At 42.9% G+C, this 288,358-nt stretch overlaps 1 protein-coding gene across 1 annotated transcript; it reads right to left on the minus strand.

The window, feature by feature from the left end:
- Nucleotides 1-26,808: 26,808 nt before the first annotated feature.
- KIF13B (kinesin family member 13B) lies at nt 26,809-242,087 on the minus strand. The gene is made up of 41 exons (XM_077812361.1): nt 241,975-242,087; nt 233,556-233,649; nt 169,140-169,152; nt 168,384-168,444; nt 160,607-160,699; nt 159,729-159,909; nt 159,151-159,238; nt 157,483-157,617; nt 152,801-152,913; nt 140,068-140,179; nt 128,179-128,391; nt 124,814-124,924; nt 119,642-119,776; nt 116,962-117,092; nt 115,561-115,647; nt 113,358-113,548; nt 112,377-112,587; nt 110,188-110,350; nt 105,838-105,984; nt 102,410-102,559; nt 101,683-101,811; nt 97,102-97,272; nt 93,590-93,747; nt 91,530-91,662; nt 89,997-90,143; nt 87,229-87,258; nt 85,596-85,695; nt 85,085-85,211; nt 83,403-83,458; nt 81,161-81,285; nt 74,361-74,537; nt 72,052-72,144; nt 69,824-69,976; nt 68,673-68,750; nt 67,908-67,961; nt 56,424-56,538; nt 55,167-55,300; nt 54,639-54,713; nt 37,355-37,417; nt 33,021-34,071; nt 26,809-29,261 (listed from the first exon to the last, which is right to left on the minus strand). The coding sequence occupies exons 1-41, from the start codon at nt 242,027-242,029 to the stop codon at nt 28,972-28,974; spliced, it is 5,943 nt and encodes a 1,980-aa protein (XP_077668487.1). The 5' UTR covers nt 242,030-242,087; the 3' UTR covers nt 26,809-28,971.
- Nucleotides 242,088-288,358: the final 46,271 nt, after the last annotated feature.

The following is a 288,358-nucleotide window of genomic DNA, read 5'->3' on the forward strand; positions in this document are numbered from 1 at the left end:
AATATATAGTGGTGAACCAAGCTGCTGTCGAAGTCACTGCATAAGTTCTCACTGGATACTGTCAAACACCTATCACAAGGCGTGACAAACACTCCCCCATTGTGCTGTTTGGAGATGATGCAAGAGAAACATTATCTAGTGATGGATCTTGAGTACAGCTGTGCTGGGTCTATGCTGCATTTCCACCCCACTAACATTTCTTACCTTTTTTGTCACCAGAGCCACCCCTGGCATTTTAATCACATTGGACCAGATTTACAAAGGCATTTCAAGATGCAGGCAGGTGTCTAGCGGGGTTCGCCTAAGACGCTTAGGCACTCTTGTAAATCCCAGTCGATACCTTTCTGTTTCCTTAGGTGCCTAAATACCTTTGTAAGTCTGGCTCATTGTCCAGTGCTGTTCAGAGCAGGCCTACCTGACAAGATGGCTAAAAATCTGTTTATGCTAGTTCTCTCAACATCACCATCTCCAGCGATGCTGTACTGGCAGTAGGAACGGCAGGAAATTTTTTGGTGGGGAGTCATAATGTGTACAAGACTTTAGGCATTAATTTTGCTGCTATTGTTTGCTAGACTACCTAGATTCTTTCCTGACTTGCCTGACTCAAGTCTTCCATGTCATGACAAGACACAAAATGTAGCATAAGTAACATACATTTGTAATTAGTGTGTCTTTAAGAGGATAACTTTGGCATTCTGATCTGTTTTGACAACGTTCAAGATTTTTTAAAAATACATTTACTCATAAAGTTATCCATTGAATCATTCAAGCAGAGCAAAAGAGATAATGGAAAATAAGTCAATGACTAATCTTCTGCATCCAATATATCCACAAGGTGTATTTGACATTGGTAAGGCTGATTATTTAAGTCTGCTGATAAAGTTGCTGCTATCAGTGTGACAGGACTATAGCAATGGGACTGTAAACGTCACTCCACAGCTAACCAGAGCCAGGGATCTCGAATATCAGCTCATCAAGGAGTTTTTCCTAAACCAGGGTGGGAGGCATTGTCTTTGCATGTTGTGACCACATCTTTGAAATCAACATGGAATCAGATCTTCTTTAGCACACTTTGAATTACCTTCTTTTTAAGATGTATGTTTTCTCCAAGTGCAAAGTAGTGACAGGGTTGGTTTACATAACAGATTGTAATGGGCCAAATTTCAATGGAGCTGCTCTGGATTTACTCTGGCAAAGTAAAAATTTGGCCTGATGCTGTGAAAGTCCAGCTACTTTGTAAGAGAGTATTAAACCACTAAAAGAGAAGGGAAAATGATTGAATTCTATATGCACTAAATTTCCATCTCCCTCATCTTCAGAAGTGTATGACATGTACAATCCAGTTTGGTTACTGGAATTTTGTTGTTTCAGTATATTGTGAAATCAGTTCTAGTTTTCTGTTTGGCAGCAAACCCAAGTTTTTTAACATTGTTAGTCAATAACCATTTTTCTACAGCTTTAGTTTTGATGCTTAGATAAAGTAGTAAGTCTGGGGAAGAATAACCCTAAATGTAATCTCCTTTTTATTAGTTTCTAAACAGTCTCTCTCTGGTTCTCCAGATCATCTGTGTTTTTGTTTGTCTCTTGATCCCTGTGCGTGTTGATGACTCTTAACAAAATAGGTCTTAATACGGATAGGTATAGGGTGCCCATTGCAAACTTCTGCCTGACCTGCTAAATAAGAATCCTATATCATAGATATCATATTTATGACTAAAATAATATCATCTAGACTTAGAAGTCACCTCTTCGATCATCTAGTCGATCTTGCAAGAGCAGGATTGGGCCTGGAGTGCCAGTAAAGCTCCAGTGTGACACTATCAAATATGTGAAGTTACGGGTGTGTTACACCTACTGCAGTCCTTGTGACAAATTAATTAGGCATTTCTAGCACACAGTTAAAGTACTCAGGTTTGTCTGGTATAATTAGTTCTTTATGTAAATCATGGTAGTCATTGCTGGTGATACTCAGCGTACAGGTATTCTTTTTTTAACTATATGTTATATTATTTAACCTATGTGGATGGCAAACATGCAGGAGAGGAGTGGTGTTGATCATCATATTACTGTTTTGCCCCATCAGTCCTCTTGAATCTCCCTCACTTCTCCATAACTTTACTAACTGCCCTTCTTTCTTTCTTTCTTTCTTTCTTGTTTGTGCAGTGATAGTGGTAAGTTCATTACAGATTCCCAGGGGATGCCTCTCTTGCATATTTGCTGATTTCTGTAGATGTTCTGTTTTTCCATGTAATGCCATCTTTTCCCAGAATCTCTATTCACAAGGCGTTCATTGCTTCCTAACTTGTCCTGTGTCTTTCTGATTTAAAATGCCATTTGAAAAAAGCAGGTCAGGAGCTCAGTGAAATGATCTGTTATATCACCACCTTCATTTATTAATGGGAGAGCAGTCTCTCTGGTCTTTTACCATCTCCTGATATTTGTGGAAGCCTTGCTTACTTCGCTTAGCTTCTTGTGTTAGAATTGACTTATTGCTTGCTACAACCTTCCTCCCACCCCCGTAGTCTTACTCTCTTCTTATTTGGTTCCTCCCTGCCTTCTCCATTTCTGATACGGGCACTGTATTACACTCAGATCTTTGAGCAGTATATCTATTAGTCAGTTTTTTATCTGTTTAATAGTACTTCTGTCCAAGTCACCATATTGTTAGACTTTCCCTTAGGTTATCAAATGGTGCTGTGTCAAATGCCTAGTTGAAGTCCAGATATATTGTCCATGCTGAAGTATAAATATGAAACACTTTGTAGAGTCAACCCTCTGATCATAAAAAGAAAACCAAAACATGTAAATTCAGGCAGTTTACAGTAGGTTCTTCACTAGTGACATCCTGAATGAAATAACTCAGTGCTAAGTGTTGGACCACAGCTAAAGGCCACTTCCAGGGTGGTATTTTCATTTGGTTTTGTTCTCCTTTTCATACCTGAAGCTTGAAACTCTTACACTAATTACAGATGTTTTTCTTGGTTTGCACACTGGTTTGCTATTGCCCATCCTTGTGATGCCTGAGCTGTGAACAGGATAAAATAGATCTGCAAAGCTTTGTCCACGAAGACTTGATAGTGATTCTGATCCTTGCCTCTCCCAGATTCTAGGGCTGTTGTCCAGCTTTGCAGTTGGAGTGGCTTTGGGGTTTTTGGAGGTTGGGGGGGGGGTATGCTGATTGATATAAGATATAAAAATTACGTTCAAATGTTTGGCTTCCCAACCTTGACTGTTATCCATTGAAGCTTCTCTTCATTTCTTGGTTGATGTTCAGATTCCCATACTGGATTGTGATTTACTCTTACCTGGAGAGTCTACCTGTTTTTAGTTTATCTGAGATCAGAGTTTAGCTTCGTTTTCTGAGAGTAGCAGGTTCCTGTTTCATTGTTCTATGGGCTGCAAACTGGACCAGAAGGAATACCCTCACATGCCTTTTAAATCCAGCTGTCATGTTAGCAGTGTCATTGTGAATTCTGTCAACAACAGACCCTCCTAGGTTGCTACTGAGAGGTGGGGAGCACTCCCAATGGAATGGCTGAGCCCACTGCCTGTGTCGTAGGCTGGGAGGCCATGAAGCCTCGTTGGGAGTCACATGTCGGGTTCCACATGCCAGCATGGCGGAATATCACAAGCCGATGAACCAATACAGGGATGGCTTTTACCTTAAAGCTGATACTGGACTAACCAATTTAAAGTAGGTTTAGTTTGAACAGTAGTTCTAGCTAAGCGTGACAAGTTCAAGTCAGTTGCATGCCCGGGGGTGTTATTTTCTTTGACAGATTGCCTTGGCTGTCTCCCTCTGGACCTTTCTGATCTTTCCAAGGCTCATCATGAGTGCCCAGTAAGTATGAAATGTGTGCAGTACCTTTTCTTGAGTGTCCATTTAAAAAGTGCCTAAGTGAATAACAGGACTCTTGAGAGAGCTGGAGGAATAGGACTCGACCCCATTTCCCTCCTGAGAAAGGCCCCTCCCTGCAGTCCTTCCACATGCAAAACTCCCATTGACTTCAGTGGGAATCCAGAGCCTGGAATAACTGCAGAATCAGGCCAGAAATAAATCCTCATTGCTTTCTCATTTTGCCTTCCCCTCCTCCTTCCCCCGTTCTTAGAGAACTTCTTAGGAATCTTCTGTTTCTCAATCAAATCTTTATAATCTCTGATTTGGAAACAAAGAGCCATGAGTAGAATTAAGTTTCTGTTTCTAAATTATAGGAAACTGCCTCTAGGATTCTGGATACACGTGACGGTGTCTATATTGATCACTCATATCTGGGTAACCAACCCTCTGAGATCTTGGATAGGAGTGATGAAATGTACATATAGAATCACCTCTCTGAAGATCATGGAGGCTGTTTCCTTCTGTGTTCTCATTTATGTCTAAGTTTATAATAGTGACAGCTGCTCAGCGTTTTATCAAAATCATTTAACCGTTGACGGGTTGTTATAATTTTGTAAACATCTCTGAGAATTTTATATGGATTAAAAAAAAAAAAGTATCTGAAATGCTGGTTTAAAAAAAATCACATGAAAGGAGACTTCTTGTATTTAGTATGGTCACAAAAAATAAGTCTTATAACAAAACCACATGGTTCGGATTTATTGGTACCACTTAAGGATTCAGAAAATGGGAGTCATCCATGTGTAGATGCTTCATTTTTCATTAATCACACAATTTATTTTCACTCTGGCAATTTAATAATGCCGATAAGTTGGGAAGCTATGGGCAATTACTATTGGCAAAGATAGTGATGAGTAGATCTAAGCAGCAGAAGACAGACAATTAACTTGTAGGATCACAATGGGTGTTGATAAAGCCGTGATCAAAGGGGAATCTATTGCGGTGGTACTAATGAAAATAAAGTATTTGTGGAGTTATAACACACAAAGACTGTTCGGCATTGTACTGTCACCCTGATGGCTAGATTTTTTTTTTAAACAGATTGTCAATCACCATGACTGTAATTGAAAAGAGGTGAATGTAACTGTGAGTGTTGCAAACCTACAAGGGGGTGTGGAAAACCCAATGGAACAGTATCAGAGGGGGAAAAAAAAGTCTGTGCTTTTTTTCCTTTAGTTTGACTGGATTTGAATGTGCAAAAAACTAGCAAAGTGCAAGGGTATTACCTTTTTCATTTCAGAATTCCCTGCCTCTTCATATTGTTCCAGTGTAACTTTGACTCGGGGGAGAGTGGAGTGTTAAATCAACCTTGCATCTGTGTTAATGAAACGGCAAGCGAGCATGACTGTTGTTGTAATCGTGTGTGTGTTGGATGGCTGGTAGTCACCTGCAGTTACTTCATGTGTCCACCAAATGCATAAGATGAGCTACTTCCTTTCTTTGCTGGTCTGTATAAGACCGCCGACAAGTTTCTTTTGTGTGTGTGTTTCTCTGTTAATTTCTAGAACCCTTCATCTCTCACTAGTGTATTCCCCGGGTGGAAATCACACACGTCTCATCTGCTGTAGGTGTACAGCCTACCTCAAGAGGTAAACATGGTGTCCTATAGTCCTGCATCCACAATCTTTTTTGCATTAGCGTTAGCACACACACACTGGAATGTATATTCTCCCTCCCCCCGAATAACCTCTTGACCTGATCCTTGCTGTAGACACCAACTCCTATTGCAAATTGGATGCTGCTTTAAATGTGAAAACAATTGTTCAAAAAGCTATAAAAACCTGAATGAAAGCTAAAGCTGAATTTATAAGCCTTGTTGCATATGAGCCAAAAGTGCAAAATGCTCTATATAATGAACTAACCTGCCACTCATATAAATATAAATATATATAAATATATTAAAATCAGACTGTTCTACAAAATTGTGTATTTGTATTTTTGTGTACGTACAATTTTCTGCTAAGCAGAAGGAGGATGTAGTATAGGATGATGTGAGAAGAGATTTTGTTTAATCATATTTCTTTGTTACTTATTTTTGTTAACATCCAGATGCCTGTCTTTGTCTTTATATGTGTATGACACTGTTTAAAAGCTGCAGTATCTCTCTCCCATGAAGTAGATATTATCGGATATTTTAAACCCTTTCGGCACTGAAAGCATTTGATAATGCAGGCACTGTCGTCATCCCCTGCAATATGCCTGCGTCAATTATTTGAACAAGGGCTACTTGCCCATACTAAAGGGTACATACTCCACAGTGGCTATGTGAAATGCTGTAGGAAGAGAATATATCTGGGAGGAAAGCTCATTGTGCCATTACTCCCAATGGAGGCAGGAACTGTTGTGGAATCTAGCAGGGATAGAGAGCTTTCCATGCAGGAGTCCTCCAGCCACGCTCCATGGACAGCCACTGAATCTTTCATGGTGGCCCTCAGCCCTGAAGTATTTGAGAACCAACTAGTGCAGGGTTGGAAGGGAAGATGACCAATAAGAGGATCCTTCTGTTAGGAAGGTGCTTTCAGGCTACAAAAAGTTAGAGAAATAAAATCTTACACCACAAGCGAGTGAACCTTAGAAAGCAACACCAAATAGTAATCTGAGGAATAGGCCACATGGGAGCTCAGCAAGAGCCAGCCTTTGCTCTCCATTGGCACATGCTGTTGTAGTCTATTCTTGCTCCCGTGGAAGGCGTGTCTGCAACATCTTATGTGGGAACTGCCTCCACTTTACTTTTAAAAAAAGAAAATTACTAAACGTTCTGTTAATCACCCCACACACTACGGTTGCCCTATTCTAAGACGGTTGGGACCATTGCTGTAAGGATACTTTAGTACATCTTATTAAATAAGGGCCCCAAACCTCCATTTATCGCTTGATACGCTTACAACACAGAAATAATATTCTGAAAGCGCCTTTTCAAAATTGCTGAATATCTCCAATACATTGCAGGAGCGTGCGCCATGATTTTCATTGTTTTGGATCTCTCAGCTACAGTTTAAAAGGAAAAACAAGTAATCTTTCCCTTTTGGGTGTGGTGGGAAAGTTATTTATAAAGTGTAACGTTGATAGCTGTACAGGGAGACTGAAATGTCAAAGCAGAGCTAGGTAAAACAGCATGCAGGACATATGGAAGGGAAAGTGTGGTCTTGTTGCTAAAGGACAGGTCTAGGAGTCAGTTGATCTGGGTTCTAGCTCCAGTTCTGCCACAGACTTTCTTGTGTGGCCTTCAGGCAAATCTTTCTGTGCCTCAGTTTCTCCATTTGCAAAATGGGGATAATAATACTTACGTAACTTTTGTAAAGTGCTTTGAGATCCTTAGATGGAAGGCACAATAAAAGTGCAAAGTATTATTAGGTTTTTCCTTTGTGCCCTTCATATATTTTTTTAAAAAGTAACATTTAATTTTGGAATTAGTTCTTCCACAAGGAGAATGATACTGCATCTTTATACGTAGGGCTCATATTTATAACAATGTGTAATGACTGTAGCAAAAGTCCTTGTTTCTGTATGTGAATGGACAGAGAAACAAGTGCTCTATTGTATTGATTAAAATAGTTAAAATGAGTCCTGTATCATTGTATCTCCTATTCTGGATTAGTGCCTTTTGGACAGTAGACTGTTCTGTAATTAAAATGTAGTATACCTGCTTTTTTGTACAGTTTTGTTTTAATAAAACTTTTTTTTAATTTGTGTTTATTTTAGTATTGTACCTATTAGAGAATAAAACTGTATAACTGAACAAAGACAGGGTTTTTTGCTATAATTCTTTTTGTGAAATGCTATTGTGTAATAACTGCCTGGAGGTTAAAGATCAAGAGGCTCCGAACACAACTGAAACATAAGTTCTTTAATGTAATGCCTATTTTGCTTCGGTCTTCACTAAAAAGGTTAATTATGATCAGATGCTTAACACAATTAATATTAACCACAAGGTGAAGGGAACACAAGCCAAAATAGGGAAAGAACAGGTTAAAGAATATTTAGATAAGTTAGATGTATTCAGTTCCCCAGGGCCTGATGAAATTCACACTAGGGTACTTAAGGAACTTAAGGAAGGTGCGATGTTAGCCTATCTTTAAAAAGGGAAACAAAGAGTACTCTGGGAAATTATAGACCAGTCAGCCTAACTTTGCTATCTGGAAAAACACTCCAATTATTAATCAATTTGTAAGCCCCTGTAATGGGGTTATAAATAGTAGCCAACATGGATTTGTCAATAACAAATCATGCCAAACCAACCTAAATTAATTCTTTGACAAAGTTAATGGCCTAGTGGATGGGTGGGAAGCTGTAGATGTGATATATCTTGATTTTAGTGAGGCTTTTGACACAGTGCCTCATGGCATTCCCATAAGGAAACTATGAAAATGTGGTCTAGATTCAATTACTATACAGTGGCTGCACAACTGGTCGAAAGACCGTGAAGTGAGCTGTAGCTCACGAAAGCTTATGCTCAAATACATTTGTTAGTCTCTAAGGTGCTGTAAGTACTCCTTTTCCTTTTGTGTACTCAAAGAGTAGGTATGAATGGTTTCCTGTCAAACTAGGAGATCATATCTAGTGTGGTGCCACACGGGTCTGTCCTGGGGCTGGTACTGGTCAATATTTCAGAAATGACTTGGATAATGAAGTGGAGAGGATGCTTATAAAATTTGCAGGTGACACCAAGCTGGGAGTAGTTGCTAGCACTTGGTAGGACAGGAATAGAATTAAAAATGACCTTGAGAAATTACAGAATGGGTCTGAAAGCAACAAGATGAAACTCAATCCGGACAAGTGCAAAGTTCTTCACTTAGGAAGGAAAAAACAAATGCACAACTACAAAAGGGGAAATAACTGGCTAAGCGGTCGTACTGCTGAAAAGGATCTAGGGGTCTAGTGGATTATAAATTGAATACAAGTCAATGACGCGATGCAGTTGTGAAAAAAGTGAATATTCTAGGGTGTATTAACAGGAGTGTCCTTAAGATATGGACAAACTGGAGAGAGTCTATAGGAGAACAACAAACATGATACAAGGAAAATGAAAACCTTGACTGACCTATGAGTAAAGATTTAAAAAAACTGGGTATGTTTAGTCTTGAGAAAAGAAGGCTGAAGGGGACCTGGTAACAGTATTCAACTATGTTAAGGGCTGTTATAAAGAGGGTGGTGATCAGTTGTTCTCCCTGTCCATTGATGGTAGGACAAGGGGTAATGGGCTTCATCTGCAACAAGCAAGAGTTAAGTTAACTATTAAGGAAAACTTTCCAATGATAAGGAGAGTGAAGCACTGGAATAGACTTCCAAAGGAGGTTGTAGAATCCCTGTCACTAGAGGTTTTTAAGAACAGATTAGACAAACACCTGTCAGGATGGCCTAGAGTTACTTGGTTCTGCCTCAGCGTAGGGGGGAAGGACTAGATTACCTCCTGAGGTCCCTTCCAGTCCTGCATTTCTATGATTCTATAAAAGGTTTCTTTACAACTATTTGTTTTTCCTAGCAGTAATAACGATAGAAACCGTTTCATGCGAACTGTATGGCCTGGTGCTTCTCAGATATGGAAAAGACAAGAGTTACCTACCATAGGAGGGTGGAAAATTAAGCAGCTGTTTGAGATGGCAGGAGCTGGAAAGAAGAATGTTCTTACACCAAAGTAATCAAAAAGGCAATATTCACAACACAGCCACCTCCTTGCTTTGGTGACACCAGGTCTTGCCCCTCTGACTTGAGGGGTTAGCTCAGGAGTTAGTGTGGGGAGGGGGTGTGGTGTGCAGGAAGGAGCTCAGGGCAAGGGGTTGGGTTGCAGGAGGGGTGCAGAGTGTATGAAGGGGCTCAGGGAAGGGGGTTGGGGTGCAGGAGGGGGCTCAGGGCAGGGCGGTGGGGTGCGGCAGGGGGTCGGGATGGGGTGCAGGGTGTGGCAGGGGGTTGGGATGCAGGAGGGGTCTGGAATGTGGGAGGGGGCTCAGGGCAGAGGTTGGGGGCAGGGTTTGCTCCCTGCTTGCCCTGGGATATGGTGCCGGCCGCTTTCGGGAATGGCGCGGGGCCACGGGGGTGGCAATCCCGTGGGCTCGATCCAAAGCCCCGAGGGGCCGGATCCAGCCCGCAGGCCATAGTTTGCCCACCCCTGAGTTACCTGAAATTCAAGGCCTTGCTGGGTGCTTGCTTTTAGGAGAGGAAATTGATGCTATGAGGCAGGTATTTCTTGGGTGCAATCCTGTTTGTTTACAAAGAATGCACATGAAATCCTGGTTCCCTGACACTAGAAAAACAGGAGGGCAGCTTTGTTGTTCAGAAATCCAATCCTGCTTTCCAGCCAGTCCTGTGCCCCAACAACGCTGTTCCCTCAGAAGGCCATGCTACCGTGCTCTGGATTTCTAATTGGTTTGTGTTCTGACACAGGCACATGGCTCCAATTCAATCAACACCCAGCCCATGGCCTTTTCAGTCCCAGGGAAACCCCTCTTACCCCTCTCTGTGAGTTCTTGCTGAGGTCTTTCTCACATGGTCATATGTCTTGAGCAGTAGCTTCTACCGTTTCAGCTATCCTACTCTGCAAAGGAATGGACTTGTTTCTTCTACTTACCCTGAATGAGCTGTGGCTAGCATGCCCACCAGCTTCAGCAAGGTCTGTGCTTGCCCATCGATGAGAGATGCACTTGCTGGCATCCAGCAACACTCTCCAGCCCAACAGCCATGGCTGGCACATTACATTTGCCATTGCTAGGCAGCTACCATGTTAGAGTAGCCCTTTGTAACCAGTTGCTCTTTGCACTTATTAGTTAAGGTGAGCAAAACAGACATTGTTTGTTCATTAAATAATGTGTTTTTTAAGTTGAAATGTTTTCTGGGTTTAATACTAATTTAATCAATACCTACCCTCAACAGCAGCCTTTAAGTGAGACCATTCTGAGAGAAACGATGTAAAAATCGTGCCATGTTCTTCATATCCACCTGACCCAAAAGTGTGTTTACACATCATTGCTCTGTGTTCAGCATGCTGCTACGGACGAGTGCAGTAGATTCTATTCTGCCCTATGAATCAACAACAGACTTGAAAGCAAAGTTCTGGTTATAGGCTGTCTTTAGAGCCCTGCTTGGCTTGCAGGTCCCAGATGGAGTTTGGAAAGCCAGCAGCTAGAAAATTGGGATAAGCAATAACTTTCATAGTAAAGAGCCCTACAACACCATCATTTTAATCCGGCTATATTTGAACTTAGATACATGAAAGTATTAAGAATTAATTTGTGTTTCATTTTCTGTTTTTAATAGTGATTAAACAAAAAAAAAAAGCTAAGAAAACAGAACAAAGACCAAGTCACCCCTTGTGTGTGCAGGTTGCATCCCTCTCTTAACTAATTTAGTGGCTTTACAAGTAGCTTTTTCCTACAACGTGAGTAAAAATACTACATACCTGGCAACATGGCTTCAGTTGCTGGGACAGCATCTCACAGCAGTATTATGTCAAAGCAAGGAGGAACCAAAATACTTAAGTCTCATGGGAGTACAGAGGGGCTCATTCTCTGTTCCACGGATGTTTAAATGGGCATATTATTAATAAAAATAGGAATCGAGTGTTTACTCTTGTTACAGCGGTGTCTAGAGACCCCATCTGAGGTTGCAGCCTTTGTGTTAGGCATTGTTCATATGTATATAGTAAGAGACAATTCCCTGCTCAGAAGACACAATCTCAACAGACAAGGCAAAGGGTGGGCAAATGGAGGTATTAATATAATAAGCCCCACTTCACAGCTGGGGAACTGAGATAATGGGCAATGCTGGAATTTTCAGACAGGCTTAACAGCCACACCTGGGGCCATATTTTCAAAAGGGCTCAGCACCCAGCCTGCTGTGCTCTTTGGAAGCACTGGCCGTAGCTGTCACTATGAGCTCTGTGGTCAGGCTGACCATTAATCACGTGTTTTTCACGGGCGCTGAGCTCGTCTGGAAAATCGAGTCCCAAGGGAGGGTGCTGAGCCCTGGAAACTCTGGCCCTAAGCAACTTGCCCAGCATCATACAAGGAACTTGGTGGTAGAACCAGGAACTGAATCCAGATTTCTCAGGCCAGCGGCTTAACTACAAAACCATCCTTCTTCTGTACTGGGCTCTAGCTCAAAGTTTGTGCTGCTGTCTCCGCTCACCTGTTGAAATAACTGGTCAAAGGGACACGATTCAAACAGCGTTCAAGCTGTGGCTCTGTAATAAAGGGTTTTTTAAAAAAAGTTAAGTCCAGAAGGGCGAGAGGCCTTCATGCTGTCCAGGAAAGATGGGAGAAAAAGTAATTGTTGTTCTTACGGCTCACTTGTTCAGTGGCTTTTAAGAATTGCTTTGGCTGCAGCCCATAGCTTCAAGCATGGTTATAGTACAAGGAAATGCTACAAGCATCTCAAGGAAGCGCCTTGGAACAACATCGATGCACTTCAAACGAATTGTGTATTGCAGGGGAAGATTTTTTTCAGAGGAGACCACATTAAAGCAAAGAGGCTGTTGAAACAAGCTGCACTCTTCATGTCCTGATTGCGAGACACTGCTAATAAAAATCTCCTTTGCTAAATGGCTTTCTGAAGAGTTGGTGAAAGCTGCAGGCATAATGTGTGCTGCTTAAAAAACAAAACCAAATGAGGCCGTCTGCAACGTTAAAAGCTGTTGCAAGAGAAACTGTTGACAAGTGAAAACGGAAAATATCTGTCCAAGACCTCGAAAGCTGCTTTTCCTGTGTACACTTTCCCCCAAATGGCCAGTTTTGCATAGACTGGGACATGAATGAATTTCTTTTTGGTGTGTGAGACGGGAGTAGCTAACTGCAGCCTAATCTGAATGCTGCTAGACCTCTGCTGCCTGCTATGGCTCCCAGCATCCAGAAATAAAACACCCTTGATTGTTTCTCGTGGGATTTAAAATGGGAGGGCTGGCTATATTACCAATCCATGGAAGGCCAGATTAAACCATAGCCACGTGGTGCTCCTGGGCCTATGGTCACAGGGACGGGCGTCACACAATGACAGTAGCTGCTCTGCTTTCATTTACAAAGGGCTCAGTTTTTGCACACATAAGCCGGTGCTTGGTGGCGGGAGGGGTGTGTGTGTGTATTTTTCAATGTTAAGCAAAGGGCTGCAGCAGCCAGCGACCCTCACTTTGAGACCTGCTCCATTCACAGCGAATGCTGAACCCTACTGCTGTGGGAGCCCCTGCTGCCAGCACCGGACACTGTGTGTGGGTTCATTGCTGCAACTGCCCCCCCCTTCCCCCCCCCATTGTGGCTCTGCTAGGGCAGGTGTATGTTGGGGCGGGGGGGGGGGGGGGGGCGGAAAATGGCTGAGGTCGCCCACCTCTGGGCCATCCCCCAGCCCAGGTCAGCAAATGGCTTGTGGTGGCCCTGGCGACAGGCACCCCTGCCTCAGGGGGATTGAGGCCATAGGGCAAGCCCCCACCCCAGCTGCCCTCTGTGGGCTATGCCATAGTCCAGCCCTGAGCTGTGCACATGGCTACTCTTCATGCCATGCCAACAACCCGCAGCTGCAGGGCCCTGGGCCTCAGTGCTCCCATCCAGCCAGGAGAGCCAGCGTTGGTGGTCAACAGGAGGGGGCTGCTTGGCTTCGCCCCGGAGGAAAGCGGTGACCTGCCCCCACCCAGGGGGGGTAGAGTTCCCACCAAATTTCTGCCCAGCAGCTTAATTTATTTGGCTCTCGGTGTAAGGCATCTGCCCCACCCCCACCTCAGCAACAGGTTTCCCGCCTTCATTCAGCTTCTCTAGTGGTTCATTAAAAGCTTCCATTTCTAACTGTGGGTTCATTACTCCCCCGCCCCATCAATCAGAGGGCAGGTGTCCCTCTGAGTCTCTTTGCGCCTTCCTCTGCTGCACGCCCTCCAGGGTGATTTGGGGAGGGGGTCTCTATGCCTCTCCCCGCTTAGCATGTTGCACTCCCTAGGCCTAGTCTTCCCACCCCTATACCCTGCTGCCTGTTGCATGGTTCCTCCCTAAATGATTTGGGACGGCCACACAAATGCACCCACAGGTTTACTGAGGCTGGGCCCCTCCACCCGGAGCGAGGAGACGATGCGTTCTGAAGGCAGAAAGAGTCCTTCCGTGTACGCATCCCTTCGAACGGGCGACGTTAGCCCAGGCGCTTGGGGCAAGGCTCCGTTCCAACATCACGGCACCCTATGTCACGGCCACCACAGTAATTGAAGGGGTTTTACCCGCCCCCCCCGTACTACGTTTTCGTGTAGACAGCGTTAGGGCGGAATAAGCTGCCTTACGGCGACCTGACGCTGCAGCGTAGCCCAGGCCTTTGAAAACGTGAGCGAAGCTGCCCAAGCGTCTCAGCTTATGGGGGGCGACTCGCTACAGCCGTGGGTAGCTAGGCTCTTCCGCAGGCTGAAGCAGGGGGTCGGGGGCAGGGTGATAATCAGCAGTGGAAAGTTGCTGTCTGGTGTGTCCCTCCCCCAGCATTTTGGGAGCTCCAGGCTGCTCGAGTTGTCAGCATTGAAGGGTGGGTGCTGCCCTTACAGTCACTGCCTTTGCCTCCTTGCTCCCTGGGAGATGGCACTGTAATACCGGCATGCTGGACTTTGCCGTAGGCTTGGAGGTGCCACCCTGAGGAGTAAGCGTCTGTAACGCCCCTTACATTGAAACGTACCACGTATGTTCGGGGGGGGGGGCGGCTTTTTGTGGAAATTGGTCACCGAGGGCAGTGGAAAGGCCTATGGGGGCAAAGGGGAAGCATTATTGGTGACTGCAGTTGATTACAATAGCAGGAGAACAGTTTCATGGCCTGGGCCATACTTAGCATTTGGGCTTATGAAAAATCCAGGCTCCCCCCACAGGCCGTAGCTACGCTGACCTAACCCCGGCTGTAGACACAGTTTGGGTGACACCCCCCAAGGCTTCCGTCAACCTAACTGCTGGTGCTTGCGGAGGGGGCTTTTCCTTCCATTGCTGTCGGGTGCATCTATACTCTGGGGTCACGGTGGCGTATTTACAGCACCGTTGCTACCCCTCCCCTAAGCGTAGATCAGCCCTCAGCTATGGCAGTAGCAACCAGAGGCCTCCGGCCAAAGCTCGTTGAAGAATTGCTCTGGTGGATGAAAACAGAGGGAAACCTGGCTAAGATCAGAGGACCAGACGTATGCTACCCTCTCACTCCAGGGAAGTCAGCCCCGCCCCCCCAAAGCAAGTGAGCAGTAGGGAATATCTCCACTTGGATACCAGCCTTGGCTTGATCTAAACAAGTTGTCACTCGCCATTCCAGGGCAGCACTAGCAATTAAAGCAGGGGTGGGCAAACTTTTTAGCCCAAGGGCCACATTCGGGTAGGAAATTGCATGCAGGGCCATGAATGTAGGGCTGGGGCAGGGAGGGCATGCAGGGTGCAGAGAGGGGCTCAGGACAGAGGGCTCCCCATGCTGCCTTCGCCTGCAGGTACCTCCTCCAAAGCTCCCATTGGCCGCGGTTCCCTGTTCCCAGCCAATGGGAGCTGCGGGGGTGGGGGCGGTGCCTGCAGGCAAGGGCAGTGCACAGAGCCCTCTGCCCTCCCGCTGCCAAGGACCGCAGGGACATGGTGCCAGCCGCTTCTGGGAGTGGTGCGGGGCCAGGGCAGGGAGCCTGTTTTAGCTCCACTGTGGCATGGGGCTGGCAATCCCGTGGGCTGGATCCAAGCCCTGACGGGACGGATCCAGCCCACAGGCCGTAGTTTGCTCACCCCTGAATTAAAGCGTTTTCTGTGGACCCTGCCTGCAAACCACTTCATCAAGGGTAACTAGTTTTCATGAGGTAAAATATGTTTCTTGCAAAGACACTGTTGTAATGAACACTCACCTGCATTATTTGCAGACCCAGGCTGAGAAGTTGCTGAGGTCCAGGGGGAGATATTTTCGAGGGGGATGAGACCTTGGAGGATCAGTCCTCTGTATCAACATCTTGCAGCTGGAATCAGAAGCAGTGTTGCAGGTTGTTCGCTCTAATGGAATCGCTGTAACAATTAGTTGCTACACGGAAGTGAGATGTGACTAGTTCCAGCTTAATTTAGCTCGGTGTTGCTCAGCTGATGGGTCACAACCTCTGGGGTGACAGAAAGCAAACAGGAGTGTTGAATTTTATTTATTTATTTATTTTATTTTTACAATTCTAAAGCCAAATGTTCAGGGTAACGGCAGGGAGGCCAAAACCTTCCAAGGTTGTGAGGTCAAAGATGGTAGCAGCAGCTGTAGTAAGTACAGGATGATCGTTATCCCCTATGTTTATTATTAAAGTAAGACTAAAAAAATGTAAGATTTGTGACTTTGAATATGGCGTCACCAACCTGAAAAGGTTGAGAAACACTGATCTAGCTTATTTCTTTATATACAGATAGCTATTAAACATCCAGCTTAAAGCTGCTGAGTAATGAACAACTGGTCACTCCAATACTGGCACGTGAAGGCATTTGGTGTTTAGACCCCACTTCAAGAGACACAACTCATTTTGCATGCAGCAGAATGGTATCAGCAAGGGCCCCCAATGAAGACAATGGGCTGACACCGTTTGGCCATTTCTGACTGAGCACAAAAAGAGGTGAGATGTTTGCACCAGTGCTCACCGTGGTCACGGTCACCCGACGACAGCAAAACAGGCCCAGGTGCCACCACTGATCACATATGCAGCTCTGTCAAGGGCTCAACTCCTTTGAGACTCAAATCAGAGCTGCAGTTGCTCAGCAGACACATCTGATGCTTTCTCTAAATGGAGCTCATTGACTTGCAAGGCAGCAGCTGTCTGGGGGGGAAAAACGTTTTCTGCCATGGAGATGGATCAATTCTACAATATAAGATTCCCAATTCATTCAAAGTAGGCCGCATCCAGGCTGCCAAACGTGTGTCACTATTTGGCAGTGCTTATGTCTGCAAACAGCTCTTTATGAATATAAAGGAGCCTCCATTAAGATTCATCGTGACTCATGGGCACCTTCACTCAGTTCTTAAAACTCTGGTGTGGCTCGAGGTTTGCAGTAGGTTGCACTCAAAACAGGAGCTCACGCCTGAAAAGACAAACACCGTTCTAGTCCTCCAGAACCGAGGGGTTTAAACAGACAATTTCGCATTAACATGACTGTAAAATAAAACTATTCTTAATCCTGGCCCGATTTATGTGCTAAAACTTTAGGATTGAGACCCCATATTAATTTGTATCTGTAGGGCTGCTAGGAAGACTAGTGAGAAGATAGGAGTGGCTAGCACTTTGGATCCAGCCAGTGTTGTGACCCATGTAATAACCAGTGTTTGAAGGCGATTGGGGCATGGATGAATAACTGGCTGGAGCTCAATCTTTGTAAAATCCAGTTGAGCCTGGTAGGCTGGGGGAAGTAAGGCTGAAAATTTCCCCTCTGAATGAGGTGTGTTCCTACTTGTTACTCCTCTTTGACATTGAAGTGGTGTGTTGGATCCCTAACTGCTGTTGCATGAGCATATAGCCACAGTGTCCAGAAAAGCGATTCACCCTCTGTGCCTGGGCAGGAAATTGTGGCCATTTCTTGTTAATGTAGGGACCTTACTTCTGTGATTCACGCCTTTGTCACCTACGGACTTGGTTACTGCAAAATGCTTCACAGTGACCTAATGTGCAGCCCTAGCTATAAACTTAAGCTATTGTGCTAGTTTTAACCTATAAAGCCACAAAGATCTTAAAACCAGGCTACCTGCAAGATTGTCTCTCGGCTCCGGATCCATGGCCACAGCTGCCCTCAACAGAGGCAGGCAGGCTGAATCCCTGCAATTGCCAAGGAAGAGGGCTGGGGGCAGTGTTGTCTGTGTGGGGCTCATAGCTCTGGAATAGGCTTCCCCTCTCATCCAAAATAGACTGAGCCGACTGACCTTCAGAGTATGCTGCAAGACACATCAATTTACACAGGCTGCGTCAGAGGTGGGCCTTTGAGAAGAACCAGATTTGAGGAGGGGAGAAGAATGGGATGTTCTGCAGGCAGTTTAATTTGGTTTTGTTTTGTGTCTCCAGCCTTGGAGAGGTGCCCTTTATTCTCTGTATAAATCTAACTGGATGAATAGTACCTGTAGTTACACTATCGATTTACTCATCTAAATGTCTAATTATTTTTCAAAGCCTACGTGAGGTATCTCAGCAATGTCTTGTGACGGTGAGTTCCACTGCAAAGGTGACAGGAAGGGAGTGTGGATAAAGCACAGGAGCGGACAGGTTCGCTCTCTGCTACAGACTTGCTGCATGAGTTGGGACAAGTCACTTTACTTCTGTGCCTTATGAAAGGCAGATAATATATGTGAAATGCAGATAATAGTTAGAGCAGATTATTCTGATTATAGCTTGGAAGCTCTTCAGAGCAGGACCCATCTTCCCGCCCCTTCCCCACCCCCTTCCTCCCCATGACTATACAGTGCCTAGCACAATGGGATTCTGGTTCATGACTGGGGCTCCTCAGAATCAGCAAAACATAAATTTTGTGAAAAATGTCGTCAGTTTTAAATGTGCTTTTACTTCAATTCAAATAATTCAATTGATCCATCCATAAAAGATGTCTATTGAAAATAGTTTAAATTCTCTATAATAAAACCCAAATATAAAACAAACTGGACCCCCCCCCCTTCTCCTCCCCTCCCACAGACCAATCAGGCAAATACAAAGACAGATTAGTAACAAATCTTGCACGAGGTCATACCAAAGAGCAGCAAAGAAAGCAAGCACTCACCTCACAGAGGTATTAATTTCCAAATAGTGAGATGATCAAGGATAATGTAAAAGGTACACCTACAAAGCAGGGAGAAAGGCACCCTCCGCCCCCAAAAAAGGTTATATGACGTGTCAAAGTTTGACTCAGACTCACAATTTATCAGACCACTCTGTTTTATTAGCAAAGCTGCTCTGCTAATACATTTAGAAGTGAGCCCCTCAAGTGGAGCTTGTGTCTTTTAATTTATACAGTTTTTTGGAGAACAAGTTACAGAGAAGTTACAGACAAAAGAAGAAAAAGATTTTAGTCACCACCCTTCGAGATCCCTGAGACCAGTCACGTATCTTCAATTACCTGCCACCCTTAACAATCTCCTTTAACAGCTTCCAGTTAACTTAACTAATTGCCCTTCACACCTTCCATTCTGATGCCTGCTTCTTAGACATACTGGCTCCATCTTAATTGCTTCTCCATTCAAAAGCTAACTGTCCCTACGTGTGTTCCCTCAGATACTTTGTAAGATACTTTTGGCATGCCCTCTCATATACAATGTATCCAGCATGTCCCCTTATACAACGTTATACTTAAACAGAAGCTTTTATTCTGGGAGCAGGGAAACAGTCCTGCACCTTAATATCCCAGCTGTCTTGTCTGTTTGCCTGGACTCCATTTCCGAGTAGAACCCACTGTACAGAACAGGTTTAATTTTAGCGTCTCAGATTGGAACTGCCCATTGCTTCGGTGGTGCAGAGTGAAATAGGATCATCGCCCCTTATACTTTACTGTGACTTCCGTTATTTGGAGGCACCCTAGCATTTCTGCAGTTCTGTATTTTCTGATTCAAACATCGCTCCTAACAAGCTCGTTAGCGTGTGTAAGCAGCGCAGGCAGACTGGCTTTAATTAACGGCTTGGTTTGAGGACATCTCTGCCACTTAACCCAGAGGTTATGCCCGACTCAACCTGAACAGTCTCCAAAAATTCTGAAACAATTTTCTTATTTATTCTCTTTAGTTTTCTGTTAAAGGGCACTTAAAGGCAGGCGATTTCAGCTGTGAACGAGGCGATATTTCCAAATGCACACAGCCCCTTTGGGAGAGAATACATTTAAGCATTGCCCTATCTAACCTTTAGGCACTCTACTGCCCAGTGGAATACACAGCCCCGAGTTAATTGTCCAGGCTCCCTATACAATGTATAGGGAAAGATAGGCATGTAAGAATGGGATTCACAGAAGCCAGCTTGCTGTGTGGGGAGCTGCCTAAACCAGTGGCTCTCAACCTTTCCAGACTACTGTACCCCTTTCAGGAGTCTGATTGGTCTTGTGTACCCCAAGTTTCATTTCACTTAAAAACTACTTGCTTACAAAATCAAACATAAAAAGACAACACAAGTGTCACAGCACACGGTTACTGAAAAATTGCTGACTTTTTAATTTTTACCATGTAGTTATAAAATAAATCAATTGGAATAAAAATATTGTTCTTTCACTTCAGTGTAGAGCATATAGAGCAGCATAAGCAAGTAATTGGCTGTATGAAATTTTAGTTCGTACTGACTTGGCTAGTGCTTTTTATGAAGCCGGTTGTAAAACTAGGCAAATATCTAATGACTTGATGTACCTCCTGGGAAGGCCTCTGTGTACCCCCAGGGTACGCGTACACCAGTTGAGAACCACTGGCCTAAACTAGCCAGTAAGAAATGCTTAGGAGGGGGTGTGTGGCTTATGCAGCTACTAACTCTGGGCCCGACGGAGGTGCCTATCGCAACTTGGGATTCTCAGCCATGAACTCTCTCTTGGAGTTAGGTGCCTAAACCAGGTCAGCCCTTTCTCAAGAAAAAGCAGAGATGCCCACCCCGTTATAGCCAATATCCCAGCAGTTATGGCACAATGGACCGTGCTATACAGGAGGTCAGGCTGGATAATCACTGTGGTCACTTTTGGCCTTGGAATCTATGAACCCAGGAGACCTGTTTTCAAATCCCCCCTCTGCCTGATACACGAGCAGAGACTTGAACCCAGGTCTCCCACCTCCCAAGTGAGTGCCCTAACCCCTCAGCCATGGGATAGTCTGATCTCTTCCCGCAGCCCCCAAATAATTCTGATCTGATTGCCCCCAGCTGTCTTTTGTACATGGCCTGCTCCCGTTGCGGTCCATAGGTGGGATAGGCAAGAGATGCCTAGTTCGAGAATCCTGCCATGGCTAGCAGGATTAGCAGCATCAAGACGTAGGCACTTTTTGCACATGCCCATCCACATGTGGTGGCTTGGGATTTTAGTTGCCTACCAGGTTAGGCAGTGGCTGAGTGGGGTTTTTGAGGATCTCAGAAGTGCCTAAATGTTGCATTTAAACATCTAAAGTGGCAGTTAGGTGCCTAAATCTCTTTGTGGATTCAGTCCCGTGTCTAGAGGTTAAAGCAGGGGAACTTGGAGTGAGAATTTCTGCGTTCCATTATTTGAATTGCTAGAGCACTTAAGAGCCCTACTCATGAACCAGGACACAGAACAAAGACAGTTCCTGCTCCAAAGAGTTCACAATCTAAGTATAAGACAATAGATGGAGACAGACAGATGGGAGTACAAGGAAACATTACTGGTCAGCATGATAGGCAGTGATCTATCAACACACCAGCAGCTTAACGTCTGTCAAATTTTTTGCAGGCATCCTGGCAAAGGAGAGTTTTAAGGAGGGACTCGAAGGAGGACAATGAGGTAGCTGTGTGGATGTTTACTGTGAGTTCTCCCAAGCACAAAGGTGGTTGTTTGAAAATTTAACAAGCGGTGATGGAAGCTGGCATTGTGGCCGAGAGCTGACATTTTGACAGCGCGTCTCATCTTCGTTCATTCACTTGCTCCGTTAACTTACACAGGTCACTTAATGGCCCAATTCAGGAAAGCACTTAAAACATCTGCTTTGCAGAATCGGGCCTTCGCTGTCTCAGTTTTCCCATCTGTAAAATGGACCTTATACGCTCATGAGGTTTTGTAAGGTATAACAATTATAAAGTGGTCTGAAAATAGCGGATATCTTGACAATTCTAAAATATGTAGCCATAAGAAGTGCAAAGATGCACCTAGAGGAAGGAATAGGGGTTCTCCCTTTTAATTGATGTGTATAAATCTAAATAAGCTAAATAAATTCTAGCTTTGTGGCTTTCAAACTCTTTGATGGTACTTCCAAAAAAAAAAAATAGCAGAGGACTTCTCAGCTCTAGAGAAGTTGTTTATTTAGATACTGTAGGTCGCATTGCATGTATGATACACTATTACAGTCATTTAGTATTGTACAACAAAATTAAAAACTTTACAGTTCATTACAAAGTATCTTTGGATTTTAGCTCATTTAAAGTATATCGATCAACACTTAATCCACAGTCTAAATAGCCACTCTTTATATACAGATACACTGCATTTACAAAAATCAACAGAAAGACAAATTACAAAAGGCTCTCCCAAGACATTTCAAATGTTAGTGTTGATAACAAAGCAAAAGGTACTTTGACTGTAACAAGCCACACCATGGTTTGCATTAGTCAGCTACCGGCACATGCCTTGGGTGTGTTGGAAGGACAGGACTGAAACCGTACTGAAGACAGGTCTTCAGCCACCCTTGAAGTGTAGCAGTAGCCCACTAATTCATAACTTAACCATTCTTGCTGAGAGTAAGATGCATGTATTAATGCCTTAAAAGTCAGCAGCGGGAAGGGGTGTCATACAATGTATTCTATTAAGAAAAAAAAAAGCTCCCAATCAAAGAAAATAGTAGGGAAATGGCTGTAAAATGAACTTTCCCTACTATTTGGATATTTATAGTATTTCTTCTAGGTTTCCCCTACTCATGGGGAGCTCTCTACAACCTGCCCTTTCAGCAGTTTGTGGCCCAACAGCCACTTTCATCCACTCCATTATAAGAGCTAGATTTGGAATATTTAAACAGGTACCAATGGAGTCTTCAACTAGAATAGGATGGGAGTTGAGAGCAACTTTAGTCACAAGACCTAGAGACTGAAAGAGCAGCTTGGCACTTGTGGGGGAAGGAGGAAAGGAAGTGAATTGCTTACACTTCCCACACCTCCTCCAACATCCCAATCTCTTTTCACTTCCCGCAGGTGCTTCAACTTCCTCTCCCCCTTGCCTGTCTCCATAATCCAATTTACCCCAGTATATTTTCTTCATCTGTTTAACATAATGGGTGCAGAGAGTACTCTTAGGTGATGGCTACAACAGACTTGGCTATACCTGCAGAAGTCTAGTTATGTTGCTCAGAGGTGTGACCCTTGATCAACATAGCGGTGCTGGCAAAAGCCCTTAGTGTAGATGCCCATTCTGTGCTCATGCTACTAGAGCTTGTTCTGCTCAGGGAGGGGCAGAAGTGTAGTTTTGCCCGTATAAACTGTATCCATGCTAGGAGCACTTTGCCGAGACAGCAGACCAGTATACTTATTCAGGCAAAGTGTTCCTAGACATGGCCGTAGAGAGGAGGTCTCAGCTATGCACCAGTGGAAGTTGGTGCATGGCTGTGATGTGAGAGACCCAACTGGCACGCAGTGTTGGATGATCCAGCACTAGACTCAGATCAGAACCTCTCATTGATTTTGTGGTCTGAACAGGTAGCAGCTGCTAGAATCAGACTCAGAGACTCTACAAGTGAGAAATTAGGAGTGGGGAGCTGCTAGTTTCAGAGCCACCCCCAAAGCACAGAAGGAAGTTTTGTGTGTGTCACTGGCTCCAATCAGCTTGTATTCAGTCAGTCAATGACATCTGAGGTTTTCTTTGGTGGGGTGTGTGGGTTCGAGCAAGGTGGACAGCAGAACCAAATGCATGTAGTGAGAGAGGAAGTTTAGAGAACAAAAAGACGAATAAGGAAAAAGCAGACTGGAGCAAGACACTTCTTGTTTGCAATCACAGCTGATCAAGCAGTTTGCATCCTATAGTGTGAATAACCTACACATTTACTTTAAACTGTCATTTTAAATTACTGAAAAGCTACACACAAATGCTTCCGGCTAGCATAAGCCTAGCCCCCCCCCCACTGAATTCGGTAAAGACTGACCCAAGGATAAGGCACTGTTTAAATACACAGTTTTGTGCAAAGAACTAACAGAACCAGTGTAATGGCAACACAAGACCTCATGGAAGCTTTTCTCAGCCCCCACTGAGCCCATCACACAAAAAGTTTTTTTGTCATATAAATTTGCCTGTCTGATATGTAATAACCCAAGCTGGATTCTTGATTCATACATAACAAAAAAAAAAGGTGCTGAACATTTTGAAGTCAGCGACTGAGTGCATTTGTTTCCTGATGAGCAGCAGGTATAGAATGGGATACAACCCAGTTCTGAGTCACTGACAAATTCTACCTGCTCTTAAGGACTCTGTGGCTACACTACTGAACACAAACTTATCTCCATTCACTTTTCCATGAACAGAACATGCATTACAATCAGTGTGAATCAAGGCGCTCAAGAATCCAAAGGTGATACTTCAACAAGGAAAAGGTCAAGACACTGTGGGACAGCTGAGGTCTGATATCTTCTAAATAACACAGTAGAAAGTCTTGGCTTTGTTTTAAAAAAAAACAAGGATTCTTACGCCTGACATGGGACAAAAACAACACATTTCAACTGCATAAAACATTGTACCATGTGCAATAAAAGGATCTATCTAGTGGTTACCACACATTTAGACCATTACACTTTCTATTCTCTTTGAAATCTTATATATGCTTTACAATTTATAGAAACCCCAAATCATTCAAAGCAGACCTATTGGATTTAAAAAGAAAACTTAAAAATGTAGCAGATACATGACAGCAAATATTTGCTACAGATGTTTAATGCAGGAGCCTTTCCTTTTTTCCTGTGTAAAGTGCATGAAAGTCTTCCAAAAATGTGTATAAAGTTATTAATGCAACCAGCCTCAACTACAAACTGTTCCAGCACAATTTAATAAGGTTTTTTTATTGCTTTCATGATATTTTTAGGGTATGCTTGGCCAACGGGAGGGTGGACAGAGCACTGACCTCAAACTCTTTGAGTAAAAAACTGTATTCACTATAATAAGATTTAGGAACTAACATTAGCACAAACAGTCTGCTTGAGGAATGTCAACAGGAGGAGGATAATGGAGTTTGAGAGCTTCTGGTAAGAGCCTCTCCTTGATTTTTTTTAAAAAAAGAGCTTATAACCGCAGTTGTAAGATGGAAATGATCTGGGTAGGAAAAAGCTCAGATGGATTAGATTTTTGGGGGTGGAATTGAAAAATTCAAACATCAGTATGGTGAAGATAGATCTATATTTATCTAGATCTATATACAAAAAAATCTACGGGTGAAATCCTGGTTCCATTGAAGTCAAAGGATGTTTTACTATTGACTTCAATGGAGCCAGGATTTCATACTAACCATCTACTGAAGTCTGAGATGGTCCATCACTAAAACACAGCTTCCTTATTCAAGATGAATTGCTGAGGAGAGCTCTCTGTGCATTCCTAAAACTGGTGTAAGGCCTTGTCCAAAGTAGGCTGAATATATGCTAGCAACAGCTATGTTTAAAGCACACTGTGCTAGCATGATTTCTTTCTTGTTAGCCAAATTATGCTATTGTATAACCCTACTGACACTTTGTAGCATGGTTTCATAACATGATTAGGAAAAAATATCCTGTTTATACAGGTTAGGTAACCAGGCCAAAGCTCTAGTGGGTGGCAGAGTTTCCACCCTAGACCCTGATCCTTTACTCATGGGCTGAAGTGTTTACACAATCACAATGTGAACATGGCCAAAAAGGAATGCATACTAAGTAAAATAAATAATGAAATATTAATCCAGCTCCCCTTTGCTTGGTCCCCAAATACTAGTGAAAGCACTGGATCAAATCTACGAAGATCAATCATTTAACATATGCACTCTTCACGAAGACAGACCCTGCCGGTAATATATGATGGTGCAAGAGAAAAGGGGGGGCATAGGGATTAACAGAAAACATGGCTCTACCATTCACAACACTGTATGCTCCAAATAAGGGACCAATAAAAAGGACAAGTTAGGATTTTCCCAAATTCAATAAATGAAATGGTGAGATTAATAAAAGCGAAGTCAAGAGGATGCTTCACATTAGCCAGCCATCTGTACCCATATTGGAAGAATAAAAGTGAAGCTCATTTGGAAAAAATGATTGTAGAGAAGTTTTATAATGCCAGGCAGTATTATGAGAAGTTACATTAGTTAGTGTAGGTTTCAGAGTGGTAGCCGTGTTAGTCTGTATCAGCAAAAACAACGAGGAGTCCTTGTGGCACCTTAGAGACTAACAAATTTATTTGGGCATAAGCTTTTGTGGGCTAAAACCCACTTCATCAGATGCATGGAGTGGAAAATACAGTAGGCAGGTATATATACACAGTACAGGAAAAGATGGGAGTTGCCTTACCAAGTGGGGGGTCAGTACTAATGAGACAATGCAATTAAAGTGGAAGTGGGCTCTTCTCGACAGTAGAATACCCAGGGAGGAAAAATCAGTTTTGTAGTGGTAATGAGACCAAAGTAATCAGGGTGGCCCATTTCAAACAGTTGACAAGAAGGTGTGAGTAACACTAGGGGGAAATTAGTTTTTGTAGTGACCCATCCACTCCCAGTCTTTATTCAGGCCTAATTTGATCATGTCCAGTTTGCAAATTAATTCCAGTTCTGCAGTTTCTCATGGGAGTCTGTTTTTGAAGTTTTTTTGTTGAAGAATTGCCACTTTTAAGTCTGTTATTTAGTGTCCAGGGAGATTGAAGTGCTCTCCGACTGGTTTATGAATGTTATAATTCTTGACGTCTGATTTGTGTCCATTTATTCTTTTGCGTAGAGACTGTCTGGTCTGGCCCATGTACGTGGCAGAGGGGCATTGCTGGCACATGATGGCATATATCACCAAAGTGCAAACTGGACACCATCAAATTAGGACAGAATAAAGACTGGAAGTGGATGGGTAATTACAAAAACTAATTTCCCCCTACTGTTACTCACAACTTCTTGTCAACTGTCTGAAATGGGCCACCCTGATTACATTGGCCTCATTACCACTACAAAAGTGATTTTTCCTCCCTTGGTATTCTACTGTTGAGAAGAGCCCACTTCCACTTTAATTGAATTATCTCGTTAGCACTGACCCCCCACTTGGTAAGGCAACTCCCATTTTTTCCTGTACTGTGTATATATACCTGCCTACTGTATTTTCCACTCCATGCATCTGATGAAGTGGGTTTTAGCCCACGAAAGCTTACGCCCAAATAAATTAAGTACTCCTCGTTGTTTTTATTGGTTAGTGTGTAGTATCTCATTGCAGAGTATTATAAAACTGCTTAATAAAATGAATTCTGTTGTTGCAGGTAGCATGTTTATGAAAAAGAATTATTCCTAAAATTAAATTCAGGATTTAGCTTCTCCAGTCTTTGTTGCTAATTTCCCCATGTTTTGAGGCTTGAAAGGAGAGAAATATAAAAAGCCTTCCAAGACTAGTCTAGTGGATGGCCAACCCCTCTCTGACAACCCGTGTTGCAGCTTTGTGCAGGGGAAGAGAAAAGTTGTACATTTACGAAAATCTTACAAACCTGCCTGTACATTTAAATTACTTTACAAAAACTTAGAAAAGAGTAGAACTATACAATGCTGATAGGAATGTACTAATGCTTGGCAGTATTTAGAATGCTGTATTCTGTCCCATTCCAAATTTTATTCCAACTACTGATTAGTTTCTATTTTAACTTTTACTCCTTCTGCATAAATTGATATTAATTACAGTCAATCAGCATAATTATCTCCTTCACTAAGCATCCCTACCTCCTTTAAAGTTTACTTTGATGACAATGTATCTTTCCCTTGGATACCTGAACCAGATGGCTAAGGCACTTAGACACACCTGTGCAGCATGGGCAGAGGATGGATACATATTAAGTTTTGACCATTAATTTAGCATCCTGAATGTTCCTCACATAGATTATAAACATCTACTGCTCAACATTTCTAGTCCCCCAATGTTTACTAACCAAGGTATAAGAAGCTCTGTATATACGGTACAATTAAGTCTTATTTTTTTCTTTACGTAATTTGTTAGAAAATATCTACATATGCCACAGGAAATTAAAAACTAGCGAAGGTCACCAAAGATAAAATCAAATTTAAAAACAACAAAAGCCAGCCCAGTTCTTCCACCCTCCAGAAAAATGTTAGTTTTGAGGAAGAATGTGCAACCCTTCCAATAAAGTGATTTTAGGAGCAATCTCAAGAGGGTTTTGCTGGCTAGGCAGGAGCCTTTCCAAAGGGGAGGCTATTCAGTATGACGCTAAATAGAGCGCCTATGTGCAATGGCAGGCAGTGGGCGATTGTGAAGCGCAAGTATTTAATATTTCTTAACACAATAAATAAAAATAAATACAACTGGATCATTTCAGTGTGGGAACAACAAGCCTTCACTTTATGAAATCTGGTAAAATGCAAATGCCAGTGAAGGTTGTGCATGATGCCACATCTCTCTTTGTGAGTACGTCACCAACAGACAGTACAGACAGAACTGGAAAAAGCTGTTATAAATTCTGTAGCACTTTAGAGACCGCTGATACCTTTGCAAAAATCCTGAAGACAAACTAAAGAAACAAGGAGAGCAATATTCCACAGTGTGTCCAGGGAGGAAAGGAAGGTGAACAGATTCTGTGTCCTGTTAAAATAATAACTATAATCTATTTAGTGGGTTAAGTAAATTTGAATATGCCTTTAAAAAACAGTGATCAAAAGCCACTGATTGGGTGGAATCCCATTGATTTAAATAAGAGTAGAAAGACACAAACATTATTCAAGATAGGCACTCATTCCAGGTCATGTAACCAAGTTGATTATTTTTGTTCTGTTTCCTTCTCAATATAACAACTTCTTTCTTCTTTATAACTGTATCCGTTTCTCATTATTGCCTGATACAGACACAGCTCATGCAAGGATGGAGCCTTGCATGCTGCATTTTGATGTTTACAGAACGGCCAACCATGTTTAAGGAAGTATAGATGTTGTGGGTTGGGAAAATCGGTCCAGTTAATTTTTCGCAGCTGCTGGAAACTCATAAAATACTTTGAAAACAACTGATCTGGCCGTTCATTCTGTGAATGACTTAAAAGCAGCACCATTAAACCCCCACCCACAACCTTCACTATTTGAAATAAGCCACACAATGAAGTGTCCCAATTTGTGTCAGGAGCCTAAACACACCGATCCATCACCATGACAAGGCAAAGATTTAACATATCAGCAACAAAAGTAGAGGAAAACCCCTCCTTTAGTGTTTGCCAGAACTAAGTTTACCAGGTTGGTTTAATGTTGCAAGCACATCCACTTTGGCAACAGCTTCACAAGCGATTTTCGAATCAGCTTGTGGGGTCTGTACGCCTCTTTCAGTTAGCCCAAGATTTCCTATTCTCTGCATTCTTCTGGATCTTCTCGGGTCGGAGAGCAGATCCTTCCATTTTGGCAAGGGCTGTCAGTGATGTCAGGTTGGAAGCTGAGCCTGAGAAATTGTTGTTCTTCCGGTTCTCGGGTGTAGCTCCCCCTTGCAACCGAAGCCCAGCGCTCCGCCGTCTTGCTGCTCCAGTGGCTTTTTTCACTCTGTTTGGTTTCACGAGGAGCCCATAGCCTGGGTTGCATTTGAAGTACTGCCTTCCCCCAATGGAGCCATCATTCTTACCTTTAACAAGAAAAAGAAAGATGCCACAAAAGGAATTTTGCCCTTGTGGATATATTTACTTATGACTACTCCTCATTTTAAAGAATCACTGGAGTCATCTGTATGTCATTGTAGCAGTGATCAGAAAGGATTCCATAAATTGACCTTCAGTCCATGGCACCCACAATAAAACCGAGTTATGAGCCAACACACAAAACTCATGAAATCAGGTAGAAATGAATGCCGGGTGTCAATTTTCTGGAGATAATCAGTATGGAACTGAATGGGCCCATTAGCCTTTTTCTACCTTCCACCATCTATTGAAAGGAATTCTTTAAACTTACCAGATGTTTAAATATTCTGTGCAGAAGCACAATCATAATCCAGTGACAAATAAAACAGATCTGGGAGGAGGAAAAAAACCTTTGTGTTGTGGCCTGATTTTCAGGATAGACCGAAGTCAAAGGGAGCTGTAGGTACCCTACCTTAGCATCTCTAAACATCAGGCTATTTCATTTTATTATTGCTGGTGCCATATCCACCCTCTCCATTTCAATCTGTCCACTACACAGATCATTGCAATGTAGCTCCAAAATGCTCTGTTCTAGAAACCTGGACAAATCACTATTATCTTTGTAAACCCATAGGTTCCATTTGCCAAGAACTATCATTGATCATCAGAAGCATCCTTACATAGCACATGCTTCACCCTTTTGTCTTGACAGTTTCCCCTCATCCTAAGCACTCTAGTGCCAGACCACTTTGCCACTGGTGGGTACCTGTGCTGTGGGTGCTGAAATCCCTTGAAGTGGAGGATATAGCATTCTGCTCAATCCACGGTTTACTGTGACAAGATATGAACCTCTGTTTCTATTTCTTAAATTAAATTTTATAACAGAGAGGTGAATCTACTTTAGAAATAAACTATACTCCAACAGATGGGAGAGATGAGATGAAATTTCCCCCACATACAGGGGATAGGGCAATCTAAACAATCTTCTCCCCTGACAGTCAGGCAGACAATCACCAGCCATGTGTGAATGTACAAGAGCTTCAAGAAGATGAGAGACTGATTGGGAGCAGGGGAAATAAGTTAACTCCCTAGCATTTGGTATTGAAGCTGGAAAAAAAAAAATTTATAAACAGAGGCACATGGACTCTCATAACTGACAGAAGTCAGAACCACAGATTGCTCTTTGGGACATGTAAGCTGTGTGTGTCTTTTCTGTAAAACTTAAGCCGAGAATGCCTTATTTAATTTAGTTTTTACCAAGCATGAATCCAGGTATGTTGAGACAAATATTTTATTTGAAATCCTCTTCTTTTTAAGTAAGCATTGTTTTATTGAAAGACCTGCTGTGTGTCTTGTTAGACGAGAGAGGGTAGCATCACCCAGTCTCCTCTCATAGGAGAAAGGCACCAAGGTGGTAACCACATGGGGGATAAAGTTCTGGAACCTAGATACTCCACTCTTCCTGGACAAAGGCATGGTCAGGGTCCACAATTCCCATGACTGGCAAAAGATGGAAGTGGGTAATTTGCAAGGAGAGATCAAACAGGATAGAGGTGGAGGTGGCCTACTGGTAACACCAATTCTGCACGTTTATTTGTATGTTTACAATCTATAGAAAGAGCACCCATGCGGTGTCCTTAGTAAACTTCAAAAAATTAGACTAAACAAACATGGTGGTCAAGTTAACCCAATGACAATAAATATTGACCCCTTTTAATACCTAGATAGACTGGATCAGCATCACTCACCCTAGTCAACATCCATCTCCTCTTGGGCAAAGGGAAAAAGGTGCACCTTGAAGGCTAATAATGGAGCTGTTATGGAGCGGAGAAGGAAGCAAATTCTAAACGTTTGGGGCCTTGGCGTAGAATTCCCCTATCTTGCCATTCCCCTATCTTGTACCTTTATCTCATTTTTTTCAGACCGCTCATGCTGGGGCCACCATTTCTCTGTTCCACATCCTCAACACACTGAGAACTGCTTGAGACCTACAAATATTAACAGGCCTCCAGCAGGAGCAGCATCTTTTCTTCTTCACAGAGAAGCTTGCATCACCAGCAGCATCTCTGGAGGTCAGACATTGTTATTCCCGACTGACCGGCACTTGTACAGATTGGAAATTGAACACCCCTCTTCTTCCCCCATTAAATGATCGAGTCTACTCCCTGGTCCTCGGTGCATGATTACTGCATGCTTTTTATATAACTGTGTGCTTTTGTGGTCCAGTTTTAAACAGCTTGGGAGAGATTATCCAGTTTAATGTACATCTCATCTTCTATTTAGTCCAAATTTTTCTTTGCTCATTTGCATCCCATGATTCCTGTTGTACTCACTCTGGGCCTCCCTAGAAAATTCTTCTTTCCTTGGGGTTTATAAGTTTATATACTTGTAGATTGTTAGTATTGGGCTTTGCAGGCGAAGGTGAGGATTAGCAGTTTTAATGATTCATCAGGACACAAGAAACCAATAAATTATTGAGGCGCGGTGTTAGGATATAGATATTCAGGCCTGTCTGCAAAGGCCTGTACTTTAAGAATTTAGGTGTATTGTTATCACTTGGCTAATTATAGATGTATAAAAGAAAGAATCAAAACCACTGTCTGCCAGTGTAAGGGCCCTCTCTTACTGTGACAGTTTGTGGCCCTGTGCTTAGGCTCAGGCCTTTGGCTAAGCAGCAGAGGCAGCCATAAGCTGGGAAGCGACCGGTCACATCCTCACATTCCAAACTAGTCATATTGAAATAAGGTGCTATTGGGCTGTCAGGCACTATCAGGACAGGATTGTATTCCTATCACCTCCAGAGAAAGGGAAGTGCCTAGAAAATGTAAAAGGAAACTTAGTTTGATAGCATCCTGTCTGGCAAGAACTCACTTATCAATAGCTGGGATGTGAAATCCTCACTTCTGTACTGTCTTGTCATTATAGTTCCCACTTTGCTATTGTTTGTATAATCTCTGTGTGGTTCTGTGATTGTTCCTGTCTGCTGTATAATTAATTTTGCTGGGTGTAAACTAATTAAGGTGGTGGGATATAATTGGTTACATAATCATGTTACAATATGTTAGGATTGGTTAGTTAAATTTCAGGAAAATGGTTGGTTAAGGTATAGCAAAGCAGAACTCAAGTTTTACTATATAGTCTGCAGTCAATCAGGAAGTAGGGGGGTGGGCGTGGGCATGTGGGTGAGGGAGATGGGAACAGGGAATGGGGGTAAGAAAATTGGAATCATGTTTTGCTAAAGGGGGAAATGGGAACAGGGAATGGGAGTAAGGAAGTTGGAATCATGTTTGGCTAAGGGTAGGAATGGGAACAGGGACACAGGTGTAAGGCTCTGTGGTGTCAGAGCTGGGAAGGATACTAAGAAAGGAAACTGGAATCATGCTTGCTGGAAGTTCACCCCAATAAACATAGAATTGTTTGCACCTTTGGACTTCGGGTATTGTTGCTCTCTGTTCATGCGAGAAGGACCAGGGAAGTAAGTGGGTGAAGGAATAAGCCCCCTAACAAGCGGGACTATGCGGTGAGAGCAGAGACAGTCTACATTGGCGGGGCACTCTGGGCAGACACATGTTAGTTAGGGACAGACTGAGGGAGGTTCCAGTAATCAAGGTAAGACTGTTTTCTTGAACATCTAATCTACATAGCCTAAAACATTTTCCCTGATCATGAGTCCACCCAGGTGTCGTATGTAATCTGCCTGTTATGACTGGATATCAAGAGCTGTTTAGTATTTATCACATTGCAACCTGCCACAAAGCATATCTTACCTGAAGGCAAATCAAGTTCCACACCAACCCATGTTCCCTCTTGAAAGTCAGTTGGGCCAACATATCTAATTGTGCCTGTCTTATTTATGCCGACAATGACATATTCTCCCTCTTTTAGCCATTCTGGGATTTCATTGGCATCTTCAGAATCAGAAGCCGCTTCCAGTTTTTCATCAGCTGTCTCCTCACCATTATGGCTCAACCCTTGTGCAGTCACCTGGTTCTTTTCTCTCTCCTTCTCTTCCTCTGTGCTTGAAGGGCACCCAGAATCTCCCCCCAGCATACATGTAAAAGACTTGAGCTCAGATGTCCTGACTTTTTGGATTTTGAATGGAGAGGCTGTAGTGCTGGGCTGGGACAAGAGGTCAGGCTGAAGCTGTGATTTGGAAGCTTTCGATTCTGAAGCAGCAGCGGACTTTTTGTGGTCCTTTTTCCTGGCAGCTTGTCCCACTGACTCTCCAGTTGTTGAAGCCATTAACTGTTTTGTCAGCAGCTCCTTCTTTGGGATGGAGGTAGAAACGTAGCTTTTCGCATCAATGGCTACAGAGGCAACATCTAGTTCTTCGCTCTGAGTCACAGGGGAGACAAAGGACTTGGATTTTAGATGCTCATTACCATTCACATCGCTGCTGTCCTTAGGTCTCACATGGGCAGCGCTGAGGTCAGAAGCAGCTAGATTATCTCTTTTAACAGCAGGGTAGCCCTCTGAAGTGCACTCTGTCTGCATTGAAATTTTAGTAGCAGAAGTTATCTGAACAGCTGGGGTAGGTGGGGAGATGTCGCTCACTGTAGACGTTTGACTACCTGTCTGAACAATCGCTTCGTTCCCTGCAGCAAGTGCTTCAGACAGTGTCGCTGTTGAAACACTGTGAGAAAAGTAACCACTCGAGGCTTCACTCAGGGGACTTGGAGGCCCCTCTTGAGAGTCCTGTGCCTGAATGTCTGCGGTATGCTGCTGTGAAGGCACTTTGGGCATCTTTTCTTGGTTCTTTTCTGCCTCTGTAGATTGCCTGGCCATTTCAAATGGTTCTTTCCCCGCTTCTTGGTTAATCTGAAAAGATGACAAGTATGGGGTTATGGTATTCAAAACGTCTGGGCTGATAATGCTGACATATGGCCTTCTGGAACTATCTAAACCTCAGGTTTATCCAAATCCCTGCACATTTGCAGAGCTGGCCAGGTGCTTGTTGATTTATAGCCAGTTTTACAAACCTGGTGGAATTATCAGTGCATTTCTTCCATTAATAAAAAAATAGCGTCCAGCAAAGAAAATATATTCCCCAATATTTATTGAAAGATTATTTATATCACAGGAATGGTCATTTGCCTTTTGAATGTCAAGATTTGAAATATGAAACAGCCATGATCTATAAGTCTCTTACAGTTATTTGGCTTAACTCAGGATTGATAAATCATGCATTTTTAAGTAAACTGTCATTTATATCCCCGTTTCCAAATGCCATTCCCCTCTCAATTCTGCCACCGCCACATACTTTCAGAGTATGAAATTAACTGCACCACTGAGATTAACAGCCCATTTTAGTGACGTATTTCTTGGCTGTACAGTTTACGATATATGATGGATCAATAACTTTTGCCAACAAATGTACTCTAAAAGATTAGGATGTCTTTAAATCTTTTTTTTTTTTTTTTGGGGGGGGGGGGGGAAGGGGTGCGGCATGAGGAAGGCAAACTTGTACATATTCTATTTACTAACTCACCGGTGTTTATTTTTGTTTTCTGTTCTAAATTAGTATCCACTGGAGTGGAAAGTTACCTTGAGTTTTCAGATTTAGATAGACAAAGTGGGTGATGCAATATCTTTTATTAGACCAACTTCTGTGGGTGAGAGACAAGCTCTGGAGCCAACAAAGCTCTTCTTCAGGTCTGGGACAGGTACCCCCAGCATCGCAGCAAAATACAAAGTGAAACACATTGTTTAGCATAAGTAGTTAGCACATGTTGTAAGGGACTATTCAAGGTACAGTGGCCCATTAATACCTCTGCAGTCACAGGACAAAAAGAGGGTTACTGGATTACAGATTTTTCTAATAAGCCATAAATACAGTGTCTGTGTTCAGTCCATGATTTGAACTATCTAGCAGAGTAATGAATGTAAGCGCCCAAGCTCCTCTTTTGAAAGTGTTGTGCAGGTTTCCTTTCAGGATGAGGGCTGATAGATCACTCTATAGCTGACCTAAGTGTTCACCACAGGTGATATGTTGTTTTTGCCTTTTATCATTTTCCATTTCATTCAAGAGCATAGTGATTGTCTAGTTTCACCCACATAGTTGCTATTGGGGCATTTAGTGCACTGGATAAGGTATACCACATGTTGTGATGGGCATGATCCATCAATCATCCATCAAGGTGTGCCATAGGGAAAGGGGGTTCTGACAAAAGATGAGATATATGCCATATGCTGCCTGAGCATAACAGCTAGGTCTCTGTGAGCAATTTTTTTTTTTCCAAAGTGCAAGCCAAGATTTTTAAAAAATTCCTTTCATAATCTAGAGACCTATGATGTTGTCTCACCCACCTTTTTTCTTTTTATTTCTTTTCAAGATATTTTCTAGTGCTTTGCCCAATCTAGTTTTAAATGTCCCAAGTGATGGGACTTTCACTCTCCCTTGAGGAGGCTGTTCTAACAGAAACATAAGTGGCATTTAGAGAAAGCAGAATTTGATTAAATTACTGGTGCTTCAGACTCAAAGGCTAGCCTTCTACTGCTGAGTGAAATGTACTACAGAAAAGTTTCTGAAAACGTTATGGTCAATTAAAATATATTTTTAGTTCTTTTATGGGGAAGGGTGCTGTACATGTAGATGCTCTATCCTTTTCTTGGGTTTTCCCTTTTACATAAGCTTTAACACACATTTTATTAAGACAATATAAGCACAATAGGAGAAAACTGATTTGCTACTCATAAGGTTGAAATTCTGCTGAACTGTGGGAGATCATAAGAGTGTTTTCTCTGGAGGTTAGTGCTAGTCTTTTTCATGTTGATTTCATGAATTAGAATGAAATGTAAAACTGAGAATCAAGCTGAACGCTCAGAATAAGAGATACATTCGGTTTATAGAAAGCACCCCAGCCCAGCAATTTGCCTTTCAAAGCAGCAGGCAGCTAAACTTTAGATACTTACCTGCTAATGCAATCATATGATTATATGGTGACCAAACATCCCGATTTTATCAGGACAATCCTGATTTAGGGGACGTGTCCCACGTCCTGACCTTCCATTGGTCGGGACGCCCTTTGTCCCGATATCGGGACCCTCTGGACCGCAGCCGTGGCATCACAGCTGTGCCACCGCTGCTCACCGCTTCCTGGGGCAGCTCCCGGTGCCCGCCCGCCACCAGGAGCACCGTGTGCTGCAGGGGCGGGGCTTGCAGGTGCCAGGAGTGGGCAGAGAGCCCTCTGTGCCTCCCCCCCCCCCCCCGGACCCTAGGAGCAAGAGGGACCTGCCAGATGCTTCCGGGGACGGGAGCCGCCCCAGGTAAGCACCGCCAGGACTCCCCACCTGGGAGGGTATGATGGGGAGTGTCTGGGAGGTGTGTGGGGGGTGCTGGGCTGTGAGGGTGTGGAGGGCACTGGGCAGTGGGGGAAGTTTGTGTGTTTTGGGGTGCTAGGCAGTGGGGGCCTGTTGGGGGGTGCTGGGCAGTGGGGGAGATCTGTGTGTGTCAGGGCACTGGGGGTCTATGTGGGGCATTGTGTAGTTGTGGTGGTGCGGCTGTGGGGAAGGGCACTGGGAGGGAGGAAGGAAGGGAGGGGAATGTGTGCATTGGGAAACTAGCGAGTGGGGGGTTCTGTGTGGGGTGCTGGGCAGGGTGTGTGTGTGCACAGCACTGTGCATTTGTGGTGGAAGGGTTGTAGGAGGGCTCTGGGCATAGTGGATCCGGGGGGCGCTGGGCAAGGGAGCTGTGTGGCACAGCATGGGCCCACCCCCAACAGGAAGGGGCACGCTGGTAGCACAGGGCCAGGCGGACTAGTGTGCCTCTGGCTCCGGTCGGGGCTGGGCACCTGTGTCTGTCTCTCCCCCGAAAACACTGCTCGCCCAATGTGTCCTGATATTTCACTCTTGCGATCTGGTCAACCTATATGATTAGCAAGGCTTTCAAATATAAAAGTGTAACAAGCAATATAAGAGGAGAATTTAGCGGGACATAAAAAACCCTTCCAACCTACATTACAGTTAATTATCTAAGTGAAGTAACAATAAAAATGGAAGAGGTTTGAAGTAACGATGCCAGCAGTAGCCTTTGCATACAGCACTGCTGCTGTTTCCATTGGTTTCCAGCTATAGGATATTGTGGACCATGTAGCGTGCCTACCTGTTTTAACTTTGAGGCATGGGCATCAATGCTGGCAGACTGAACCATAATTCGTGGGACAGGCTGCAGGGGTGAAAAAAAAACCCAGCATTATTCACTTAAAGGATTAAATATTGCTGAACTGGTTTAATTAAAGAGGAAACCTTTAAAATATGTATTTAAAATTCTGGAATAACAAATAGTCTTTACAGGTTTCAGAGTAACAGCCGTGTTAGTCTGTATTCGCAAAAAGAAAAGGAGTCCTTGTGGCACCTTAGAGACTAACCAATTTATTTGAGCATGAGCTTTCGTGAGCTACAGCTCACTTCATCGGATGCATACCGTGGAAACTGCAGCAGACTTTATATATACACAGAGAATATGAAAGAATACCTCCTCCCACCCCACTGTCCTGTGGGAGGAGGTATTCTTTCATATTCTCTGTGTATATATAAAGTCTGCTGCAGTTTCCACGGTATGCATCCGATGGAGTGAGCTGTAGCTCACGAAAGCTCATGCTCAAATAAATTGGTTAGTCTCTAAGGTGCCACAAGTACTCCTTTTCTTTTTGCAAATAGTCTTTAGTGACAGACAAACTGAGCTTTGTTTTTGTTTTTTTTAAATTGGACTCTGAAGACCCACACTATACTATGAGGGGACAAACGAATGTTGTCTTAACCCAGGTAATCAGAACGTCCCTGCATTTCCACACACATGCAACAGCGAGAACTACACAGGGCAAGGTTTTAAAGTGTAAATAAAAAAGATTTTTGTGGTTTGGCCACTAAACAGCTGTTTCTCTGCCAGACTGACCATTGAACATCTCAAGGTAGGAAGTAAAAGGCAGAGGAGTTGCCTATGCTACTTCAGCTGACATCACTGAACAAGCAGACAGATTTGCTATTAGAAACGGCTGAAATTCAATAGAGATTTCAACCTACCTACTCCCCTGCCAAAATGTTCTCCCCGTCTACAACATGAGTCTTACAAGATTTTCAACACTACGTGCTCTATCTCAGTCCGTAAGAAACTACATACCCAGCAGTTCCTTTTGAAAAGAGGCACCACAGCTTACAACATGCAGGATGCTAAACTGAGAAATATGTGCAAAGTGGGTGAGGTTATATCTTTTATTGGACCAACTTCTGTTGGGTGGAGAGAGAGAGAGAGAGAGACAAGCTTTCGAGCTTACACAGAGCTCTCCTTCAGGTCTGGGAAACTAACAAAATGTCACTGCTAAATATGAGATTTGAACAGATTGTTTAGCACAAGTAGTTAACACATATTTCAAGGGTCCATTCAAGGTGAAGTAGCCTGTTAACATCCCTCCAGTCATAGGGAGGAAAGGAGGGTGGGAGGAGCCAGTTGAAGGGGGTTGTTAATGGGTTACAGATTGTTGTAATAAGCCATAAATCCAGTATCTCTGTTCAGTCCATGATTTGTACTGTCCAGCAGAGTAATGAATTGAAGCTCCCAAGCTCATCTTTTGAAAGTGTTGCACAGGACTCATAGGGTCAGATACAGAGAAATCACTCTGTGAAAAGCATTCACCTACAGGTGATGTGGTGTTTTTCTTATTTTCCTGTGAGTTCATTTGAGAGCATAGTGATTGTTTGTTTTCCCCCACATAGCTGCTATTGGGGGCATTTTGTGCACTGGATGAGGTACACCACGTGCAGGATACATGGATCTTGAAACATGTATTCTGGGGGGTGTTGGTCATTGTAGCAGTGGAAATAAGTCTGCAGGTTTTGCATCTGTTGTTCTGTCAGGGTCTGGTGCTGCTTTGACTTGGTGTGTCCTGGTCTGTGGGGAGCTTGCTTCTGATGATGAGCTTGGAGAGGTTGGGGGGTCGTTTGAAGGCCAGAAGAGGCTCAGGGAAGATTTCAGGATGGGGTCCCCACTGAGTGTGGTTTGTAGTTGTTTGATGATATGGGTTCCAGGGTGGGGTGGTAGGTGACAACTAGAGGTACGTAGTCAGAGGGGATTTTATTTCTGTATTGAAGCAGGTTCTCCTGGGGTATTGGGCGGCCCGCACCTCATCCAGTGCTCTAAAAGCCCCAATAGCATTGTCCTACATGATAAGAATATAATGAGAACAGCTGGAAGGGAGAAATGCTTGGAACACCTTCCTTAGAACTGGGAGGTCCAGAATGTTGATGTGCATCCTGGATTCCTGTGGGGTCTATGTTCAACTGCCATGTGGTTTCCTAGGTGCGCTCTCCCACCGTTCCAGGGATGAGTCAGTGATGATCATTCTGTCCAGGGAGGATGGGAGAAAGGGGATTCCCACACAGACTTGTCGTGGGTCCATCTACCACTGGAGGGATGAGTACCTCGGGGGGAAACGGTCAGCATAAGGTTCATGGCATGTCGCATGAGTGAGTAAACCCTCTGAAGCCACATCTGGAGGCAGCGAAGGTGAAGGTGATGAGGCATGTGCATGAGGCCATGTGGCGAAGGAGGGATAGGCAAATCCTGGCTGGGACAGAAGGACTGTTGGCTATGCAGGCAACGAGTTCCTGCAGAGTCTAGAATCTGTCCCTTGGTAGGTAAGTCTGTGCTGTGACTGAGTTGATGGAGGCCCCTAAAGTCCAGGGACTTTGACATTTATGCTGACTCCAAGGGAGGATCAGAGTCTGAGCAACATAGAGGTCGAGATCTGGGTTTCGTCTCTGGATTGCACTGCTACGAGCTAGTTGTCAAGACATGGGAATACAAAGATCCCATAATGCCTCAGATGGGTCATCATAACAGTGAAAACTTTGGTGAATGGTAAGTCCAAATGGCAGGACCCTGTACTGAAAATGCTAAGGGCCTACTGTGAACCTCAGGAACCATCTGTGGGTCAGATCAACGTCTATGTGAAAACAAGTGTTCCGCATATCGAAAGCCGTAAACCCCATGCCTTCTTCTGATGACAGAATGATGGCTGCTAAGGTGACCATATGAAACTTGGATTTGAAGATGAACCAATTGAGACAACGGAGATCCAGGATTGCTTTCTATCCACCCTTCTTTTTGGTATTAGGAAGTAAGTTGAATAGAACCCCATTCCTTGATAATCCGGAGGAACCTGCTCTATCTCCCCTCTTTGTAGAAAGGAGTTTACCTTTAAGGTGAGGATGCTGTTGTCAGAGTGGTCCTTGAGGAGGGAACTGGACCCGATCTTGTTGTGGCAGTTTTTCAGCAAAGTCCTCCAGTTTGCTGTAGTTCAGGAAGTTGTATTTGGCAAGCAATGCTTGATAATTCAAAATCCTGAACTGGAGGCAAGCTGAGGAGAAGACTTTGTATTCCAGAAGGTCCAATCAGCTGGAGTGGAGCGTGGGTACTGCTGTTTGGACCGATCCGTCGCAGCCTGTACCACAAGGGAACTGGGGTGGGGAGTGAAAAAAGAAACTCAGACCCCTTAGCTGGTACATAGTATTTCTTTTCTGCCCCTTTGGGGGTAGGTGTGCATGTGGCCGGAGCATGCCAAACTGTTTGAGCTGGTTGGAGGACGGCATTGTTGACTGGCAGAGCAACCTAGTACCGATGAGTGAGGGATGCACAGGAGTTGATGTTGTGTGTCTTGTACCTCGTCCAGGGGGATGTGAAGTTCACCCACCACCCTCCGCAGGAGATCTTGGAACTGCTGAAAGTCATCTGGGGTGAAAGTGTCTGCAACATCTGGTGCAGACGACAAAAAACAGTCCTGCTTCAGCTGTGCTGCTGGAACCGGACTCAGTGGTTCCTCCTCCGTGATTGGCTTGGAGTGTCTTCTTGAGGGCACTCTAGACAGGGAGACAGAAGTCTCCCTAATAGAACGGGTGAGTTCTGAGGGTGGGTACTGGGGCCAGAGTCCAGAAAAGAGGCCAGCATGACAGATCCGGAGGGTGCTGCGTCAGGCCCCAGGGCATAGGAAATCAGCGGCTCCTCTGTGGTTGGAGAGGAGGATATTGCCACAATGTAGACCACTTCTTCGGGTACTCATAGTGGCAGTAAGGGATGGGTAGCCCCTGCACTTCATCCGAATCCCCTGAGTACAAAAATTCAGACACTGGTTCCATCGGCAGTACTGTTGAAGCCAGTGGAAGCATGTAGACCAGGGGTGGGCAAACTACGGCCTGGGGGCTGCATCTGACGCATCAGACATTTTAATCTGGACCTTGAGCACCCGCTGGGGAGTGAGGTCCAGGGCTTGCCCTGCTCCGGTGCTCCAGCCAGGGAGAGGGGTTGGGGGTTTGCCCTGCTCTGCTCATGCCATGGCTCTGTTCAGCTCCCAGAAGCACTGGCATATCCCTGCTCCTGCTCCTACATGTAGGGGCAGCCAGGGGGCTCTGCATGTTGCCCCTGCCCCAAGCGCCACCCCTGCAGCTCCCATTGGCTTGGAACCAAGGGCAATGGGAGCTGCAGGGACGGTGCAGCGTGCACAGCCGCCTGGCCGTGCCTCCATGTAGGAGCCGGGGGGGGGGGGGGAGATGCCGCTGCTTCCAGGAGCTCCTTGAGGTAAGCACTGCCCAGAGCCTGCACCCCGACCCCCCCTCATGTGCCTCAACCCACAACCCCAGCCCTGATCCCTCCTCCCACCCTCAGAACCCCTCGGTCCCAGCCTGGAGCTCCCTCCTGCACTCCCAACCCCTTATACCCAGCCCCACCCCCTTGCCCCAGCCTGGAGCCCCTTCCTGCACCCTGAATTCCTCATTTCTGACCTCAGCCCCCAATTTCTTGAGCATTCATGTCCCGCCATACAATTTCCATACCCAGATGTGGCCCTCGGGCCAAAAAGTTTGCCCACCCCAATGTAGACCATTGGAGGACATGGTGAAGGGTGTTTTGACTGCAGCATGTCCTGGGTGGGAGATCTGGCCTCCCTAGAGGCGGATGGTAGCAGAAGGCATGGAGATCTTGGCTCTACCACAGCAGTTCCTGGGGCTCTGGAGCCCTTCCCGATTTCCCTGGCGTTAATGGTACTCTTTCTATAGTGGGAATTGGCACCAGAGTGGTGGACTTTCCTGGAGTGGGCGGATCCCATACCTTAAGGGTGGGCCTCCATTGACGGTGTGTTGGGCTCGTTACCTGGTGCTGATAGATCTGCTGGTTTGTGCAGATTCTTGTCGTATTTATGCATCTTGTAGTGCGCTGCTTCCCCATGGCTGGTGCTTGCGGAAGAAGCATCCCATTTCTTTGGTTTGGAGGAAGACTTACTGCCATGTTTACGTGCCTGCTTCCTTACCTCCAGACTAGGCCCCGACATGGGGTCCATAGTGTTGGCACTGACAGAGCCAGACTCAGTCTCCATAGCCAGCAGCGTTAATCCTGGCTGTTATCAGGTGATGTATGGGGGAGTTCCCAGCCTGGGTCCAAATGAGGTCTTATGGCGACTTCCATGAGATGCTTCTTGAGGCGGAGAGCCTGCCCATCTCAGGTATGGCTCGGGAAGGATTGGCAGATACTTCACCTGGATGAAATGTGGGCTTCTCCCAAGCAGCCTAAGCAGCACTGATGTTTATCGCTGACCAAAGAAGAACACGGGCAGGAGGCACAGATTTTAAAGCCTAGGGTCTTTGGCATAGTCCAGTAACCGTGTGTGTGTGTTGGGTGTTTACCCGGAAACAGATCCCCCAAAGTCCTAATTCTAGTCCAGTAACCATGTGTGTGTGTTGGGTGTTTACCCGGAAACAGATCCCCCAAAGTCCTAATTCTACTCCAAATAACTATTAAAACAGTAAAACAGCATAGCACTAGTAAAACTATATACAATTAAACTCTCTTTAAAAGGTGCGTCACACACAAGAGAACATTGATGGTCCGGGTCAGGACCATGCGTCGATTAGAAGGAACTGGTGACATGGTTGGTCCACCCCGCCCTTTCTCACCTTGGATGAAACCATGAGGCAAAGCAAGGGCACATGTGCAGACTAATGGATACTGCTACTTGAAAAATCTCCAGCTCTGAACGCATGGTGCAATGTGTAAACCCTCAGTGGAATACAATAGGGATCATCACTCGAAGAAGTGTGAACTACTCCCATTCATCTCTATGAAGTAACGATTATTTAATTGTTGTCATTGTTAAATATTTCACTTCTGATCAAAGCACATTAAAAAGGAAAGGGACTATCTTTAAATTATGCATAAAATCTGCACCTTTTATGGTGAGCAATGGCTCATTTTGGTGTCATAAATAAGGTGGCATTTAGGAGAGTATCACCTCTCCACCCACCAACCTGATCCCTGGAACTAAAAGGCCAAGGAGTAAATCCCAGGAAGGCGTCTGAGCCTCACCAAGGAGGACCCAATCCGGCAGAGCCCAGCAGGGCACCTAACCTTCTCCACCCCCAAACAAGCTTGGTCTCCTCTACAGCAGCAGGGCCTGGTCTGTTCTGATTGGTGTGAGGCCAGGTAGCCCCTCCCTGGCTTTAATGGCAACTGCTCCTCCCTCTGCTGGAGACTGTTTGCATCTGAACCTCTCTGAGGGGAAACCAAGTCTGGGGAACCCATCAAAAGATTAGTAATCATATGTAACATCTCTACTCCTTACAATCTACTATGAGTGGCATCTGAAGCAGGAGCAGCTAGGGAGAATGGCATTATTTTTCCCTCGTCATTCCTGGCTCAACCTTTCAAGTATTTACTAGAGCACAGTCCTTACCACCAAGAGTTATAATTATAAGTCTACACAAGTATTGTTAGTGATTTAGGGTCTTGGAGAGGCAGTGTGTTCCAACAGACAGAGAATGTCATTTAGACTTAGGCACTCTATTCTCAACTCTGGCAGTGACACCATGTGTCACAACCTCTGCCTCAGTTTCCCCATCTGTAAAATACAGATGTTACAATATCCTCGTTTGGAAAGTGCTTTGAGATCTATGGATAAAAAAATGCTATAGAAGTGATCACAATGATCTTAAATAGTTTTCTTATTTTGACATTTTTCAGTTCTTTTATTTTTAGCGTAGCACCATGCTAGTCTGTATCCGCAAAAAGAAAAAGGAGTACTTGTGGCACCTTAAAGACTAACAAATTTATTTGAGCATAAGCTTTCGTGAGCTACAGCTCACTTCATCGGATGCATTCAATGGAAAATACAGTGGGGAGATGTATATATACAGAGAACATGAAACAATGGGTGTTACAATACACACTGTAATGAGGATGATCAGGTAAGGTGAGCTATTATCAGCAGGAGAGCTGGGGGGAGGGTGAGGAACCTTTTGTAGTGATAATCAAGGTGGGTCATTTTCAGCAGTTGACAAGAACGTCTGAGGAACACTGGGGGAAGGGCGGGGGGAGAGATAAATATGGGGAAATAGTTTTACTTTGTGTAATGACCTATCCACTCTCAGTCTTTATTCAAGCCTAAGTTAACTGTATCCGGTTTGCAAATTAATTCCAATTCAGCAGTCTCTCGCTGGAGTGTGTTTTTGAAGTTTTTTTGTTGAAGAATTGCCACTTTTAGGTCTGTAATTGAATGACCAAAGAGATTGAAGTGTTCTCCGACTGGTTTTTGAATGTTATAATTCTTGACATCTGATTTGTGTCCATTTATTCTTTTATGTAGAGACTGTCCAGTTTGGCCAATCTACATGGCAGAGGGGCATTGCTGGCACATGATGGCATATATCACATTGGTAGATGTGCAGCTGACTGAGCCTCTGACAGAGTGCTTCCGCCGACGTGCACGGGCTGAAATTGTGGAAAAGCAGCATCACTTGCCCCATAAGCTTAGCCGTGCAGAACACAATGCCATCCACAGCCTCAGAAACAACTCTGACATCTTAATCAAAAAGGCTGACAAAGGAGGTGCTGTCGTCGTCATGAATAGGTCGGAATATGAACAAGAGGCTGCTAGGCAGCTCTCCAACACCACTTTCTACAAGCCATTACCCTCTGATCCCACTGAGGGTTACCAAAAGAAACTACACCATTTGCTCAAGAAACTCCCTGAAAAAGTACAAGAACAAATCTGCACAGACACACCCCTGGAACCCCGACCAGGGGTATTCTATCTGCCACCCAAGATCCATAAACCTGGAAATCCTGGACACCCCATCATCTCAGGCATTGGCATCCTGACAGCAGGATTGTCTGGCTATGTAGACTCCCTCCTCAGGCCCTATGCTACCAGCACTCCCAGCTACCTTCGAGACACCATTGACTTCCTGAGGAAACTACAATCCATCGGTGATCTTCCTAAAAACACCATCCTGGCCACTATAGATGTAGAAGCCCTCTACAACAACATTCCACACAAAGATGGACGACAAGCCGTCATGAACATGACGCCGTCCCCGATAATGTCACGGCAAACCTGGTGGCTGAACTTTGTGACTTTGTCCTCACCCATAACTATTTCACATTTGGGGGACAATGTATACCTTCAAATCAGTGGCACTGCTATGGGTACCCGCATGGCCCCACAGTATGCCAACATTTTTATGGCTGATTTAGAACAACGCTTCCTCAGCTCTCGTCCCCTAATGCCCCTACTCTACTTGCACTACATTGATGACATCTTCATCATCTGGACCCATGGAAAAGAAGCCCTTGAGGAATTCCACCACGATTTTGACAATTTCCATCCCACCATCAACCTCAGCCTGGACCAGTCCACACAAGAGATCCACTTCCCGGACACTACGGTGCTAATAAGCGATGGTCACATAAACACCACCCTAAACCGGAAACCTACTGACTGCTATGCCTACCTACATGCCTCCAGCTTTCATCCAGACCACACCACATGATCCATCGTCTACAGCCAAGCTCTACGATACAACCGCATTTGCTCCAACCCCTCAGACAGAGACAAACACCTACAAGATCTCTATCAAGCATTCTTACAACTACAATAGCCACAGGCTGAAGTGAAGAAACAGATTGACAGAGCCAGAAGAGTACCCAGAAGTCACCTACTACAGGACAGGACCAACAAAGACAATAACAGCCATCACCTTCAGCCACCAACTAAAACCTCTCCAACGTATCATCAAGGATCTACAACCTATCCTGAAGGATGACCCATCACTCTCACAGATCTTGGGAGACAGGCCAGTCCTTGCTTACAGACAGCCCCCCAACCTGAAGCAAATGCTCACCAGCAACCACACACCACACAACAGAACACAAGAACCTATCCTTGCAACAAAGCCCGTTGCCAACTGTGTCCACATATCTATTCAGGGGACACCATCATAGGGCCTAATGACATCAGCCACGCTATCAGAGGCTCGTTCACCTGCACATCTACCAATGTGATATATGCCATCATGTGCCAGCAATGCTCCCCTGCCATGTACAATGGCCAAACTGGACAGTCTCTACGTAAAAGAATAAATGGACAAAAATCAGATGTCAAGAATTATAACATTCAAAAACCAGTCGGAGAACACTTCATCTCTTTGGTCACTCGATTACAGACCTAAAATTGGCAATTCTTCAACAAAAAAACTTCAAAAACAGACTCCAACGAGAGACTGCTGAATTGAAATTAATCTGCAAACTGGATACAAGTAACTTAGGCTTGAATAAAGACTGGGAGTGGACGGGTCATTACACAAAGTAAAACTATTTCCCCATATTTATCTCTCCTCCTCCCCCCCGCCCCCCGCCACACTGTCCCTCACACGTTCTTGTCAACTGCTGGAAATGGCCCACCTTGATTATCACTACAAAAGGTGTTCTCTCCCCCACCCCCCCCGCTCTCCTGCAGGTAATAGCTCACCTTACCTGATCACTCTCATTACAGTGTGTATGGTAACACCCATTGTTTCATGTTCTCTGTGTATATAAATCTCCCCACTGTATTTTTCACTGAATGCATCCGATGAAGTGAGCTGTAGCTCACAAAAGCTTATGCTCAAATAAATCTGTTAGTCTCTAAGGTGCCACAAGTACTCCTTTTCTTTTTATTTTTAGCATTATTCACCTGGCCTTCAAAAAAATAGAAAACCCCACACTTTCCTGTATTTTATCAAAAACCTTCAGTCTTTACAGCATGTAAATCCATAACATTTAAAAGCCCTGTTGATATCAAACAAAAGAAATACAACAGTTTTATCATTCCTCATCAACTGCTAAAATACCATTCTCCTCCTGAAAGTATGACACACACAAAAACTCTTAAGATACCTTTGCCAGACAACTTTTTTTTAAAGTATGGAGCAAAAAAGCAATTATCAAAAGTGGCACTTAACCAACTTTGCTGTTGATAGGAAACGGACTGGTAAGATACTTTTTACTCTCATCGGGTAGTAAAGGTATTAAAACAAATATTTGTTATGAACCGTAGTCAAGTTAGTTGGGGGGAAATGATAAGTATTAATGCAATTTGTTATAACAACTTGTGTTTATGAGAAGACATGCACTGGATGAAATATAGGTCTCTGCATCCAGAGCCACATTCCGTATTCAAATGCTTGAGAAGAGTTCCCATTAAAGTAAACAGTGGCTGCACATACATTTGAGAGGCAGAATATGGCCCTTGGTCTATTCATTCAGGCCTCCCATACAGATAATTTCTGGCATATGATCTACAATGAATTGACAAACCTTGACCGAAAGAGAATGTCAAAGAACCCAGTTTGGTAATAGCTACCCAGTAAGAGTTGCTAAACACAATTTGTTTTAGATTTTATAAAAAAGAGTTATTCATGTTAAAAATATAAATAATTGTGTAGGACATTTGGAGACTTCACAACTGTGTAGCCAATCACTATATTGTGACCTAGAAAAGTCTACTATACGTGTCCTGTTAAATAGTTCTCTAGTTCAGAAATTTAAAAATCATATGAATTCTAACAATTAAGAGACTTACAGTGATAAAAAGAAATATTAAGTCACTTCTTTAAAAAGTTGCTTGAAAGGAGATAGGATGGCTTGGGGGACTGGTAATGAAAAACAGAGCTTTTCAACTCTAGGTCACTGGATTAAATCCTAAAATGCTTAGTTTTAAGCATGTGATTAGTCCCACTGAAGTTAAAGTTAAGCACACAAGTAGACCTGTTAAACACATACTTATATGCTTTGCTGGAGTGCTCCAGATCTTACTATTAATCTGGGGCTTGATTCTGCAAGGTTTGTAGACCTACGTGAAATGAGTTGGACTGAGAATACCAGATCCCAGCAGGCAGGTGATCATATCACAAAAACCTCCACCATAATAGGCACTTGTTTGCCCATTCACTGTATCAGAAGAGAGGGCAAGGACTGATTGGGCCAGGGATCCTAGAATTACCCTCCAATTTAGAAGTTGTCCCTTGAGGTCATGGTTAAAGCACACTAGCAGGGCATTAATCAGGGAGTTTCCACTGCTGTTGCCTATGCTGCGCCTTCTCTGAAGATGGGGATGGACTTCAGCTGCAAGGATTGTCAGTCGGACAGCACTACAGTCACACGGCCATTTCAAAAAAGCTGCTGAAAAATTCTTTACTTGGGTATAACATCCAATAATAATTTCATTAAATGTAAATTTGTCAGTTTGAGAACCTAAGATTTACTTTCATGAGCTACTCACACATTGTATTTAGTGCAAAATTAAATATATATTGTTGCTTGTTCAGTTAATTTATTTCATTCCTAATTCCAAGCAGAAAGATTAAAAGGTTAATTTGTAACAAGATTTTTAAAAATTTCAGATTTTCTGAGTTTCACTAGTTTGCTTTACATAATCATTCTCATTACAACTGTATTTAAAAGGATGATATGGGAAGCTGAATTTGGCAAGAAACTGATGCCTTAACAACTCAGTCAACAAGAATTAGATGCATATTAGCTCAGTTGGCCATGAAGGATCTGTTGAGCCACGCTGATTAAAGCACACAAATGATTATTCAAACCTTTAAAAAAGCCTTTTAGAGATATGTTTAAAAAAAGGATTTTATGATTCCAAATTATTTATATTTGATTAGAGGACAGAAGTCCTTTCAATCATGGTAAGAATCATGCACATCTATGGCACTACATAAATAATTGTATGTATGCCAAAGAAAGCAGTTTGCTTATCTGGGTGGGTTTCATTATTTTCTACATTAGTTACTAAACCTGTGTCAGAAGGTCAAAGACAACAATTTTGTTAGCTGCCCTCTTCTCCTGTGCCATATCGCTGCATTTCTGGAACGCAACCAAACAGCAATGAATTATGACATTAGAATACAGAAACTCAGACAAGAGATTCTTCTGTAAGGGAGCTGTGACACAAAAATACGTTTCATTTCAGCAATATGCTAACAAAATCTATTCACCTAGGCACTCAGATACTTCTGTGGCTCCCCTCATATTAGTATCTGGAGAGAGAAAAAATGAATCTTCAGAAATATTTTAAAACCGTTGATTAAGTTCACACCGGCCTGAGGAGTCTGCTTTTGCCACTGCAATGACTCTGAAAAGGTATGGACTGCACTTTGATATGTACATTGTAAATACCAACACACAGTGATATCTTAAAATGCCACTACATGAGCAGTTCAGACAGACCAAAATGGTCACAATGTGAAGAATAAATCTGTCTTGCTCAGACTATGGAATCAACAATATGCTAATAAAGAAATAAAGCTTCAACTACATGCACCTAATATAATTAAGCAAATATATAGCTAGAAACTAGAAAGATTCAACCCCCACCCTTCCCTCCTCCACACATGGAATTTAAAATAATTAATTTTCCCCATCAACAATAAGAATGGAAAAAAACAAATTCTGCATGTGGCATCACTAACTTGTTTTAAGAACGAACAATGGAAAGTACAGAACGAGTCAAATAATCACAAATGGTTAAAGAATATAGCTGCTTTTTATTTATGAAATACTGGCAATTAATTTAAAGGCACCAGATTCGTCAGAGAGAATGTGTATTTTCTAACTTAAAAGTATATAAACAGCTTCATCAGCAGCCAATCTTTTAGGTATATAAACAGCTTCATCGGAAGCTGATCTGCTAGTTACACGAAGAATCCTATTATGCCAAATTAATTCAATCTAACTAATTAGAGAGCAGGAAGTTCTTTCAATTATTTTATGTGCTGTCTGAGAAACACACTTGAATACGAGAGCAGGTTTCATTAATTGCGGTTCATTATTCTCCAGATTAGTTACTAAACTTGCATCAGAAGGTCAAAGACAGCAATTTTGACAACTGCCACCAGCTTCACTGTAATGTCTTTGCATTTCTGGAACCCAGACAGCAATTGATTACAAACAAAAAATGGAACTGGAAGAGACCATCTTGCTAAGGAAACACATACAAAAACGTATCTTACCTTAAGGCAGATGCCTACTTAACCAAAGGATATGGAGGAAATAAGAATCTACTGTTGAAAATTTTTGATAATTTTCAGAACAAGTACTCAAAACCTTTGGTTTTTGCTGTAGATTAGTATTCGAACTTTTCAAATTATGGCTTCACCAAAAGAAAATATGTTTAAATTTGGGAACATACACTTGCCCACCCTCTGAGAACTGCTTAGTCATGGTGAAGGAGAGGTACTCACCTTGTGCAGTAGGTGGAGTTTGAGATGGGTGCTCCACTTCAAACAGGCTTATGCCCCATGCACCTTTGATCGGAGATTTTTGGTCGCAGTGGCTGTTTGGCCTGCACATGTGCACTACACACCCTGGTGTTCTGCACCAAGGACATATAGTGCTGTACGGGCAGACTGCCCTCAAAGAGTCCTGTACAGAAAACTCCAATGCCAAATGGAGGGACACTCATCTTGAAGAACTCCAATTATTGCACAGGGTGAGTAACCTCTCCTCCTTTGAGAAGTGCCCCCACTTCAACTGACTTCAGAGCAGTATCCTCAACAGGAGGAGGTAGCTTCAGAGTTGAGTCCAATACTGAAGAGAAGACTGCATTCCCAAAGACAGCAATTGATCTGGAAGAATGAACCACTGTGTGGTACTTGGAAAATGTATGTACTAAAGACCAAATTGCAGCCTTGAAGATCTCAACAATGGGAACCATGTCAGAGAGGTAGAGAGAGACCTCATGGAATGGGCTAATTCTCTAAGAAGAGATAAACAGGCGTATGCATAGGAAGAAATAATACACCCAGAAATCCATATTGCAAGTTTCTAGATGGAGACTGTGGACATTTGGACCTGTCAGCTATTGACACATCTTGGAGACTTTTTAAATGATCTGGTTCTGTTCAAATAAAAGGCCAACACCCCCTGATGCCTAGGGTATGGAAGGCAGCATCCTCCCTGCTCTGGTGTGGTTTCAGGAAGAAAACTGGGAGATGGATGACTTGATTGATATGAAATTCAAACAATACCTTAGGTAGAAGTTTAGGATGTGAATGTGATGAGACTACCTTTCAAGGACACTGTAAAGAGAGGATCCACTAATAAAGACCCCATTTCCCCAACTCTTCAAGCAGAAGTGATGGCCACCAAGAAAGCCATTTTCATGGATAGGTGAAGAAGAGAATAGATTTGAAAGGGGATTTCATAAGACATTTGAGTATGAAATTTAAATCCCATATAGGAGTGGGTTCTCTAACATAAGGATAAAGGTTCCTCAATCCCATAATGAATTTTGTCATGGTGAAGGAACAAACACTGCGAATCCCTCAATTGGGGAATGAAAGACTGAGAGCCACCAAGCGAACCCTGACAGAACTCATAGATAATTCTGACTAATTCCAGCAGATACTCAAAGGCTGCAGAAAGTGAAGAATGAACGGACAATAGATGTCACTGATCACACCAGTGGTGAAATCTTTTCCATTTCTGCAAGTAAGTATGATGCATAGATCTTTTCCTACTATTTAATATCTGCTATACCTCTGCAGAACAGGAAATCTCTATTCCTGCGAACAATCCATTAACCAAGCCTGGAGGCGAAGAATTCCCAGGTTGGGACAGAGTCTACTGTTATCTTGGGGGGGAAGGTTGGAAATGGATGAAAGACTCATAGCTGGACAAACCAGGAAGAGTACCAGGGTTGTCTGGGTCATGTTCGAACTATTACTATGATCTTGGCTTTGTCTTGCTTGATCTTGTTTACCACTTTCAATCTCAGGGCCATTGGAAGAAATGCATACAGAAGGCCTCTCATCCACAAATGAGGAAAGCATCTCCCAGTGAGTGAGGGCCCAAACCCCCTTTCAAGCAAAATAGTTTGTGCTTCCTGTTCGTAGTTGTGGCAAAGAGATGCACTTTTGGAATGCCCCAACTCACAAAAATGTGATTGAGAAACTAGGAGTCCAACTCCGATTCATAGTCCTGGAAGAAGTGCCTGCTGAGGTCATTGGCCTACATGTTTTGTATGCCCAGGAAGTAGGCTGCTGAAATTAGGATGTGGTTGGCTATATACCAGTTCCATAGCCTCATTGCTTCAGCACAAAGAGAAGAGTATCTCATTCCCCCTGCTAGCTGATATAGAACATGCAGGCTACATTGTCATGATTTTTGTGGAACTGTTGCTGACTAATGGCAGGAAGTGGATACAGGCATTCCTTACTGCCTTCACCTCCAGGAGGTTGATATGTAACTGTGCCCTGAATGGTATGGATCCCTAAATGCCCTTCCCAACCTGCCAGAGACACATCTGTCATTATGGTGATGGTTGGGAAGACTTGGATGAATGGAACACCTGCACAAACATTGTGTAGGTCTTTCCACAAGTTGGGAGAGTCTCATACCTGATAAGGGACTGACACCAGCTTGTTCAGGTTGTGTTTGTCCAGGGTATAAACCATCCTGAGCCAACCCTGGAAACACCAACGCATGACGTGGCATATTGTGTCACAAAGGTACATGCTGTCACTTGTCCAAGTAATTGAAAACTATTTCTTGTTAATGTCTGTGGACTGATGTGTATTTTTGAGATAAGGCCTTCCACTACTTCCTATCAGAATCTATTAGACTCTATTGTCTAATAGATCTCACTTTTCAATTAGTATCAACAAAAATTTCTAAAGTTTCCCTTTGCTTAATTTCATCCCTCTTCTTCTAGTTATATCCCCCTGAACTCTAAGCAATCAGTCTCCCTCTTCATTATTTGCAAGCAAATGCTTGTAGACGTGTCACATTTCTACCTGTTATTTTTCCTTTCGTGAAGCCAAACCAATTTAGATATTTTACTCTTCCCTCGTAAATCAATCCCTCCAGCCTTCTAGTCATTTTTGTTTGCTCTTCTCTAATTCCCTCCAATTTGTTGATTGCTTTCTGATAATTGGGTATTTATACGGCACCTAAAGGGCACCCTGCTCATGGCGCGCAATATTCAAGGTGCACTCTGTACCAGAAAGAAGCCCATCAATTCCCTCTTAAGTGATGCAATTCCTTTGCAAGTGCCACCGGAATTTCACATTGGCTTTTTTCTTTTTGGCAGCAATATTGTCTAGTTGGCCATTTGCTACCATCACTGGCATGACACCATTTCCATTATCTTCCTTGCCATTGGAGGTCGGAGAGTTTTGTCCTGCCACTGTACCTAAAGGTGCACCAGCTGGTATTTTTCTAGGTTCGGTATCATTTCTTCCCTGGCCATATCTTTTTTATTGTGTTTTAGTCTTCAGTGGAATGTGCATCACCTCCCACTTCAGTAACATCTGCAGGAGTTGGCAAATTTACCATACGCCTCTGCCAGATTAAAAAGGGCTTAAAGCTGAACAATTGACACTGACCCCTGTAGCACCTCCTGCTCAATACATTGTCATTTATCCCTAATACCCTTTGTTTACATTCCTTCGGCCTGCATTTAACCCATGAGTCCATGTTTATATCAGGCCCATTATAAATGAAGTGCAAGTAAGATCATGTGAAGTTACAATATCATTTATGTTTTAAAAAACAAGTCACACTCCAACAGTTGATATTTATCTTTTGGTGCCATACAGGAGGAAGATAGCTCTATAGCTCTGCTTCAATTACTGCTTTTTCTTCTATGTATTGCTGTTCCCAATGGGGATTAGGAAGCTCAGTTAATTTACTGACAGAGCAATGAAGAATATATGTATGTTTCTTATGGACAGTAGGTGACCTGAGTTTGTAATGCAGCTGACTTGTTACATTAAGAAAACTAAAAGTATTAAGCTTGTATTAATTTTATCATTTCATTTCATTATATTGATCCAATAGTCTTGGAAAACCTTGGGTTGCTTTCCAATATAACCAAATGTTAGAAACTCTGTACATTGCTATTTATGCATTAGCCAATTTATTTATTTTTAATAGTCAGAAATAATATTCTCTCACATTCATGTCCCTGTGCTGTGCCCATCACTGGGGTATCTGAGCACTTCTATTATGCTATAAATGTCTCTATCTAAAATAAAGGATAGTGTTTTCTGATATTTAACTATGCATTCATTGCTACCTGGAGCACAAGGGCTGAATCTGGAACAGGTGGAGACTTACACAGCATATGAAAAAGATGAGGTGCTTCTCTGGCCTGCGGAATAGACGGGGATAGAAATAAAAACTACTGCTCCAAGTGCATTGCGCGAGTCAGAGGGAAAAGGTGCTAAAGGGTGGGTGATGGGAAATGAAATCAGGAATTAAAAATAGAATTACATTTTCCACTTGGCAATATACAAACAACACTAAGTGCACTTCATAAATTTTACTATTGTTGCTGCAAGTGGTATTACCATAAATCACATTAGTAGCACACTTGGCACTTTTAAAAAGCCAAGTGGGCTGAGAGTACCAATAAGTTAAAACAGCTCTCCACTATCTCTGGATAGAGTGGAGGGGAAATGTATCATATAAGCCTTTACTATGACTAAAAGCTTGCTTTGCCTGCAGCAACATACAAAACAGCTTTCTGCCAGCAAGTCATTATAACAGTGCTCACCAATATTGTTGTGTGTGTGTGTGTGTGTGTATATATTTTTTTTTTTACCTGCTGGGCAAGAGGAGAGGTCTGCCTGCCCTTTTTTTCATCTCTAGCAGGAAAGAGAGACTTAAGCAGCTTTGGCATCTGAGGCACGAAGGATTTTACTGGATTCAGGTAGGAGGCAGCCAGGCTACCGAGTCCTGTCAACAAAGTTTTTTTAAAAAAGTGTAATCAACAGCTGTGGTTCTTTCACAATAGAAAACCTATGAACCTTCTAATGTTGTAATCAGCACTAGGGAGGGAGTTGACTAGAGGTCAGAGCAACAAAGGACTAGTAGTCAGGACTCCTGTTCCTATTCCCAGCTCTTCCACTGAATTAATGTGTGATCTTGGGCAAGAGACAAACTCTCTGAGGCTCAGTTTGCCCTTCTGTCAAACAGGGATAAGAGCTCCCGCTCTCACATAGGATGCCAAGGCTTAAGATACATACATGGATTCGGAAACACTAAATGCTTTAAGAGTTGCAGTAGTAGAATTTTAAAATCCAGAAACAAGCAACACAGATGATAAAATATTACTATACAACTGCAAAACTTTAAAAAGGTAAACTTGATTACTAAATCACACCCTAGAAATAGCTAAATGGATTAGAAGTAAGTAATTTTGACTGCACTGGTAAATAACCAGGGTCATAGAGCTCTCCCAGCTCATACCTGTTCCTTTACTCTACTGTTGTCACTCTGTTCTCATCCCCCTTGAGAAAAACACTAGTTATAACCAGTACATAAAACAGACTTTATCACTGCACTCTTCCGTTATACATTGAGCTCTATATGCAAAACATCCACCCCGATCTGCTCTTTGTTATTTTCTAATACATTGGTAGTTTTGCAGCCTTTGCAATTTTACTTGCAACATATGGTGTATTATTATGTTTCTGAATTTCTTTGTCTGTTATTTAAGAATTTCAGCTTCTGGAGGCAAGGACTGTGTCTTCACAAACAGTGGGCACCATTAAACACTCATCATACCAGCCAGGGTTTGCAGAGCTGTGGTTTCCTCATATCAAAGTAAAGAAAGACAACGGGTAAAGCCGATACTCAGGACAGTGAATGTCAAGTTCTTACTGATGCTTAATGCATGTTTGCACAGTACAGAGCACAACAGTAGAACTCAATAAGCATTCTTTTTTTTTCTCTTTTTTTAAATTCTAACTGTATATCCAGGGGGACTACCTCCACCCCCTTTTCTCCTGAAGTTCCAAATAAAATATTTCACTTTAAACTTTTACCACAGCCAATTTAGCTTTGGGAAAGCTGTTACCTGGATCATTAGAATGGGTTTGCTGAGTAGAGCCTGACAAAGATGTACGAGACGGGGTCATCCCACCAGAATGTGTTGAAATTTTGGATATATCTTGCTGGCTCTCCCATCGACCCTAGAAGAAAAGTAAGTTTATATTTTCAAAAGTTTTGTGGAGATTCTGCTAATACTTATACAGCATGCCAGCATATACAACGCTTTGCAGTACGTAGAATGTGCAAAATTAAGGACAGAACCCATGCCCCAAAATGTTTTCAGTTGAATTGAATGCTCAATCCCACAAGGTGCTGGGCATCATCAGCTCCCATTGACACTGGCAGACTCCTTTGTCCGCTTACAACCACTGAGTACTAATTGCAAGAATCACTGAGTTAAATTCTATAATTATGCATAGGTCTGACTAGATGATCATACTGGCACCTTCTAACACAAAAATCAAGGAAGACTTTGTGGCCTTCTAAAGTAGAATTCAAGATTGAAGTTTGCATGAAAGGGAGGGAGAGCAGGATATAATGAGAACAGATGGATGTGGACAGCCTTGCTCTTTGGGCTGAAGGAAAGCTAGCGTATAGGTTCAAGTAGTATGAAAGGAGATAAGATCAGGAAGAAGCGAAGATGACTTTGCTTGTTGTGTTCTATACACTTGGAAGGAAGAGAGATGGAAGAAAAAAACTGGATTATGGCAGATACCCAGCAGTCAAGGAGAGAAGTAATTAGAGAATGGGCTAGTGTTTTAGCATTGCAGATAGGGATGAAATGTGGAGATATTAAGTGGTGGGATCTAGAGAGGGCCTGCACTAAAGGAAGGAAGAAGTTGAAGAGGAAAAATTACTTGCTGTACAGTAAGTGTTCTTAGAGAAGTTTTGTTCACTTGGATCCCATTTAGGCTTGCATGCATCCTATGTGCACTTTGGCCTGCAGCATCCGTTGATATGATGTCTGCACACCACAGACTTTTGTACCCCCCCACGCCCGGGCATAAAAGGTGGAGCAGGCCCAACTGCTTCCGTTCCTTTGCCAATACAGAACCCCAAAGCTAAAGACTCCACAGTAGTGGGAAGGGAGGACAGGTTGTGGAATCCATGTGAATACAACATCTCAAACATCCATGGTTACCATAAGTGACCATTCTTTTTTCAAGTTTTTGTCCACACAAATCCCACCCTAGGTGATTAGCTAGGGTTTATCACCCTAAGGAGGTTGGAGCTTGGAGTCTACTTAAATAAAGATTTCAGGACCGCCTTACCAAACTGGACACCAGATCCAGTAGCTGTAACTAACAAGTAGTGCTGAACAATAATATGTACTGAGCCTCTAACTGGCAGCCCTGCAAATTTCTGAAACAGAAATATTCCTCAAGTATGCCAGTGAGGTTGCTTGGGCCCTAGCAGATCATGATTTAATGTGAGATGGTGGAGCTAATTTAGGAGATTTTAGTTCAGGCATAATAGCTAGGTCTCTAGAAGTTGTAAATACAGACAGTACTGAAAAAGGCAGTTCTGAAGAAAGGGGTACTGTAGAGATCAGGGCCAGTGAGGGTCTCATCTCTCACACCAGTGAGAACATCATCAGTGCAGATGGTAATGAGGTAGCCGGTATCAATATAGAAAGGTCGGTGACGGAGCTCAATTGCCATGGTGCCAGTGCTGAAGAGCATGCATCAGGCAGTAGAACTGATCCAGGTTGTAGGTCAGGCTTTGAAAAAGGAACTGTGCTTTGATGGTACCAGGAAAAGTGATTGATGCTACGTTTGGGTCTTAGGATAGTGCTCCTTTCTGCCAGTCAGCAGGAGCAACTGACTGATCCCCGGAGGTCTGTACTGATCATTTGCTACCTCTAGACAAAGTCTGAGGCCTTTTGGTAGCTATGGAGACTCAGGTACCATGGATAGCTTATCAGAGCACTGGCCAAATGCAGTTTATGAATTGCTGAATCATCTTTCAACTCATGATTCTCTGAGTCAAAAGTGCCCTTCATTGATCGCTCCAATAGAAATAATTTCAGCCAAGTGACTCGGGCTTTCTGGATCCATTTGGAGAAAGTTCTACAGATGGAGCACTTGTCAGGAATGGGGTCTTCTCCAAGGCAAAAGAGGCCTTGAGAATGCCCATCATACAGGGGCATTGCTGCCTCATAGGAAGGGCAGGACTTAAAGCCTGGAAACTGTGCCACAGCTATAAGGTTGATGCTTCAGTACTGAAGAGTCTCAGATTTTCTAAAACACTAGTGTTAGGATATAGATATTCAGGCCTGTCTGCAAAGGCCTATACTTTAAGAATTTAGGTGTATTCTTACCACTTGGCTAGTTAGAGGTATAAAAGAAAGAATCAAAATCACTGTCTGCCAGTGAAAGGTCCTTCTCTTACTGTGACAGTCTGAGGCCCTGAGCTTAGGCTAAGGCCTTTGACTAAGCAACAGAGGCAGCCATAAGCTGGGAAGCGCCCGGTCACATCCTCACATTCCAAACTAGTCACATTGAAAGAAGGTGCTATTGGGCTGCTAGGAATACACTCCTGTCCTGATAATGCCTGTCACCTCCAGAGAAAGGGAAGTGCCTAGAAAATGTAAAAGGAAACTTAGTTTGATAGCATCCTGTCTGGCAAGAACTCACTTATCAATACTGGGATGTGAAGTCCTCACTTCTGTATTGTTTTGTCATTATAGTTCCCACTTTGCTATTGTTTGTCTGTATAATCTCTATAATTAATTTTGCTGGGTGTAAACTAATTAAAGTGGTGGGATATAATTGGTTACATAATCATGTTACAATAGGTTAGGATTGGTTAGTTACATTTCAGGAAAATGGTTGGTTAAGGTATAGCTAAGCAGAACTCAAGTTTTACTATATAGTCTGCAGTCAATCAGGAAGTGAGTGGGTGGGTGGGTGTGAAGGGGGAAATGGGAACAGGGAATGGGGGTGGGGAAACTGGAATCATGTTTTGCTAAAGGGGGAAATGGGAACAGGGACTGGGAGTGGGGAAATTAGAATCATGTTTGGCTAAGGGCAGGAATGGGAACAGGGACACAGGTGTAAGGCTCCGTGGTGTCAGAGTTGGGAAGGGGGACACTAAGGAAGGAAACTGGAATCATGCTTGCTGGAAGTTCACCCCAATAAACATCGAATTGTTTGCACCTTTGGACTTCGGGTATTGTTGCTCTATGTTCATGCGAGAAGGACCAGGGAAGTAAGTGGGTGAAGGAATAAGCCCCCTAACAACTATTTCTACTATTTTGCCAACGGGCTAAATAAAGTGAAATGTTAAGAACTAAACTGCTTCTAACTAACAGAAAAGTGCTAAAGGGTAGCAGGTGGACACAAGTTCTGTTTTACTGCCACAGGCGATAAGAAGCAACTGAGAGGCATTTGGGCCCATTCCATCCTTTATGCCCTCAGGATCATGGGGAGGCACATGCTCCTAGAATGGCATCCATGTGTACAAGTATTTGAAGAACAGTAGTTCTCAGCATTGACCACATGGAAAAAGAGAGAGGAAAGATCCTCCCAGTTTTGGACAACAGGCAAGATTCATCAGGATGACTAAGACCCATCGACTTTGAGATGCCAGCAGGCCATCCAAGAGGAGATATTGCAGTGGCAGGTGAAGCTAATCTAACGGTCATAGAGTGAAGAGGTGTACTGCCAACAGAACAGATCAGTATAGAGTGGATAACAGAACCCAAGGGACCAAATAATATTCCCCAAAGAGTACATAGGTAAGAGGAGGGGGGAAAGAATGGTCAACTGTCAATGGAAGGGAAAAGACCTATGCAATATGAATATAAACTTGTTCAGTGACCAAGAGCTATTTAGAGATTTGTACCATGGACAGAAAAAATGCAAGAATGTGTTATATATAAACTTGATGCAGTTCCCAAGTTTCACGTATGTTTATTAGATATGGCTCTCGCTTGTATTGTACATTTACTGACTGAAACGTCTAAATTTATAACTAATGCCAATTGGTTAGACTCAGGGCCATGAAGAAGGGTGGCAGGGGAAGGGAAAAGTGCTTATAAGTCCTTTGTCTGAAGGAGCTGTAGTTCCATGTACACAGTATATGGTCACTGCCAAATGATTGAACACCAAAGTCAATGGACTTAATTTAGCAAATCAAAAATAGCCACTGGAAGAACACATGTTCCCTGCCATGTTTTGATACAAGGTTGTTTCTAAAATGTCTCACTGATTTCTGGAATGTTTTCTCAGTGCTTTCTTTCTTCTCTGCTGGTCCTTGACAATCTAGCACTCTATCCTCCAGGAAGAATTTTAAGAAGCTGATTTGGAGTCAGCCCCAAGGTGCACAGGAGTCTTACAGCAAATATTATGGGTTATTTCCTAAAAGTGTTCTCTAGGTTTCACCAACCTCAACTATTTTTTCCCAGTTGGCAGGCTGTTAAAATGCTGCCACTAAACCACAGGAATGAAAGCCTTCGTGTCTCATCTATCCAAGCCCAGTCACTGTTTTTAAATACTGCCTTGGCCCCATTCCTATCCCTGTCTGCTGTAATAAATAGGAGAGTGCACTAATTTGCACTGATCTACTTTGATACAACTTAGAGAAATATCACTAGTGCCAATTGGGGTTTAAGCTCAAGTGGCCCTGCCTTCCCACATGGCTTTGAGATACAACATGGGCTGCAGCTCCCCATAGATTTCAAAGGGAGACAGACATGACCAGGATAGAATGGATATCATTAACAACATATTTTAGGGCCAACTTGTAAAGAACGTCATCACTGTGTGGTTGTAGTCAGAGGAATGACTGTAAATGGATCAGACTCCATATTTAGCCCCTCTCATTGACTCTGTATCCAATTTGCTCAATTTACGATTTCCAAAAAATCCCACAGTTAACAGCCAGTGCAAGTGATGTGGGATCTAAAAATCCTGCTGTATCTTATATTACCAGTGAAAGATTCTAAATCGTAACTCATCTGGCACTTGTAATGATAGAATAGAATTCCTCTCTCCCCCCAAAAACCATATCAGCTCTGTAGTAAAAAATTGGCTTGTCCTCTCTAAAGCAAGCAGATATAACTCAAAGACAGAGATAGGACCAAATGCAGCTCAGTTACCAGAGTATAAAGCTGGAGTAACTATTGTCTTTTGAGTTAGGACAGTAGTGTCTCCCTCCTCCCTGTCCCAACTGGATGGTTTCATTCTACAATGCAGCGTTAAAAAAAAATTAAAGCCCACAAGTGAGTCCCCATAATGATTTTAAATAAAGGTCTCTGTCAAAGGGGTGATGGTGGGTTAACTCTTCAGAAGCTGCCCATTGTAAAAATCTGTACATGCCTGCGACGTCGGTATGCACAGCTCATTTTGAATGGATTTCTAAAAAGCGCCACTACATACACACTCCTGGCAAAGGATTTTCCCCATCTCTTACTCTGAAGCGCTGCCACCCACCTATGTGCAAAGAAATGAAGAGCCAACTCTTGCTGTAAGACCATTCTGGCTCCTGGTTAGAATATTTCCAGAGGGACTGTTTTGGTGGCTGCAAGAGAATCTCCTACCATTTCTGCCCCATCTAGGGTGACCAGGTGTCTGGTGTTTGACTGGAACACCCGGTCGAAAAGGGATCCTGGAGGCTCCGGTCAGCATAGCCAACTGGGCTGTTAAAGGTCCGGTCGGCGGTGCTCAGGCAGGCTAGTCCCTACCTGTCCTGGCTCCACGCTGCACCCCGGAAGCGGCCAGCAGGTCCGGCTCCTAGGCGGGAGGGCCATGGGGCTCCATGCGCTGCCCCCGCCACAAGCACCGGCTTTGCACTCCCATTGGCTGGGAGCTGAGGGGTGGTGCCTGCAGCAGGCCAGAGCAGCACGCAGAGCCTCTTGCCCACCCATCTTTTCTAGCATCTGATCTGCTGGCTGCTTCTGGGGCATGCACAACACAGTGTCAGGACAGGCAGGCAGCCTGCCTTAGCCCATCCCCCTACCCCTGCTGACCAGGAGCTGCCCCAGGTAAGCCCGTGCCCCAACCGCCTGCCCTTAGACCCCTCCTGCACCCCAACCCCCCGCCTCAGCCCTGAGCCCCCCCCACACTGCATCCCAAAGCCCTCATCCCTGGGCCCAGCCCAGAGCCCACCACCCCAGCCCAGAGCCCTCATACACCCTCACACCCAAATCATAGAATCATAGAATCATAGAATATCAGGGTTGGAAGGGACCCCTGAAGGTCATCTAGTCCAACCCCCTGCTCGAAGCAGGACCAATTCCCAGTTAAATCATCCCAGCCAGGGCTTTGTCAAGCCTGACCTTAAAAACTTCCAAGGAAGGAGATTCCACCACCTCCCTAGGCAACGCATTCCAGTGTTTCACCACCCTCTTAGTGAAAAAGTTTTTCCTAATATCCAATCTAAACCTCCCCCACTGCAACTTGAGGCCATTACTCCTCGTTCTGTCATCTGCTACCATTGAGAACAGTCTAGAGCCATCCTCTTTGGAACCCCCTTTCAGGTAGTTGAAAGCAGCTATCAAATCCCCCCTCATTCTTCTCTTCTGCAGGCTAAACAATCCCAGCTCCCTCAGCCTCTCCTCATAAGTCATGTGTTCTAGACCCCTAATCATTTTTGTTGCCCTTCGCTGGACTCTCTCCAATTTATCCACATCCTTCTTGTAGTGTGGGGCCCAAAACTGGACACAGTACTCCAGATGAGGCCTCACCAATGTCGAATAGAGGGGGACGATCACGTCCCTCGATCTGCTCGCTATGCCCCTACGTATACATCCCAAAATGCCATTGGCCTTCTTGGCAACAAGGGCACACTGCTGACTCATATCCAGCTTCTCGTCCACTGTCACCCCTAGGTCCTTTTCCGCAGAACTGCTGCCTAGCCATTCGGTCCCTAGTCTGTAGCGGTGCATTGGATTCTTCCGTCCTAAGTGCAGGACCCTGCACTTATCCTTATTGAACCTCATCAGATTTCTTTTGGCCCAATCCTCCAATTTGTCTAGGTCCTTCTGCATCCTATCCCTCCCCTCCAGCGTATCTACCACTCCTCCCAGTTTAGTATCGTCCGCAAATTTGCTGAGAGTGCAATCCACACCATCCTCCAGATCATTTATGAAGATATTGAACAAAACCGGCCCCAGGACCGACCCCTGGGGCACTCCACTTGACACCGGCTGCCAACTAGACATGGAGCCATTGATCACTACCCGTTGAGCCCGACAATCTAGCCAGCTTTCTACCCACCCTATAGTGCATTCATCCAGCCCATACTTCCTTAACTTGCTGACAAGAATACTGTGGGAGACCGTGTCAAAAGCTTTGCTAAAGTCAAGAAACAATACATCCACTGCTTTCCCTTCATCCACAGAACCAGTAATCTCATGATAAAAGGCGATTAGATTAGTCAGGCATGACCTTCCCTTGGTGAATCCATGCTGGCTGTTCCTGATCACTTTCCTTTCATGCAAGTACTTCAAGATTGATTCTTTGAGGACCTGCTCCATGATTTTTCCAGGGACTGAGGTGAGGCTGACTGGCCTGTAGTTCCCAGGATCCTCCTTCTTCCCTTTTTTAAAGATTGGCACTACATTAGCCTTTTTCCAGTCATCCGGGACTTCCCCGGTTCGCCACGAGTTTTCAAAGATAATGGCCAATGGCTCTGCAATCACAGCCGCCAATTCCTTCAGCACTCTCGGATGCAACTCGTCCGGCCCCATGGACTTGTGCACGTCCAGCTTTTCTAAATAGTCCCTAACCACCTCTATCTCCACAGAGGGCTGGCCATCTCTTCCCCATTTTGTGATGCCCAGCGTAGCAGTCTGGGAGCTGACCTTGTTAGTGAAAACAGTGAAACCCCTGCCCCAGCCCTGAGCACCTCCCCACAAGCTGAATCCCCCTTCTTCACCTCAAACCCCTCATCCCTGGCCCCAGCCCAGAGCCTGCAAACCCCAGCCCAGAGCCCTCACCCCTTCCTGCACCCCAAGCCCCTGCCCCAGCCCAGTGAAAGTGAGTGAGGGTTGGGGAGAGCAAGCCACCTGGACACTAACAATGACAGACTATTCCATGGAAATCTTACAGAATCACAGAGGTTAGATGTAGAAAAGACCTGTGATGTCTTCTAATTCACTGCCCAGCTGCCAATCCAGGACTGTAACACATTTGCTTGTTTCATGTCCATCTAGTTAGTTTTAACTAGTAAGAGGAGGCCTGTGGATCACTTCACCATGCCACAAGTTACACATTTCTACAGAACTATGGAACAGCTGCACCTGAACAGCTGGACCTTCGTGACAACGTAAGAAAAAAAGATGTGTCCGACAGGCTAAGTTGCCTCTCAGTTACAACAGTTTCAGGTTGGTACAACACCGTTGTTTTCGATGGAGTTACTCATTGGCATCAGTGTAGCATGAAACATAGATGAACATGATTTGTTGGGGAAGAGTCAAGATGGCTTTTGTAAAGGTAAATCATGCCTCCCCAATCTATCGGAATTCTTTGAGTGGGTCAACAAACATGTGGGAAAGGGTGAGCCAGCGGATATACCGCACTTGGACTCTTCAGAAGGACTTTGACGAAGTCCCTCACCAAAAACTCTTAAGCAAAGTAAGCAGTCATAGAATAAGAGAGAAAATTCTCTCACAGATCAGTAAGTGGTTAAAAGACAGGAAACAAAAGGTAGGAATAAAAGGTTACAAAGGAGAGAGATAAATGGCGGGGTCCCCCAAAGATCTGTCCTGGGACTTGTGCTGTTCAACATATTCATAAATGAGCTGGAAAAAGGGGTAAACAGTGAGGTGGCAAAATTTGCAGACAATACACAATTACTCAAGATAGTTAAGTCCAAAACAGACAGCAAACAGTTACTGTACAAAGAGAACTCTCAAAACTGGGTGACTAGACAACAAAATGGCCCATGAAAATAATATTGATAAATGCAAAGTAAAGCACACTGGAAAACATAATCCTAACTACACATACAAAATTAGGGGATCTAAATTAGCTGTTACCACTGAAGAAAGATCTTGGAGTCATGGTTTGCTCAGTGTAAAGTAGCAGTCAAACAGAATGTTAGGAACCATATAGGAAAGGGATACATAATAAGACAATAAATATCCTAATGCCACTATATAAATTCATGGAATGCCCACACCATGAATACTGCACATTTGTGACGGGTTCGGTCACAGAAACCCCCTAGGGACTGTCACCTGATGTACTGAGACTACCTCTGAGCCAGTTTTCCCTGCCAGCGTGGGACTCCAGTACCCTGTCTTGTTGAGCCAGACATGCCAGTCTGCTCCAACACAGACCCAGAGTCTGAACCATGTGCCCCCAAAGCTGTAGACTTAACTGAAAACAGCTTAAGAAGTGTTCCTGTCTCTAGCACCCAGACACCCAGTTCCCAATGGGATGCAAACATCAAATGAATCCGTTTTACTCTGTATAAAGCTTATACAGGGTAAACTCATAAATTGGCCGCCCTCTATAACACTGATAGAGAGATATGCACAGCTGTTTGCTCCCCCAGGTATTAATACTGCCACCTAGGTTAATTAATAAGCAAAAAGTGATTTTTATTAAGTATAAAAAGTAGGATTTAAGTGGTTCCAAGTAATAACAGACAGAACAAAGTAAGTTACCAAGCAAAATAAAACAAAAACACGCAAGTCTAAGCCTAATACATTAGAAACTGATTACAGATAAAATCTCACCCTCAGCTATGTTCCAATACATTTCTTTTACAGACTGCACTCCTTCCTAGTCTGGGCCCAATCTTTTCCCCTAGTACAGTCCTTGTTTCAGCTCAGATGGTAGCTAGGGGATTTTTCATGACTGCCCACTTTGTTCTTCCACCCCCTTATCTAGCTTTGGCACAAGGCGGGAATCTTTTGTCTCTCTGGGTTTTCCATTTAGAAGGAGGGATGGGAAAGCACCAGGTTTAAGATGGATTCCAGTACCAGGTGACATGGTCACATATCCTGGGAGACCCCAAGCCTTCATTTTTCCTGGCCTGACTCACAGGAAGGTTTGCAAGTAAACAGATCTATTTACAACCAATTGTCCTAGTTGATAGGAGCCATCAAGATTCCAAACCACCATTAATGGCCCACACTTTGCATAATTACAATAGGACCTCAGAGTTATATTTCATATTTCTAGTTTCAGATACAAGAATGATAAATTTATACAAATTGGATGACCACACTCAGTGGATTATAAGCTTTGTAATGGTACCTTACAAGAGACCTTTTGCATGAAGCATATTCCAGTTATATTATATTCACACTTATTAGCATATTTTCATAAAATCATATGGAGTGCAATGTCAACAGTTACGGTCACCCCATTTCAAAAGAGATATATTAGAATTGGAAAAGGTACAGAGAAGGTCAACAAAAATGATTAAGGATATGGAACAGCTTCTGTATGAGGAGAGATTAAAAAGACTGGGAATTTTCAGCTTGGAAAAGAGATGACTAAGGCAGGGATATGATAGAGGTCTATAAAATCATGAATGGCGTGGAGAGCGTTATTTATTACTTCTCATAACACAAGAACTAGGGGTCACCCAATGAAATTAATAGGTGGCAGGTTTAAAAGAAACAAAAGGCATAACACACAGTTAAACTGTGGAATTCGTTGCCAGGAGATGCTGTGAAGGCCAAAACTAGGTTCAAAAAAGAAGTAGATAAATTCATGGAGAACAGGTCCATCAATGGCTATTAGCTAAGATGGTCAGAGATGCAACCCCATGCTCTGGGAGTGGATGACAGGGATCACTCGATAATTGTCATGTTCAGTTCATTCCCTCTGAAGTACTGGGCATTTGGCACTAGAGAGACCAGGATGGCCGTTCTTATGTAAATGAGGCACAATGGCTGTATTTTCAAAGCAGAAATATTTTAAAGCAAAGGCATTTAAAGTAAGAACAATATAGTAACTATAGTGGGATAATAATTTTATCGCATTCATTAGGTGGACCTAATGCATTAGTTACATCTGCTGGGACCTTTGGACTCTGAAGCATGCCATGTGCAATATCACTGAAAATTCAGATAATGAATTTTTCTCTCAATGCTTAAATGAAGTACAGTATTTTAATGAGAAACTGTGGGACATTTCTATGGATGTGGTTATAAGCAATTAATTACTTGCAGATGTTTTAGCATTTCCTACATGGAACAGAAATTTAACTATCTACATTAGACCACATATGAAAAGTCAATTTCTTCATACCATTGCATTATGCATTAAAACTCCTTTCTCACTCCCTATTCTCCATATGAATACATATTTATGCACACACACAAACTGTGCAGGTCATAGGAAGGCCCTGTCGTCTATCTAGGCCTTGAGAAGTCTCTCAAAGTAATTATTTGATCTTTAAATCGAGATTACTTTTTAACCATGTCCTGATGATATTTTTTTATGGTCAGTGATGGGGTTGATTCTGGGGCCACACACCACAAAAAGGAAGAAGAGATTCTCCCTGATCTCGTCTTCAAAGGCCACAAATTGCTTTAAACGTTTACCTTCTGACTGCCAAGGTTGTACAGGGGAGCTAAATCTTGACGGCTTCCAGATATCTGAAATGGTTGAAGTGAACACATACATTAGTTTCTGCAAAATGTTAAGTACCTCTAATAAATGTGTCTTGAAAATACATAAGAGCAGGAAAGATGGTCTTGTAGTTATAGCACAAAACTGGGTTTAGGGTGAAATGCTGTCCTCACCGAAGTTTATGGCAGAACTTCTACTGATTGGACCCTTAGGTTCTATCTCTAGCTCTGCCACAGATTTCCTGTGTGATCTTGGTCAAGTCAAAATCTCTGTCTCAGTTCCTTCAGGTGTTAAACAGAAAATATAATTTCTACAGAAAATATGTATGAGGCTTAATTCATTAGTACTGGTATTTATAACGTGCCTTGAGATCTTCAGACAAAGAGTTGTAAGCACAAAATATTAACTTGATAATTGGATGAAATACCTTCAGTGTTTCAAAAAAGAGTAGTGTGTACAGAAGTACATTTCACATGGCTATTTTTACATGGCCTGGATAGGTATGGGTGTTTAGAATGCTAGCCTATGTGATCAGGATATGGAAATTTGTGGGTTTTGTCTCTGCTCAGGAATTCACATGCTGGCTTATCTCCCCCACCACCAAGGAAGGGTGCAATTGGGGGATGAGACCAGAGGCGACTCATCGTTTTATTCTCCCACCTGGATAGCTTAGGGCCCTGTGTGTTGTACGGTCTGCCCTCCTCATGGAGCTATTGACGCAACTGTGGCATACTTACCCGATTGACGTTGGGAGAGCTCAGACTCCTCCTGTTAAGTTTTCCTTTCCCTGTTAACTGCTCTTTCACCGCAACCTCCTGCAGACCAGTCAAGACATCAGGACAGAAACACTTTACAAGCATCTACACTGTGATCGAAGTGTGGTTTTGCATATACATGAAAATATTTCAATACAGCCCTAATGCACCATAGAAGAAAGGAGACTTCACAATTTAATCTTTAATGTCTCATATAGTATGCTGATAGTAGGAAGTCTACAGGGAGCGGGCAAGTTTGGTCCACTAGTAACTGTTTGCTCAGTGGTATGGCTAGAATTTTACATAATCTTTAGAAGGTCACTGAGCCTCTATAGCCCTGCATCTATGAGAGGTCTATATCTCTAACAGATGTGAACAGTGAGACTCCTTTTCCTAGCTGAGCTCCTATTTTAATTCTTTAAAGTAATTATATTTGACAGAGAACTTCCTTTCAATACTTAAGAGTGCAGCACACTTTATTGTTAATTTATAGGGGGCAAGCACATGCTCAGATTTGTTTTGGATAACTTTCTCGCTCTTGCTTGCATAATTTATACCCAGAAATACAATTTTCCATAAATGTGTCCCTCTCCTGTGTTTTTCCTGGTAAATAGATCAAGTTACAATACTTACGATTAACCTAATCAGTGTCTCACTTATTGATAGAACAGGCTTGGTTACGCCAATGCATAGCATGTACAAGATGACAAAAGTTGCTAATGACTTCAGAAAACTTGCTTTCTGAAACTCTGGGTTTAATTTTAAAGCCAACTCCACACACAACTATCTTTTTTGAAATATAATTCTGGCAGTGCACAGTGTGTTTCAAAACACACAGAGAAACTCAGAATGGACAGTGCCCCTGATATCAAGCCTTCAATCCTACCTGTACTGCATACAATTTCGAAGGAGTAACAAGTATGTGAAAGAGCTACCATCATGCACTTGCTTCCTTCGAAGTCTGTGTCAGGACACTCTGAAGAGCTGAGGCATATACTGAAGTGGCCCTCTTGTTTATTAAGCCATTGCATGCACTGATAAAAAGATTTCTATCACAACAGTGTTCTCAGTCAGTATATTTACTGATGTCAACTCTGGCATTGGAAAAAAAATAATAATAAAAAAAAAGACACCTGGCGAAGACGATCCAGGGTGAGAATGTTCTCCACTGCCAGCACACTCCGCAGGTACTTTTCAATATAGGCTTCTGAGTCAGCTGAAGCTGCGTTTTCAACATTAGCTGCCATCCTTGCTAGTGCCTCCCGCTCCTCAGCTCCCTGAGCATCCTGGGAAGAAGGAAAGAAAGGCTGCCTTGTTTAAAGGAAATATTTCCAATTAAAAAAACCTCCAAAAATACAGCCAACCAACCAAAAAACAACACGTCTTTCCTGTACAGACCATACGAAGGCTTTGAAAAAATGGATGATGTTGATTCAACATTGAATCTTCCCCTAAATTAGATAAGAAATTAATCTACTTCTACAGTACATGCAGGAATCCCTAACAAAGACTTTTTAGGAGCTCCTGCAGCATAGAAGCTAGATGGGTGCTTCTATTGTTTTTGATGAGTACAACCCTTCAGCTGTAAAGGCTGGTTATGGTTCTCTTTCCTTGTCAGCAGAGTTTCATGGGGAGATATCACCATCAAGCAATGTAAATACTATTCTTGGGGGTATTTTGCACCACTGTGCAAGTGCAGCATTAACGTCTCCCATAGATTCCCCACCCCCCCCTCAGAATAATTGATTCTGACGGGGACTCGAGGAGGTGAAGGGAAGCCACAAGAGGGGTCATGCTGCAGTTATACCTTTCGCTAGCCAGGGGCTAATGTGGCGTCAGAAGAGGGTAGCTGGCTCACATGCTGGAGCAGCCAGCCATGGAGAGGGAGTGGGCAGAGGCCAGGTGAGGAGGCATGGAATGGGGGAGGAACAGAGCAGGGCACCCAGAGCTGCTGGGGGAGGGGACGGGTCACACAGACTGGAGTCCAGACGGGCTAGTTGGGGGGGAGGGGAATGGCAAACTGGGGCGGGGACACAGGAGCTAGTTGGGTGACAACACTGAGTGGGAGTGGGGGGTGCAGGGCCACATGGGGACAAGAGGATGGGGAGTGCACTGCCACATGGGGATGGGGCAGCAATACCTGGCTGAGCGAGGGTGCAGGGCCACATGGGGATAGGAGAAAGTTGGGGTGCAGGGCCAAACGGGGACTGGGACAGATGTGCCTGATTAAATGGGAGAGGTTGAGGTCAGCCAGGGTCTGCATGGGAAAAGCTCCCCAACTCCCTAACAATCCCTCCTCCTCAAAAAACCTGTTGCATACTTCTCCCAGCCACATCTCACAACCCTCCAGGTTCACCCCCAGGCTCCCTCCCAGTAATTACTTCCCTCTCCCTTAGCTCCTCCATTACCCGTGACTCTCCCAAGCCTTTGCTCTGCTTCTGAGGGGTGCGGGAAATACGGTTCTATACTGTAGTTTAAATGAATTATTACTCAAAGTTCTGTACTAATATGCCTAGTAAGGAATCTGTTTGTCAAAAACATTTCCTTAATCTTTTTTGTTTTCTGTACTGTTACAGACATACTTGCTGACAGGTATTTTGAAATAAATTACCAAAATAATTGAAACTGCATGATTATATTATGTTATTTTGACAAGTAAAATATGCAGAATTTTTATATATTATGCGCAGAATTCCCCCAGGAGTAAATTGTCTGTCTTCAGATATTTTATAGCACTAAAGTCAGCCACATTTGGGTCTTTGCCTGCTCCCTACAACGTACTAAGCTACCATATGAAGGGAAATAAAACTAAGAAAGTTGACAAAACAGAGACTACAGCTTCAGACATGCTTTGGGTGGGAGGTGTGTCTGTCTCTCGCAGTGCTTTCTTGGAGGCTATTATTGGGCATCTGTTTTGACCAAACAAAGGCAAGAGTGGAGGCAATGAAGGAAAGTATGATGAGGCTCAGTGCTCGAAGGGTTAAAGCAAGGCATTATTTATTAAGGGACAGCCTCCACTTGAAATTTAGATTCTATTTAAAAAAAAAATTAAAAGTAGTCCGGTACTAAACCTGCTCCCGAGTCCCAGGACAAGATTTCTTAAAATATTTCTCTTCCCCATTGCTGTATGAAAGACCCACACAAATGACGAGGGAAAAATGACTAAACACAGTAAACAATGCAGATTGCTGCAAAATGCACAACGTGGAAAAAAAACAGTTTGTCTAATCTCTGTCTGTTCTAGGAATCTTAGTTATTACTTGTAGCAACAATAGGCAACGAATATTCAACCAGATGTGAGATTTCAAGAAGTTGGTGTCCCTTTGACAGTTTCAGGCATTTTCAATTCCTAATTATTCACCTCTGGAATATTAGAGACTATCTCAAAGGTGACTCCACAGCCAGGAATGGAACTTCGGTGAGACATTCTTCTCAGGAAGCTCTGTGCAAAACCCTATAGAGGAAGAAGGAAAGGGGAAAAAATGGTTGTTTCAGTTAAAAAAAAAAAAAAAAAGGTGTTTTAAAATAACATTTTCAACAAAAGCAAATGTTTGTATATGGCAAATAACAGAACAGACAAAACAAGCAGGCAGCATTCAAAGGACTTTAGTCCAAATAAAGACAAAATCAATTACTTCTGTCTTCATTACAGATGTAAAAAGGGGATTATCTTTCTACACAGCAAAGTGACCTCTTAACTAGAAAACAAAGGATTGACTGGTTTGAGATGATTATTTTTTTTTTTGGGAGACCCCAGGGTGACTTTTCTTGAATATTGACAAGTAAAGACATTAAATTCTTGACCAAAGAGATCGTTATGAAGAATGATTTAAGAGGGCATTGTCATTGTTTATGCTGACTTGGCACCGCGCAGGGTTAAGAACTGGATTCTTGAATTAATGCAGAGATGAGTCATTGAAAGATGCTGCTGAGTCTGAACAGCCTGGAAAAGTTATCGCTGGGGATTAAAAAAACCTAGTGAGAAGGCTGAATTTTTGTGTTGTCAAATAGACTCAGCTTGCAGAGGAAATCGGCATTGATGGCGACTCAATACAATCTTTATGATAAATGGAGCCTGCAAATGATTTCTGTGAAATGGGTTCCCCCCCAGTTCTAGATAATGGAAAATTTGCCTCACTGTTTCCTTTCTGGGAAAGGCTTCGCACCTAGTCAAACATTTAGTGCTGTGCCTCTCTTCCTCCAAATACTACCAGCAGCTCAGTTGTGTCCACAGGGCTCTGCCTGGAGCTTGGCCATACCCCTTCTGGCCTTGCTTCAGACTCTGCCTCCTGTAGTGCCAACAGAGGAGCAGCTCAGCACCCCCACCTTATCTGATACTGGCGCTGGCACAGAAAGCCAAATTTCGGGGCAGCATTGAGCAGAATTCTCCCTCCTCCCACCGTCTTCATCAAGGAATGAAGATTTTCAGGGATCATTCCCTCAGTGGGACCATTCATTGAGCTCCTGCCTTCCATTTATTCCTCCCCCCGCACCTTCCATCATGGCAGAACAGGCCAAATGGAGAAAATAAAAGGTCAAGAGGGACTTTCGTTCTGAGAAGCCACAGACAGCAACGTGAGCCACAACTGCTGCTAGCATACCCCTAAATGTCTCAGACTGGAAGAGAGGTCAGTTTCTAGAAACAGATGCAGTCAATGTTACTGATGGGGAAAACATAATGCAGGTTTCACTTAGGATCCATATGCAAATGAGACGAATTTCACAAATCTACAAAACACAAGCTCCTGGCCCATGAGGAAACACCTACTAAACTCTATCCAATGTTAAATGATTGGGATTAGAGAGACTATTCACCATATTAATACTAATGATGTTGAAACAAAAGTTCTCTCCAGTATTTAGCAGCATCGTACAAAAGCCATGAGGAAAAAAAAAAAATCAAATAATCTTCCAAGACACTGAAATTATCACACAGACTACTAGCAACTTGAAGCATCTCGTTATTCCCACACAGGACAGAGCAAATCGGTGTTAAGTAAACACAAGGAATCAAAACAGCAGCTGGTTGTTGCTATTTCTGATGCTTCTTTATGACAGTGTACCAAAGTAAAGAGCTGAAGCTGCTGAGGATGGGTGAAACACAGTATCCCACCTTCTTGATTCTCCAAGTCTAGTCCCCAGCAGGACTTGTGAGGAAGAGGAACTGAAGATTAATGTATAAATTATTTTGGTATCTTCAAAGCTTCTACAAAATGGACCCAGATCACTTCAACATGTCAAACAAATGTATCCAGCCAAAGAAAAACTACATCAAGAGAAGAACTGGACACTTTTCTTTTTGTTCTGTAATGCTTCTGGCTAAGAGTTAGTTTAAAGACTCTTTTTAGAAGGCCACTGTTAATTTCATTTTTCTTCAAGGGACACTTGTCATGGCTCAGAATTACAAACACACAGCTCCCATAAAATATTTAAAAATACGCACCTCCATCTCAACCCGATGTTGGCAACCTATCAAATCCACCAAAACAAGGGGTACACCAGTGTTAAAATGCTGCAGTGAAGTGAAGCACAGACTAGGAGTCTGAGCACAGGACTGGGGACCAGGAATTACTGAACTCTGGTGTAGAGCAAGTCAAAAGCTCTTTGCCTCAGGTCTCTCATCACTTTGACAGGGAGTCAAAACTCACTGGAGGGTTTTAAAAGATGTACCTGTCTCCCGTAGACATTAACACAGACACGTTTGCGTAGCACTAGCTGCATTTCTGCAGGATGGCTGAGCTGGACAGTCACTCTCACAATAAGGAAAACTCTTTCATCTGTTGCTGATCCTTTACTGAGCTGAATGCAGTTATGGACTGTGGAATCCCAGGAGGCTTCTACTTTCACCTGCAAAGGAACGAAAGCATCTCCTCTAATACATAAATTTTAACTCAAAAAATTTCTAGTTCACCTAGAAGTGGAAAAAACCAAATGTCTGTTTTATAAGAGGTCATTTTACAATCAATATAGTCTCCCAACAAAGATATTTGAGTTTAAAAATGGAGGTTACTTACCTGTAAGTGGAAATTCTTTGGGATCTGTGATCCCTAGCTGTATTCCACATGTAGACGAGCATGCACATCATGCACTTGAGTCCATGAATTCTAACAAGCAGTGTCCGTTGACCCAGGGCATAAGAGGCAGTGTGGGCTGACACCTGTCCAGTTCTTCTTACTGTGAATCCAGCAGGATCCGAAGAAAAGGGGACTGAGGGGTGGTAGGATGGAGGGGAATATAGATATGGACCACACATCTCAAAGAACATCCAGTTACAGGTAAATGACCTCCACTTCTTTGAGTGCTGGTCCCTATGCTTGCTCTACACCTGGGTGACTGACTAGCAGCATTCAGACTGAGGAGGGTGCGAGGATGCTAGCAGCAAAGATGCTTAAATTACTGCAGTTCCCACTGTTGCATCTGCTTGAACTAGCGTACAAAATGTTTTGTATGTGTGTGAATGGAACTCCAGGTAGCCATTCTACATATGTCCAGTATCGGTACTTCCTGCAGGGATGCTGTAGCAGCAACTTGTGCTCTCATGGATTGTGCCCTTACCCCATCAGGTGGAGGGATGTGTGTTAATTTGTAGAACTTGATTCCCCCAGAAATCCACTTACATTCTCTGAGAGGATAGAGCTTGTCCTTGCAACCTTTCTGCTATGATGAGAAATAGCCTTGGTGATCTTCTGATAGGTCTGGTCCTTTTCAGGTAGAATGTCAAGGCATGTCTGACTTTGAGGGAATGAAAGCGGCTCTCTTCAGCAGAGGCATGGAGTTTCAGGAAAAAAACAGACACATGGATAGTCTGGTTGACATGGAATTCAGAAATAACTGGGGAGGAATTTAGGATGGGGGTGAAAGGAGACCTTTTTCCTTGTGAGAAACAGTATAGGGTGGGTCTGCCATAAGGATTCCCATCTTGCGCAATCTTTTGAGTGAGGAAACAGCAACTAAAAATCCCACTTTCAGGGACAAGTAGGACATAGGGCATGTTGCCAAGGGTTCTAATGGAGGTTTGGTGAGCATAGACAGGACAAGATTGTGGCCCCACTGAGGTGTAGGTTTGACCACTAGCAGAAAAATCCTGACTAGCCCTTTCATGAATCTCACTGTCATTGGGTGAGTGAAAATGGAATGTCCAGCTATTGGAGGAAGGAAGACACTGATCACTGCAAGATGAACCTGCAGTGAACTAATGGAAAGACCTGAGAGTATTTTTTTTAAAAATAGGAGAATCTAAAACAACTGGGACATCTAGAAAGCTGGGAGAAGGCTGATTATGCTGAGCCAAGGTAGAGAAGCATCTCCATTTAGCTAGGTAGCATTCTTACTTTGATATCTTGTATGGGTGCTGAGCAAAAACATTCTAGTTTTGATGCCCATCCAAACACCAGGCGGAGTGGCTCTGGATTGCGGTATCCGATTCTGCCTTCTTCCTGAGTAAGAAAATCTGAAAAGGTGTGGATCCTGATAGGAGGTGGGACTGAAATTCTCAGGAGTTCTGAGAACCAAAACTGTCTGTGCCAGTTAGGTGCTACAAGCACTGTTGTGATGGATCTTTCTCAAGACCTGTGGTAGCAGGGGAATAGGAGAAAAGGCATACGTAAGTTCTTCTGTCCATGACAACAGGAGATCATTGCCCTGGGAGCTGTGACTCATAGCTCCTCTGGAGCAGTACGGGGGAAATTTCCTGTTCTTTGGGATCCCTTTGCATCCCAACTGAGGTGTTCCCCACACAGGGCCTGCAGAGAACTGTTTGCTCAGCCTGTCTGCTAACGAGTTATGAGCACTTGGAAGGTATGTGGCTTGGATGGTGTTGTAGTTTCTGATGCACCAAACCAAAGCCTGACTGCTTCTAGGAAGAGATCTTGCTTTGCCCTATTTGTTTATGTAACAGACCATGTTGCTGTTGTCTGATGTTACTTTGATATAGAAGTAAATGTATAAGCAGTTTTAGCAGACTGCCCTCAGTTCCAGTAGATTGATGTGCAGTCTGGCCTCTTGTGGGGTCCAGGTACCTTTTATGGTGTGGTTGTTCATGTGAGCATTCCAACCCATAAGGGATGAATCCGTTAGAAAAGTGACATTGGGGCAGGAGCACTGAAGGGGATTTCTACTTTCACTGGTTCTGGATTCAACCACCAGGTAAGACAGGTGATGACCCTGGTGGGAATGGCCACTCTGGTGTTGATGTGATCCTCATCTGGTGAGTAGACTGACCAAAGCCAGGCCTGTAGGCATTGTAGATGAAGTCTGGTGAATGGTGTCACATAAGCGCACAAGACCACGTGTCTAGAAGAGAAAGGCATACTTTGACCATAGTCCTTGGTCTGCAATCTGTAATTAATCTGTGCTATCAGATTGCTCATAAACTGAAATCTTTCTGTGGGGAGGACTGCTCTGACAAACTTTATTGTTGTGTGGGTGTTAAAATGGTCTTTTCTTTCTTTGCACAGACATCCATCCTGCTAGACGATGGAGCAGGAACAAAGTCGCCGGGTGTCGGTCAATACTGCCTCTACTGGGGCCACCTACTAAGAGCTAGTTATCAAGATATGGGAAAACTGTGTACCCTGACATCTCATTTGGGCTGCAACCACAGAGAAGACCTTCATGAATACTCCTTTGCTGTTGCTAGTCTTAAGGGAAGGACTATGAACTGGAAACGTTCCTGATCCACTAGAAATCAAAGGAACTTCCTTGATACTGAAATGGCACTCTTTCTATTGCCCCTTGTTGGAAGGGGGGGAGTCCACCTCCTGTTTAAGAATCACCTCATGAGAGTGGTCCCTGAAGGGGATTTGTGGGGAGGGAGAGAGAGAAAACCTCTATGGAATATCCTTAATGGATGAATTCTAGGACCCAATTCTCAGTCGTGATAGAGTCCCAATTGTGGGTGAAAAGTGAGAGGTGGCCCCCAAAGATAACGCGGGTAGAGGTAAGTGGCATCAAGAGCAGTGAAGGATATCACCGGAGGTGTCAAAGGTAGCCCTTAGTGGGTGGCTGAGAATAGGCAGATATATGGTAGCTGAAAATTGATGTCTCTGAAGCCTGATGTTTATGGGTGGATGTGGGTGGTATAATGTCTGTGGAGAGGTTGGCCTTGGCCTATACATCTGCCTCTGGTGTTGTCTCCTCAGGGCTGGGGTGTAAATTCCCATGAGGCGTAGAGTTGACCGTGAGTCTTTCAGCAAGTGTAGGGACTCATCTGCTTTCCATTAAACAAATTTGGCCTGTCAAAAGGCAGGTCCTGTATGGTGTTCTGGACCTCTTTGGTGAAGAGTGAAGCAAAGACTCATGCTTTACAACTGTGTCAGTGGCCAAGACTCTGAATGCAGTATCCACTGTAGCCAGAAGAAATGCCTTTGCCAACAACTTGCCCTCCTCTATCCAGGACTGAAATTGGGCTCTGTCCTCAGGGGGAAGCTTGTCCTTAAAGTCAGCCAGGCTAGAGTAATTGCTAAAATCATATTTTGCTAACAAGGCCTGACAGTTCATGGTATGAACCATTTTTCCTCCAGAATGTCCAACCTCTTCGAGCCCTTGTGAGCCGGAGTGGTCTTGGGATGTTGTAACTCTCTTTGGGGCTTAATGTACCACCAGGGATTTGGGTGCTGGGTGGGAGAAAAGACATACAGCTTTTTTGGCAAGGACAAAATCACATCTCTCAGTCCTTTTAGGCATGGGGACTCATGAGGTAGAGGTATGCCAGACCACTCTGGCTGGCTCCATGATAGCCTCATTAACTGAGAGTGCCATCTTGCTTGGACCTGCAGCCTACCGAATATCCAGGAGATAGTACTGGAAATCATGGATCTCCTCCAGTGGTATCTGGAGGCCATTGGTTATCCTCTGCAGTAGCTCCTGGTATGCCTATGGTCGTCCAGCAGAGATGGTGAGGATGGAGTGACAGCTTCAGCTGGAGCTCAGATGAGATTCCCATTGGTGCTGGCAGATCCGAATCAATGTCCTCCTCCTCCTTGAACTGTGACAGATCTGGTGGGTGCCGAGGAGAGGTGTTGTATGACTCCTGGACGGATCTGGGGTGTCTGCCACAGAGTTTCCATGGGCCCCAATAAAGCCAAAAGGAGGGATCAATCAGATGGGAGAGACCTCATCGCACCGGATAACATCCAGATCTCCTCGACTCTCTATCAGGGCTCAGAACTCTAGGAGGAGATGGACTGGCTGGGGTACCTGACTCACCTGAGTCTGATAACTGCTCTCTCCTCATTGGTGAGGTGGAAAGTATATGAGGGTGGATGCTCCTGCCCATGGGTTAGAGAGGGGATGATTGTTGTGGTGCTAAAGCAGTTTTGTCCTCCAGTGAGGCAATTTCCCTTTGGAGGACTGGGCTGGAGAGAGGAGGCTGAGGGTAAGGGAGGACTATATCCTCTGGTGTCGTGTAGGTGTCTGGTTGTCCTGGCATTTTGGGTGTTCCAGTGATCGGGACCGATGGTTCGGACGTGTCCCGGGAAATTGTAGTTGGGTTGTCCTCTGAAGGGAGGGCTGGTACCAATGAAGAGTCAGGTCCAGCACTTCTGGGCAGAACCAGCAGACGTCAGTCCTCGTGTTTCAAAGCCAGAGCCAGCGACAGATCCTTTTTCTTGCACACTGTGTCCTCCAAAATCCTGGATCTATAGGATCCACGAACGAAGGCTCACCCAGCCTGGACGGGCTTTGGGAGGGATATCTTATGGACACACCTCGACAGGGATCTGTCCTTGCAACTGTGAGAGTGCCCCCTACTCTTATGGGAAGCTGTGGAAGAAGAGCCCTTGGGCTTAGCATTTGCAGACTCTGCTTCTAAGATTACGTTGGGGGCACTACTCATCTGATAGAGCCAATGTACAGCGTGTGGGGGTGTCTCCGTGGCCTGGATCAGAGTGAGGTCTCATCGCCTTCTTCATAAGGTGTTTCCTTAAGTGAAGGTCATGAGCTTCACGTGGTTGCGGTGGAAACGAGCAACAGATGCTGCACTTTGCTGGAATGTGCATCTTATCCAAGCAATAGAGACAGTATTTGTAATATTTGTGATTTGTGGAGAAGGAGTGAGGGCAAGAGACAGTTCTTGAACCCTGAAGCTCTGGGCATAGCCCTGGATCTTGGGGAGAGCATCTCTGGTATGGGGAAAGAACAAGCTATACTAACTAACTAAACTACTATAAAATTATTTACAGGCTACGAAATAGAAAAGTTGGAGAAATCTGTGGACACAGGAATTCTGAGTCAGGGCATGCGATGGGTAAGAAGGAACTGGAGAGGTGTTGGTCAATACTTCCTCTTATGCCCTTGGTCTGGAGCAAAAGGAGAATTAATGCGCATGTGCAGGCCAACCGACATTGCTTGTTAGAATTTATGGACTCAGGGACATGCGCACCCAAGTGTTGAACACACATAGGGATCAGCACCCAAAGAAGAACTGAGACTTCTTTAAACACAAAGACATTTCCCTTTGAAAAAGAGCTACCAATCTCCTAGATTTTTGACTATAACTTTTAAGAGGACAGGATCATTCCATTTTGCTCTTATGAAGACACTCCAGAAAGAGCAGAGCTGATTACAATGTGAGTCTTTGGAAGACAAATTTCAGTATACTTCACTTAAAGACACCCCCCCCTTTTTTTTTTTTTTTGCTTGACAGCTGAGAAATATTTTGCCTGAACAGTGTTAAAAATATTTGGTAAAATACAGAAATCCTATGAGGCTTGAGAGGGGAAAAGGAATTTCCCTGCTCATAAAATAAAAATAAAAATATGGAAATATCTTCAAATAATTAGAAATATCACATGGTAGCACTCTCTTTGGGTTTCTTGTTTAGAGTGCATGCAGAAAAATTTTAATAATTTTAGAAGTCTGAGGAAATTCCCAGACAAAAACAACTGTGTTAAGTTGGAGTTAAAGTTTAGAGTAAGTACCAGTAACTTAAAGGTTAAAAAAAGAAATTTACAGGAATGTTGCGATTATCCCAAAACCAAGCATTACAAAACCAGGAAATTCAGAGTTAAGGTTATACTGAAAATAAATCAAAACATGCTAAGAAATGGAAATGCACCGTTAAGGCACCTAAACAACTGCAACTCCACTTTAATGTAGTTTTTTTGGGGGAATATAATAAAATTCCATTCCTAGAAAACAATTCTAAAAACAATCAGCCTTAGAAAGTACAAGAGCTGTATACTTAATGTGTCAGTCTAGATGCACTCCTGTGATGTCTAGGTAAGAGTTTGCCTACACATGAAAGGTAATCCAGAAATAGATAAGGTATGAATTAAAAACAGATTAACTCCATGTGTGAATGCTTTTATTTTAGAATAAAAGAGTGCCTTGTTGTGAATTATCTTAATCCACTTTGGAAGTGGAATAGTTATTCTGGAATAACTCCCTGTGTAGACAAGCCCTGTTAAGAAGAGGTTAATAAGATGAGAAGACTCCTGATCTTAAGCATTCTGGGCTGTTCTTTTGCTTACCTCACTCTCATAGTATTTTACAATCTGCAATTCAAAGAATTCCTCTTCCTCTTCCCCAGTGAGAGTAGCATCCCATCCACCAGGTTCTGGGTCATCAAGGTTATCTTGAGAGCTAAAGTCATCCGCTAGGAGCACAGAAGACTCAAAAATGTTAAAAGACACAAGAACTGTACTCCATTCAAAACAGCACAAGAGTAGTGACATTAATTCTTGTTTACTGGCCAAATGCCAGTTTGGACAATTACTTTCTACCTATGTAAAATTCCACCATAGTTTCACTTCAATAGGGTATCCTTTTTACCTTGCCTGAAACTGTTGTGTTGCATTGTACAGGGAGTGTGCTTGTGCTTTGGAAGCCTTTGGTATGAAGCGTGCTATATGAGGTCCTTCGTACCCTGGGACTTGTAGCAATGTTTGAAATCATTACAGACTTGGTCACAGAAAATCAGTTACAATTTAACAGCTAATGTGGTTACAGATTGTGTCACACCCTTGTTTAGAACTTCAATATGGGCTATCTAGGGCAAGGAAACTATAGCAGTTTCATCTGGAACAATTTAAAAAACAATGTGTTCCTTGTGCTAACAGCCAACGTAGGTTGGAAAACTGCTCTCAAACACAATTCTGGTCGAGCTATGTGTGGTCAATCACCGACCTGTGGTCATGTGAGCAAGGCCTCAGCTTAGGTAGTCATTCTAGTACTTACCAGTGCCAATATCAAAGCACGCTTATATTAATTCAGTGATATTTTATATATGAAACAGTTTATCTCCCTCCCTCTTTACATCCCTTATCAGAAACTTCTCACCTTGGAAATTCCTTGAGTTTACTATTCATCTAGGCTGGAATTTTCAAAGAAACCTAAGAGTTATGTGCCCCACTCCCTTCGAAATCCCAGCACAATTTTATTTTCATCTAGTTTCAGGCTAGAAAGGACAATTATGATCATCCAGTCTGACCTTCTGCATACCAAAGGCCAGATAATTTCATCCAATAATTCCTGTATCAAGCCCCATAACTTCTGGTTGACCTAGACCATACATCTTTTAGAAAGACATCCAATGTTGATTTTAAAACTTCACATGATAGAGAATCCACTAAGTCCTTGGTAAGTGGTTACAATGGTTAATTCCTCTCACTGTAAACAAAAGAAAATCCTGTGCCATATTTATAGTCTTGAGTTTATCAAGCTTCAGCTTCTAGACACTGGATCTTTTTCTACCTTTGCAGCTAAATTAAAAGGGCTCTCTACAATCAGAAATCTTGCCATGTACCTACAGACCATGATCAAGTAACTTCCTAACATTTTCCCTGGCAAGCTAAGAGTCTGAGCTTCTGAAGTCTCTCGCTATAAGGAAGTTTTCCCAGAATCATTCTTGTAACTCTCTTCTGAACCCTTAAAAAGGATAACACCAAATTTTTGTAACGTGTGGACACCCCAAGTGGACACAGTGTCACACTAATGGTCACAGCAATGCTGTATATAGAGATAACACCACCTCTGTACTCTTAGTGATGCTTATACATCCAAGGACAATGTTAACTTCTCTTAGCCACATCATCACACTAGTAGCTCACGTTCCACTGGTTATCCACTAGGACCTTTAAGTCCTGTTCAGAGTCTCTCCTTTCCAGGATACAGTCCCCCATTCCGTAGGTGTGGCCTGCATTCCTTGTCCCTATATGTATGACCTTGTATCTGGATGTATTAAAAGACAAGTGAGCCCAGTATACCAAGAGACAAAGATCACTCTGCATAACACACACACTCTCACTTACCATTCCACTCATTTGTGTCATATGCAAACTTTTTCAGCATTTTTTTTCCAGATCTTTGATAAAGATATTAAAGAGCACTGGCCAAGAACAACGATCTGTGGGACTCCACTAGAACCATTCTTTTTGAATGATTATTCCGCATTTACAACTGGCTTTTATTGTTAGCTTCTAAGTTTTATTCCCTTTGTTATTTTATATCTCCCTTCTTCCTGTCTTTTCACTTATTTAAGGTCTACAAAACATAGGGAGTATAAAAATGTATTGTTCATTCTGTATGTAATTGCTGTGTATTCTGGAGCATTAAACAATATAGTTGGATGAAATAAATGTAGTTCTCATAGTCTTTTCACATTAATAAACCTGCCACTCAAAGAATTCGTTCTTTTTATTAGTTTGCTTCTTAGTTCCTATAATGTTATTGGCTAGACAAAGTTTGTTTCAAATGCTCTCTGTCCTCTCTTACCATTTAAGTCAAGGAAAACAACTGGAATATGGGTTTCCATACCAGGCACTGGAGTCCTAAAATATAAGATATTGACAACGGTGGCATTTAAACTGAAGCAGATTTATCCAGCACACGTACCTTATGATACAAGCCAACAATATAATACATTCTGCACAGCTGCGATTGTAGGTCAAGCCAGTGATAACCTTGGCAAATGGCTTTATTTTAATTTACTCCTGCAGGTATAGAGGGACTAAAACTAAATTGGTACTTCTTTTACACTAGTTCCCACAAAATTCTTACATTTGACCTCTGCTTTCAGAAATGTTTTCTTGCCTCTAAACTCCTATTAGCAAATTTAAAGTTTCTTTATTTACACTGACATGTACACATATTAATGCAAAAACCTCTGCATTAGTAATGCAACTGAAGGTTGGACTGTTAGTCACAAAAAGTCAAGAAATGCAAATATTAAGGTTCCAAAAGCAAGGTTAACTCTCCCACATTGCACAACTATTATGCTGGTTGTTAAACACCCAAAAAGAAAAATAGGAATAGGAAGTAGTACATATGTGCAACATGTCCAAATTAACACTGCTGTTTACATTTTAACTTTCAAATTTCCTGATATGTTGTGATTTAACGGTGCAACCTTAATGCTTTATTCTATATTATCCCTTTAATTTCCTATATTTATAACACATTTTAGAAAGACTTTGTAAGAAAAAAAAATTAGAAAAAGTTAGTAAGTTGTTTGAATCACCCTTTGCACATTTCCTAGATGCACATGCATTCACAATACATTTCTTCTGAAGTATGTATCTTACAACTACACTGTTTTCTGCTGTGCATGCTCAATATGGAGTTTTCAAATATTCACAGCTTTTTAACTCAAAAGATGGCATACAAGAAGTCCTCAGTAAGAAGTGAGGACTTTCCTGTGGTTCAAAAGCATTGGTTTTAACAAAGTTCAACTTAAAAGCCAAACAAACAGGATCTAGTCAGCAAGTGTGGTTAGAGGTTCTCTCACACTCTGCACAATATATCGTGTCCCCTTCTTCACTGCCATGCTCCCTCTCCAAACAACTCAAATGCTGATCAGCTTTTCCTCCAAAAGCTTACCTTTGGGTAGAGACCAAGCACAGAAAACTTCAGCCCAAGTTAGAAGCAAGTGAATACGGGGGCTTAGAATAGAAACTGTTTTGCATCCTTTACTGCAGTTGTTACCTACAGCTGCTATAGTATGGCAATCTCAGTCCAGTGTAATTTATTGTTCTTAATATTTAGAAAATTATGTGCAACACCTGCTGACTAAACAGACTCCGTGCTTAAGTAAGAAGCACACTGCTCCTGGAGTTTTATTATGACTGAGCAGCCTTTTAAGTGAAGGAACGACATAATTAACATATTAGCTAATTGTTTTTTTTAAATGCTAAGTGCAATGGTAAATATGAATTTTTTTTCCCAAAGGTTTTATAATTACATTTTGGTCAATAACAGTATCATTTACTAAGGAGTGTTTCTGGGTTTCAATTATTGAGACCAAGAAATTAATTCATACTAACACTCCTAATTTAACCACTTTTGTCATATGATGTACATAACCCACATTTGGTGACGCAGAAAATGGCAGCAATCTAAGCCAGGAACAGGCTGCCCATCATTTTTATATCCACTGTGGCATATAGTAACATTCATACCACTCTGCTGGAGCTCCAGGGATCCCACTGCCAGCAGAAGGAACCATTACAGCATTCCTTTCTTCAGTAAGAGTGAGCCTCATCTCTAACAGTTGTGCCTCCCGATCTGCATCATCTTCTGTTTTATCTGGAAAAGTAGGACAGTCCGTCAGAATGACAGGCAGCATTTTTTCTATTGCAGCTTTCGTGATACGTATTGGTGGCCTCAACCCACAGGTTAGTGGCCCACTGACTTTAATTAAAAAAACAAAACAAAAAACACCTCATCTAGTCACCCTGCTGGCAGTTTCAATAAAAACACCTATTACTCTGTAAGTATACACAGATTTTCTCTATAGAGCTCTCTATTTGTGACTTGAGTGCATGTCAGAATCTTATTCTCATTATTCTCCCCAAACGGACGATTTCAGAGATTCAGTTATTCCTTCCCCTTGCTACTTAATTTCACACACATTACCAAAAAAAACGATATACACCCTCACCCCTCCCATTCCAATAATGTTTCACCTACCAGGTTTGCTGACGAGTTTTTGCAGCTGTTGATCTAGGTATTCCTGACGTTTTGTCAATACGTTCAGCCATTTCCGACGCAGTCTCTCCAAATCCCTGTCCTATGTAAATGAAGCAAGTTGTGTAAGTACTGATCCAAGAAAACCAATGTTTCCCATTTGAAAACATAAGTAGCTTTCAATCTATCTGCTCATACTTTTTATTTCTGGCCACTTTTCCCCCTGAATTAGTGCTCTGATAACTATAGAAATGATATATGGAAGAGATCTCCATTAAGTCATCTAGTTTACCCATTATTCTCCTTTATTACAGAATTGTTCCTCACATTCAGTCACATCCACTGACTGGACTATGCCCCACCCTTGCAAGTCTTGACTTGATCTGGCAAGTCTCTCTCTCCAGTTATCTTATATTCCCTACTACTCATTTAGGCAACAAAAACGTGGAAATAAGAAATTTACAGGATTTAGACTGTCCCACAGCCTTACTTTATTGTTAACACTAATATTGCGGCAGGGCCTGGAAACGACAATCAGCACAGATGGGGGCTCTAATCCTAAGTGCTTTACAAACGCATAGTAAGAACCAGTCCTTGTCTTACAGAGTTCCAGTCTAAGGATTCAATCCTGCATTATGGGTGGGCTGTAGCATAGAGGATAATGCCGGATTGGGGCCATGCTATTTTTGGTAAGATATTGTTCCTGACATTCCATGTGAATTCCCCCTTGCCTAATTTCATCCTATTATTGTACCACCCCCCAAAGACTTCCCTAACACATTTCTTCTCCTTCGTTAGGCATTTAATCAATCAAGAGAAAAGGACTGAAGCAAACCGTAACCTGCATGGTTTTGAACATCTATATTCTTGTAGAAATGCACCTAGAACCCTCTCCAGCCCTCCAAAGACAAAATTAAACACAGGATCTCTTGTTGTTATCCTTATATGCTTATGCTACTGGTAACAGCAACAATGAGCATCAGATGTTTTTTGAAAAGTACTCCTGTGTACTTTTAATGACAATGTATCATAAATATTATACCACACCAACAACTCTGTGAAGTTAAAAAAAATATCCCCATTTTACAGGGGGGAAGTCAAACCAGATATTAAATACCTAGCTCAAAGTCACAGTGAGTGGTGGTCCTAGGAATAGAATCCCTGTCCTGAGTAGTAGGACCGTTTTGATCACTAGCCAATATTTTATTCCCAAGTCCAATACAAACCATGTTCATAACATAAAATAGTGGGAAATATTTTGTTTCTATGCATCTTAAACATTATACCTATGACTGCTCTGAGCACAGCAAACCCTAATCCACTGGCTGTAGATACAGAGGGGAAGCATGTCAGAAAATAGATAAAATGAAAGTAACTATGCCTTGTTCAGGAAACATACATTAATGTGTCCCATTCTTTCAGAGAGAAAAATGCCTCTTAATTCTGGGTCAGATATTATATAGTGTAAAAATGTGTGTGAGATTTTACAGTCTTCGGGACAGTGACGTTTTAGATATTCATGCCTCATATAGTGGGATGTACAATGTTGGATGTCTATCTAATATTGAAAATTAGACCAGGCAATCTGATCTACAAATATAAATATTTGAAGTAAGATAAATGTTGTTGTATTTACCTGATAACTGTCCATATCATCCTCTCCTTCCTAGGCAAAAAAAAAAAAAAAACCCCAAAAAAAAACAATCAAAATCATTCATATATGCTTTTATACTAGAAAATACATTACGTGCAAAAGCAATATTTATGGTTAAAATATTACCATCTGTATGTGTAATTCTGATTAAAATGTCCAGCAATGTAGTACACTGGGGACAGAAGCTGGTAGACCAGCTTTACAGTTTTAATAGTGAATAGCAGCGCCACTTGCACTCACTACTTACTTTTCCATTATAAATCTTGTTTGGAAGGGTATTGTAATTGAGGATTTATATCACTTAGTATAAACAACTGGAATGTATTTTCATAGCTTATATAACAATTAAAGGAAAACTCCATTAATAAAGGATTCTAATCACTACATCTAATTGCCAAGAAATGACTGCCAAAACACTTGAGTGGTTTAAATAAGAACGAATAATTACAGTGAAAAGGCACTTGCAATCTATCCATTCTGATGGATACATGATAGGACTAAAGAGAGAACCTACTGCCTTTTTAGTAAGAGGTAGGAATTGTTATAGCAAGCATGGGAAACCAAAGTTTGACAAAAGGTTAGTTTTAAGGTAAGCTTTAAAGGCAAGCCATTTAGTGGGGGAAAATGTTAACATATTAAACCCATTCTAAAACCAAAAAGTTAAAACAAAAGTCACAGTAGCAGTCACCCCACAAAAGCTCTGACACTTTGATTTTCAGTCCTTTCTGATGGGACACAGAACCTTTCATCAAAATGACCTACATCAAACTGGGCCCCTTGCTAGAAAGTATCATCACGATGGCAATCAGGAGTGAGACACAAAGCACCATTCACTGAATGAAGAAAAAGAAAAAAAAGCAAAGGATTTCCAAAAATTTTTTGGAAATTCATTCCTATACTTACAGTCTCACTGGGTAAATATTTATCTAGCTACTTAAGGGATAATGGGGAACTCCAGTGATGAGTTAAGTAACAAAAGCAAATTTTATGTAAGTGAACGTTAAAATTAAAAAGGCATACGTTTTCTTAGTTTCAAGGTCTTTAGAAAATTTGATACACATGAAAGATAAACAAACTAGAGTTGCAGATATGTAGACCAAGAACCCAGAAGTTTAAAGTAGATGGTTATGTCACTTTAATAAAAAAAGGTTATTTAATTTTGTGGATTATAGCTTTCAAAAAAATTGTAAAACTAAAAGCTTTAAGGCCTGGTCACAGGATGGAGTGGCTTTTTAAGGGAGTTGGGCTCAGACCACCTCTACCTTGTTAGCTGTCGCCCCAGTGTTGAGCTTTGAGATAGATTTGGGAGCCTGCTCAGTTTAGTTATGGGACAAAGAAGTGAAAGAAGACTCTCCTGCAGTAAAGTTTAGCTGAAGCATTAAGTCAACCAACATTGCTGGGAGCTGGAGGACCACTGTGAAGAGACATTCAACCAAAGTGGGGAAACTGAGGCAGCTGCTATGTCACAAGCCCATTCATTCATTCCCACCCACACTGAACTTCCAACTGATGACAAGGGGCGTTAGGGTGATTTTAAAAGGCAAAAGCAGCATACATATCTGCTCTCCTAAAACTCAAAATAAGTAACTGAAGTTTTGCTCCTTTAATTTTAAACTTTTCCAAAATCAAATTAGCCATTATTTAAGTATAATCCCCATTGATACATTATAATTTCTTAGGGTTTGATACTGCTGCCCATGGTTGTTGTATCCAACTGTCTTCCAAGTAAAATCAATTATCAAAAACAAAGTTCCTAGCAGACTTCATTGAGTGTCTGGCTTTTCTACCTTTTTGGGGTATGTCGCAGGGCAGAGGTATAAAACCTTTGGGTGCCCTGCTAAAGAGCTGGCTTCCCTGTAGGGTGGCCGGGTGTATAGGCCAGGACCCTTAGCAGAGAGCCCAGCTGCAGGCCCTAATGAGAGCAGGCTCAGTGTGATCTGCTGAGTCTAGTGGAACCAGCTGGGTTGATGACTGGGAAGGCATATAAACCCAGGGAAGAGCTCAGGAATGGGGCGAGCCAGGCAGGAAAGTAGGAGGGTTGAGGCACTGTGTCTGCGGACTGACACAAGCCTCAAAGGCCAGAGGACCCAGTGAGGGGTCGGAGTGGGGACAGGTGTTGGGGGAATTGGGACTGTACAGCCACTGTAAATAAAAGAACACGGGTGAAGCACCTGCAAGAGGCGTCTGAGACCCTTTCTTTGGCCAGCCCAAGCACGGGGCATAGGGACAAGGGGAAGCATCCGATGAAGTGAGCTGTAGCTCACGAAAGCTTATGCTCAAATAAATTGGTTAGTCTCTAAGGTGCCACAAGTCCTCCTTTTCTTTGTGCCACCCTGTGACAGGGTGTATAAACACTCTTCTTGAAAAGGGGTTATGTTTTTATTCATTTAGTAGGGTTATTTTAAAATAAAGAGGAGGAAGGGGGTAAAGCAAAAGTGTGTGTTAGTGTTGCAAGTCTCATTCCTATTATTGTGGAAGTCCTTGGCAAATAGGAAAGGTTTTTTGGTAGCATTTCCTAGAGAAAGTCAGAATCTGGATTCACCCACCCATATTCACTGAAAGAGTATTGTCAAAACAGTGTTTAGAAGTCACTGTTTCACACAGAGTAAGGTAATTTACAGCCCGTGGAGTTGCTCCAGAAGTGAATTTGTCCAAAAAGAGCTTTCCACAGCTTTCCAGGTGCATCCGCAAGTCTTTGAATGATCATTTTTTCTTCCTGTTAAAGATCTCTTAATGAGACAGGAACTTACCTGATGAGTCTCATGAACTTTTTGTGACTTGACATGCCTTATTTGAGCACAGCCAACTCCAACAGATAGTAGGGCTTCTTCCATTAGAGGCAAGGTCCCAGATTCCTGCACAGACTTCACCTCAGCCTGGATTCGCCGTGACTGCCCCTTCACAAGGGAACAATTTGAAGAACTAAGTCTTGAACTGTGAAAACTTAGTGACAGAGACCTCTACTGGTGGTGGCTTTATATATAGTAAATTTGAATCTGGTGATTGTTCACTACATAGAAAGTGGTACTGGAAGTTCTCATGTGAGACATGACATTGGTTAGGTAGAACTACCACTTCTACTGCAAGGTCTAAATCCACAAGAAAGTGTGGGACATTCACTGAGCCCACAATTTGCTGTTGATGAAAACTTTTCAAAGGACACAGTTTAACAAAAATACTCAAACACACTGAACATAGGATTTCCCCCTGATCTGTTTTGACTTTGTACACTTGAGGGGAGAGAATGTAATTTGGCAAATGTTGCTGAAATTAACTTTTTGTGGGACTGGCTTCCCTGGTTGTAAATCCTCTCCACTGATGTTGTCAGCACAGCTCTAGGAACAGTGTTTGCTAGGTAGCTCCTGCTGTACACTCCGCAGAATCGGAAATCATAGTAGTTTGGGAGTGCAGGAGGTATAGTGTGTATTTAACAGATACTAATTTTATAGAGTTCTCTGACCAGTGGACTATATTTTAAAATATTAAATGTACAGGAACCAGAGAACAGGGGAGTAGCTGGCTAAGAGGATTAGCAGTAAGATAATGGGAACTTTGGCATCAGGTTTTCGATCAAGTTCTGCCTGGGCTGATAGTAACTAAAAGCTGTTTTCTGATGGCTGTTCTACATCCTGTGAGAGAGGAGTTTGATTTGAGCATTTGATCCAGTCCAGTTTCCATATCTTTAAACAATATCCCATCAACTGGTTCCTCAGTTGACAGTCTCAGCACAGTGGCCAAAACACTAAGTAGACAATAGAGAATGACCTATCCTCCAGCATCTGTGGTTCCCTCCATGTAAGGGCTGAAGCACACTGGCAGAAGAGTGTGGAGAAAGTTTCTGCTGCTGTTACCCACACTGTGCCTGTTTGATGGATAATAGAGGACCTCAAAATATAAAAGGTATCCAATGTATTTCCCTCTAGACTGTAACTGCTTTAAAGCTGATCGAATACTGGGCCTAAGCTTAATGGTTCCTTTGTCATAAGACCACTATTAAAACTCTATGAACCTGTACAACATACAAGATTCCCTGCTCCTTCAGAATGTTAAAGCCGGTCTCCTTTCACAGATGATGGGGGGAGGGATAGCTCACTGGTTTGAGCATTGACCTGCTAAACCCAGGGTTGTGAGTTCAATCCTTGAGGGGGCCATTTAGGGATCTGGGGCAAAAATTGGGGATTGGTCCTGCTTTGAGGAGGAGGCGGTTGGACTAGATGACCTCCTGAGGTCCCTTCCAACTCTAACCTTCTATGATTCTATGACTCCTGCAGCTGCCATCTTACCTGTCTGAGCTGAAAGATGCCACCAGTGTTTACGTCCTTGGCGGGAATCACCTCAACTGGACAGTACTCCCCATTCTCATTAAGTTCCAGAATCTGAACCCAGAGCTCCACTTTTCGGGTTACCTCACTCCATCTGGAAAACATGCCAAATACCATTTCACAATTTACTTTTTCTCCCTCTTCTCTCTTGCGTTTTTTTTTTTTTTTTTAAATTGCTGAGCCAAGCTACATGACTCTGCTCAGTATTTGCAAAGATCACAGGCAGGGGAAGGGGAGATACTTTTCATCAAGTGTCATTTATGCCAGGAAAAAGTTTTTAGTTACCTGTTGCTACTTCTGAGCTAACAACTAGTGATGACACTTTGGCCTAGAACTTTTGTAGACACAAGACCTCTTCATACTAGTTTCATATCAGAACGAGTGCCAATTAAACATCAAGGTCAAATTCTGCTCTCTGTTATACCCATCTAATCCCACTGACTTCAGTGCAGTTGAACCAGCATTACCAAGGGCAGAATTAAGGATATTCTGGTTTCATGTGGCACCCATCCTCACTTTCTCCATCACTAACATCCTCTCTTCCCTCAAGTTTACCCCTAAAATGCACTTCTTCCACAAAGCCTATAAAATTATTCCTTCCTTCTTTGAAAACCCTAAACTGAAAAGAACAAACTTATTCTGCAAGACCCATGTATGACACTGGCAGATCATGTTCCAGGTCTTGCCAAGGCTCTAGGCCTCAGGCCAGCACTGACAAATTCATTGCTGGAAACCATTTTGGTTCACCTGAGTGTTAGTAAAGATGGGTACTGGATTTATAACCATGTGTTTAGACCAATGGTTCTCAACTCGTGGCCCATCGGCACACAGCTGCGGCCCATGTGACTTCCTCAGGGCCATACAAATAATATATATATGGATGCGGATGCAGCCCACATAACACACAGAGAGCAGCATATGTGGCCCAAAGTGGTAAATAGGTTGAGAACCACTGGTTTAGACTTTATGAAATGACATGCTTGGAAATAAGAAAAGGAGTACTTGTGGCACCTTAGAGACTAACCAATTTATTTGAGCATGAGCTTTCGTGAGCTACAGCTCACTTCATCGCTCAAATAAATTGGTTAGTCTCTAAGGTGCCACAAGTACTCCTTTTCTTTTTGCGAATACAGACTAACACGGCTGTTACTCTGATGCTTGGAAATTGCAGCATACATTCATCTCATTTAGAATTTCTTTATCACATGCTATAAGGTAATATTTAAGTTTTTGCTTTGTAACTAAAAAAAAGTTTGCTTTGAAATTGTGAACCTAATGAGGAGGGATGGTCTCTTGTCCATCAAGAACACCTATCAAAACCTAATGGGCCAGCTTACAAAGGCTTTGTTAATTGCCCCATTAAAAATCAAGAACAGGGCAATGTGCAAAAGGGCTCGTCTCATCAACTTGAATTTTGGAAGTAGGAAATTTTGTAACCCCCATGTCGGTTCTCCCTTCTCCTTATTTTTCCCAGTGTTTGTTGCCTTCCCACGTCATGTCTTAACGTACAGTCCTATTCTGTTCCCACTAAAGTCAATGGCAAAACCACAGTTGTCTCCAATGAAAGTGGGAGCAGGTCCTTAGATCGTAAACGCTTCATGACATGGACTGATCTCCAATACGTCGGTAGGTAACCAAAGAAATTCTCCCGTCCATTGATTTCAGAGTTACAGTTAAATCAGCCCCACTATCGTTTGTTTCTTTGTAAAGAACCATACATACATTTATGGTGTTGCCTAAATAATATGGACATTATCCAGTCTTATTTCTCAGGTTTTTCTTCTTTTAAATCAAAACAATATGAATGAGCATTTATCAATAATTTTTACCTACATTACCAACCTGCATGATGGTTTTGCAGTGAGCACAGAGGGTTACAAAGATCCGAACAGCAGATTCATTTCTACTCAACCCAGGATTTGACTGCTGGTCCCCAACCCACTCTAGAATCTAGAAAAATTGACCGGGCCCGGGAGGCTGCATTTTAAACTGTGTGGGAGGAGTTTGCTCCCTGCAGTTACCTGTCACGAAGGCTTCGTGTTTTGGCTTGAATTATTCCCAAATCCCACACGGCTGAGTTTTTGCGAGGATCGCTTTGCTTGTGTCCATACACTTCAATTGCCAAAGCCCCTTCAGAAAGATGCTCCATGAAGTCTTCAGAAATATTTACAGAAAACTCCTATGTGGAAATGACAAAACTAGTTAAACATTAAAAAGAGTACGTTGTTAACTATTGTGATAATTGGACCTACCAATTTACCCTAATGGTGAACTCAACTGTGAAAAGTGAGTGAAAGTTCACAAAACGTCACAATAACCTTCAACAATAAATGTTGATGGGGAAAGGTGCATAAGGGCAACAGAAACACTGCATTAGTCCAAACAGCCTACTGATATAAATCAAGGACCGTGCTAAGGTCCCGACTTGTAAGCAAGAAAAGTGTGCAACCAGAAGTCAACAGACCAAAACTGTTGCATTAGAAATTAGGCCCAATTGGTAAACAAAAATAATGAGGGGATAGGCTGTTCCACCCATCAGTACCTTTAGGGGCCTCAAAAAGAGGCTGAAAGGCAAAGCTAACTACTGCAATGCTGGCTGACTGAAAGAGAAGAGAAGGCGAAGGAGCAAGCTTCATCACCACAACTGATGCCCACTCTGTTTCCCAGGGCCCTAGGGTCCAGAGTGATACCTCTGTGCCTTCGTCATCCTAATCCTGAAAGATGTCTTGACCAGTCTGGGCCAGAGCGGGATCCAGATGACACTGCCATACCCACCAGGTCCAACTACACCCCAAACACCACATGGAATATGAGATTTTGTCTCCTCCCTCTCAATGTATTCTTTTACTTCTCTACCTTATTACTTCTTTTTCCTCTCTCTTTCTTTTGTTTAATAAGAGTCTGGCTTAGCTGGCCAAAACTGTATACTTTGCTGTAAGCCCGTTACCAGAAAGGCAGCTAAATGCAATGCCCTAATTAGCCTAGTGCTGATACAAGATTGCCAGGTCTCAGAGTGGCTGATAAGATCGTGTGCTGTGTCTATGTTTTTCCAGCAGAGAGGTTGCAAGTGAGGCAGAAGTTGCATTTTCTATCTTTGCTGTTCTTCTCCTTGCACGTGTCTGCTGTCTTGTTTGGTCTTTTAGGAAACAGGATTGGATTTTAACAGCAATGACATCTCAACTAACTTCTCTTTTCCCTGAAAAGGACAGTTACCAACTAAGAGTCTTACAAAACTTGGTGAGAACTCTCTCCAACTAAAGGGACAGTGAACAAGAGATGTTAAGATGAAAGCCTTATTTAATACTTAACATTTCAAATGCTTTAACCGTTTCCCCTTTTTTTCCCCACTGTACCTTCAATAAAAGGTTAAAAAGATTTTTAATTATGTGTTTGCCAACGTATTAAGTGGCTGTGGTCTCTGTATACCAAACCCCAAAACTCATTTAAAACTGTTTACTGTTGGACAGTTACAGGGTCATGTTAACACCTTTAATTCTTTGTGCTCATAGATTCCTTCTAAATTAATAACCCCCCATTCTACACACGCTTTTGGAGGTGACTTTTTGCTTTCACTCTGCATGCTACTCTCTTCTCACAAAGGAGCTCATCAATGGACATATTTATGGCAAAGCACTTAGTACAAGAGGGCTCTTTCCCAGTTTGACGACTTAACTAGTTTGATACACTATATAAGTTGAACTCTAGATCAGGCAAGCTACATAATCCCATTCATCCAAGTCTATTATTTCACTGACTGCTTTTTTTGCATAAATCAAAGGCTTTTGACACTGGCATTTAAGGTTCTTCACTCAGAAGCACTAGGCTGATGTGTCCTGATTTTTGTACCTACTTCTACCTGCAAATTCCATTCAGTTTCTGTATATGGTAAAAATGAATACTTGGCACTTCTCTAGTGCTTTCCCCGGTCAAACTATTTGTATATAGTAGTACCTGCTGAAGCACCTAGAACCTACAGAAGAGGTTGAAACCTATTGTATTAGATGCTACATGTACATGTAGTAAACCAGTCCCTGACCCCAAGAGCTTAAAATCTAAATTAATAAGACAAAGAAGGTGTGAGAAAGGAAGCGTTATTACCCCTATTTTTCAGATGCAGAAGCCAGGCAGAGAAATGATCTGACTTACCTAGCGGTTCTCAACCCATGGCCTGCATGCGGCCCAATTAGCACACAGCTGCGGACTAGCTGTGTGCTAAAGGCTGCAAGGCCCTTGCAGCGGGGTCAGGGTCGCTGGCCGGCCCCACATGGCAAGGGTTCACGGCTGCTGGCTCTGGGCTGCCGCCTGGCTGCCCTACCCCACAGCTGGGTCCAGGGTTGGAGCTGCCACCTGGCCCCCTGACGAGGGCTCTGCTCCTGGCCCTATTCTGTGGAGGGGTCTCTGGGCAGGAGGTGCTGAGCATTGCAGTCGGTGGAGGTGGGGGATAAGGGGGGAGTTGGGAAGGCGTGCTGTGGTTCTCAACCTGCGGCCCAGGTAACACATTAATGCGGCCCACAATGGTAAATAGGTAAAGAACCAATTGCCCAAACTGACAGGGGGAGTCCGTGGCAGAGCTGAGAATTGAACTCAAAACGCTCAAATCTCAGTCCAGTGCCGTAAACCAAAAGAACATCCTTCCTCAAACCACTTTACAAATGTTAACCAGTCCTCACAAAATCCTTCCATGTTACAGACAAGGAAACTAAGAGAAGTTAAGTAACTTGCCCAGTGCCACAGTAAATCAGTGGAAGGGCCAGGATGGGAATTGAAGACACCCTGAATTGAAGAGGCCTGAACTCATTCCAGACAGGCAAACTCAAACACACAAACTTTCAGACATTAAAGCCAGAAGAGACCATCATAATCATCTAGTCTGATCTCTTGCACATCTCTCATACAGTCTCTTCTATTTTCCTTTATTATTAGTTCATTTTATTGTTCTACGTGATATTTTTGGTAGAGTAAACGGTGCTTATAAAAACAGCTTGCAGGTGAAAGACTACAAATTCAGTGACTGTATTAAGTTACTATAAATGACCATATAGTATAATCTCAGAGTTAGGAACTAAACGATCTGTCACACACCTCATTTGGAACCAGAAGTACGCAATCAGGCAGCAGCAGAGAGGAAAAAAAAAGCAAATACAGTCCAGTACTGTGTTAAATGTAAAGTACTAAAAAAATAAAGGGAACGCTTAAAAATGATTTGACAAGGTGAAGAAACTGTTCTTGTGCTTGTTTCACTTAAATTAAGATGGTTAAAAGCAGCATTTTTCTTCTGCATAATAAAGTTTCAAAGCTGTATTAAGTCAATGTTCAGCTGTAACCTTTTGAAAGAACAACCCTAATGTTTTGTTCAGAGTTACGAACATTTCAGAGTTACAAACAACCTCCATTCCTGAGGTGTTCCTAACTAAGAGGTTCTACTGTAATGATTCAAAGTTTAGTAAAGAAACTGACTAGACCAGTGGCAGACTAATTTAACTATCTTGCTTTGCCTGTCTGCAATTGCAATCATAAATAAAACAAAAATTACATTGCAGTGATCGAAGACAACCATACACTGTGGCTCCTTGCTGATGGGAGATAAAGAGGGGTCCATCTCAGGGGCAACTGTAACTGGCTCCAGCTGATCCCAGAAAGTGTATTTGCAGAACACAAAGTTGGAAAGATGCTGAGGCAAACCGGTAGCCTGAAGTATTTTAATCTAGAGGAAGGAAAAAGAGAAAAGCATGTTTTAAATCAGTAAACAATTTTAATGGAAACAGTCAAGCATAACACAAAAGAAAGTCAGTTTGTTAAAAGAACATCTTGCTCAACTGGGAGGCTAAAAATTATTAAACAGTTACTTTAACACAAATGTCTTGATAAAAGAAGACTAGTCTGCCTTGAAATATTTGTAGATAAAATGCTTTGGCTGAACCAGCTGGAAGTCACCACTAGGTGTCATTGAACAACTAACTTTTGGGAGTAAAAAAGAAGGTCATAGGTTTTCTGAAAACTTCCTTTGTTCTACAAACACCCTGCTAAAGTAATTCTTGCCCTATTTGTAGGTATAGGTGCTAGAACTAGGGCTGCTGGGGGTTCTGCCGCACCCCCTGGCTTGAAATGTTTTCCATATATACATGGTTTATAGTTTGGTTCAATGGCTCTCAGCATCCCTACAATACAAATTATTCCAGCACAACTGCTTGTAGGATGCTAGGAAGAGCATGAAGTGAAAAGCCGTGCCCACCCAAGAACTCATATAATCACAGGACTGGAAAGGACCTCGAGAGGTCATCTGGTCCAGTGGCCTGCACTGAAGGCAGCACTAAGTATTATCTAGACCAGGGGTGGGCAAACTTTTTGGCCTGAGGGCCACATCGGGGTTCTGAAACTGTATGGAGGGCTGGGTAGGGAAGGCTGTGCCTCCCTAAACAGCCTGGTCCCCGTCCCCACCCCCTATCCGCCCCCTCCCACTTCCCGCCCCTGGACTGACCCCCTCAGAAACCCCACCCCATCCAACCCTCCCTGCGCCTTGTCCCCTGACTACTCCCTCTCAGGAGCCCCCGCCCCTAACTGCCACCCCAGGACCCCACCCCCTATCCAACCCCCCCTGCTCCCTGTCCCCTGACTGTCCCAAAGCCTATCCACACCCCAGCTTGCTGACAGGCCCCCCAGGACTCCCATGCCTATCCAACCGCCCCCTGCTCCCTGTCCCCTGACTGCCCTTCAGGACCCCCTTTCCTTTACCATGCTGCTCAGAGCACCAGGACTGGCAGCCTTAAGTAGTACACCATAAGTAGCACATTCTTTCGGGGAGCAATTTAATACACTACACCAGGGGCTCTTGCAGCCTCACTGCCCAGCAGGAGCTCGCAGCCCTGCCGCCCAGAGCGCTGGCGGCAAGGCGAACTGAGGGTGTGCGGGAGGGGACGGGAGCTCAAGAGCCGGGCAGCATGGTCCCAGGGGCTGTAGTTTGCCCGCCTCTGATCTAGACCATCCCTGTCAGGTGTTTGTCTAACCTGCCCTTAAAAATCTCTAATGACTCAGATTCCACAACCTTCCTAGGCAATTTATTCCAGTGCTTAACTACCCTGACAGTTCGGAAGTTTTTCCCTAATGTCCAGCCTAAATCACCCTTGCTGCAATTTAAGACCATTGCTTCTTGACCTATCATCAGAGGTTAAGGAGAACAATTTTTCCCCTTCCTCCTTGTAACAACCTTTTATGTGCTTGAAAACTGTTATGATGTCCCCTCTCAGTCTTTTCTTCTCCAGATTAAACAAACCCAATTTTTTCCAATCTTCCCTCATAGGTCATGATTTCTAGACACAATACTCCAGTTGAGGCCTAATCAGTGTGAGGGAGGGTGGAAGAATTACTTCTTGTGCCTTGCTTACATGCCTGCTAATACATCCCAGAATGACGTTTGCTTTCTTGCAATAGTGTTACACTGTTGACTTATATTTAGCTTGTGATCTGCTATGATCCCCAGATTCCTTTCTGCAGTACTACTTCCTTGGCAGTCATGTCCCATTTTGTAGGTGTGCAACTGATTGTTCTTTCCTAAGTGGAGTACTTTACATTTGTCCTTATTGAATTTCATCCTATTTAGTTCAGACCATTTCTCCAGTTTGTCCTGATCATTTTGAATTATAATCCTATCCTCCAAAGCACTTGCAACCCCTCCCAGCTTGTCCGCAAACTTTATAACTGTACTTTCTATGCCATTATCTAAATCACTGATGAAGATATTGAACAAAACCGGACCCAGAACTGATCCCTGAGGGACTCCACTTGTTATGCACTTCCAGCATGACTGTGAACCACTGATAACTATTCTCTGGGAACCATTTTCCAACCAGCTATGCACCCACCTTATAGTAGCCCCATCTAGGTTGTATTTCACTAGTTTGTTTATGAGAAGGTCATGTGAGACAGTATCAAAAGCCTTACTAAAGTCAAGATATACCACATCTACAGCTTCTCCCCTATTCACAAGGCTTGTTACCCTGTCAAAGAAAGCCATCAGGTTGGTTTGATTGTTCTTGACAAATCCATGCTGACTGTTATTTATCACCTTATTATCCTCCAGGTATTTGCAAATTGATAACTTAATTATTTGCTCCCTTATCTTTCCGGGTACTGAAGTTATGCTGACTGGTCTGTAATTCCCCAGGTTGTCCTTATTCCCCTTTTTTTGCTGGGCACTATATTTACCGTTTTCCAATCCTCCGGAATCTCCCCCGCTTCCATGACTTTTTGAAGATAATTGCTAATGGCTCACATACCTCCCTCAGTCAGCTCCTTGAGTATTCTAAGATGTATTTCATCACATCCTGGTGATTTGAAGACCTCTAACTTGACTAAGTAATTGTTAACTTTTTCTTTCCCTATTTTAGCCTCTGATCCTACCTCACTTTCACTGGCATTCACTATGTTAGATGTCCAACTGCTACTAACTTTCTTGGTGAAAACTGAAACAAAAAAGTCATTTAACACTTCTGCCATTTCCACATTTTCTGTTATTGTTTTTCCCCCTTCACTAAGTAACGGAACTACTCTGTCCTTGGACTTCCTCTTGCTTCTAATGTATTTGTAGAATGTTTTCTTGTTACCCTTTATGTCTCTAGCTAGTTTAGTCTCGTTTTGTGCCTTAGCCTTTCTAATTTTGTCCCTACAAACTTATTTGTTTTTTTCATTCTTTGTAATTTGACCTAGTTTCTATTTTTTATAGGGTTCTTTTTTGAGTTTCAGATCATTAATGATCTCCTGGTTAAGCCAGGGTGGTCTCTTGCCATACTTTCTTTCTTTCCTACGCAGTGGGATAGTTTGCTCTTGTGTCCCTAATAATGTGTCTTTGAGAAACTGCCACCTCTCTTGAACTTGCAGTGGGGGAGGTTTAGGTTGGATATTAGGAAAAACTTTTTTACTAGGAGGGTGGTGAAGCACTGGAATGGGTTACCTAGGGAGGTGGTGGAATCTCCTTCCTTAGGAGTTTTTAAGGTCAGGCTTGACAGAGCCCTGGCTGGGATGATTTAGTTGGGGATTTGTCTTGCTTGGAGCAGGGGGTTGGACTAGATGACCTCCTGAGGTCCCTTCCAACCCTGATATTCTATTCTATGATATTCTATGAACTGTTTTGCATGTTTTACCAAGGCCCAGTGGAACCTTATCTTCAGAGTCATATTCTATTCTAAATGTACAATCCATTTTTTTAAACAGGTTGTAATATTTTGCAAAGCAAGTTTCCCTTTTTACTAGTAGAACCAAGTTCAACTGAATTAGGATTCTCTAGATAATTGTCACTTCCTAATTTCTGGATCATGTAATTTGCATGTATCATGACATGCTAGTGGCCACCAGTGCCTTCCATTTGCGCACACACACCATATAGAGCTGTTGCATACTTAGCTCCCTCTGCTGGGCATCCAACATGCTTTCCCTCCCATCCCACCTCGACCATGCACAAGAGAACAGGTTCCCTCCTCCCACACCTTTCCCATATATACATGCAAGAAATCAGGGTTATTAGACTCAAAATCTTTTTTTTGGTTGAATAAAAGAATTATTTACTAAGAAGAGGACTCCACATTTGGTTTTATTATGGCCCCAAATAAGGGTGATAAAAATGTTTGAGGGTAAATCTTGAGATTTTTGTTTTGATTTTTAATAAATGTCATTATGAGACCAAAGGATCACAAGATTCAGTCTTCTTGCATTATATCCACCATTCAGAAAATGAAATTCTTTGAGGAGACAAGACAGATATTTCAGAGCCAATTATGAACCCCAGGGCATTAAGCAAGCTCATGAAAAATACAACCAGCATACTACACTGCACACAGCACTGAGCATTCATAGCTATTTGTTTTCTTTAAATCTTGAAACACCAAGATGCTTTCAAATAGGCTGTATAAACTGAACAATTCACAAGCTAAGATAATGATAGTATAACTGAACATAGGTGGTAAACAAAAGGAGATACAGTGTAATTTATCACTAACATGGAAGCTAATGCACCACAAACATTTAATCACGTTTTTTACACTTGGGTAGTAACAGAAAGGAAGAAGTTGGCTCAGTATTGAGGATGTGACAATAGCGTTTATTGAATGCGTCTAGAACTCACCATACAAACTAGTTTGTTCTCCTGTATGTCGTTCTCTCTTGAACAGTCTGTGCAATCATCACCTCCTACGATTCTCTCCCCAATCGCTCCACTCACTCGCACCACTTCAACATGAAGACGACCTGACACCTAATGAAAAAAAGGTAGGTGGGAAAGATTATCAGATGTCACCAAACAATGGTTTCAAACCTTTTCAGGTAGCTATGCTAATGCACTGCTATGTTATGAGAATACCTAATCTGCCACTATGGGACCTCTTCTTCCCTCCTCTGCTTCCCTTCTATTGTTTTGTCCCATTCACTTATCTTGTTTTAGACTGCAAGCTCTTTGCGGAAAGGACAGTCTTCTTATGAGCTTGTACAGAACCTACCACAGTGGAGCCTCAATCCCATTTGGGACCTCTGAGCATTACCATTAGCAAGGTATTACTTTGGCTGTACCCAATTGCCTCCCATTCATTTATGACTGCTCTACCTGGAACTGGAGCTTACATGACTTCATATCCATCATTATTATGAGACTGGGGTTTGTAGCTGCCCAAGTAACACACAGGTGCATCATTAAGATACCAGAGGGAGGAGGGAGAAGGTAAAGGACTAGCCACTCGATCCTGAAATATCATTAGTAACATGTACCAGTGGCTGGGGAGCACCTTTAGTACAATACTGAAAAGCCCTAATGACTTCCATTAAACAGCTAAAAATTATGATGTACAGGAACGACAAACCTCTCCCTTCTGATTGATGATAGGAACAGCATACTGCAGCTTCACATCATAAAACAGGGACTCAAGAAAAACATTGGCCACTCCGATGAGACTATGGTTTTCTTGTTCATCATAGAATGGATCAGCTCGTCTGAAGTAAGACCTAGTTAACTTGAATCAAATTCAAAATAATGTAAAAACTAAGTTGATAATATAATGTCATTTTCACAGCACTGATGAACTGGCAAGGTTTCACAGGTTTTTGTTCTCTTCCTCTAGAGTAAAAAGGAAAGGAGTACTTGTGGCACCTTAGAGACTAACAAATTTATTTGAGCATAAGCTTTCGTGAGCTACAGCTCACTTCATCAGATGCATTCAGTGGAAAATACAGTGGAGAGATTTTATATACACAGAGAACATGAAACAATGGGTGTTACCATACACACTGTAACGAGAGTGATCAGGTAAGGTGAGCTACTACCAGCAGGAGAGAAAAAAAAAAAACTTTTGTAGTGATAATCAAGGTAGGCCATTTCCAGCAGTTGACAAGAACATGTGAGGAACAATAGGGGGGATGGGGGAAATAAACATGGGGGAATAGTTTTACTTTGTGTAATGACACATCCACTCCCAGTCTTTATTCAAGCCTAATTTAATGGTGTCCAGTTTGCAAATTAATTCCAATTCAGCAGTCTCTCGGAGTCTGTTTTTGAAGTTTTTCTGTTGAAGAATTGCCACTTTTAGGTCTGTAATCGAGTGACCAGAGAGACTGAAGTGTTCTCCAACTGGTTTTTGAATGTTATAATTCTTGACGTCTGATTTGTGTCCATTTATTCTTTTACACAGAGACTGTCCGGTTTGGCCAATGTACATGGCAGAGGGGCATTGCTGGCACATGATGGCATATATCACATAGGTAGATGTGCAGGTGAACGAGCCTCTGATAGTGTAGCTGATGTGATTAGGCCCTATGATGGTATCTCCTCAATAGATATGTGGACACAGTTGGCAATGGCCTTCGTTGCAAGGATAGGTTCCTGGGTTAGTGGTTCTGTTGTGTGGTTGCTGGTATTTGCTTCAGGTTGGGGGGCTGTCTGTAGGCAAGGACTGGCCTGTCTCCCAAGATCTGTGAGAGTGATGGGTCATCCTTCAGGATAGGTTGTAGATCCTTGATGATGCACTGGAGAGGTTTTAGTTGGGGGCTGAAGGTGATGGCTACTGGCATTCTGTTATTTTCTTTGTTGGGCCTGTTGTGTAGTAGGTGACTTCTGGGTAATGTTCTGGCTCTGTCGATCTGTTTCTTCACTTCAGCCTGTGGCTATTGTAGTTGTAAGAATGCTTGATAGAGATCTTGTAGGTGTTTGTCTCTGTCTGAGGCGTTGGCGCAAATGCGGTTGTATTGTAGAGCTTGGCTGTAGACAATGGACCGTGTGGTCTGGTCTGGATGACAGCTGGAGGCATGTAGGTAAGTATAGCAGTCAGTAGGTTTCCGGTGTAGGGTGTGGTTTTGTGGCCATCACTTAGTAGCACCGTAGTGTCCAGGAAGTGGATCTCTTGTGTGGATTGGTCCAGGCTGAGGTTGATGGTGGGATGGAAATTGTTGAAATCGTGGTGGAATTCCTCAAGGGCTTCTTTTCCATGGGTCCAGATGATGGAAGATGTCATCAATGTAGCGCAAGTAGAGTAGGGGCATTAGGGGACGAGAGCTGAGGAAGCGTTGTTCTAAGTCAGCCATAAAAATGTTGGCATACTGTTCCTGACAGCTTGTAGTCCATCTCTGTATGGAATGTTGGTGTAGAGGTCTTCTACATCCATAGTGGCTAGGATGGTGTTTTCAGGAAGATCACTGACGGACTGTAGTTTCCTCAGAAGTCAGTGGTGTCTCAAAGATAGCTAGGAGTGCTGGTAGCGTAGGGCCTGAGGAGGGAAGTCTACATAGCCAGACAATCCTGCTGTCAGGGTGCCAATGCCTGAGATGATGGGGCGTCCAGCATCTCCAGGTTTATGGATCTTGGGGAGCAGATAGAATACCCCTGCTTGGGGTTCTAGGGGTGTGTCTGTGGGGTTTGTTCTTGTGCTTTTTCAGGGAGTTTCTTGAGCAGATGGTGTAGTTTCTTCTGGTAACCCTCAGTGGGATCAGAGGGTAAAGGCTTGTAGAATGTGGTGTTGGAGAGCTGCCTAGCAGCCTCTTGTTCATATTCCGACTTATTCATGACGACGACAGCACCTCCTTTGTCAGCCTTTTTGATTATGGTGTCAGAGATGTTTCTGAGGCTGTGGATGGCATTATGTTCTGTACGGCTGAGGTTATGGGGCAATTGATGCTGCTTTCCCACAATTTAGGCCTGTAAACGCTGACTCCTGCTGGTAACAGCTCACCTTACCTGATCACTCTCATTACAGTGTGTATGGTAACACGCATTGTTTCATGTTCTCTGTGTATATAAAATCTCCCCACTGTACTACTGCTTTAAACAAAATCTAATTGACAAACTTTCTTCCACTCTAGCGGGAAAAGAGGCAAACAAAACTTTTAAGGATGGCTAGGTTTATACATACTATTACAGTAGAAAAAACTATCCTATAGTTTGCTGATCCACATGCCTTATACTGCATCCAATGAAGTGAGCTGTAGCTCACGAAAGCTTACGCTCAAATAAATTTGTTAGTCTCTAAGGTGCCACAAGTACTCCTTTCCTTTTTGCGGATACAGACTTACACGGCTGCTACTCTGAAACCCTCCTCTAGAGTGTCTGACATAGGCAAGAAATTAAAATTGCGCAGAGTGATCCGAACCACCACGGTAACTGTCAGGGCAAGTCTACAGTCCAAATCTGCAGCTGTGCTGCTGTACCGCTTCAGGTGAAGACGCTCTAAGTTGATGGGAGAGAAGTCTCCCGTACGCTTAATAATTCCAACTCCACGAAAGACGGTAGCTATGTGCCCACTGACATAGTGCTGTCTACACTGACGCATAGGATTGGTATAACTATCTTATTCAGCGGTGTGAATTATTCACATCCCTGAGCAATGTAGTTATATCAAAGTAATTTTGTAGTGTAGACCAGGGCTTACAGTAAGATAAATTTGGGGCCTATCTTCAGCCAGGTTATATTAACCATTTTAAATTCACACTATTCAAAAGTTGACCAGGAGCACAACTCTTGTTCTCTCTACTTAGCTTCTCTCCTTATAATCCTAGTTCTTCTAGGATCCACTGTCAAATCACAAGTGGAAAGAAATATGAAATTGATAAGATACACAGGTTAACGAAATATTAAAGAACTTTCAGAGTCTCTGTTCAGTACTAGAAATAAGCAAGGTTTCAAGATAAGTGGTAACTTTTTGCAACCCTCCTTACACCCAATAGTTTCCCCCCCCCTTTTTTTTTTTTTTAAAACAGAACATTATCACCACATTACTGGTCTCTCCCCCCCATTCATACTTACTGGGTCGTCCTCCTCGCACTCCTGCCACTCTTGATAAAGATCCCTCATATCTATCAGCCGGTTTTCCAATTTCTCCAGTGACCAGATCTGTTTGCCTTTCCCTTTCCTTCTCACCTGAATAGCAGGCTCACTAAGAACTGCACCTCGCTGCAGAAATAAAACCATTAGAGAAGGCGGCCTGAGTAAGGAATCCATGTCATGACAACTGGCACACAGTTAAACAGAAAGTAACTTTTTGATTTAAAAAAAATATCTAGTTTAAGCAGCCAAATTTTGAATAGTATAATCCAAGTCCTACTGTCAACATAGCATGGCCATGTCCTGTTAAACTGCCATATTTATCCCAATAACAATGGCAGAGATCTTCATAGATCCCTTCCTTTACAAAAGTGTTGCAAGGATGAATATTTAAGCATTTCATAAAGAGCCTCAAATGAAAGAGGCTGCAAATTCAAAGTAAGATTATTACCATCTACAGTGTCCAAACTCATGCAGTTGCATAATCATTTCCTTCCTTTTATTTATTTCCTCATAACTTTTTATTAAGGCAAAATTACAATAACATGTTTAACACAGAATCATAAAAATGTAGGGCTGAAAGGTCCCTTGCGAAGTCATGAAGTCGCGCCACCTGTCCTGAGGCAGGACCAAGCAAACCTAGGCCATCCCTAACAGGTGTTCTAACCCAGAGGTTCTCAAAATGAGGGGCAGATTCCCCCACCGTGTGTGTGTGAGTGTGAGAGAGAGAGAGACGCTTTAGGGGAACAAACAACCTTACTGCGCACATTTTACCCACAGCAATGAATTACTAGCAAAGCTGATTCCTCCAGACATATCGGGTCCTCAGATGGCGCTGTACATTTGACTCTAGATGGTGCTGTGGATTTTGATAAATTTCTGTTAAACTTTCACAGCATTATACAAAGTCATTGCCATCTGTACGTTAATCCATTTGCTACGACGCAGTGTGCACATTTAATTGTAAGCACTGAGCACAATCACAGTTTTGCTTTTGCTCTTATTACAATGGATAGTTGGCTCTGTTTGAATCAATGCCTGCCTTACTGTTTTTAATATGTAGTGAGAGTTGCATGTTGATTTCTTTTTTAACTGTATTTGTACCTGTGTGGCGGGAGGGGGGCGTAAACTACAACAGACACAAAGAAGCGGGGTGCAATCAAATATGTTTGAGAACCACTGTTCTAACCTGTTCTTAAAAACCTCCAATGACAGGGATTCCACAACCTCACTTGGAAGCCTATTCCAGAACTTAACTACCCTTATGGTTTGTAAGTTTTTCATAATATCGAACCTGCATCTCCCTTGTTGCAGATTAAGCAGATTACTTCTTGTCCTATTTTCAGTGGACATGGAAAACTGATCATAGTTCTCTTCATAGCAGCCCTTAACATATTTGAAGACTTATCAGGTCCATCTACTCCCACCATCTTCATCAAGTCTAAACATACCTAGGTTTTTAACCTTTCCTCACAGGTTTTCTAAACCTTTTATCTTTTTGGTTGCTCTCCTTTGGACTCCCTCTCCAATTTCCCACATCTTTGCTGAAGTCTGGCACTCGAACTGGACACAGCACTCCATCTGAGGCTTACCAGTGTCGAGCAGAACAGGACAATTGCCTCCTGGATCTTACATACAACACTCTTGTTAATACAACCCAGAATAATACTAGCCTTTTTTGCAACTGCACCACACTGTTGACTCATATTCAATTTGTGATCCACTGTAACCCCCCAATCCTTACCACGTAGCCAGTTATTCCCCATTTTGTAGATGTGTATTTGACTTTTCCTTCTTAAGTGAAAAACTTTGCACTTGTCTTTATTGAATTTCATCTTGTTGATTTCAGACCAATTCTTCAATTTGTGACAGTCATGTTCCATTCTAATCCTGTTCTCCAAAAGTGCTTGTAACCCCACCCAGCTTGCAAATTTTATAAGCATACTTTTTACATTATCCAAGCCATTGATGAAAATATTGACTAGTACTGGACCTAGGAACGGCTCCTGGGAGACCTCACTAGATAAACTCTCCCAGTTTGACAACACACGATTGATAAATAATCTGAGCACAGTCTTTCAGACAGTTGTGCTCCTGCCCTATAGGAATTTCATCTCGACCATATTTCCCTAGTTTGCTTATGAGACTGCCATGTGGGACTGTGTCAAATGCCCTACTCAAATCAAGATACATCACGTCTGTTGCTTCCCCGCTATCCACCAGGCAAGTAACAATGTCAAAGAAGGAAATTAGGTTGGTTTGGCATGAATTGTTCTTGACAAATCCATGTTAGCTATTCCTTATAACACTATTATCATTTAGGTGCTTACAAACTGTTTAATGATTTATTAAGGTCCAGGTATCAAAGTTAGGCTGACTGATGGATAATTTCCCAGGGTCCTCTTTGTTCCACTTTTCCTAGATAGATATTACATTTGCCCTTCTCCAATCCTCTGAGACCTCACTGTTCCATCCATTCTTGAAGATCACTGCTAACAGTTCTGAGATTGCTTCAGCTAGTTCCTTAAGTACCCTAGAATAAACTTAATCAGGAACGGCCAACTTGACTACATCTAGCTTATCTAAATATTCTTTAACCTGTTCTCTCCCCATTTTGGTTTATACTCCTTCCCCCTTGTTGTTAATATTACTTGGGTTGAGTACCTGGTTACCATTAACCTTTTTAGTGAAAACTGAAGCAAAATGCACATTAAACACCTCAGCCTTCTTGATCAGTTATTGGCTTTCCTTCTCCACTAAGTTGGGGACCTACATTTTCATAGTCTTTCTCTTGTTCTTAACGTACTTATAAAGCCTCTTCTTCTTGCCTTTTACGTCCATTGCAACATGTAACTCAATTTGTGCCTTAGCCTCTCTCATTTTGTTCCTACATGCTTGTGCTATTCTTTTGTAAAATATCTACATTACTTATTCATTATTACACCTATATAATTAGTGAGGATCGGGCTATTCTTTTCTACCACATGGCTTGCTGGCTGGGAAGCTGTCCTCCTCTGAGTACGTTAAGAAGAGTAAGCAAATTTCTCAATACCCATGCTCTTTTCGGTGCTTCTCTTGTGTACATGCTTGGTGTAAAAATTCCACCATTACAAGGACAGTTCATATTTTATTATACCACAATTCCCTGGGAGGAGTGGTCACATTTTTTCAGTAACGTGCAATACAAAGTCTAGCTGCTAACAATAAAAAAGAAATTAATGTTTCCTTCGTATTTTTAAGCCTATTGAAAGATTACCTTTATAGACAAAAAACTCTACGTATATAAGGCTGAGTTCTGAAGTGACTAATAAAAATTCCAAGTGTCGGTTGAAACGTATCCTTTACTGGACTCTTGTTGTCCTAAATTCTTATGATCTGGTCAACATAAGTGTGCAATATCAGAGAGGAATCATAGTTCCATGATTAAGACACTAGCCTGGGACATGGGAAACCAGGGTTCAATTCCCTGCTCTGACACATGCTTCTGTGTGACCTTAGACAAGTCACTTAAGTCTCTCTGTGCCTCACTTACCATTCTATAAAATGGGGATAACAGAACTTCCCTACTTCACAGGGATGTTGTGGTAAGTATGTTAAAGATTCTGAGTTGCTCAGATATTATGGTGATGGGGGCCAGATAAGTACATGAGAGAGATATGATTTACCCTACAGAGAATAATAATGATGGCAAGTATGAAATAGCAAAATATGAAGCAGCAAGAGGTATAAATTGAAATGTTAAATTATACCTTTGGCTTTCTTGGCTTTTGTCATCTTAGTGAAATGTAACCGCACAGTGAAGCCCTTTAATGAACAGCCACAAAAAGGAAATGCTACTTTTATGGCCACTATATCAGGTGATCACAACGTAATGGGATTAACATGGAGGGACTCCCATATTACTGGCAGTTGGGTCAAATGACCATGGTTAGCAGGCAAACTTAAGAGCATGTTTCATTGTTTTTAAAAGTTTATCCTTGGTGTTTTTAAACTCTGGCATTATTGCTGTAGAAACTGATTTTAAACTAATGCATTATGAAATACTATTTTTTTAGGCAAAATGGAATTTTAGCACCAGGCAACATGAGGGTGAATTTTGTTCTAGTTGAGAGAACTTGCATCACATCACATTTCCATAAACTGGCATATTTCCATACTTTCATGTAATCAGATACAACAAACATGCTACATGCTCTTCCAACATCACCATTCACAAGTGTGAACATGGGGCAAATTATCTGAATCATTAGAGCCATTGGATCACAATGTGAAGTGCGCCACGAGGCAACCTTTTATTGAACAATGATTAAGCTCAGTAAGCTGCTGCCTCACCTTTCTGTTAGCATTAAGGCTTGAAGCTGGGATCTGCAGAGTGACCTGATACTCCGTGCTCTTGTCCAATTCCTCTGAGATGAAACTGGCTTCTCTCACACACAAATTAGCTTTAACAATTTGCTCTCTCAGCTTCCTCAGGCTGTGGTTCAACATTTCTTCTCTTTTAAAGGGGGGGAAAGAAAAAGAGGACAACCAATAAATTGTTTTAGTGAGGAAACTTCTAACTAGACTTGTAGTAGAACACACAGGACCGTGAGGCTGATCACTGCCAGGTAGGTAGGGCATTCATAGGAATCAATATCCAAAGTAACTGATTTTAAAATAGAAAGATTAGCTAAATGCCAACTTGGTCTTTTTGAAAAAAGATATTTGAAATTTTTAAGAATTTAGTAAAAACAACAAGGATTCCTTGTAGCACCTTAGAGACTAACAAATTTATTTGGACATAAGCTTTCGTGGGCTCTGAAACCTATGAATTCAGTGAATACAAAAGTTGCCAGGCTGCCAAGTCCAAAGACCCAAAGACCTCCCCCTTATCCATAGAATAGGCAGCACCTGTGTGAGCTATTCCGCACCTTTCCCACCCCAGAAGTGGAAGAACTGCATTAAGATGAAAGGATAATTCAGTCTCCATGATCCAGTCAATATTTGTTCTCCGAGAACAGTGTATCAATTAGTGCCTACTGTGATACGGAGACCTCTTCACAGGGATCTATGCTGACACCAAATTCCTTCTACACAAGCCACCAAATTATTATGAGACGGTCACAACTGATCTGGGCTGGATTTGAACCTGTGATCTAGAGATGAAATGCTCCAGCCTTCATTTCAATACTTATTTTTTCAAAAAATGTTTCTTTGGCAGTTTAAGTTAACAGTGGATTATTAGTTTTTTTTGTGTGTGTGTGTGTGTTTTAATTACTATTACTTCTGCCTAACCCTCTGCTTTAGGCAAAGCATCACTTTCACCATAAGGCTGCTGTTACTGCCAGAAACATTGTCAGTGATTCTGTTATGACAGGAGGCAGAAGTCCTGAGCACCTTCACTGGGATTTTCTAAGAAGCGGAAGGAGGATCCCTCTCATGGACCCAAATGAATTACTCCACTAGAGCCAGCGACCAACTCCCACAGTCTTGTAGGGACCGTGGGACAATCCTCCCTTCATTTAGTGCTATTCTATTCCCCATCCTAGGACTGCTCAGGTCATATAGATGAACATTAGTGGAAGAAATGCAGTGGCTATAAGAGTAGGTTTGCAGCCTCTGAAAGAAGGTGTTGCTTCTATGGGGGACAATCTTTGGATACTGTTGTTATAGCAGGGATGGTCAAACCATGGCTCGTGAGCTGCATGCAGCTCTTTTACAGTTAAAGTGCAGCTTGCAGAGCTCTCCATGCCCCCCTTCCCCAATCTCCATTTACCAGTCTGGGTGGGAGGAGCTCAGAGCTTCTGCCCTGTGCCGGGGAAACGGGGGTGGCGGGGTGTGCAGGAAGTGCCTGTCGGGGCTCGGGACTTCAGCTGCGAAGCCCCAAGCCCTGGCAGGTGCTCTCCACAGAGCTGAAGCCCCAAGCCCCTGCTCCCTGCACAGCAGAAGCCCCGAGCCTGGGCAGGCACCTCCCGCAGAGCAGAAGCCCCGGTACCCACCTCCCCTGAGGGACAGAAGCCCCTAGCCCCACCGCCCCACTGCAGGGTTGAAGCTGAGCCCCAGCAGGCATGACCCCGGGACTCAAGCCCCAGCAGGTGTGCCCGGCTCTCAAATTTCTGAAGATTATCCTATGCGGCTCGGAGAATCAGTCCACCCCTGTGCTATAGTTTATAGAGGAGTCCATAAACTTCCCCCAATCTCCTATTCTTCACTTCAAATTAAAATGGATGAGCCATTTGAGAATACACTGTAGATAGTATTCCTGAATGACTAGATAAGGTGACAAAATAGTTCTTTTCCACCTTTATTTTCTAGGACTTGTTAGAACAAAATGCATGGTCTGATAATCTTTACACTGACATTTCCTCTTGGCTGATGGCATCCCCACAACATTGTTGCTTCTCTGCAGGGCTCTTCTTGGGAGCCAAGGACATGCGTTGTAGTCAAATGCATCTTAAATCTATAAGAGACTTCGCTGGCATTAGAAGACTGCAAGCCTGATCACCACTGCTTGAGAAATGCTGTATATTCTCATCACCCACCTCTCTTCCGCCCACTGGCGTAAGCGCTGCTGAGCACTGGGTGAGTGGGAGGAGAACCTGTCCATGCTGCGGAAGTGTTGTTTCTCTGGAGACAACCGCCTTCGCAACTGCTCTAGTTCGTGCTCGTACATTAGCCGCTGCCGCTCCAGTGCGGATTGCTTCTCCTCTTCGTACTGCTGTTCCACGCTCTGCAAGATTGACTGCATCGGGTCTAAACCGGTGTTGAAAATAAAGAAGCTAGTATTGAAGTATTTGGACACTCACTGAGTGCAGAGCTATTAGAGGGAAGCACTGATCCAGTGAACAGGGCACAGAGTTTGGGACTAAGTGGACCTGGATTGTATTCCATGAGTTTATCTCATGATCTTGAACAAGTTACCACTTTTCTATGGCTCAGTCCTCATCTATAAAATAGGGATACTGCTAGTTTTCTGCCTTTGTAAAGCCCTCAGATCAATGGAAGAAGTGTACTCTAAAGATTAAAAATAACTAGAAGAGATGAACTATTACATTTTGTCAAAGTATACAAAACCAATTGTTATTTTGTTCTATGGTTTAGCATTAGAAATCAGAGAGGGATAGGTAGGTGACCTAATGGAAGTTAGAGATGGACAAGGTCAGGTTGAATCAATTCCCCTCACCTTTGCAAAGTGGGACACCTTTGGCAGCTATATAAGGCTACTGAAACCAAAAAACTTGACTTCAGAGTCAGTTGCAGGATCAGAGAGTACAAAGCTCTGCCCAAACACCTCAATGCTAGACCATGATATTCCCAATGTTCTAGTTCTGGGTCTCGCCTGAACAGAAACTGTGAATTCTAACAAGTTTTGTAGGGTTTTTTTCCCTTCAAGGGTAAAGTGACTAAGAGAAGAAAGTGTATTCAGTAGGAAGCTAGAAAGGAAAATGATTCCTGGGTTACAAGGTACTCAGGATGTAATCCTATTCCCTGCTTGTATTCTTAATATATCTGCTGCCTCTTACCATTGCCACTGAGTGCCTTCATGATAACTTCCATTTGGGCATATTCATAGCTGAAGTTCATTTCACTGGATACTTCACTGGAATTGTCTCCATCTATATCTAGCTGCTCGACACTGTTGCTGCACCCCAGAGAGTTGTCTTGCTCTTCATCCTCCTGCTCTACTTTCTTTTTCTTTTTTGGCAAACTCAATCTTTAAAAAAAAGAAAAGAAAAAGCAATGTCTAACAAACAAACAATTTTTATCCCCTGCCTCTGTAATAAAACTTGCTTTTAGAGGATTCTTAAAATGAAGGCAAGTCCCCACAACCCACAGATTTTCCTTTTAAAATATTGTGTGGATGAAGGTGGTGCCCTCCTCAGAAGAGTCAAAATAAAGGTTTCAAAGCATCCTAACCGGGACCACGATATCAGACTGGAAGTACAACTGCCCTTCTCTCCTCTCCTTCAGATACAGCTATCTATACCAGATGGACACCTATCTATTCATAGATTCAAAAGCCAGAAGTGACCATTGTTATCCTCTAGACCTGGGGTTCCCAAACTTGGTTAGCGGCTTGTTCAGGGTAAGCTCCTGGTGGGCTGCGAGATGCTTCGTTTACCTGAGCGTCCACAGGGATGGCCGCTTGCAGTTCCCAGTGGCCACGGTTCGGCATTCCTGGCCAATGGGGGCTGTGGCAAGCGGTGGCCCGGTCCACGCCGCTTCCGCAGCTCCCATTGGCCGGGAATGGTGAACTGGACACTCAGGTAAACAAAGTGTCTTGTGGCCCGCCAGGGGCTTACCCCAAACAAGCCGCGAACCACTTTTGGGAACCCCTGCTCTAGACTAACCTTCTGTAGAACACAGGCCAGAGAATTTTCCCATAACAATTCTGAGAGCATACCTTTTAAAAAAAATCCATGTTACACCTTTCTCTGCTAGATTGTTGAGTCCATTATTAAATATTTGTTCCCTATGTAAACACTTACAGACTGTAATCAAGTCACTCCTTAACCCTGTCTTTCTTAGCTAAATAGACTGAGCTCCTTGAGTCTATAACTATATAAGGCATGTTTTCTAATCCTTTAATTATTCTCATGGCTCTTCTCTGAACCCTTTCCAATTTATCAACACCCTTCTTGAAGTGTGGGCACCAGAACTGGACACAGTATTCCAACAGCAGTTACACCAGTGCATATACAGAAGTAATATAATCTCTCTACTCCTGCTCAAGATTTCCTTATTTATGTATCCAGGATCACATTAGCTCTTTTGGCCACAGTGTCATACTGGGAGTCTGTATTCATCTGATAATCCACTGATTATCTATGCCCCTAGGCACCTCTGACAGCATTTAACAATACAGATATAATTTACAACTCCATGAATTTCATCAACCCTCCCATGCATTAATCAACAAACTGCCTGGTGACACTGAAGTTATTCCCCTCTTCTTCCTCCTTCACAAGCCTCCCTCTTTCCAAAAGGGAAGGAGAATAATTAGGTTTTATAGCATGCCCTAGAGGTCAAAAGATTTGGGCGATTTCAGACCAAGGGTGGAAAGCGAGTTACAAAGATGAGAGGCCCTTCCCAGAGAACACTTGCCAGCAGTCATCACTTTTCTTTTTTTAAACAGAGGGAACTCCATTCTGAGGGTCTCCAATGATCAGAACTGCAGCAGTATGCCAGAGAGCATGGTGGTCTTTCGGGTAGGTAAGTCCCATGTCACTTAGGAAATTATAAATCAATCACTTTAAACTCCATTCCAGAAACCAAGAGGCAGACACTGCAGATAAGTGTAATATGCTCACAATGAGACATACTGTTTACCAAGGATGCTTCAGAATTCCACACCAACATCAGCTTTCAGAAAAATGTGAACTGTAGCCCCAAATACAGTGCACTGTAGTAATCTAATCTGGAGGTGACAAAGGTGTTAATGATGGTAGTATAGTCCACAACAAAATGGGCCACAACCTCCTGGAAATACATAAATTAAAATCATCCTCAGCACATTACAACCAAGCCAAGACTGTGCACAGAGGCTATGACAATGGGCATTCAAAAACATCCTCTAGCCAGCATTGCCTCTACAAACCCATAGAACGGGCAGCATATGATCCATCTGCATCTTGAGAGCTCGGGTAGAGGCCCAAAATTATTCTTTGTGCTAAAAGCTAAAGCAAAACTGGCTCAAGGTCATAACTGGATTAAGACCTTCTATACCTGAAGAAGTGGTTGTTTCCCCACAGTATTCTGTCTCCATGGTGTAGCTGCGTAGGACCCACAACAGCAGAACCATTTACAAATGTTCTGTGAGGAGAAGAAGAAGAAAACCTAATACAAATACATCCAGATAGGTTCTGTTTTTTAGAATAGTTTGTTTCATTCTCTCAATTAGTTTGGGGGAGGAAAGCAGGTTTGAGGATTACAAATTAATAAGCAAGCATGTGTCCTGTAACTTGGCACTGGTTCACCAATTTCTGAACTGATTTAAACTCTCGTTTAAGCTCCATAATATTTAGTATTTTTTAAACACAAACTGTACTTGAAGAGCATTATTGAAAACAAATCTATTGGGCCTAAAAAAAGTGTATGGCTTTGAATATAGCCCATTGGAAGGAAACACAGCTATTTTTACTTTGTTTAGAAATACAGGGAGAATAAATGTACACCATGTAAAGAAAAAGTTGGAGATCTTGGCTATATGCATGGTTTACTGGAGACATCATCAACTCCAGTTTTATGGTTCATACTGGTAAAAACTACACTTTTATACTGTTTATTTCTAAAATAGACCAAGCTCCTAGGCCTGCACATACAGAACCTCGATAAAGTACAGGAATTTCATGCCCATTATGTGTTCATCACCACATTATATGGAACATTAAGCTTCTGTTAGAAACCCCAAACGTGCATGGAATTTTGTGGTTTGTTGGAATGTAGCATTTACTTTCCAAGTACCATTACTTAATCGGATAACATAGCACAGTGGTCCCCAACCTTTCTGTGGGAATAGCACATTCCTATTCCCAACAGACTGTGGCGGGCGCCAAACACTCTGCCGCCGAAATGCCACCGAGAAGTGGCAGCGGAAAGAAGCCTCGCTGCCGAAATGCCGCTGAGAAATGGCAAAGCTTCTCAGCTGCATTTCGGCAGCACGGTGTCCGGCGGGCACACACAATTGCCCCGGCGGGCGCCATTGCCCCCTGACATAACATATGAACAGTTTTTATAGAAGATTAGTTCATATCTTGACACTCACAGCTAAATTTAGATATGTGCAAATAAATTAGCACGTGTTTGCTGAAACTATAATTTACTTCTGTATCATCATTAAGAAAAAAGACACACGTACCCCAGATATTCTGTTTGAAATCTAATCCAATAAGACCCAGAACTGGAAGAGCAAGGATGCTATATATTAGGAATGAGATGCACTGACAGAGCTGTTCAGGGGGAACACAGCAAGCTCATTATTAAAATCTAAACAGAAGCCAAGTAGCATTTTATCTTGAGATGAAGTGAAGAAGCTTATTTAGAAATCATCTTCAGGCACCATTCACCCTAATGTATTTGCTAAAATTAAAGGTATGGGGCTGACTTTACAATATTTTGTAACATTACCGAGTATTTTTCTGAGGTGTTAGCATAACCTGTCCTTCTGAGGGTATTTCTATCACACAGTGTTCAGGAAGAATTCCCATTCCACATAACTGGATATCTTGGGAGTCATCTGACCCTATTAACGTGTGCTCCTGTGGAAGAATCAAATTCAGATGTTAGTAACAGGTAGACATTTCCTTCTTATTACTCTATAGTGAGTGCACACCTCGCACCCTTACCTCCTACCCTTTGGAATGCCTACTCCCTTAATTACTGAAGTTTTGAAAGCTACTTATAGTAATCTTTAAAAAAGGGGAAGGAGACATTAGGACTAGAAGCAATCAGAGAAATGAAATTGAACTGATTTATAAGTGACATTTGTAATAATAAATTTTAGATTGAACTAGACCTTCACGGCAAAGAGTGAAAAAGGCCCACACTTTGGAATCTTTTAGCAATTGAGAAGTGCTATGCTGAGCTACATCTACACTACACACCAGCAGCAGCGTGTAGCATACGTGTAGCCACATCCTGCAGTGGAAAGCAAGCTGCATCCACACTACAGTGTGTAACTATATGTGCCCGGGAAAGGCTCTGGCAGTGGAAAGCCAGACAGGAATGGCTCACTCTTTCCCTGCTGCCGCCATCCCCCTCCCCCGCCAGAGCTTTTTCCTGTTGCAGGGAAAGGCTCCAGGAACAGGGATCTGGGAGAACCCTGCCCCGCTGCCAGAGTCTTCCCCTACTTACATAAATATCCCCACCCTTCAGGTGCTCCTTTACTTGCCTAAGCCATGCCTCGCCAGCTACAACGTTATTTATGTCCTTGCTAGGGTAGCTACAGGGGTGTGTACTCTCACTGCATGCTTCTTTTGGCAGCACGTAGATGTACCTTCAATGTAAAGAAGTGACAGTAGCAGTGGTAAAAGGCTAACAAGGGACTACTAGTTAAGAACAGATACTGGTAGCATAACAGACCACTTACAATGTGCCGCAAGTTGTATGTGGCACTAGTCGACATGTAGAATACCCAGAACAATTGGGCACAGCTTCTCTTTTACACCTAGAATAGAGCTCTCCACCAACCAAAGGGAGCTCTAGACAGTGCTGCCCAGCTCTTGCAGAGCTCAGATGTTTCAGCACAAAAGAGGCTGAAGATGACTGCTAGACTGACAAAAGGGAGCTGGCTCTGAGATTCGGTGGATCCACACTCTGATCATCTTCAGGAAAAGCTGCAAAAACCTTCCTCTTTGAAAAAGCCTTTTCTCCACAACGACACAAAACTGAAACCCCATTCTACTCAGAAATCCAAAATCACCCAAAAAGAAAGTCTGAAACAAATCAATCCGAAATTTAAAAAAAAAAAAAAAAAAAATCTAAAAAATAACTTTTCACCCCAAAGTGGGAGTCGTCGAGCAGGACATAGCTGCTAAATTTGATTTTTAGTGACTATAAACAGTAGTGAGAAGCAAACCACAACTCTAAGATAGATAGTTCTGGTTCTATCTGAAAGGGAATTCCAAGAACATTGAATTTGTTTACTAGTTTACTAGTTTCCCCATCCTACACCACATAACAATGAGTGCATTTTGCACATGGACTGAGATCATCCTTCTGAATGTGCTTTGTCATTAATGTATTCTTGTTGTGTATTCACATTAAGCAACAAAGAAATCACCACAGTCTCAATAGCTGTCAGAGTTGAGGCTGACTTAGCAGTATGAATCAGAATCCAGACACCTACATACAAGATGCCTGGAAATGCTTTGACTCCTCTCCAAAAATCCTGAATCAGCTCTTTTGTTGTTTATTAATGGTTATAAGGGGCAGTGATGAATAAGGGTTTTTTCTTTTGTTTTAATTCTTTGGGTAGCGGTTTGCTCTGTGATATAAAATGACTGATCTAAAAAGAAGACAACATACATCTCCTAAGAGAGGCAGCATAAAACCACTTTTAGCCCAAATGCTAATCATGTGGCTGCCCCAAGACAAATTACTCCACTTCAGTGGGAGGGAAATCATTAACAACCAACAATGTGAGAACTTTGGCACTTGAACTTAACATTAAATTGCTGCTCTACTCTGAAAAGTGACTTAAAACTGCAGCATAGATTCCATTTGCCACTCTGCCTCCAGACCAAACCTGCTCAATTTACAAACTAGCCCAGACTTAAGCTGGGTTCGTTCTTTTGCACCCAACACCAATAATATGGAATTCTACCATCAGAAGTTGCACTTCACCAGAATAGATGAGCTGGAATAGAACCCAGCCCTCTCCCCAGAGCCATATTGATTCTGCAGTGGTAACAGAAGTAAAAAACTAATTTTAGAAGTCAGTAGATATAACTGTGAACATACATGGAGAAGCAAACTGATTTAGTAAGATGCCCCAAGTTTTGCATAATCACTTTTCTGAGTAAAGCTACATAACAAGAGCTGTAAAGGCCAGACAATTGCTTGCAAAAGGGAAAATTTCTAAAGATACAAAATGCTACTATGACACATTTACACTGCTTTTTGGTTCTCTGTAACAGTAAAGATGACCTGCAATTTAAAAAAAGCTGTATTTGGGCCATTTTTGCTAACCACTGGACACTAAACAATGCCTCTGTAGTCTGTTTCTCATAAGGAACTCTCTACCCATATGCATTTCCACAGGGTTAAATTATCCACTTAAACATGTTGAAACAAAGTGTTATTTCACCTTTAAGTAGTAGACCAGAAGTTCATTGAGAGCAGGATCTGCATTCAAATTAACAAGGAAGCACTTGTTATCCCCAACTTTGATTCCAGAAGACTGAAGAGATATGCCAAGACTTTCCAGTTGTTTCTGCCGCTCCTGTAAGAGAAACCGCCAAAATATTAACGCTTAAGATGTATAAGAAACAGATATATTACAGTACACATTACTACCTGCTAAGAAATCAAACCAACATAATAAGCAGCAACTTATTGAATTAAAGGCATCCAGGAAACTATTTCTGATGGGCCTCTTGCCAGTGCATGTTGGAACCCTATAGTCTCAGAGGGTTATATCTTGCTAGCGAAAGACAAGTATAGTTGTGAGGATCACATTGTAGATCTGCATGGGCTTCACTATAGCCTCCTTGAAATAATGAAACAGCAACACAAAGCCACCTCTACAGCCTTTTGTTTCCCATTCTTAGCTAGGAGGCAACAAATTCAGCCAAATCCTTGCCAAGTCAAACTGTTCATCTTTGTCCCATAGAAACTGAACACCAAAAAATTTGAAATTCTATTTAAATAATGCAGGAAAGATTTCCTGCTAAACAAGAACAGTAGCATTTAACAGGTTTCAGAGTAGCAGCCGTGTTAGTCTGTATCCGTAAAAGGAAAAGGAGTACTTGTGGCACCTTAGAGAGTAACAAATTTATTAGAGCATAAGCTTTTGTGAGCTACAGCTCATGAAGTGAGCTGTAGCTCACAAAAGCTTATGCTCTAATGAATTTGTTAGTCTCTAAGGTGCCACAAGTACTCCTTTTCTTTTTAGTAGCATTTAAGATGGCATATTATTCTCATCAACTGACTTCTTAAGAGTTCAACAACAAACCATAGAATCATAGAATATCAGAGTTGGAAGGGACCTCAGGAGATCATCTTGTCCAACCCCCTGCTCAAAGCAGGACCAATCCTCAATTTTTGCCCCAGATCCCTAAATGGCCCCCTCAAGGATTGAACTCACAACCCTGGGTTTAGCAGGCCAATGCTCAAACCACTGAGCTATCCCTCCCCCCCAACCAGTACTTTATTAAAACCAGTACTTTATTAAAAGTACTGGTTTATTAAACCCCCCCAACCAGTTTATTAAAACCAGTACTTTATTAAAAGCGTACATCTTTTACAGGGAAACGTTAAAAGTTTTTCTTCCAGTATTCCACTCTTCACCCAAACATTTTTGACTTTGTAGTGGACAGATATCTTTCTATCTTACCATCCTTTCCTAACAGAATGACCACAGTTTGGTTAATAATACCACCTAGCTCAGAAATTAAACAGAGCTACACTGAAAAGTGCAGTGGAAAGTCTCAAAAACTAAATGTAAAGCTTTTCAGCAGAACAAACTGATGCTCGGGTGAGGGTCCATCATCTACTAAAGCTAGGATTCCAAAGGAGAGAATTCATGCAATTCCCCAGGGTTGTCTCACAATGCTCATAAGAACGTAAGCACGGCCATACTGGGTCAGACCAAAGATCCATCCAGCCCAGTATCCTGTCTTCCAACAATGGCCAATGCCAGGTGCCCTAGAGGGAATGAACAGAACAGGTAATGATCAAGTGATCTATCCCGTCACCCATTCCCAGCTTCTGGCAAACAGAGGCTAGGGACACCATCCCTGCCCATCCTGGCTAATAGCCACTGATGGACCTATCCTCCATGAACTTATCTAGTTCTTTTTAGAACCCTGTTATAGTCTTGCCTCATGTGAACAAAAGAAGTAATCCCCCTGCCTTTTTTTTTTTTTTTTTTTAAACAGAGGGAAAATTGAGAAACAAAATGGTTAAGCGACTTGCACAAGAAGTCCACAGCAGAACCATGATTAAAATCGCTATTTCACTCAGTTCCAGTCCATAAACTCAAGGCTGTTGTTTTCTATAACCTATTGGTAGACACAGGACCCATAGGCCAAAGAAAGAGTTGATTCCTGGTCTGAATCATGAGAGATTTTCTATTAAAAAAAAAAAGTACAAGAGACAGAGTTTCTGTATTATGCAAAAAATTTAAGTGCATAGGCCCAGGGAAAAAAATTAAACTAAAAGCTTCAGCAGTATACCAAACAGCAATCATAGAATCATAGGATCAGAAGGGACCTCATGAAGTCATCTAGTCTAGTCCCCAGCTCTCAAGGCTGGATGAAGTATTATCTAGACCATCTCTGTCAGGTGTTTGTCTAACCTGCCCTTAAAAACTTCTAATGACTGAGATTCCACAACCTCCCTAGGCAATTTATTCAAGTGTTTAACTACCCTGACAGTTCAGAAGTTTTTCCTAATGTCCAGTCTAAACCTCTCTTGCTGCAATTTAAGCCGTTGCTTTTTATCCGTTCCTCAGGGGTTAAGGAGGACCATTTTTCTCCCTCCTTGGAACAACCTTTTATGTACTTGAAAACTGTCATGTCCCCTCTCAGTCTTCTCTTCTCCAGACTAAACAACCCCAATTTTTTCAATCTTCCCTCATAGGTCATGTTTGCTAGACCTTTAATCATTTTTGTTGCTCTTCTCTGGACTTTCTCCAATTTGTCCACATCTTTCCTGAAATGTGGCACCCAGAACTGGACACAATACTCCAGCTGAGGTCTAATCAGTGCAGAAGAATTACTTCTTGTGTCTTGCTTACAACACTCCTGCTAATACATCCCAGAATGTGTGTTTTTTTGCATCAGTGTTACACGGTTGACTCATATTTAGCTTATGATCCACTATGAGCCCCAGATCCCTTTCCACAATACTCCTTCCTAGGCAGTCATTTCCCATTTTGTAGGTGTGCAACTGATTGTTCCTTCTTAAGTAGAGTACTTTGCATTTGTCCTTGTTAAATTTCATCCTATTTACTTCAGACCATTTCTCCAGATCATTTTGAATATTAATCCTATTCTCCAAAGCACCTGTAACCCCTCCCAGCTTAGTATCGTCCGCAAACTTCATACGTGTAGTTTCTGTGCTATTTTCTAAATCATTGATGAAGATATTGAACAGAACTGGATCCAGAACTGATCCCTGAAGGACCCCACTTGATATGCCCTTCCATCTTGATTGTGAACCACTGATAACTACTCTCTGGGAATAGTTTTCCAACTAGTTATGCACCCACCTTGTAGTAGCTCCATCTAGGTTGCATTTACCTAGTTTGTTTATGAGGAGGTCATGTGAGACAATATCAAAAGCCTTACTGAAGTCAAGATATATCACATCTACCGCTTCCCCGCTATCAACAAAGCTTGTTACCCTGTCAAGGAAAGATATGTTGGTTTGACACAATTTGTTCTTGACAAATCCATGCTGACTGTTACTTATCACCTTATTATCTTCTAGGTGTTCGCAAACTGATTGCTTAATTATTTGCTCCCTTATCTTTCCGGGTACTGAAGTCAAGCTGACTGGTCTGTAATTCCCCGGGTTGTCCTTATTCCCCTTTTTATAGATGGGCACTATATTTGCCCTTTTCCAGGCTTCTGGAATCTCTCCAATCTTCCATGACTTTTCAAAGATAATTGCTAATGTCTCAGATATCTCCTCAGTCAGCTCCTTGAATATTCTAGGATATATTACAGCAGAATCTGGTGACTTGAAGACATCTAACTTGTCTAAGTAATTTTTATAACTTGTGCTTTCCCTAATGTATGCTTCTAAAATTTTGAGAGAATTGTCATTTAATTCCCCATAATGCTTTGATAATGTTTTTTCCTCATCACCAAAGCTCGCTGCTTTTCTTTTCAACCCCGTGCTTTTGTATCTGATATTGGGCATTTTTAATATTTCCTTCCCTCATGCTCCTGGAAAGGACAATGTGGATTCTTCAAAGTTCTATTGTATTGAATCATCTCTGTTCTTGGAGGTGTATATTTATGTTATTAATGCTTCCTGGTGTTTAAGAAATATTACAGTAGGTGAAGATGTAAAGTTTGTATTAAAGAACCCGATAAACTAGCACTTTTTTCTAATAAAAATAGAGCCAAACAAAAACAAAACAAAAAACACACCATTTTACAAAAGAATTCCAGCAGTTAAAAACATGGTTTTACCATCAGACAGCATTAGGGAAAAAAAAAAAAACCTTAAGACTTTACTATTTTAAAACCTGATGCAGCAAAAGCGAAAGTATTCATCTTTAGCGAACCAAGATAGTCAGTAAAAGGTTTGATATGGAAGTGAGGTTTTGCACATTTACATTTTCCCCCACTCTAAAATGCAGGTTGGATATAAGCCACAAGACCAAAAATAAATCACTCCATTTGACACATCTTAACAATTAAACCTTTTAAACTTAGCATTGCACAAGCCCTAGTTCTTATTCTTTCACTGCCAACATTTCACTTTTTTTTCAGAAACTATGATAAGGCTCTTGAAGATCTTAGCCATGTAAACATGTTATAACAGGTCAAGAATTTAGGAGCAGAAAGAAAAAAAGGTAAATAACATTTCTTTCAAGAGGTCTGAGGCCAACAAGCTAACCTTGTTTCTGATTATGTCACCTACAAAAGCACTTTTTTGTACTATTGGGTTATATTTTCTCACTATTTAATATGCTCTCTACATCAGCTTTCAATAGGTTTTTCAGTGCAAGTGCTTACATCAACATTTGTTTGGTAAGGCTGGAAAGAGTCTTGGTGAACTGCACAAACTTTCAACTTTATTGTTTGCTGTTATGTGCTGAATGCTCTAAACATCAGGGATAAGAGCGGCATTGAGCATATAGAGGGATTTTGAAGTTACAAAAAGAAAATAAGGCAAGTTCAATTATTTTTTAATATTCTGAATACTCCTTAACTTTGTTTTCTGAGGTATTCAGCACATAACTCTGTATTGAATGCACTCACACTCCACCTTTAATCACAGTCAACAATTTCACTGTCTGAAAGGTATAAAATCCCTCTAATCCTCTCCATCCATGGATTTTTTTAAAGCAATCTCTCAATTTACATAGAGTCTGAAGGTTTACTATTGTCCCCAGAGCAGCAATCTCTGATGTAAACTGCTATCCCAGGAATTAAGCAAAAGCCATTTAAAAGGGCAATGAACTTGACCTACTTACCCATAAACGTGAAGGGCTATCCTGACAACTATTACGAAGGAATAAACAAAGGAAGTAAGTAATAAGATTTTCTCCCTAACTGCCAAAATGAAAGAAAATGCAAACCTGTGCTATCTCCTCTGTTTTTCTTAATTTCTCTTCCCAGGTGACAGTCATTTCCTGGATCAATTTCTCTGATTCCTCCAACCGATCCTTTAGTTCTGGTGATTTCATAGCCTGCAAATGAAAAAACAAGACATTGAATTCCTTGATATTAACACCTTAGATTAGACACATCAACTCGACAGGTCAATAAAGGAAACTTAACCCCCACTCCTACCGCAGAAAGAATTCATCTCCCTCGACACATTTAACCAAATCACTTATCACCACCACTTCTCTTGTGTACTGCTAGTTCCAAATACAGACCCTCAAAAGAGAGAGTTTATCTGCCCTAATGTAAATCAATTACAAGAATTCTTTCCATTGCCAAGAAGAGATCAACCATAGACTAAGCCCATCTTGTTGCCATATTCAATTGTGAAGCTTCACTGGCTGGTATCTAAAAGAATCAGAGAGATTGTCAGAAATGCTGGGGTTGGCCTGCTATCACTTTCTCAGTAATTTTTCCCACAAAAGGGCAGTTAGGGTCCCAATGATTATTGTATGGTCATTATTGCGGAGATTTATTTTTGCATGTCCGGGGTTTGGCTCCTAAGAGATCACTTTTTTTCACATGGATCACTCAGACAGCTGAAACATTCCTGTTTGTATTTTGCAAAGCTGGAGACATGGTGATCCTAACAGAATGCTTAACACTGGAATTTTATCCCCTTGTCAATTCATTAAGTTTGTTGGCCTTCATGACTCAGTCTCATGCTTACTCTAAGAGCCAAGTGGATAGATATTTTCCCCTTGAGATTGGTATGGGGCTGATGTTTCTGTATCATATGTAATGTCCACCAATACTAGTACTGGGGTATTCTTATTATACTATCTTCGATAGGAAGTAGATTTGTTATAATAATTTATGCTTATTTGTGTATCATTTCCATTTACAAAATGAAAATACTGTCAACCACTAGGTGTTTACACAACGTCAATCAATGCAAGCAAGGGAGATTCAGGTTAGATATTAGGGAAAGCTTTCTACTATAAGGATAATTAAGCACTAGCATAGGTTTCCAAGCAAGATTGTGGAATTCCCATCATTGGAGGTTTTTAAGAACAGACTAGACAAGCACCTGTCAGGGATGCTTAGGTATACTTAGTCCTGCGTCAGCAGAGGGGTCTGGACTAGGTGAGGTCACTTCTGACCCTTCATTTCTACGATTCTGTGAAACATAGCTCCTCATTGGACCAACTCCCTAACCCCACAACCATAATGTCCTCAAGAAGCACATAGACTTCACTGCATGCCCTGAACAGACTCCAGATCTCTTTGACCAAGAGCAGAAGCAAGAGCTAGGAGTGTAGGTTCCTCCCCTTTACTGGAATTTCCCCAGCCCCCAATATACAAGTCTAGGGACTGACAGCTGGAGCATCTCAGCAGATCAATTGTACAGATAAAACCTGCAGAAAGGCCTTTTACGTATCTAAATCACAAGGAATTCATAGCTCATAACCAATAGCACGGATTGTATCCATGAAGGAAAGGGAAGCCAGTGCAGTCTCTAGAACAAAGGCCTAATATGCCTAATTCCAATAAAGTATTGATTAAGCAAAGGCAATGGGATCTAGTGAGAAAAGCACAAAGTTGGAAATAAGTTATTTTCAAGTTCTAAATCTGCTTTGGTTATTTCATATGATCTTAGACAAATCACTTAACATCTGTGTCTGCTTCTTCATCAGCATGGAGATCAATTATACCTACTACACAGGGAGGATTTTTTGGTTGCGGTTTGGATAGCGCATGTACATGAGATATATAAAGTTAGTGCTAAGCATTAACTACCTTATTTTGACACCCAGGTTACACAACATTGCATAGTTATAACTACAAAATACAAAGCTCTCAGATATACAGGACCAAAACCAGAATGTAAGAAAGCAGGCGCATCCCCAGAGAGTCTGGATTAGTTGATTGTTTAGTTTCCAAGATCAGCACAGAAATGTTGGTGGACTTAGTGTGGACACAGTACCACATTTTGGAATTAGTTCCAGAAGAGTTAGGCTAACTTGACTCAACTAGTATAGATAAAATAAAAAGATCAAAAGAGAGGAATAAATCTTATTTGTCCAGTAAAAAATGAAAGTGTCAGATATTCTGCTTACAGCTATTTGAGAGAGAAAGTGAGGGACACCGACACCAAAAGAAAAAATACACTGTAAGGTCTAAACTTAGAAGTGAACTTCAGAATGTAATTCTGCGACTGTCCATATGGGTCACTAAACATTTTGTTCATTTTTTTTATTTTAGAAATATGTGCAAGCAATTATTTTATGAAGATAAATAGGTCATATACAAATGCAATAAGCTGGAGAGGAAGAGAGGCTACAAATACAGCTTATGATCTTTACAGTGCAGACTTTTAGCTATAAGCGGTGTACCATTTTTGTATTTTATGTCAATTCCATTGAGATGATGGTGGGGGTAGGATTTAACACACAAGAAAGGAATGATCACTTATATTACATTGTTTTAGAGAGCTGGCTTCCATTATTTGTGCATTAAACCCAAAACTAAAACATGAAAAAAAAAATCAAACACTTTTGAAAATCTCAGCCATTGAGCCTCATAACACTCCTCTGATGGAAGTAGTAGTATCCCAATTTTCCAGAATGAGAAACAGACACAGATTAAACAACTTGGCCGGGGCCATAATCACAGCACCTTCTTTAGCGGTTCTGGGAAGAGAACCCAAAACTACCCTGACTCCTAGCCTTGTTCTCTAACCATTAGATCATGCTCCTGCATGCTTCCATTCAGTTTGAGGCACAAATAAATCACAAGTATCTTGTCTTCAATACCTGAAATAGGGGATATATTCATAATAAATATTGTTAAATGATTTTGAAAGTTGTAAGGTAAACAGAAGACATGTGAATATATTTACATCTTGAAGAAAGTGTTGTAATTCTGCTGTATTCCTGGGCAGTTAGATAAAGCCCTCCCAATAGCAAGCACAGACTTTCAAATGTCTGTGTCCCGTGTTCCATCTGTATGTCTTTCTCCCTCCTTGATCTCTGCCTAAGCTTGGACACTACAATGTGACCACTCAATGAAACATTCCAAGGGAAGCTTACCTCTCACATCACCACCCCCACTAGTCAACACTCAGCAGCCTCATATGGATAAGAGAAAAACGGGGAGAGGAAGAAAGCTGAGGTGAAGAAAGTTGATGTTGATTTTCCCCATAGATACCGTCTAGTATTGCCTTACTGATGTTTATCTTCAAGCCCAGACAAAATATCCAACAAGTGTCTTCATAGGATTGCAGCAGCATGAAGTAGGACACACAAAGGAGCTGTGAACAGCTAGTATATTGTACCTCTGCTTTGGTGAGCTGTTCTCTGAGCTTCTCCACCTCCTCTCGGAGTTCTCGGATGATGCGGGCATTGGGGTCTTCATTCACCACGGCATGGTTAACTATGTTCTTGGCCCGGTCTGCATATCTCAATGTGGAAAGGGTCTCATCATAGTTATCTGCTGCTGGGCTGACTGTTGCTACCATGGCAGTCTTGCTATTACCACCAAGGCTGTCCTGCAGGAGAGCAAAGGAAAGAAATTAAGGCAAGGTTTTTTGTTCATTTGTTTTTAAAAAAAGAGCACTGAAGAATAAAGGAGGGGACTGGTAATGAGAGAGCTTTTCACCCCAAGCCCACCAGTTCAAATCCAGTCCATGTAGGTAGTAACTAAAAGCTGTTTGCATCTGAAGGCTATTGGGTGGCCTATGTATACTGGGTTGATGGCCTCCTTAGGTCTTCTAGTGGTACCTATCTCTATAATATCTGAGTGCCTCCTCCAGGAAAAGAAGCCACTTGAGAAGGTTCTCTTTCCTGCAATCATGAGCCTTCATCACTGGTCCAGAGTTTCAGCGTTGAAGAGTGAAACAAGAGAGGGCAGGAGGGAGAGAGACACCCCATCTTTCAGGTAGATTAAGCCAATCTGATTGAGGGTTCTAAAAAGTCAGGCCTGTAATTGCTGACAGCATCGTTGTCCATCTAAACAGATTGACCAAGGACTGTATCATGGAGGCTAAACTACTTTCTTCTCCCTAGATGTAGTCCCTCCTGACCAATGGTGAGGGAACGTTGCATTGTTGTTCCCTATGCTGTATTTGTTCTATGATTGATACAGAAGACTAATCTTCAGAGCTGTCAAGTTCATCTCGGGGTATCAGTGGCCTCCACTCATCTGAGGGGCTTTTATTGTTTTAGTGAGATCCGTCTACCATTTCATGTTCTCAAATAGTCTGGCAACTTTCACAAATACTGAGTGTAGATTTAAAAAAAGTAATTCTAAAGTATCTGGCAACCTCACATCAGCAAGTACATGCCAGGGATGATTGTCAGGGACTATTTAAGACAGAAATGTAGGACCTCACTCAATCTATGTATTTTGTAGGTTACATTCAGTAGTTGTTTAAATCAGCAAGCTCTGGTAGAGGTCCCTTGAGGCAGGAAACATGTTGCAGTGGCACAAAATGGCTATAACTCCATTTTTGGGGAGAGAGAAAGGGAAGAGAGCTCATAAGAGACTAATGCAACCCAGTTCTAAATGAAGCATAAGCCAATATAGCAAGAACTGTTTTTCAAAACTGTTCTAGTGTCTAAAGCTACTTCCTACCACTGGGAGAAGTCCAGTGAAGCAAACCAGCAGTTGCATCTCCTGCCATCCACAGGAATTAATCTTTGAGTCAATGGATATGATGCAACAGGCAGGGGATGATGTAATTTATACATTCTTGTGTCGGCTTTCCTGACCTTAGCTCGTGTTCTAGTTAAACTCATTGGTGGGGTGTCCTTCTCTAACAAGCACGTCTATGATGAGCCCACATAGGGTGCAGAAGCAGACAGCTATAACACATTTGCAACAAAAGTTACACCAGAAAGAAAACAGTATATTACTGTGCATCATTTTAATCAGCAAATTGGAGACCGGGCTAATAATAAATGCTTGTTCAATACAGAATGATTTGTACAAATACCAAACAAAATATTTGTCCTAGAAGGTAAATAGCTTGATGCTATCTGTTTAAAAACAAACAAAAAAAACAGATCAAAGATATTGTACTTGACCAATTTGTCATACAAAGGTTTATAAGTTTTTGGGTATTTTTGTTTTAAATACAGCAAGTTGTAGCTTGAATTTGCTACACTCAGAATGGAATCTAAACTGTTTAACACAACAGCAATAGATCTTCCAAAAAGGAAAATCATGCCACAAAAGAAAAATGAAGGCGTTCCTCAAAAAGTGGATATCACTTTAAAAGGTGCCATAAAGATAACCCCATCTAGGAGCTACCGTTATTGAGGTCATGTATCCATATTCTCTGAGCCAAAGGGGAAAAGTCTTTTAATGCAGTAGTTCTTCATGTATTCCATACTGTGACCCTTTTTACATATTGGGGCTCCTCTCTTACCCTGCAAGATGGGAAGGACAGGGTGGTCTTGATCCTCAGGTTGACAATCCCTGCCTTAGTGCAAATGTAACCAACATGGCAGGTGCAGCACTAAGTTACATGTAATATCACACCACCTACAATCAGTTTATGGGCCAGTTATTAAATTAAATGGTTTTGAGGATTCAGTGGCCATTTTGCTGGTTTTAATTGCTCAGGCTTTCTTCCAGTTTACTACACACATTACATATGAACACGACTCACTAAATCAGATTGTCCATCCCCTCCTTAGCTAGTGCAATATTATCCACTTCAGTATTCACAGAAGACTAATATTTTAAGTCACAGTAATTGAAAAGGTGGTTACATCTGAAACTGACTTATAAACAGTTTTTAATTAGGGCTGTTAAGGATTAAAGAAAATAATTCCAATTAAGCGCGAGATTAAAAAAAAATAGTCACAATTAATCAGTTTTAACCGCACTGTTAAACAATAATAGAATATCAATTTAACTTCATTCACCTCAAACAAGTACGGTAGTAAACGCTCTACCACGAAAGTGCAATTTACAAATGTAGAATTTTTTACATAACTGCACTCAAAACCAAAACAGTGTAAAACTTTAGCGCCGACAAGTCGAAGCATGAAGGGCATACGAATGGTTAGCATAACTGAACCGTAAATACCTTGCAACGCTGGCTACAACATTGCCACACAAACGCCTGCTCTCACTTTCAGGTGACATTGTAAATAAGAAGCAGGCAGCCTTATCTCCCATCAGTGTAAACAAACTTGTCTTCCCGATTGGCTGAACAAGGAGAAGGACATAAGAATGGCCAAACTGGGTCAGACCAAAGGTCCGTCTACCCCAGTATCCTGTCTTCCGACAGTGGCCAATCCCAGGTGCCCCAAAGGGAATGAAAAGAACAGCTAATCATCAAGGGATCCATCCCGTCGCTCATTCCCAGCTTCTGGCAAACAGAGGCTAGGGACACCATCCCTGCCCATCCTGTGCCTCTCCAAACAGCCAGGCCCCTGCCCCCTATCCGCCCCCTTCCACTTCCCGCCCCCTTCAGAACCCCTGACCCATCCAACCCCCCCCTGCTCCTTGTCCCCTGACTGCCCCTCCTGGGACCCCTCCCCACACCTAACTGCCCCCTCGGGACCCCACCCCCTATCCAATCCCCCCATCTCCCTGTCCCCTGACTGCCCCGACCCCTATCTACACCCCCGCCCCCTGACAGGCCCCCCACGCCTATCCAACCCCCCAATCTCCCCCCAACCGCCCCCCCCAGAAGCTCCACCCCATCCAACTGCTCCCTGACTGCCCCCCCGGGACCTCCTGCCCCTTATCCAACTCCCCTGCTCCCCACCCTCTTACCATACCGCTCAGAGCAGCAGGACTGGGAGACACACCGCCCGGCTGGAGCCAGCCATGCCACTGCACTGCCTGGGAGGAGTTCAGAGCCCCGCCGCCCAGAGCACTGATGGCATGGCAAGCTGAGGCTGCGGGGTAGGAGGAACAGCAGGGGAGGGGCCGGGGGCCAGCCTCCCCAGCCAGGAGCTCAAGGGGTGGGCAGGACGGTCCAGCGGGCCGCCACAGTTTGCCCACCTCTGTGCTAGGACTTCAGGGAATATATTCTATGGTTTTTTGTACTGAAGTAAGCTGAGCCACTATGACTACTTTCCAGTGACTTGTGGGAGAATTTCTCTGCCCTTTCTGTGCACACTGGGGAACCGTCGGTATACAGGGAGATGTCAGCAAACCAGTAAAGTGCCTGAAACCATTATGGCTTATTGCTAAAAGCAGCCAAGCCAGCAGGCCGTGAAGTGGCCATGTAGCAAACTCAGCCTGACCAAGGCAGGAAGGGAGGGGGTTCTGAGTGCCACAGAAAGGGCAGCTTGACCCCGCATCCTTCCTGATAAGGATTGAGTTGAAGTTGCTGATACATGCATCTTAGAAGAGCAGGATGTGCCCCAGGAATGTCTATTGGGGCCTCAAGGCTGCAAACTCTGGGAAAAACCCACCCCTGGTTAATCAATAATCAGAAGGAAGCCTCTTGCTTGACCATTGGAACTGCTTGCTTAACAAGTTTTCTTTAAGGGACATGTCATTCTATTACTAATGTATAAATAAGGGGGAAAAGTTTGAGGTAGTGGGACTCTTCTGGACTGGACTCTCCCTCTGGATGCATCTTGTGTTCCCCACTGGCAGATGGGCTGCCTCTGTGCCACTCGAGACCCACACTCAGCTTTGGTAATTATCAAGGGTTGGGGGTGTTTTAGTAACCTGTTGCGGACATGTGTAAGTGCTTGAGACTAAGTAAAGTTTAGCTTTAAGTGAAAGCACTCTTGTGTTGTCCTGTTTGTGCCAGCAATCTATCAGTCGGAAGGCCGTGTCTCCCCTGATTTATTTCCTGACACCACCTCGCACAAAGTAGAAGTTACCAATAGCTTTGGGTTGAAAGAACCCCGTGTAACATAGGAAGCCACTGGAGGATTATCAGCACTTGAGTGATTTAGCCTGTGTCCTCACTGCGAAGTGAGTGAGCTACCAATCAGAGTGAAAGCTACACCCGAGCTCTAACTCATAGCCCCAGCCACACCAACTAGCCCAGGTTTAAAGTACCAAACTCAGGTGAGAGATTTCCGTGCATGGATAGAAGGGGTGTGTTAAGGGGCAGCATCCAAGTAAGAGTTACCTCTGCAGTGAAATCATATTTCAAATGAGTTTATTTTATAGCTGCAGGCTAGAACTGGGCAAAAAATTTTCAGCAAATAGTAAATTAGCCTTGAAAAAAATGCTTTTTTCTGCACCAAAAAAAAAAAATAATAATAATTTGGGTCAAATTCAGCAAATAGTTTTGGCCAAAAATTATGGGGTGGGGAGAATTGAAGTTTAAATGGTTCATTTTGGCCATTTTGAAATGAAATGTTTCAACTTTTCATTTAAAACGATGTTTCATTTTGAAATGTTGTTATTTTTAAATAAAAGGTGAAACATCTGAAAAGTGAAACACAGAAAAAACGTTCAGTTCTGGTCCTGTTTTCTTTAACCCAAAACAAATTTTTTTTTGGTTCAGCAAGACAAAAATACAATTTTTCGCTCAGCTCTATTTCTGGCCATACAGCTAATTAGCAGTGGTTTACGTTCACCATCATGCTAATTATTTCACATAATTATTTAAATATGTAGGTTTGGTCATTACTAACCATTTTGTCGCTTTATGTAATAGGTTTAACCGAGCCATCTAACCAGAATCTTTTACTATCAGACTTTAGCCCCAAGCTTTATGTTGTCCTCAGAAATCACTTTAAAATATATATATATATATATATATATATATATATATAGGCATCTCACTCAAGAAAGCAGAAAAAAAAATTCTGCGCTTCTTCACCTTTACTTTATTAAGAATTCGGCTTCCAACACATTCTTTGGAGATAGAATTTTATGGTCTAGTTTCTGAACGCACAGAGCACCTCTAGTTTCCACTGACTTTAGTGATTTGCTCAATAATTCTGAAAATTAGGCCATCTGTTTTGAAAGGTGACTAGCAAAGTTTTTTTTTTAAAATGTGTCTTGTCTTTTTTTTCATTGAGATTTATACAGAGGTTATGAAAGATTTATTTACATATTTTTCTGCTTGATTTTTAAAGTTAGAAATAGATCTTCCTGGATTTTACTCAAGGATCACTGGAGATATAAGTTTGTTTATTGTGAACTCAATTCATCTTCACTGAAGGGCTGAAGGTGATGAATCTCTACAGAGGTTTTATCTAGGGCTGTCGATACATCGCAGTTAACTCATGAGTAATTTTTTTGAGTTAATCACAATTAAAAAATTTAATCGCGATTAATCGCACTGTTAAACAATAGAATACCAACTGAAATTAAATATTTTGGATTTTTTTCTACATTTTCAAACATTTTGATTTGTATTACAACACAGAATACAATGTGTACAGTGCTCACTTTTTATTTTTTATTACAAATATTTGTACTGCAAAAATGATAAAAAATATTTTTCAATTCACCTCATGCAAGTACTGTAGTGCAATCTCTTTATTTGGAAAGCATAACTTACAAATGTAGATTTTTGTTGTTGTTACATAACTGCACTCAAAAACAAAACCATGTAAAACTTTAGAGCCTACAAGTCCATTCAGTCCTACTTCTTGTTCAGCCAATTGCTAAGACAAACAAGCTTGTTTACATTTACGGGAGATACTGCTGCCTGCTTCTCATTTACAATGTCATCTGGAAGTGAGAGCAGGCATTCGTATGGCACTTCTGTAGCCAGAGTTGCAAGGTATTTATGTGCCAGATATGCTAAACATTCATATGCCCCTTCATGCTTCGGCCACCATTCCAGAGGACATACTTCCATGCTAATGATGCTCATTAAAAAAATAATGTGTTAATTAAACTTGTGACTGAACTCCTTGGGGGAGAATTGTATGTCTCCTGTTCTGTTTTACCTGCATTCTGCCACATATTTCATGTTATAGCTGTCTTGAATGATGACCCAGCACATGTTTGTTTTAAGAACACTTTTCACAGCAGATTTGACAAAACGCAAAGAAGGTACCAATGTGAGATTTCTAAAAATAGCTACAGCACTCGACCCAAGGTTTAAGAATCTGAAGTGCCTTCCAAAATCTGAGGGACGAGGTGTGGAGCATGCTTTCAGAAATCTTAAAAGAGCAACACTCCGATGCGGAAACTACAGAACCTGAACGACCAAAAAAGAAAATCAACCTTCTGCTGGTGGCATCTGACTCAGATGATGAAAATGAACATACGTCGGTCCGCTCTGCTTTGGATCATTATCCTCAGCATGGACACATGTCCTCTGGAATGGTGGCTGAAGCATGAAGGGACATATGAATCTTTAGCGCATCTGGCACATAACTATCTTGTGACACTGGTTACAACAGTGCCATGCAAACGCCTGTTCTCCCTTTCAGGTGACATTGTAAACAAGAAGCAGGCAGCATTATTTCCTGCAAATTGCAACCAAACTTGTTTTTCTGAGCGATTGGCTGAACAAGAAGTAGGACTGAGTGGACTTGTAGGCTCTAAAGTTTTACATTGCTTTGTTTTTGAATGCAGTTATTTTTGTACATAATTCTACATTTGCAAGTTCAACTTTCATGAAAAAGAGATTGCACTACAGTACTTGTATTAGGTGAATTGAAAAATACTATTTCTTTTGTTTTTTACAGTGCAAATATTTGTAATAAAAAATAAATACAAAGTGAGCACTGTACACTTAAACAGGAGATGATGTCCTTCAGGAGCCAGGCCCATACAATAGAATGGGGGCCTGAACTACAATTCCCATAAGGCAATGCCCTGATAGAGAAATGCAGTCTAATGTTCTCTTGAACTGGTCAGAAATCTAATATTTTGGATCTGTTAAAAAAACTAAATATTCAATTTGGGTGGAACTAATCTGAAATGAAATATTTCATTTTAATTTTCCCATGGTCAATTTCAATTTTGTGGAAAAACTTTATTTTCCTATCAGAAAATCATTCTAATGGAAAATTTCCAACGAGCTCTAATCTTAAATAATCCATTAAATGTAGGTCAAAGATTGCCACTGGGCATCATTAAAACTATTTGTCTAATCATTTCATTCAGGAGAATGCATTGAAGCTTTCCATTTCATTCAGGAGAATGCATTGAAGCTTTCCATAACAATCCTTAACATGTTTAAATTCACAGAATAAATACCATTGGCTTATGAGAATATACTCTTTGCCTGCATAATATAGTCCCATCCCTACATGTCTGCAAATAACTGTCTTGCAGGGCCCACTCCAAATAAAATAGCAATGTACTCACATCGCAGCCATTGAAGACAATATGGGATCCAGTGTGAACTTGCCCTCTTCAATATGGTGTTTTTTCCTTGAGCCAGGGACTTTTTCTCCTCTCCGAAATACTTTCAAAAATGTGAAGCAACTGGCAAACGATCCCAGGTTTGTATATACAGTATGTCCAAAATCAGGCACTTTTTAGAATCCACGGAAAGTGTTCATAGTTTACACTTTGAGAACTTCCATTGCATCAATTAGCTTCAAAGCAGAGCTTATAATAAAACCGCTAAATTGGAACTCTTCTCCATAGGAGGCTGGGCATGCTATTAGTGATACGCCACCATGGTTCATAACCTATCCATTATTAATTTTTTAATGGTCCCTCCATTACTGTGTTGACTGTTCAGGCCCAGCTCCAGGGCATCCAATTTATTTTTATATATAATTCTCTGTTGTGCAACGGCACTGGTTCCTTTATTGCACAGTGGGAAGGGTGAATGGAGACTAAGCTAGACTCTCATAATGAAAAAGAGTAAATTTGCAACAGGTGGGGGGCTTAGTATGTCAGAGACAAGAACAGAATGGAAATAACTAAGAAAAAAAGACTAAAACCAGCCAACTATGTGCTGGCACTAAAATTATTGTGAGAACACTATTGGAATGTGAAATTTAGAAATTACTTTCCTAACCAACACCTAGAACAAGAAAATAGTTTACGAGGCGATCACTGTTCTCAGTTCCTACATTTTTTCTATATTTTTTCTTTTTAATGTGCCTCAAACTGCAGAACACCCACACAGAAGGCAGAATAAAGAGAATGTATAATTGATAAAATACATCAGAAGCCTGATAAGTTGGTAAGAAGATTGGTTATTATTTTTGACCAAGTTCTCACTTGCATTTAGTTGGGGATTGGTCCTGCTTTGAGCAGGGGGTTGGACTAGATGACCTCCTGAGGTCCCTTCCAACCCTGATATTCTATGATTCTGGTGCTGCTCCTAATGCCTTCAATGTGAACAGAATTGTGCCCCTAGTATCTGTCATCCAAGGATCTTCAAGTAAGTTATAAACATGAAGGGCCTGATTCTGAGCTGGGTTCGGAGATTCACAACATTCCTGTGACATAAATAATTGTTGTTATACCTGTTTTACAATGGGGAAGATGGGAACAGAAATACTGAATGGACTTGCCCAAGGTCACACAACAGGGTACAGAACCCAGAAGCTGCAACTGGCATTGTTATTAAAGTTTGTTTCCAGTAGTGCCCACAATGGACAAGGTGCTTTCCGAAGATAAAAGAGCATGGTCCCTGCTCTGAAGAGTTTAGAATCTAAGATAAAAAGACCAGGACAGGAAAATAGATGGAAAGGGGATAGAAGCAACATACATTAGTAAAGCTAGTAGATGGCCCATCTTGCAATACAAAGTCTTGATTATGTCAATGGTTATTAAAATTTGGTCTAAAACAGTGGCTTTCAACCTGTGGTCCACAGACTATGTCTAAGATTTCCAAAGGGATCTACACCTCCATTCAAAATGTTTTAGGGGTCCGCAAATGAAAATAGGTTGAAAACCACTGTTCTAAAATATAGATTATTCCCTAGTATCCTAGAATACATTCTCTCTCCTGCACCACATTGAAAAGGAGTGGCACATTGTACAATAACAATCCACAAATGCTCAGACTTTAAAAACAAGCTTGGACATCTTTAATTGATGAATTTTTAGTTTGACCTTTCTTTAAAATGCAATCAAATTATCTTTTTCACTAGGTATTAGTTAAAAATTTCACCCTTGAGTTTCACTTAAATGAGCCTGTTTTTGAAATTAAGCCTTTGTTAGGATTTTAACCTGGCTGAACATGACCAGGACAAAGGAAATGAGCTGCCTGGAGGAAGGCATAACAAAAGTCTATTTCTGTTTCTGAGCTTCAGCCCTTACTACGCATGCGATTGCCATCTTTGCTATAATGTATCGGGCAGGTGCTAAACATGAATCTCAACCTATTTGCTGGATTATGTTTAGAAAAGGATCAGCATAACTAATTCTAACAACATGGGAAAGCCTCTGAACAGCTTTCCATTTCTGCTTCCTCAGATTCAGTTACACATGTATAGGTCTCACTACTGCAGTAAACTGAAACAAACCAAGCATAGCTGATTACAACATTGCAGAGAACCGAAGTACATTTGTTTTAACAAACTTCAAGACAGTGAATATAAAGGCAAGGCTATATTTTAGCATAGATAGGAAGTGTTATGTGTGGCAGCATTGTGAAAAAAAGATTTACTATATAAGAAAAATAAAATTATCACTTCTGCTATTCTGTTGAAGCTTTTATACAGCTTCATCACTGTAGTATGTGATGTTTAAAATCTTAGTATCTACAAGGTTAACTTGTTAACTGAATTTCCCAATGTTAACTATTACAAAACAATATTGTGGGAAGGTTTGTTAAAGGTAACCACTGGGAAAATCAAGTCTCATAGTGCTAAGAGGCTATATCAGTTGATCTTTTATTTCACTACTGTATCTAGCCTAAGAGGCAATGAACTGCAATGAAGGTCAACTATTGAGGGCCGGGGGAGCTGTGTGTTCTGGTTTTTTCCAAATTTCATTATAGGAAAAAGTTTAAACATTTTAAATACCTCTATATCTTACTGTTCACTTTTTATTTATTAACACTTGCAAATAAACTATGGGAATGGAGAATTCATATCACATTATGTTTAAAGAGATCACCTAGGGATTATGTGCGGGTGGTTATGCTGGGTGCAGTCTAAAAAAGGATCTAGCTTTAGCAATCACCAGGTAATAGAGCCAACATAAACGTTTGTGGGTCTGAAGAAATCTGTTTCTTTTCCAGCTTATTTCTTTATACCAATAAATATCATAATTGCCTCTTGATAGCAAGGAAGCATAGGACAAAGGTAAGGAAGGAAGAGATACCAACTTGCCAAGATTCATAACTAAGTCTGATAGAAACATTTTGAACTTCACAATTTTGATGTGGAAAAACAGAAAAAAAAAAAATTAAACATTATGGGATACTGATGCCCTACTGGGTCTGCACCTCTATAATGCAATTACTTTAAAACCTAGCCAATCTGCCTGTCAGTCACTCAATCTGTACCAATGGAAGGAAAAGCCATCTCACTATAAGGAAAGCAATTGCCTCTTTGGCTTTAGATATGAAAGCAACCACACATACTTTTGCTCTAAAAGTAGCATATTCAAAGACCAGGAGAAAACAGGATCTTCCTTAAGTGAAAATATACAGTCACTGCCCAAACTTCTCTCTTTTTGGTTAACTGCAGCTTACCATCCTTTTATAACCACTATATATAAAAGGAGGCAGCAGGAGCAAAACAAAATCATTTAGATGTCAATGAGCTTCATTTGAAGTCCTCCTAGATCCAGTTTCTTTTTGCAACAGTAACCTTCAAATCAGAATTATTTGCAGTACAGAAACTGACTCCATAACTGCTCATTTCACATGAGCATGAGAATATGACTGCAACTGGACTGCAGACTGGAATATGTTTTGTGAATACACCCCTGCCTAGTTGACGCAAAGGGCTAAACATCTTATCCAAAATCTCTGAAGTTAATATGTCACCCATGACGTTGGGTAAACTTAGGTCATAAGGAGATGGCCCATGTTAAATTAGCCCCAGAGTTCTGAGTGTAGCTGTTAGTGAGTTGACTCAAAAAGCTGGACCGAAATATTTATTAGATCACTTCAAAATATGCCCTATACTTTTGGCCATCACAGGGTTATTACCAATAAGCAGGGGAGATAGAATTTATCCTGTGGAGACACTAACGGCTAATACCCTTCTAATTCTTCAAAGATAAGACTGCTGCATATAAAACTAAGGTTAGATGATGGAATAATCATATTTTACACATTACGAAGGAAAAATTCTTCTCTCTCTCTCTCCTCATGCCACCCACTCCAAAGATGTATGAGAAGTTCACTTACTTTAAGTAACCAAGTGAGCACAGAATCACGATATGGAACAAATTTGTTCTTGTTCTTGCCAGCAGCCTGATCTGCTAGAGCAGAAATAACCAGCCCAAGAGTTGTAAGGGACCTGCATGGAGAAAGTAACCAACCCATGAACAAGTGAAGGGATCTATAATTCAAAAAGCCCTTTTAAATGTGATGGATGCCCAAATAAATTGAAAAAGTTACTCACCTTGTGCAGTAACTATGGTACTTCAAGATGTGTCCCCCTGTGGGTGTATCTGCATCCCTGCGCTGTCGATTGGAGAACTTTGGTAGCAGTCCACCCTGCTCGTGCATGCACTGTTCCTCGTCTGCCATGAGGTTAGCCAGCATGCGTGGAAAATCCCTCCTTAGCTCCTTCTCTACTGCAGAGTCAATTACCAGAACTCCAAAGTAGAGGGGAGGAGGGTGGGTCATGGAGCACCCACAGGGACACACATCTTGAAGAACCATTGCTACTGCACAAGGTGAGTAACTTCTTCTTTGAGTAGTGTCCCTATGGGTGCTCACTGCAGGTGACTCCCGAGCAGTGTCCACTACTGAAGGCTGGGGTTTCAGAGTTGAGTCTATTATGGATGACAGCACTGAGGCATCGAATCTGGCATCTGCAGCTGAATCCATTAGGATAGCATAATGCTCTGCAAAGGGTGTGTGCAGATCCCCAGGTAGTTGCTCTGCAGATTTCTGAGATAGGGATACCTTTGGAGAAGGCGACAGAAGAGGTGACTGATCTTGTAGAGTGTGTGCATATTGAAGACAGGGGTATTACATTACACATCTGGTAATAGAGCTTGATACAGTTCGAGACCCATTTGGAGAGTCCTTGAACTGAAATCGCTACACCTTTTGATCTATTTGCACCAGAGAGGAAGTGTCTCAGAGATTTTCTAAATGCTCTTGTCCTGTCCAAATAGAAGACCAAGGGCCTCCTCACGTTAAGCATATGGAGGATGGTTTCCCTATTATCCTAAAGAGGTTTAGGATAGAAGGTTGGAAGTTGAACAGGCAGGTTTATATGAAACGTGCAAGTTAGCTTGGGAGTGAACTTTGGATGTGGACGAAGAGTGACTTTGTTGGAGAACACCACCCTGAGGAGGGGATGTGCTACCAGGGCTGCTATCCCCCCTATCCGGCTTGCTGAGGTAATGGCGATCAGGAATGCTGTTTTCATTGAAAGGTGAGTTGACAAAGAAGTGGCCATGGGTTCAAATGGTGGTCTACTCAGTCCTTTTAACACTACGTTGAGATTCCACTGAGGAGTGGGAAGTCTAGGTTGGGGAAAGAGTTTTGCTATGCCTTTGAGAAATCTCTTTGTGGTTGGATGAGAAAGGATACAGTATCCTTCTACCTGTTGATGGAAGGTTGCAATTGCTGCTAGGTGAACCTTTAGTGAGCTGATAGAGAGACCTGATTTCTTGAGAGTCAACAGGTAGTCCAGGACTATCAGTAGGGTGGCTGCATTCGGGGTGACGCCTTTAGGTTGCACCAGATTTGAAATCTTTTCCACTTTTGCAGGTAGGTACAACGAGTAGCTCCTTTCCTATTGTGTAATAGCATCTCCTGTACTTCCTCAGAGAAAAATGACTCTATGTGATGGAACTATGAAGGAGTCAGGCTTTGAGTCACAGCATCTACAGGTTGGAATGGGGGGTGTGACCCTTGTTCTGCAATAGCAGGAACAGAGTGATTGGAAGAGTCATCTGTGGACATAGTGGCAACTGCAACACATAAGAGTACCACATCTGCCTGGGCCAGATGGGAGCAATCAGTATGCTTGTTTCTCTCTTTTCACTTTCAACAGGACTTTCAGAATTAGAGGAAATAGGGAAAGGTGTAAAGAAGACCCTTGTCCCATAGGAGGAGGAGGAGTGTCCCCCAAGCAGTGTCATCTGATCCCAGCTCTGGAGCAGTACTGAGGGCATTTCTTATCCTGATAAGTAGAGAACAGATCTACTGTCATAGTCCCCCATTGTTGGAATATGTTATGCAGGACCATCAAATCTACTTCCCATTCATGGATGAGTGAGAACTTGTGACTGAGGTTGTCTACTGTAGTGTTGTGTATTCCCAGCAGGTAGGCTGCTAATATTAAGACCTTGTGGGAAATGCACCAGTTACATAACTTCAGTGCTTCCATACACAGGGAGTATGATCTGGCACCTCCCTGACGGTTTATGTAACACATGTAGGCAACATTGTCTGTCATGACTTTTGTGTGCGTGTCTTTGATCAGGGGGAGAAAATGAGCACACGCATTGCTGACCGCTCTGAGTTTGAGCAGATTGATGAGAAGGTGCTTCTCAGATAAAGATCATTTGCCGTGCACCATGAGATCACTGAGATGTGTACCCCATCCTATGAGGGACCATAGAATCATAGAATATCATGGTTGGACGGGACGTCAGGAGGTCATCTTGTCCAACCCCCTGCTTAAAGCAGGACCAATCCCCAACTAAATCATCCAAGCCAGGGCTTTGTCAATCCTGACCTTAAAAACCTCAGAAGGAAGGAGATTCCACCACCCTCCTAGTGAAAAAGTTTTTCCTAATATCCAAATGCTTCGGTCAGGAGTAACAATGGGGGAGGCTGAACAAATGGGACTCCCATACATACGTTCACCAGGTCTTTCCACCAGCCAAAGAATTGTTTGACCTTGGTGGGCATTGATGATAATTTGTCTATGCTGTCTCCATTTGGCCTGTAAACCGAACTGAGGCATCAGTTTGGAGGCATCTCATGCAGTCAGGCATGAGCTATGACTGATGTGCCCACGGCCATATGCCCTAAAAGCTGAAGGCAGTGATTGGCCAAGATCTGGAAGCTGGATTATACTGTCTTTACCAGCATGGAGAGATTGAGGAATCTGTGATGTGGGAGGAGTGCTTTCGCTTGGATGGAGTTGAGGTCAGCACCTATGATTTCTAGTCTTTGCATCAGTGTTAATATCCGTTTTTGTGCATTAATTTGTATGCCCGGATTCTGGAACAGATTCATTGTAGTTTGGGTGATTCGCTGGACTTTGGTGAAAGAACATGCCATGAGAAGGAAGCTGTCCAGGTAACGACACATCATGATGCCCTGAGTGCGTAATAGGCCGCCACTACTGAGAGGACCTTGGAGAATACCCGGGGGAGGAAGGGGGGGGGGGAATGAGAGGTATTCTGCTGCAGGATATTCTGTACTGGCAGTGGTAAGAACTGTGACTCGGTATGATAGAAATGTGGAAATACACATCTTGGAGGTCAAGGACCAAGAACCTTTCTCTAGCACTGGAATAATCTCCTTTCTCAAGCACTGGAATAATCGTCGATAGGGTGACCATCTTGAACTTCTTCACCTTGATAATCTGTTGAGTACTCTGAGGTCCAGTATGGGTCTCCAACCTTCCTTTTTCTTCAGAATTAGGAAGTAGCAAGAGTAGAAGCCTTTGCCTGTTAGATGTAGAATCATAGAATCATAGAATCATAGAATATCAGGGTTGGAAGGGACCCCTGAAGGTCATCTAGTCCAACCCCCTGCTCGAAGCAGGACCAATTCCCAGTTAAATCATCCCAGACAGGGCTTTGTCAAGCCTGACCTTAAAAACTTCTAAGGAAGGAGATTCCACCACCTCCCTAGGTAACGCATTCCAGTGTTTCACCACCCTCTTAGTGAAAAAGTTTTTCCTAATATCCAATCTAAACCTCCCCCACTGCAACTTGAGGCCATTACTCCTCGTTCTGTCATCTGCTACCATTGAGAACAGTCTAGAGCCCTCCTCTTTGGAACCCCCTTTCAGGTAGTTGAAAGCAGCTATCAAATCCCCCCTCATTCTTCTCTTCTGCAGGCTAAACAATCCCAGCTCCCTCAGCCTCTCCTCATAAGTCATGTGTTCTAGACCCCTAATCATTTTTGTTGCCCTTCGCTGGACTCTCTCCAATTTATCCACATCCTTCTTGTAGTGTGGGGCCCAAAACTGGACACAGTACTCCAGATGAGGCCTCACCAATGTCGAATAGAGGGGGACGATCACGTCCCTCGATCTGCTCGCTATGCCCCTACGTATACATCCCAAAATGCCATTGGCCTTCTTGGCAACAAGGGCACACTGCTGACTCATATCCAGCTTCTCGTCCACTGTCACCCCTAGGTCCTTTTCCGCAGAACTGCTGCCTAGCCATTCGGTCCCTAGTCTGTAGCGGTGCATTGGATTCTTCCGTCCTAAGTGCAGGACCCTGCACTTATCCTTATTGAACCTCATCAGATTTCTTTTGGCCCAATCCTCCAATTTGTCTAGGTCCTTCTGTATCCTATCCCTCCCCTCCAGCGTATCTACCACTCCTCCCAGTTTAGTATCGTCCGCAAATTTGCTGAGAGTGCAATCCACACCATCCTCCAGATCATTTATGAAAATATTGAACAAAACCGGCCCCAGGACCGACCCCTGGGGCACTCCACTTGACACCGGCTGCCAACTAGACATGGAGCCATTGATCACTACCCGTTGAGCCCGACAATCTAGCCAGCTTTCTACCCACCCTATAGTGCATTCATCCAGCCCATACTTCCTTAACTTGCTGACAAGAATACTGTGGGAGACCGTGTCAAAAGCTTTGCTAAAGTCAAGAAACAATACATCCACTGCTTTCCCTTCATCCACAGAACCAGTAATCTCATGATAAAAGGCGATTAGATTAGTCAGGCATGACCTTCCCTTGGTGAATCCATGCTGGCTGTTCCTGATCACTTTCCTCTCATGCAAGTACTTCAAGATTGATTCTTTGAGGACCTGCTCCATGATTTTTCCAGGGACTGAGGTGAGGCTGACTGGCCTGTAGTTCCCAGGATGTGTGGGCACAGGCTCTATGACTCCTACGCTGGGGTGATGGTTTACCTCCTGACACAGCAGACTCTCATGAGAAGGGCTCCTGGAGAGGGAAGGGGAAGTTTGGGAGTGGGGGGGAAGGAGAAATGGATAGCGTATCTACCCTGAATGATCTCCATCACCCACTTGTCAGAGGTTATCTTTTCCCAGGTGCTGCAGAACGGGATAAGATGGTCTCTGAAGGGATGTGTGGGGTTTTCCAGTGTGAGATGGTGAGCAGAATGTTCTATGGGCACCTCAACCAACCTGTCAAAACTGCCATTTTGAGGTGGAGAACAGAGAGGAAGTTGATTGAGATCCTGACTGTTTTCGCCTGAGGAACTTAGGCTGCTTTCTCTGCGGCTCTTAAGAGCTCTGTAATCAGTACGGAGATGTGTATTGTGATGAGCTGGGCTTAACCAGTGGCTGAGGGCTGTATTTTCTTTTGTAGGCAGGAGTATAGATCCCAAGGGACCAAAGAGTTGCCCTAGAATCCTTCAACATGTGAAGGGATGCATCAGTCTTCTCAGTAAATAACTTTGTCCCTTCAAAAGCAAGGTCGTTCCACCATAGTTTGGACCTCTTCAGGAAAGCCGGACAAGTAAAACCACAAAGCCTGTCTCATCAAAATGGCCACAGAAATCAAGTGTGCCACTGTGTCAGCTGCATCTTGCGTGGATTGGAGGGACATTTTAGTAGACAGTTGGCCCTCATTGACTATGGCCTTGAATTGTTCTTTGCGAGAATCAGGCAGTTGCTCAATAAAGGAACTGGAATTTTGTGCAGTTTTGGTAGTCATACTTTGCCAATAAGACTTGGTAATTTGCTACACAGAACTGGAGAGTGGCTGATGAATATGCCTTCCTGCAGAACAGATCCAAACATTTCCAGTCCTGGTTATAAGGGGTGGATCTGAACTGCTGCTAGCAGCCCCTACAGTTAACTGCATCCAAAGTGATGGAATTAGGAGGCGGGTGGGAAGAGAGAAATTCTGTGTTCTTTGCTGGCACGTAATACTTTTTGTCGACAGGCTTGCATATTGGCTGGACAGATGCAGGGTTCTGCTATGTGACTTTAGCAGGGTCCAGGAATGCCTCACTAATTGGAGGTGGAGGAATGCAAAATGTCCACCAGCTTGTGGTAAGATTCAGTCATCTCCTGCAAGGGTATTTGTAGGGCTTCTGCCACCCTCTGTGCCAGGTCCTGGAAATAATGTGAAATCAGCCATTGATGGCAGAGGGGATCACCGTCTTGTCTGATGACGATGATGAGAAGTGGGCTTGAGGAGGGACTTCTTCCTCCACCTCAGCCTCAATCTCCTCTCCTGACTGTTCTTGGGGTTCAGAAGCCCTCAAAACCACAGCTGAAGGAGGGTGTCTCCTTGTTTGCTGATATGCCATGCTAGAGGCATGGGAGGCTTGCTGTCTCTGAGCCTGCCAAGGGTCCCAGTGTGGCCATTGTGGTGAGCACGGGCCCAGTGGTTGGTACCATGGCTGACCAAACCAGGGAGGCTGTAGATCAGGTGGATGATATGCCTGATGCTCATAGTAAAATTGAACCCCATATGGCAGGTGAGAAGAGCAGCTGGAACCCAAGTTTTCTTGCTCTGACAATGAGAAAGGCAGTGCATGGCAGGGAGATGTCTGAGAGTCCAGGGCTCTGTGAAAACTTGGTACTGGGGCCCCGATACTGAGTAGGGGTGAGTCAGGTGTGTTGGACACCGAAAGATCTGTTGCACACCAGAAATCCAGCGGTGCAGATGACATCAGTACTGCAGGTAGTTGTCAGTGCAGAGAGGCTTGCACCGATAGAGTTGGAGATGCGGACTTGGCCTCAAAGTTTATTGATGCCAGATGCACCGGAGTCAGTACCGGTGCTGATATCCGTACCCTGGAGCCTTCCCCGGGGTGGAACGTCTATGTTTTTCATGTCCCTGCAGTACTGATGTTTCTTTGCCCATGCCCATTGGGTCTTTGGGCAGTCCAATTTCTTCTGTCATTCAGTACCACGTGTGCCCTGGGTACCAGTTTTAGATGGTTTGGTGCTGTTGGTACCAATGATACTGATAGAGCCGGAGATAGTTTTCAGCTCCATCAGGGCTCACTACAAGGACTCACAGACCTTCTCCTAGAGGCTCATCTCTCTTCGACGTAGGGGGTTGCGATGAGAGTTCCTGTAGGGACTCCGGGGTTGAAAGACTGACTCCATGAGCAGGAGTTTGAGAATAAACTCTGTCTTTCCTGGACCTGGGCTTTCAGCTGCTGGCACAAGACATACTTTTGTGGAATGTTCTTTTCTCCCAGGCAGCGAATGCACTGTGAGTGTCCATCAGTCACTGGGATAGAGGCACTTTCTGGAGCTGGGCATGCCCTTGTCTGGGGTGGGGGGGGTGTCACCCCCACCAGGGTTGGTGAGAAGAAAAGCTTTTCTTCTTTTTTAGGCACAGCCAAACAAAAATACAAATGAAGTAAAGAAAAAAAGCTTCAAGGGAAGCTAAAATTAGCAAATCTAAAGGAAGTTAAATATCAGTGAATGGACTGCTGAAGCTCCGTTTCTTGCCAGGAGCTGTTAAGGAGGGATTGCTCACACATGCTGGCTAGCTTCCTGGCAGGTGAGGAGCAGTGCATGCATGGGTGGGACAGATGGCTACCAAAGTTGTCTGATCAACAGTGCAGGGACGCAGGCACACCTACTGTGGAGCATCCATAGGGACACTACTCGAAGAAGCAGCTTACTTATCTGTTCTGTAACTGCTGTTCTTGGAGACGTGTTGCACATATCCATTCAACTCTTGGTTGGTGCGCGCACGTCCAGTACAGTCCATATAAACTCTATCCTCTGAACGGGTGAGAGGACAGACTTTTCTGAGTTGATCAACAGTCCCAGTGCCGTACAATGTGACTGGACAAGAGCTACAGTACCTGAATCTTGAAATGGCCTCTCGCAAGCCCGTAGTCCAGATAGGGATAGATATATACTCCTAACTTTCTCAGGAAGGCAGCTACCAGTCCCGTACATTTTGTGAAAATCCAGGGAGCTGCCAACAGGCCGAAAGACAGCACTGTGAACTGGTTTACCAAGAATCTGACATACTTCCTATGGTCTTGATAAATCCTCACATGGAAACAGGCATCATTTAAGTCGAGGGTAGCATAGCAATCTCCAGGATATAGGGAGGGGGAAATGGAAGCTAGTGACACAATAAAAAATGATCTTTTTTAGATATCTGTTGAGCTGATGTGGTTCTAAAATTGGCCTGAGATGTCCCTTTGCTTTCAGTATTGTAAAATAGCAGGAATAAATCCCAGTTCCTCTCTGACACTGAGAAACCTCTTCTATGGCTCTCACCCAGATTACAGTTTGAACCTCCTGAAGGACGAACACCTCGTGAGAGTGGTCCCTGAATATGAATATGGAAAGAAACAAACTGAAGAGTGTACCCTACTTCCATGGTACATAAGACCCATTGGTCTGAAGTAATTTGGGACCATGCACTGAAGAAATAGGAGAGATGGTTTGCAAACAAAGGGGAAGGAGAAACTAGAATCATGGGGAGTGATCTGGCATCCTCGATTCAATCATCAAAATGGTTGCTTAGTACCCCCAAGGCACCTAGAGGGACCAGGAGGAACTGGAGGGGAAGAAGTTGGCCTGCACCTATAATTCCTACTTTTTTCCCTCAATAGGTCCTGGTGAAGTGCAAGAATGGGTATTTGTGGGACTGCTGAGGACAACGGTGCTCTCTCAAAGCGGCAGGAGTATACATGCCCAATGACTTCAGAGTTGCCCTGGAGTCCTTTAAACTGTGAAGTATACCATCCGTCTGACCTGAAAACAGGGATGATCCTGCTGAGCTTCCTGGAGCCCTGAAGACTGTAACCATGAGCATGGCTGTGGCACAAGCCATGGTTTAGCAACCAAATTAGCAACATCCAAATCAGCCTGAAGCAACATTTTTGCCACTAACTTCCCTTCATCCACCTATGAAAGGAACTCCTGTTTAGTGTCCTCAGACAGCTTGTCCTTAAATTTCAGGACAACATCTCAGATGTTAAAGTTATATTGCCCAATAAGGCCTGCTGGTTGGCAATTCTAAGCTGTACCCTTGCCACAGAATAAATTTTTCTACCAATCGAGTCCAGCTTTTTGGCACCCTTTGGCTTAGAGATAGCCGCCTGTGGCCCCTAGACTTCCCTCTCTTTGGCAGCCGAGACAATGAGTGATCCCAGAACGGGGTAGGAATAAAAATGTTTAAAGCCTTGTGAGAGAACATAATAGCTAAGCTCCTTCCCACTTGTTTTGATGTGGGACGGAGTGAGGAGAGAGTTGCCACAGCCACAATGATAGGGTCTAAATTAGCTGTTACCATGAAAGAAAAAGATCTTGGAGTCATTGTGGATAGTTCTCTGAAAACATCCATTCAATGTGCAGCGGCAGTCCAAAAAGCTAACAGAATGTTGGCAATCATTAAGAAAGGGATAGCTAATAAGACAGAAAATATCATATTGCCTCTATATAAACCCATGGCATGCCCACATCTTGAATTCTGCATGCAGATGTGGTTGCCCCATCTCAAAAAAGACATATTAGAATTGGAAAAGGTTCAGAAAAGGGCAACAAAAATTATTAGGCATATGGAACAACTTCCATATGAGGAGAGATTAATAAGACTGGGACTTTTCAGTTAGGAAAGAGATGACTAAGGGGGGATACAGGTCTTTAAAATCATGACTGGTGTGGAGAAAGTAAATCAGGAAGCATTATTTGCTCCTTCTCATAACACAAGAACTAGGGGCCACCAAATGAAATTAATAGACAGTAAGTTTAAAACAAACAAAAGTAAGTATTTCTTCACACAACACACAGTCAATCTGTGGAACTTTTTGCCAGAGGATGATGTGAAGGCCAGGACTATAACAGGGTTCAAAAAAGAACTACGTAAGTTCATGGAGGATAGGTCCACTAATGGCTATTTAGTCAGGATGGGCAGGGATGGTGTCCCTAGTCTCTGTTTGCCAGAAGCTGGGAATGGGCGACAGTGGATGGATTACTTGTTTACCTGTTCTGTTCATTCCCTCTGAAGCACCTGGCATTGGCCACTGTCGGAAGACAGGATACTGGGCTAGTTAGACCACTGGTCTGACCTAGTATTGCCATTCTTATGTTCCAGAGTCTTGATGGACACTAAAATCACCTTATCAATTGATAGTTCCAACTCAGATGGCACTGCTGGGGCCACAATATCAATGATGGAGTGAGAAAACTCCTTAACTTCTTCTACTTGAATGTCCAAGGCTAAGGCCACCTTTTAAAGATCTCTTGGAGAACCCTGTAGTCAACAGGAGGGGGTGAGGACACACCCGAGGAACTACTTAATGGGGGGGGGGAGGGGAAGAGGGAGTGGAGAAGAGGAAACTAGCACAGGGTGAGGCTGGGCCCCCTCTGATAGTTGTTCCACAGTATCCTCCTTTGAATACCTTTTTCCTGCTCAGGAACAGGCTGGACTTGATGAGATGACTCCCCACATCTACTTGAGGAAACTGAACATGAATGACACTGAGAGGATCTGTAAATAGGAAGGAATGCTCACGGGTTCCAGAATGGCTACAAAAGGCGTTGGACTCCAATATCTTTCTGGCTACATGTCCATGCCAGCACCAGTTGCAGAATCTTGCAAGACCCCGGGCTGGTAAAGTATAGGAGAGAAGCGGTGAGACACACACTGTGGCTGAGAGACATGAGAGCCAACATCCAAGAAAGAAGAATCGGCATCTCCTGACCATGGAGGGGCCATTTCAGTTGGCACTGGAGACTGGTGCCAAAAGTCCAGAGAAGAGCAGAGAGAAGCCATCACCACTGGCTTACCTCTGGATGGTACAGACAGATGATGGCTCAGGGACATGGGAGGTTGATTTGATACCGAGTGCTGCAACGAGGAGGCTGATGCTGAACAGTCTACCTATACTGTAAGAGAGATCTCCTGCCCCACTGGGGACAGCAGCGCTAATAAGCTCAGCAAGTTCCTTGCAGCTGCAAATGCCTCTGGCATGGATGGTATTGGAATAGTCACTGACCAATACACAAGAGACAAAGATGGTGCCGCAGATGATAAATGTGCCGCTTTGGACCCTGGACTCAATGTTGTCTGCTTCAGTGCCTGAATCAACTGTGCCATTTTATCCAAAGAGTGAGTGGAGGAGTGCTTCAATTTTGATTGAACTCTATTCGACACTTTGCCCCCTTTCTTGACAGACTTAGGGATTGGAGATCTGCCTCTCCCAGCAATGTCTTTGGAAGACTTCTGCTTCTTCCTGGGCACCCGCAAGGATGAGTGGTGCCAGGACTCAGTCAGCAATGGCGGTGTACCGCTCACACATGCCACACAGTACCATGCCACCAAATGAAATTAATAGACAGTAAGTTTAAAACAAACAAAAGTAAGTATTTCTTCACACAACACACAGTCAATCTGTGGAACTTTTTGCCAGAGGATGATGTGAAGGCCAGGACTATAACAGGGTTCAAAAAAGAACTACATAAGTTCATGGAGGATAGGTCCACTAATGGCTATTTACAGTACGCTCTCTGACCAAGAAGACTGTGAAGGTGGGCTCAGAGCAGCCTCCGTTAAAAGAAACTTCAGCTTGGCTTCTCCATCTCTTTTGGTTCTCGGCTTGAAGTCCTTGCCAATCTGGCACAGATCCCTAAGGTGAGTCTCACCGAAACACTTTGAACAACTAGAGCGCAGCTTGCTCGCAGACTTCGGCTTTGAGCAAGAAAGACAGGGCCTGAAGCCTGGGACCGAGGCATTCCTTGGTACTGACAAACAGAACCCCAAAATTGGGGAACTGAGAAAAAACTAACTGATACTAAACAAACATATCTATCACTAACTAACACTAAGAACTATGTAACTAGGTAACTATATACAAGAAAAACACACAGAGAACTTGCTAAAGCACGACCAGATTCTAACAACTGTCATGGGCTGCAAGAAGGAACTGAGGGGAGCCAGGAGTGGCTTTGCCTTTTATACCTGCATGTGGTGGTGTGCAGCAGCAGAGGGCACTTGAGCTGGTCTGATGGGTACTGCTGAGGGGAAAATTTCTGACAATTGTGCTCACGGCACGCACACACCAAGAGTGGAATGCATGTGCAATCACTCAGAGAAGAACAAAAGCCTTCCAATCATTGTCATTTAAGTAGTGTAACTTTATCTCAGTTTCACAGAATTAATATTGATCTAATTGGTACCTATAGCTTCAGTGTAACAAATACCTAAAGCAGTAACAGCCCTTGCCCATCCAACACCACTTCAGACAAATGAAATTTAGTTTGGTGGTCTCCATCTAGTCCCCCTTTTGTACACATCAATTTGTCATAATTATTAGTCTCTATTCATGAAGATAACTGCAAGTGCAGGAGTGTCAGATGTAAGGCAAGACCCTGCTTTTCCAAAAAGCAGCTATGACAAAAACATTAGCCAGTGGCATTTCCACTAATATTCTCTTCCAACACAAGCTACATTGCTTAGCAATGTATCAATTTTCTATGTGAGAAACTCATAAGATAAAACGTTTTCAGCCTTTATAATCGCGTCCTTGCAACACAAATTACATACATAACTGTTGCAGGGAGCATAAGCCAACATAAAACACATCTTAAATTCTTAAAACGTGCACAGATCACTTAAGAATTTCTATAGAAATAACATTCAAATACAAAACAACCTCAGAAAAGCCTGAATTGGTTACAAGTACCTTGCAGAAATCTTATTAAACAGTGCATTAGAAGTTTGGTGTAGCTTTCCTTTATTGCCTATTTTAACAAAATAGCAGTCAGAAAAATCACTAAAAGCCTTACTTGTTAATGTTGCTTCCTTCCTTCAGCCGGTCACCTGCAGCACCAGTCTTAGTTGCCCTTTCGCTGCCTGCTAAGTCCACCAGACTCAGTTTGCCCACTTTCTCACCTGATGTCTGAGGAACGGACAAGAGAAAAGTTACTGGTAAAAGATTTTACTCACTAAAATTTCCAGTTAAGTTTCACAGTTTGCCACGTTTTCAAATAAGAATGCAGGTTGTATTCCTTACTTCGGACCTTTTATCAAACACATTTTAAAATAAATATTATAACAAGAACTGAACATTTAAACATAGTGCTTTGAATCAAAAAATAATCCTACTATTACTTTAGTTTCTGCCTCAAAAGTGGTAATGTGGGATGCACCAAGCACTCCAAGATCTGTAGCTAGACACCTAAGTACTTGAAGGGAGGAACGCAGCCAGTATCAGACAGGTATAAAGCAAGAAGAGTGGGAGGAGGGAACCAATGGAGGGAGGCAGTGGACCAGGAGCCACAGATCAGGACGCTCAATCTAATCAGGGGCAACATCTCTAACTTAGTTTTCTCATTTTGAAAATAGGGATCAGCTGTTTGTCCAAAGCCACAGTGGGAGTCAGGGACTCCTGAATGCCAATCTCAGGCCTGCTGTACACTTAAAACTTAGGATGACTTAGCTATGGCACTCAGAGGTGTGAAAAAATCATACCCTTGAGAGACATATATAGGCTGACCTAAGTCCTGTGCTCAGACTGCATCATTCTGAAAATAAGAATGAGCAAAGCAGGAAGTATGTTATAATTCCACATTTTATGAAGGGCAGATATTTACAAAAATACTAAGATGACAAGGAAGGTTTCCCACATCCCTTCCAAAGACCTTCTTCTTGAAGAAAAGGATTAAAAAATTTTCAACCCTCAACATATTATAGACTTTAACCCAATAAAAGTTTTATCATAAATTCTTATCACTCTTGCAAGTTATAGCTGGACCAAAAATCAATTTTTCAAACATTCAACTTGGGATTTGGACTTCCCTTAAATTAATAAGTATCTTAAGCTTTTCCATAGCTCCCATCACTGTAGTATGTAAGTGCTAAGAGTACAATTAAATTTTCAAAAGTACCTATGTCTCATAAAAAAAAAAATCAATGGGACTGATTTTTTTCACTGGGATACAGGTACTTTTGAAAATGTTACTTTGTCTCAAAGCATACTGCACTTCCATCTCATAGCACAGTATGTTGGATCATCTAATTTCAGAACCCAAAGACAGCAGAAAAAAAGCCAGGCCAGAAGCCCGTGTTCCAGAAATTCATATAGCTGCATAGTCAGCAGCGTGGTCACTGGAGGACAAGAAGGGAAAGAGGAAAGCAAAACAACTATCTTGGGCCAAGCCTAACCAGAAGCATCAAAGAAACCAGAAATGCAATGTAGCAACAGAAAAACTAGAGAACCATGAAAAGTACAGCATTATAGGGAGTGTTGACGTAGCAAAGAGAGTGATCTGGAGGCTGGGGGGGGAGGGAGAACTGAAAGAGAAATATAGCATGGTGGGTGAGGGGGAGTTAAAGAAAGAGAAAAGGGTTAGACAATAAGAAAAAGATTAGGGATGCAAGGAGACAAAAATAAAGAAATGGAGAACAGGAGTCGGAGAGCACTTTGTGGGTAAAACTACTGTATCTATCATCTATTCAGATGAATACCACTTTTAGGCATTCAATATTCAGCAAATATAAGACAGACAAAATCTTACTAAATTATGCAGGTGAGGTGAACACACGCATTTCAGAACCCATATTAGATACAGGAGTGGCGTCATAACACTGAATCTGTGACATATTTCCACAACAAACTGATAAAATGTGCCAAGAATTCAAATTTCATCGAGGAAATCAGACAAAAGCAGTGGAGCTGAGAGGGACAAAACCCTTATTTAAAACCCAAAATAGCTTAATGAACAAAAAACTACAGAATGTGATTAGTAGTTTTTGTTGGGTTTTTTTTTTTTTTTTTTGGTTCTTCCTCGTTCAGCCATGGGGGCTGCAAACAGAGCACAAGCGGAAAATACCTATTTCCTGCCTTGTATCCATCACTCCCAGACCCCTCCCACTCCCACATTAGGGGAAAGGGAACGCAAATTGGGGGTGTGTAAAATCAAAGAATAAAACTCATTTAAGCTAAATGCTTTATGTAAATTCTACATTCAGTATAATTTGTTTTTCCACACTCTCCTCAAAATGAGGGGAGAATTTGATCAATGATGCTGGATGCTCAGCTGGCATTACATTGTTCACTTTTCATAGAATCATAGACTCATAGAACCATAGGATCAGAAGGGACCAAAAGGGTCACCTAGTCTAACCCCCTGCCGAGATGCAGGACTTCTTGTGTCTAAACCAACCACGACAGATGGCTATCCAGCCTCTTCTTGAAAATCTCCAGTGAAGGCACTTCCACAACTTCACCAGGCAGTTTGTTCCATTGTCCTACTGTTCTTATAGTTAGGAAGTTTTTCCTGAGCTTTAATCTAAATCTGCTAGGCTGAAGTTTGAACCCACTGCCTCTTGTCCTGCCCTCTGGGGAAGAGAGAACAACTTTTCTCCATCTTTTTTATGGCAGCTTTTTAGGTATTTGAAGACCACTATCATGTCCTCCCTTAATCTCCTCTTTTCCAAACTAAGCCTACCCAGTTCCTTCAGCCTTTGCTCATATATCTTGCATTCTGTCTTTGTTGTCCACCTCTGGATCCTATCCAGTTTCTCTACATCCTTTCTATATAGCGATGATCAAAATTGGGCACAGTAGTACAGCTGAGGTCTACTCAGCAGTACTATCATATCATCTCCTGTGACTTGCATGCTATGCCTGTTAATGCAACCCAAAATTGCATTTATTTATTTATTTTTGCAGCATGTTGACTCATGTTGAAGTTCTGATCCACCACAACTCCCACATACTTCTCAGCAGTGCAGCTGCCAGGCTAGTTATCCCTCATTCTGTATTTGTGCATTTGTTTTTTCTTACTTAAGTGTAGCACCTTACATTTGTCTTCATTGAATTTCATTTTGTTGTCTATAGCTCAGCTCTCCCATTTATCAAGATCCCTTTGAACTTTTGCTTCATCATCTGAAGTGTTTGCAAACCCCTCACCTCCAGCTTTGTGTTACCTGAAAATTTGATCAGTATGCTCTATATTCCTACATCTGATTATTTTACTGACTGCTGGGAACTGATGAGACAAAAGGAGTTGTGAAGCTTAAGACTGGTTACCTGACTAGTTAGGTTAGCTTTGCCTTTAGACTGGTTAGCTTTGCCTTTAGAAGGGCCACAGGCTCAGCACACAGCTAACAGGAAAAAGACAAATTTAGCTTAATAAGATTAACCAAATTGGTTTAAGTTTGTCTTCAGAAGTTCTCCGATGAAGTGAGCTGTAGCTCACGAAAGCTTATGCTCAAATAAATTGGTTAGTCTCTAAGGTGCCACAAGTACTCCTTTTCTTTTTGCAAATACAGACTAACACAGCTGCTACTCTGAAACCTCTCAAATTTTTGCATTTTCAAGTTAAATTTGTTACGCCATCACCGCTAGGTTGCAGAGGTTAAGGAAAAGTAAATATGTTTCTCATCAATAAAAGGTAAAACAAAATTAAAGGAAAGAAAGTACTCCTGACTGAGAAAGTGAAATTTTTATAACATTTTCAGCAAACATACTTTTGGAAATATATGCTTGCATATTTATACCTGCCTCTGGAAATTTCCACTACATGCATCTGATGAAGTGGGTACTCACCCACAAATTCTTATGCTCCAATACGTCTGTGTATAAGGTGCCTCAGGACTCTTTGCCGCTTTTATAGATCCAGACTAACACGGCTACCTCTCTGATATTTGGAAGTAGTCCATGAAAAAGTTACAACCTGAAATCTTCATACGTGCACAAAGGTTTTTTCATTCTGAAGTGTACCACCACAAAATGTTCCATCAAATATTTGCTCGTAAAGAACAAAGCCAATTTTATATTCAAACACTCTTCCAATACTTCAGTTTCCCACCCCCAGACGCTATTACACTAGTATTACTGTAGTGTTTAGGAGCCCCAGTCATTGAACAGGACCCCACTGTGCTAGGTGCTGTACAAATACAGCACAAAACAACAGTCTGTGCCCCAAAGAGATTACAATTTAAATATAAGAAAAGAGGCAACAGATGGATATAGACTGACCAATAGGGGAGTACAAGAAAACAGACAATATTAGTCAGTGCGATAGACACTGGTTTCAGCACATCAGCAGCTGACCACTGTCAAGCTTTTTATAGGCATCATACCAAAGGGGTGCTTTACGGAGGGATCTGGAGGATAATGAGTCAGTTTTGCAGACATTTTACTTTCCACCTAGCCCCCAAATCTATATTACAAACTCTTATTTTAAAACACATGTTTTATTGCTTCAGATATTAGGATTGAGGAATCCTCATTAAATCTACTGCAGCTTTGGGCTTGCATCCTTATATTACTGCATTTCAAAAGCCAGATTTCAGTCTTACATGTCCATCAAAACATCTAAAAAAACCTAGCTTCATTACATATGTACACAAGCACAGCAGTCTATTGAAACATATTATAAAAGCCATGATTAGCATCTGTAGCTTGGATTAGACATCAGAGGTTAAAATCTCTACCTGCAAATCTCCTGCTATTACTTACCCCTGATTGTACATCATACAGTGTGTGTGTGAGGATGATCTTGAAGACTGCATGTGACCGACTGCTCTCTTCATTCATGTTGGTTGCAGCCACTGTTCGAGATTTGTTACCCTCTGACATCAAAGACTCTATGTCCTAAATAAAATCGTAAAGCCTTTAATAATATGTACTAGGCACTATCTGCACAAACATTGCTTTCACTAAACTACTTCAACAGATAGTAAAAATAAAATTTTGTTAAACGTAAAATACACAAGTTTCTCCCTGGGTTTGATTTTTTTTAAGTCTCTAAAGATAAAATAGCACAATATTGTGCTATTTTAAGTTAAAGAGTAAGCAGTAAATAATCACTGAGCATAATTCAATTTAAACAACATAACTATATGTACGTTGTCCGTTAACTTTATTTGGATTTCATGGTGAGGGATACCATATTCCTTTTTATTGGTTGGCTGCCTGAACAAAACATTAATTTACTGCAATGAACAAAGTAGAATGGCATTTCATTTGTGAAATACTGCAGCACTTTAGCTCACTCAGTAGTTAGAGCTTTTCATTAACATGCATTTTAATTTATAGAACCTCAAATTTTATAAAAGCAAAACAATCAACAGAACAGGCTATGAGGTTTCTCTCCTGGACAAAAGCTTGGGAAGTCCTAGAATGCCATAATTCATCAGTGGCTTCAGAGAGACCCTGAGGCATAGGAGCTGCATATTATACATCAATTTTGAAAAATGGTCCTTACTGCCCCAGTCACAAAATTTATTCACCCAACCTTTAGCAGGATGATCCTGGGGAAGGAAAAAGCAAAACAAAAACACAATGTTTTCCTGCGCTGAATGTGTGGAATTTTGCAAGATTGCTGTGTAGTGTGTATGGAAAATGTACGTGAAATAATTTTATTTATAGAAACTAGTAGTAAGGACTGCAAGAAATAACAGGGTGCTCATAACAGGACTCATGAATCAACCTCTGTATTGCAAGTGGGTCTGCTTAGAGGCATAAGAGTTTTGGAATTCCATCTTATAATTACTAGCTCTTCTGACAGCATATCAAATAGCTTCACGAAGACACTGTGCTGCACAATCCTTAGAATCTGAATTACTTAGGTTGAACATAGGGTTGCTACATGATCATTAATAATACTCTTCATTTATTTAGTACATTCCATCCAAGGATTTTAAGTGCTTTACAAATACTAACTAGTTAATCCTTTGCTCCCATTTGAGGAAATGGAGCCACAGAGAGATGAAATGACCTAATCAAGCCTCAAAGCACATAGCAGGGTATTTGCTCTTTATTTTCTCCAGTGAAGGCAATGCACCAACCTTCCTTGTGAATCTGTTACATGTCCAAACTGTTTGTATAGCCTGGGTTACTACGACTATGAGTTAAGGTTGCAGCAAGGAAGAACTATTAAACCAGCCTTGTAAATCTTCCATTTCCCCCCTTTTTTTTTCCCCCTTCTTCAGTCTTAGGTGGTAAGAGTGGTACTCACATGTTTAAGACTTTCATAAAGGATTTCTTTAAGCACATCCTCTCTTAATCCCTTAATTACCGAAACATAATATAAAAATAATCTCACTACTATAAACAACCACTTGAGCAGCGACTATAAGAATTACCAGTTTCAAGACCTATTCCGTCCCTAAAATTGTCCCTTACCTTGTAGCTGGCGACAGCCAGTTTAGAAAGTCCATCTACATAAGGACCAAAGACGTTGTGCTCTCTAACTTTTAATGACTGACGGCTTCTGTTTAAAAAGAAAAAAAGATTTGTACTTACAAAGGGGCAGCCATCCAAGTACAATAAGGTTTTTAGTGAAACCACAAATTTTTATCAACTTACCATTCAAAGCACTACACAAGATGACAAGACCCCATAGCTACCGTTCAAAGCAGGAATGGTTTAGTGTTATAGTGCGCTAGAGAAAAAACCCACCTGTCTATACATACAGTGCTGGCATTTCCCTGTTCCTCACTTCATGAAAATCAATTTGAGCATGAGATTAAGTGTTTGGCACATATTGGGCCTTTAAATAATAATAAAGCAGCTATTTGTGCGGGGTGGAGGGGGCAGTCTGGAAGACAACACTATCCCATAACAGGGATAAGTCTTGAACCCTGACAGGATGCCTAATAGGGAGTCCATTAGGGCAAGGCAGGGAGACAGCCTTCGCTCATAGAAACAAGATCATGTTACATTGTTCGTGGTCAAGCATCCTGTGTGTGTGTATTGCTTACCCTTTGGGGTCAAGGAGATCTCTAACTTTCTCATTGTAAATCTCCATGTAGGACACTTCCACTTTGAAACTCTGTTCTTCGTTTTCCTCTTTCTGTGCTCTTTCGAAGAGACCACTGCAGAGTCTTGGGATTAATCCAGGCTTGTCGGCTGTACCCATCATTGTGTAAGATTTTCCAGACCCTGTGCATTTGAAACTAGTGTTAGTGCTTTTACAACAGAGTTTTTGGGGTGATGGGAATAAGGGGGAAGTAAAGGGCAAAGAATGGTTTGGAACTTTTCACAATTATCTTTAAACACAATTTTCTGTATGTAAAGGAACCAAGACACCAATTAAAGGACAGAGTAAAAAGGGCAGCCTACTTATTAAATCAAGCTGAAAAGGAAATGTCAAGCTATGTAAATTGATTGAAAGCACTTATCAGCCTTATCATGTACATCAATTTAATGCCTACCTGAGTTTCACACCTACACAGTGCAAGTTAGCCAATTAAACAACCCAAGCCATCTTTGTTTATCAAATTAAAAAATGATGAGCAATGACTACCTAAATGCCAAGTCAGGGATCTTCCATTACAGAATATTAAAGATGCAACAAACCCAAGGACGGTCATGATCACAGAATATTCAGGAGACACTTATCTACAGTGTGGGAAAGCAGGGTAGCAGGGCACCAGAAATTAGCAACGTTATTCCAAAATGCCTTCTCACCTCAGCCCCCTAACAAGTATTAAAAACAAACAGAAAAAACCCCACATCTTATCTACATTGCTATATTTGGAAAAACCCTAGCAATGTCACAAAGCTAGCCAAAGAACAATTATTTCTGTCACAACACGTTTCTCATCAACAGCACTTTTTACACTCTGCAATGACTTACCAGTCTGTCCATAGGCAAAGATACATGCGTTGTAGCCCTCAAAGGCATTCTGAAGAATATTCTCTCCAAGGCACTTGAAAACAACATCTTGACCTAAAAATAAAATAAAATCTGACATTCAGGGAAAAAATGATAACTGCTTTTACAGTCATGCCTTTCAGACTCCAAATCAGACAAAAAGAACTAACTGTCTGAAAGATGTAAATCTTTCATAATGTATCTCAATTAGAGAGTAAGGGGTTTGAGAGAGGAACAATGGATATAAAATCTGGAATAATTACCCTGAAGTCTATGGTATTACACCAGATTTATATTCCTGTAAATTAAGCTAGAAACTGGTTCTGTATCTGTTTTTTCTGTGAACACTCAACTACCATCTATTGACAATCACAGAATTTTGTGCATTAGCAAAACAAAGGAAGACTCACAAAATGTACCTTATTCATTTATTTTGACAATTGTAGTTTAATTTTAAATAAGGTAATACTTTATGGTCTACTAGTAAGTGTACTTTACAGTACTCTGTAAAATAAGTGAAAATATAGTAATAGACTTTGCCACCATATCACTTTGTTATTAAATCTTTGCAGAGAAGAGACTATAATTATGTTGGAGAGAATTACAGTATAAGGCATGTGGATCAGCAAACTTTAGGATAGTTTTTCTACTGTAATAGTACATGTAAACCTAGCCACCCTTAAAAGTTTTGTTTGCCTCTTTTCCCGCTAGAGTGGAGGAAAGTTTGTCAATTAGATTTTGTTTAAAGCAGTAGTACAGTGAATCACAGAATCATAGAAATGTAGGACTGGAAGGGACCTCGATAAAGTCATCTAATTCAGTGTTCTGCACTGAGGTAGGGCAAAGTATTACTCAGACCACCACGTGAGGTGTTTTGTCTAACCTGTTAAAAAACCCTCCAGTGATGGATATTCCACAACCTCCCCAGGTAGCTCATTCCAGTGCTTAATTACCCTTACAGTTAGGAAATTTTTCCTAATATCTAACCTAAAATCTCTCTTGCTGCAATTTAAGCTCATTACTTCTTGTCCTGCCATCAGTGGTTAAGGAGAACAACTTATCACCTTCTTGTTTATAACAGCCTTTTACGTACTTGAAGACTGTTATGTCCCCCCTCAGTTGTCTCTTCTCCAGACTAAACAAGCTCAATTTTTTCAATTTTTCCTCATAGGTCATGTTTTCTAGACCTTCAATCATTTTTGTTGCTCTCCTCTGGACTTTCTCCAAATCTTTCCCAAAATGTGGTGCCCAGAATGGGACACAATGCTCTAGCTGAAGCCTTGTCAGTGCTGAGTAGTGTGAAAGAATTCTTGCATCTTGCTTATAACACTACTGATAATACATTCCAGAATGATAAGTTTTTATAACAGTATTATGCTGATGACTCATATTTAGTTTGCGATCCACTATAGCTCCCATATCCTTTTCTGCAATCCTCCTTCCTAAGCAGTCATTTCCCATTTTGTACTTGTGCAAACTGATTCTTCCTTCATACGTGCAGTACTTTGCATGTGTCCCAATTGAATTTGTCCTTACAGAATTTCACCCTATTTCAGACCATTTCTCCAGTTTGTCAAGATCCATTTTGAATTCTAATCCTGTCCTCCAAAATATTTGCAATCCCTTCCTGCTTGGTATTGTGTGAAAACTTTGTAAGTGTACTCTCGATGCCATTATCCAATAATTTTGGAAGATATTGAATAGAACTGGAATCAGGACAGATCCCTGAGATGCCCCCCACTCGATATGCCCTTCTAGCCTTAATATGAACCCACTGAGGAACTACTCGAGTACGGTTTTGCGATCAGTTGTCCACCCACCTTATAGTAGGTTCATCTATGTTATACTGCCCTAGTTTGTTTATGAGACGGTCCTATGAGACAGTATCAAAGACCGTACTAAATTCAAGATGTATCACATCTACTGCTTCCCCCATCCACAAGTCTTGTTAACCTGTCAAAGAATGTGTCATTCTGATAATTATGTAACACATAGGCAGACGGCAAGATACTTTAAATCATACATCAAATATTCAGAACTCTTCTCTCAAAAAGTTTTCCCTTCCCTGTAAAATTTCTTTCACCCAATGACCAAAGTAGAACTTAGTTATACTGTACTGCTATAAATTTAAGGCCCGCTCTTCAATCTTACACACACAAAATTCCATTTGAAGTTAATAGGAATTTTGCCTGACTACGGACAGCAGGATGGGGCTACGTTTTCAAACCTTTAATCCAGAGAAAACATGACAGACTATGGGTAACATTTTCAAAAGCATCTAAGACTTTTCTTCCCGTACAGCACTGATCTGTAGGATCAGGGCCTATTTTTGGCTGTACAAGGTCCAGTCTTGCTCCTATTCAAATCAATAAAACTCACATTGACTTCAGTGGGAGCAGGATTGGACTCTTTAAACCACTACAACCTAAACCACTAAAGAATTAGGCCTCAATTCTGAAAGGTACTACAGTGAAATTACTCATGTGTTGCTGAACTGGGCTGAGTGGTGGCAAGCTTTACCACAAAGGTGAACTTGGCATTGATTCTCAAATTATGTGTAGAAATAGGAATAGAAATGTTTTAATTCATATGTCTGGATTAAGTATTTTAATGGAGATATCTGTGTGAATCAAAATGGCAAATTAGTTACATTCATCAATTACCTATACTGTATATAGATTGTAATGCATGTTTATTGGCTGCTACTACTCTAAACATTATGTTTGACTACAAAGAAGGAAGGATTAAGGTAGTAGTTTTAAGACTTTGCTTTCTCTCTTGACAATGAGCAACCACATAGAAAAAAGGTTTTCCATGCCATATGGTCTTCGCCCTTTACCAAATAAAGGATGGTAATTATCATAGAATCATAGAACTAGAAGGGACTTGAGAGCTCATTTAGTCCAGTCCCCGGCATGCAAGGATGGACTATGTATTATCTAGACCACCCCGACAGGTGTTTGTCCAACCTTCTCTTAAAAATCACCAATGATGGAGATTCCACAACCTCCCTACGCAATTTATTCCAGTGCTTAACTACCCTGACAGTCAGGGAGTTTTTCCTAATGTCCAACCTAAACCGCCCTTGTTGCAATTTAAGCCCATTGCTTCTTGTCCTAACCTCAGAGGTTAAGAACAACAATTTCTCTCCCTCCTCATGGTAACAAACTTTTATGTACTTGAAAACTGTTATCATGTCCCCTCTCAGTCTTCTCTTCTCTGGACTAAACAAATCCAATTTTTTCAATCTTCGCTCATAGGTCATGTTTTCTAGACCTTTAATCATTTTTGTTGCTCTTCTCTGGACTTTCTCCAATTCGTCCACATCTTTCTTGAAATGTGGCACCCAGAACTGGACACAATACTCCAGTCGAGGCCTAATCAGCGCAGAGTAGAGCGGAAGAATTACTTGTGTCTTGCTTACAATATTCCTGCTAATACATCCCAGAATGAGGTTTGCTTTTTTTGCAACAGTATTACACTGTTGACTCATATTTAGCTTGTGATCCACTATGACCCCCAGATTCCTTTCCACAGTACTCCTTCCTATGCAGTTATTTCCCATTTTGTAGGTGTGCAACTGATTGTTCCTTCCTAAGTGGAGTACTTTGCATTTGTCCTTATTGAATTTCATCCTATTTACTCCAGAACATTCTCCAGTTTGTCCAGATCATTTTTAAATTATAATCTTATCCTCCAAAGCACTTGCAACCCCTCCCAGAATGCTATCGTCCGCAAACTTTATAAGTGTACTCTCTATGCCATTATCTAAATCATCGATGAAGATATTGAACAGAACATGACTCAGAACCGACCCCTGAGGGACCCCACTCATTATGCCCTTCCAGCATGACTGTGATCCAATGATAACTACTCTCTGGGAATGATTTTCCCACCAGTTATGCACCCACATTATAATAGCTCCATCTAGGCTGTATTTCCCTAGTTTGTTTATGAGGTCATGCGAGACAGTATCAAAAGACTTACTAAAGTCAAGATATACCACATCTACTGCTTCCCCCCATCCACAAGGCTTGTTACCCTGTCAAAGAAGTCTATCAGGTTGGTTTGAAACAATTTGTTCTTGACAAATCCATGCTGACTGTTCCTTATCACCTCATTATCTTCTAGGTGTTTCCAAATTGATTTCTTAATTATTTGCTCCATTTTCTGTCTGGGAACAGAAGTTAGATACTTTCTTTTTCATAGCTGTCATGTAAACAGAGTGCAATCATAGAATCATAGAATATCAGGGTTGGAAGGCCTCAGGAGGTCATCTAGTCCAACCCCCTGCTCAAAGCAGGTCCAATCCTCAACTAAATCATCCCAGACAGGGCCTTTGTCAAGCCTGACCTTAAAAACCTCAAAAGGAGGAGATTCCACCACCTCCCTAGGTAACTTATTCCAGTGCTTCACCACCCTCCTAGTGAAAAAGTTTCTCCTAATATCCAACCTAAACCAACCCCACTGCAACTTGAGACCATTGCTCCTTGTTCCGTCATCTGCAACCACTGAGAACAGTCTAGATCCATCCTCTTTGGAACCCCCTTTCAGGTAGTTTAAAGCAGCTACCAAATCCCCCCTCATTCTTCTCTTCTGTAGACTAAATAACGCCAGTTCCCTCAGCCTCTCCTCATAAGTCATGTGCTCCAGTCCCCTAATCATTTTTGTTGCCCTCCGCTGGACTCTTTCCAGTTTTTCCACATCCTTCTTGTAGTGTGGGGCCCAAAACTGGACACAGTACTCCAGATGAGGCCTCACCAACGTCAAATAGAGGGGAACGATCACGTCCCTCGATCTGCTGGCAATGCCCCTACTTATACATCCCAAAAAGCCATTAGCCTTCTTGGCAACAAGGGCTCACTGTTGACTCATATCCAGCTTCTCGTCCACTGTAACTCCTAGGTCCTTTTCTGCAGAACTGCTGCCTAGCCATTCAGTCCCTAGTCTGTAGCTGTGCATGGGATTCTTCCATCCTAAGTGCAGGACTCTGCACTTGTCCTTGTTGAACCTCATCAGATTTCTTTTTGTTCAATCCTCTAATTTGTCTAGGTCCCTCTGTATCCTATCCTTACCCTCCAGCATATCTACCACTCCTCCCAGTTTAGTGTCATCTGCAAACTTGCTGAGGGTGCAGTCCACACCATCCTCCAGATCATTAATGAAGATATCACAGAATATCAGGGTTGGAAGGGACCTCAGGAGGTCATCTAGTCCAACCCCCTGCTCAAAGCAGGACCAATCCCCAATTAAATCATCCCAGCCAGGGCTTTGTCAAGCCTGACCTTAAAAACTTCTAAGGAAGGAGATTCTACCACCTCCCTAGGTAACGCATTCCAGTGTTTCACCACCCTCTTAGTGAAAAAGTTTTTTCTAATAGCCAACCTAAACCTTCCCCACTGCAACTTGAGACCATTTCTCCTTGTCCTGTCCTCTTCTGCCACTGAGAACAGTCTAGAACCATCCTCTCTGGAACCACCTCTCAGGTAGTTGAAAGCAGCTATCAAATCCCCCCTCATTCTTCTCTTCTGCAGACTAAACAATCCCAGTTCCCTCAGCCTCTCCTCATAAGTCATGTGTTCCAGACCCCTAATCATTTTTGTTGCCCTTCGCTGGTCTCTCTCCAATTTATCCACATCCTTCTTGTAGTGTGGGGCCCAAAACTGGAAGCAGTACTCCAGATGAGGTCTCACCAATGTCGAATAGAGGGGAACGATCACGTCCCTCGATCTGCTCGCTATACCCCTACTTATACATCCCAAAATGCCATTGGCCTTCTTGGCAACAAGGGCACACTGCTGACTCATATCCAGCTTCTCGTCCACTGTCACCCCTAGGTCCTTTTCCGCAGAACTGCTGCCTAGCCATTCGGTCCCTAGTCTGTAGCTGTGCATTGGGTTCTTCCGTCCTAAGTGCAGGACCCTGCACTTATCCTTATTGAACCTCATCAGATTTCTTTTGGCCCAATCCTCCAATTTGACTAGGTCCCTCTGTATCCTATCCCTGCCCTCCAGCGTATCTACCACTCCTCTCAGTTTAGTATCATCCGCAAATTTGCTGAGAGTGCAATCCACACCATCCTCCAAATCATTTATGAAGATATTGAACAAAACCGGCCCCAGGACCGACCTCTGGGGCACTCCACTTGACACCAGCTGCCAACTAGACATGGAGCCACTGATCACTACCCGTTGAGCCCGACAATCTAGCCAACTTTCTACCCACCTTATAGTGCATTCATCCAGCCCGTACTACTTTAACTTGCTGACAAGAATACTGTGGGAGACCATGTCAAAAGCTTTGCTAAAGTCAAGAAACAATACATCCACTGCTTTCCCTTCATCCAAAGAACCAGTAATCTCATCATAGAAGGCGATTAGATTAGTCAGGCATGACCTTCCCTTGGTGAATCCATGCTGACTGTTCCTGATCACTTTCCTCTAATGTAAGTGCTTCAGGATTGATTCTTTGAGGACCTGCTCCATGATTTTTCCAGGGACTGAGGTGAGGCTGACTGGCCTGTAGTTCCCAGGATCCTCCTTCTTCCCTTTTTTAAAGATGGGCACTACATTAGCCTTTTTCCAGTCATCTGGGACTTCCCCCATTCGCCATGAGTTTTCAAAGATAATGGCCAATGGCTCTGCAATCACAGCCGCCAGTTCCTTTAGCACTCTCGGATGCAACTCATCCGGCCCCATGGACTTGTGCACGTCCAGCTTTTCTAAATAGTCCCTAACCACCTCTTTCTTCACAGAGGGCTGGCCATCTACTCCCCATGTTGTGATGCCCAGCGCAGCAGTCTGGGAGCTGACCTTGTTAGTGAAGACAGAGGCAAAAAAAGCATTGAGTACATTAGCTTTTTCCACATCCTCTGTCACTAGGTTGCCTCCCTCATTCAGTAAGGGGCCCACACTTTCCTTGACTTTCTTCTCGTTGCCAACATACCTGAAGAAACCCTTCTTGTTACTCTTCACATCTCCTGCTAGCTGCAGCTCCAGGTGCGATTTGGCCCTCCTGATTTCATTCCTACATGCCCGAGCAATATTTTTATACTCTTCCCTGGTCATATGTCCAACCTTCCACTTCTTGTAAGCTTCTTTTTTATGTTTAAGATCCGCTAGGATTTCACCATTAAGCCAAGCTGGTCGCTTGCCATATTTACTATTCTTTCGACACATTGGGATGGTTTGTCCCTGTAACCTCAACAAGGATTCCTTGAAATACAGCCAGCTCTCCTGGACTCCTTTCCCCTTCATGTTAGTCCCCCAGGGGATCCTACCCATCCGTTCCCTGAGGGAGTCGAAGTCTGCTTTCCTGAAGTCCAGGGTCCGTATCCTGTTGCTTACCTTTCTTCCCTGTGTCAGGATCCTGAACTCAACCAACTCATGGTCACTGCCTCCCAGATTCCCATCCACTTTTGCTTCCCCCACTAATTCTTCCCGGTTTGTGAGCAACACGTCAAGAAAAGCTCCCCCCCAGTTGACTCCTCTAGCACTTGCACCAGGAAATCGTCCCCTACGCTTTCCAAAAACTTCCTGGATTGTCTATGCACCACTGTATTGCTCTCCCAGCAGATATTAGGAAAATTAAAGTCACCTATGAGATCCAGGGCGTGCAATCTAGTAGCTTCTGTGAGCTGCCGGAAGAAAGCCTCATCCACCTCATCCCCCTGGTCCGGTGGTCTATAGCAGACTCCCACCACTACATCACTCTTGTTGCTCACACTTCTAAAATATCACAAGACTACAGTAAATATTACCTGCATATTTTTCTTTTACAGATTCATCCAAAGACCAGAAACAGTGATCATAAGCAAACACCTGTAACAAAACAAACCAACAGGACATCTTATAAAAACTATAGTCAAATCAAACCAAAAAAGGCATCCTTATTTTGTTAGCGATATAGGTGGTTAGCTGATATATATACCTCTGCTGTCATTCTAACCATCCTCCACAAGACACCACCTTTATTTGTTTTATATTTTTGTGCTTAAACAAATTCAAGCTGATTTACTTTACTGTAATTTTATATGGTTTATTTTATCAGTCCCATTTACAAGCTGTTTAAAACAATAAGTAATGACGATATAAACATGCCAATAAACTAAATTTTTAAAGGTGGGATGAGGAGATAAGACCCATCTGCATATAAAATGCAAAAAATGAAGGGAACATAAGTCAGCAGCAATGAGTTTGCTCTAATGCAGATACCAGAAAATGCTTTAAAAAACAAACAGTCTATTCATTCACAGTCCTCAATGCTTAATATGCAACTATGTTCTCATTTGTTTCTGAGAATCATTTTTTGGCTAGATGTGTGCAATGGTCTTCTGCAGCAAGGAGATTCTTTGAGGAATGTGTGGTTTGGAGTTTTTTTGTTTTTCTTTTGATAAACAGCAGCTGACCAACTGCACTTTTTAAAAAAATAGTAAATATTTGGATATTTGAAGGCTGAACAATTGATATACCATAACTTTTCAAAACACTGGTTGAAAGTGTAATCAAAAACTTACCTTTGGCTGGCTCCTGCAGTTCCCAGAGGAATCATCATCAGGGGACAAATGAGAAGGGGCATGTGTAAGAAAAAACAAAGACAAAAATACAGTTAATTATAGGGATCTCAGATCTGAGAAAGAAATACAACTCATTAAATATGAAATTGAAGATTACATGTTAACTAGAAAACTCAACTTTCTCCATAACTCCCCTTTCAGCTTCAAGTTCAAAATCACTTTCCAATAATAGGAACTAAAGCTTATGAAGCACCCTTTCCAAAAGCAGTATCTAGGATATTTTCCATAGTAACCTAACTTTTAAAAAAAAATTCAAATTAAGCTTAGTTTAATTCTTAAAGGAGCCAACCATACCAACAAAACTGGGCAAAAATCTCTCAGGACATACCTACAACAATAGGGTGCTGGTCAATAACTAGGACTATTAGGCACTATGATAGTACAAATAGGGAGGGGAAGAATATGGTCACTAGTAGAACCCTACCAAATTCATGGTCCATTTTGGTCAATTTCACAGCCAGAGGGTTTTAAAATTGGTCAGTTTCACTATTTCAGATGTTGTAACCATGGGGATCCGACTCAAAAGGTGATCGGGAAGGTGGGAGGGGGGCGTCACAAAGCTGTTGTAGGGGGTCATGGGTTTGCCACCTCACTTCTGTGATACCTTCACAGCTGCGCAGCAGCCCCGAAGGTTCCTGCAGCATGAGGAGGCTCCCAGAATGGATGTGAAGCTGATCTGCCCATGTTGCTGTGAGCACCCCAGCCAAGGGCTCCTAGCTGCTAGCCTCAGCCAGTGGTGGATTAGAGCATGGGCGCTCTGGGAGCTGCAGGGGGCAGAAGCCCCGTGACCAGCCAGAGCTGTGGGGTGGCGGTGGGGGGGCAGAAGCCTCGAGCCCAACTCCAGGGCTGCTGCAGCACAGAAGTGAGGGTCTACCACCCTCACTTCTGTGCTGCCTCTGGAGGTAGGTCTGATCTCCCCACCAAGAGAAGCAGTGCAGGGGAAGAACAAGTCCCACCTCAGCCCAGCCCAGACTAGCAGCTAGGAGCCCCCAGCTGGGGTGCTCCCAGAAGCACAAGGAGATCAGATTTCATAGGGAAGGACTTATTTCACGGTCTGTGACATGTTTTTCATAAATACCCAAACAGAAGTGCCTTGTAGTGAGCCCTTAAAATAGTTGCAAATGAAGTCTAGCAGACTGACTAAAGAGGAATTGCACAGATTCTGGACTAGTCTACACTGAAAACATATATTGGCATAGCTATGTCTCTCAAGTGTGTGAAAAATCATCCCCCGAAAGATGTAGCTATTTTGACATATCCCATAACGTAGACAGCACTAGGTTGACAGAAGAAATCTTCTGTCAACCTAGCTACTGCCTCTCAGGGAGGTGGATTAACTATGGTGACAGGAGAACCCCTCCCATCGCTGTAGTGAGCATCTACACTGAAGTGCTGTACAGGTTTAAGTATAGACACAGTCTCTGTCCATGAACCAAAAGGTAGCTTTTACCCATACCCAGTTCTGATCTACAGTAAGTCTCAAGATTACACTGACAACCTAGTCAATCTAGGTTGCCTTGAAAGAGTGAGTGGAGAAAAGGAGCACTCTCCTGAGTGTCTCAGATCTAGGTTAAGGGTTTTATATACAACAGCAAGATCCAGAGTGACTTTCTTGGCACTTTTCTCCAGGGGAGAAAAGATGGTATAAATGTTTTCAGGAAGGTTGGTCAATTCAGAAAAGATCATACCATATTATTGAATACAGTAAAAAATGACAGGTTTCAGAGTAACAGCCGTGTTAGTCTGTTTTCGCAAAAAGAAAAGGAGTACTTGTGGCACCTTAGAGACTAACCAATTTATTTGAGCATGAGCTGTAGCTCACGAAAGCTCATGCTCAAATAAATTGGTTAGTCTCTAAGGTGCCACAAGTACTCCTTTTCTTTTTAGTAAAAAATGAGATCATCAGATTAAAAAAATGTAAATATGTAGACTGGCATCAATGTAAGCAATCTCTCCCCCCGATCCCCCTCAACCCAACCCATCGTGCAGAAGACTTGAGAAATATAGAAAATACACAGCTTTGGAAACAGCCAGCCTCCTCCTCTCCAGAACCTTACAAATGAAATAAGAAATCTGTTCTGACACATCAAATTTATTTCTTTTGGCAGGGAAGGGAAGGGTAATGAGATGAGAATAAGAAATAATTTTTTACTGGTCAATTAAGGCTGTGAAGCTAATTTATATTCATGGTTATTTTCGTGCCACTGGGTCTGTCTCAAAGAATGAAGGTTTGCTTATCAGTCCATCATGGAGAAAAACTTTTCTATCTGGCTCTGGTTCAGATCAAATATTAGCATTTGTTCCGATCAAACAGCAATGACAGCAGCCTTGGGTCAGGAGCAGAGTTAGAGCGTGACCCTTCTGGCAGGCTGGCACATGTTCAAGTCAAGAGAGTTACTTACTCTTGCTACAGCAGAATATGTACCAAAAGCAAGATAATAACACAAGAGAGCAGTAACAGTTTGTCTGCCAAACAAAAAATCAAAGCTTGGATACAGAGTTCATCACTGGCAGCATGATCAGACTCACGGGGAGATAGTGGCACTTGTCACTCTATATCACTCTTCAGTTGGTCAGAGATAGGGGAGCCTGACATAGGACAAACTGATTCAAGACTAGAGAGAGGGCATAAAAGGACGGGGAGCGATCCTCTCCTCAGATTTTGGAACGTTCAAAAGTAAACAAAGTACATTTACATTTCAGCTGGCTCTCTGGCCTCTAAAATGTTTATGCTGTTTCACTGGAGGCTTCTCATAGGCTTTTGTATGAACTCTTATTTACACTAAAGGCATAATGGTATTTCTAAAGGGTGCCATCCAAAAATTCTCACTTTCTTTGCAAATCTGAACACTGAGTTTGAATTTATTAGAAGAAATAACTCTACTGTAAACCCAGACGCATTTATGTTTGTTTTATCCTGTCTTGAATTTCAAGGCAAGATTATGTTATCACGTGGTACTTAAAAACTTTCAGGCCTTCCTGGAGCACATATTATTCAGTGTTTGGATGAAAGTAGCAATAAGGACATAATCTCAAAAGTCATACATCACATCTGTAGTTTTCAGAAGAGGGATTACACTAGGCTGCATAAAACAGCAAGCTTAATACAGACTAAAGGCCTGATACTAAATAAGCACCTTGTTCTCTTCAGAGATATGCATACGCACATTATATCCTGTAATGTTTGTAGCCTCAATTACTGTTAATCTGGCTGTACATAAAGAGAAGACCTAAATCAAAGAACATAAAGCACATAAAGAACATTACCTATTGAGAATGGCTCATAGGAACATAGTATACTGCATTCAAAGTATACAAAGACATCTAGAAGATAAACCGAAGTTTGGAGCTATAATTTTAGCCATGGCTCTGTGGACTTCAGATCTAGAGCAGTGTTTCTCAACCCGGGGTATATGTACCTCCAGGGGTATGTAGAGGTCTTCCAGGGGGTACATCAACTCATCTAAATATTTGCCTAGTTTTACAACAGGCTACGTAAAAAGCAGTAGCCAAGTCAGTACAAACTAAAATTTCATAAAGTCAATGACTTGTCTATACTGCTCTATATGCTATACACTGAAATGTAAGTACAATATTTATATTCCAATTGATGTATTTTATAATTATATGGTAAAAATGAGAAAGTAACCAATTTTTCAGTAATAGTGTGCTGTGACAGTTATATTTCTATGTCTGATTTTGTAAGCAAATAGATTTAAAATGAGGTAAAACTTGGGAGTATGCAAGACAAATCAGACTCTTGAAAGGGTACAGTAGTCTGGAAATGTTGAGAGTCGCTGCTCTAGAGCACAGTTTGAGCTGTTTATGGAGTTACCAGAACTCATGGAATTATTTCCCTGAAATTTAAAAAAAAAAAAACAACAAAAACGACCACGTTTTTAGTTTTATATACCCCTCTGTGCATGTTACCATGCTTTCCTGCAGCTGGGCACTCCAACTTTAATTGTACACTCACTGAATTACCTATCCTCCCTCCAAGACTGTCTTCATAACTGGAGCTCTTATTTGCTCCTTCAACGATGGTTCCAATTATAAGACTCAAAATTAACTATTTTAAGTAGCCTATTCATTTACAAGCTGGTTTTGCATTCTTGCATTATACTGTGTCACACTACAATCTACCACAGAGAAACCTATACAACTATAAATGCTTGCTCTCTATATCGGTTTTAAATTAAATATTTGTTTGTGGTGTGTAGCTTTAAGATACCCAATGCTGCAGTAGCAGAGTACACATGCAGCTGAGCAGGAAGAGACATAAGAGTGGTCAAACAAGTTTCATAGCTAAATTTGTAGATAGTATCAGTTGCAATGTTGTTGAAAGAAAAGGAGTACTTGTGGCACCTTAGAGATTAACCAATTTATTTGAGCATAAGCTTTCGTGAGCTACAGCTCACTTCATCGGATGCATGCAGTGGAAAATACAGCGAGGAGATTTATATACACAGAGAACATGAAAATGTAACGAGAGTGATTAGGTAAGGTGAGCTATTACCAGCAGGAGAGCGGGGGGGGGGGGGGCGCGCGACAGGGAAGGGACACACCTTTTGTAGTGATAATCAAGGTGGGCTGTTTCCAGCAGTTGACAAGAACGTATGAGGAAAAGTGGTACAGACTAACACGGCTGCTACTCTGAATATTGTTGAAGTATATGCAAGGATAGGCCTACATTACAATGTTAACTCGTTTCAGAGTAGGTTTTAGCACAACCTCCCCCAACCAATCCCTCTCTCCCTCCCCACTACCATCCACATAGAAAACATCCGATCCAGGTTTGGAGTGCATTAAGCCTGGGCTAGCTTATCCAGCTGGGGGTTATAGGTTAGAGCATAAGCTCCACTTCAGCTATGGCTGGAACCAGATATTTTGCAGTGAAGAGACAAGCAAAACAAAAAAACAAAGCAAAGCAAAACAAAACAAAAATCACTCTGGTGCTGACAGTCCTCCAGTGCCCTTCCCACAGTTCCTCCTGGGAGGACTGACAAGTTCTCCTGCAACTGACACAATTGACTGGGGAAAAAACCTGCAGTGTCTCAGCACAAAACCATTGGCTATGCCTCCAGACTCTCACAGCCAAGAGCAGAAACAGCAAGGATATAGTAACATGGTAGGACTTTGCTATGGGGATTCTCCAGGCGCCAATCACACAGGCTAGCTCTGCAGTGAATAAAGACAAAAGAGTTTTGTCTTCCTGCATTGGGTGGGTTGAATCACTTGCATAACCTGAGGTTGGCGCGCACTGTCATGAGGACCACATGGTGAGCAAAAAAACCTGAATCCACAGATTATCAACTTCAATGCAGTGGGATTCAGAACTTTTGTGCAACGGAGTGGTGATCAGGTGCTGTTGTGCTTACACATACAACTGTGAAATGTACCTTAGATAGTCCAGGTTGTCTCAAATTGATAAGCAGAGGGTTTTTTTCACATTTACTTTTAGGTATTAGTAACTGCTCTGCGTCAGAGTGACTTTAGGGTGAATATGCTACAGCTAGGGGAATATGCTACAGAAATTTTAGATATGCTTAATTAACTAAATCCTAGCAACTCCATAGACGCTTCTGTTAATGTAAATATACTGTATACCAGACAGTTGTGTTTATTACTAGTTTCATTTACTGTAGGTAGGGGAATCTGTATGGTGTTTGAGAATGACAAAAGATATGCAGCCCTGAGTAATCATTTATTTTGAACCTAAAACCCTTGCACCATTCATGATTCTTGACCCACATGCACCTATTCTCACTAGAAATGAGAGAAGGCAGGTTACACAGATATTTAGCATACTAAGTATCAAATCAAGAGAGACTCTAGTTTCCAACATTGGGGGTCAGAGTATATGCCTATGAGATTAGATTCCTGCATTTCTTATTCCCATTCATTAAAATCACTGATCTCAGAAAATTAAATCATGTTTAATGTTTAAACCTACTTAACGTGACATCAGCAGTGACATTTTAAAAGTTATTTTTGCTCATTTTGGCAACATCTTAAAATCACATTCCTTTTCTTTTCTTTTGGCCACTTCCTAAACCAGTGCTGAATGCAACATTCAGACTACAAGTGGCTCAGTTTCCAATCTGTTGCTGCTGCTTAGTGACACCCAGGTATGGAAGTGCTTGAATGTATGGTATCAGAGCATTTAGTCATTCAGGCAATTTGTAAAAGTTGTTACAAAGTTAAGCTACAGTAACAATTAATGAGTCAAGATGGGGAGAGTGGGAAGGAGGAAAGCAAATCAGATGACAAACACAAAATGGAGAAAAAGCCCTCATAAATCACAAGAAATTCCTACTACCAATCTTTCCAACACCTAATCCACCTTTGCTATCCCAAGAGAAGTATGTCAGAACCTGGTTAATATTAGCCTGTTCTCTTACTTTCTACAAGGAGGACCCCTTTTCAATCATGTGGATGCTCTCAGTAGTCTCTGTCAACAGAACACCCTATAAACAGCTATACCTAGGAGGACAGAAAATAAGTTGTGTGGTGCTCCAGGGCAAGAAAAGGGATTCTGACTACTTGCATAAGTGCCACGAAGCCAAATCAGTATCAGGCTAAATTTTTCAGCAAAAAAAAGCTTTTGTGGAATGAGTTGATTTTCATTGGGCAGGGCAGTCTCAGTCTTCAGCATGAATTTAGATGCCGCTGACCTTTGCTTTGCATTCCCAAACAGCAGGTTGGTCTTCCTGTAAGTCTTTGGATCTGTGGATAACTACTTTGAGCAGAAAATTAAGTCAGGTACATAGGTCCACCTTATCTTGATAGAAGGTTAGAAAAAAAGGCACAGCAAAGGCCATTAATCATAGAAGATTAGGGTGGAAAGAGACCTCAGGAGGTCTTCTAGTCCAAGCCCCTGTTCAAAGCAGGACCAATCCCCAACTAAATCATCCCTGACAGGGCTTTGTCAAGCCGGGCCTTAATAACCTCGAAGGATGGAGATTCCACCACCTGCCTAGGTAGCCCATTCCAGTGCTTCACCATGCTCCTAGTGAAATACTTTTTCCTAACATCCAACCTAGACCTCCCCCATTGCAACTTGAGACCATTGCTCCTTGTTCTGTCATCTGCCTCCAAGAACAGCCTCGCTCCATCCTCTTTGGAACCCCATTTCAGGTAGTTGAAGGCTGCTAGCAAATCCCCCCTCACTCTTCTCTTCTGAAGACTAAAATAAGCCCAGTTCTCTCAGCCTCTCCTTATAAGTCATGTGCCCCAGCCCCCCTAAGCATTTTCGTTGCCCTACGCTGAACTCTCTCCAATTTGTCCACATTCTTTCTGTAGTGGGGGGCCCAAAACTGGATGCAATACTCCAGATGTGGCCTCATGAGTGCCGAATAGAGGAGAAAAATCACTTCCCACGATCTGCTGGCAATGCTCTTACCAATCCAGCCCAATATGCCGTTAGCCTTCTTGGCAACAAGGGCACACTGTGACTCATATCCAGCTTCTCCTCCACTGTAATCCCCACATCCTTCTCTGCAGAGCTACGGCTTAGACAGTCGATCCCCAGCCGGTAGCAGTGCATGGGATTCTTCCGTTCTAAGCGCAGGACTCTGCACTTGTCCTTGTTGAACCGCATCAGATTTCTTTTGGTCCAATCCTCCCATTTGTCTAGGTCAATCTGGACCCTATTCCTACCCTCCAGCGTATCCACCTCTCCGCCCACCTTCGTGTCATCCACAAACCTGCTGAGGGTGCAATTCATCCCATCATCCAGATCATCACCCGCAAAGCCAGTGAAAAGGAAACTGGGAATGCCACCTTCCAGGAAAGGATAGCAAGCAGAGCTATCCTAGGATTATAAGGGAGGGAACGACTAAGTAAAGGCCAGATTGAGGGACTGTGGGTCCAAAGGTGAAGGAAAAGGATCTCCTGTGGACCTAAGAAGCATTTCAGCTTGAAAGGTGAATTTCAGGATTGGCCACTGGCCAAAGAGGTTTTCTTGGGCAGTATGGGGGAGAAGCTTAGGGTCAGCCCTACAGAAATCCAAATACTAAAGGATTAATGCAGCTTGGTTCATATCAGTTTTTCTTCTATTGACATTAAGACATGAATCCTACAGCTTTAGAACAAAGTTAGTGGCAAAGCTTTACTGAACTGTTTTTTGCAGGTACTTCACTGAGGGGTGTGACAATGGACTTGTGGGTTTTAAGTTTGTATTTCACCATCAGCCCACACCCTGTAATATACTACAGAGGCTTTCCACTTATGAGAAGCAGGTAAGCTATCCAGGAGCCTATTGAACATCCCTAGCAATGCCCAATCAATAACTATGCAGATAGCTTGAGCTGTGTTGGACCAGGATGCAGCCACAGTCGTATAAGAGAAGGCCTCACACCAGCTTGAGATAAATGAGCTGGCTGTACTCCATCTGAAGCAGATCTTTTTATCAGGCCCATCTGGTACCAAGATTGAGTTCACTTTGCCCTTTCTTACTCTGAGTAATCAACAGATGAAGGCGTTCAGAAAAAAATGTACACAATGTTTAGAAGTCCCAACAGACAGAGGATACATTCTCACATTGAAACTTCACCGTCTAGATACCAGCTGCAGACTCTATTTCAGGTTTAAGTGGAAAGCAAGCAACAGATCAGGTTAAACTGTTTCTCAAAATCTTTCAAAACCATTTACCCCAAGAAAATATATTGGCTAACTGAGAAGATATTTTGCTATGCCTAGCATATATAAGAGGATTTCATTAAGATGATTTTTCCTCTTGTTTCTTGATGGTACTAAAAGGTATACAACTAGTGCTGCATCTAATTGCAGCAAGATATGCCTGAGATAGGAAGCGTCCACTACGGAAACTCTGCTTACTTTAGGTTTCTGTAGCCCACCACACTTAACAACTTATTTCTATAGCACATTTCAGAGGATTGCAAAGTGCTTCAAAGGGGTTGTTAGTTTACCTACATATAAGGAGGAGGACTGTTTATAAAAAGAGAAACCTAAGGCACAACAGCATTACAGAATCCTGGCTATCAGTACCCTAGACCAGTGCTTCTCAAGCTATCTGATGTGGGGGACCGGCATTTTTTTTTTTTTCCTATGTGCATGCAGACAGGCAGCTGATGGGTCCGCGGACCGCTGCCGGTCCACGGACCACCACTTTGAGTAGCACTGCCCTAGACAACACTCCCTCCCACGGGTATCACTTTATAAAGCTTCCATCTACATATCTCTTCATGTTAAAACTGAAGATGTTTGGAGAATTTTTTTTTCCCCCATAAGCTTGGCAAAGTTTTCCTTTTTAGAACTAAGTATGCTCTTCAAGACAAAAAAAACAGAGTAAATGTGAAAGCTTATATGCAGTTCAAATCCTAAAATTGTCTAGCTAGCAAAAACAAAAGAAATCACTGTTACTTAAATTCCTTCAGAGATGCAACACATTCCAAGCATAATTTGAAGTTACTTAGTTTCTACTGAGGACTAATTTCTGCTAGTTCATTTTTCAAAGTCAGATGTAGAAGAACAGTTTTGTGGGCTTTTAGTATTATCTGGTTGAAGATTAATTGTCTGAATTATTAGTCTCAGTATGGTGTAATCTGCTTAGTCCCTCATCACATTTGAGCTCTTGGAGTATCCCATAAAGATCGTGTTATGACAAAAGGATTAAAATGTTATCCTTTAGTCAGTAGACATTTAGATGTTGGTGTACTGCTATGCCTCAGAGCAGTGGTTCTCAACCAGAGGTATGCATACCCCAGGGGTACGTTAACTAATCTGGATATTTGCCTATTTTTACAACAGGCTACATAAAAAACACTAGCGAAGTCAGTACAAACTAAATGTTCATACAGACAATGACTTGTTTATACTGCTCTATATACTATATTGAAATGTAAATATAATATTTATATTCCAATTGATTTATAATTAAATGGTAAAAATGAGAAAGTAAACAACTTGTTAGTAACAGTGTGCTGTGACACTTTTGTATTTTTATGTTTGATTTTGTAAGCAAGCAGTTTTTAATTGAGGTGAACCTTGGGGGTACACAAGACAAATCAGACTCCTGAAAGGGGTATAGTCATCTGGAAAGGTTGAGAGCCACTGCTCAGAGCACCCAGTATCGAACAACCAATCCAAACCTACAGTTTTATTGTGAATTATCCCAAATTTCCATAAGTGTTGATGTGACTAACATTTTTTAAAAAACACGTATGAAAAATCTCACATGTAGACAGCGCTGCACATGGCAATGAAAAGGTCCCAGGGTACACTGTTTGTGCCTGGGTCTTGGCACAAACAGTGTACTCTGCCTCTGGGACAATTGCAAAGATTACTTTACTCAAAAGTGATGTTCTTTAGCCAACCCAGCAGCTGCAATGATCAGCTCCAAAAGCAACAGCACAAGACTTTTGTGGGGATGAGAACAAAAGGGAAATGCTGGAGGAATCTGACAATCTCTCAATATACCACCAACTACTATAGTTCCTTAGTGCACAATACACTAAATCAGCATAAAATTTAGTTCAAAACAATGGATTAGAGAGCCCAGTACTGGTGAAGTAATGGTATCTTGGGAAAAAAATATTCCTTACTATACAGGATTTAGCCCAGAGTTATCTGTAATGTAATTGTATAACTGCTCACTAAAATATAAAGCAATTGGTTTACATTAAACAATCATTTAACCATGTACAAAAGCCACACTGGCACATAGGCCTAAATTGCAGAACAGTACCAAAAAAAGTAGACCACAAGAACCATCACTGAAAAATCATTAAGAAGGAAAAATAAGGCTTTGTCTACACACACAAGTTATACCATTGACTATACCAGTATAGTTAAAGTGGTACAACCCTCCTAGTGTGGACAGTTATACAAGTATAAAGATGCTTATACCAATATAACTTATTCATGTAAAGGAAGGGGAATAAATTATATTGTTATATAGCACATTTATACCAATATAACTATTCATGCTAGCAGTTGTACCAGTATACCTAGTTCCATTAAAAACATTCACATTAAACAAAATAGTTATACTGGTACACAATAATGCATAACCCAGGCCTAAGCAAGGCAGTGTCAAGGTTTTTCATTCATTGCCAAATCAGAAAGGAGGAGGACATGACACATAAGAATGGAACGAAGGATTGGCAGGTCACGAAGTCAGTCAACATGTTTTTACTTCTTTCACTGTTCAACATCAGAAGCCTGCACCCACTGACACTGCTTTAAAAGAACTTGTTTTATGCCTTTACCCCTTCCTCCTAAGACAGCAAATGGTATTTTTGTTTGCTTTTGACATCAGAATATAGTGCTTAATGTCTTTCCTGTGCATTACTTTGTCTTTCCTGGATTATTTCCTAGTAAAATACATTTATAGAACACTCTTCATTTGAATTAAAAAAAAAAGGACTTAAGAACCAGGTGTGACTCAGGACCTTCTTGGCAGAGGGCACAGGGTGTCACAGAATTTTGCAGGAATCCCCTGGGTCAGATATATGCATATTAAATTTACCAAAGGGTGGCACGTGAGGTCTCTTCAAAGAGCCAAGAATCCACTGGTCATCATAAAAACTGAGAAATGTATGTACAGATAATGTTTAAGGAATTATGTAACTGTACTGATAATTATGTTCTTAAAGTATGTGAGTTACGGCAGGTCTCCAGAAGCTGATAAACACACTCCAGTGAAGTAAGATGGCAAAGTTGCTTATCCATCATGTATCTGGCTGATCATGTACTTGTTATCCTCTTCACAATGGAGGCCTATCTACAGTCTGAGCTGCAAAACAGACAAAGAGGCACTCAGGAAAAAATAGCCAGTAGGGGGCATCCTGTTTCCAAGTAAAGAAGAAACCTGGGAATATAACGGATTATAGGGAAGCACCCTGAAACTTTTCCACAGAGGAGGCAAGCTGAAAGCATGGCTTGTCTCATAAATGGAAGCCTGGCTGTAATATGCTGGAAGGATTTTAGGTGAGTTTCCCCATAAGACAGGACAATAATTAGTTAAGGCTGGGTTCTAAAATGCATATTTTGACTTTATTTTATATGTAACCGTTTCCAGTATTTCTGCTTGCTCTCACTTGAATTTCTATATTTTGTTAAATAAACTTTCATTTGCTTTCACTGTCAACTGCTCTTAAGTGCTAAGAGTTAAGCAAAGCAGTGAACTGAGCCATATCTAGTAAGCTGGGGTGTACTGTTTCTTTGGGAGCAGTGAATCTATGAATACTGTGAGTGTCTAGTGGTATAGGGGCTAGACATTCCAGAGGGACACTCAGAGGTTTGAGCATGCCTACCACTAACCTCCAGAGGGACAGCAGAGCCTGCGTAGGCTGAAAGGGGAGCATTTGTGTTGCCAGTGGAATTGGGGAGCTGACCCATGGCAGGCACAGACAAGGCTTCCTCACTCCAAGGCCAGGTGGTACCGAGGTGCCTCAGAAGCCTAGATACCCCCAGGAAACATCACACCAGGCTGTATCCTCATTTTACAAACTGGGGAACTCAACCTCTACCTCTCACTTTCCGCAGGTCACGAGGAATTAACAGCAGAACCAGAAAAAAAATCCAGGTCTCCCAACTTAAGATCCTGTTTTCACCAACAGGCCATGCTTCTGTAACACCAACAAACCCCGGTCATCAATGGGCAGAATTGAACCTGGGGCCTCTGGAGCTTAGTGCATTCAGTGCATGAGCCTCTGCTGCATGAGCTAAAAGCCACATGGCTGTTAGCTAGGGCTGTAGCAGACTCATTAATCTCTAAAAGTAGTTTCAGTGCCACTACATGGGACAAAGCACCACATCCAGCAGAGGTGTGGGTTATACTTCCTCCGTGCATGAACTATTGAAGTATCACTTCTGCAACTAGTACAGAAAGAGTGAAGGCTACGTTTTATAGGAGACAGACTTCCAAAACCCCTATGGTTTGTACATGAGCAATTCTAGTAGAAAATTATTTTAAAATGTGAACAGTAAACGTCTTTCACACTTTTGTTTATTAAACATCTCCCCCCCCCCCCTTCACTGCTATAGTTACCAGAGGCTAAGTGCATCCTTTTTGTAACTTCAAGCAAGTCAACTGACTACAGTGCTTTACACTAGTGATAAATTTAGATTTTTGGTTAGGAAGTTACAGTAACTTTGGATTCTGTGTATGAAACCTGTTAAATTGTTTGTTAAAATGAAAGTCTAAATTCAACTGAAGGCTCAGGACTGCTCTGTAACCTTCCTCTGAATGTTACTCTGACTTTCACATCCCAGTTATAGAACGACGTTCCAGCTGAGCAAAGTCTATACTGAGAAAACAGGCTCATAAGTTCATCACCAAGGCAACTCCACTACTGGAGCTGGAACACAGACCAGATTCAAGAGCTTTTAAACCACTAAAAAGGGCAGGGGTAGGAGACACCCAAGCCAGAGCTACACCACCACTTCCACCATTGCTACTGCCAGATGAATTCACAGACTGCAATTTTCCTAATGAAGACCCCTTTAACTGTTTGCACAATGCTTCCCCGCACCCTTCCTCCCGCTCCCACTATGGCTGTGAAGCTTTAAGGAGAACTTACTGGTGGGTGAAGTAGCAGAGGGAAGTGCTCCATGATCAGTTGGAATTTAGAAGCAACAGCCAGGTTAGTCTAGTTCAGGCCAACTACATAGGAATGGCCATACTGGGTCAGACCAAAGGTCCATCTACCCCAGTATCCGGTCTTCCGACAGTGGCCAATGCCAGGTGCCCCAGAGCGAATAAACAGAACAGGTAATCATAAAAAGTGATCTATCCTAAGTTGCCTATTCCCAGCTTCTGGCAAACAGAGGCTAGGGACACCCTACCCATCCTGGCTAATAGCCATTGATGGACCTATCCTCCATGAATTTATCTAGTTCTTTTTTGAACCCTGTTATAGTCTTGGCCTTCACAACATCCTCTGGCAATAAGAGTTCCACAGGTTAACTGTGTGTTGTGTGAAAAAAGACTTCCTTTTGTTTGTTTTAAACCTGTTGCCTATTAATTTTTTGTGTTATGAGAAGGAGCAAATAACGCTTCCTGATTTACTTTCTCCACACCTGTCATGATTTTACAGACCTCTATCATATACCCCCTCAGTTGTCTCTTTTCCAAGCTGAAAAGTCCCAGTTTTATTAATCTCTCCTCATATGGCAGACATTCCATCCCCCAATCATTTTTGTTGCCCATTTCTGAACCTTTTCCAATTCCAATATATCTTTTTTGATATGGGGCGACCATATCTGCACTCAGTATTCAAGATGTGGGCGTACCATGTATTTATTCAGAGGCAATATAATATTTTCTGTCTTATTATCTATCCCTTTCTTAATGATTCCCAACATTCTGTTAGCTTTTTGGACTGCCACTGCACACTGAGTGGATGTTTTCAGAGAACTATCCACAATCACTCCAAGATCTCTTTCTTAAGTAGTAACAGCTAATTAAGGCAGCATCATTTTATATGTATAGTTGGGATTATGTTTTCCAATGTGCATTACTTTGCACTATCAGTATTTAATTTCATCTGCCATTTTGTTGCCCAGTCATCCAGTTTTGAGAGATTCTTTTGTAGCTCTTTGCAGTCTGCCTGGGACTTAACTATCTTGAGTAGTTTTGTACCGTCTGCAAATTTTGCCACCTCACTGTTTACCCCTTTTTCCAGATAGTTTATGAATATGTTGAATAGGACTGGGCCCAGTACAGACCCCTGGGGGACACCACTATTTACCTCTCTCCATTCTGAAACCTGACCATTTATTCCCACCCTTTGTTTCCTATCTTTTAACCAGTTACCAATCCATGAGAGCACCTTCCCTCTTATCCCAGGACTGATTTATTTTAATTAAGCCCTCTAAACACAATACAAAGAAGAGAGAGTGTGAGGAAACCATTTTTAAGAACAGATTTTTAAAACGGTTTCCCATTTTAACTGTCTTGATAATAGTTTTTGAGAACACTTTACATTATACCCTTTCACATTGAAACCACATTAGCTGAAACAGTTTTTGTTTGGTTGTTTTTTGTTTTTTGGGGGGGGAGAAAGAGGTTTCTTAACTTCTCTCTGTATTTTCCTCCCTTAAAATACACCATAGCGACACTAGAAAGAGAAATCAGTTTGAGCACCAATTCACTTCAAAGAAATGAGAAAAATAGTCCAGGATAAAGAGCAACAGCCATTCAAAAGAAAGTGAAAAGAAAACTGGTAGCACACGCACAAAGTTTATTAAGCGGACCGTAACCTTTTCATTCCCAAATGAAGTAGGCATTCATCGGAAGTTATTCTAGAAACTACACTAAGGACTCCACAACCCAAGAGAACACAAACACACTCATCTAGTAACATTGAGAGACTTGTGGCAAACTATTTTGCATTTTAAAAAGCAGACGCCATTTAATAAGTACCGTTACCCTCCAAATATAAAGTTTATTAAATGTGCTTACCCCAACCTGCAAGTGCATTAAATTCACTTTTAAGTGCGATGCGGTTTCTGTTTTCATTTTCCCTTCATCGCTGATTACCAAGATATTTACGACATCATGTAACACAGAAATCTATTTTGTAACTAGCATGATTCATTTGAGCAGGTAAACAATTCTGATGCCATGACTATGGCATCAGAGTGGGCGCCAAATCCTTCTCATCTTACCCACATAAATTGATCCACTGAAATTAGATATGACACCCTCAAAAGGCAAGCAGGATTTGGCCCTGAAAATATTATCTAAAAAATAAACTGTGTGGCACAGCCAGGAATATAACCCAGAACCCTTAACTTCAAATTGCATACTTTTAAGCCCAAGATCATTCTTCAGGTAGGAATTGCAAAGGGCCAGCTGCCCCTCAAATCAAGCTGGTCTGCTTAAGATTGAGGGTAAGCCCCTTAAAGAAGCCACGTTGGCAAATGAAGTGTGGGAGACAGAGAAAGGAAGGAGTTGTGAGCAGGTAGGAGTGGTTGGTGGTGGAGGTGGGTGCAAGGTTTGGCAGGCTCACAAGAATTTAATGACAGGTTTCAGAGTAACAGCCGTGTTGTCTGTATTTGCAAAAAGAAAAGGAGTACTTGTGGCACCTTAGAGACTAACCAATTTATTTGAGCATGAGCTTTCGTGAGCTACAGCTCACTTCATCGGATGCATACCGTCAGCAGGAGAGTGAATTTGTGTGGGGGGGTGGAGACAACGGTAGTAGAGCACAGAGGTTTTTTGGGGGTGGGGGGATTTGTGAGAAGCTTTTGGGGGCGGGGGAAACTTACTGCACACAATTTACTCACCACAGTGAATAACTAGCAAAGTTGATTCCTCCAGAAATATCAGGTCCTCAGATGGTGCTGTGCATTCTGAGCGATTTCTGTTAAGTTTGCATAGCATTATACAAAGTCATTGCCATCTGTACTTTAATCCATTCGCTACGATGTGGTGTGCACATTTAATTGTAAGCATGGATCACAAATGCAGTTTTGCTGTTGCTCTTATTACAATGGATCGTTGGCTCAATAGTGCAACAGAAAAAAACCCAAGTGTCATAAATATAAAGGGAAGGGTAACCACCTTTCTGTATACAGTGCTATAAAATCCCTCCTGGCCAGAGGCAACATCCTGTTACCTGTGAAGGGTTAAGAAGCTCAGCTAACCTGCCTGGCACCTGACCCAAAGGACCAATAAGGGGACAAGATACTTTCAAATCTTGGGGGAAGGAAGGCTTTTGTTTTGTGCTCTTTGTTTACGTGTTTGTTCTCTCTTGGGACTGAGACTGGAGAAATCCATTTCTCCAACCCATCCTAACCCAAGTCTCCAATATTGCAACCAGTATAGGTAAGCCAGGCAAGGCAGATTAGTTTATCTTTTGTTTTATGTGAATTTTCCCTGTGTTAAGAGGGAGGTTTATTCCTGTTTTTTGTAACTTTAAGGTTTTGCCCAGAGAGGGATCCTCTATGTTTTGAGTTTGAATACCCTGTCAAGTATTTTCCATCCTGATTTTACAAAGATGATTTTTACCTTTTTTTTTTTTTTAAATAAAATCTTTCTTTTAAGAACCTGACTGATTTTTCCATTGTTCCAAGATCCAGGGGTTTGGGTCTTTGATGATTTTGTAACAAATTGGTTATTTTCAAGCCTTCCCAGGAAAGGGGGTGTGTAGGGCTTGGGGGGATATTTTAGGGGAAGACATCTCCAAGTGGTCTCTTTCTCTGTTCTTTGTTTAAAACACTTGGTGGTGGCAGAATACTGTTCAAGGACAAGGCAAAGTTTGTACCTTGGGGAAGTTTTTAACCTAAGCTGGTAAGAATAAGCTTAGGGGTCTTTCATGCAGGTCCCCACATCTGTACCCTAGAGTTCAGAGTGGGGAACCTTGACACCAAGTGAAAAACAAAGAAGCTGAAACTGATTCAAGTGAAGCATCGCCACCGCATATATCGGTATATGTACTTGTGTGGGAGAAGGGGGATGCATAAACTACTACAAACACAAAGAAGGGGGGTGTGATCAAATAAGTTTGAGAAGCACTAGTATAGCAGACTTCAGAGCTTAGAAGAAAAAAACCTGTCCCTGCAAATATCTAAACATTAATTTGGGTTCAATTATTTGAAACAGATTACCCATTTTCAGATACAGACTCCATTTCCTCCTGCTGCTCCAAAACAACAATTTTAGAGGTTAGCTACTATAATACAGAATCCATCATTTGCACTGTGCTATGGATCCTGTATTCAATATGACATTTATCAATAATGGTGCCTACTGCTTGCTCTTGTTTCAACAACCTATCCCTCCAGAAATGAGGTAATTTAAGAACATGAACTTCATGTGCATATTACTACACAGAGCCTGTCTATGCATGCTACAATAAAGAATGCATGTGCAATTTTATTTGTACTTGAAGGGCTCAAAAAACCTCCAACTTTTCCCTGTGTGAGTCCATTCGAGAAAAAAAATACCCTATCGCCTGTGAGTGAAACTTTTTACAAGCACTCACTCCATATCTGACCTCTCAGTACTCATCCTCAAAGGAAACCTGCCCACCTTCAAAAAAGACAAGTCTGTGTGCTTAAAATTCATAACTCTGCTGGACACTAAAAACCATGAACTTCTTATGGCCCATTACAACTACTAAGGGCTGGTCTACATTGAAAACTTACACTGGCATAGCTACATCTCCCAGGCAAGTGGAAAATCCATCCCCCTCAGAAACATAGCTATGCCAAACTAAACTCCAGTGTAGACAGTGCTAGGTAGATGTAAGAATTCTTCCATTGACCTAGCTATCACCCCTCAGGGAGGTGGATTAACTTCAGTGATGGAAGAAACCCTCCCGTTGCTGTCATGAGTGTCTACACTTAAGAGCTACAGCAGCACAGCTGCAGCCTAACTGGCCATTGTCCTAAGACTGCAGAGGTGTCAACTGTCATCTTAAAATTAAGTGATGTCCCACAACAGGTGTGAACACCTTAAACTTAACCATCTGCCCCACCTTGTATTTAGCTTGGACATTCTAGGGCTTGTCTACACTGGCACTTTACAGCGCTGCAATTTTCTCCCTCAGGGGTGTGAAAAAACACACCCCTGTGCGCAGCAAGTTTCAGCATTGTAAAGCGCCAGTGTAGACAGCGCATCAGCGCTGGGAGCCGCACTCCCAGGGCTTGTAGCTACGCCCCTTTTTTTAAGGGAGCGCTGGGAGAGCTCTCTCCCAGCACTCTGTCACGACTACACAAGCCACAGCGCTTTAGCCTATTTTCCTTCTCCAGACCCAAAGAATAGCTCTGTGGAGCCTGAAAGCTTGTCCCTTCCATCAATAGAAGTTGGTCTAATAAAAGACATTACCTCACCCACTTTGTCTTGCTCATATTTGCCTAGGGCAGAAAAGGGAAATGGTAATCCATTTCACACATTGATATGCATAACTCACAAGCAGAAATGAAATGGTATGTAGCCAAGGGACCCAATGCTGTGAGATGCTGAGCCTCCTCAATTCCCAATGGAATTAGAAGATGCTCTGTATCTTGCAGGATCAAAAAGACACACCAGAACTGCAGAATTAGGCAGAATAAAGGGATGGTCTAGAAGCCTTTGTGTTGCAATTGTATGCTTTTATAGGTTTTAAATCAGAAGCTCAAATATTTAAAAAACACAGCATTGGAAAACAAACTATGTGGTTTAAATTACTCGAACAGGGAAAAAATGCATAACAGAGGTAAAGTTATGGATGAGAAATGCTACTCATCAAGATAAAAATAACTTGCGTTGCCTCAATGGTTCAATAATCATTTTGAATTTCCTTACTCTAGCACAAAGGTACACATCCTGATCACAGTGATAAGTGGAAAAGTTGCAGTTTCTATGTATTCTCACCGATGCCAGAGGAACTTTGGGAGGTTTTGTTGTTTTTTTTTTAAAAATCACAGTGCAGTTGTACTACTATTAAATAAGAAATTACTTGAATTCAGCAGCTCTTCAAGACACACCTTAAAAGAGCTGCACTTTAAAAAAACTTGGATGTGGCCCAAAACCCATATAATGGGCTGAAATGGGATTAGAGAATATGTTTATTTCCATAATGAAAGGTGTCTTACTGTTTTGTTCCTTCTCTAAATAGGTTTGGTTTTTCAAGTGTATAATCCTGAAAATATTGGCAACTTTCCCCACTCACCTCAGTGAATTAGAATATTAAAAGTGACCCAGGAAGTTGTCTGATTAAATTAGGGTTATGTGCTGAATGCAGAGAGTATTAAAAAGTAATGTTGATAGTTATCTGTTATCGCTTGTAATTTAGGGCATTTGGCAACTACTGCTCCATCTCCTCATTCTTCACAAAAGGTTCAGGTCCTCCTTAAAGGCCCATCACTGCCAGACTTTATTTACGCAAGTAGTCCCATTACCTGAAGGAGAACTATTTGGATGAACAAGGGTTGCAGGATCAGACCCCCATGATCACAGTTCTGCCACAAGAGAGGAAAGGAACAGATTGCATTCTACACAAATTGACACGCAGTCTATACTTTTTTTATGCCATAATAATTCTTTGTACTGGAATTTCACTATTCACTATTTCACTGACCTATTTACTGAACAGCAAAGAAAAATTATATGTATTTATATAAATTACTGATGAACCTTTACTGCCACATTTCTACTCCCATCTGCTGCCTCAGCTCTATGTTGCTGAGCCAGCACTCTGCACAGGCCAAATCAATGCCACATTGTGTTAGCCAATGTATTTAAAGATGCCTGCTAAAAACTACAGAATTACATGAAGGTGCTCTGACTACTTTGAGAGCTTGTTTTGATGGTAAACCAACTGTTGGGGCAAAGGAGAGAAATTGAGAAAGTATGCAGATCCAGATTCAGGGACAGATGGGAATAAAGCTTCAATCAAATGGATTTTTAATAACTGTAGTGCCAAAAGAGGCTTATCAGCACATTGTAATGGACCGACACAGTAGTATTATTAAAATGTTATCATATTCGTTAAATACAGGACTGCTGCATTGCTTGTATGTTCAGCATTTGTTTCTGCGTCTTTGGAGAATGTCAAATTCTTCCACATTTCAAAAGCAGTTCACATTTTTGCTTAAATGAGGTGCAGTCCCCCTTCTCACCTCCAAGTTTAGTTGTTCTCATCTTTTACCGATGCCAATCCCTCAAACTCATTCTGGGCAGAAGTCACACAATTTTTTTTTGATTCTGAACAAGTCCAAAAGCATTTGACCAGTCAAATGTCATATCTTTTTAAGTTTTAATTTTATGTTTGAGGCCAACAGCTAATGGTCTGAGATAAGAACAGGCATACTAGGACAAACCAATGGTCCATGAGTACTGACCCACAGTCCGCACCTAGGAAAAAGTTTTTGCCCACTGAACACTTCACCCCTAGCATTGCCATATCATTACCTAGTCTATTTGGTTCTTTGTCATGCCTCCATATGTATAAATGTCTAGGATGTTGGGTCGAAATGGTATTTGCAATGACCAAGTAATTACAGTAGCAGAATTCAACTAAATGCCTTCCTCATTTTGGAACCTAGACCTTTGTTTCCCATTACTTTATGAGAATTTACAGCCTCAACTTTCGCATTCAAGTCCCCAGTTACAAGGGTGATATTTTTAAACTTAGTGTTTTAGTGAGCGCCTCTTCAAGACATTCATAGAACTCAGGGTCATGTCACCAGCTGCTGTCCTAGGGAACATAATCCTGTATGACTGACATACTGACTGCCTTTACTCAAAGACGAACTGTACTGACTCTGCTACTGATCGGATTATCCGAGCACACACTTTGCTGACTCTTCGGATAAGAGAGACTTCCTCATTTTCTCTCCCAACAAACCTTGGAAGAAAATGAACAATATCATGCTCACAACCTCCAAAGCACACATTCTAAAAAGTTGATATTGGACCACACTATGGTTAAATGAGAAGTCACTTAAGCTGACAAAAAAATGATGCTGAGTGCAAGAGAACGGCTTGGAGAGGAAAGGATATAAGAGAATATAAGGAACTGAGCAGACAGATTCAAAGGCAGACTAAATGAGACAAGAGCAAAAATGGAAGAACAAAATGTATGGAACTTGAGACATTATAAAGAGAAATAATAGAAAAGTATGTTCACAGTGGTCACACTTCTTACCAAATAACATAAAAGATCATGATAGCAGAGTCTTCACTGAGGGTGATATCAAATGCAGATGGAAAGATTACTCTACCAATCTGTATGCCTCACAAGAGCTACTCATAATACAGGACGACAGAAAAGAGCACAAAGCCAGAGCCATCAATCCTGCAAGAGTAAGAGGTGTGTGATATTATGAAAATGGAGACTGGCAAAGCACCAGGTGTAGATGATGTGTCTCCAGAATTGCTGAAAATGATTGGTGAGTGAAGTATTGATCTAAGTGGAAAATCTGTAACAATGTATGGATAACTAGAAAATGGCTGAAGGACTGGATGAAGGAATTCCCCATCCCCACTTACCAAAGAAGGGCATAACAATTATCATGCCACCTCCCTGAAATTGCATGAGATCAAAATTTTCGCTCTACATAATCCAGAATCACATGAAATGAAGTACAGAAGAAGAACTACCACCACAACCTGGTTTCACAGAGTGCTGAGGCATACGTGACCAAATTCCAAATATGAATCAAATTGAAAAATGCAGACTATAAATCACCCTTTGAGCATGTGCTTCTTTGACTTCTCAAAAGCATGTGACATGGTCTGACACAGCCATCTTTGGAGGATACTGGCAGACATGGGGATTTCTAAGAATCTCACTGAACTCATTGCAAGTCTCTACCAACAACAACAGACCACAGTGCAAACAGCAGTAGGCATCAGTGAAGTGTTTTCCACTGGGCAGGGTGTGAGACAAGCGTGTATTTTGTTCCCATACCTCCTTAAATTATACACTGAATTGATTATGACAAATGCTTTGGAAGGTTTTGACAAAGAGGAAGGAGCTGGGATTTCCCTTGGTGAACACCTCTTCACTGACCTCAGATATGCTGATGACATGATGCTCTTTGGTACAACCATTAAGCAATATAATAAACGCTGAAGTCTGTAAAAACAATTAGTGAGGAATATGAACTATTCCCAAATGCAACAAAAACAAAATACACATTCATTTTTTACATGACTAACAAACAGAATGAAGGTGGACATCACAATTAATGGACAAGCTGGTGAGGTGGTAGATTAATTCAATTATCTGGGAGCACACATATCTAACCAAGGAGGCTGTTCCAAAGAAATGGGAAGACGACTAGGGATGGCTCACTTAGCTATGGTCTTCCTTAAAAATGCATGGAAAAAATGTGGCATCTTGAAATGTGCAACAGTGCGACTGGTAAAAAGCTTAATTTTTTCAAAACCTATTTATGGATGTCAATCATGGGAAGTTAATGCTGCTGACAAGAAGAAAACTGAAGCTTTTGAAATGTGGTGCTGGTGAAGATCAGACTCTCTAATCAGAAATCAACTGGGTGCAAACGAACATATTTTGGTCACATTAAGCATAGAGAGGGAAATAACCTTGAGAAAGTTATTATGGGAGGAATGGTGAAGGGTCATTGTAATAGGGGACAACCAGCAAGAAAATGGATGGATGATGTAGGGCAGATCACTGGAAGCTCAGCTGATGACTGCTCAAAGTTAGGGATGGATCACAAAGGCTTTGAAAATTCTGCTTTGAGGTCACAGATATTCAGACACGAATAAATGATTTACTTACCACCATCCCACCTTGGCCTTTTCTTGTAGCCTTAAAATCAAGTAATTTCCTAATTTCAACCCTTGCTTGGGTAGCGTCTGTTATTCTCTCTCTAGCCACAGTTAACCATTGTGGCTATTTTCAAATCTGAATAATTTTTTTTTAAATACTCAACTCAAAATAGCACACTACATAACTTTAGTATTTTGAAGCACTATAGTTCTCATCTACGCTCTTATGTCCATTGTACTCCACTGAAAGCCCTCATGTGGGAAATAAGTAATAAGACAGACTTAAAACATTTAATGGAGAAAGCTTCATTTTGATAATCTTGTGTTTTATATTGTACCTCTTATTGCAAAGCTCTTTGTACACTCTTACATACAACCCCCCCCCCGCCACATCCACACACACAGAAATGCAGCCAACTAAGAACACTACATAACTATTTAGGGCCTTGTCCATACTATAAAAATTGGGAAGCATGTTTCTATACAAGTGCAATTCAACTAGTGGTAGCAACTGCAGAAGCTGTAAGGTAGACAAGGTAAAGAGTATCTGGCCACAAATGACTTCAGTTCTAAAGTACATTGGATATCCCGAATGGCAAACTTGAGCTGGCAATGATAAATTTTGGCAGAATACGACACCAGTCTTCTGGAGACTACTGCCCATAGCAGAGAAATAATTGATCAGCCAGGATACGTTACAACTCTGGCAGGAGGTTTCAGCTATTTAGCAAGGTGATGTGTACCCATTTCGTCTAAACAAACTGTCAAATGAAATCCCATTCTCTTTCCTGCTAAACACCATCAGGGCTTCAGCCAATGGTGTATTCCTTGTTGCTGACTCTGCACCTCTCCATCATGGGGTAGACAATCTTGTTCTTTAACAGTTCGCAAGCAGGGTACAATACCAGCCCACTGTGAAAGAACTCAGAGGGCACAGTTGCTGGTATACTCGCCATGCAGCTAGAAAGTTGAAGATTTGAGTCTCTCACTAAAATGTTCATTTATAAATTTTATACCAAATGTTTACTGAGCAGTACTGAGAGAGAACAGGTGCTAGACTGCTAGAGAAATGGTATTTTATTGAAAAGTTACACCAACACCTTCTTGTAAGTCTCTGGTAGAGGTAGGTCATTAACACTTTTTCAAGAGGAGTTAAGGACAACCCCAGCAGTTCAAGCAGCATAGCCTTTCACAACAACAGATTTTAAGTGCCTGTGGGTCACAGGGTCAGTTACTGATGAATACACAGTACCTGTCAACTCTTCATTTCTTCCTACTGCAACTCTTCTCTCTATACTCCTCTCAAGCCTCCTTCCCAAAATAACACCTTCACATTTTATGCTGCTCCTTACACATCGAACTACCTCCTACACATCACAACACCTTCTCTTTTCAAATCCCTCCTTTAAAAAAATTAAAAGTCCTTCAATGATCCCTTTGAAAGATCATCTGCGATACCAAATATTTGAGCTTGTAGAGTGCTGATTACATTGTAGATGCTCAAATCACAGAACTATTTCAACACCAGTGCCTACAAATAACTTAATCATGAACAGCACTATGTGATCAAATTAAACATGATTACATGTAGTGCTGTTTCAGTTACAAAACACTTATTTTCAAAGGATTTATAAGTGGACCATAAACTGACCCTTCACTGAAGTATCCTAGACCTCACGTTTCACATGTTTGCCAACCACAAATCAATTTTAACAAGATGTAAAAACAGAAGCCAGTATATATAGGTCTAAGTTATGCATTAGTACTCCTTTCTCGAGACATAGTTTATTTCCCAATACAAACATGCACAGGCCATCTGAACTAGCCCCTGTGCCTATTAAACGTATGTTTAATGAGGGGGGTTGTTTTGTAAAACAAATTTACTGTACAAAATGAAGAATCATTTGTTAATCAGAGGAAAAATTAAATTTCTTCTTTGACAGAGTAACTGCCCTAGTGGGAAGCAGTAGACATGATAGCTTGATTTTACTAAGGCTTGTAACAATCCCCAGGACATTCTCACAAACTAGAAAAATACAGTCTAGATGAAATTATAATAAGGTGGGTGCTCAACTGGTTAAAAGACCATACTCAAAGTGTAGCTATCAATAATTCACTATCAAACTGGAAGGACATATCAAGTGGCGTCCTGGGTCTGTAACTAGTCAATATTTTCATTAATGACTTAGCTGCTGGAGTAGAGAGTATGCCTATAACATTTGCAGATGACACCAAGCTGGCAGGGGTTGCAAGCACTTTGGAGGACAGGATCAGAATTCAAAAGGACTTTGACAAATTGGAGAAATGGTCTGAAATCAACAAGATGTAATTCAGTGAAGTGTAAGGTACTTCACTTAGGAAGAAAAAATCACATGCACAAATGCAAAATGGGAATAGATGGCTGGGCAGCAGTATTGCAGAAAAGGATTTAGGGATTATAGTGGATCACAAATTGAATGAGAGTCAGTGTTATGCTGTTGCGAAAAAGGCAAACGTTATCTAGGGTGTATTAACTGGAGTGTCAAAGAAGAAATGGGATGTAACAGTTCCATTTTACTTGGAACTGGTGAGGCCTCAGCTGGAGCATTGTGTCAGTTTTGGGCATCACACTAAGAAGAACACGGATAAACTGGAGAGTCCAAAGGACAGCAACAAAAGTGATAAAATGTTTAGAAAAACCTACCAAAAAAGGTTGAAAGAATTGAGCATGGTTGGTTTAGAGAAAAGAAGGCTGAGGGACATGATGACAGTTGTGAAATATATAAAAGGTTGTTATGAAGGGGATGGTGATCAATTTTTCTCAGTGTTCACTGAGGACAAAATTAACCAGTTTAGTTTGCAGCCAAGGAGATTTAGAAAGTTTCTTAATATCTATTCTAACTGGAACAGGCTACTTGGGGAGGTTATGGAATCACCATCATTGGAGGTTTAAGAACAGATTAGACAAACACCTGTCAGAGAGGGTCTACGTACACTTAATCCTGTCTTAAAGCGGGTTGGGGAATGGCCTAAGTGACCTAGAAGTCCCTTCCAGCCCCACAGTTCTAAGAGTCACCCTTTTTTGTTTGGACTTACTACACATATGGCCTCTTGACAAAACTCCACTGACTATAACATTTCCTGAAGAGACGACTCATTTTTGCTGACAGTAGTAAAGAACTTTGTAAGCAAAGAAAAAACAAGCCAAGGAATCAAGCTGCCATATTGCAATGCTTAATTTTGGTGAAGTCTCTTGTTCATAGCTACCAATAGCTTTCGCATCTGTCATAAATATAAAGGGAAGGGTAAACCCCTTTGAAATCCCTCCTGGCCAGGGGAAAGCTCCTCTCACCTGTAAAGGGTTAAGAAGCTAAAGGTAACCTCGCTGGCACCTGACCAAAATGACCAATGAGGAGACAAGATACTTTCAAAAGCTGGGAGGAGGGAGAGAAACAAAGGGTCTGTGTGTCTGTATGTATGCTGGTTTCTGCTGGGGATAGACCAGGAATGGAGTCTTAGAATTTTTAGTAAGTAATCTAGCTAGGTATGCGTTAGATTATGATTTCTTTAAATGGCTGAGAAAAGAATTGTGCTGAATAGAATAACTATTTCTGTCTGTGTATCTTTTTTGTAACTTAAGGTTTTGCCTAGAGGGGTTCTCTATGTTTTTGAATCTAATTACCCTGTAAGATATCTACCATCCTGATTTTACAGGGGGGATTTCTTTATTTCTATTTACTTCTATTTTTTATTAAAAGTCTTCTTGTAAGAAACTGAATGCTTTTTCATTGTTCTCAGATCCAAGGGTTTGGGTCTGTGGTCACCTATGCAAATTGGTGAGGCTTTTTATCCAACATTTCCCAGGAAAGGGGGGGTGCAAGTGTTGGGAGGATTGTTCATTGTTCTTAAGATCCAAGGGTCTGGGTCTGTAGTCACCTAGGCAAATTGGTGAGGCTTTTTACCAAACCTTGTCCAGGAAGTGGGGTGCAAGGTTTTGGGAAGTATTTTGCGGGGAAAGACGCGTCCAAACAGCTCTTCTCCAGTAACCAGTATTAGTTTGGTGGTGGTAGCGGCCAATCCAAGGACGACGGGTGGAATATTTTGTACCTTGGGGAAGTTTTGACCTAAGCTGGTAAAGATAAGCTTAGGAGGTTTTTCATGCAGGTCCCCACATCTGTACCCTAGAGTTCAGAGTGGGGGAGGAACCTTGACATCTAACTGGGCAGCTTAAAGCAGGTTTTTAGAGTACTATTATCAAAGACTTCAAGTGGGACCAATTGCAATGGTAAGTTTTTGCCTTTAATGAAGTTAAGTGGATGAGGATGCAGTCAAACGTTTCAGTGTGGGTTTTGTTATATTTCTGGCACATCACTCTTTGCAGGAAATGAGTCCTTGAAACCTGAAACCTCTAATTGGATTTTCAAGAGAATTTAAATGAGAACTTGGATCTAAAATTTGAACTAAATTTCAGCTCCAGCCTCAGCTTCATTGTTTCACACTGTAACCCCCACCACTGGATATATAGTACTAGAAGTCAGCTGGCTTCATTTACATTCTCTCTCGCTATTCTGATTTACTTGGCTGCAGTGACATGTGGTTTGCACTACAGACAGAGATGTTTGTTTAATATTTTGTGGGGTCAAAAATAATTTCCTTGACAATATGAGAGTTCAAAGCACAAATGCTGTAGGAGCTTATCCATGTTGAAGAACCATCAATTTTGGTAATGTGTACGCAAGGGTTATTTTAAATAGTTTATAACTTCTTCATTCCAGCTGTCCTTGGTAGAGAGGATATTTTCACTCCACAAGCTCAGGCTGTACACATAGTATGTTGCATTCATATAAATGGTATTGAAATTTAAGCCCTTAAAACACAGTATGTCCGAGGGAGCCAAGTTACACTATCTATAGAAACCACAACTTTTAATTTCTAATGGCTGTCACATAAATTAGTCTTCCATTTAAAATTTCCTTGCTTTTCGATGTGACTCATTGCTCTTTGACTGCATATTCACAAGTGATCCCATATTCAAAGACCTACTATTGTACATTCAAAAGTGTGACTAAATAAGTACTACAAGAACATAAGAACAGTGCTATGGCACTGCAAGCAAATAATTTCAATGTGTATTTATCTGGAAAATAGCAACTCAAAGCATTTTTTAAAAGAAAAATTACATTGCACACGAGTAGAACACTGCTTATGAAAGCATTAATTTTATTAATTGTGAATCAAATTGAAACATGGCAAAGGCACTGAAGACAATCTCTGCCAAGTTTCAATTAGAAACAAAAACAGTTTTGAATTATCCTTGTGCAGAAGTATGGCCAAAAAAATTCTTAGCTTATGAAAAATGCATTCTCTACCCCAATGCTTAACACTTAAAAAAAAAAGTCAATCTGCTTGTTGAATCAAATTGCATCTCATCTATCCACATGAAAATATTCCTAGGCTGAGAAGCTTCACGCCATATGGTAATAGTTCCAGAAATCTTTCAGACTAATCATGTCTGTACCCCATCTCAACCATGTAGCATGGCTAGTAATATGCTAGAACTGTGATCATAGATATTAAACCATGATCCACTAATCACATAAATATATTTCTGTTCTGAAAAGCCACTCTAAAAATGCCATTATGAGTTTCCATGTTTGTTGTCTTGGTTACTCAGGATCACATTTGATAGTTCATAAAATAAATGTCTCACACACACAAAGTAAGTGCCAGTCCAACAAACTCAGTCTGGAATTCAAAAGCAGCGATGCTCTGTATCTGACTCCTGCATCACTGCCAGTCAGAAATTTTGCAATAGGAATGTAGTTAATTTTGTTGATGCACGAATCAGAAAAGAAAATTATTTTTGTCAGGAGAGACAGCAGGTGCAATTCTGAACAGATACAGGGAGAAGAACAGTTGAATTCATAGGTCTAATTTTTACCTAGTCATATTTCTGATCATAACTATACTCATACACATGTAGATGGATGAGACGATTCATGATTTTTTTGGAAAAAAATTTCCCTAAAAAATGAAAAAAAAATCTAAGTTTTCACTCCTTCAGAAGAGAGGTTAACTGTGAAAACAGGAAAGAGGGTCATGTGCTGGCAGGGGAAGAAAGTCAGCTGGCCAGTCTATAAAAAGTACAAGAACTGTCAAAAACAAAGCAAGAGCAATTTTCATTAAGAGTGTTTGGATTAGCTAACAAACCCCCGCAACAAAAAGCTACCAAAAAAAAAAAAAAGCCCACAACAGGCACTTCAAACAAACAAACAAACCAACAAACCCAGGAGAGCTACCAATTAACATACTAGCTGTTTGGCATATACTGTAGCTAATAGTTTGATTGGCATGGCACTGGGACTGCCACAGGAAAAGAAAAAGTTAGATGCTAGAAGAACTGTGCCTACAGATAGAGAGAGAGAGACACACACACACACAGCCCTTCTCTGTTTTAGCAAGAGAACATACAGTCAAATATGTGGAAAGATGGTATGACCAGGAGTAAGTGTATTGCTTTATTACAGCTTGGAAATATGAAATCAGATAAACTAGCTTCAGAAGTTTTGTTTCATTTTAATAATAAGTCAGCCATGTGCACTGAGCCACAAAGCAAATGTCCTTGTTAACAGGTGCAAGTTTTCCATGCAACTGGCAACAGACTCAGATGATTGGGCTAAATTAGGATCTCCCTCTTCCATTATGATGTAGGTTAGAGATCAAAACAGCACCAAATGTGCTTCCCTGTCCTGCTTGATAGAGTAATGTATGCCATGCAGAATTCCCTCCCACCCCCCAATGTATTCTGGGTTTTTTTTCCTGGTCTCCTTCCTCAGAAGCATCAGAGATGGCCACAGTAGAAGATGGGACATTGGACGGAGAGGGCCAGGGTTCTGAGTTGGCACTGAGTATTCTCTCTCTCAGGTGCTTAGCTGGCTGATTCTTGCTCACATGCTCAGGGTCTAACTGTTCACCATATGTAAGGCTGGGAAAGAACTTTCCCTCAGGTCAAATTGGCAGTGATGTTGGGGAGATTTCGCCTTCGTCCATAGTGTGTGGGTTGGGGTCACTTGCCAGGATTATCTGGGTATATCTCACTCAACCATTTCCTTGCCATTGCAGAGCCCTCAGACATTGGTGCACCTTGGTCTCTCTATGTAACAAGTAACAGTCTCGTCTCCTTTGGGCAGCAATACTTTGGTCTAATTTTGTGTGTTGGGTTTAGGGTGTGGGTGCTGGGTGTTGTTTGTGGCCTGGATATATAGGATGTCAGACGAGACAATTTGGTGGTCCCTTCTGGTTTTAAATTCTATGACTCTAAGCATAAGCACGAACAAAGAAAAAAGGCAAAACAGAAATACAGCTGACAGTTGGTTCTCCCTTTCCCCTGTATTCTACGGGACAGAAATTCAGCTACTATGTCAGCTTGCAGAGATGATCTTGGCAAACCAGCATGTTGTTCTCCATTTGTTCTACCATTACTGGAAAGAATTCTGGACAACAGAATTAAGAGTATGGTACCATGCAAATATCATAATTGAAGGCCACCTAAACATCCTTGCCTACACTAGCATTTTTCTTCAGATTTCCCATTATTGTTAGCATCATTGCTAGGAGTGGTGGAACTCTAGTGTAACATGGACACAAATATCTTTTAGTAGCTATATCAGCTAGACCCGTTAAGGGTTACAAGACATGGTACAGTACTTAAAACAACAAAAACAAAGAAGAGTCCACACTAGTGCTTCAACTACAACACTAACAATGTTGCTAAATCTGTGGTAATACAACCGTGGAAAGTCTGAAGGAAAAAAGCTAATATAGAGGTGAGCAATGAGAATAGACAATGCAAGTCATCTAGAGCTCCAGGATGATGTTCATATTGCAAGAGGAGCAGCTAGCTCACAGATGCTTCCCAGGAACCCAGGCCATCAAAGAATACAGCGGGTGCAATAAGACATGTCCTCCTCTGTGCCCCAACCCACTCCAGTCTTGGAGCAATCTGGTTTCTACTTTGATTAAAACACTTAACACATGTTAAATATTATCAGACTTCCACAAAAAAGCAAGCAACAATGAGGAACTAAATATAGCTGATAAAGTTCTGGCTGTTAAAGCACATAAGAGAAAAGGGGAATATGGGGAACTTCACTACATTTTTAACATCTGATCTTTAAAATAAAGTTAAGCAAACTTGAGCTTTGGCAGACTGTGATTTGCTTTAAAGAAGTGTCAGTTTCACTTTGAACGTGGGCCCAGTTTTAAGCCTAAAGCGTTTAGCACCAAAATGACCTCAAGAAGAAAATAAAATCCAACAGTCTTTCATTAAAAGTGCTTCCAATATGGGGATCTATAGTACAAGAGTTCTCACCCACCAAAACATCATTAGTTTCCCTTTAAAGAAGAACAGCATCTGTGACACAGAAGACAAACACTTCCTCACATATACACACACCTTTAACAAGAGAGAGCCTCTTCACAAGGGCATCAAGGAGAACCTTGGTGACAAGGTCATTGCAGGGAGCAATTGTGTCACATAATCACCATGCCATTCAGGCTGAGCTCATTGAAGTTTTTAAATCAAACACAAAGAAGAAAGGGCAAACAGAATTATTTTTAGAAAGGACCACAGACTAGAAATTAGGCAGATTAATACCAGGATTTAAAAACAGAATGAATAACCTGCAATATTTTGAACTAAGACCAACTGGTTGCTACTCCCCTGTTAAAATTCAGTTTCACATAGTTTTCTATGTTTTCCATCATGAGTGGAAGTCATCATGTAATTCCAAAGCCATGAAAATAAAATGACTGTACAGAACAAGCATTGCTCAGGCTTCCAAATCACTTATTGAAGCATGATTAACTTCTTGTAGGTCCTACATAATGCCATTCACTTGCACTATTCCAGATGTTTGGAATATTTCATGTTTGAATTACATGCAAATAAGAACACACATGCAAATGGAACATTGATTTTTTTTTAATGCCACATCAGGAAATAGTCAGATGAACAAGGTAGCATATAATATGTGACAGCTTTTTAGGTAAGTCAATTTTGTGCCCTAATAACTTGACAATGTTACTTTAAACCCATCAGTGTTCTGCAGCAAAAATGACAAAACAGACAAGATGTCCAATTATTGTAACCTGCACAGTGTGGCTAATAAAATCCCTAAGCATTCACCTGTGCAGCTGACTAAACTAGTCTATGCAGCAGGTGTTGAATGTTCAGTTATGTCATTTAATGCTACATCAACAGGACACATTAAAACACCTCATTTCTATGGCATTTCATAGAATCATAGTAGATGAGGGTTGGAAGAGACCTCAGGAGGTCATCTAGTCCAATCCCCTGCTTAGAGCAGGACCAATGCCCAACTAAATCATCCCAGCCAGGGCTTTGTCAAGCCGGGCCTTAAAAACCTCTTTTATTTACTATTTATCACTTGGTATCTGAAAGTCTAATCCATAATTTCATATCTGGCTTCTTTAAAAGCAAGCAAGGCAAACAAGAGCCTATGAAACATTTTCAACCATGATTTTGAGTAGAATGGATAATTTAAAGATTAGCAATGTCCCCTCAAGATCACCAGGTATCATTCCTCTAAGGTGGGTAGTGATCAAGAGTAGCTCCTATCTGTCAGTGATTGACTGGCCACGTTCATTGGAGTTGATGGTCACAATTCAGTTCTTATAAGACGCATATCATGGAAATCCGCCACCACAGCTAGACGAAAGACTGAAAGGGTAGACACTAAACTAGCACTCACCTGCAAGTGGTCTTCCTCCAGTTGAGACATACTATTGGGGCAATGTGGGGAAGGCATAAAGAGGTTAGTTACCTGTGAGCAACTGATGTTCTTTGCATTGTGGAATATGTATTTGATTACGCATTAGGTGAATGCATTTTCCAGTGTGCATGTGCCAAAGCATTTTCTAGTCAGCAGTATCTACTGGGCAGCTCATGCACCCTTCCCTTCCTCGTGCACTTGGCAAAGATATAAAAGGCAGAGCCTGCCGATCACACACAGTTCCTTTGCTATCACGAAAGCCAATGACATCAGGACTCCAAAGTAATGGGGATGGCAGTTACTGTACAGATCAGTAACCACTTTCTTCCTTGAGCACTAGTCCTCATACATATGTCACAGTAGTTGACTCCCTTGCAGTCGTCTTTGCAGGGGTGGGCACAAGGAGCCTCTAAATATGAACTGCAACACAAATCTTCTAAATCTTACAACATTCCTGGCTCCCTGTACCCACGCATAGTGCTTTGTGAATGTGTTATGGATGGACGAACAGGTTGCTGCTGTACAATTATACACTGAATTGGGAGGTTTGTTAGAGAGGCCACAGAGGCAGATTATGCTGTGGTGAAGTGAGTGCACACTCTGTCAGGAAACTAAATGCCCTCTTGCCAGTCTCAGGACCTGATTCATTGGGTAATTCAGTTTGATGTTCCCTATGTAGACCCTTTGACTGTTTCTGCATAAACCAGAAACAGCCTGGTCAATTTCCAGGAGGATTTTGTCCTGTCCAGATTGAACAATATGGCTCTGCATACATCCAGATTATGGAGTTTTTGCTCTGCTCTGTCAATGAGATGTTTGGGAAAGAACACCAGTGGATGTCTTCATTAATATGGAATTCGACATCAACTTGGGCAGACATCTGGGATGCGAACTCATGGATAGATTGTCTTTCTGAACAACAGTATAAGGTGGCTCTCCCATCAGGGCCTGCAGTCCCCTGACAGAGAAGATTCCCAAGAGGAAGGCCCACTTTCATTAAGAAGTAGGGTAAGGAGCATGTAGCCATAGGTTTGAAAGAGGCATCCATTAGCTTTGAGAGAATAAGGTTCCATGTTCGGGCCAAATCCCCCACTGGTGGGTACAGTCTTGAGATGCTTTTCAAGAACCTCTTTGCCATGGGGTGGGAGAAGACTTAAGATCGCTTAAGGATTGGGTGAATCAGAGATATGGCCGCCAAGTGAACCTGGGGTGAGTTTAATGAGAGACTGGACTGCTTCAGGTGTAACATGTAGTCCATAATTTCTTGTATTCCAGAACACATGGGGGTTGCCTGATGCTGTTGGACCCAGACTGTAAACCATGTCCATTTAGAGAGGTGGACCTAGTGGAAATTTCCCTGAAGGCCAACTGCACTGTCGTCAACCAGAGAGCACTCATAGTGTCAGGTGGAGGGAAATCAGGTTCAGGTGTAAGGCTGAGACCCCCATCGCAGATAAAGGGTGGTAAGACTGGTGGTAGTCCCTGAACGACATTTGTCCCAACCATGCCAGGGCTATGAGGATTACTCTGGCTTTTTCACACTTGATCTTTCACAGAACCTTGGGCAGCAGGCAGAGATGGGAGGGAACACACACAACAGGCTGTCTGTCCATAGGAAGAGAAAAATGTCAGGAAGAGAGCCTATCCAGGGGATCTCCCCACAAGCAGAAGCGGTGACACTTTTTGTTCTCTACTGTCATGATAAGGTCCATGTAGGGAGCCTTCCCAATGCTGGAACAGGTACTGAAGGTCCCCCATGTGAAGTAACCACTCATGATTGTTGCAGAAATGCCTGCTCTGGCCATCTACCTTTATATTGTCCACCATGGGGAGATGGATTGCGGATAAAGTAGCATACTGTAAGAGGAAATCCGAGAGTTGGATGGCCTCTTGCCACAAGGCCTATGACTGGGCCCCTCCCTATCTGTTTAAATAAAAGACTGCTGCCATGTTATCTGATATGACCAATACTGACCAGACGCAAATGTCCAGAAGGAAGGCTACACATAATCTGTATATGGCCCTGAGTTCTAGAGCATTGATTTGAGAGGACCTTCCTGTAACGGACCAAAGACCCAGAGCCTCCAGGCTGCCCATATGAGCCCCTCATCTAAACATGGAGGCATTGGTGATTACAGTACTTGAGAGCTAACTGGGGCTGTATGGAACTTCCTTTGTCACACGCTGCACAGGTGCTTCAACCAGTCATGACTGGAAGACTGCCAGGGGAGACACGTCACCCTGTCTAGGTGGTCTCCGATCAGGTAGTAAACAGAGAACAGTTATGCAAAGTCACTATGCATTCCAGTACTGATGAATGTAAAATAATGAGTTTGTGTAGCACATTCCGTACCGCCTCAGTGGGTATCCAGTGCTCAGAGAACTTTTTCTAAGTTTTGAAGTACCTTTAATGTCCGACTGTCTGGTGGCCTTATGCAGCCTCAAAGTCAGATCTGGAAAGGGTGATTTTCACCTTTTCTCCTTTGAGGACTTGAGGTCAAAACAAATCTCTCTCTATGCTGTCCAGATGAAGAAAGTGCCCACCTGAGGCACTCTTCAGCCAGTTCGATAGCCTTCAGTCTTCCAAGGGCCTATACACCTAGAGTCTTGGTTCAGAGACTGGCCCCATCACCTGCTCCATAAGGAAAGCCCTCAGCCACACCTCCCTTAAGCACCAAGTCTGTTTTGAGTAGGACTTGCACATTTCAGAGTGCTCAGGGACATGTCCTTCGCTGAGGCTAAACAGACAGCTTTGCTGTTACTCCCAAACAGACAGGACGTTCTTAAAAACTGGGAATATGCTTAGGTCAGCCATGGCAGCTGGCACCACTGACAACCACAGAGAGAGAAGAGCCCTTCTTCTCTAAGGATGGTGAAGACCTACCTAAATACTTGAAACGTCTAAGTAATCACTGGAGAAAAGAGATTTGCTCTGACATGTACCACAAGCGGTAGAGAAGGAACTGGATGTGGTGGGGTGATTCTGCCCTTTATACCCATGCAATATGCACAAGGACAAGAAGGGCACATGAACCATCCTGATTAGATATTGCCGACTGGAAAATTTTCCAACTCAAGAGTACTGGAGGTTCAGTCTCCTAATATGGAACACGTATATGGACTAGCACTCGAAGAAGCACTTTTGCTGCTCTGCTGGTTCCACTGAGAGAGGACGTCAAGTTTCCAATGTTAATCTAGCACCTTATGTAAACACTCGAATTTTAAACCAAAGGAAAAACAGCCATGTATTTTACTCCTAAACAGACAATCCAACATTAACATTTATGCACGACTAGCACAGTTGATGTGACAGACTGGAAGTTGAGGCTCTAAAGAATGGAGGGGTGGGGGGAGGAGGAGAAAATTAATCAGATTTTTTTTTCCAAACAGAAAAGTTCAGAAAATGATTGTTTTCAACAGCATGGGCAGTAAAATGAGTGCTGCAGAGTCATCCTGCCTCCTCACCCCCGACTTCATTTTTTCCCCTTGAACTTTAATTTTCACATTAGCAATTTAATGACTGAATGCTGCCAGAGGAAGAGTTGGGCTGTGCAATTCAAACACACAAGTTTCCATTAATTGTTCCACAGGACTAATGGAAAATATTGCTTCTCCAAACAAAACACAGCATTAAAACAAAACAAAAAAAATCAGTTGTATCCAGTGTTGAAACGGGAAAAAAAAAGGGATAAAACACACACACAGAAGAGGGGGAAGGGAAAGATAAGAGTTTAAAACTAGGATGTATAAAAGTTGGCTTGAAAGGCTGTCAACATCAACGAGATTTTCTTCTTTTTTAAAAAAGAGTTCATTAGAAATTAGTACATCACCTAGCTCTTAGCACCTTTCATTCATAGATCTCAACACATTTCACCAAAGGAGGCAGCTATCGTCATTTTACTGAGAGGAAAATGAAGGCACAGAGGAGTGATGTGCCTTGTCTAAGATCACCAGGCAAGCCAATGGCAGTCAGCAATAGAACTGAGTCCCAATCCAATGCTCTATCCACTGAAAGAGGATTGGGTTTTTAGACAAAATATTTAAAGCATTATTTTTTGCTTAACACCTACTTGACTCCAATGACTTAAAAACACTTGGTAGAAAGGATGCCTTTGTGAAAGATTCAACAAACAGCCCCTTCAACTAAAGTGTGAAGTCTCTCAGTACATATCTGAGATATCAATGAATGAATTTACAATTAAATATACATACAGATATTGCTGTATGCCATATACAAACAATGCATGTCATTTTCATCGTAGAGTAAACCAGCTGGGTTAACCTCAGTCTGGAAACCACATATACTTACTAGTAATTTACAATGAAGTACGCCTGGCCTAAAGGTAGCCTACTATCTTAAAGCACTATGCAAAAAGCTGAGTAAGTTTTCAAAACACTGAACATACATTAATCCTCACAACACACCTGCTAAATAGAAGTGGAACCCTGATTTTACAAAGCTCTTAATGGGCTTCATTTCAAAATCTTGGGAAAACCAAGAGAAAGGCAACTGTATTCAAGATTAACTACTGTAATTTGTTTAAAGTGCAGTTTAGATACATTGAAGAGTAAAGTCTATTGCTTAGGTGTGTTCAATATCTTAGATCAGTACAGTATGTAGGTGGATAGCAATTCAATTAAAATCTACAACAGGCCCTTGATTAGGCAATAATTGCATTGAGAAGTGTGCTAGTCGTCTTGACCGAAAATGCTGAGTAATTAACAGTGGTACTGCACAACCTGTGTTTTCAATGAAAGCTGTACTCTCGGGCCAGGATGACACAAAAGCATTTGGATTTCAATGGGATTTAAGTTTGGAGTTTGTCAAAAGAAAGGAAGAAAGGGAGAAGGGGTGGTTGCATGGGGCAGGGGTCCCGGAGGGGGGGAGGGGGGAGAGAGTCAGAAAGGAGAGGGGTTGGATGGGACGGCGGGGGGAAGTTAGAGGTGGGTGGTCAGGGAGAAGGCTGGATGGGGTGGGGTCCCGGGGGGCAGTCAGGAATGAGAGGAGGGGTTGGATGGGGTGGCGGAGGGCAGTTAGTGGTGGGGGGTCCGGGGGCGGTCAAGGAACAGAGAGCGGGGTGGTGGTGGTGGATGGGGCAGGGCTCCCAAGGGGCCGACAGGAAGCAGGGGGGGTTGGATGGGGCAGAAGTCAGCCACGCCTGGCTGAAATAACAATTTCAGAAACCCAATGAGGCCCTCAGGCCAAAAAGTCTGCCCGCCCTGGATTAAGTAATAGTAGAAGGGTAAATAGACTATATTTTTCAAGCTCATGACAGTGAGTTAACTGTTAGAGCAGATAGACACAGTGCAATTCTTCACAGCTTCCCCATATCAATCCAATAGTGCTGCATTAACAATCATGCCAGCCTGTGTAGTGGTTTTGGAATATACACAAACGGAGATTACAAGAAAGCTACCAAACTCAATCATTTGAGTAGCCTGTATAAATAGCGCTTAGATGCTACTGTGATGAGCAGTAAGTATGAGATTACCTAGAACAGGAGATAAAGACAAATCCAGATCGCCTAAAATGCATCAAATCATTATATCCTTTACCACTGAAATGTATCACTATACCGCCCCCATCATGCTGATATCCAAGTGCCAGATGAATGAATACCTACTCTCTCATTTTAAGGTCACAAGGGACCCTCATTTAGTCTGATCTCCTGTACAACACAGGGTTCTGAATTTCACTTGGTTGCCCCTCTATTCAGTCCAACACCACATTTCATTAAAGCATTCATCTTCCAGAAGGACATCCAGTCTTGATTTCAAGACATAAGAGATGGAGAATCCACCCTGCCCCTTGGTAGTTTGCTCCAATGGTATTTTCCATCTTTACTATTCCAAATTTTTGCTTTACTTCCCATTTGAATTTGTCTGGTTTTAAACTCTCAGCCATTCATTCTTGATATATCTTTTTCTCCCCACCATTTAACTCCTTAGTCTGGCTGTATTCTTTATAGTGCCACAGGTGCATGCAGTTCTTTATGGTGTGCAGAATGCTTTACAATAAGTTGGATGATTCACAAAATAATGGACCCTCTTGCCTAAAGGGCCTACAGTTTAAATGCACATAAGGGCACAATACAGCTCAAGTCTACTTACCTAAATATGTATAAAGGTACAAGTCACCATGGTATCTAGGCACAACACAGAAGGCCTTTTGTCTGTAAGTAGAGAATGATGCTTATTTGACTATAGGCTGTTCCAGACATACCATTATGTAATGAGCTCACTACACTGACATAAAATCAGTTAAATGAATTAAGAAACAAGGAATAAGCCAGCTAAAGTAATTATAAAATATATTTTGTTTTGTTAAAGTTCAATGACCAACAACTCTGTTGCTAATGGGAACAAATGTAGTTTACGACTGCAAAAGCCAAGTCACAGAAAGAAACAAAAATTCCGAGCAAAGAATGAGGACTATCAGTTTTCAGCCTTGACAATGGTCCTGCTTTCAAACAACTCTTTACTATACAGAAATGAGAAGGTTGCAGAGAAATCTCATTTTTCAAGATCAGAGCAAAGGTCAGACAGAATTTGTTTGGCATGTGATAAAAATCAGACAATCACATTTCTTTTAAAAAAAGAGGGATGACATACATCAGTCCAACATTAGGTAATTACCACACCCTATTAAGAAACCATTTGGCTGTACAATCATATATACTGTTAGAAAAAAGAAGTGCATGTTGGAAGCCTATTATTGTGAAAACTGAAAGTGTAATTTCCAATATGTGAAGACATATGAAACCCTCTGGGGAATCCCAAATTATGGCAGCAATTATCCTGAATTGGAATTGATAAGGCCCCAGGTAATGGTACATAAGAAGAAACCAGTAACACTCAGCAAATGGGACAAGGTGGGAAAGAAGAAGATAGTCTTGCCATTCTTACCAACTTCATACCTTCCTATTTATATTCTCTTTTCCGTGACCAATAACAGCAGATAAGCAACACTCAGTTGGCATGCTTTGCAATAACCTGCATGACTACTGATACCAATTCAGCTTTCTGTTCCATCATATCAAGCTGCAATTGAGAAAGAAATTTTCCATTGCAATAAGCAATCTTGGTTAATCACACACAACCCAAGACTTGTTTTTCATCTGCATAGGGCATTCAGCATCAGTGCATGAATCCACATCCATTGTACTAACCCTTCTTGAAAAAAACAGTACGTAAGTTCTTCCAAGGCAGTGACTCATGATACACGCACCGTAGCTACAGGGTTGGTTCACTGTTTTGTCACAAGGAATGTCACCCACACTCCTTGGTCAAAATAAATAAAAGTAATGTTTAATATGATAAGGTTCAAGATACAGTGGCACTAACAATGATTAAGGCTATGTTTTAGTCACAGGTATTTTTAGTAAAAGTCACGGACAGGTCATGTGCAGTAAACAAAAATTCACGGCTTGCGACCTGTCCATGACTTTTACTAAAAATACCAATGAATAAAACTTGGGTGTGGGCTGTCCAGGGGCCCCGCAGGTGCTGGGGGAGGCCGGCCTGGCTGCTGGGGTGTGGGGGGCCACGTGGGCAACGGCATGCAGCCCAGGACCCCCACCAGTGCTGAGGGGGGCGTGGGTGGCAGCACACAGCCCGGGACCCCTGCTGGTGCTGACGAGGGGGAGGTTGGCGGGGCTGGCAGGCTCCCTCCCTGACTCCGCACCTCCCCCACAGCAGCAGCAGAGTTTGGATATGGGAGGGGGTAGGGACACAGGACTGGGTGATGCGGGCTCTGGCCAGTGCTTATCTGTGGGACTCCCAGGAAATGGTGACACCCCCCTCATTCAGCTGCTAGGCAGAGGCATGGCCAGGCAGCTCTGCACGCTGCCTCCGCCTGCAAGCACCGGTCCCGCAGCTCCCATTGGCCATGGTTCTCGGCCAATGGGAGCTGTGAAGACAGCGTTCTGGGCAGAGGAAGCATGCAAAGCTGCCTGGCCACGCTTCCACCTAGCAGCTGAGAGAGGGGGATGTCGCTGCCAGGTGCACCGGCCACTGCAGAAGTCACGGAATCCATGACTTCCTTTACTTCCATGATAAACTCGCAGCCTTAACAATGAATGTACACAAAAACCCAACTAGTAACTATGAACTTGTCATGCTCCTCCCAGGCCTGTGCAAGTGGGAAAATGCGCTGAGTTTCTCTGGAAGTGAAGGAAAGCACCTGTCATACTGCTAGAGGAACTACCATCTGTGAAATCTTGGAGGGAAAGGTTGACAGTTCAGCCTAAGTAGGCCTCTAAAAAGGAACATTGAGTCATGGCCGTGATCCTTGTTCACAAGAAGAAACATGGTGTGCCTGGACCACAGCAATATGAAGGATAAGTAATTGAAGTTGGGCTGTTTGGGGACAGTGTGGTTATTGCATTCCCTGGAGAACCAGGAACATTTTGAGGCAAGATAAACCTTCCAGGGAGTTTAAAAATAGAACTCGAAGACTTACAACTGTGATGTGACTCAGTGAATGAACGCCAGAAAGCTGTGGGTACTATCACACACCCACTTCTCTCTCCTTTGATTCCACGTCCCAGAATTGTTTGTGCTGTTTCAGCATAGGCTCAAACTGTTGCAAGTTGTTTGATAGTTTAAAACTGTAAGCACTGGATGTCAACAGATATATGGCACAATGACTAAGACAAACAATGCATAAATGATACATTCTAAGGGTATGTCTACAGTATCCGCTGGATCGGCGGGTAGGGATCGATCTATCAGGGATCGATTTATCGTGTCTAGTGTAGACGCGATAAATTGATCCCTGATGGCTCTGCCGTCAACTCCGGAACTCCACCATGGTGAGAGGCAGAAGCGGAGTCGACGGGGGAGCAGCAGCCATCGACCTCGCGCCACGAGGACGCGAAGTAAGTGATTCTAAGTCGATCTAAGATACGTCAACTTCAGCTACGCTATTCTTGTAGCTGAAGTTGCGTATCTTCGACCAATCCCCGCCCCTAGTGTAGACCAGGCCTTACTGAAAATTGTCTGAACGGCACTTTCCACAACTCCATTACATTTAAAGGGTTACCTCTGCAGCCAGAAAGCCTAGAATATTTTATTTTTATTTTTTTTCCAAATCAAGAGGATAAAAGTTTGGAGTCAGTAGAAACCTATTGAAAAAAGCCTCACAAACCAATTTGAGCTCACAATTCCAAATGCTTAGAGCACTCTATTGCTATCTATAAACCACCAAGCCACTAATTTATTTAATACCAGCCTTGGTAGCAGTAAGATGATCTGCCAGATAAAAACCCTGTTCTCAGCAGAACTGTGAGCTGTATTTCCCCAGCCTCCATAAAACACCCAATGGCAGCCTTCATAGTGCAGTTAAAGAAAAAGAAAAAAAACAAACCCACACAGCATTGCTGGAAGTAGTTTGATGCTTGGGATCCACAAACTAACACGGAAAGAGGAAAGTTTAGGACACCGTGCCTTACAGTAGAAAAGCAGTACCAGGTTTACAATAGCACCGGGCCGACGCTCAAAAGGGGCCCTGGCCTGACCTGGCCCACTCCTCCTGTGTGACCATCTGTCTCAGGCTCCCCGGGGGTGGGGCCCACCTCTCCCTGCTGCTCTGCAGAAGCGGCAGGCTGGGGAAGTCGGCAGCTCCCCACCCCACCCCTGCAAGGAAACTCCTCCTCTCAGCCATGGGCACTACCAGCGCCAGGTGGGCAGGGCTGGGTAGAGCCCCGGGGGATGGAGACGCAGCCACTCTGTGGTCCTGAGCTTCAGCTGTCCTACCCCCTAGCACTGTGCTGGGAGGGGGGAATCCCTGCTCTGCGCTGCCTCAGCAGGGCCAGCGAGTACCGCTGGGGGGCAGAGTGGGAGGTTTGTGTGTTTTGGGGTGCTAGGCAGTGGGGGGGGGGTCTGTGGGGCACTGGGTAGTTGTGGTGATAGGGCTGTGGGGAAGAGCACTGAGGGGTTGGGGAAATCTGTGTGTGTTGGGGTGCTAGTGGGAGGCTCTGTGTGGGGCACTGTAGTTGGGGCGGGTACTGTGTAGTTGTGGTGGGGCTGTAGGCGGAGGGGCATTGGGCAGGTGTGGTGGTGTGAAGGACACTGTGAATTTGTAGGGGGGAGAATCTATGAGGGGTGCGCACTGGCCATGGCAGGTCTGGGGGGGCACTGGGCATAGGGAATCAGGGATGTTAGGCACGGCGGCTGTGTGGCACGGCATGGGCCCACCCCCGAGGGGAAGGGGCATGCTGGCAGCACAAGGCCTGGTGGGCCAGTGTGTGTCTAATGACTGCCGGTTTGTAAACAATACCCTCACGCTGGCCTGGGCTGAACTGGGCCACCCCTGCCATTCCTTGTCCCATTGCCCCTGGCCTGCCCTTGCTCTGGGGACCGACCTTCCCATGCCATGCTCCACTGTCCCCATGTGGAGCCCCACAAATATGTCTGGTGCCAGGCCCACAAAAGGTTAATCCGGCCCTGTAGGAAAGGGTTGAATTTTTTTGTTTTGTTTTAAATGATGATCCTTCACAGTTAAAAACTGACACACAGTTAAAAACTGGCACTGAATAAATTATAACCATTGGACTACACCCCTCCAGAGAAAGCATTTACAGGTGCTAATCTAATTTACTGAACACTCCCAACAGTCCATGAGAAATAATCACCATTTTATTTGCAGATGAGTCTATCCCACCTGTAACAGAAAAGTAGACCGTGTAACTCTTTCCAGATTCAATAGTTATACTACATATGCAAGCCATTAACTCTGTGGAAAATCATGTCAGCGTCTGGCTGCCCAAGCAAATTTACCATCACTGTAAGAGGACTCCACGACGAGATGACTGCCTCCATCCTGTGCAGTGGCTCTGCCTCTGAGCCCATTGTCATCCGAACTGGCGTAAAACAAGGTTGTGTACTAGCACCCACCTTTTTTCCATTTTGTTAGCAGCTATGAAAACGCTAACCCAAGACTGTCTACCACAGGGCACTGGCATCCAATATCGGACTGACGGCAACCTCTTCAACCTTTCTCATCTCCGTGACAGAAAGAAAGTGATATTGGCAACAATAATCGAACTCCAGTACACAGAGGATTGTTCTGTAGTTGCACACACAAAGGAGGATCTACAAACAGCTGTTAATTGCTTCTCTGAAGCTTACAAAACTCATGGGCTAACGCTGAACATCGGCAAAACAAAAGTTCTCCGCCAACCAGCTCCCAGTCAATCATCAGACCCAGTAAGGAAGACCTACATCAATAAAGAAGAACTAGAAAATGTAGAATACTTTGCCTATCTTGGCAGCCATCTCTCACAGGGCAGACAAATATAGAGATTCAGCACAGAATCCACTGTGCCGGCCTTGCCTCTGGCAGACTGTCTCATCAGGTGGGTGTTCAACAATCACAACATCAGAACACATACTAGTCTTTTAGTTTATAAAGCAGCGGTAATCCAACTCTGTGAGACTTGGGTGACCTATAGAAAACACCTGAAAAACCTGAGACACCAAGCACCAGCTCTCTTCAGATGATCCTCAACATAAAGTGGGAGGATCGCCGCACTAATGTCAGTGTCCTCACAAAGGCCAACATCTTCAGAGTTGTGGCCCTGATTATCCAGCACTAGCTGAGGTGGAGTGGGCACTGTGTGTGCATACCTGATGTATGCTTACCAAAACAACTGCTGTATCCTCAGCTCACCAAAGGAGAAAGGAAACGCGGAGCCCAAAAGAAACGCTTTAAAGACATCCTCAAGATAAACATCAAGGGATGTGGCATCGACACCACACACTGGGAGATGGTAGCCCAAGATAGGAATAACTGGCAAAGACTTGTCAGAGAAGAAACGTCCATTTTTGATGGAAATCATCTTGCCCTGGTCGCAGAAAAATGCCAGAAAAGAAAGGACAGACGACTGTCACACAGGAATCATGGCCAAACCCTGACTTCCAATACCACCTGCAACTTCTGCCAATGAGCCTGCAGCTCAAGGATCAGACTCCTCAATCACCAAAGGACCCATACAAAATAAAACCTGTGAAAGAGATCATCCTCGACCTTGAGGGATCACCAACAACAACACTGAGAATTCTAAACCCACACACACCAGTTTACAATCTGGAACAGACCATGTTTGCAAAGTGGCTTTTTCTTGTGGAAGGAACTGGATGTATTCAGTAGTAATGCTACCAGCAAATTCATATTAAAAAGGATAGCACTTTTTCAGCCTCCCACTCCCAATTTGCTGACTCAGAGCCATCACTGTCTTGAGTTCATTCACCGGTAAAGTGGTTTCTGCAGGTATGAAATAATTACAGCACAAAATAGTTGGGCTCAAAAATATTAATACCATCTGCCACCTATAACATCTGGCACCTATCTGCTAAATCCAGCATGAATAATTTCAATGTATGCACAGTTGCAATGTAAAGAAACAAACAATATTTTGTTCTAACAGTCTGCTTTACGATGTTTATGCAGCATCCCACCCAGATGCAATGGAAAGGAGAGGAAGGGGGAGAGGAAAAAAGTCTCTCTGGAGTGAGTCTCAGGATACTGTGCACACATACAAAACCCCTTTTGAAAAAAGATACCACTTTCTGCTTCACAACTGCTACAAGCAGTCTTCTTTTTAAGGGTTAGCAACATTAAGCTAAAAGGTAATCACCCATTACAGGTTTGCTTTGTGTTTAGTATGTGGCCAAGTGACACCACTCTTCTTGGTCAGACACCACCAGGCAACTGTGCAGAGTCATGTTGGGGTTAGTTTAAGACCCTCGTGGGCTTCCCTTCATGTCTGCCACTCATGATAATTTCAAACAGCGGAAGTTTAGAGAGGCACATAGATTCCCAGATCCACAAAAATCCAATCCGAAACAATGTTGCTATAATTTTCCCACAATATTAAACATGCAGTTACAGCTTATATACAAACCATCAAAGGCTACAGAGACTTACATAAGAATACCCTGCAGCTGCTCAAAATTCAAGCTATAATATACCTGTAATAGGTTTTCTTTAAACGAGACAAAGATCTTATATACACAGACTGTTGTTTTTATCTGTTTTAAATTTTATATGGTGGTTATAGTACTTTAGAAATTGTTTTAATGGGGGATTTTTGTTCCCGTCTAGGGTTAATATATATTTTATAAAGGATTTTTTTAAATGAGAGAAACTGAACTCACTATAACAGAATGTTTTAAATATACATAGTTTTCAACTAATTTTTCAGCTATTCCTAGTAATCTTATTAGGTTTAACCTTTCGAATAGCAATGTGATTTAAGTAAACTGTGTCCTTTTGAATTGTTTTTATTATATTCTATAGCTCTCTGAATGCAGATACAGAGGAAGACAGTAAAAAACTTCGTAAGAGTATTTATATTGCAATTAGTTGCTATTTATCTGGAGACACTGAAACACCCTAAATTAATCATTAAAACATCAAAACTTAAAGCCCAATTTGTGATAAAAAATAAGCTTAATTTTTCATAACGCATGTGCTTCCCGAAAACTCTTTTTACTAAGGATCTCACAGCCCTTTTCCAAACATTAAGCCTGACAAACATAGGGTTATGTAATCACTTTTGCAAGACTTTTATAGCTTGTCATGTCAATGAAGAATTTAGAATTTGAGGTCACAGCTAGTCTAAGACACAGGTGGGAACAGAATCCAGGAATTCCTAACTTCTAATTGTCTACTCAACCATTCAACAACACTGCCTCAAGCACTGTATTGTAAGTAATCTAAATCAGAAGTTAAATAGTTTTGCTTTACCTTAATCTCTGTTCAACATCATGCTTTCATTGACATTGCCCCTTACATATGGAATGCTTTCTATAGATCCATCTTTAAGGCCACTATTCACTCTTTCACATCTCTTCTAAATGATACAGAACTTTGATCTGTTTATTAATAAGCCTAACTCATAAGAGGCATGGGGTGCTGACTTCCTTACCACCTTGCAGATGAATCTGTTTCACACGTTCCTTGAAGCACATTAATTATGGACACAATAATACAGTGACCTCTAGTTAGTGTTTATGCTAAATACAGTCTAGACTTAGGGCTCGTCTTCACTAGTAGCGCTTTAACATGGCTTTTGTAGTCACGGCATAGTGCTGGGAGAGAGCTCTCCCAGCACTATAAAAAAAAACAAACAAGAAAAACACAACACCTCCATGAGGGGCTACCAGCGCTGGTGCGCTGTCTACACTGGCTCTTTACAGCCATGAAACTTGCAGGGCTCGGGGCGTGTGTGTGTGTGTGTGTGTGTGTGTGTGTGTGTGTGTGTGTGTGTGTGTGTGTGTGTGTGTGTGTGTGTGTGTGTGTGTGTGTGTGTGTGTGTGTGTGTCTTTTCACACTACTGAGAGAGAAAGTTGCAGCACTGTAAAGTGCCAGTGTAGACAAGCCCTTAGGCACTCACTGCTTCTTAGCACATACAATGTTTTCCAAAGGCTTTAATTCCAAATAAGGTTACTGTCTTCATTGTACAAACAAGCCAAAATTTCATTCATATCTGTGTACTCCAGGCAAACTGGAGAATGAAAAGAAACTGAAGTTCAAAAGAAATGCAGTTCTGAGCACACCTTCGTATAAAACTTACTGCAATCTACATTTTAAGGGAATGAAATATTTCTTTAAAACTATTTTACTTCTTCCCCTTCTGAAGATGAACCAGAAGGAGGTGGGAGGAAGGAAAGGAAAAGGCTGTAATACTAGAGTTGAATATATATTACTATGCCTAGTATTGGCACTGGTGAGCTTGTTATATCCATGAAAGTAGTTCTAAAAAAAGTCTGATGGGAGAAGCCAGCTGACCACTCTAGTGAACAGAACATCTGGCTATCACAGAAGTCCTAAGAACTCCACGTTAGTATGAAGAAAAGGAGTACTTGTGGCATCTTAGAGACTAACCAATTTATTTGAGCATAAGCTTTCGTGAGCTACAGCTCACCTCATCGGAAGCATACTGTGGAAAGTGTACACTTTCCACAGTGAAAAGGAGTACTTGTGGCACCTTAGAGACTAACCAATTTATCTGAGCATGAGCTTTCGTGAGCTACAGCTCACTTCATCGGATGCATACATGTAGCTCACGAAAGCTCATGCTCAGATAAATTGGTTAGTCTCTAAGGTGCCACAAGTCCTCCTTTTCTTTTTGCGAATACAGACTAACACGGCTGTTACTCTGAAACACGTTAGTATGCAAATTCCTCTAGACTGGGGGTGACAACATCTGATAACAGTGAAGTACCATAAGGGAAACAAGAGGAAGGGGGGAAAAATAAGATTAGACAGACAGAGCCAGAATAAAGCCTACAAAAAGAAGTCAAATAGTCTCATTTCAGAGCTCCACAACAAATCACAAACATCAATAAATGTGTCAGACTATTGGTGATCCTAATCAGTTTCACCTTGCAACTGATTTCACAAGTAAAGCACCTGAGTAGTTAGCATGAGACTACTCTACTGTATTTACTGCTGCAACCAGTGGAGGCTGGGTCATGAAGGGCTGTCCTCTGCCTACTCCCAAGGCACTACCATGACGTATTGCAGCTATGGTTCAGCATACAGTAATGTGCGTGTTCTGTGCTACACCTACCTGTGCCTTACAGACCTGAAAAGTTAACAGCATACCAGTTTGGCACAGCTCTTGTATAGAGCGCTAAGTATTAACAGTATTACTTCTGCAATGGCTATTGTTAGGAAATTAAGGTCAAAGGAATTCATATTTGGGAGTGAGGGGCAGGGAGAAATACAAGAGGTTCTGTAGGGGGAAACCATGCAGACGACTGCTACTGGGGTCAAAGTGCACAGGCCATAAGACGCCACTCTAGAGTCAGCTAATATAGCTTATCTGCTGTTGGCAGTTTGAGTTCCAAGCTAAATGGAATTCAGCATTCAGCTCTTGGCTGCTACCTTTGTATCAGTGAATAATTTTCAGTGAATCAGTAGAACAACCAGACATCCTGTCCTCCCAGAACAGTCCCTTTCTTTCTCCAGAAGTTTGAAGGCGTAATACAGAACACCTTATTTTCCATTTTTTGCTCAACTGCTATCCACACTGCTCCCTAATAGTGCAGGTGCTGCAGGCCCTGAGAACCCATTCCCTCCAGCAGCGCTTCCAGGCAAAAGCTGCCACCATCCAGGCTAGCAGAGTGGAACCTGGGCAGTGGCGGCATCAGCCCAGGAGGGGAGGAAAAGGACCAGCATGGAGAACAGGCTCCCCCTGGGATGAGGGGAGTGGGGCAACGGGGGTGGACAGAATGAGGCCCCAGGGCCCTGACTGGGAAGGGGAAGAGTGGGGAGGAGAGAAGAGTGGTGGGAGTTGAGAAAGACCAATTTATTGTAATTTATTATTTTGTATTACAGGATTACTCTATTTTAGGCTGAATTTTTAATAATTACATGTTATTAATTTTATTATGAAATTTATGTTACAAAACATTTTTTAAATAATGGATGTACTGTATATCAATGTTTATTACTGCCAGGAGATCTGCACCAACAAATTAAAAATTTTATGCCAAAAATTAAAACTTCTGTGCACAATATTTTAAAATTCTGCAAAATTCTTTATATTTTATTTGTCAAAATGACAGTATAATCACTCCAGGCTCATTTATTTTTTGTAATCTATTTCAAAATACCTGTCAGCAAGTATGTCCGTAACAATGCAGACAACAAAAAAGATTCAGAAAATGTTTTCTTGACCAATAGATTCCTACTAGGTGTATTAGTACAAAACTTTGAGTAATAATTCATTTAAACTACAATACAGAACCGTATTTCCTGCACTCCTCGGAAGCAATGCAAAGGCTTGGGGGAGTCAGGTAACTGAGAAGCTGAGGGAGAGGGAAGAATTGCTGGGAAGGAGCCTTGGAATGGACGTTGAGGGTTGCTGGGTGTGGGCACAAGTATGGAACAGGGTTTTTTGAGGGTGGAAGGGGGGACATTGTTAGGAAGTTTGGGAGCCTCCCCAGTGGAGACCCTGGCCAACACCTAGCCTCTCCCATTCAGCCAGGCATATCTGCCCCTGTCCCTATGTGGCTCTGCACCCCAACTCCCCCAATCCTCATGTATCCCTGCATCTTCACTCCGCCAGACATAGCTGCCTATCTCCATGTGTCTCTGCACCCCCAATCCCCATTCTGCCAGGCATAGCTGCCCTTGTCTCTATGTGACCCTGAACCCCCACTCAGCCACCCCCATCCCCTTGTGTCCCTGCACCCTCCCCCGCTCCCCACATCCCGAGTCTGTGTGATCACCCCAGCAGCCCCATGTGTCCCATTCTGTCCACCCCACTCTCCCATATCCTGTGCCTCCTCACCTGGCCCTGCGGACAGGGAACTATCACAAAGGCAGCCTTTGCCCCCTCCCTCTCCATGGCTGGCTGCTCCAGCCCATGAGCCAGCTGCCCTCTCTTCTGATGCCACATCAGTCAATGGTGGGCAAAATGTACAATTACAGCTTCCCTTTGCCTCCCCGTCAGAATCAATTATTCTGCAGGTGGGGGGAAAAATCTGCTGCGGATATTAATTCTGAGCTTGCACAGTGGTACAGTATTCCCCCAAGAGTAGTTTATATAAACTAAAGGGGGTTTTGTTTTGCTTATTTATAAAGCTCTAACTCTTAGCATCCTTTCTGCCCATGATCACAGGTGAGTGACAGGTGTCCCACTTTTTCTTCATTTTGCTAATCTGGTCACTTTATGGTTCTGAAAACTTTATAGGGCTATTTCTGCAGAAAGATAAACAGAGGAAGCATGGCAGGGAGACCATCCATATGCATGTTGAGGAGAGACACCAAAACAGACACTACTGCGCCCTTTGTTAGCATTCAAATAGCAAAGTGACTAGATGGGAAACTGTAAAGACTGCTAAGTAAATTAGTTCCTGTGATTATTATTTAGATGCTAACATAATACAAATACAGGCCCCCAAATGAGGTTAGGGTCTCATTGTGCTAGGTGTTCAACAATGTTTAAGATACTTCCTGCCTTGAATAGCTTACAATCTAAACAGGCAAGCCAAAGAATGGGAGAAAAAAAACTTTAGACCCATTTCCTAGATGGGGAACAGAAGCAAAGAGGATATGCAGCTGGGAATGAGCCTCGCAGATACACAGACTGACACGAGCATGCCAAAAATAGCAGTGTGGACATTGTGGGTCCGGCAGAGACCTGGGCTAGCCATCCAAGTTGGGACCCAGGGGGCTGGATGGGCTTGAGAACCTGAGCCACAATACCCATATCACTATTTTTAGCACACTAGCTCGAGCCCCAGCAGCGTGAGTCTGTCTACCCTGTGGCTGGGAGTGAGACTCCCAGTGCAGGTAGATATATCCCGAAAGATTAAGTGACTTCCCCAATGTCAAACAGGAAATCTGTGGAAGAGCTACGAACTGAATCCAGATTTACCAAGATGGCCAATGCCTCCACCACAAGACCATCCTTCCTCTCAGTGGTGACTTGTTTTTTAAAAATATATAGAATCATACAGAACTGTTGCTGAATAAATAAAAGGGAAGACTGCAGCTTGCTCTAGTTCCTTCAGCCTCACCACTTCTCAAAGGGACACTCACCTGTGGGCTAATGTTTACATTTTTTTCCAGAAGTTCATGTCCTAATATGAGAGTTCATGATTTTCAATCATGTAATGTTTAAAATCAAAACAATGTTATTTTACATTTCCCCAGTACTGTATATAAATTCTCAATGCACAAGAAACAAAGCTAATATGCCAATCTGTTTTTATTGTCCATGCTGAAGGGATGGCAATAAAACTACATGAAAGAGACAAAAACTGGATTACAAATTTTCAGGTGTAATAATCTCAGTTGCAGCAGGTAAAGTATGTTTTTAAACCATCAATTTAAAAACGCAGTGTGTCCCTTTAAAAAGAAGAGTGCCATGAATTGGCGAACCTTATTGGTTTTTCTACTGTGAGGACAGATACTCCAGTTCAGAGGGAAGGGTGCTGCTTTTTGAACAACTAACAGCAGATACTGCATTCCTGTATAACAGGCTTCTAAAAACAACAAAAATACCTATAAAATGCTGGATTATGTAGGCAGGGAAGAGAGAAAATGATCTTTTCCTCTGTCTTTTGCTTAAGAGTCATTGACAAAGATAGAACAACAAAACCAAGAAGAGTACCTTACCCACTCAAGATTCTCATTAATTAAGATCTTCCCTATATAGTTGAGGCTTGGAAATAAAGGCCCCTAGTTCTGATCTCAAATCTGTTTTCTGCCAATTTTACACTTGTGTAAGTGACAGCAGAAACAGATCAATGACCCTTACTTGGGCTGTCTGAATGTAATGGAGAATTAAGTACATCAAAGATTTAATTTCAAGAGGCAATTTAACTTTTGAGAGCTATAAAATTATTCCCTCCCCAGGAATCTTCCAAATACCTCAAATTAAGAGTTACAAATTCTAAATTATATTGCGTGCTGAGTTTAAAATTCCTCGGGACAATGAAGACACCACCACATTAACATATATGAAATTCATCTCTGACTCAATATCCCTTAATGAGACTACAAACAATGTAGAAAATAATCATAGGCACTTTCCTTTCCACAGCAGGTATGGAATAATATTTAGAAGACTATATACAATATTTCAATATGTATACTCCAGTCCTTCCTCATCAAAAAGCTACGAACTCCCATAAGAATGCACAAAGCTTCTTTAACAACTGTTATTGGTCATGTTAGCACACAGGGGAGTTTGAGAGCGAGAGAAGGACAACTTTTTGCTGAGCAAGCTGTGAGTACCAATCTTGGGGTGAGTGAGCTTGTTTGGCTGTTTGGTTTTTGGTTCTCTCTCTTTTTGGTTTAAGTCAGTGCCAGTTGGGATTGAGTGTCTGGGTATGTTTTGAGCCTTTGTTCCCTTCATCATCCTCAGTCAGCCTTGTGACCGCCCTCTCCCTGTGTGATTAACAAGGAGGCAGGGTTGACCTAGAAGAGAAGGGATTAAAAGCCAGAGGCTAAGCGATCCAAGGTAACTAGCAAACAGGGAAGTTGGATAGGAAGTCTGTAGGAGGGAGACGTAATATAATCACTATGGTTAAGAAAGGCCGCATAACCAGTGCTGGTGCTGCTCCTGTCTCGTCCACCTGCATCTGTATCCAGACAGAGAACCTGACCATGGATGCCTCTACCCAGATGTGGATTTGTAGATACTCTGGCCTGTATTTCCCTTTCATAGAAAGCCAAGCTGGGGAGACTGTCCAATGTGAAAGGAGGTGTCTGCTGGTGGAATCTCTCAGGAAGCAGGTGGGAAAGCAACAGGAGGTGGTGGCTAGGCTCATAAGCATCTGTGCCCAGGAGGAATTCATTGAGAGTATTCATAGAGAGGCCTCCAAGGTTAAGGAAGCTATCCACCTAGAGAGGACTGCTGTCACACCACCGGGGGAAGAGGATGCAACTTTGTCCACAGGGAGGACACTGGCTGCTACTTACCTCTAGTAGCAGGCAGTGATCCACCCCTGCTCTTAACACACCAACCACAGTGATGATGAAGAACCATTATGTTGAACTTGAAACAAGGGATGAGGAATTGCCCCCAAAAGTGGAGGAGAAGCTCTGTATCTCCAAGGCTGGGTGGAATTGCGACCATCACTCTCAACAGGGTAACAAGCCTTGTGGATGGAGGGAAGCGGTAGATGTAGTATATCTTGACTGTAGTAGGACTTTCGATACTATCTTGCATGATCTTCTCATAAACGAAACAGGGAAATATATCCTAGATGGAGCTACTATAAGGTGGGTGCATAACTGGTTGGAAAACAGTTACCAGAGAGTAGTTATAAGTGGTTCACAATCAAGCTGGAACATTTTAATTCTTTTCTTATTTAGAAACATGTGGATTTTTTGAAAGGTACTTCCTACCTTCACTGCAACAAACTGACAGATGGAACCAGAATTTCACCCATTTTGCTTGGACTTCAGGACAGGGATATTAACTAAATGAAATTATTCAAGGAAATGGCGAATTAAAACATGCTAAGACACCAAGATGACTGTATCTGTATTACATTTACAGCCTTAAAAGGAAATCCATGACCCAGTATACCAAGCTTTTGATGTAGACTAACTTTTCCAAAGGAAAAAAAAATAGTTGTGGGCAGTTCATTGTAAATTGCTATGTTGACATAAAAACCTGACTCCCATTTCAATATTTTCATGTAGATGATTTTTCTAGTTTTCATATGCCATATATATAAAGACTCTTGTTTTTTGTTAAATCACGAATGATGATTCATCTTTACTGCTAATGTCAATTTGCACCGAGACTGGACTATGAATGATACACTTCTTGCATGTCATCTAGAAGTAGACTTGTTTCTCAATTAAAAAACTTCTCCAACTATTGAGAGATGTTTGCCTGAATAGCAAGTTGCTTAACAACTAACATCACCATGCCATAGAAAGCAGAAGACAGTAGCAAGTAGGTCAACAATGTTAAAAGACATTCCATAACTTGCAGCTGTATTACATATCCTGAAAAAACAAAAACACCTTTATGTAAGGTGAACTTAAGGTTGGCAGGCATATTACAGGTGGTTTTATAACACACTACTGTTCAGGATGTTATGGAAAAGAAGAAAAAAAAAATCTGAAATGCAGTCGGGGTTGCACTTCTCAGACAAGGCACCCAAAACAACAATACTCTTCACATATGGATGCCACCTTATCTTCTCTTCTTTGCAAACAGTGTAGGTTATTATAGATTTTGCCAGATTAACAAGGCTAAAAAGAAACTTGTCTTATCTCTGACTGTAGACTGCAAACCTATCCTATTGTAATCTGCCTTCAAAATCCATTTTAGTTGTGAGTCTCAGTGACAAAGACTATAGCTCATGACATGCTATGAAGCTGCATGAAGACAACTGGCATATTCAAGGACTCATTCTTAGTGGTGCTCAGCACCTGTAACTCCCACTGAAAACAGGGGAGCTCGGAGATGCTCAAGACCCTGTTCTAATTTAAAAAGAGTTTTCACTCATGTTATATTCCACAGTATAGAATTTCCAAAACTTTACATAGCTCTGATTTGGATGGTCACAATGAAGGGAAGAGTGGCTAGCAAAGAGCCAGACTGGGGGGAGGAAAGAGGGATGGGAAGAACATTTATCCTTTTAGACATTTACATAATTGTAAAATTTTAAAGTTTATTTCATGTTTTGCTTGAGAAAATACAGCAGCTTCTTCTTATAGCCCTATTAAACACACAAAAGCCTTCAGGGATAGTTACAGGTTTTCTTTATTACATTTGCTCCATAGCAAGAGTTTTTGATTAGTTTCTGCGTTTTCACTTTTAGTCTTGAGTTAGTATGAAACTATTTTACAACCTGATTATATTCTCAGTCCCAAACTGGTTGTCTTTCAAATGCAGAACCAAAAGATTCTTATTCCATTCACACGTCATTTCAACTTTTTGTTCTAAAAATAAAAAAAGAACATTAAAATAACTATAGTAGGTTTCATTTGACAACTGTAGGAATTTCTGAATCCTTGTTTCATGTCCCACATCAGACAGCTCTCCAGCTCAAAGGCTGTCATGTGATGACCACATTTGTCTAGTTTCATAAATTAATACTTAAGGCCCTGGACATTATGCAGTTATTTAACCTCCCAAATGGCTGAATATATTTACATTTTTGCCAGGATGTTACATTAATCCATATATCACAAATCCGCAAAAATTCTCTTGTTGCTGCCACCTTCCTGTTCCTTAGTATAGACACCTACCATTTTCTGTACAACAGCCACCTTCTTCTCTAGCACAGCTCCTAAATGTCCAACTCCTATGCGTGATAGGTGTTTCACATGGCAGCCACCTCCCCGTGTTATTCAACTCCTAAACCACATAGGAGTGGAACCTCCACTTCTGTGTGGTTTATGAGTCTTAGATGGCAGTTGCATACTCTTGGAAACTTCCTTCTGATGTCCTCAAGATAGTGTTTCAAATCCTTCTACCTCTGCCTGTCCCCACACTTACCCAGCTTAAGTTCCATGCAGGATGGGCAGTCAGCTGCCATGCAGAGTGCCCAAGCATCTCAGGAATCCACACAAGCTCTTGATGAATTCCTGTGGCATTTGAGTTTTTTATATATCTCTCACACACACACACTGACCCACACACTTTCAGAAATATTTCAGTAAAATTAAAGATCCCTTTTGAGTACAAAATACAGTTCAGCTCTACTACATAAATCAGGAAACATGCTACATAATTTAGATCTAATACGCCTTGTACTACAATAAGTCCTACTAATAACTGACTTAAAAAGTAACTGACTTTGCCAGAAATCTGTGCAACCACTCAAACAGCTAAGTCATAATTTTAAATGATAAAGGCCTGAATTAGAGGAAATATTTTATAGCTAAGCTTTAAGCTTCCTTAGGAAGTTGATCTATAAATGTCAGCAGGAGTCTGTATGAAGGAATTTCATACGAAAGATCTCCAGGTGATCTTACTGAAAACATCTGTTAAATGCTGTTTTCAAACACTCAGGTAACAAAGCTACACAGGCAATATTAGTAATACAGGAAACATCAGTCTCACAAGGCTGTTTTTGCTCACTAGAGTTACTGGTTAGCTCCATTTCCAGACCCTCAGTACACCAATATGGATCTTGTGAATTGCAGGCTTCCCCTCAGCTCATTGTCAACAGGCTAACAAGTCACAGTCCAGGATTTTTTTGAACTTTTTCATAAATGCTTTGTCCATTCCATCTTCCTTAGTGGATGCTTTTATATTACAAGACACAGTATGAAGACTTGTTTAGTGTCAGACTAAATTGAATATATAACCCATAAATTCCACTCACAATTGGAACTTTAGAACTGAATATGAACACTCATCCATAAGGCAAGAAATTCCTCAATAGCATACTGATGTGCACAGAACCAATTAACTAACAAGTTCTGTTTCTACACCCACAGAACATCAATTGTGAATTGATGCCATCCCAAGCAAGAGTAGCTACAACAACAGCTAACAGGGAGGAAACGGGAAAGAAAAAGGCTGTAAATTGTAACATTCTCTTTTCATCTTCAGGCACAGAAACATCTCCTTCCCCAGCAGGCTTGCGGTCAAATAGCAACATAAAAATTGCAGGACCAGACCTGACAAGTGATCCATCTAGTCCAATATGCAGTCTCTGGCCATGGTCAATACCAGATGCTTCAGAGTAAAGTTCAGGAAACCACATACTGAATAGTTATGGAACCTGCCCAATAAAGGAAGCTTCTGCGTAACCTCAAGAAACAAGTGGTCGTGGCTTATGCCCTGAATCATGAAGTTGATATGCTTTCTAAAAGAAAGTCACCCTACTTAATGTAACTGTGTACGGCTCCCATCATCAATATAAATGGATAATCCTTTTATGAATCAATGTCAATATTCAGTATGGCAAAAAGTTGACCATTTATTCCTACTCTCTCATCTCTTCGCTGACAGCGAACCTATGACAGCAATTATTTCTCACCCCTTCACTACTTAGTTTCTTAAGGGATTTTGCCAAAGCCTTTTTTTTTTTTTAATCCAAATAATAATATATCAGCTAGCTTTCCTTTATCTGCTATTCTATGGACAAGTTCAAGTCAATTATTGTGCTACAGATTGCATATCTTAGTTAGCAGTTCAGCCACTTCACTCTGTAGTCCCTTCAGAACTCTTGGTTTTATGCTACTTATTACTCTGAACTCAAAGATCATTATTTTCCAGCACCGTGTCTTTTGACACATCAACCTCTTACACTGTCTCATCTTTATTACCTGAGAAGAGCTGGTCTGGGGAAAACCCCATCTCCCTCTCTTTTGGAACAGGAACAAAGAGCTCTTAACTTCATTAAAAAACAATCAGTCCCAACAGAGAGAAAGAGTTGAAGAGTTCAGCATACTGGATTATCTACTGTTTCATCTCAAACTTATTAAATCAGCCACTCATTCAAATCTGCGGTCTATGAAAAGTTCACCCTGCTCTAGAACAGCTAGGCTGTTTGCTGAGCTCCATGGAAATTAGTCCTGCTTTCTCAATACCCTGTCAAATTCACCTAGATAAGATTTATCTCCTAAGGGATATTACCAGTGGTGAGCTGGAGCCGGTTTGCACCAGTTCACTGGAACCGGTTGTTAAATTTAGAAGCCCTTTTAGAACCGGTTGTCGCGCGAGGGCAACAGTGGCGCCTTAGGCACCGACACCGTGGGTGCTCCGGGGTTGGAGCACCCATGGGGAAAATCTGGTGGCTCCAGAGCACCCACCAGCAGCTCCCTGCCCCGCCCTGCGCCCAGCCCACCTCTGCTCCCCTTCCGTCCCCAAGTTATGCTTCCGCCCGCTGTGCTTCTCCACACACACACACACACACACACACACACCGCGAATCAGCTGTTTGTGCAGGAAGCCTGGGAGGGCTGAGAAGCAAGCGCCAGCTTCGTGCTCAGGCCCAGGGAGGCGGAGCGGAGGTGAGCTGGGGCGGAGGGTGCAAGGAGGGCCACCCACACCGCAGCAAGTAACCGGGGTGGGGGGCGGGGCGCGCAGGGGAACCGCTCCCCGCCCAAGCTCACCTCTGCCTCCCTGGGCCTGAGCACGAAGCTGCCGCTTGCCTCTCAGCCCCTCCAGGCTTCCCGTGCGAACAGCTGATTCGCGGGAAGGCCGCGGGGGGGGGGAATGGGGGGGAGGGCAGAGAAGCAGAGTGGGGTGGCGCGTTCAGGGGAGGAGGAGGAGGAGGCGGAGCGGAGGTGAGCTGGGGCCAGGCACAGAGCTGCTGGTGGGTGCTCTGCACCCACCAAATTCTCCCTGTGGATGCTCCAGCCCCAGAGCACCCATGGAGTCAGTGCCTAAGGCACCACTTTTGATGTGATCAGTGGGGGGAGCAGCCGCTCCCCTTGCTCCCCCCCAGCTACGCTACCCCACTCCTAGAAGCCAGAGGGACCTGCCGGATGCTTCCTGGGAGCTGCCCCAGGCAAGCAACGCTGGGACTCCCCACCTCGCCCCCCGGCAGGGCGGGGTGGGCACCCACTACGGTGGGCCACGAGACCCTCCTGCCCGGTTCTGGGGGCAGTCAGGGGACAGGGATGGAAGGGGCAAGGGGGCGTGTCAAGGAACGTGGGGGGTTGGATGGGGCAGGAGTCCCGGGGTCGGGGGGCACGACCCCCGCGTGGGGTGAGGAGGGAACCGGTTGTTAAGATTTTGGCAGCTCATCACTGGATATTACCAAGTGGTTAGCAGTAGCCATAATGATCCAATTGCCATGTCCCCATAGATCTCAAAGTAGAGCCTGTTAAGAATTTCTACAGGAAAAGGTTGTAGCCCATAATTGTTTGCCATCTCCCCCCTCAAGTCTCTGTAGAGGCTGCCACATCTGCCTCAGAAAAACCTGCAAAAGGTGCGTGGCCAAAGAATCTTATAAAGGCACTAAAATGTTCTTGATTATATTTGGTTGGGCTGCTGCTTATCAAGTGAGCAAAGGAGAGGTAACTCATGAGTTCCAAACATGTATATTGAGGATGCAAAAAATCTCAGAGCTGAATAAGATGCCAGCTGATTTCATCTTCAGCTTTCTGAAAATCCTTAGGGGATAGTGAAAACTGTGTAAATTCTTTATACAACCCAGTTTCCTTAAAAAGAAAAGAAGGACTTGTGGCACCTTAGAGACTAACCACTTTATTTGAGCATAAGCTTTTGTGAGCTACAGCATCCGATGAAGTGAGCTGTAGCTCACGAAAGCTCATGCTCAAATAAAGTGGTTAGTCTCTAAGGTGCCACAAGTCCTCCTTTTCTTTTTGCGAATACAGACTAACACGGCTGCTACTCTGAAACCAGTTTCCTTAGCAACAGACTGTGCTTGTCATTTTGAACACTAAAAAACAAACCACGATTTATGGTTTTTTAATTTATTTATTATTACTCAGAGCAGTGTTAGATATTTAAGGTCACCATCAATGACACTTGTAACTGAACACTTTTTACCTAATATTAGTATAACTGAAATATCATTTTTGTTTGTTTTTGTTTATATACAAAAATTATCAAATGCATAAAATAGTCAGTTGCACAATTTACCCTGGAAGGTCCCTTGCTTGTCAGTCTGTCATACAATAATGGGGAAGGGAAGGATTTTGAAAATAGTAATGTGACTATAAAACCATAAATAGGGACTGGAACTAAAGAACATACATAGTATCTGAAACTACTTTTAGCGCTTAATAAAGGCACATGGTTAAAAATAAAGTCCAACATTTTTTGTAATGCTGGCTTCTATTGGACTGATTTAGTAAGTGCTGTAATTTACAACCATCGCTGTTTGTTTATAACCCTGGGTTTGACCAATATGCAAATTAACCAAGGGTTTATCATTTACACACAATTATAATTATGCCCTGTAATTTATCTCCTTTTCCCTAACTGGTCAAAAGTAGTTAATTTCTAGCCTTTAAAAAAAAAAATCTGTCTGTTTAAATACTATGTTTTCTAAACAAAAAAAAAGTCTAGAATCAAGAAGCCGTAGAAGCTTCAGGAAGTGCAATCTATTTATGGGTTATTCAAAAACTTAGTTCTTACAGACATCCCAGTTGTTATGCAGATCTTATCTTTTCACCCTTATCAAAATGAATTCACAACCTCCCCCCATGCCAACTACAAACTAATAAACGTTTGAATAATGCTTACAATGCACTGTAAAATTTTATGTTGGTGAGGAAATATGAGCTCTGACCTTTTGCAACAGAGAGAACACAAACAGCTCCATAAGATAAAATTAGGCTTGGTCTACACTAGGAACTTATCTTGGTATAACTACATTGCTCCAGGGTGTGGATTTTCAGGTGACCTAGTTATAACAACATAACCATAGGCGCCAACTTTATGGGTGCCCGGCCTGCACTCCACCCTGAGGCCCCGCCCCTGCTCGACCTCTTGCCCTTGGACCCCATCCATGCTGCACCTCCTCCCCCGAGGCCACAGCCGTTCACTCCTCCCTGCCCCCTCCTCCAGTCTTTGGCCCTTAATGCAGGAGGGGGTAGAAAGGAGCGAACAGCAAGTGGGAGGTGCTCAGGGGAGAAGGCAGAGAGGACAGAGTGGCAGGGGTGCTTGGGGGGTCTCAGGGAAGGGGGCAGAGCAGGAATGGGAAAAGGCCAAATGGCAACGGGGCTCAGGATGGAGTGGGGGTGGGGAATCCACCAGCAAAAACAAAAGTCAGTGCCTGTGAACCCAGCCCCTGGGCAGACCGTGCTATGTCAACGGAAGGGCTTCTCCGGTTGACATAGCTACCGCCAGTCAGGAAGGTGGAGTACCTATGCTGATGGGAGAAGCTCTCCTGTTGGCAAAGGCAGCATATTCACTAAGTGCTGCAGCCGTGCTACTGCAGTGCTGCAAGTCTGGAGGTGGGGATGGGAGGAGCTAGACGGAAGACAAACGTCTAAGGATTTATAGCTACGCATTTTTATGACAACAGCTTTAGAGAAGTTTTTCTTGGTAGGCCTTTGCAAACAGTGTTACCGAACAGAGGGGGTGGGGGAGTGGGGTGTGTGTGTGTGTGATATAGCTTCCTTCTTTACAAGGGAGGAAGAACACACACAAAACCAAACTAAGATTGGAGCTAGTACTGTAGCATAACCAGCTTGGAGGTTATTCTGTAGATTTTGAAGTTGACCTACTTTACATGAGCAGATTACTGACACTACCACCACAGCCATAATAAGGGCTACCCAATACAGTAACTGGCTAGATTTCGCTGTCCCATGTAAGGTCACTCCTGGGTTAAGGAAGGCTAGCAGGGGTAATAAGTGTCTTCAAGGTGTAACCTGTTCAGAAACACACACAGTCAGACACATTTCATCTAAGGCTTTCAAATCATTTGACTAGCATTCATTAATTTTCACCATCTCTAATGAAATAGATAAATACAAGATCCATCCTGCAGATGGGGAAAAACAGAAGCAGAGATGTTAAAGCCCAAGTTTTTAAGATATCCATTAAGAGTTGGAATAGAACTCAGGAGTTCCAACTTTTCTTTTAAACAACACTCCTAGTTATGAAGTTTTGCTTTGCAAATCTAGAGTATCATTAAAAGTTTAGTCACTGAACATCCAGTCATATGTAAGTAAAGCCATAAAGCAGCCGGAACAGTTGACTTGCTGGATTGTTTAATGTTTAAAATAAAATAAAAAATAAAACAAAAAAAGGAGTCAAACCTTCCAAACTCTACAGTTGATTATTTTGTGATGCAGGGGAAAGGCAAGTGGGGAGAAGGAATCCTTTTATTCTGTTTTAAAGGAGGCTAAGAGTTACTAGTAACTGAATTATAAATTGCCTTGTTCATGTACAGCCTCACTTCACAGTCCCTTATCCCAAACTAGGACACCTTATCAATTGAATTTTTGTTACTGCCTGAAATCTTCTACCTAAAACTTGAACATAGCAGTGAGGAATTTTCCAGACTCATGGGCCTGGCCTCGAGGAATTTGTGTGGGTAGGATGTAGGGACAGCGCAGATGTTTTGGTATAAATCTGCTAGCTAGAGATATGTTCCCTCAACCCTCGTACCACAGCCAAATTTCTCTGACTCTCTGCTACCCTTTTCAGTTATGCAGGACTGTATTTGTCCCTAAAGTAATATTTCACAGACTGTGGAAACTGGGAAATGGAAAATACTACATCAGATGCTTGCCTGTTGACTTGGCAACAGTACCAGATTTTCTGACATTTGTGGATGGAGGGATGTGTAATGCAGAACTTTAATCAGACTGGCCAGTGTCACAGGTAAAGGACAGGGATGAGGTGGCCACATAACCCATAAAAAAAACCCCACAATGAACATGAGCTACTGTGTTCCACACCCCCAACCTCCATCTGGCTTTGTTCCAATTATATGGTTCTCAGTTTTGTACTTACGCCTTCAGCCTATTTGCTTAGAAGTGGGAGGAATGCTAGTTTTCCCTTCATAGGGGATACACACCTTGTAATCCCAATATAATAGTCTAGCAAATTTGAACTTTGCCCATTGTTTAGTGAGCTGACTCAGTCCAGGGAAGCGAAAGCACTTTTACCACATGACTGAATTCCCCACCCACAACAGGTATTTTAACTACATGTTCCTTACCAACTACCAGTGACTTTACATGAACAGTTTTAGACAACTTTCAAGACAGAATTAGTTGGTCTTGTGGCTACAGCAGAGGACTGAAGTCATGAGCTAAATAATATGGGTTCTATTCCCAGCTCTGCCAGACTTCCTATTTGACTTTGGGCAAGTCACAAAAGCCCTGAACCAGCTTCCACTGACTTCAGCAGAAGCCTTTTCATTGACATCAGTGGAAGTCTGCACAGGGTCTCATTAATCTCCTCTTGCCTCGTTTTTCTACATGCTACTTAGGGCTTGAGAAGTTTACGTGACATCTTCTAGCCCAAAGACTAAGTCTTCTGAACAGGATGAATTACTGTGCCACTACACTCCCAAAACCACTGTAATTTTAAGGGAAAAAAAAGTAGTTATGCATTGTATTTAACACTGTCAACCAACTTTAAGTAAGTTTTTTGAAATGTAAAGAACTACAGTTCTTACCTGTTATTCTTTCCTTCCCTTCCTAGCTTCAGTATACTTCCTAACTCCTGTTTTTGCTCTTTTTTAAAATAATGGATAATGTCATCTCTTTTACTGTATTGTTTTCAGTACATTTTCACTGGTCTCTCTCTACACTTCACCCTTCTTTCTTTCACCCCCACTTTGTTTTCGGTTTCTCCTTTCTTCTCCTGAGAGCAAACAAGAAATAAGCCAGTCACTCTCCCCCTCTTTCAAACATCATCAGGACCTTTGGCATTTAGGGGTTAATACATTTGCAGTCTCTTGGTCATTTTCTACATAAAAGTTAGTCCCTGCCTTCAACTGTCATCTCCATGCTAAGCATTCCTAATGCATCTAATACCCTCAATATCTAGGCACCTACTATAGCTATAGATCTCTCCAATATGCCTGCATGTCCTTTCCCTTACTGACCAGACACAAGCAAAGTTGCATGAAAAAGTATGAGCAAATTTCCTTCTTCCAAAAATGAGGGAGACTTTGCCCTGCTCTGAAATCAGCGGTCACATCTAAAACAACCCACACAGGAGTACAGAAATGAATAAATGAAAAGGTAACTAACAGCATTATGGGTTGCAATATTAGTTAGGGAAGGGTGGTGTGCAAGTATTCTCTCTAGAATCACATGTAGATCTCAAGAGTACCTTACTGAGGTGGGTATACATTATTGGCCTCATTTTAAAGATGGGGGTAACTATATTGGAGAATTTAAGAAATGTGCCCAAGATCATATGCTGGAACCAAAATCTCCCAGTTGCTAGGTCCATACCTAATGTATTAGGCCACTGCTTCTTATTTTAAAAGTCTTACCTGGCATCTCCTTTTGAAAGATTGGTGTTTACAGGATGAAGAATAACCTTGTTTGTGTCCACATCCACCACACATTTTGTATGCAGATCAAACTCTATAAAGAAATAAAAAAGTATCAAATGCCATTCTTAATGTACCAGATTTTATGCACTATAACTTCCTCTAGCCACCAAGCTCCCCACTAGCCACACAAAAAAACCCCAGAACTAGTGTTAAACTTCAGTGCCAGAGACAGTCTATTGTGATTGATTTAGTGTGATTTAAAAGCATTTATTCTTTTCAAACTGAAAGTACTAGTTGAGTTTTGTTGAAGGCTCTCCTTGCTGCTGTCACAGTTCCGCATACCTAGCTGGGGGCAGGCTGGCCCTAGTATGAGGCAAGTTTCCAGTTATGTACTCATCCACTGGTGTGACACAGAGATGTCATGCCAATTGCCAGCACTGAGACACCAGCAGATTCCAGACCAACTACTAGGAACATTTTATGTAATAATTGTGCGCGTGTATAATATCAGCAAGGTGCACTTAGAGAGAAGAGGGGTGACACCCCTGGAAGTAATAGGCTAGCTGGTACAGGTAATAAAACCATTAGGAGAGTGTGGGAATACTCTCCACCTCAAGGACTGAAACTAGTTTTTGGTAGAAGTGAAGCAAGTGTCACCTGAAGTGTCTACTCACTAACAGGTGGAGCTGTCGATAGGGTGAAATGGGAGCAATATTATGACACTACATCTAGAAAACCCACTTTTACAAGGCCCAAAATGAGTAAATAATATTATTTCTATATTCAAGACAGATACTGGTCATATTGCTTAAATCACTCCTGAAAGATGCTCAGATACTATGATGATGAAAGCTGAATAAGAACCTGAACAGAATATCCTCACTTTTATATGCTAAAAAAACCTTAATTGAGTCACCAAGATGTGTTCATGCCTAAACTGACTAACCATGTTTACTGTAATCCTCATCCCCACCTCCACTCTTTGCATAACATCTCAAATTTAGATTGTAAACTCTTTGAGGCAAGGACCATGTGTTTCAAGTTATTCTGTGAAACACCTAGCACACTTCTGGGAACTACAAAAGTAACACAGTAGAAGCAGGTTTCTTTCATTTCATAAATGGCTACATGTAAAATGGAAATAGATTTGTTTTTTAGCTGATCACAAAAAAAAATTAAAAAAAAACCTGTGTGTGCGTGTGTGTGTGTAAGTGTGAGAATGACCTATGTCTTTGTCATCCTATGAATAAGCACAAAACAGAAAGCCACGGTGCAAGGGTGCCAGAACCAGATTTTGTTTGGCGAGCACTAGTTCCAATTAATCTAACGTGACCCAACCATATAATTGTTCCCTTCTAATGCATTATATAAAGCACCAGGCACCAGTAAAGACCAGAGAAGTAGTTTTGTTCTGAAAGATTTTCAACCAGGCAAATTTCCGAAGCTCTTCTAATATTAGTTTTGACTTCCTCCTCCACGTACTGACAATCAGCTTGCCTATCATTATCACACAGTACTGTCAGTTTAATTGAGTTTATATTTATGCTCTACAGTTGTGACACGCCAAATTTTCTTGGTCTGGTTGGCTAGTAATTGCATTCCAAGATTTTTAATAAGCAGCTTATTCCTCACAATTACTAAAAATGTTTACATTTCTAGTGTAAAGCACAAAGTGGAACAAAAGATTAATTATTCTCAATCCAGCCTTGAAGAGTAGGTCTATCAACGTTGCGTTTGGAGCCAATTGTCCTCCTCTGGCCCCGGGGATTAAAGGGCAATGAAGTGCTTCCTGTCTGGGGCTCCCCACCCGATCAGGGTCTCAGTGCAATTTAGAGAGATCTGTTTGGGAAGTACATTCAGAAGTTTGTAAGCAAGATGGAATAGCTCCTCAACACCACGTGTCCTCAGGAGAAAGGAAGAAAAAAAACGTGCCAGCAGATTTAGCACATATTATACACCCTCTCTTTTGATTGTTACAAAGATATCGTAAAACCACCCTCTATGTAGAAATCCTGCAGACAGATTGGTATGTGTTAAACAGGATCTCAAGAAACAATTATACATTATTCATTATGTTGGAAGGGGAAATTAAGGGCATTAAGGCTACCTCTTGATTGACTGCTTGCGTTTGGCAATATTGATTAATACTACCAGATCTACTGGGACTAGATACAGCATTAACTGGGGAAGCACAACAACCACTTGTTTCAGTGAAGACAGAAGAATACTACCAGGATACAGTAATCAGCTGACTACTTTTGGAGAATTTGAGGCTTCACAGTTTCATCATCTTGGAAAATATTTACTGTAGAGTAACAAAAGCCTATTTCAGAGCTGCAGAGCATGGGAATTGGGACATCTACTCTGAAAACCAAAGCGATCAAAAGTATCTTTGCCACCTACCCAAATTTACCTTTTGGACTTGCATCAGGTGTTTAACAAAGTCATGTGAATAACTGTTTGATAATGTGCACTCATCACTCATACGTGTCAGTATGATGAATGAATTTTTTTTGAAAATTCCTACTGTGCAACAGGGGCATGAAGGAAAATGGTGGGCATTTCCTCCCTCCCCACCTTTTTCTTGATTCCTCCAAGGTGTGCATGAGGGGAGACTCATCTTCTTAAAATCATTAGAAGAAGAGCCCAGGTCCTGAACATCTAAGGAGCTGCATGAGTGGGGCTTCACCTAAGTGCATCAACCCCCTGGCAAGCCTTATGAGTCTTGTAAGAGATCCCACACACAGGCCATATGCTTTTAGCCCTGTGCCTAGCTCAAAGAGCTTGTAGGGTTATGTAAACTCTATCTCTTTATTTAGGGTGAAAATTAAGGAACTGCATGTCCAATTTCACCTCAAATTTTGTAGATAAATATAACTTTAGGTCCACACCTAACTTACCAGTTCTAAGGCAGATACAGCTTTCAGGGGATTTTATAGATTGGATCTGGAACCAAAGAAATCAGGCATATATAGAAATTTCTGAACTATTACATACTGATGTGGGGTATTTTTAAACAGCTACCTCTGAGGGGGCTATAGTTCAATGGTAGACAAAGTGATCTTAATATATAGTTTGTAAGAACTGCTTTGGGATAATTCTAAAGGAAAAGTGAGATATTAAAGTAAAACTTGTACGTCTGCAATTTATCAAAATGTTGGTCAAGTCTGAGGAGTTATGTTGCCTTTTAAAACAACCATTTCAGTTTTAGGAAATCTGTTGGCTATAAGGACTAAAAGGTGTATTTAATGTGGTTTATACTGAATAGCTGAAGTATGAAAACTGTGAAACATGAAAATGGTATTAAGTGTATAAATAACTAAAGCTTTTATTTAAAAATGCAACACTGTCAGGTCAAATTTGGCCCAAAATATAAAAGTTCAAAATAAGCTTTCACAAAGTTTGAGACCAATAGACGTTTTACCTGATTTTTTTTTTTTTAATGACAATGGAATTTCTTTTATCCAATTTAAAACAGATTAACATGGCTCTGCAGAGTTTACAACTGTACATTGTGGTATTATGCTACTGCATGAGAACCTAAATGAGAAGTTAGGTTTTTGTTTACTAAAGTTTATCCAAGCTGAGAAAAATGCAGTAATCTAAACAGCATTAAATGTGAAGAGTTTTGAAAGCATTTGTTTTTTTAATTTGAAGTTTTATAACACAAAAAAACTTTTTAAAAATTATTTTAAAGAAGCACCATCATCTTAAAAATTAGGTGGTTTTTTTTAAAAAATTGAAAGTAATTTCAGATACCACATATGCTCTCTGCCATCTTTTGTTTCAGAAAAATCTGAAAAGTCATTATTTCTTCCCTTTGCTATGTGAAAGACCCAAACAAAGGGAAAACCAATTGATTATATACAAAGTGCTGTCAAAACTGCTCAAAATAAACAAAACTAAGAAGAAAAAAATCTGAGCAAAGTTACAGCAAACGTAGGCATTCCTGGAATCTATAACTTCCAGAGATGACTGACATTTTCTGCCCAGGGCTGGAACTGTCAGCAAGCAGCACCGCAGCTCTCAGCCGCTGCTGTCAGCAGGCCCCCAGCAGCTCCTAGCTGCTGGGCAGCAGAGGGACCCCGGAGCTCCCAGCCCCTGCAGATGGCAACCCCCCTCACCCCCCTGCCGTGGACCAGCTGTGGCGGGTGGGCAGGCCCCAGAGCCCCTTTAGAAGCTGGAACCTCCTCCCTCCCCATTTTGTCAGGGATATTTTTAATAAAAATCAAGGGCAGGTCACGGGCTTCCCTGAATTTTTGTTTATTACCCGAAACCTGTCCATGATTTTTACTAAAAATATCTGTGACATAATCTGAGCCATAATCATAATTATTGTCCCTCTTTGAGAGTAAATACTCAGCACGCCCAAGGTGTTATAAGCATTTCTCAGTTATGCAATTATATTTTAAGCAAGCTAAAACAAACTAGAACCACATGCTTTATCTGTGTGTCACTGCATAGTTTTCCACAGTGATCCCCAGGTTTATTATTGTTTACACTATGAGAGTTTAATATTAATATACTCTAACCATTCACTTTAAAGAGGATAATGGAGAGTAAAATCCTTGTGCTTCACATACTGTCATCAAGATATGACATTTACCACTTCATCTGTGAAACTAGCTATGCTATAACAAAAAGATTAATCATGCATAATAAACTTCAATTCTCAGACACATCATGTATATTTCTGTAGTACCTTTCATCCAGAACATTTCACAAACAATATATTCATAACCTAGTGGAAATGCAACCACCTCCAAAGTGCAGGGCAGCAGAAAGTTGGCACTCAGCACATTGCATAATAGTGAAAAATATACAGCAAGGACACTAAGGGCTAGCCTACAGTGCCGCGGCAGCACTTTAACGTGCCTTGTGTGGTTGTGGCAGAGCACTGCGAGAGAGCTCTCCCAACGCTCTAAAAAACCACCTCCACAAGGAGCGTGGCTTCCAGCACTGGTGCACTGTCGACGCTGGCCCTTTACAGCGCTGAAACTTGCTGCGCTGAGGGGGGTGTTTTTTCACACCCCTGAGCGAGGAAGTTGCAGCGCTGTAAATTGCCAGGGTAGACAAGCCCTAAGGAAAATTCCTTCTCTTGAAAAGAAGGCCTTAATATCAAAGCTGACACAAGAATCCTTTTTCTTACATTCAACAAACTGAGTGGTACTCAATTCATCTACCTTGGAAAGAGGAAGGTCTGAGTTAACATGACAGAGGTTTAAACATATCGTTCCAAGGAATCTAGGTACTTCAAATTTGAAGCAGAGATCACTAAACCATCTTTTTCAGCTAATGTTATTGTTAAGATGAACAAGGGTATGGTATAGTTAAGATCCCTCTACACTAACATATAGGTATGGTACATCACTAGATAACTGAAAGGATTTATATACGATCTTTTGCTCTAATAAATTTGTTAGTCTCTAAGGTGCCACAAGTACTCCTGTTCTTTTTGCAGATACAGACTAACATGGCTGCTACTCTGAAACCTGTCATATGAATCAAACACATTTAGCGCATCTATCAATACTACTTGGAATGAAAAATAAACTTGAAGACAGAAGTGTAAAAATAAATTTTATGAGCTCAAATTGTCTGTCATTAGATTTCCCTTATTTGTTTTTATGGGTCCAGTTGACATTTAACTAGGTCACATCACATGCTTTAATAAAGTGAAGTCCAGCACTCACCCTAGCTACCATAAAAATAAATGTATGTCACTTCACTTGAAGTTACAGATTGGTATCAAAAACCTGTATGATGAAATTGAGAGCTTGTGAATATTCTTTAGTAAAAAGAACCAAGAGAGCCCAACATAGTTCTATTCAATTGAAGAAAACAGCTATGAATAATAGTAATAATAAATAATAACAACAACAACAATTAGATACTTTGGTAGCACCCCAAAAAGGTTCAGGGTTTCATTATGTTAGTTGCTAAATACACAACAACAAAGATATGGTTCTTGCCCAGAAGACCATCAGGTGACCTCACTCATATGAGTAGTTCTACAGAACTCAATGAGATTATGCACATAAGTGTTTATAGTATTGGAATGCAATCTGCAAGATGCAACAAATAAGCAACATAAGTGGACCAATGAATGTTTACTCAAACACCCACTGCAATACAAGAAGTTAGTGTGGTAAACCTGTCTTGCAAGGAGGCAGATGTAGTTATTTATATGGGGCCCAATCCAATTCCCATTAGCTATAATGGGAGCTGGATTGGACCAATAGTACCATAGATAAAATGGTAATCCTTTCAGCAGAGAGATCCTTGTACTTCTTCTGCAGAGAACCTATTACTACTCATTTATACAATGCCTAGAAGCATAACAAATAGATTTGCATACCACTTTATAGATCTACAGCAGAAAGCTTCCTACCCTGAGGAATTTACAGTCCAAAGACAATAACAGCATGCAGACGTCAAGAATATTTCAAAGGTTAAGCTTCTACAGTCAGTCAGCAACAGGTTTATAATATTTTAAAATCTCCTTTTGAGGGATCATGAGCAATAACCATGAACAGAATTCAGACTATTTCTCATTTCACATCCAAAGACCTCCCAAGATTCATACTAATGTTACTGAAAATTAAAACGCAAATTACAACACAGGTTTTTTAAAATCACTCTCTTGCCTTTAGGTTTATTAAAAAAAAAAACCACAAGAACAACTTTTGAAGTGTTACCAGAGGATGATCCCTAAGACAGTCAGACTTTAAGACTGCATAACAGTACACAAACCTGGCATTACCTCATTGTTCATTACAGTAAGTTTCAGGAGCATCAGAAGTGTTTTATTGAGACACTAATTGTGTGTACATGTATATTTTTTCCTTAATTTATTTCCTGACTTTTAACAACACTGTATTTCCTTTTGTACATTTGTTTCTTGACCAGCTGCAACAACTGCATTTTTCTGAGTTTAAAAAAATCACAGTCAAAGAAAAGAAAAATACCCAGACTGTAATTAATACACCCCATAGGCATGTTGTATTTTAAAAATTCCCTCGTCAATTCACACTTCCTCTTCCAGTTTCTTTTATCCTCATGTCCTCATAGAGTCTGGGACACTTTGGGTCACCCTCACAACCGGAGGGAGGAGTCATTTGGTGGAAGGGAGAAGGGAAAGCGGATGGGCGGGGGAGAATGAGAGGGGGGGAAACAGGGAAGGAAGAAATCTGAGTGGGAAGGAAGTGAGGAGACAAGGAAGGAGCCCCATTGTAAAATGGGTGCAAGAGGTGGGGGATTCTAGAGGTGGGAGACAGGAAGAGAAGACGGAGGAAGATTATGAAGGGGGAGACCTTAGAAGGAATGAGACTCATAAAGGAGAGAAATATGGAGTGGTTACAGAGAGGACATGAATTAGCCAAGGGGGGGGGGAGTAACTTCTCTATGTGGAGGCAGCTTAACCCCACTCACCCTCCACAATAGCAGGGTCTGTTCCTCCCTTCCCCTGGTGCTACCTGCTGCCAGGCTCCCCCGGGGGGGGGGGAGGGCAGTAAATTCCCCCCCCATACACAGTGCTTGGCTTGGTGAGGGGCTTTGCTCAGCGAGGGGCGTGCAAGGGGGTGTCCCTCTCTCTTCAGGGACTAGTGTGTGTGAATGAGTAAGTGTGTGTGAGTAAGTGTGGGGGGGGCGGTCGGTGTCTCTCCCCACTCAGAGCGGGGGGGGGGCGGGGTCGGTCGATGTCTCTCCCCACTCAGAGCGGGGGGGGGGGGCGGGGTCGGTTGGTGTCTCCCCCTCAGCGAGGGGCAGGGTCGGTCTGTCGGTGTCTCTCCCCACTCAGAGCGGGGGGGGGTCGGGGTCGGTTGGTGTCTCCCCCTCAGCGAGGGGCAGGGTCGGTCTGTCGGTGTCTCTCCCCACTCAGAGCGGGGGGGGGTCGGGGTCGGTCGGGGTCTCTCCCCACTCAGAGCGGGGGGGGGGTCGGTCGGGGTCTCTCCCCACTCAGAGCGGGGGGGGGTCCGGCGTCGGTCCGGGTCTCTCCCCACTCAGAGCGGGGGGGGGTCCGGCGTCGGTCCGGGTCTCTCCCCACTCAGAGCGGGGGGGGGGGGTTGGGGTCGGTCTGTCGGTGTCTCTCCCCACTCAGAGCGGGGGGGGGGGGTTGGGGTCGGTCTGTCGGTGTCTCTCCCCACTCAGAGCGGGGGGGGGGTCGGGGTCGGTCCGGGTCTCTCCCCACTCAGAGCGGGGGGGGGGGGTCGGGGTCGGTCGGGGTCTCTCCCCACTCAGAGCGGGGGGGGGGGTCGGGGTCGGTCTGTCGGTGTCTCTCCCCACTCAGAGCGGGGGGGGGGGGGTCGGGGTCGGTCGGGGTCTCTCCCCACTCAGAGCGGGGGGGGGGTCCGGGGTCGGTCGGGGTCTCTCCCTTTCCCCCCTGGGCCGGGCGCGCAGGGGGCTGCGCCGCACTCACCCCTCCTGTTCATGGGACGGACCCGCACCGCCACCTTCACTTTGGAGTCTCCCATCCCGCCGCTCCTCCGACTCTCCCTTCTCCTCGGCTTCCGTCTTCCAAGCAGGCACGGGACACCCTGCCGGCAGGGGATAGCGGGGGGAGGAGCGTCGCGACTCTCTGCGGGAGGGAGCGGGACTACAGCCCCCAGCGGGCCACGCGCCACCCTTCGGGCCGCGAGGGTCAGGAGGGGGTGATGCATGCTGGGAAGCGTAGTCCCCCGGGTCCCTGTCGCTCCGCGTAGAGCGTTGCATGCTGGGGCATGTAGTCCCTTGAGGCTGCAGGGACCATGTTAGGTGGCGCCCCAGCCTTCTGGCTCCCTCTGGCCAGCGGGTTCTGGGCAATGGTGGGGTAACATGGGAGAGGTGTGGGGGTCATGGCTGCCCAGCTCTGAGCTAGTGTGGTGCAACAGGGAGAGCGGGGCCTCATTTCTAGGAGAGGGTCCCTTGGGGGGAGCTGGGGGCCTGAAGCATCAGGACTCCTGGGTTCCATTCCCAGCTTGGTGGGGTGTGGGCTATGGGCTCCAGTGGTGAGGGGAGGCGTGCAGCTGTGCCCCAGTCCTAGCTCTGGCACTGACCTTGGGCAAGCCTTTCCGTATCTCAGTTCCATGTCTATACCTGGGAGAATGAAAGTCATCCTTCTTCAGTGTACGTGGATAATACTAGTACTTCGTTCTGGGGGGAGAGCACTGTCTACTGGTTGGAGCAGGACGTCAGAACAATACCACTTTCTGCATTAATCCAAAATTTCTTCAATCTTCTCAATTAGTTGTTCACGCACATGCAACTCTCCCACTTCAAACAAACAAGCAACCTCTCTGAATTAGTCAGACTATTTTGCCTACAGGCTATGATAAAAAAAAAAAAAGAGTTATTGACTTATCTGTATTTTTGAAAGCTTGCGAAGCTCTCAGACAAGAACAGAGCCATATTAGCACATACCTAAATAGACAGTGTTCTGTTCCCAGCTCTGAAAACACATATGGTCTAGTGGTTATTGATACAAGAGAAGGTCAGAACTGCTGTCGAGTGGTATTCCCGGCTCTGGAAGGGCCAGGTGGTGTGGTGGTGACTGCACACCTGATTTCGGACTAGTCACTCCAGCTCTCTGTGTTTTGCTATATAATAATAACATATACTGCCCACCTCAAGCTAGAGATCCCTGGCTGTAGTATGTAGTCACCTGATCATCCACCTTCAAATCACTCCTCAGTACTCTCCTTTGCTGTGATGCCTACAAAAACATGACCACGTTTAGGCTGTTGCTGTGCAGAAACCACTACCTCTTATGCTGACCAATACTGTCTCATTGTTTACTTGTACTCCCTCCGTCTGTCTACATCCATCTGTTGTCTTTTGTTTTATACTTAGATTGTAAGCTCCTTAGAACAGGGACTGCCTTTTTGTTCTGTTTTTGTACAGTGCTTAGCCCAATAGGGTCCCCGTCCATGATCAGGGCTCCTACTCACTATGGAAATGCAAATGATAATAAATGTAAAAATATAAATTATTTATATCACTATATTCCCCTGCTTCACCTCATATTAACTCCCTCCAAGCACCAGGAAATGTGCATATTATAGATTATAAAGTGCTTCCTGTATGCTCTTTTTACTAGTCATATTTGTTTAGAAAATAAATTCTCCATCTAGGGGCAGCAATATCCCAGTGAATCTTTCAGAGAGGTTTGCAAAGTTTGAGTTTTCCCATAAAATCTTTACAAATACGAATACACGGAATATGGGGATGGGGGGAGGGTTATTGTAACATTTAACATGGGAAGCCAATGATTTATAAATGGTGTATAATAGCTTCATATAAATGTACCAAGTACACTGATATAAAGAATATATGAGAAATGTAAAAGTTTGAGGATTAATAGTTTGGAGATATATAATATTTTGGCATATGCCTGCTGCTTAGAGATAGGGGCGAGACAAAGGGCCTGGCTACACTACAAGATTTACTAAATCAAGAGAACACATAACAACATGGTACTGCCTTGGCCATGTACTAATTGTTTGTTGTAGATTGTCTATGTGGCATCAAGCTCTGTTATCACCATGTTACAGACCATGTGAAAGACCAGGGACTATAATAAAGTTCCATAATATGGTTATAAGAAGAATTAGGTCTGTCTTCACAAAAAGACCAATCTGTGTTATTCTGACAGGGCACTACCCTGACACACACTGTCCAAACACAACATGTTTCATAATGAAAACAGACCCAGCATTTCACTAATAGTATTTAAAGATGATTTTAACAATGTTACATCCTAGCTACATTAGCTGGTTCAACTGTGTTTCCAGATACCATTTTTAAAACCCTGTTTGGGAACCAATGCATACAAGGCCTTGAAATCTCACTCATTTAAATGTCATGGTTGAACAGCTCTGTAGTTTCTAGTCTTTTTCAAAACAAGGATTCTTTCTCTGTCTCTGTGAAAGGCCAGATTGCAGGGAAGGCAGAAGAAAAAAATCTCTTAGGATTGTAATACTTTATCTCTTCAACATAGAAGTCAGGGACAAGGCTTTGTAACAGAATGATAGAGACTCAAAAACAAAACAAAATCCAACCCAGGTTCAAATGGTTTCAGGATAAGATTTACTTTAAGTGCATACTTTCCATCCTGAAGACTGGGACCCCAAGTTAAAATACAACACTTCCCCCCAACCAACCTGAAGAATAGCTTGTCCAGCTAGACAGAATACAAATATTCAAATTGGCATTTCACACACACTGGAACTAACATCCACACTTGGGAAAAAATGCCATGGCATCTTTAAATTGACCAGATGGGTCAAAATGCTGGTTTTCTCACTTTCTTAAAGACCAAAAAAATTCTACAGGGCTAGCAGGTCATACCGATCAGGGAAGTGAAAAAAACAGTAACAAGAATTAAACAGGTTTGCTGCGTTGTAGAGGGGAACCCCAAACTCCAAGCATGCTGTGATCAGACCAAATCATACGGCTACACAAAGAGATGGCCAGTTTTCCATAGCAGACTGCCGAACCGGGGGGTATACTGCTAATCTGATCCATTCAGGTGGTCCATCCCTACATTTGTGAGCAATGGCCCTCCCAAGTGGCTCCAATGGGACCATGCTTTAAACTTCTGTGGTATTTTCTAGCTAAGTATTATACTTTACAAACACTTTCTGAACCTCAAGACATGGTTAAGATAAATATTACCCCCACTCTATAGATAGGGAAAGTGGCCAGTGATTCAAGGTACCTTGGTATTTGAGTGTCCAACGTGAGACACTAAAGACCTGATTTAAATAAATTTAAAAGGGACTATCAAGATGTTCATATACCAAAATTGATTGACAGGGTTATCTAATTACAGTAATTTGTCTCTCATTCCCCCATCTTCCTTTCCATTGTCTGTCACTCTTACTCACTATTTAATATGTAAAATTAGATTGTAAACTCTTTGGGGCAAGGATAATATACTATCTTATTATTAGTTATGAAAAGAACATTATGTTTTGGATGCTGTATAACTAAACAATAATGAATGCATGAATTACTTTAATTGATATTTTGCTGAAATTTGAGCTCCTGTGAATACAGAACTTTTTATTAAAACTTGCAAAACCTCCCAATCAATCTTACATCAGAATCTTAATCACCAGGAACCTCGGAGAAACTGAATCCACATTATAGAGGGCATGGTGTCTTATGTAATATTTGCTGTTTTCTGCAGCTTTATTTAAAGACAGTGAAGAGTCTAGTCCTTTCGGCTGAAAAGAACCTTCACAAATGTAATGACCAGGGCTTCTCTAGACTAGGAAAATTTGAACAGATGTAATTACATCTTGTATTTACCTATGCAGGAGTGTTGTAAGCAAGACACAAGAAGTAATTCTTCCACTCTACTCCACGTTGATTAGGCCTCAGCTGGAGTATTGTGTCCAGTTCTGGGTGCCACATTTCAGGAAAGATGTGCACAAATTAGAGAAAATCCAGAGAAGAGCAACAAAAATTATTAAAGGTCTAGAAAACGTGACCTATGAGGGAAGATAGAAAAAACTGGGTTTCTTTAGTCTGGAATGAGAAGACTGAGAGGGGACATGATAACAGTTTTCAAGTACATAAGAGATTGTTACAAGGAGGAGGGAGAAAAATTGTTCTTCTTAACCTCTGAGGATAGGACAAGCAAGAAGCAACGGGCTTAAAACTGCAGCAAGGGAGGTTTAGGTTAGACATTAGGAAAAACTTCCTAGCTATCAGGGTGGTTAAGCACTGTAATAAATTGCCTAGGGAGATTGTGGATTCTCCATCATTGGTGATTTTTAAGAGCAGATTGGATAAACACCTCTCAGGGATGGTCTAGATAATACTTAGTCCTGCCATGAGTGCAGGGGACTGGACTAGACCTCTCAAGGTCCCTTTCAGTCCAATGATTCTATGCAGTAGCACCTGTCAAAATTTCCCTAATGTAGACATGCTGTACAACAGTCAGTTTCACTAGGGGTTTATAATAGTGCAGTTACATCAATGTAGTTACTCCATTGAGAATTTCCCTAGTCTAGGCCTGGCTCACCCTTAAAATTTAGGTTGACCTAGCTACATGGCTCAAGGCTATGACAAATTGTGCCCTATGCAACATAGATAGATCGACCTAATCCCCAGTGCAGACACAGCTAGGGTCAATGGAACAATTCTTCTATCAACCTAGCTACTGCCTCTTGGAGAAGTAGATTACCTGCATTGACCAAAAAAAACCCTTCCATCAATGCAGGAAGTGTCTACACTACAGCAGTGTAGACATAACCCAGGACAAACCCTTTAGCTTCGCTTTGTAGGGAATTGTCTGTAACTATAGGATAGTAATAGCAAATGTGTGAATTATACTCCTTCCCCACCCTATTCACTATAATGATTCAAGGATTAGCTCCAGCTATTTAAATACTAAATGACAGGTTTCAGAGTAACAGCCGTGTTAGTCTGTATTCGCAAAAAGAAAAGGAGTACTTGTGGCACCTTAGAGACTAACCAATTTATTTGAGCATAAGCTTTCGTGAGCTACAGCTCACTTCATCAGATGAAGTGAGCTGTAGCTCACGAAAGCTTATGCTCAAATAAATTGGTTAGCCTTAAATACTAATGTAATTAAGTAACAAACAAGCATCAGGGGAAGACATTACTTTTCCCTCCCATTCATTTACTTAGCTCCTGTCTTCAACACTATTATACCCAAGTGAAAGAGCCCAGTTGCTCTTGTTATGGTACCTGATTACAAGCTGCGTTAATCACTGTGACTGGACTGTCAAAGGCCTGGTCAACACTTAAAATTTAGATTAACCTAGCTACCTTGCTCACGGATGTGAAAAATTCACACCCATGAACACCAAAGTTAAGCCAACCTAACCCCGCAGTACAGATGCATCTAGGTCATGGGGGAGTTCTGTTGGTCTAGCTATTGCCACTCAAGGAAGTGGGTTACCTAGTGTGGAAGTATTCACACTATAGGCACTATAGTGGCACTGTGCCCGTAGTGTAGACATGGCCCATGGCTTTAACAGGGACAAAGTTACACTGGTTGTTTTGAGCCAATCGAAGCGCCACCAAGGACCCCCTTTATTTCCACACTAGCCATGTTGAATGGGGGTGAGAAGATCTGCAGATTTGCCTGAGACCCATCCTAGCAATCTGTTCAAAGGGAGGGAGAAGCCTTCATTTTTTAGAGAGTCATTGTATGATTCTGAAAAGGGACTAGCATCCCTCTTTGACTGGACAGAATTATATTTTACTGCACAGTGGAAAACACTGCAGCCTTCTGTCCTCATCCAGAGCAGCAATATAATAAAAAAAAGTCAGACCTATTTTAAACTCACATCATCATTTGTGAGAGTACATCTCAAAAGAGAAACATCAATTATTAATATGCTATAGACCTAGTTCCTGTCCATAAATCATTCAGGCTTAGGAAAGTTAAAGCAGAGGATCTTGTTGGTGCCATACACACTGTTAAACGTCATGAGGGGCCCAATCCTGCCAGCTACAGAGCACCCTTAATCAGTTTCCTTCAATGTCAGCAGGAGTTAAAGGCTTTCAGCACTCCTCAGAGGGTACTCAGCATCCTTCAGAATCAAACCTTTAGTCAGAACAAAAGACCGAATATAAAACATTCATAAGATAAGACTTCTGGATGCCGTGCATATTGTCATAGGCTTTCTGAGCAGTTCCTGGGATAGTGCACTGGTAATTATACCAACTCTGAGGTTAGCTTCTACTATGCCAATTTATCTTCAGGTTCCTCATTCTTCAGTCTGATTTAAAGGAGATATGACAATATAAATATACTGTAATTGATCCTTCTGAGACAAACAAGTGGAAACAATTCTAAAGCCCTGAAATCTCTTGAAGACAAGTTTATTATGTATTTGCTTCAAGTGCAACTCAAAAAGGACCAGTCAGCATTCAAAGCAGAGATGGGCAGAGCAGCATGGATGAAATAAAAGAAGTCAGGTTCTCCAAAGCAGAAGTACCAAAGTCCCGCAAAAAAGTCAGCTCGTAGCAGCATTTCCGGCCGATTCCCAAGCGGATATGCTAGAAACGTCATGAGCCACAGTTTGGACATGTTTACAGGTTCAAGAGGTTCATGTATGCTTTGGAGAAGCATTTCCTGTGTTCCCTGTCTTGGGGAGGTTTGTAGAATCAAGGCACTGAGACTCTCTAGGGAAATACGTGGTGCAGAGCTTTATTGATCGTGTTCTCATTTCATGGGTAATACAATAAAATGACTGAACTCCTGAAGTCATGTTGCAGCATTTGCAGGGTTCGGAGCAAAAACAGAGATGGATTATCTGTAGAACACCCTTCTTTGTTTATTCCAAAATCCTCATCAGGAATTTTGAGGGGGTATATCCAGAGCATTACAGCATCCTATAGTTTGGATGATTATCCAGAATGAATCCCAAAAAATCCATATGTGGGCTCCTGTCATAGAATCATAAAAGATTAGGGTTGGAAGGGACCTCAGGAGGTCATCTAGTCCACCCCTCTGCTCAAAGCAGGACCAGTCCCCAACTAAATCATCCCAGCCCGGGCTTTGTCAAGCCAGGCCTTAAAAACCTCTAAGGATGGAGATTCCACCCCCTCCCTAGGTAACCCATTGCAGTGCTTCACCACCCTCCTAGTGAAATAGTGTTTCCTAATATCCAACCTAGACCTCCCCCACTGCAACTTGAGACCATTGCTCCTTGTTCTGTCATCTGCTACCACTGCGAACAGCCGAGCTCCATCATCTTTGGAAGCCCCCAACAGGTAGTTGAAGGCTGCTAGCAAATCCCCCCCCACTCCTGCAAAAAGAACCATGAGGGTGCCTGCACCTAAGGATCCCTGCAGAGGGTCCCTGCACCTAAATGGAGCCCCATTAAAGCCAGCGAGACTCCCCATGGGTCCAAGGTTCTGGTATGATGGTACTCTTTGCAGAAATGGGGTCCTTTTGATCCATTGCAGAATTGGGGTCATTTCACTTCTAATACAAGTCCACCCTTCTGAATGGCAATATGGGGCCCTACCACTAGAGCATAGGCATGTACTAAGATTCCCCCATGTAACTGATACATTTAGGTGTTTGCAGGAGGGGGCCTTATGAGTTAGATTTAATGTCTCTGCTTTGCGGACCAAGAATTATTTTGTTTTTATCAGCTGTTCAATTTGCTGATAAGCTTTCTTATTCAACACAACTGGTTTCTCAGATTTTGTTAGAAATTATTCTCTTTCTCCAGTTAAAGGCTTGGAATTTTGATTTGATTCATTTGATGATAAATTGGACGTGGTGTCTTTAAAGATGTTTGAACGAGAGTAAAAAACAGAATTAGCGGAAAATTATGTGAGGGGAAGTCAGGGAAAAGTTGCAGTTCTGGACACACAAGAAGAAAGCACAAAGACATCCATTGAAACCTAGAACAACTGAAGTTTTAGAGAATTATGCCAAAGCTTGCAGCATTTATTCCCTTGGTTTTCTGTGAGAGACGAATTCCCTTGTCACCAAAGACTGGCATATTTTATAGCCTTATATGCTGAATCACATTATTGTTTCACATCAGCAGAGCAGGGGAGGCCTGCCAAAGCCAGGGTTTCTTTTGCAGAATAGAGAAAGACCCAAGGTAAAACTGTGGATTCAAAAGCCTTCAGGATTTAGAGGGGATGTTAAATTCAAAGTCCAAATCCATATCTCAATTTTCCAGCTACCTCTATATTAATAGATAAAAATATTGTATTAATAATGTTGCACATATATAGCAAATAATGGGCTAAATTAAAACACTAGATCCAAACACCACGACATTTAGACAGTTGGTGGTTTGACAGTCAGACCTGTGGGAGTCTTAAAACCAAGCTGTTACCTTCACCTGGTAAAGTTACAGAATTTATTAATAAATTCAGCATTTAAAAATGGCCAGTAGCAAACTGTGCAGCTGCAGACAAGAGTGACAGCTGGTGGTGAGGAGCATGGTTGAATTCAGATCTCACTGTTGCCAGCTGTTTTCTTTTCTTTTCCCGTTTTTAAATACTGTCGTTTATTTTGCCTTAAAAGAAGCTAATAAAACATCTTCCAAAAACCTTACAGCAAAAGGAGGACTAATCTACTCTTGTTTTAGGCACATGATGTTACAGCAGCAACAGAAGACACTAAGTGGCAAAGTTACTGCTAGAGGGAGAGAAAGGTGATTCTCATTTGAACCCTGCCTACCTTCGGGTTGTTTCCTGGTGGAGTAGAAAGGGTAACTGGCTCTCCTTGTAGCTGTAGGCGAGAGTGACAGCTCCCTTGTTTGGCAGGGAATATTTACAAAAATAATAGAGGGGAAACGTTTTTAAGTCAGGTGCGGATTTGCCTCCCTTCCTTGTAACATAAACACTACCTTTCTGCTCTGGGACTGCTGGCTTCAGTGAGCTCTTCCTCACTTCCCTATGAAAGGGCAGAAAGCAAAGGGATCACAGTCCTAGGCGTAATTTGATTTCTATATTTGAGGGCGGGGGGAGCTCCAGCCAGGCCAAGGCTTGCAGTTTGGGTGACATGGGGGGGTATTGCCCGCCCAAACTACACCCATGACCACAGCCAGTATGCATGCCTACCTTGCAGGGTCCTAGAGCCTGGGCTCCAGCCTGAGCCCAAATGTCTGCACTGCTGTTAAACAGCCCATTAGGCCCAACTCTGCAAGCCTAAGTCAGCTGGTATAGGCCAGCCATGGGATTTTAATTGCAGTGTAGACATACCCAGTGTGGGGGCCTGTGTCTAAACTCCATGTAAAGTAACTCTCCAAAGTGCTGAAGGCAAGTTGGATGCACAGGGTGAAATCCTGGCCCCCTGGAAATCAATGGGAGTTTTTCCCCCTAGACGTGAATGAAGAAAGGGTTTCCCACTTCCAGTACTTATGTGAGGCTTCACTAGGCTTGTCTACACTTGGGTGGGGTTTTTTTTGTTTTTTTTACTATGTTTTAGCTAACATGATAACTGACACATGGTAAATTACCAGGGTGAACAAGACAGTGGTAGTTTTACCCTGTGTTAGTGATAAATCCTAGGTTCCCCCCTTGCCTTGTCCAAGGGTATGTCTACATTGCAGTTAGACACCCATTGCTGGCCCATGCCAGCTGACTCAGGCTCACTCAGGCTTGGGCTGTGGGGCTGGTTAATTTCAACGTAGACTTCTGAGCTCAGGCTGGGGCCCAGGCTGTAGGGCTCTAAGCGGTGGGAGGGTCCGAGAGCATGGGCTGCAGGCTAAACCTTTGGAAGCGAGCCCTGCAATTAAATAGCCTGCAGTCCAAGCCCTGTGAGCCCAGTCAGCTGGCATGGAACAGCTGCAGGTTTTTAATTACAGTATAGACATACCCCAAGAATGCTCAATTCTTAACATGAAGTTAATTGATAAATTATTAGTCAGCCTCTACAAACATGTTAATTACCTTGAGTTAATGGTTAATAAATTAACTGGACATTTTAAAAAGTTTGTTTAGACACCCCCTGCAGTCCTGCCAAGCATTCAAAGTCATGCTCCCAGAAGTCATGAGACTGGCTTTAAGACAATACATTTTGGGTCCTTTTATTTCCCTTCTGATTTTTAAGCCTTTAGGATTTACATTTGCTAGTTTTCCTCCACAACCATGAGGGTGAGAAATCACTTCATTTTGTATTTTTAAATGATAGCTGAGATGCTCATGTACTACCATCACTCCAGGAGATGCAGCTTTCAGAAGGATGCCAGACACCAGGAGACTCATGCTAAACATCACAAGAGTTGGCAATGCAGCCACTGGAAGCTGGCATCTCAGCCCTACCTTGGAAACTTTATCTCCTAAAGTTTAGGTTTAGCTTGGCTACTAAAATCAAAAGCCCTCATGGCATTTCCTGTGTAACTGATCCTTGATATTACCAATTCCATAAGGTACCTGCCAATATTTGGATGTGTTAAACAGGGGAAATTTAGGGATGAGGGCAGGAAGTGAAGAAACAGGAACACATTTTTAAAAATTCCATTGAAATGAATTAGGCATTAGTAGCCTAGTTCTGATCCAGATCTGAACTCCCATTGTAGAGCTATGGCCCTGCTCTGAAATTCAGATCTTGATCCGGGTTCCAATCCCAATCCCCTCCCTCACTGAAGTTTGTGGAGTTTGCATCTGGGAGTTTTGCTTAATCCATTGTGTCTAATTGAAATACTTTGGAGTAGAAGTAGGTGACCTTTATGGAGAGACAAAGTGATGTGCTCAGACATGATGGTGATGGGTGGTAATATTAAACATTAAGAAACTGTGAAAGCATAAATATTAACAAATAATGGGTGTTCCTCCTAAATAGGACTGCCTGGCATGGGAAGAGTGAGAGATTTGGCTCTCTCTCATTTTATTTCCAAAGCCTTCAAAAAGAAAAAAAGAACCACATTAGGATGAGCAAAATAAGTCAGCTACTGACCTCTGGTGGAGCTAATTATCATTGCACAGGACTAGACCTAGCCAGAGAGGCAAAGAATAGTGCTGCTGGGGTAGATGCCAGATTCACAAGATCATCTATTCACTTGTCTTCACCTCATTAGTCCATCCCACTTCAGGCTCAACCCCCTGGTGCAGAATTTCTCTTTAGAATATATATTTTTATTGCCTTTTCCAGTCTCTCTTTTAAAAGTGATGGGGCTTCTACCACCTCCCTGGAGAGACTATTCCACAGCCAAATACATTTTATTGTTACAAAGTTGTTCCTGATACTCAGGAGAGATGGGACTGAGACACTAAATCTGCATCCAGGTCCAAATGTCACAAAGTTCAGAGGTGTATGGATGGGGAGTTTTGGTTCTAGCCCTTCTATGACTTTTCCCTTTTAATAGTTTCACCTCATTATATGTTATTAACAGAGAAAAGCCAAAACTCTGAATTGTGGAAAGTTCAGATTGGAAATGACTCATCCTAGGGTCATGGAGAAAATATCCAGCAGGGGAGGAAATAGAACTCACGTCCCGCTTGTCTACACAAATATTTTGTTCACTGCAAGCAGGGCAGTGAATCTCCTTCTCATGAGCCTGCCTCAGACCAATTGTCCTGTCCACCTTGCCAGTGCACATTACCAGTTTGTTAATGTACTTTGATTCGGCCTCTTTGAAAGAGGAGAACCTCAAAGTGTATTAACCAACTGTTAATACACATCATCAGGGTGCTTCCGGAGAGTTCATCCAAGGGAGGCTAGTGCAGGGTTGATTCAAACCCCAGCTTGTCATGAACTAAATGTTCATGTAAACAAACTTTCTGTCCTGTTCCTTAACCACAGGATCATCCTTTCCATCATGTGCCGAATATAAATAATCATAGACTCAGAGGACTGGAAGGGACCTCAAGAAGTCATCTAGTCCAGTCCACTGCATTCATGGCAGAACTAATGATTAGCTAGACCACGGGTTCTCAAACTTCATTGCATTGCGACTCCTTTCTAACAAGAAAAATTACTACATGACCCCAGGAGGGGGGACTGAAGGCTGAGCCTTCCCGAGCCTCACCACCCCACATGGGGGTCAAAGCCCAAGCCCAGCTGCCCAGGGTAGGGGGCCAAAGCAGAAGCCCAAGGGCTTCAGCCCTAGGTGGGGGGCCTGTAACCTGAGCCCCACCATCTAGGGCTAAGACCTCAGGCTTCGGCTCTGGCCCTGAGTGGTGTGGCTTGGACTTCAGCTTTGGCCTCAGGCCCCAGCAAGTCTAATGCCAACCCTGGCGACCCTGTTAAAATGGGGTCCTGACCCACAGTTTGAGAATCACTGATCTAGACCATCCCTGGCAGGTGTTTGTCTAGGGAGATGGTGGAATCTCCATCATTGGAGATTTTTTAAGAGCAGGTTAGACAATTTATTCTAGTGCTTAACTCCTGGAATAAATATGAAAATTATATATACATACACACTCATATAATAAAAATAAAACAGAGGCACAAAAATGTGATGTATTGTGAAAAAAAGTCATCAGGAAACACATCCTTAGTGCAGATATGGGCACTGCATGATTTGTATGTATCAAGCGACTATTTACTTCAATTTACTTTGGGATCCAGCTCTAATATTGTTCAGCCCAAATCTGAATTAGTTCATATTTATTTAGGCTCAGGAAGATGTAAACCACAGTTTTAGTGGGAATTGCCTCTACTGTCCAGTGTCACTTGTCTAGCACTTACCTCCTTCCTTTCTGTCCTTTTGTACTGCAGGAATGGCTCCAGAGAGCCAGGTCCGGTGATGGACATAGGAATTTCTAGACTAGATCAGATGAGTGGTCCATCTGATAGTGGCCAGTACCAGATGCTCCAAAGAAAGATGCAAGAACTCCACACTAAGCACATATGGAATAATCTGCCCCCACTCGCCCGCTTGAAAATCTTACCCTAACCCCTAATAGTTAGAAGATAGCTTCAGATCTGAAACATGAGGTTTTATCTCCCTTCCAACACTTGTTAGTATTCACTATGTAAATTCTCAGTCCCTCTGAATTCTCGGTTTTAGTAAAATCCTATGGCAATCAGTTCCACAGTTTAATTACCCATTGTGTGAAAGAGAATTTCCTTTGGTAAATTTTGACTTTGATGGTGTTTTTGGGAAGCCAATAGCAACTGTATAATCAGCTTTCCTCCACAATTATATTCAGCCTCCATTGTCTGTGATCTAAGAGATGACGCACAGAAGCATCAAATAGTATTACGTGGTTGGAGAGTACACATCCCAAGTCTTGAATCATTGTTAGAAAAGGACATTTTGGAATGACTAAATCTGCTATAAAAATATTTAAAAACAAGAAAGGCCTCATACTTTACCAATAGGTTCCCAAAGATCTGATCCAATTCACATTAAAGTTACTGTGATTTTTTCCTATTGACTTCACTGAAAGCTGCTTCTAACCCCTACTTAGTCCATCAGTGCTTGGCTAGTGCAAGATTGCGCTCTGTAGTGTGCCAAATACTTTATCTAGTCCCTGCCACCACCGCCCCACAAGTTATGTCAGTTCATGAGGAAAGGCGCACATGTATCTGAGGGCAGAACTTAGGCAGTAATGTTTATCTGCAAGTGTTCCTAGGATTTTGCTTAAAAAATCCCCCAGCACCAGAAAAATATTTGAATTGATCCATAGATTCTGAGGCCAGAAGAGACCATTATGATCATTTAGTTTCTAGTCCGACCTCCTCTATAACACAGCATAGAATTTCACCCACTGATTCCTGCTTCATACCCATAACTTCTGGTTGAGCTAAAGCACATTTTACAGAAAGACATCCAATCTTGATTTGAAGACTTCAAGTGATAGTGAATTCACCACATCCCTTGGTAAAAGGATGAATTTCCCTCACTGTTAAACATTGTGCCTTATTTCCAATTTGAGTTTGTCTAAGTTTAGCTTCCAGCCATTGGATCTCATTCTGCCCTTATCATCGGCCTTGTCTTTTAAATAATTTCAAAGAGCTAATTGTTTCCCCACCTTCTCCCATTTTCCTAAAGACAGCTTGAGGGATGGGCTAGAGGCTTGACCCAGCTCCAACTGGGAGTTAGGAGTTGGACCAGACCTTAGATTATCTCAGATCTTTTCTCTTCCATTTTTAGTTTCCCATGGTTTTGAATATTGTTCAATAGAGAATTATTACAGGACGATGTCTAAAAAGTTTCTTTGCTGCCATCTTTATAGTGCAGCAGAAACCAACACATCTTCCCTTTCTTTATTTCCTGGTATCCCTGACATGCTTCATGGAGGACATGCACAGCTTTGGGAATACATGGCCCTTGTTCTTCAGAGGTGCTGAGCACCCTCACCTTTCTGTGGTCTCCAGCAGAAGCTCAGAGTACATAGCACCTCTGAAAAAATCAGACTAGCTGTGCTTCTGAGTGCACTGCTGTTGTGGGGCAGAAGGGGGAGCACACACTTTTGTTGTGTAATATCAGACTAGTGGGGGAGTGACACAAAAATTCTGACAAACTGGTAGCTTTAAAAAAAATAAAAGGTTCTCTAGTAGAAGTTAGACACACCCCATCTAGAGGGTAACAGACCTCTTACAATCAAGATCACACTTATTATTCCATTATAACAATTTAATAGTAGGTAAAATGTGCGATCTAAATAGGCTGATTGCATGTCTCCCCTCTACACCAAATGTTTGTTAAAAAAAAGAATTACAATCTTATTAAATACATACAAAGAGTGAAAGACTCTACAGAAATAAAAAATGTCAATGACATTTTTGCAAACTTAATTGCATACCCAGTGGGACTTCAGAAGAAACAAGTTACAGTACTAGGTTTATTTATATAGACTTGTGTACACAGTGCTTTCTGAACACTTAAGTAAAGGTTGCCCCTTTGGTCTAAACTGTTAGCCAAAATTCAGGACATTGCAGCATTGCTCCCATCAGGATGAGGGGGGAACACCCCCCCCGCAAAAAAAACAGTGCTATGAATCAGCAATGTTCTTGATGTAATCAGAAACCCCTACAGGAAGCCCCGTTTCTCAAACCCAATTTCCCCAAGTCTGCCACTCTAACAAGTTCTGTGCCCAAGCAGCTCAGGCTCTCTGCTCCCTCTCACACTCACCCTCACAAATCCTCCTTTTGGCTTTTCTCCCCCAGCCCCGCAGCCTGCGACTAATCTCTGCATTTGGAACCAGGGAAACTTCTTGGCCCATTTTAATTCTGACCTGCCCCATGCCCCCCTTCCCTAAGGTGTGCAGTTGCTTTTACTACATAAAGGGGTTTGAGTGCTCTTTCTGGCAAGCGTAAAAGAGTACACGGCCCACCCATTGGCTTTAACAAGGTCTGTGATTGTCTTTGGATCTAAGAGCAGGTCTACACTTAACACGGTGCAGTGCCACAACTATGCCACTGTGGTGCTTCAGGGGAGATGCTCCTACGCTGACGGGACAGCTTCTCCCATTGGCGTAGTTAATCCACCTCTGCGAGACGGGAGCTATGTTGACAGGGGAAAGCTCCCCTGTTGACATAGCGCTTTCTACATTGGGGTTAGGTTGGTGTAACTGCATTGCTTAGGGGTGTAGCGCGACCTAGTTATATCTATTTAAGTTTATCGTGTAGACCTAGCCTTAGGGCTTGGCTACACTTGCAACTTAGGGCGCATTAAATCAGCCCCGGGCGCCCTAACTCCTGAGGTGTCCACACTGGCAAGACACGGAGAGTACCTGGACTCCGCGGCTGGAGCGCCTCTGGTAATCCACCTCCACGAGAAGCATAGAGCTTGCTGCACCCTGGCTGAAACGCCCGGGTGTCGGTGTGGACAATGGGTTGCATTACCACGCTGCGATTGGCCTCCGGAAACGTCCCATAATTCCTTGAAGCCAAGTGGCTACTTCGGTCATTGTTTTAAACTCGGCTGCAGGCATGCAGATATCCCCTTGCAAAGCTCCGTTTCTGACAGCCAGCTGCTTCTCTGCTCCGGGGCACAAAGCAAATCATTGCTGTGGAATGCTCCTGTTGCTCCAGAGGCAGGCATTTGTGCATGCATGTGTGAGTGTGAGAGAGAGGTGGGGGGGTGGGGGCTGATGTCGGGTTTTTCCCTTCCCCCTGCCACTGTCTGAACTTACAAGATGCATGCTGACACTCTGCCCCCCAAAACACACCGTCTCTCCCCCCACATACACACAACACACTCCCTACCCCCTCGTTTGAAAAGCAGCTGGCAATCTAGTAGGATGCCCAGGGAACAATGTAGACTCACCCCTGCTGCGCCTCCTGCTGGAGGTCTCGGGAATTAGCTCACCAGCCATCAGAGCGCCCTCTGCAGGCCAGTGTCCTGCTTGCCCCCATGTCCCTCCCGGACCCTGGTGACCCTTTCCTTGGGGTTCTGCCCCCTTGCAGTGCTCCGCAGTCTCGCTGGGTCTCCCCTCCCTGGGGAACCCCCAAACCCCTATCCCCACCTCGCCTCAGTATACGGCTACTGCCAGTCACCATCTAGCCCCTGTTTCCTGGAGTGGACTGCAGTATAATTGCCACTTATCACTGGCAAGGAGGGTTTGGACCTGCTGTCTCCACCTACCCTTGGGCTGCCCCCTGCAATCCCACTACGTATTTGGCCTTACACTAGGCCTGAAGCCTGGGGGGTTTCCAGGCCGGAGCCCCAGATCCTCTGGCCTTCCCCCAACCCTGCCCCAGTGTAGGTACCCTACTCAGCTCGCAGCAGCCAGGTCCCTCCCTCTCAAAAGGCTAGAGAGAGTCTCTCTGCTCCTGGCCCACTGCCCTCTTATAAGGGCCAGCTGGGCCCTGATTGGGGCATGGCCCCAGCTGTCCCCCCCCCCCCCAGCCTGGGCTGCTTGCCCCAGCCACAGCTATGCCCTGGGCTGTTTTTAAGCCCTCCAGGGCAGGAGCGGGTGACCACCCAGCTACACTGCATCATGTGCGGCTGTGCCTGCCCCCTTAGGCATTGCAAGCCCCTTCCAAAGCACGCTGCATCCACTTGCACACCGGGGTGGCTACTACGATGCTCTGCTCTCTGTGGCGTTGCAAGAGCTGCTAATGTGGACGTGCTCCACAGTCACAAGGAGCCCAGTGTGAACACACAGCAGTGCTTTCCCTGCTGCTGCCTCCGAGGCCTGGTTTAACTCCCGGCTCTCTACATCTGAGAGTGTAGCCATAGCCTTAGACAGCTGCTGGCAGCCATTAGCACCTTTCGGAACAACAGACAAGGACTCTAGCCCATAGGCGCCGACTCCGTGGGTGCTCTGGGGCTGGAGCCCCTATGGGGAAAAATTGGTGAATGCTCTTTACCCACTGGCAGCTCCCCACCCTGTACCCCCACCCCAGCTCATCTCTGCTCCGCCTCCTCCCCTGAGCGCAACACGTCCCTGCTTCTCCCCCTAGCTCCCAGCGCTTGCCGCTGCAAAACAGCAAGCGCTGGGAGGGAGTGGGGAGGAGGGGGAACGTGGCGCGCTCCGGGACGAGGCGGGGCTGGGGAAGTAGACCAATAGGGGCAGGGAGGGGGCAGAGTTGGGGTGGGGACTTTAGGGAAGGGGTTGCAATGGGGGCAAGGGAGGGGTGGAGTCAGGGCGGGGTGAGCACCCACTGGCTCTGGGAAAAAGTTGGCACTTATGCTGTAGCCTGAAGAGTTTACAGTCTAAGGGCTTGTTTATGCAGGAAAGTTAAACCATTATGAACTCAGGTGTGAATTTGAGCCTACATAGTTTACTACTGATTAGACCTCTTACGCATATACCACAATCCAGTTTGGATACCCGGTTGCCAATGATGAGTTATATCAGGGGCGGCCAACCTGAGCCTGAGAAGGAGCCAGAATTTACCAGTGTGCATTGCCAAAGAGCCACAGTAACACATCAGCAGCCCCCCGTCAGCTCTCACCCCCCCGCCCCCAGTGTCTCCCACCCGCCAGCAACACCGCCAATCAGCACCTAACCCTCCATCCCTGCGCCTCCCGCCTGCCACGATCAACTGTTTTGTGATGTGCAGGAGGCTCGGGGGAGGGCGGAAGCAAGGGCGCAGCAGACTCAGGGGAAGGGGCTGGGGCCGAGCCAGGAGTTGAGTAGTGAGCACCCTGCAGCACATTGGAAAGCTGGCACCTGTAGCTCCAGCCCCGGAGCTGGCGCCTGTACAAGGAGCTGCACATTAACCTCTGAAGAGACACATGTGGCTCCGGAGCCACAGGTTGGCCACCCCTGAGTTATATCAACTTAACTCCCTGTTTTGACGCCCTCATTTTGGTAGAGTTTGTTGTTTTGGAAGGGGTTTAATCTAAACCAAAAAACCCCACTCTTATACCAGAATAAAAGAGTGTCCACATGGGGAGTTATACCAGTATAACTAGTGGTTTATCTGCACGGATATAACAGGTAAAGGTTTCCCATACAAACAAGCTCCGAGGGCCTAATCTTGCAAACACGTACACACAATTAACTTTACAGGACAAATCCAAAGCAAGTTTGGTTTTGCCTTTCAGTCCCTTATGGGAGTCTCTTCAGTCGTTTGCTTTTTGCACATACAGGTCTAGCTAAACTGGTGCTGTACCAGTGCAGCCCCTAGAGGGGGCATGCTGCACCAGCATGTAAAGGGACTTGCACAAATATAGCTGATACTGGTCTGAAACCAGAATAATCTACATGGGTGCAAGCCTTGTATCACTAGGGTGCAACATATCTACACTAGTATATTATACACACACACTAGTGTGTGTATTTTTGGAGGTTTTCTACATTTTCAAACATTGATTTCAATTGCAACAGAATACAATGTGTACAGTGCTCACTATATATTTATTTTTATTACAAGTGTTTGCACTGTAAAAAAACAAAAGAATAGTATTTTTCAATCAATCTAATACAAGTACTGCAGTGCACTCTTTATCATGAAAGTTGAACTTACAAATGCAGAATTACGTACAAAAAATAACTGCATTCAAAAATAAAACAATGTAAAATTTTAGAGCCTGCAAGTCCACTCAGTCTTACTTCTTGTTCAGCCAATCGCTCAGACAAACAAGTTTGTTTACATTTATGGGAGATAATGCTGCCCATTTCTTGTTTACAATGTCACCTGAAAGTGAGAACAGGCGTTCTCATGGCACTGTTGAAGCCAGCATCGCAAGATATTTACGTGCCAGATGCACTAAAGATTCATGTCCTTTCATGTTTCAGCCACCATTCCACAGGACATGTGTCCATGCTGATAATGAGTTCTGCTTGATAACAATCCAAAGCAGTGTGGACTGATGCATGTTCATTTTAATTATTTGAGACAGATGCCACCAGCAGAAGGCTGATTTTCTTTTTTGGCGGTTCGGGTTCTGTAGTTTCCACCTCAGAGTGTTGCTCTTTTAAGACTTGTGAAAGCATGTTCCACACCTTGTCCTCTCAGATTTTGAAGGCACTTCAGATTTTTAAACCCTGGGTCGAGTGCTGTAGCTATCTTTAGAAATCTCACATCGGTACCTTCTTTGCATTTTGTCAAATCTGCAGTGAAAGTGTTCTTAAAATGAACATGTGCTGGGTCATCCGAGACTGCTATAACATGAAATACATGGCAGAATGTGGGTAAAACAGAGCACAGGACAAACAATTTTCTCCCAAGGAGTTCAGTCACAAATTTAATTAACACATTTTTTTTAAACAAGCGTCATCAGCATGGAAGCATGTCCCCTGGAATGGTGGCAAAAGCATGAAGGGGCATACGAATGTTTAGCATATCTAGCACGTAAAGACCTTGCAATGCTGACTACAAAAGTGCCATGCGAACGCCTGTTCTCACTTTCTGGTGACATTGTAAATAAGAAGAGGGCAGCATTATCTCCTGTAAATGTAAACAAACTTATTTGTCATAGCGATTGGCTGAACAAGAAGTAGGACTGAGTGGACTTGTAGGCTCTGAAGTTTTACATTGTTTTTGTTTTTGAGTGAAGTTATGCAACAAAAAAAAATCTACATTTGTAAGTTGCACTTTCACGGCAAAGAGATTGCACTACAGTACTTGTATGAGGTGAATTGAAAAATACTATTTCTTTTATCATTTTACAGTGCAAATATATGTAATAAACAATAATATACACTTTGATTTCAATTACAACACAGAATATATATGAAAATGGAGAAAAACATCCAAATATTGAATAAATTTCAGTTGGTATGCTATTGTTTAACAGTGTGATTAAAACCGTGATTAATAATAATATATATTAGGGCTGTCGATTAATCACAGTTTACTCATGCAATTAACTCAAAAAAATTAATTGCAATTAAACAAATTAATCCCCATTTTTTTATATATATATTTTAATTATACATACATACACACACACACACACACACACACACACACACTTACAGATAAGCCCCTTACTTCATTGGTTTTCCTGCTTTTAAACTTGTTTGTAAGTCTACCCATTGTCATTTACTCTTCCTAGTTACACAAGTGAAGAACTGGACACCCCCCTTTAGATTAAGTCTGTCTCATGATTCTGGAACAGGACAGGACACAACTAGAATAGTATACCTGGCATCTCACTGATGTGTTGTAGGCAGCTGGCCTGTCTCCCCAGCCTCACTACCACATCCAGTCTTTCAGGCCTTTCTTCCAGGACACATTTTTATTAGTTGAAACAAAAACTCACAAGGTAATACAAAACTCACAATCAAAGCAGTCTTCTGGATCTCAGAGGCCTTTCACTCTACAGCCCTCTCCTTCTACATCAGGACAAGTCATGTGATGAGAGAGCTCAAACTAACAGCAACTCCTCTCCAAAATACAGCTCACTTAACCCTTTTCGTAAGCCTCTCATGACCACTTCCCAGCTGGGCCTAATAATTAAACAGGCCATTAGACTTCTAGATGATCAAGATCAGCTAGAAGTGTTGCTGATCCATCAGAGGGGAGCCTGGGCCCCACACTCTTTAAAGGGCTATCCTTATCAAGTCAAACTTGGGTCTAAACCAAACTCCTGGGTCTAAACTTTGGGTCCAGAGCTGAGGAGCCCTGAATTTAGGAGGTGCTGTAACTCTGGATCCTGATGTAAAAGGTGTAGCTTGAAATCATCTCTAGTAAAAAATTACAGAAATTTGTGTTCAAAACTGAAGAGGTTCTGATAAGAATGTAGTCTACAGGAGGTTACAGCTTAGTTGATTAATAGCTTTAGACTTGCAAAATGGAATTATTGGTTTAGGGCCTGATTCTGATCTCATACTGCTTTTACACCAGTGAAACTCCAGAGACTTTTAATGGAGTTACTCCAGACTCATACCAGTGTGGCTAAGAGTATAACCAGGCCTTGCAATGTTCCAATAGGCATATGTGTTGAAAGATACTATAAATGATTAAATTACATGATTCTTCCTCATCTGATGCTTTGCCTTTAGAAGAGGAACTGCCTTCAAATTAGAATTTTGAATAGGATTTTCCACCCCATAGTCTTTTATACTTTCTCCTTTTAGTCAAGTTATTTAATTGGTAGTTCACAATAGCCCCAATTTGGCTTTTTTAAAGTAAAAACCAATATGACCACAAGGAAGCATGATGGATATCTATGCACTAGCAACTTTCCTTTAAAATTAGCAAATTTTCTGCCGGGAGTGGGGAAAGTTAAAAAAACCCCAAACTACCCACCTTCTCTTCTACTGTCAGATTTAGCCAGCTACGCTGCTTTTTGGTGCTGTTACTAGAGTGCTCTGTTTGCATCTGTGTATACGGTTAGAGTGTTTTTTTGTAGGTGGCATTCAAGAATACGTCGTATAGTTCCTGGGTTTTATAACACCAGAAAACTTGTTGTGCTCTGCAAATGCCTTCCTCTGTGCAGCATATCACACCTGCCCTCTGCTCTCTAAACTGGCTTCCCACAGAATTTCAAATCAAGTTCAAGATCTCAGCCCTTCTCTTCCGAGCAATCCATGGCGTGGACTGAGGATACCTAAAAGACTATCTAAAGGTCGAGGATAAAAGCAGGGGTTGACAACTTTGCTTCTCTGGCACAATGTACCTTGCAACGATAACAGTAAAGTTTGTCCATGCAGGAGACAGACCCTTCCCCAGAGGTGGTCCGAGGCTGTGGAGTGACCTACCCCAGGAACCAACAGCCATCACAAATCCCAACACTTTCTGCTTCAAGCGCAAGGTGCATTTCTTTGACCTTGCCATCTCTAATACACACATGCAGTGACAGGTATATTAATTTAATAAAAAACAAAACAGGACACTCCATGGCATACACTTCTCTCTCTCTGGGGAGGCAATGAGAGAACAAACAACATGTGACAGATGTGTAGCCACGTGGCTTACTGCACAACTGGAAGGCACTCAGACACCACAGTGAAGAGTGTGGCATAAAAACCTATGTGGAATAGACCAGGGCCAGTAACCAATAACAGTGCTTGAGTAGGGCTTGACGTGGTCTCAAAAAATGTGGCGGTGGGCGGAAATCTAGCAGCACCCCCACATCTGCACCTCCCCCTACCCAGCAATTAATTCTGCCGCATATCAAGTCTGCACCCCAGCCCCCACAACATTCCTACTGCCCCACTTCTGCAGCTCCTGGGGTTCTTCACCTCCCCACTCCTCCTTCCCAGGCCGGGTGTTGTGGGGAGTGCAATGGGGGAGGAGCAGACGCAGGGCAGTAGGGGAAATAGCCAATCAGAGGGGGTTCCCCCACCCCAGCGGTACTACAAATGGGCACCCCTCTTTAGAGGGGTCATTCACCAGCCAGTGTACCCCGTCATGGGCAGGCATGGCACAGCAACCTCTTTGAGTCTGATGGCCCCTACTCACAGCGCCTTCTAGCCTGCAGTGGTTTTGCCCCTTCTCATGACTCAGCCCCTGAGGTGGGTCACTTACAGTCCCCACCCTTCTAGAGTAGCGAAGACTGCAACAAACAGACGGTCCTGTAAGCTGCTGCCCAGGGCCAGACCCTGTTTGCCCCTAGAATCAGCGCTACTAGGACTCTGTACTAAGCAGCTACCCTCTGCTCCCTCAGCCGCTTTCACAGAGCAACTTCTTCCAGCACTTTGTTCCAGCTCCCCGAGTGGCCTCCAACCAGCACCAGCAGCTGATACAGAATCCTCTACATCCTTCCTGCTGGGTCTGCAGGCTAATATCCCAGCTATTGATGGTCTGCCAGTTGGCTGCTGTGGCTGTATCTACCCAGTCTCTGTTATACACAGTATATACCCAGTCTGTGTTATACAGGAGGTCAGACTAGATGTTCCCAATGGTCCCTTAGAATCATAGAATCATAGAATAGCAGGGTTGGAAGGGACCTCAGGAGGTCATCTAGTCCAACCCCCTGCTCAAAGCAGGACCAATCCCCAACTAAATCATCCCAGACAGGACTTTGTCAAGCCTGACCTTAAAAACCTCAAAGGAAGGAGATTCCACCACCTCCCTAGGTAATGCTTTCCAGGGCTTCACCACCCTCCTAGTGAAAAAGTTTTTTCCTAATATCCAACCTAGACTTCCCCCACTGCAACCTGAGACCATTGCTCCTTGTTCTGTCATCTGCTACCACTGAGAACAGTCTAGCTCCATCCTTTTTGGAACCCCCTTTCAGGTAGTTTAAAGCAGCTATCAAATCCCCCCTCATTCTTCTCTTCTGCAGATGAAATAATCCCAGTTCCCTCAGCCTCTCCTTATAAATCATGTGCTCCAGTCCCCTAATCATTTTTGTTGCCCTCCACTGGACTTTTTACAATTTTTCCACATCCTTCTTGTAGTGTGGGGCCCAAAACTGGACACAGTACTCCAGATGAGGCCTCACCAATGCCGAATAGAAGGGAATGATCATGTCCCTCGATCTGCTGGCAGTGCTCCTACTTATACAGCCCAAAATGCTGTTAGCCTCCTGGCAACAAGGGCACACTGTTGACTCACATCCAGCTTCTCATCCACTCTCATACACTGCTGCTTAGTCAGTCGGTCCCCAGCCTGTAGCAATGCATGGGATTCTTCCGTCCTAAGTGCAGGACTCTGCACTTGTCCTTGTTGAACCTCATCAGATTTCTTTTGGCCCAATCCTCTAATTTGTCTAGGTCCCTCTGTATCCTATCCCTACCCTCCAGCGTATCTACCTCTCCTCCCAGTTTAGTGTCCTCTGCAGACTTGCTGAGTGTGCAATCCACACCATCCTCCAGATCATTAATGAAGATATTGAATAAAACCGGCCCCAGGAACGACCCTTGGGGCACTCCACTTGATACCGGCTGCCAACTAGACATGAAGCCATTGATCACTACCCGTTGAGCCCGATGATCTAGCCAGCTTTCTATCCACCTTATAGTCCATTTATCCAGCCCATACTTCTTTAACTTGCTGGCAAGAATACTGTGGGAGACCGTATCAAAAGCTTTGCTAAAGTCAAGGAATAACATGTACACTGCTTTCCCCTCATCCACAGAGCCAGTTATCTCATCATAGAAGGCAATCAGGTTGGTCAGGCATGACTTACCCTTGGTGAATCGATGTTGACTGTTCCTGATCACTTTCCTCTCCTCTAAGTGCTTCAGAATGGATTCCTTGAGGACCTGCTCCATGATTTTTCCAGGGACTGAGGTGAGGCTGACTGGCCTGTAGTTCCCTGGATCCTCCTTAGTGGCTGTGGCATGACGGGTTTATACACCCCATCGCTGTGACCTGGTTCTCTATTTAGGAATGTTATTTCCTGTGTCTGTGAGCTGTTGGGAGCTGGGATTTTGGGGTTCCATTCCTGTATGTGCTACTGCCTCTTTGCATGGCCCTAGGCAGGTCACAAAACTTCTCCATCCCCCAGTTACCCAGCTGGTAAATGGATGTTTTAATTGTATCCACGGGGTGATGTGAGGCATAATTAACATTGGCAGAGTGATTTGAGACCTTGGGTGTAAAGTGCTATATCAATGTGAAGTGTTATAATATGCCTGATCCTGCAGACTTCTCATGCTCCTGTGAGTAATCCCATTGGCACTATTTGCGTGATGAAGGGTTAGAGGTATAGGCCCAATGTTAGCTGTGTCAATGAACAGGTCTATCTCTGTCTCTGTATTGCAGGGATTTACACACAGTGCCCCTCGGTCACTGTATCTAGGCATGGTAGTAGCTAGGTCAGTGAGGATTTAGACCTTGAAGGCTGAGGCCATGGGGAGCTGGAAGGACTCATCCTGAGAAAGTGATCCTAATGGTAGAGATGGTGTAGGGACCACGTATTGTGCCCTCTACTAAGAGGAGGGAAAATCATGTACTTTTCTTTGATCATCTGCTCTGTGTGGCCAAGTCTAGAAAGGGATAAGTAAAAGGACAGTGTGGTCTGTCCAGAATGGAGCCACCCTGTAATGTTCCTATATGCTCGTGGCGCTTGTATGTCAGAGAGACAGAATAACAGGCAGAGAATGGGTCCCTTTATGCCATGTAGGATATCTGCATGTGAAAGGGCTAAAGAACAGAAGTGAGCCCCCTAAAGTTTTAATGGCCATTCAGCTGATGTTTCTTGTTCTTTCCCTTCTGTGCTGTTTGTACCAAATGACTGTATTAAGAACATAAGAACGGACATACTGGGTCAGACCAAAGGTCCATCCAGCCCAGTATCCTGTCTTCTGACAGTGGCCAATGCCAGGTACTTCAGAGGGAATGAACAGAACAGGTAACCATCAAGTGATCCAACCCCTGTCACCCATTCCCAGCTTCTGGCAAACAGAGGTTAGGGACACCATCCTAAGAGCCATTGATGGACCTATCCTCCATGAACTTGTCTAGTTCTTTTTTGAACCCTGTTATAGTCTTGGCCTTCACAACATCCCCGGCAAGGAGTTCCACAGATTGACCGTGCATTGTGTGAAAAAAGACTTCCTTCTATTTGTTTTAAACCTGCTGCCTATTAATTTCATTTGTTGACCCCTAGTTCTTGTGTTATGAGAAGGAATAAATAACACTTCCTTATTTACTTTCTCCACACCAGTCTTGATTTTATAGATTTAATATCCCCCCTTAGTCATCTCTTTTCGAAGCTGAAAAGTCCCAGTCTTATTAATCTCGCCTCATATTGAAGCAGTTCCATACCCCTAATCATTTTTGTTGCCCTTTTCTGAACCTTTTCCAATTCCAATATATCTTTTTTGAGAAGGGGCGACCACATCTGCACGCAGTATTCAAGATGTGGGCGTACCATGGATTTATATAGAAGCAATGTGATATTTTCTGTCTTATTATCTATCCCTTTCTTAATGATTCCCAACATTCTGTTAGCTTTTTTGCCTGCAGCTGCACATTGAGTGGATGTTTTCAGAGACCTATCCACAATGACTTCAAGATCTCTTTCTTGAGTGGTAACAGCTAATTAAGGCTGCATCATTTTATATGTATAGTTGGGATTATGTTTTCCAATGTGCATTACTTTGCATTTATCAACACTGAATTTCATCTGCCATTTTGTTGCCCAGCCACCCAGTTTTGAGAGATCCTTTTGTAGCTCTTTGCAGTCTGCTTGGGACTTAACTATCTTGAGTAGTTTTGTATCATCTGCAAATTTTGCCACCTCACCGTTTACCCCTTTTTCCAGATCATTTATGAATATGTTGAATAGGACTGGGCCCAGTACAGATCCCTGGGGGACACCACTATTTACCTCTCTCCATTCTGAAAACGGACCGTTTATTCCTACCCTTTGTTTCCTACCTTTTAACCAGTTACCAATTCATGAGAGGACCGTTGCTCTTATCCCATGACAGCTTACTTTGCTTAAGATAAGCCTTTGGTGAGGGAGCTTGTCAAAGTCTTTCTAAAAATCTAAGTACACTATATCCACTGGATCCCCCTTGTCCACATGCTTGTTGACCCCCTCCAAGAATTCTAGTAGATTGGTGAGACATGATTTCCCTTTACAAAAACCACGTTGACTCTTCCCCAACAAATTATGTTCATCTATGTGTCTGACAATTTTGTTCTTTACTTCAGTTTGAACTAGTTTGCCTGGTACTGAAATTAGGCCTGTAATCGCCAGGATCACTTCTAGAGCCCTTTTTAAAAATTGACATGACATTAACTATTCTCCAGTCATTTTGTACAGAAGCTGAGTTAAATGATAGGTTACAAACCACAGTTAGTAGTTCTGCAATTTCACATTTGAGTTCCTTCATAACTTTTGTGTGAATACCATCTGGTCATAGTGACTTATTATTGTTTAGTTTATCAATTTGTTCCAAAACCTCCTCTAATGACACCTCAATCTGGGACAGTTCCTCAGATTTGTCACCTAAAAAGAATTGTTCAAGTTTGGGAATCTCCCTCACATCTTCAGCTGTGAAGATTGATGCAAAGAATTCATTTAGTTTCTCCGCAATGGCCTTATCATCCTTGAGTGCTCCTTGAGCATCTCGATTATCCATTGGCCCCACTGGTTGTTTAGCAGGCTTCCTGCTTCTAATGTAATTAAAAAATTTTTTGCCATGACTTTTTGAGTCTTTGGCTAGCTGCTCTTCAAATTCATTTTTGGTCTTCTGAATTATATTTTTACACTTCACTTGCCAGAGTTTATGCTCCTTTCTATTTTCCTCACTAGAATTTAACTTCCACATTTTAAAGGATGCCTTTTTGTCTCTCACTGCTTCTTTTACTTTGTTGTTTAGCCACGGTGGCACTTTTTTGGTTCTCTTACTATGTTTTTTAATTTGGGGTATACATTTAAGTTGAGCCTCTATTATGGTGCCTAAGTTTCCATGCAGCTTGCAGGGATTTCACTTTTGGCACTGTACCTTTTAATTTCTTTTTAACTAAATTCCTCATTTTTATGTAGTCCCCCTTTCTGAAATTAAATGCTTCAGTGTTGGACCACTGTGGTGTTTTCCCCACCACAGGGATGTTAAATATGATTATATTATGGTCACTAGTACCAAGCGGTCCAGCTATATTCACCTCTTGGACCAGATTCTGTGCTCCACTTAGGACTAAATCAAGAATTGCCTCTCCTCTTGTGGGTTCCAGGACAAGCTGCTCCAAGAAGCAGTCATTTAAGGTGATAATCCACCCGTAAGAGAGTCCCCTGAGGTTTCTCTCCCAAATGGTGGGAGAACCTGACCATTTCCAGTTATTACACTGGATGTCTCCAGCACAGGCCCCCAGCTCCCTACAACTAGCCCTGCCCTTTGTGGGACTTCTTAAATCTTAAATATCTCCAACTTACTCTGGGCTTTCACTGCATTCTCCATAGGGTCTGGATGAAAAGCTCCTGGGTGGGATCTTCCCCTGTGGCTCTAGGAGTCACTCCAGCAGTCTCCATCTTAGGCAGTCTCCAGCAGCCTAGTCCTGCCCCCAGAACCCCTCTGACATCTTCATGGTCAGCATGGGGCCTATACGCCTTGTCACACCACCTACTCCCAGTGTACACACTGCTGTTGTTTCTGGGAGTGAGATGGCAAATGTTCGCTCAGCTAACCAGCACTGTCATTCCAGATCCCTCATGTGACCAGCCTCCTGGATTTTACATGCACATATACTCACTGACACACACACATCTTGTTAAATGGGATTGGGTGAGGCCAAGGACTGGACTCTTAGGTTTTACCAAACAGTTTCAGAGTTCTCCTCCGTCATGTCTTAAAAGCCAATCCTTTGACTGGAGTCGTTCTCTCTTTGTGAATGTATCAGTCACACGGTGAACGCCTGACAAATAAATTATTATAAAACTTTATGACTTTCAAAAAAATAAAATTCCTCTTCTCCCACAGGCATTTTATCCAAGTGAGTGGCCCTGTGTTGATTCCATGCCCGCTATGCTTCCCCCGCACACGCCTCCTGTTAATTGATGTCTTGGCACTTTTTCCTCCCAAGCTGCCATCAGTGCTGCTGCTCTGTAAATCTCCCGGCAGAAGTTGCTTTGAGAATGGTGGAGGTGACACCCTTTCCATTAGTGCTGCCAGCTCTGTGATAGGCCAAGACCCAAGGCCTGACCTTGCGGTCAATGAGAGTTTTGCATTAATAAGGGTCTGCAGCATCAGACCCATTGACTGGTATTCCCGGAACGAATTCAAGGCCTGGTGTCCTCCCTAACATGGCAGAGTGGGACGCTGCCAAAAAGTTTCTGAGCTCTCATAATGTGATGTTTAAACCAGGACACTGGTTCTGGCTGTATTTGTATAAAGGACACTGGCAAGGGCTTTCCCCCCTCAAGTGTTTAATGAAAAAATAACTCTTTTTCCTTTTTGAGAATAATCTGTTAGAAACTAGGGGCCATATTCCTAGGTGAATGACTGAGTTGTGTGCCCTGTCCAGTCCAGGATTTAGCCCTTGAAGCTGGTAGCAAAAGGATTGAAAGAGGTGGGGGAACTCCTCTGACTAGTCTCTATGTTCACTGTCCAAGCTTTGAAAAAGGCAGAAGGAAAACAAACAGCAACAGTAAAAAGGGATCCAGGCAGGCAGAGTCTCATAGAAGTCAATGGGATGTTGTCTGGTCATATATGTCCCCCGGTGCAAATGCCTTTTGCAGGCTCAGGTAGGATCCCTAAATGTGGCTTTTAAAATTCTTTCTGTTTCAATACGCTATGGCCGTGGTCTTCAAACGTATTTTATCCCACCTCCCCCTTCTCTGTGTCTGTGCTCTTTCATGCGCTCCCTCCCACACAAGTACTTATATCACCACCCAGCTCTTAAGACAGAGTGGAGAGCAGCGGCTGCTGGCCAGACGCCCAGCTCTGAAGGCAGTGATGTACCAGCAGCAGCACAGAAGTAAGGGTCACTTTTCACAGCAGACTCAGCCCCCCCCATTGCCACCCTTACTTCTGCAGTGCTGCTGCCACCTGGGGCTGGTAGCCAGAGCCCCTCTGTCACCTCCTGGTGAGGGATTGTGGGAGAGGAGGGAAGGAGAGCCCAAGCCTGGGCTGCCTCCTGGTGAAGGATTGAGAGGTGGGGGAGGAAAGCCCAAGCTTGGGAGCTGGCACTCCAGCATGTCAGTCCCAGGTGAGGGGGCTCCAGCTGTCCCTTTTGTCCCCTCTCCCGCAACCTCCTGGGTGTGCACAACCCTTCTGCACAGGCCCCAGCCAACCGCGTCTGACAGCTGGAGCTCTTCACAATAAATAAATAAATAAATAAATAAATGAAGCGAACAGCTCACGCCTCCCACGACACATTCCCACGCCTCCCCAGGGAGGTGCGCCCCGTAATTTGAGAACCGCGGCTCTGTGGGGATAACTTGCTGCATAGATAAGCAACATTGTTTTTTGCAAATATATTATCTTAAATTCAGCATTCAACTACGACATTAATTGAAGGGGGGGCCTACTCCTGGGGGGGCATTCTGCACCAAAAAGATAAAAAATCTGTGCCAAAAAAAGTTAAAAATTCTGTGCACAAGATTTTAAAATTCTGCAAATTCTATTTGTCAAACTAATGCTACATAATCACACCAATTCAATTATTTTGGTAATTTTTTTCAAAATACCTGTCAGTAAGTATGTCTGTAACACTACAGACACACACAAAATTTCCCCCAGGAGTAGAGAGTTAAAGAAACCTTGATGACAACTCAGTTCCTGTTTCTCTACCCCCTTCCTCCCCAAAGCCCAACTGCAGGGGCTCCCCTTGCCCAGACACCTGTTCCCCCACTCCCCTGAAACCAGGGATCCCGAGGGAGAAACAGCCTGATGCTTGGTCCCAGGCTTGCACAGAGCTTCCTGCATTCCCTCAAGGCATGCTGGGAACTGCAGCTGCGAGGAACCCTCTGGCTCCCTCTCCCTCCCCTCAGCAATCTCTTCTATGAGCAAGCTGGGCTCTGCCGAGTCCAGTGGCAGCTAGCAGCACTGCAGCCCATTTCTGTGGGGGAAAGGAAATTCTGCGCGCACAACATTAATTTCTGCAAAATTCTGCATTGCGCAGTGGCCTAGAATTCCCCCAGGAGTAGGGGGCATATATATATATATATATATACTTAGACAGACAGGCAGACAGACAAACCTGACAATGTTCTCTTAAGTGAGCACTACAGTCAATAATTAATTAAATAACCAATTAATTAATGAATTTGATCTAGATTTTCCCCAGGCTATCAATAGTATTTATATTCTATTTCTGGGGGCAATATTAAGGGTGGCATGCTGCTGGGTGGGGAGGTGCAATCTATGCAGGTCAGGCCCAAGGCACAAGACCACTATGCAGCCCTTTTTACACTGCCCCTTGCATTTGTTATTCTAGTTTAAGGCCAAAATAGAGTTCAAATCTCCTCCTACCAGCAGTGGCAGGGTTGTGGAGCCAATGAATCCTTGTACGGCCTAAATCCAGCAAAGCACTTAAGCACTTGCTTAATTTTAAGAATGTGACTTCAACGAGGCTGCTATGTAATTAAAGTTAAAAGCACATTTCTATGTGTTTTCTTGGATCCAGGCGTCTGGCTCCTCCCTTGGTCTGCCCTCTGCATAGCCGCAGCAGTCTTCTGCACTGATCAGCGTAGGGCCAGCATGGGCATGCTTTCAATGGCACACAGAGGATGAATCAACAGGTACCTCTCCATAGTTGCTTCTACCTACAGTCTCCTGTCATAGCCTGTGTGCAGGGCTCAAATAGCAGAGAAGGGCTTGCCCTGAACTGCCACACTACAGGTGAATTTCACACCAACCTAAGAAAACACAACTGGTGTAGTAGCCCTGTACATTCATTTATACCTGGTTCCTATCCATCTTTCGTTAACCTGACAAAGGCTTTTTCTTTGAGCAGAGCATTTGCCTTCTCCTTGGTAATGTTTCACCGTATTAGTTCTTTGCTATGTAAAATCTCAAAATATTAGGGGAGGGGAGGAGGAAATGCAACAAAAAATATATAGAATAGGCCACAGTATTCTGCCATCGATAAATATTTGACCAGGAAAAGTAAGTGACTCGTATCTTGAACAAATCCCCAGCCACAGTTTTAGTAATATGCCTTTGTGACATTAAGAAGAGCTCCAGGGCAGAGAGCAAGAGGCACCCTGATCTCTAGCAGCGAGTTTCAGCTGGCCTGACCAGCCCGGTGCATCCCAACTCACGGTTGTTAGAATCTGAATCTAAAAGCTGTCATATGCCATGTGTCTGAAGCTGTATCAGTCCCACGATATTAGAGAGACAAGGTGGGTGAGGTAATATCTTTTACTGGGGTGACTTCAGCTGGTGAGAGAGTCACGCTTTCGAGCTTCACAGAACTCTGCTTCAGGTCTGGGAAAGGAACTCAGTGTCATTGCTAAATATAAGGTGGAACAAATTGTCTACCATGAGTAGTTAGCACATATTGTGAAAGGAACATTCAAGGTGAAGTGACCCTTTAATACCCCTGTAGTCATAGAACAAAATAGGGAAGGCAAGGGGATTTGTGGGTTACAGATTGTTGTAATAAGCTATACATCCAGAGCCTTTATTAAAGCCATGCTTTTTAGTGTCTAGCAAAGTTATGAATTTAAGTTCCCAGGCTTGTCTTTTGAAAGTGTGGTGCAGGTTTCCTTTGAGGATGAGGACTGAGAGGTCACGTGTAGAGTGATCACCGCCAGGTGACAGGGTGTTTTTGTCTTTTATCATTTTCCTGTGTGAGTTCATCTGAGAGCATAGTGATGGTCTGGTTTCACCCACATAGTTGTTCTGGGGGTATTTAATTCACTGGATAAGGTACACCACATATCATAGACAGCTGGTGTCTCCCCATACTGGGAGGGTTCAATCTAAAGGGGAGGACACATGATCACCCGACGTAGTCTCTGCCCAGTGACCCCCGGCCTGCCCTGCTGGCTGGGAGGCAATGGCGGCCCGCTCCTTGCCTGGCCTTGGCTGCCCATGACAGGGGCTGAGCATCCAGCTCACTTGTCCCTGACAGCCGGTGCCGGGTGGGGAGTGGGCCACCATTGCCTCCCAGCCAGGTGCTCTCAGGCAGAAGTGGCTTCGTCCCGATCCCCGCGCTGCTGCCAGGAAGAGCAGCCAAACGTGATGGGAGGGTGGCACAGGGAGAGAAAGACAGAGCCCCTCTCCCTCCCCGCCCCCAGCAGGCCAATCTGGAGGGACATTTAACCCCCCCCCTCCCCATAACCCCCCACGTGTTGCCTCTGCCACATGTTGTGATAAGCATGTGTAGCACCCATGGATCTTGAAAGATGTGTTGTGGGAGGGTGTTGATCATTGTAGCAGTGGAGATATGGGAGATATGAACCTTATTATGTTTCTGAGCTGCAGATTTTACATCTGTTCTTCTGGCAGGGTCTGATGCCGTTTTGGGTTGGTGTGTGCTGGTCTGTGGGGAGCTTGCTTCCGACGATGAGCTTGGAGAGGCTGGGGGGCTGTTTGAAGGCCAGAAGTGGCTGTTCAGGAAAGATTTTTTTAAGGAGGAGGTCCCAGTTGGGCATGGGTTGTGGTTGTTTGATGATACCCCACAGGGGTTCCAGTGTAGAGTGGTAGATGACAAGTAGGGGTGTGTGGTCAGTAAGGTGACCAGATAGCAAGTGTGAAAAATCGGGATGGGGGAGGAGGTGTGGGTAATAGGTGCCTTTATAAGAATAAGCTCCGAATATTGGGGCTGTCCCTATAAAATCGGATTATCTGGTCACCCTAGTGGTTGGAGGAGGTTTTATTTCTGTATTGAAGCGGGTTCTCTCAGAGTATCTCACTGGTTATTAATATCAAATGATGAAAAGTTATGGACACAGACCGAAATGATAATTCTTCAAATTCTTCAGATGTGTTTGCCAGTTAAACAGAAGTTACCCCACCAAAAACACAGGAATGTGGTTCTCCAAGGGCAGTTACTTCCAGAGTACTTTGAAAGACAATGAGAATGTATTTACATATCAGATAAGCAAAGCCAGCAAGTGAACAAGGTGGGGAGAAGACCCAGTGTGGCTACACCCCAGAAGAGAAGAGAAACTGGGGGGCCTACACCTCACATAATAAGCAATTGAACCAACTGATTGAATATGATATTAGTGTATCATGTAAGGTCTTTTATTAATAGGACCCTAAACGGATACAAATATATACCCGCGGATGTGGATATCCGCAGATATAAATCGGTATCCGTGGACCCGCAGGGCTATCCCGGGAGCTGCAGCGGCGAAAGGAGAAGACCGTGGGGCCGCTGTTGCCAGGAGCCAGAGCCCTGCGCCGGCAGCTCCTCTGGCACGGCTGTACCGCCCACAGCCCTGCCCCCGTCCCTTCCACGCAGCGTCTCCTGTCTGGGGGCGTGTGCGCTGCTTGAACACAAGAGCGCGACCAGGGACAGCTGCCGGCGAGCCTGGTGCCCGCCCCAGTTGGCAGGGCTGGGGGCAGTACAGCCGTGCCGGAGGAGCTGCAGGTGCGGGGCGGCCTGGGAGTGGCGGTCCCACGTTCTGCTCCTTTTGCCACGGCAGTTCCTGGGAGAGCCCTGCAGTTCCGCGGATACGGATTTAGATCCCCGGATATCCGCATTTGTGGGTATGAATTTGTATCTGTAGGGCTCTGTTTATGAATGTCTGTAACACGCTGGTGATTAATAGCACTGTGAAATGTACCTATTAACACTATGGGAGGAATTATGAATACTCACTGATACTATGTTTGAAAGTGTGTGGCCAAACAAAGGAAGGAGCAGTTCCCACCCAGACAGGACAGGGGCAGCTATTTACCTGTCTCCTGTGTAAATTAAGCATGGCAGAATCAAAACAATGGAAGCCCCATTTACATGCCAGGGCATGGAAAGCCCATAGCATGGGAAGAACAGCATGAGGCCAGCTTCCTGGTGGTCACAGCAAGCTGAGCACACAGGACAGCTTCCTGCTTTCTGAAGCAAGTCATTGAACTTTGGGAGATATAACAAGGTAGGACAGAAGCCACCTTTGGCATCCATCGTGGGACAGAGGCAGGAGGGGAGTGCTTTTGCAAGCTGAGCAAATTGGGTCCTTCCACCCAAGTGGGAGGGTTGGAGTCTTTGGGAACTGAACTATAGAGTAAGGGGAAGAGAGCCCCTAAGATCTCTTTCACTTCGGGACACAAGGGAAGCCAGCCAGCCCTTTGTTCTTCTGTGAAGAGGTCCTAGCCAAAGCTGTGGTCAGCCATTTTGAGTCATCTTGCTGGGAGCATGTGGTAAGATTTTACCTCGAACCCAGATAGTAGCTTGTTAAGTTACGTTTCAGCCCTTCGGAGCGTATTTTGTTTTGTTTTACTCGTAATTCCTTCCGTCTTCATTCCTTATACTTGAACCACTTAATCATAGAATCATAGAATATCAGGGTTGAAAGGGACCTCAGGAGGTCATCTAGTCCTACCCCCTGCTCAAAGCAGGACCGATCCCTGACTAAATCATCCCAGCCAGGGCTTTGTCAAGCCTGACCTTAAAAACTTCTAGGGAAGGAGATTCCACCACCTCCCTAGGTAACGCATTCCAGTGTTTTACCACCCTCATAGTGAAAAAGTTTTTCCTAATATACAAACTAAATCTCCCCCACTGCAACTTGAGACCATTACTCCTTGTTCTGTCATCTGCTACCACTGAGAACAGTTTAGAACCATCCTCTTTGGAACCCCCTTTCAGGTAGTTGAAAGCAGCTATCAAATCCCCCCTCATTCTTCTCTTCCGTAGACTAAACATCCCCAGTTCCCTCAGCCTCTCCTCATAAGTCATGTGTTCCAGTCCCCTAATCATTTTTGTTGCCCTCCGCTGGACTCTTTCCAATTTTTCCACATCCTTCTTGTAGTGTGGGGCCCAAAACTGGACACAGTACTCCAGATGAGGCCTCACCAATGTTGAATAGAGGGGAACGATCACGTCCCTTGATCTGCTGGCAATTCCCCTACTTATACATCCCAAAATGCCATTGGCCTTCTTGGCAACAAGAGCAAACTGTTGACTAATATCCAACTTCTCGTCCACTGTAACTCCTAGGTCCTTTTCTGCAGAACTGCTGCCGAGCCATTCGGTCCCTAATCTGTAGCGGTGCATTGGATTCTTCCGTCCTAAGTGCAGGACTCTGCACTTGTCTTTGTTGAACCTCGTCAGATTTCTTTTGGCCCAATCCTCCAATTTGTCTAGGTCCCTCTGTATCCTATCCTTACCCTCCAGCATATCTACCTCTCCTCCCAGTTTAGTGTCATCTGCAAACTTGCTGAGGGTGCAATCCACACCATCCTCTAGATCATTTATGAAGCTATTGAACAAAACCGGCCCCAGGACCGACCCCTGGGGCACTCCACTTGATACCGGCTGCCAACTAGACATGGAGCCATTGATCACTACCCGTTGAGCCTGACAATCTAGCCAGCTTTCTATCCACCTTATAGTCCATTCATCCAGCCCATACTTCTTTAACTTGCTGGCAAGAATACTGTGGGAGACCGTGTCAAAAGCTTTGCTAAAGTCAAGGAACAACACGTCCACTGCTTTCCCTTCATCCACAGAGCCAGTTATCTCGTCATAGAAGGCAATTAGATTAGTGGCATGACTTGCCCTTGGTGAATCCATGCTGACTGTTCCTGATCACTTTCCTCTCCTCTAAGTGCTTCAGAATTGATTCCTTGGGGACCTGCTCCATGATTTTTCCAGGGACTGAGGTGAGGCTGACTGGCCTGTAGTTCCCAGGATCCTCCTTCTTCCCTTTTTTAAAGATGGGCGCTACCTTAGCCTTTTTCCAGTCATCTGGGACCTCCCCCGATCGCCATGAGTTTTCAAAGATAAAAGGCTCTTTTGTTAATAAAATTGTTTATTTTTTATGATAAACCAACTCAGTGCTGTTTAACTTAAGTGAGCATTAACTCTGGTTAAAATGATAAGTTGCTGTATATATTGCCTCTTTACAGGAGCATTGAACCTTATTATGTTGAGCTATCCAGGAAAGGGCTGGACACTTCAGGGTGGATGTTTTTGGGGGAAATTGGGACTGAGAATGTGTTGGGCTCCTTGTAACCAAGGCTGGTGGACATCTGAGAGTCAGTCTGCTGCTGGGGTCCGATCTGCTAAGCCAGGGCTGTCTACCATTCAAGGTGTGACCTGCACGCTTGTGTAAGCTGCCTATGAGTGTCCTAGGCAGAGAGTTACAGCAGCCAAGCATTGTAAGGCTCCCTGGGTTGCAGGGTACGCGGTGACACAACCCCTCACCAGTCTGGATTTGAATCCCCATAATGTGACAGTCTTTAGCGTATCACTCTGCTGTGTTTGTCTAATTTTAGTTGTCAGTCAGATTGCTGTAGGTTATTAACCTATGTGCATAATTTCCTCTTCTAAGTCTGCAGCTCTAAAAGGCTTTATGTGTTATTGTAATAAATTAAATAACTTTTAAGGTTCACACTCACAGTGGAACAAATTGACACAGAAAATTACACACACACACACACACACACACACACACACACACATTACTTCTGTCATCCCCATGTAAAGTATTACCAGTAGAGCAACTTCAACCAGGCGAATCCATATTAACAGTGAGATTATCCAGCCAGGTATTAGCTCTTTAGTATGGCTGCTGCATAAAAGAATCCATTCGGTAGCTGTAAAAATTTTTTTTCCCCCCTGAACAAATAATATTTTTTTTTATAAAAATGTCTTCATGAATATCAGAGAGATTCCTTCTTCTGTCATGTAGTTCACAATGATTTATTTGTGAAAACCCTAAAGGCCCACAAAAAATCTGGAGAATGAGGTAACCAGGATGTTGCAAAACATTTAACAAATCACAGAAAAATATATGGAAGAGGGAGAAGAATACATTCCTGCATTGGGAATTTACTGAACAATGAGAACCATGAAATATAGCTTCGGGAGAGGGAGAAGTCCCTATTTGGCCTCCTCACCAAAAAATTGCATAGACCATCTACCTGCCAGTGCAAGATTGTTCCCTCTGCAGTGTGGACCTGCTTGTGTGGTCCTTTTTCACATGAAAGTCAATGGGAGTTTTGCTAAAGTATTAGCCCCACTAGCCTGTATATTACTGTATATTTATTTTTTGTCTGAGGGAAGAATGGTGTCAAAAATTATGGTTCCCCAGGATCTGTTTAGATGTGATGGTGATAAGTGGTCTATACAAACTTAGATAAATCTGTTCATGATTGATTTTAGTTCTACAGAATGCACACCACCTTCTGCCATCATTTGTGCTGGTGCAGATGGAGTGTGAAATTCTACCAAATCAAACTCAGAGCATTTTACACTGCTTTTGCTCTGGTGTAAATGATGACACAACATGCAGGGCAATGGAAAATCAGGACTCGTGTGTTTATGTACGTGTGTACATATAGGCAGCAGGTTTAAAACAAACAAAAGGAAGTACTTCTTGACACAAAACACAGTCATCCGGTGCAACTCATTGACATGGGATGTTGTGAAGACCAAAAGTATAACTGGGTTCAAAAAAGAATTAGCTACATTCATGGAGGATAGGTCTATCACCAGCTGCATGCTAAGATGGTCAGGGATGTAACCCCATGCTCTGGGTGTCCCTAAATGTCCAACTGCCAGAAGCTGGGACTGGACAACAGGATGGATCACTCAAAATTTCCCTGTTCTGTTCATTCCACCTAAAACATCTGACACTGGCCACTGTTGGAACACAGGATATTGGCCTAGATGGATCATTGGTCTGACACAGTATGGCTGTTCTTATGTTCATAGCCATATGCATACACATATGCATAATATGTAGAAAGACAGCATGCAGAAAGCAAGAGGCTCTTTCCAGAAGTCCAATGGTGAAACGTAAGCGACAAGAGGAGAAGTCACTCATCTAAACCTTTTCTCCTCCTCGTGCCCTGTTTGTGGGAAATGATGTTTTCTCTGCACGTACACCCTTGCCTTGTTCAGTCAGTGAAAAAGAATTTAGCCAGCTTGAAGCAGTTTGGTTAGAGGTTTGCATACAAGCTTTTCATCTAGGCCTTTAGGCTTTAAATAAACAAATAAATGCAAACAGAAGACCCTGGCTCTGTTGATTCCCCTTGTCTTTCTGATCTGTAATTGCAGCTCCTGATAGTGAGTTAGTTGAAGACTACTCTTTAGACTCTGGGCATTTAGGTGACAGTAGAAATAATATTGCTAAAATCCAGGGTTTCTTTCTTTTCAAAGTGCCTTAATAACAACCTTCTCTACAACAGGCCCAAGCAAAGGGACAGGAGTAAAGCCATGTGCTGGTGTACCTGGGTGAGCAGACATTCCATAGTGGTAGAAGGAACTGCAGGTTTTCTATTTACCCCCTTTATTTAAAGCAATGAGATCATCAAAACAACTGTTCACAGTCTCTCTGGAGTTCTAAATTTAGAGCATTTAAGATGATTTGTGATTCTGTTGCTGGGAAAGGGAGAAGTCGGGGAGGCAACACATGAGTGAAATATGAATCATGTATAACTGAGGGTTGTCTTGCTTTGCACACACAGGGAGTTCTGCTGGAATGAAGGTGCTGTCCAGGAAAGGCTAAAGAAAAACGGGACTCTCCTTTTTTTAGATCTAAGAAATTTGAATTAATTGAATTAATGTATTAATGTATTTATAAATTATTAATGTGACCAGGGTATTACAAAAGGATTTCCCTTGAAATCTAATCAAAAGGAGCCTAGAATGCTCTCAGTTTTACTGCAGCGGGGGGCGGTGGGGCTGTTTTTGGTGGGGTGAGAGACATGAAACAAAAATAAACTGAAAGATGGGCAAACCCCACTACAGGAAGGAGAACCCTGAACTTGACCTTCAACGGAGGCTCCCAGTGCCAGGGCCCTGCATTGATCCTTCCTGATTGGCTATCTCACTGGAAGGTGACTAACAGAGCCTCAAATGGGGATATTAAGGCAGTGAAACCTCTGTGGGGACTTATGCGGGAAAGGGTTGGGGGAAACCCCCACTGAGGCCTAGAAGAAGATCATTTTGACATTAAACCGGCCTCTGAATACAACATAAATTGGGTACAGGCCGAGGAGGTGGAAAGGAATAAAAATGAAATAAAATTGTAGATGAAAGTGTATTTGGGTCTTATCTATCTTCCCCTCTATCCTCTCCCCCTGCATCTGCGGTCCCTATTTATCTATGGGTTCCACCCCCTGTGCCCCCATGGGCTGCAGCCTGCCCTGGGCTCAGTCACTCAACCCCCTCCCCAGGGGGGAGAGGAAATTGACCTTGAGTCCAGACGCCTGAAGGTTGTTCCGGGGCATCAACTCTTCACACCAGCTGCTGAAGTCTCCCAGAGAATCCAACCGGGGCCGGAGCCTGGCAGGTTTCTAACCCTTATGTTTACATCGAAATGGGGTGGGTGGGAGGGCGTTAAAAGCTGACCTGCTTGGAATAAAATTGCAAGGACCCTCGCCTCCCCCTGCGTTAAAAAACAACAACAACAAAAACAAACAAACAAACAAAAAAACCCAGCCCATCTCCTAGTGCCCCCTCCCCCATTTCTATATCTTACTCCTCCACCAAAGAGAGAAAGGCAGCTGGGTCCAGCTCATCCCCAGGGTCAGGGAGGTCTCTAAACCCCGCCAGGTTTATTCTAATCCCAGCACCGCTCCCCTCCATTCAGATCCCTGACAACTGTATTGGGGGGGGGGGGTCCTGCGTCCCTGCCTTGCAGGGATTAGCCTCAGGGGCCCGATCCTGTCCCCGCCGCAGCAGGAACGAATCCTACCCCAGCGCTGAAGCCAGGAGTCCTGGAGCTGCAGAGATGCGTGTCTCTCTCTAGCTAGGAGCCTTGGCCCCCTTTGGAGCAGTCCATGCAGGAGAATAAGCTTTAGGGGACTAGAAAGGGGGTGGGAGGATCTTTGTTACTGCGGGTTGATTCAGAAGGGATAATGATTTTTTTTTGGGGGGGAGGATATTTTGGACTGAGATGATTTTTCCCGAGGGATCTGCTCCCTGCAAGAGAGCAGGGCTGTGCGGCTGGAGGGGCGGGGCTGGCGAGGGCTATGGGGAGGTGAGCTGGGGAGGGCTATAGGAAGGTGGGCTGTGGGTCTGATCGAAAGCCCACTGCAGGCAGCGGAATGACTTCACTCACCGGGCTTCGGATCAGGCCCCGGGAATGGGAACTGGAGGGGGATTTACAGCGTTTGCTTTCTGGGGTGCTGGAGCCTGGGGGTGGGGGGTGTTTACAGTGGAGCTTCTGGGGAATGTATGGGGGGTGGGGGGCGAGCGTCAGTGGAGCAGTGGGGGGGGGCTTTGTGTAGCCGCAGGGGGCGGGGAGCACATCCAAGCTGCTGCCCCTGCTGCAGCCAGAGCCTCGAGGCTCCCCCCCGGGGGAGCAGCCCGGCAAGGTCAGCGCGAGGAGAAGCCAGGCGAGAAGGAGCTGGGCCGGGAGCGGAGGGCACTGCTCACACCCCTGGCTGCCCGGCTGCCGGTGGCGTGTTTGGGTGGCGGGAGCCTGCAGTGGTCCTCGGGACTGACCCTGGAGTCAAGCAGGTGTCACAGGAACTGGGCGACCCAAGGCAAACCCACCCTCCAGGTTTGGGGTCTCTTTGCCTGCAATGGAAACAGGTTATTCTGCCCGCTAGCCCAGTCATCCAGGGACCCTCCTCGGGCGCGCCAGGTTCGTGTCCCATCTGGGGAGGAACCCGTTCCCTTTCTTCCACCTGGAGCTGAAGGCTTAGCCCTAACTAGACCGGACAGCGCCCTGGTCACCCACAGACACACGCCCCGCCGCAGTGCTGGGGCGCAGGGGGAGGGGTCGTTTTCTTTCGCTTTGTTTTAACTTTTTAAAAAAGACACCGGCGAATTTGGGCTCCAAATGCCAAGTTCGTCCACGGGTCCAAATCCCCTGGCGAGTTTGAAGTTCCCAGCTCGCAACATCACCAGTCTTAGCACCGCTGGGGTCTTTCCCTCTCCACCTTTAAACGCAACATCCCCCCCCCCCCCGAAAAGGCCTTTCTAGAAAGGATTTGGTGCTACTAGGAAATGCGCCTGTCGTCCTAACTGGTACCCAAGGGAGGGGAAGTGCGCGCCCAGCGAGGATGGAAGGCAGCCCTAGGAACGTGGAGGGACATTTCGATTCCGTTTAAATGGATAGAGACTCCCCGATCAAAGATAAAGCACTTTAAAAAAAAAATAAATGGGAAACGAACAGCAGTTTAAATACGCTAAATAAAGTACCAATCTCGGGACACCTTGGCTAGACCGCTCGTCCCCGTTCTCTTCCAGAATATTTGGACAGAAATACAGCCCGATAGCGAGAAAGAAATCCCTGCTTAGCTTAAATCCAAGTGCCGTTTTCTACCTCCACACTAGAGGTTACCGACTGCGATAAAATAAAATAAAAATAATCATCTAGAAACCAAATGTACCAGGAAATTCGTTAACTGTAAAGGGGTGTGTGTGTGTATTTTTGTAGGTTTGTGGCCTCTACAAGAAACACAAAAATGTTTGGTATGAATCCCACCACAATGACCTTGACATCAACATCCAATGGTCCTTTGACCTTCCCCATGAAAAATAGGTTTGAACTTTCTCTGCATCACCTTCCCAGCCTAAATATTTGGGAAAGAAAGATCCAAGCGGGAGATAAGATTTTTTTAAAGCGATCTAGGTTTGGGTTTTCTTAAAAAAATAATATTTTTTTATATATAAAAACCTGACTCCTTCCACCTTTCACGCAGCTTACCTGAGCCCTTCCCCTTCCCCAAACCAACAGCGGCCCATCTTTAAACTAAAAAAGAGAAGAAAAGAAGAGAAACTCGGGCGAAAAGTCTCTATTTGCAACAAAGAAAACGGATACAGAACACCACTGAACCAGCTTTTATTGGCGTGCCTGGTTTACAACAGCCCGAAATGAACCAAACCAAATGTAAAAAAACCCAAAGGTGCAAACGGCTTTTGGGAGCTGAAAAGGTTAAAACAAATCAAAACCACACAGACACACAGACACACAGACACACACACCTCATGGACTGAAAACATATTAAATAAAGGGAGGGATTTTTAAAAATGGTTGCAAAAAAGGAAGCGAAGTTTGAAGACCTTTAATGCGTGTGTAGAGCAGACAAGGCGATAAACACAGAAAATACCCGCTGTGATTGTATCGTCATAAACGGAGTATATAGCTGTGGATGTGGCTGTGTGTTAACGGGCTCTACACACACGTTTGATACACCTGTCCCCATACAACACCCCCTCCGATCGAGCGCTCCCCCAGAATTTTAAAGTCCACTCCGGTTTGTGTCGATTACACACCCGCCCAGCCCTCTCCATCCTGGAGCAAGCATCTTCCAGTGCCTGCGAGGAGAAGGGTTTTGACAGGTGCATTTCCTGCCACTCAGACGAACTATTTCCTTTCCTCCTAGGGCCCAGCCTGGCATTCTTGCCACTAATAGAGAAGTGGGGGGGGGGGGGGATTGGATCGTGTGTTGCAGAAACCTGTCCCACACCCAGAGGAATTTTTGCAGAGGGGTAGCGGTGTTAGTCTGTATCAGCAAAAACAAGGAGGAGTCCTTGTGGCACCTTAGAGACTAACACATGTATTTGGGCATAAGCTTTCCTGGGCTAGAACCCACTTCATCGGATGCATGTTAATTGTCTGTAATCAATAGAAAACCGACACCTTCTCCCCCAGCAAGGCCCTTCCTTGAAGGTGTTGGGTATAATTTGGAAGTGTGTGTTTAATTACCTTCTAATGACTGGGGAGGGGAGACACTCGGGCAGGTAATGTGCAATCAGTGACATGCCAAAGCGCTGCCTTTGAGCACCGCCAGCCAGGCAGAAGCTGACAGGAGTCAGAGCTCCCGTTCACATGGCTAGTCCAGGGGCCTCCATCTGCAATGAGAAATAACAGCAAAAACAAACAAACAAACAAACAAACAAAAAAAAAACAGCGAATGAAAAACCCTTTCCGGAGCTGGGCGTTTGGAAGCCTGGGGCGCAACAAGCAGCCCCCCCCAGCGGGACGTGGGAAGGGAAATGGGGCAGCCGCCGCATCCTGCGGAGGACCCCGCTCGGGCCACAGCCCAGACAGGATCGGCCCCTTCCAAATCAGAGGCGGAACCTCTTTCTGCCCTGCCCCCGTAGCCACACTGGGCCGGAGCCGGGTCTGGATCTACCAGCTCAGGGCTCGCGGGTCTCACAGCGGCCTCCTTCTCCGCGGGGCGGCGGGGGGCTGGAGGGCGCTTGGCAAACCCAAAGCTCTGGCGGTGTCTAGAGAGAAGGCTGCAGGTGTCCGGCCCTGCCATCGAGCCAGTGATCGGTAAGACACAGGCAGCCGGGTTAAAGCCTCTGTCTGTCCATTGCTGTGGACTGAATGATTTCAACAGCCCCAAAGCTGGGGAGCCCCTCACTGCTGCTGCCCCTGTGTGGGGCATGGAAGGGGAGCGGATCCTTCTGAATGATGAAGAGATTTACACACGCAGAGGCTTCAAACCCTTTCTAATCTGCGCCCCCTTTGATCCCCCCCCAGGCTAGGCCTCACTAGCTGACACCCAAGTGTCATGCAGGCTCCGTACCCACTCTGCTGACCCTGCGGCCTCCAGCGTCCTGTCCGCCCGCCTCTGTCTGTGCAATTCTTCATCCCTCTTCTCCACCCGCCTTCGCCCGGTCTTCTCCAGCCTCCTCTTCTTCCTATCCTGTAAATCATTTGCTTTGCGTCCCCCCCCCCCACGCTCCTCATACACATAAACACACCACCTCCCCCCACGCCCAGCCCTCTCCTTCCCTGGGTCTGGGCTAGGGAATAATGAGGCAGATGATGGGTCACTTCTGGAGCGTAATTGGGACCTTTTGTAGCGAGGATGCATGGCTGGGGCAGCTGTTGGGGTGGGGGGGGGGCAGCATTACCATACAAAGGAAACAAATGACATGTTTATCCTTCCAAGAGATTTACACACCGCCTGATCCTGCAGACATAAATCTGTCCCAGACACTTTTGATTTACATTATAAGGATTAAAGGGGAAAATACAAAAACAGGCACCGAAAAAGGCTTTCCCTAGTGGTCCGGCTGCCTCCTCCCCCATCCCCCTGAATTTTCAGCAAGTCATCCTGATCAAGATCAATTTAACATTTTAAAACAAACTATTTAAAACAAACGGGGGGGGGGGGAGGCATTGCACTGAGCAGCTCTTCCTTACGGTAACTAGATTCATGTCACATCCAGATCTCTGTGACAGCTGAATATTTGATTTCCCAACAGAGCTAACTGCAGTAAAAGAGCGTGTGTGTGTGGGGGGGGGGGGAGGGGGGGGTCAGAGAGAGAGAGATGATGGCGAAGGGACAGAGACCTCCACACCACAGAAACATGGTCAAGGGGCTGATTTTTTTGAAAGAAAAGGTCCCCTCGTCTGCAGAAATGGAAACTCATTTGCAAATTTTTAACCCCCATGTAACGTACAAACACACAATTGCATCTGTCTATTAGTATTGCATATATCTATATATCTATATCTGTAACAGCTATGTAGATAGAGATAGAGATAGACATATATACTTTACGTATGTGTAAGGCTCACAAATATGTATATATATGCATATTTTATGGCATATAGATGTATAATTTATTTGCAAATAACAGATGAGAGATTGCATTACAGTTAGATTAGACAGACTCGGTGTAATCGCTGTATCTCTCTCTCTCTCTCTCTCACACTCACACACAAGCCTGGTGCAGCACCCTGCAGCTGCCTTTTCCTCTGCTCTGGGATCGATGCTATTCAGCCTCGTTCTTGGCATTCACCGCGTGCCTTAATTGTATGGACATTTAAATCAAGGTCCGCTGTGAACACGGAGAGAGGGGCCTTTCCTCGGGAGGAAGGAAGAGGAAGAAGGAATAAAAAAAAAAAAAAGGGGGGGGGGGAGAATAAAAAAAAAAGAGAAAGAAAAAGAAAAGCAACAACCCCCCCCCCCACTACCTCCCTCGCACCCACCGCCTCCCCCGCGCCGGGGAGACACACACAGACAATGGGATAACATGCCATGCATTTGAATGGTTGTCTTTGTTCTCCTTGCTCCTGTTTGCGGCGAGCCTCTGTCTCTTTTCAATTGCGGCGGGGGGGGGGGGTCACCCTTCCTTCCCCTGTTTCTCCCACCCACCCTGCTCCCCCAGACACACAGACAATGAACAGCCCTGCAATGGCTGCTGCAAGGCTGCAGACACCCACTCAGCCAGCCGTGCAAAAGGAAGGGGGGGGGGGGAGAAAGGAAGGGAAGGAGAGGGGAAAAAAGGGGGAAAGAAGGAAGCGATCGGTGGCTGCAGGGTCATCCCGTTACCTACCCTCTGCAAGGCACTGGGTGCGCTTTGCCGCAAAGCCGATGTGCTGGAATAAAGGGGCCTGGGTGAGAGTAATAAACCTTCCCCGTTTGCCTGCTGCAGTCAGTCCTTTCGCTCAGGTCCCAAGTGGTGCAAAAAAAACAGGAGCGGGGCCCATCTGGCTTCTCATCAGCTTTGTCAAGTCTTGCATACGCTAAAATGCTAATGACCTAGATAGCTCATGCAAAATGCAGCAGAGAGAGAGAGAGAGGGAGGGAGGGAGGGAGGGAAGAAGGGAGGGAGGGAGAGAGAGAGAGATTGCCAG

This window comes from Eretmochelys imbricata, chromosome 3 (genome assembly GCF_965152235.1).
Source record: "Eretmochelys imbricata isolate rEreImb1 chromosome 3, rEreImb1.hap1, whole genome shotgun sequence".
Taxonomy (NCBI): Eukaryota; Metazoa; Chordata; order Testudines; family Cheloniidae; genus Eretmochelys; species Eretmochelys imbricata.

Excerpts from the sequence above, each read along its gene's own strand:
- KIF13B (XM_077812361.1), bottom strand. The coding sequence starts at position 242,029 with ATGGGAGACTCCAAAGTGAAGGTGGCGGTGCGGGTCCGTCCCATGAAC. Across the intron at positions 152,914-157,482 it reads TGTATGATGTACAATCAGGG|ACATCAGGTGAGAAAGTGGG; the intron begins GTAAGTAATAGC and ends TCCGTTCCTCAG. Across the intron at positions 119,777-124,813 it reads AAACAGAGGAGATAGCACAG|GAGCGGCAGAAACAACTGGA; the intron begins GTTTGCATTTTC and ends TTTCTCTTACAG.